The 288,358-nt window shown below is 34.2% G+C and overlaps 20 protein-coding genes and 3 pseudogenes across 33 annotated transcripts; 15 read left to right on the forward strand and 8 right to left on the reverse strand.

Moving 5' to 3' along the window:
* The first annotated feature begins 9,668 nt into the window (after positions 1–9,668).
* Positions 9,669–14,344, forward strand: LOC111019330 (nuclear transcription factor Y subunit A-10). Of its 2 annotated transcripts, none has more exons than XM_022295684.2 (6): positions 9,669–9,893; positions 10,348–10,680; positions 12,165–12,274; positions 12,364–12,432; positions 12,812–12,952; positions 13,395–14,344. In XM_022295684.2, exons 2-6 carry the CDS (start codon positions 10,416–10,418, stop codon positions 13,794–13,796), a joined length of 987 nt encoding a protein of 328 aa, XP_022151376.1. In that variant the 5' UTR covers positions 9,669–9,893; positions 10,348–10,415; the 3' UTR covers positions 13,797–14,344. The 2 variants fall into 2 exon arrangements, with proteins under 2 accessions (XP_022151376.1, XP_022151377.1); XM_022295685.2 differs by lacking the exon at positions 9,669–9,893 and adding an exon at positions 9,904–10,031.
* A 428-nt stretch (positions 14,345–14,772) lies between these two features.
* CP33 (chloroplast RNA-binding protein 33) lies at positions 14,773–17,345 on the forward strand. Its single transcript, XM_022295687.2, has 4 exons — positions 14,773–15,308; positions 15,392–15,493; positions 16,374–16,682; positions 16,896–17,345. The coding sequence occupies exons 1-4, from the start codon at positions 14,892–14,894 to the stop codon at positions 17,019–17,021; spliced, it is 954 nt and encodes a 317-aa protein (XP_022151379.2). The 5' UTR covers positions 14,773–14,891; the 3' UTR covers positions 17,022–17,345.
* Positions 17,346–17,471: 126 nt separating this feature from the next.
* On the reverse strand, positions 17,472–21,083 carry LOC111019331 (TatD related DNase). The gene is made up of 12 exons (XM_022295686.2): positions 20,786–21,083; positions 20,673–20,693; positions 20,452–20,552; positions 19,688–19,745; positions 19,528–19,571; positions 19,375–19,455; positions 19,208–19,278; positions 18,970–19,080; positions 18,768–18,850; positions 18,467–18,683; positions 17,831–17,914; positions 17,472–17,631 (listed from the first exon to the last, which is right to left on the reverse strand). Exons 1-12 carry the CDS (start codon positions 20,805–20,807, stop codon positions 17,553–17,555), a joined length of 972 nt encoding a protein of 323 aa, XP_022151378.1. The 5' UTR covers positions 20,808–21,083; the 3' UTR covers positions 17,472–17,552.
* Positions 21,084–21,884: 801 nt separating this feature from the next.
* SYP122 (syntaxin of plants 122) lies at positions 21,885–24,146 on the reverse strand. Its single transcript, XM_022295659.2, has 2 exons — positions 23,356–24,146; positions 21,885–22,639 (listed from the first exon to the last, which is right to left on the reverse strand). The coding sequence occupies exons 1-2, from the start codon at positions 23,888–23,890 to the stop codon at positions 22,254–22,256; spliced, it is 921 nt and encodes a 306-aa protein (XP_022151351.1). The 5' UTR covers positions 23,891–24,146; the 3' UTR covers positions 21,885–22,253.
* Positions 24,147–27,282: 3,136 nt separating this feature from the next.
* On the reverse strand, positions 27,283–67,263 carry LOC111019356 (Tetratricopeptide repeat (TPR)-like superfamily protein). Of its 2 annotated transcripts, none has more exons than XM_088124550.1 (28): positions 66,792–67,263; positions 66,586–66,680; positions 63,387–63,486; positions 62,877–62,981; positions 61,260–61,422; positions 55,614–55,734; positions 55,413–55,472; positions 55,224–55,304; positions 55,007–55,101; positions 54,777–54,927; positions 44,395–44,481; positions 42,412–42,531; positions 42,197–42,325; positions 42,006–42,103; positions 41,736–41,859; positions 41,218–41,325; positions 38,322–38,463; positions 35,300–35,410; positions 35,157–35,217; positions 34,948–35,023; positions 33,659–33,844; positions 33,428–33,538; positions 32,979–33,140; positions 31,774–31,932; positions 31,000–31,233; positions 29,604–29,777; positions 28,262–28,371; positions 27,283–28,145 (listed from the first exon to the last, which is right to left on the reverse strand). In XM_088124550.1, the coding sequence occupies exons 1-28, from the start codon at positions 66,949–66,951 to the stop codon at positions 27,596–27,598; spliced, it is 3,873 nt and encodes a 1,290-aa protein (XP_087980676.1). In that variant the 5' UTR covers positions 66,952–67,263; the 3' UTR covers positions 27,283–27,595. The 2 variants fall into 2 exon arrangements, with proteins under 2 accessions (XP_087980676.1, XP_087980675.1); XM_088124549.1 differs by having other exon boundaries at positions 55,413–55,475.
* A 3,896-nt stretch (positions 67,264–71,159) lies between these two features.
* LOC111019334 (RNA helicase family protein) lies at positions 71,160–82,119 on the forward strand. 4 transcript variants are annotated; one of them, XM_022295689.2, is made up of 16 exons: positions 71,167–71,516; positions 72,992–73,137; positions 73,359–73,458; positions 73,550–73,768; positions 73,847–73,942; positions 74,563–74,838; positions 75,255–75,458; positions 75,540–75,695; positions 75,817–75,909; positions 76,577–76,791; positions 76,926–77,085; positions 78,285–78,558; positions 78,636–78,828; positions 78,973–79,159; positions 80,269–80,637; positions 81,692–82,119. In XM_022295689.2, the coding sequence occupies exons 1-16, from the start codon at positions 71,229–71,231 to the stop codon at positions 81,818–81,820; spliced, it is 3,105 nt and encodes a 1,034-aa protein (XP_022151381.1). In that variant the 5' UTR covers positions 71,167–71,228; the 3' UTR covers positions 81,821–82,119. The 4 variants fall into 4 exon arrangements, with proteins under 4 accessions (XP_022151382.1, XP_022151380.1, XP_022151381.1 ...); XM_022295688.2 differs by having other exon boundaries at positions 71,165–71,516; positions 73,550–73,942; XM_022295691.2 differs by lacking the exon at positions 71,167–71,516 and having other exon boundaries at positions 72,997–73,137; positions 73,355–73,458.
* A 1,229-nt stretch (positions 82,120–83,348) lies between these two features.
* Positions 83,349–116,164, forward strand: EMB2016 (mRNA methyltransferase EMB2016). Of its 2 annotated transcripts, none has more exons than XM_088123654.1 (28): positions 83,349–83,633; positions 83,828–83,916; positions 84,233–84,356; positions 87,933–88,553; positions 88,693–89,061; positions 89,185–89,289; positions 89,392–89,574; positions 90,232–90,373; positions 91,206–91,387; positions 91,520–91,605; positions 91,686–91,734; positions 97,671–97,737; positions 97,852–98,324; positions 98,421–98,520; positions 99,684–99,817; positions 101,056–101,123; positions 101,286–101,502; positions 102,547–102,762; positions 102,858–103,013; positions 110,153–110,206; positions 110,310–110,524; positions 110,612–110,681; positions 111,601–111,917; positions 112,881–113,067; positions 113,135–114,529; positions 114,623–115,396; positions 115,487–115,558; positions 115,807–116,164. In XM_088123654.1, exons 1-28 carry the CDS (start codon positions 83,559–83,561, stop codon positions 115,825–115,827), a joined length of 6,561 nt encoding a protein of 2,186 aa, XP_087979780.1. In that variant the 5' UTR covers positions 83,349–83,558; the 3' UTR covers positions 115,828–116,164. The 2 variants fall into 2 exon arrangements, with proteins under 2 accessions (XP_087979780.1, XP_022151432.2); XM_022295740.2 differs by having other exon boundaries at positions 83,350–83,633; positions 113,147–114,529.
* Positions 116,165–118,871: 2,707 nt separating this feature from the next.
* Positions 118,872–119,756, forward strand: LOC111019340 (Dof-type zinc finger DNA-binding family protein). The gene has a single exon (XM_022295704.2). It carries the CDS (start codon positions 119,009–119,011, stop codon positions 119,750–119,752), a length of 744 nt encoding a protein of 247 aa, XP_022151396.2. The 5' UTR covers positions 118,872–119,008; the 3' UTR covers positions 119,753–119,756.
* A 9,254-nt stretch (positions 119,757–129,010) lies between these two features.
* LOC148211536 (E3 ubiquitin-protein ligase PUB22 pseudogene) lies at positions 129,011–130,906 on the reverse strand (annotated as a pseudogene).
* Positions 130,907–143,727: 12,821 nt separating this feature from the next.
* BLH1 (BEL1-like homeodomain 1) lies at positions 143,728–147,954 on the reverse strand. 3 transcript variants are annotated; one of them, XM_022295754.2, is made up of 7 exons: positions 147,936–147,954; positions 147,724–147,810; positions 147,206–147,256; positions 145,696–146,601; positions 145,163–145,536; positions 145,019–145,079; positions 143,728–144,937 (listed from the first exon to the last, which is right to left on the reverse strand). In XM_022295754.2, exons 4-7 carry the CDS (start codon positions 146,542–146,544, stop codon positions 144,128–144,130), a joined length of 2,094 nt encoding a protein of 697 aa, XP_022151446.1. In that variant the 5' UTR covers positions 146,545–146,601; positions 147,206–147,256; positions 147,724–147,810; positions 147,936–147,954; the 3' UTR covers positions 143,728–144,127. The 3 variants fall into 3 exon arrangements, with proteins under 3 accessions (XP_022151446.1, XP_022151445.1, XP_022151449.1); XM_022295753.2 differs by lacking the exons at positions 147,724–147,810; positions 147,936–147,954 and adding an exon at positions 147,401–147,600; XM_022295757.2 differs by lacking the exons at positions 147,206–147,256; positions 147,724–147,810; positions 147,936–147,954 and adding an exon at positions 146,878–147,115.
* A 38,018-nt stretch (positions 147,955–185,972) lies between these two features.
* LOC111019370 (aluminum-activated malate transporter 8-like) lies at positions 185,973–189,950 on the forward strand. Its single transcript, XM_022295744.2, has 6 exons — positions 185,973–186,244; positions 186,363–186,503; positions 187,394–187,666; positions 187,788–187,915; positions 188,596–188,739; positions 189,183–189,950. The coding sequence occupies exons 1-6, from the start codon at positions 186,010–186,012 to the stop codon at positions 189,684–189,686; spliced, it is 1,425 nt and encodes a 474-aa protein (XP_022151436.1). The 5' UTR covers positions 185,973–186,009; the 3' UTR covers positions 189,687–189,950.
* A 3,367-nt stretch (positions 189,951–193,317) lies between these two features.
* Positions 193,318–195,210, forward strand: LOC111019377 (protein LEAD-SENSITIVE 1). The gene is made up of 3 exons (XM_022295752.2): positions 193,318–193,518; positions 193,659–193,732; positions 194,406–195,210. The coding sequence occupies exons 1-3, from the start codon at positions 193,499–193,501 to the stop codon at positions 195,104–195,106; spliced, it is 795 nt and encodes a 264-aa protein (XP_022151444.1). The 5' UTR covers positions 193,318–193,498; the 3' UTR covers positions 195,107–195,210.
* An 11,551-nt stretch (positions 195,211–206,761) lies between these two features.
* LOC111019351 (receptor protein kinase TMK1) lies at positions 206,762–210,853 on the forward strand. The gene is made up of 2 exons (XM_022295722.2): positions 206,762–209,611; positions 209,998–210,853. Exons 1-2 carry the CDS (start codon positions 207,253–207,255, stop codon positions 210,504–210,506), a joined length of 2,868 nt encoding a protein of 955 aa, XP_022151414.1. The 5' UTR covers positions 206,762–207,252; the 3' UTR covers positions 210,507–210,853.
* A 1,401-nt stretch (positions 210,854–212,254) lies between these two features.
* LOC111019372 (mediator of RNA polymerase II transcription subunit) lies at positions 212,255–218,034 on the reverse strand. Of its 4 annotated transcripts, XR_015791043.1 has the most exons (11): positions 217,650–218,034; positions 217,341–217,506; positions 216,075–216,534; positions 215,482–215,541; positions 215,320–215,388; positions 215,184–215,227; positions 214,904–215,105; positions 214,348–214,495; positions 214,158–214,268; positions 213,781–213,901; positions 212,255–212,779 (listed from the first exon to the last, which is right to left on the reverse strand). XR_015791043.1 is itself a non-coding variant. In XM_088124569.1 (8 exons), exons 1-7 carry the CDS (start codon positions 217,939–217,941, stop codon positions 214,922–214,924), a joined length of 1,275 nt encoding a protein of 424 aa, XP_087980695.1. In that variant the 5' UTR covers positions 217,942–218,034; the 3' UTR covers positions 213,921–214,495; positions 214,904–214,921. The 4 variants fall into 4 exon arrangements, 1 of the variants encoding a protein (XP_087980695.1); XR_015791041.1 differs by having other exon boundaries at positions 214,158–214,495; XR_015791042.1 differs by lacking the exons at positions 212,255–212,779; positions 213,781–213,901 and having other exon boundaries at positions 213,921–214,268.
* A 1,076-nt stretch (positions 218,035–219,110) lies between these two features.
* CTF7 (protein) lies at positions 219,111–222,543 on the forward strand. Of its 3 annotated transcripts, none has more exons than XM_022295667.2 (6): positions 219,111–219,516; positions 219,664–219,922; positions 219,997–220,092; positions 220,199–220,267; positions 220,519–220,865; positions 221,286–222,543. In XM_022295667.2, the coding sequence occupies exons 1-6, from the start codon at positions 219,344–219,346 to the stop codon at positions 221,422–221,424; spliced, it is 1,083 nt and encodes a 360-aa protein (XP_022151359.1). In that variant the 5' UTR covers positions 219,111–219,343; the 3' UTR covers positions 221,425–222,543. The 3 variants fall into 3 exon arrangements, with proteins under 3 accessions (XP_022151359.1, XP_022151358.1, XP_087980285.1); XM_022295666.2 differs by having other exon boundaries at positions 219,117–219,516; positions 219,652–219,922; XM_088124159.1 differs by having other exon boundaries at positions 219,414–219,516; positions 219,615–219,922.
* LOC111019369 (nudix hydrolase 26, chloroplastic) lies at positions 222,325–224,670 on the reverse strand. The gene is made up of 6 exons (XM_022295741.2): positions 224,442–224,670; positions 224,306–224,356; positions 223,396–223,488; positions 223,175–223,269; positions 222,783–222,897; positions 222,325–222,707 (listed from the first exon to the last, which is right to left on the reverse strand). The coding sequence occupies exons 1-6, from the start codon at positions 224,631–224,633 to the stop codon at positions 222,588–222,590; spliced, it is 666 nt and encodes a 221-aa protein (XP_022151433.1). The 5' UTR covers positions 224,634–224,670; the 3' UTR covers positions 222,325–222,587.
* An 8-nt stretch (positions 224,671–224,678) lies between these two features.
* Positions 224,679–226,016, forward strand: LOC148211537 (uncharacterized). Its single transcript, XM_088124160.1, has one exon. The coding sequence runs from the start codon at positions 224,875–224,877 to the stop codon at positions 225,616–225,618; it is 744 nt and encodes a 247-aa protein (XP_087980286.1). The 5' UTR covers positions 224,679–224,874; the 3' UTR covers positions 225,619–226,016.
* Positions 226,017–229,771: 3,755 nt separating this feature from the next.
* On the forward strand, positions 229,772–231,062 carry LOC148211538 (hydroxyproline-rich glycoprotein family protein). The gene is given in 2 exon segments (XM_088124281.1): positions 229,772–230,203; positions 230,205–231,062. Coding segments are annotated over 2 exon segments (855 nt in total). The 5' UTR covers positions 229,772–230,069; the 3' UTR covers positions 230,926–231,062.
* An 8,348-nt stretch (positions 231,063–239,410) lies between these two features.
* On the forward strand, positions 239,411–240,407 carry LOC148211539 (NDR1/HIN1-like protein 12 pseudogene; annotated as a pseudogene).
* Positions 240,408–257,153: 16,746 nt separating this feature from the next.
* LOC111014331 (NDR1/HIN1-like protein 10) lies at positions 257,154–258,128 on the forward strand. Its single transcript, XM_022289018.2, has one exon. It carries the CDS (start codon positions 257,259–257,261, stop codon positions 257,925–257,927), a length of 669 nt encoding a protein of 222 aa, XP_022144710.1. The 5' UTR covers positions 257,154–257,258; the 3' UTR covers positions 257,928–258,128.
* Positions 258,129–265,585: 7,457 nt separating this feature from the next.
* Positions 265,586–266,792, forward strand: LOC111014348 (NDR1/HIN1-like protein 10 pseudogene; annotated as a pseudogene).
* Positions 266,793–272,962: 6,170 nt separating this feature from the next.
* LOC111014371 (NDR1/HIN1-like protein 3) lies at positions 272,963–273,526 on the forward strand. Its single transcript, XM_022289066.2, has one exon. It carries the CDS (start codon positions 272,963–272,965, stop codon positions 273,524–273,526), a length of 564 nt encoding a protein of 187 aa, XP_022144758.1.
* Positions 273,527–279,524: 5,998 nt separating this feature from the next.
* Positions 279,525–280,466, reverse strand: LOC148211540 (uncharacterized). The gene has a single exon (XM_088124272.1). It carries the CDS (start codon positions 280,389–280,391, stop codon positions 279,870–279,872), a length of 522 nt encoding a protein of 173 aa, XP_087980398.1. The 5' UTR covers positions 280,392–280,466; the 3' UTR covers positions 279,525–279,869.
* Positions 280,467–288,358: the final 7,892 nt, after the last annotated feature.

Raw genomic sequence — 288,358 nt, forward strand, 5'->3', positions numbered from 1 at the left:
TTCTTTTCGTTTTTGCTTTCATATTATACAATGTTGAGTAAATATTCCTAAGTTCTAGGTATAAAACTAAAAAATTAATTGTTTTATTTTTTTTTTTTGGCTTTTCGACATTTAGTATATGATAAATCTAAATAAACATTCTTCTAAAAACCAAACAGAGTTGACTTAATTTTGATGATAAAACATGCCTACTTCGTGTCATGTTATATGAATAACAGAGAAGAAGTTTTCTAAAAATAAATAGCTGTTAAATTTTTAATATGGTACTCAGAAAAAAAAATTGGTGTGTTAATGATGGCGGTAAACACCTATTAAATTTTCCTAAGTTTTGATATCGTCTCTCCAAATAAATCTAGTTTTTCTGGAATAAAATACAAACTATACCTTCATTTTATTTATATAAAAATAAAAAACATTAACTTGATTACACAATTGATACGATTTGTTATATAAAAGATTTTATTGACAAAAAAAGTAAAATTATTTATGTAATTGAAATAATCAGGTGTATGGACTATTCTTTTCGAACATTATTTTTTTAATTTAGACAAATTACATTTTAATTTATATATTATCCAATATAAGGTCAACCTGTGGTAAAAGAATTTCAAATTAAATATATGGGGGAGGATCTATTTAATCATAGACCAGTATAATTTACAGTTTACCATAATGTAGCTAAATTTTAATTAAAGGATAAATAATTAAGAAAAACTATATAAATTTTTTTTTTCCTGGCAGAGAAAATATATAAAATTAATAAAACAAACCCTAGGAGCTTGTATAGTCATTATAATTTTAGGTTTTGTTTCCAAACAATTAATTTAATCTTTTTACTCTCAATCTCTTTATTCTTACCAGTATTTTTGAAACGTTATCCAAAATTTAAGACTATAAAGAGTAGTTTAAAAAAAAAACATGTCTTTGAAATTTGGATAAAACTTAATTTTCTTTAATGATAAATTCAAGAAATTATAATTAATATGAGTAAATCATGCCCTATTTTGACATAGATAACCAAATTTTTTTTCTTTTGTTGAATTATTAAACAATGTTTTTCATTTTTAAGAGAACTAAAACTAGTTATCAAACCCTAGTTTATCATTCATCTAAAAATTAAAAATTAAAAACTTAAAAATTATGTAAACAAAAACATGTGGTAGGCATTTGCTTGCTTTTGTTTCAATTAGTTTGTTGACTCTTGGAGGATCTCAAGAGCCCCTCAACAATTTCTCCATTACTTTGCTAGATTTCCTTTAAACCAAAAAAAAAAAAAAGAAAAACCATCAATGTTTATATAATTAATCAACTTAATTATCCATTCTGAAAATCTATGCCTTCCCCTTATATTAGAAAAAGAGAGAATAATCGTAGTCGTTTTTTTATTCGACAATATGTGATGTAAAGATTCGAATTTCGGATCAAATTCTTTTAGTTGAAGATATATGTTTTAACTAATTGAACTAAGAAGAGGGTTATTTATAGTCATTTTCTTAAATACAAAAAATATTTATACATGCTCTCTCTTTATTTCTCTAGAAATTATATGTAAATAAAATTTGATTGGAAAAGAAAAGCAAAATGAAGAGAGATCTAAATGATTCAAACTTCAAAGCCTTAAATAATAAAAAAGAATTAAAGGAAAAAAAAAAAAAGACAATGGACTCCACAACACCACTTTGAACTTCATTAATCCTTTAATGCTATGCTGATGTAATACACACTTTTACACATTTTCTTCTCTCTCCCTCAAAATATATCTTATTCTTTCTCATGCTTATATATATTTTTTATTTATCTCTTTTTGAGCAAAAAAACACAGTCTATTAATTTGGTCCCTGTATTTATAAAAAACGGTCATTTTATTCATTAATTTTTATTTATCCCATTTCTCTCGATCATAATTTTATGATGACAAGTCTCTCACTAAATTTCTAGAATAATTGTAGTCATATAAGAATTATGATTATATTGGTTTAAAAATTAGTCACTTTTTAAAAGTATATAAATCGAAATAGACATTTTGAAAATACAAGAACTAAAATAAATAAAAATTAAAAGTATATGAACCAAAATGAACATTTTAAAATTACGAGAGACCAAAATAAACTAAAGACGACAAAAATAACAGAGACCCAATTAATATTTTAACCTCAATATTTATATATATTTTCCTTCCCTCTCACTCACCCATGATTCTTCTTGCTTTCTAATGAAGTAGAGAATCCAATAATTATTTGATTAAGTAGCTTAACCCAAAGTCACATATATGTGGATATATATTATATATATATATATATACACATACAAGTTTGGTAATCTGATGAGAGTTGAAAATCTTATTGGAAGAGAGAATCCCTTTTTAATTTCTATACGTGCCATCTAAATAGATATCCACTTGGAATGTTCTTTTTTCTCTCGTCCCTTTGACAAGATTGCCACGTGTCATACATGTCATCATCCATGAGAGAGAGAGAGTGTGGAGTTTGGCCTGTTTTGGAGCTTAATTATTTGGTTTTTGCTTAAATTAATGAGAGGAGGATGGTAAATTAGCTAATGGAGTGACCACTAGTAAATGGCCATGTATTTAATTAACATAGAAAAAAGAGGAGTAATCAATGTTATTTGGATAATGGGTTTTGATTTTCTATGAATCTCATGTACCTATAATCTTTTGTTGGAGAGTCCTAGATAATATCCTTGTATATAATTAATTATTTCTTGTGTTGTTCTAGATTTTTTTTTTTTTTTTTTTAGTGTAGGCAATACATATTAGTGGTAGGGAAGAATTATATGAATTAGGTTGGAAAATACCTACCCAGATTGAATATCGACTTGTATCTTATTAAACATGACATGGGCGTGGTGCCGTGCTTAAGTGGGAAAAAAAGTTTTAATGAATTAGAGTTGTGAATGTTGGTATTTTGTTCAATATCATCGCACTTTTTATTGAGAAGTATATCTACAAAGCTCATAATTGAGATTATTACCTAATACAAAGCTCCTAAGATTATTACTTATTAATTAGATAACTGAAATACAGTTGATTTTAAATTATTGTAAATTTATACATTAATTCTTAAGTTAATTTCATGAGAGCACAAAGACATTTGTCTTAAAGAACGTTACAAGTTGCTAACCTGAGCTAAGTTCAGAGTCTCCATTCTTCTAAAAAGTCAAGAGTGTAGTTCCGAAAAATTTTGGTTCAAAAACATAAATATGAATTAGCTTAAAACACTGTTTTTGCTTTTATTTTTTTGTTTGAAAAACACTAATTTTGGCTAGTAAAAAAAAGTAATAATAATAATAATAAAAAGAGCTTAGAGCTAATGTAATTTTAGTTAGCAACAGATTAATGTGCATTAATATATATATATATATAATATATTTTTTACTATTTTCAACTTCAATCACAAAATCTGGAACATAATTTTGTAATTCCTTACCAAGGATGTTTTGGGGAGCCGAAACATTGTGGCACGTGTCACCATTGAAGTCGACACGAAGTCCGAATTCAATCGGGTGACCACCGTCCATAGCGAATAAGTTGATTTTGGAAGCTTGACCACTCGAAGTTAAACATACTTGCTCCTAATTGTTCACTTTTCAACTACTCTTGCATATTGCTCCATCATTTTCAAAGGAGAACACGGTGGATTCACAATCCCCTGCCTTGATCTACTTGACTACATCTCCCAATATGAAATCTTTACTTCCATGACAAGATTCTCATCGAATTGGACGTGGAAAGTTAATAATCAAGTTGTTAGCCACCTCTAACTACTCGATAAATTGATTTTTAGGTACGTGCAAATTTCGATATCAATTTGAAAGCGGAATATAATAATTTTCTACAAATATTAATATACAACCCTTTCCAATAAATATATATATATATTAATAGAGAACCAAAGTTGAAATAAGTTGCATCGATATCACAACTATAACTAATGTAATATTCAAAGCCAGACCAATGACCTTTATTTTCCCGCACCAAATATTGTAAGCTTAAACGGATGGTCGAGAGAATTCGTGGATATCAAAAGAAAAAAAAAATCTTGTAAACAAAATGTTTTCTCTTTAATTAAATATGTATATTTTGATGTAACGATGTTATACATATTTAGCGCTCTCTTAATTTAGTTTTTTTTTTCCTTGGAGGTGATATTCAATGTAGTTTTGATTGCTTTAATTCTTAAAACTATATATATGTTTAAGCTCCCAGGTACCAAATTAGGGGATACCAAAGTAACTTCTTAATTAATTAAATAATTGTTTTAATAGCAATGAGAATTTAAACTCACGAACTCTTGATTGGAGAATGCTCAGATTAGCAATTAAATACATTTTTTAATTAATATCTCCATTAACTTATTTGACAAAAAAAAAAAAAAAAAACCCCTCAATCATATATCATAGTATATTTTGTGTTTAATTTATTGTACTATGATGTTGGTTTTATCCTAGAATGTGTTCTCAAATTTAGACATTGAAATTGACACACACAAAAACATTATTGTTACAATAACACATATACTATATTTGCCCATTACATTGTATTCAACTATATGGAACCAAATGGTATATCCTAAAATGTTTCCAAAAAAAAAAAATAAATATAGAAACTTTGGGGACTCAGACAGATTGAAATTATTTATTTTTTTAGAAATGGAAAGCTTTATTGATTTTCCCAAATCATGTGTTTCAACTTGGAGCTTTACCTAACCCTAATGGGACAAAAATTAATTAATTTATATATTAATTCTAAAGGGAAAAAAAGTTAAAGTAATTAAAAAAAGGTTTCAAATCAAATATAATGATAATCATTAAACAAATCTAGTTCCATAAAGCACAAAGTATTATTTCTCCAACTTGCTAAAATAGGCATACCCAATACCCATTGAATCATAACTAAAATCGAGATTTTAAGAAAAAATAACCCAAAATTTGAAGGTTTTTTTTTAATTTTATAATTTATATTCTTTTTGGGTTTTCCACCTGCTTTTAAAATGTGGGTTTTTGACAAAATTTAAGGAAAAATCTTAGGGTGTGTTTGGTTGGTAATAAAAAACACAAATTTGGAAACAATGGATTCAATGAAAACCAGAGTTAGTATTCTCAGTGTTTTATTTGATAGCAGTAATTGAATATCAATTTAAAAGATTATTCAATGTTTGTTTAGTAATATATTGGTAAACTAGAACTAATTACCTACTAAATTTTATTTTAATCTAAACTTATATTAATTAATTTATTGACATTCTTTTATGAATTTTGTATAATTATTATTTTACAGTGTTATATAATTTAGAATACATTATATTTTACATGTTTTGATTTTTTAACAAACATAAAACGAGTTTATAATATGAAGTAATATATTTATCAAAGTTTTTGTCCATTTTAATGAAATTCTGCATCTTAAAAATTTCAAATTCTGAATCTGAAAACACTCAAAACATAAAAAAGTCGTTTTCAGAATTTCTACATCATACAATCTGAAAACAGTTTTCAAAAACGAATCTCCAAAATTTTGCCAATCGTATTTAATGAATCCATTTGATTCAGTGAATCTGAAAATAAAAAATAAAATCCTAGTTTTCAACCAAACATACCCTTAATTATTATTTGTTTTTTATAATTAAATTAAATTAATTAAATAAAGTGCGGAGTGGAAGGGAGCCTACCCTACACTTTGGGGTACTAGACCGTACTTTTTTTTTTTTTTGGTTTTTAAGGTCAATATTGCAAAATAAAATGAGAGTTCTTAAGATACTAAGTTTTGATACCAAGAGTAATAACCAAACCAATAAAATTTTATTTAAAAGATTATCATTGAAATTTTAGTAAGTTTCTATAGATATATTCGAAGTTCTTTAAGTTTATTATATCGAGATAATGTGTGTAAAGTAGATTAATAAATTTTAAGTTCAGGGAGAAAACGATTTTTTAATTTTCAACGTGACCATAACTTTACCTAGTTAAGATATATATTCTTTAATTAAAAATTTGAATCATTCACCCAATGTTGGAATTAAAAAAGAAAAAAAAAACGTAACCATTTCCATTATTTGAATAAGAGAGAGAAAAAAGTAACCTTTAAGAATTAGTTATTTATATAAATAAAAAAAATAGTGAAAACTGTTTCCAAAAACACTATCACAAACAGCTCATAGGATTAAAAAATATTGGAGGGTAGCCAATTAACAAGTCATGCTCTATTTTATCAGGAAAAAAAAAAACTTTTTTTCTTTTTTTTGCCTACTTTAGAATTTGGCCTCTATACATATTTTATAAAGCAAAGAGATAGTAATGGATCTCTGATAGTGCATCTCACCTAAGAATCTCTCTCTAAAACTTTTTAAATACAAAAGAAAAAAAACCACTTAAAATTTTTATTTATTTATTTATTGAAACTTTAAAAATTTTATTATTAGTGGGTTTGGTATAATTTATATTTACTAAAAAACGGCCTTCAATTGGAAGCTAAATCTTAATTTCATCTTTGAAACCATTTTTTTTTTTTTTGTGACGTGGAGATTTGAATTTACGATCTTAGGTGCTTTACGGTTGAAATACACACAGGTTGATTTTTTTTTTTCCAATTTTTCTCTCTAAACTTAGGGATAAATATGTAAATGTAAAAAGGAGATTTTTAGGGGAGCTCTAGGGCTTGGTGGAGAGGCATTGAATTGTGCTTGAATTTGGGTTTTGAATTTCAATTAAGGGTTGAAGTAATTAAAAGTTTGACCCCCTTTTTTAGTTAGCCTGAAATCTTGAGAATTTAATCGGCTTTATATTGTATATTAAACTCAGAGGTAAATTTATATGGTTTAATTTCTTGTTCATATAAATTTGTGTGTTAACAAGCGGGATGAGATGAGTCAAACTCGAAATAAAATCTAACAAAGTTCGTTTGGTAATGCTCATGTTTCTTGTTTCTTGTTATTCGTTTTTTATTCTTATATAAACATAAGCATTTGGTAAGAATAAGATCAATTTTCTTATTTCTCGTCAATATTTTAAACTTTTTTTCCCAAAATATGGATAAAAAATATTATTTTATCTTTTTTTAATGCATAATAAATATCAAAAAATAAATATAACATAAAATAAATTTTAATATTTAATTTAAAAAATTTATATCATTTTTTTTCCAAATCTAAAATTTTAGATAACAACAAATAAGAGATAATTAGCAAGTATCTTTCTATTTTTTAATTGAAAAAGAAAATAAGAAATAACCAAATGTAGTTCTATTTTTCATAATTGAAAAATGGAAAATGAAATAAGAAATAAGAAGTGAGAAAAAAAAAATAAGAAATAATAACGTCATCAGACATGCTCTAACGAAACCTACTTTTTCTTTTGAGGTATATGGTGGGTGAATTAATTTTTTTCTTTTTTATTTTTTATAATGTGTATGTTATGGTTTAAATCTCTAGACACGATTCTAAAAAGACAGCAATTAATTTGATTAATTATAACTAATCTCCAACCCCATAAAGTTTCTTGACCTTAATATTAGAGTCTAGGTTAGTTGCAAATATGGCATAACATAGATAAATATTATACAACTAGGACTAAAAAATAACAAAATAATCAACATGAGCGTAGCTCAACGGTAATTGACATATTTTTATGACTAAAAGATCATGATTTCGAATCTCCCACCCCATTTACTAAAAACACAGTAAATATAAATAAATGAAACACTCATAATGAGTGATCACTACAATTTTAGTTAATTAAAAGATAGTTTAATTAGTGATTACTATGATTTTAGTTCATAAATGTCTAGGTTAATTAATCATTAAACATCTGTTACCATGACGGAAGAATAAAAATATATTGATTAGCATGGTTAAAAGCAAGTCAATAATTATCTTGTTACAAATAACATTTTGTTGTTGCATCGAAACATAGAAATATTGACTAATCTGACTAACATTGAACTGATCAAAAAAGTGTTTGTGATTCTTCTAGAAGAAATGAAACAAAAGATACGGCAGAACTAAGACAGTTATTGTATAAGGTCTACCCAATGCGGAGCCGGCAACCGATTCCCCGGTGAACGGCGTAACGATCTGTGAAGATGCGGACTACCTGGGCACTGTCTCGGAGAGAGGTTCAGTGAAATAGACATGTCAAAAGACCCTATGAAGCTTCACTCTTCTCTGGGATTGGCTTTGGGCATTTTCTGCACAGTTTAGGTGGAGGGCGTCAAAGTGAGCATCAGTAATTGGTATATATCTCCAATCAAAAGATTGCGTGAGTTCGAATTCTCACACCGGAGTACTAAAAGAAATAATTATTAAGTCTTAAAAAAACTATATTTACATTAGTTTTAGGAAAATCATATATATTTATTACTACTTTAAAGTACATATTTGCAAGGAATTATTTGTCTTAGTTACCCATTTAAAATTTTCTTGAATTCTCTAAAATAGTTTCTATGTTGGGTTTCATTTAAATTTCATATTTTCACACTTAAATAAAAAAAAAGCATTAGAATAATCTTGGTAAAAAGAAAAAAGAAAAAAAAAGGAAGAAAGTAACTGAACCTATGGAAGTCTCCTGAGCATAACAAAATATGTCTATCTAGGTTTCAATATCGGCATGATGGATAAGTCGATATTTTCATAATAAATAATATTACAAAAAAAATCGACAAAATATAAAAAAATATCAACAAATTTTCACTAATATAGACATAATATTAATATCAACATTTCCACGAAATTGAAATTTCGGTATTGCTATCGACATCGACCTTTAAAACCTTGTTCCAGAGATGATGCAGTAGCAAAGACATGAGATCTCATGGTATCATCTACTATGAGGTATTTTGTTCGAGTCCTACGTACACTGTTAACCGTATTATTCAGTTCAGATTACAAGTCCCGATGATAGGGATCCACTAGCTTGAAAGCTACACAACATCGATTTTGAGAAATTAAAAAAATAAAATAAAAATAGGGTAAGATTTGAAAGTTATATGCTAACAATAGTGGTAGTAAAAGTAAAAAAATATATATATAAAGGTAAAACAAAAAAAAAAGTTTGATCTGGCTAAACTCAGGTCAATCTGAAAGAAGCATAAAATAATGCTCTCCACCTATAACAAAAACTCAAGAGCCATTCTGAACAAACAAATTTATAAAAAAAAAAAAAAAATTATAGTCAACTTTTTGATGTAGCTTAGAATAATCTTAAGCATCATTTAAAGTAGTAAAATAGTGTAATAAATGCAAGAAAATGGTATTCCCTTCAATAAAATAAGGGTAAATAATAATTATGATATTTTATTTGATATTCAACTCTCCTTTGAGTTGGTGAGCCAAACCAGATCACAAAGACAGGTATTGAGTTAGAATTATGGACTCCCAATTTGCATAATTAGGACCACTAATCATTCCCTAAGCACACTTAAATTGGATAATAGGAAAATCCCATATACCCAAATTGAAATTTAATCAAATCCCAATTTTTTTTTTTTTTTGGGGAAAACAAATGGGAACAGGAAAAATCAGAGATTGGTGAGATCGCCCAAAAGTTGGATATTTTTGCATAAAATTTTGAGGAAAAGTGAGGGGAAGAATTCTTGTAGTTAGTGAATGTGGTTCATATATATCGATATATTAATGTATGCTTTCCATATAGAACAAAATACTTGCATGCAATGTAAAGATCATTGGTTCTTGTGTTTTAGTTATTTTACACTTGTATTCATTAATCCTCTCTCTCCTCTCTCTCCTCTCTCTCTCTCTTTCTCTCTCTGTTAGTGCTTTGCTTGAAATGAACCAACAGCATTCCTATCAAATGGGGTTCCTGTGCCTCTATTCAGCACCTGCTGCTGCTGCTTCTTCTTCTTCTTCTTCTTTTTGCTGATTGTGAGTACCTTTTTTACTCTCTGCTTTTTGCCCCCTTTTTCTTGTTGTCTCCTATCACCTAAGGCTTTCACCTTCAGTCTCTGCTCTGCTTTCTCTTTTCTTCATTTTTCCCACTTGGGTTTTCTTTTTTGATTCTGGGTTTGTATCCTCCTAGCTTTAATTTCTTCCATCGATGTTGGTTTGTTTGTTCAATCGATTTCTTCTGATTCTGTTGCTTTTCTGTTGTTTAATCGTCTGTTTTTTGGGGCAATTTTGCCTTATTGTTATTGTTTCATCAGTGTTTGAAGAAAGTTCTCATGTGGATATTTTTTTTCCCTCTTTTCTTTTTGGCCCTTTTTGAGGGGGCTGTTCATCTTCTTCTTTCTCATGACTTTTCTTTTCTCTATTGAGATTAAACCCATTAAAATGTGTTCTCCTGAATCTTAATCCCACAATCTCTTTGCTCCAATTGTAGGAATTTGTGTGAACGGCTAAAGGGATTTTCAAACCATCTGTTTGTGGGTGATTTTTTGACTGTTGGAAATGGCACCACAAACTGGGTATTTGAAAGAACATGAAGGAATTGTCCCCAATTCCCTTGGTCAGTTGTCATCTTCTCCTGCTCGTCTGTGGAGTGCCTTTGGGCAGGGTTCCCAAACAATTTTTGGGGATTTTGGTCAGCTCAAGGCTTCCTCCATTGAACAACTTGGGAGTAATGGGAAGGAGTTTACTGGTGCAAAACAAGCTGCCCAGGTTTCTGAGCATGGTTTGGAGAAAGTGAACACAGCCCCATTTTCCATCTATCCTGGTAACTTTCTGTTTTTTTCATTTATTTTTCCATTTCCATGATCATATTTAAGCTCTCCAAAAAGCATGAGAATATCTTATAGATTACTTAAGGTGTCAAAATTTGATGCATGAGACCTTTCTTTCCCTCCTTCCCCAAGTCATTTACTTACATGATAGAATAGCCAAAACTTGTACTGAATTGCTCATAAATTTGTTCTAGAGTCACAAGCATGTCTCTAGGCTATTCACAAGTTGATTAAGAGGTGGGGCAAAGGAGTGATTTATTCAAGCTCCAGTTAATAACGATTTGGTTTTTAGTTTTCTGTTTTTGATATTATGCTTGTTTGGTCACAATTTCTTTAGTACATTGTTCACATTTCTTAAAAATACATTATAATTCTCAGCCAAATTTCAAAAAAAGAAGCAAGTACATGCATCCAACTTTTCCCATATAGATTTCTGATCAAAGTAATAAGTTTCCAATTTCAATGGCTGATGAAATAACAGAAAATAACAATACATGCATCCAACTTTTACCATATAGATTTGGAAGTTAAAAGCAGTCCTGTTGTGCAATTTATGTCTCAATCATTTACTGTGAAGTGAAGTATGCCCTTTGTAACATAATGTCCCATTGCTTTTCTTATGGGCATTCTATTTCTTTTTTTTTCCCATAAGAAAGCAGCTTTCATTTAAAGCTCCCGGTTAATAACTATTTCATTTTTAGTTTTTAGTTTTTAAAAATTATGCTTGTTTTGTTCCATTTCATTAGTTAGTTTTTCATTGAAAACATATTTAAAGTTTTAGCCAATTTTTTTTTTATAAAAAGACTTTTTTTTAGTTCGGCCTAGATTCTAAAAATATTTTTAAAAGCTATATAACAAAAGAAAGGAACACAAGTGAAAATAATGCTTCTAAGCTTTATTTTGAAAAATAGAAAACTAAAGAATTGCATCTTCCTTTTTCTTTAACTAATATTATAGTATCCCTTTTTCTAGCTAATATTGAATCAAGGATTTAGCATTATAGGGCAATAGCATTTTCTGCATGCTACTGTGAACCCATGAGCTAAAATCTTACTCTTTATCTTTTTCTTAATAACCGGGAGTTGGAGCTCCGTTGTTCATGTACTATACGGCACCTACGTCCCAACCCAAGAGACTCGAGAAAGACTTAATTCTTTTGTTCAACTTTCATTTATTTAACCTCATTTGTTGGTCTAGTGGTCCAGAAGGACCCATGTAAATTCTAAATAATTTAGTGGGAATGAGTTCAAAATATGGTAGCCACCTACTAAGATTTAATATTCATGAGTTTCTTTGGCAACCAAGTCCTGTGAAATTAGTCAAAGGTGCCAGAACACTCATGAATATCTAAAAAAAAAAAAACTTTTTTATTATTAATTTTTCTCTTCTTTTGCTTGCTTAGTTAAAATGGCAATCATAATGGTAAGCTTTCTATTCTTCTCTAATGAGGGAAATTCTCTTAAAAAAATCCATGCAGGTGACTGTAAGAATTCTGTGGATGCCCAAAAACCTTCACCAGTTTTCTCCCTGCAATCGCCCTTGTCAGAATATCATACTCGTTTTGAGCTCGGATTTGGCCAGCCTGTGGTAAGATCTAAAATGTTAATCAAATTATTCTGAAAATAATACAATCTCTGTTTATATTATATCTCTGATTCTGGAAAAGAAAAATGCAGATATGTGCAAATTATCCTTACATGGAACAGCATTATGGCATCCTCTCTGCTTATGGACCTCAAATACCAGTATGTTTCCTTCCATTCTGCAACCACACCCATTTTTCCTTTTAACCTTTTTCCCTTTACTTGTATTGCAATTTTATATATTGTCTGTGAACTGTCTTATTTGCTGTGTTATTTTCTTAAATATTTTCTAACTTAATAAAGGTGAACTCTGTTACATAGTATATGGTAAAGTATGCAAAAAAAATCTAGAATGAGAAGGAGAAAACAGTATATTATAGCCAAAAATGAAACTCAGGGTTTCATGTAATATAGTATGGTAGAGAATTGAGTTGACTGAACAATATATTTATTGGTTGGGTTCTTCTACTGATTGTATGTTATCTGCAAAAGGTTAATCTGCCTATCTTTGAGCGAGAACTTAACCATTTGCGATAATCAGGGACGGGTTATGCTGCCAATGAGTTTAACAACTGATGATGGACCTATTTATGTGAATGCAAAGCAGTACCACGGAATCATTAGGCGCAGGCAGATCCGTGCCAAGGCAATGATGGAGAACAGGCTTGCAAGAACTCGTAAGGTATGCAAGTCTTACTCAGGTCTCTCCAAAGTTTTGAGGAGCATGTCCATCAAAGCATGTGAATTTAGGTTCCTTCTATATTTTGTAGTGGGTATAACACTAAAAGTCGACCAGTACTGGCGTCTAGCGTGATTGATTTACCTATAACCCGATACCGATGTCTGTCTGAAGAGTCATTTCCATGTACATCTGGAATTTCTGTTTACCACCTAAGGGCTATGAAAATTTTTCAATATCCACATTCCTTCCTATTAGCACCATAGTTTTGAGCACTTTAACATGATATACTAATCAGCATTATGTTTATTCTGTTCTCCGAACAAACTAAACTATTGTGATGCTTTTAACAGTAATATCCTCCACTCCAAATTTTTTTTTGTCCTGTGCAGAAGTATATATCCACGTTATTCCTGCTGATATAGATTGCATATCTGTCTTACAGCCATATATGCACGAATCACGTCATCTGCACGCGATGCGTCGTCCACGGGGATCTGGTGGCCGTTTCTTGAACACGAAGAATCTGAAAGATGGGAAAATTTCTTTGGAATCAAAGAAGGTTGATAATGTGAACCTTTCTGAGTCAACTGGCTCCCAATGTTCTGTAGTTCTGCAGTCAGAGAGTGGAACTTTGAACTCCCCAAATGAAGCAAAGGGGAGAGGTTTCAATCTCTCGAGTTCTGAGGTGCCAAGCATGTTCTCGAGGGGACTGCAACGTTTTCAAATCAGCCATCTCAGACCATCGATGCAGTCACTGGCAGAGATCATTGATGGAGGAGGGCATGGCATGGTTCTGCCCAAATGGGTTGCAGCAGCTGACAACTGCTGCGACCTTTGTGTTTGACAGCGAAGACATCGGGTTCTAGGTGCAAATTGTTGCACCAAGACCCGTCTTTATAGCAACCAAATCCAGCCTGCTGCATTGTTGTCAATGGCAATTGTCTCAGGCTTCGCGTTGAGGATAGACCCGCGTTTGGTTGCTATGGCAAGTCATTTTTGGCTCTAATCAATAGGTTTAGGATGTTTCTCTTATCACTCTGTTCTGCTTCTCAATATGAGAGGTGGAGCTAAGAGAAACAAAAGAATCATCAAATCAGATATCAAGTATGAAGTAATTGCAGTAGATCAAAAAGGGGGTTTGTTCAAGAATAAGAGCATCAAAAAGTATGGATTCTGCACTGTGTTTGTGACCCTGAAAGTAGAACAAGAAGAAAGTCTATGAAGTTTAGTGTTTGGTGTTCAAATTCAGACAGTTCTAAAGCAATTTGTACTTGAGAAACAAGCTTGGTTTGTGGGTTTGCTCAAGAACAACTGTTATGTTTATGTTTGTCTTTCCTTTTGTGTGTAATAAGAATATTGTCTTGACAATATCATCCACGCCTTTTTCTTCTAGCACAGTGCCATATCTTTGTTTCCATAACAAACTTTTCTTTGATATTTAACTACAACCTTAGATGATTCTCTCCATTAACTTAATTGTCATTTGAACAAAATCTAATTGATTTGAAGTTTAACCCCAAAGTTTCAACACTTTTAACTCTCCTAAAATATATACAATACTAATTTGGTGAAGTCCACGAATGGATGAGTCCTAAGGACCACATTGTAACGTAATTTCTACTAAGCATTGGTAAATACGCGACAGAAAATTGTAAGTGATAAATGACCTTGCTGTCACTTATCACAGTCCTAAATTCGACCCTCCGATCCGTAAGAATGAAAATAATAATAATAATACAAATGTTTATAATAAAATTAAAAAAAAAAAAAGCTTTTGTGTACTTTGATAGCAAATAGCAAGCCAACCTTATCCATTTAGATTTTTATCCTCCAAAAAGTTTGAAGCTCCCATATACTCTCTCTCTCCCCAAAGGCTTCCCAACAGAGAAATCCATCTCTGTAACTTGGGATTCCTCCATTTTTCCATTTTCTTCGTCAAATGTCAGCCTCTGCAGTTTCAATGGCAGCTGCAGCTTCAGTTTCCTCTTCTCCACTCTGCAAGAAAGTCTTCAACCTCTCGCTCCCCCAACAACATTCCACCCAAATCCCCCCTCATTTCTCTCCGAAACAGAAGCCATTGAAGCTTCTCGAGCTCAAAATTCGCTTGCCTAACTTCCACCCTCTCTCTTTCTCCTCCGCGTCTCATCTTTACACCTCTCCACCTGCGTTCGACGAAGAGGAAAACGCAGAGGATGAAGAATTGGACGGAAAATCAGAAAGCCAAGAGGAAGAGGAGCAAACCGTATCGGCATCTCGCGAAGCTGGGAAGCTCTATATCGGAAATTTACCGTATGCGATGACCTCTTACCAATTGACTGAGGTGTTCGCGGAAGCCGGCCGCGTGGTTTCTGTACAGGTTCGAAACTTTTTTCTTCATCCTTTCGAATCGATTCCTCATGAAAACTCAAACTTCTTGACATTGATGCTTTGTTCTGTTAGGTTATTTATGACAAAGTTACAGATAGGAGCAGGGGATTCGCATTTGTGACAATGGCAACTTTGGAGGAAGCTAAAGAAGCAATTCGAATGTTTGATGGCTCTGTATGTAAAACCCTCTCTCTCTCTCTCTCTCTTCATTTCATCTGGTTTTTTAGTTTTAACTTACCAATTCTGGAGATCGGTGCATAATTGATGAACTTTGAAGTTGATAGAAGTGGTAGAAAAAAACTGTGGATATCCATTCTGTTCTCCCTGTCTTTTTGTTTTTTTTTTAATCCATATTTTCGAATCAACTGCGCACACCTCGACTAATCATGAAAAATTCATAGGATATTCGAACTTATTCCTTTTAAGCTCTTTGCTATTTACATTGATCCTTATTGACCCTTAGACCATCCCAGGATGGTTTCTCCCTCTAAGCTCTCTACCTGTTTCCTCTACTTACTAATTCTTTCGTTCTTACACGAAGGTTAAATTATAAGTTAGGCTCTTGAACTAATTCTTAAGATAGATATTTTGAATCTATTTGAAATTAATTTGCCCATGTAATCCTTATGTACGACAAACTTATTGAAGTCTTTTTAAAATATAGGTACTAGACACAATCTTGAAAGTTTTAGAATTAAACTTGTAATTTAACCTATTGAAAATAAGAGGGTATGTTTGATTGGTTGAACGTTAGAAAAACAAACAGATGCCAGTGCTTTTCCATTGATTTGAATGCAAGCTTTTGAATATTATGGTGTCTCTATAACTTTGTGATTTGACATTGTTGGTGGCTTTGTAGGATTGGAAAATATAATGTTAGTAATTGAAGGGTGCTGATGATTCTAATTCAAATGCAATAGAGTTTTAAAATGCTCAGACTTCTTCTAATGGTTTTGGTATCTCAATATGATGTCTCTGTATGATCAAGAAGTATATTGTTAGTGTAAGATATCGAAGATTGCTATAATGTTGCTAATAGTTGCCTTGATATCAGCAAATTGGCGGTCGGACAGTTCGGGTCAACTTCCCAGAAGTTCCAAGGGGAGGAGAAAAGGAAGTCATGGGGCCAAAGATAAGAAGCAGCTATAACAAATTTGTAGATAGTCCTCACAAGATATATGCAGGAAACCTTGGTTGGGGACTTACTTCTCAGAGTCTTAGAGAGGCTTTTGAAGACCAACCAGGGATATTGGGTGCCAAGGTTATCTATGATAGAGCATCTGGAAGAAGTCGAGGTTTCGGGTTCGTATCTTTTGAAACTGCTGAGGATGCAGAGTCTGCTATGAATTCCATGAATGGGGTGGTAAGAAAGTAGAGTTTTACTTTCTAAATGAATGAGAATCTAAAATTAACTATTCAAATAGAGTAGTTGGCAACTTGAACTTGTGACAGAATTTAAAATGCTTTATCTTGCAAACTAAATTTACATTATTTTTAGAGAGCCATGAGAATATGTACCTGCATTTTGTACATTCAAGCCATACATTAACCTCTTCCTCTGCAAATATGTAAGCAGGAAGTCGAAGGGCGGCCGCTTCGGTTGAACATAGCTGCAGGACAGGCTCCAACTTCTCCAGCAGCATTCGAGAGAACCAAGAGTACTCTCGACAGTAGCGAACTGCTTACTAGTTTCAGTGCCTGAAATTTGATGTTGATAGTTGAGGAGTTGGCTTGAAAATTAATCTGAAACTGAAGGGTAGGGAAACTGTTTTGCAAATTGCATACCCTCTGGACTTCCCAAGCAGTTCCCTTTCATTCCATGCTCAGCTACCATTGTCTAGGAAGCCTAGATCTATTCATCGAGTGCTGGATGTGAGTTATAGTGGGAAAGAGAGAAGATAATGCCACAGATTAACGAGTTTGTCATTTATGACTTGGAATTAGACTGCTGTACTATGGAGTAGTCTATCGCTATGAGTTAATATTACAATATATCAGTCTCTCGGCCTTATCTTATCTTTGCTAATTATGACTACTGATTGCTTGTCATCTCTCTCTCAATCCTGTGAACTAAAAATTTCAGTGCACTATGACCTTTAGAAAAAGGTAGACTGGAGGACTGGAAGAATGGTAATGAAAGAAAGCCAACATATTGGAGAAAAATGTACTCGTGCTTCCAAAACTAATGGTGCAAAAACAATAGAGTTTAACAAAAGTAGGTTTCAGATTTATACTAAATTTTCTCATCAAGACCATGAGAACCAGCAAGAAGAGCATCGGCGGCAGAGTCCAGGTCTTGAGGAAAGAAAACTCTGCACAGTAGACCAATCCAAGTAGGGGAAAAAAAACGGTAAGACTCCTATGAATAATTGGTTGCAAATAATCTATAACAGAACTTCCATGGGAAAGGTTAATTTAAAATGCAGTTAACGTATATGAGAGGCTTTTTCAAGTGTGGTATAAAAAATAGAATTTTTATGATATTATGTCATCCTTGGCAATTCGGGGTACCTGCACGTATTATGGTACAAAGTTTCGCCAAGCTGATTGATATTCATGATGCCTTTACATCCAGCCAAGACCTCAAGAACTTGCCTGAAAAATAGAGCCAAAACTTATGTGTATAAAATTGCATCAAACTGAAACCCTAGACAAGACAGCAAGGAAAATATCTGGGGTGTATAGAAACAAAATGACTAATAGATTGATAGAGGAAAGTTACATTTTAACTAGCTTCAACAGCAACAAGGATAATATACTCTACTGTGAAGAATGCCACTACACTAATGTATCAGCCGAGAATTGGCATTTATATTCTCCCAATAAAACTGAACAGATCTTGTAAAGAAATTCCGTAGAGTTCATTTTTGCAACTTTTGTTGCAGAATAGAAGAAAATGGCTAAAAAAAGAAATGTCGACTCTCGTGATGCACCTTATCCTCTTACTCATATTAGAATTTGGTAAAACTGAGTTCTTTTTGTTAGTTGAGATTACACAAGGTATTGATAGAATTTCTTTCAGATTTGGAGCAATTATACCAAGTTGGTCACTAAAACTAGAAGCAATTATTGGGAAGTATGCTTTTATAAAGTAAAATAGAAGGCCATTTAAGGTAAGGAACTGCAATAAAAGACATCATATCTTACCGAACTAAACAAGGTTCATTCCGGCCTTTTACTATGCTTTGCTCGTCATGCTTCTCTTTCTTCTTGGAAGCCAAGACAGATTTAACAAAACCAATCCCAGCATGTGTATTCTTGATTTCACAATATGGAGAGTCCGTCTCAATCATCAATCTCTCAATTGGTATACCCCTCACAACATCAAGATTTTCAGCAGTTTTCAGAGAGCAACCATTAATGCCTGTTTACCAGTTGCAATTAATTTGGGGAATAAGATAAAGAAAATAATGAATTAAAGCTGGAAGGATGAACATATGGTTATGACCTATGTACAAATTACTGAACGAGAGAAGCTTGTCACGATCTTCAGCACTATCTGTGAAAGAATGAACAACTCCAGCACAAAACCTATGGAACAAGCAGAAATGGCATGATCAAAAACCGTTGGTTGAGCAATGGCATGATGACTAGTGCCTACACTCTAGAAAGTTTTAAGCTGGCAAAAGTTGGTTCTCCCATAGTCTGACCTTTGCTTATTTCGCTCTACAATGTCACAAAAATCTTCAGCTGCTGCACGCATGTGAAGAAACATAGGAAGCTTTGTTGTGTGCGCTAATTCAAACTGCTTCTCGAAATACCTACAATTATATAGCTGAGAGATAAATATCCAATTCAACAAGACAATAATATGCACATCTGTTGGGTTTCAGAAAATGTAAGGCATAACATTGGATTTGAAGAATATTCTTCTTGGTGATCACTTACTTCTTTTGAATATCCGCAGGGCAAAAGTGAAGCCTGTCATAGTCTAATCCACATTCACCGACTGCAACGACCTTAAGTACATGTATATTGCAAAAAGATGACTAATCCTATCAAAGAATCAAGCCAAAGAAATCAAACTTAGAATTCAAGAATGAATTTCTTTTTACCTTTCCTTTATCAATTCCCTCTTTGGCCAATGAAAGAAGGGCCCGAAAATGCTCTTCTGGATCACCACTCTCTTCAAATTCCTGAAAACGGAAAGTCGATCACAAGATATACTAGACCACGAATGATGCACAGAAGATAGAAAAATAAACAACCTTGCATCTTGTTGGATGCACACCCACAGTACAAAAGAGCCTTCCTACATCCAAAAACAATATGTTTAACCAGCCTTCCTATAGGTATTACCGTATTAGAAGGTTCAAAACGAGTATAAAGAAGTTTAACAGAATTTAGGGAACAAGAACAAAATAAAACCATCTGTTTCAGCAATTTTAAGGGCCTCCTTTGACTCCTCGAGTGATCCACCAGTCACCTGCAATTGCAAACTATTCTAAATCATATCAACTTCAGACCAAAAAAAAATAAAAAATCACCTTAAGAAGACACTGAGACATAACTGGTTTATCAAAATCCGGCTAGCATGCATGCTTTAGCATTACACATTTTTACTTTCCTTCATCCTACCAGTCATAATCCATGGTCAGCGATGAATAGTCCATCCAGGACTACGAAATGTAAAATTTACAGATAGTTAAGAACCTTAAAGAAATGAGCTCAAATATCTTTTTTCTCTTCTCGGCCCACATATGGATCATCAGATCATTCTAGGGTTCATTTTTCTATTTCTAATGTTTTACCCATTATTTACTACAGCCTTGGCGGTCTAATGAAATACTGGAAAGTGTTTTTGTAATTTCCAGTTTTTGGGGCCTCATCCTTCTGTATATCCATCATATCAATGAAATATCTATGACGTATCGTTTCCTATGCAAAAAGTAAAATTCCTGTAACACGGAGGGAAATCACTTGCATAAACGAATGGTAGAAAAATTTCCATATGACCCTTACTATTCTTTCATTTCTGAGGCTTAGAAAAACAGGACCATCAAGGAAGCCAATCCATGGATTCAAGATTCATAACTTAAAGATACTAAAAGAGCAACCAAATGCCCGAGCTACTGGACAGTAAGAGCATAATACAAAATTACAGAAACAAAAAAGGAAAAAAAAAAACTCACGATGATTCGCTCAACCCCAGCACTCCAAGCCCTGCTCAATACCGCTGCTATATCAGCTGCGTGGTACTGCTTCCCGTGGTAGATTCCTTTGAACATGCCATCTGCATTCAAAACACCAATCTGACTCCAGAGAAAGAAAAAGGACAGAGAGCCTTTCGTTTGCCCCAAATGAATAAACAAAGACATCAGACATTTATCATCGAATGAAATGCAGGCCTCACCTGTAAAATTGACCGCAATATCTGCAGATGGGAAGGAGGAACGAGTTAATTGCAGTTCGATTGAGTAAGAAAGGGGGGGAAATGAGTGTTTGGCTCGTAAGAAATTTAGTTACCTATCATTCGCAGGGTTCCCATGGTGGAGGAAACCGAGAGAAGAACTCGAAAGATGCGCTTTGACTGGGGAACCTAAACGGTAAAGAAAGAGAAACGAGCTCGAATCTGCAATGGATTAGGTTATCTCCGGTGCTCTCCCGCCAGCTCCGGATCCCGGCGAAATTTCAGTTTTCAGTGATCGGAAGAATTTTTCGATGTGTTCTTTTGTACGACTCCACAACCACTGGAATCCGACAAGATTTTTTTTTTCTTTTTCAGTTCTTCAGGAACGTTAATTCCAACTCTTACATTGGTAAAAATATTTTTCCTTTTTTTTTTTTAACTCTAACACATTGAGAGAATGGAAGTTTTAACCTCGAACTTTGCTCTGGTAACTGAGATTTCAAGAGAATTATGACAGAATTTAAATGAATTTTCAGATTTTAAATGAATTTTGTTGTTAGGTATCATCATTAGTAAAAAAGAAATATTCATTAAAAGTATAAATCAGTGAAATTTTTATTTCTTATCCCTCGGGACGCATATCAAATTTTTTATGATACATAATTCTTTTAATACGTTGGGGTGTATATGTGAAAGTAAACACAGTTTCACACAGGAAGTGGATATCCGTGATCTTCATATTCTTCACCTCATGTATCATAAGAAAACTACCTGTTATAGACAAAATGATGGTGTACCATAGAATTCTATCGATGAAAATTCGAACTTACGACATTTTAGTAGAAAATAAGTGTCTTAGCTATACTCAAGTGGTCAATAAATTAATTAATACATATCAAATTTTCAATAATATAAAATGGCAGTTATTTGTTATCAAAGTTAAATTATTTGCATAAAAAAATAATTCTCAATAGTATTAATTTTTAAATGCGACTTATGATAGCCAACATGAGTTATAGCTTAACGGTAATTGACACTTGAATTTGATCCAAAGGTCAGGAGTTTGAATCCACCTCACTTATTGGATTAATAAATATACTTACAATAATTAACTTTTTTTTTTTTTTGAAATGATCTTTTTAATTTTTAAAATTTTGTTAGAATATTAAGAGCCTCTTGGTTGGAAACTCGATTTTAAGGGGTGGAATAGAGAAAGAAAGAAAAAACGCAGTATAAACTTATTCACTCCCAAAATATAAAATCCATTACACAAAAGAATCTAAATTCCAAAAGGGTGTATACAATACAACAATGTCTAAATCCAAGTCAATGATATCAAGGCCTCAAGGTTTTCATCAAGCAAATCTATATCCATCTAATCTAACCTCATCATGCCCTAACTGTTACAGAATTAAAGAAATAATGATACTAATAAAAAATGGAAACAAAATGAGGTAAAAGATAGATAAAGGGATCCTGATGTCTCAAATAATATGGGCAGTAACATACAGAAGTACTATGTGAGAGCCTGATCGAGAGTTTTTCGGTAGGAGACTACTTGCCAGGCTTCGTAGGAAAGAGGCCTTAGACTGGAGTGTTCGAACCACTATTATTCTTCTTCCAAGGTTGCAGGCTGAGGACGATCACCAAGACTATGAGCAGCAGAATGATGATTCCGATGATTGTCCATTTCCGAGTGTTTTTCTGGTAAACTCTGGCTGTCTGCAACTGCTGAGTACCGCCTCGGACAAAAGAATGAGCCCTGTTGACTTGGCTTTCGATGTCGTCGAGTTGCTCACCTTGAGCCTGCACCAAGACTGCCATGTCCAAGAAAACTTGGTGCAGCTCCTTGAGGTTCCTTTCCAGGTCTTTTACTGCATCATGCCTCTCCTGGATCTCGTTTATGGTGTCTAAGATTCTGCCTCTACCTTGTTCTTGAATGGCTTTCTGCAAGAATGTCTCACTTTCACCTGCATAGTTGGAGATTTCCCATCATGTTAGCAGATCTTCCCATTTGTATCGAGAATCGAGATAAGATTTCTGAAGTCGACTTGAACATACAAGAATTCGACATAGTGATTAGAAAACCATTTAGGATGGCATGGTGAGTCCATCAGATTGGATCCCAAATCTCATTCCTAGCCATCCTATTTCAAGACCTCCTATATCAATACAGGTTATACTCATATCCCCTCTTATTCCCATGAACCAAACACTACATTATCCATTTCCAAACACTTGAAACTCATTCTTATTCACTCTAAATACAAATATCCAATTCCTAACAACCTTCTACGCGTCTAATTCCAACGCGATACATGACGAGATGCAGCTAAAAGATGGGGAAAGGCCTCAAGTAGTGGCATTCATCTACTTGCAAATTGGAAGAAAACATCTAAAATGGAACCAGAGAAACACGTCTACTTCCCCAAAAACGCGCAGCCCACCAAAATACTCCACTAGTAAGTTCAGAAAATCACTTCTAATTTCTAAACTTTCAAATGGGTAATTTATAACAGGCATACAACTACCATTAATTGCAGAACAGTTTGATATGATCAACAGTTCATAATACATTCCTACACAGTAATCAAAAATCATCATCGAGTATCTTTGAACCCATCATAAAGACAAAATTGATGAATAAAATAAAGAACTCGAAACAGTGAATTTAGACTTCTCTCACCTGTAGAAATCAAGATATCAATGGTCTTCTCGTCGGGGCTCTCGCCGGTGACAGTATAATATCTCCGTTGCACGGTCTCCCTGTACTCGGAGGAGATCTTCTGCCTGAGATTGTTGAAGCTCTCCATGGAGTCCTGCAATTTCTTCCTCAAGCCGTTGACTACGGAGGTCCTGGTCCGGTCGGAGGAGGAGCCGGGGCCGCAACCGGGGAGGCTCCGATTGGCGGCATTGGAGCGATCAAGAGCCTCCAATCGGACCTTAATGAGCTTGGCCTTCTTGAGGGCTAGGGCAACATCGGAATCCATGCGGGATCGGAGGTCCTTGACGGCCTTAGCATTGTGAAGCGTCTTGCTCTGCTCGTGGGAGTCATGGAGGTTCTGGTAGAGCCGATCCAGCTCCTTGAGCTCGTCTTTGACAGACTCCACATCTTCAAAGAACTTGTCGAGATTTACGGCGGTGGGGGAGGAGGAGGCGTTGGCCATCTCCACGACATGGCCTTCGCGGGGGAAAGAGCGGGAGGAGAACAAATCGTTCATGTCCTCTGTTGCTTCTCTTCTGCAACCTTCACGAATCCACGAACAACAAGAAGCAGAAGGAAGAAGAAATTGGATTAAGAAACACAAGAATCAAAAAACCCAGATGGGAAATTTGGAAATCGAGAAGAAGGAGATGGATTATATGTGGGAAAGTGGGAAAACTGATCAAATTTTGGAATCTGAAGGGAAACAGAGAAGTCAATGGTGGTAGAGATGGAGGAAGTTCCTCGGAAGGATGGCAGAGGATTTGAATAAGTCCTTCGTGAAAAAGAAGCTTTCAAAAGATATTTGAAATGTGAAATTTTAATTTTGATGGAATTATATTTTGTAAGAATTTTAATTTTAATTTTAATGGAATTATATTTTGTAAGAATTTTAATTTTAGTTTTTGGTACAGTGGGAGATGGAACTCACAATCGAGATATATGTCAATTACCTATGTTCGTTTTGACATAATTTACGTATTTTGAATAATTTGAATGACCTTTAAAACTTAATCGATCATAAGGTATTTGAATATACTCTATATTAACACTCTTAGATAGATAAGACGGTAATCTTGGAAGTTTGAGAATCAAATTTGTAATCTAGTCGTCCCTTTACGATTGCTTCTTTATTTTTCAATTGGGAAAAATGAAACATGTTTGGAGTCTTTTTGAATTTTCATTTTAGTGGGTCTAGGAGATAAGAATACAAATAAGAAAAGTTACTAATATCTCGATAAGTTGGAACACATATCATGTTGATTTTGAGATTGGATGGAGTTGTCAGTTTGATAAGAATAAGTTAAATGTTATAAAAATTTATATTAATGAGAAACTTTAGTATACACACTTATTTACACCGACATAAGTATAGTTCAGTACTTAAAACATCTTGAATTCCATCTTTAGAGGTTGAAGATTCAATTTCTCATCCCACATTTGTTGTACTAAAATATATATATACAATTATTAATAGAAAATAAATATAAAAAAAAAACATAAAATACTTACTTTTAAAATATTCATCTTGTTTCTTGTATTCTCAACTTTAATTTATTTTAGTCCATGTATTTTTAAAATGTTTGTTCTGGTCCATGCACTCTTAAAAATTGACCATGTTGGTCTCCATTTGCAAAATTTTAACACAAATTTTATGTATAATTAAAACCCTTTAATATAAAGTCGTCGTTACATTTTAACATGTGTATTGACTATAGTGTTGTGTTAAAATTAAAATGAAACGAAAAATAATATTAAGGAATCAAAATGATCAAATTTTTAAAATTATAGGACCAAAACGAAGATTTAGATAATATATGGACTAAAATGAATTAAAAGTACAAAGATCGAAATAAACCTCTCGAAAATAAAGAGACATAAATAAACCAAAGAAGTCAATAGATAAAAATTATATTTTAACCCAAAATAAAAAAGTAATCGAAAAATTAAAGCGAATATATCTAAACGATAATTGACATATATCTCCAATCAAAATATTGTGAAAATATTACGATGCAAGGAAAAAGTTATTAGACATGAGACCATTCTTTATTATAATTTAACCCAAAAAAGAAAGAAAAAAGCAATTGAAAATATTATGATGAGGGGAAAAAGTTTATTTTTATTTTTATTTATTTAATTTGGAAGCGCGTTTTATTTGAAGGCTGTTTGACTTGGTCGTTTTCCTCCGGCGTCCGCAGAGACCACTCCTCTCTTTTGTTTCTCTCTCTTCAATTATTTATTTGGATAATCAATGTTCAATAAAGTCTACACCTTTTTTTCCTTATAAAATAAATAAACAACACATATGTAGATGCAATTTGCAATAATGTCAAAAAATTCTATAGCTTTTCACGTAAAAAACAAATATGTAGATACACCTTGCAACCAATCAAAACTAGAGAAGCCTGACATGTGTTATCGATAGATTAAAATTTCGTTTTAAACGTTCTATTTTGATTACTAAATTTTAAAAATAACTATGTCAGATGTATATATGTTCATGTTGATACATTAGTACACATATTTGAAATCGTGTTGTGAATTTTTTAAATGCAAAAGTAAAGGTAAGGACTTCAACAGTTACTTTTCATAAAATTTAATGGCTAAAGTATACATTTTGAAAATTGAGAAATGGAAACGGAATTATTAAGTCTGTGAAAATAAAGATAATGACCTAATTTATAGTTATTCTCTATTAAAATCTTCAATAATATATATATATATATATTTTTTTTCTCTCTACCTGACATCAACATGTAAAAGTTAACTAATCCGAGATGTTACAGGGAAATAATATAAGCTTAACTTTAAGGAAAACAAAATTATGAGATTACTAACATTTAAAATTTCAAAAGAAAAATATTTCTTTTTTGATATAAAAGGAACTTGTGCCTTGGCATTAACAAATTATGAAATTGTTAGTGATAGGAGTAACGAAATATGTAAAATATATCTTGAAAACATTGGCCAAAAGAAAATCCCTTTTAACACGTAATAAATTCTGACATTGTTAGTGATATATAAAATACTCGTGGCTAAATATATATTTTAATTTCTAGTATTTGAGTGTTTTTTCAATTTGGTCTTTGGTTTAAAAGGTTTCAATTTAATTCTTATATTTTAACACTTTCAATTGGACCCTCGCCATTGGTAAATATTAAAATTAGCTTAACTAATAATAAACTCTCATCATATGATACGATAATAAATTAACATAGAGAAAATGTTGCCAAGAGGAAAAGAATTGAAATTCTACAAATTTCTTTGAAATTTAGAGATTAGAAATTTTCCACCCAAGTGACATTTTTATTTCTCTAAATTTTTACTGGTTCACTCAATATTATGCCATATAAATTTACGATAAGTTAGTTTTAATATTTATCAACGGTGAAGAATCAAATTAGAAAATATTAGAACATAAGTAAACTTTTTAAACAATAGAGACTACATTGAAAAAAAAAAAATATCTGAATTTTAGGCACGAAACATATATTTAGCCCATACTTGTCAACTATTAGATAATAGTCCATAGTACTTGAATAGTAATTACACATAATAGAAAAAGTTTAAAAAAGCATACTATATCCTTACTTTTGGGATCACGAAATATTTTTTTTAATCATAAAATTGGCTAAGCAAAAACATACCAAGGTTCACATACTTAAAATTTGTCACCAATTCAAGCAATTCTCAAATGGATAAGACATCTTAATATGATCCTGAATTTCGATGATTCAATTTCTCACCTTCGCAATAGTTCCAAAAAAAAATCTTGAAAATCTGTCAAAACCCAATAACCTAACCATTAGATTCATAGGTTAGTTGGGCAACCTTCAAAAGTGAGACATCTTACAAGTTATGTTCAACATAGAAGAGACCAAACAGAATTTTCTTCAAACTTCAAAATTTCAGAGAGAAAAAATTAAAATTTCTATAACTTGGAATAAACCCAAATCTCTCTAATCCAACGTATGTGAGTCTGTATACAGTGACAGGGTGAAAAAGCCATTGTAGTTCTAGTTTCCCCTTATTACACCAACACCAGTAAAGAATTTAATTTATGTCTCCTAGATAAACTTGATTGAGCTTCCTACCCCCATCAAAAATGCTTTTCATATGAATATAATTCACAAGGAGAATTATAATAACAATGCTACCAAAACATTCCTAAAGCGAAAATGAATGGAAGAAGGACCTGCATACACGAATCTGAAATTTCTCAAGTAGATTGAAGGACTGTTAGATAGTATGGATAGCCCCGGCATGTTCCTGATGACACGGCTGTTGTTCCATCGTTTCCTGAACCAGGTGACGGTAGAAGTTCCCACTGTAAAATATAGTTTGATAGATCATATATTCCAGGAGAAAATATACAGATCTGAAGAGGAGCTTCAGTCATGGACTTGGGTTCAATTTGTACTGTGGTTGAGCTTGTTCCGGACCAGATAAATGGAGAGACACTCTCGAGTGACGATGACTCGGCCATTTGTGCTCCCAGAACATCAGACGTGACCTTAATGTCCTGTGTGAGGGAAACATAGTGCCATCCTGTTTGGTTTCCAGAAGAGCTAGGAGATTGGGGAGCAGCAGTTTCGCTACCTTCACTCGTATGTACTGAATCAATTGTTTTAATGCGTATAGATGCAATTGAGTCTGATGAGTTGTAGATTGTCATTTTGAAATTGATTTCACTGAAAGAAGTGGAGAAGTTGTGATATGAACTCCGAGGCCCATCGAGTAGCCACGATATAGGACTGCTGCTTGAAGTACTGCATAAATAAATAAATAAGCCAAAAGATTAGAAGTGGATAAATATGCATAGACGTGTTTTATCAATAGAGAAGTTCGCATCACCAAATCGGTAAAATATTGCTTTGAATCTCACCTACAATGACACACGTGATGAGAAAATAGACGAGGTGAATCAGAAATTTCAGGATCAGTAGCATTCTTAAGCGGTCGAGTGATCAATATAAAGTCTACTGTATTTAGGGCCTGATCAATGCAGAAGAAAGGAGCAAACTAGTAAGGAAACATGTTAACCATCAAGAAAATGCAGACGGGAGAAAAAATGGATTATTAACCCTAACTCCCAAAATCCAAGGGAATTCGACCAGGCTACTATGAGATAAATAAAAGATCTTTTTTCAAAATATATTCGATTTGAAACCATTATATGTCCAAGGTCTTTGTCTAAATTTAAAAAATAATAAAAAATAAATCTCATTGGCATTGAGCGTGAGCCAATGCTAGAAGTTTGGTAATTTCTCCTCCGATCAGAATAAAAGATCTCATTGAAGTGGCTATTCCCATGCATGTTGTCTGTAAATCTGGTTGCACAAATTGCATGGGGTGGTCAACCAACTAGCTATCAACCCAAAATTGTTCAAGAACTAAACAGGTCTTTTCTTCTTTTTTCAGACCTAATACGAAGGATGAAAGCTGTGGCCGTGTGTTCATCATTTAAGCAGGAGACACTAACAATGCAAAATCTCTTCCCATACCCAGAAGTCTCCCGACTCAACGATGTACATCAGGTTTGCAACTAAAAGAGATACTGCCTAATTCTCTATCATCAGTGTAAAGCTTGTGAGATATTTAACTGAGATACTCAATATCCCAAGTGTGTGACCCAATCTAAGAATCTAAGAATCTGACACTCTGTTCAACCCTTGGGATTCAAATGCAAGAGAGACCTATTTCTGTGAAAACACATGGGGGAAGACTTGAAGGTACCCTAGTATTGGAATAGCTTATCTAATACTATAGGGCGATGATGGAGGAAGTGCTGTTATTCCCCTCTTTTCAAGACAAAGGGCACTTTCTCTGGCAAGCCTGCTTTCTGGCTTCTTTATGGAGTATTTGGTTGGAGAGGAACAATAGGGTTTCTAGGGGATGGAGAAATCTGTGAAGTACGTTTGGGACCTTATTAGATTTAACACTTCTTTATGGGGTTCGGCCTCTAAGGCCTTTTGTAATTATAAGTTAGGTCTCATTCTTTTGGGTTGGAGCCCGTTTCTTTAGGGGTTCCCTTTTGCGGGACTGTTTTTGTTCGTCCTCCGTTTTTTATATCTATTTTCATTTCTCTCAATGAAAGTGTTGTTTCTTATAAAAAAAAAAAAAAGTATTGGAATAGCTTATCCTAATTGACAATATGGTTTAAGTAATGATTATCATGACAAAATCAAGCATTTGGAAGTTACATGGTTACGATGAAAATCAATTACCTGGTTTGACGTTCCTTGGTACAGTCTTTCAGAATAATGGAAAGCAGCTAGAGGTAAACTAGCCGTATCAAAGAACTGTTCATCAATACTATGAGGACCCAACTTTAGATCACTTTCAAGTAGCACCGGTACAGAAGATACTTTGTTTTCAGAACCTAATGAGTTGTTCATATTCTGAATACAAAGACGAATTTGTGAGATTTGTAGTGACTGCAAATTTTTGGCATGGAGTAGTACAGCATGAAAAAAACAGAAAATTCGTCCAGATTAATAAATAAACTTAGACCATAGGCTGTAATAAAAATTTGTTAAATAAACAAGTTATCCGTGGATGACAGGTGAAAGTATCAAACTCAAATGACACCCTCATATTTTAAACTTTTGCAACTTTATCCCTTATACTGAAAGCCTTGGCCTTAATCCGTTAGTTTTGCTCTTATAGATCTCTCCTAGCCATTTATCATAACACTTAAAGAACGGCGCCCATGTGCCACAACTCTTCTGGAATATTATTTATCCAGAAAGAGAAAAAATTCACCCTTCCATATGCAAGAGCTATGTTCTTCACCAAAACAGACATTTATGAACTTGAACTACGAACCATTAAGACTTCAATTTGCACAACATACCCATGTCCAACATGTGTCGAAGTCGAACACTTGTTAAGAACAATAAACACGTGTCAAACACTAGTTGAACAAATTAAATATGAACCTGACACTTGTTGACATGTGTTGAACACGTGTCAAAATACTCAAAAACATTTTGAGAATGAAATAACATAATGCATAAGCATTATTTCACTTCAAATTTCCTTTTTTAAGATGTCAGATCATTTAGGAAAAGGATGGGTTAGTTTGGATTTATAAGGAACATTTTGACATAAGCATCCTAAACTAAAATAAAATTTTGATATGAGAATCATTGAGATGTGTAAAAACAATATATGTATTATAATGAACGTGTCTTGTAGTGTCCATGTTCTAAATTTTTAAAAATTAATGTATCACGTCTGTTTCCATGCTTCTTAAAATTGAAATTTTCTTGTCATCCTCCAACAAGAATCTCAACTCCTATTAAGAAAGAAGAATCCTCTCCCTATTCCTAAAAAGAGATCTATATAAGCAACTCCTGGTTTTAACTGTACAAGGTTTATTGATTTCAACTGCTACATTCATAAGAGGGGCCACTGAAAATAACTCCACAAACTTGAGGCTAAATAATTTTTTGCCATCATATGAGGGATCAAATTAAAAGTGCTTCCCAAGTACGTGGTTTACATATATAGTAATTGCAATTATAGCGAATCAAGATAAAATAATAGTAAAACAGTAACACGAATTGAACATGCAACAACGAGAAAAACTTAGCTTAGGGGTTAAGCTCCTTGATATACCTTAAGAACGAAGAAACATGACAATGCTTGATTAGGCATTAAAGCTCGCGAAGGAAAAATAGTATCAACAGGTTGAAGTAACGAAAGTTCCCAGTTCCGTCCAATAGATGACAACTGGTGAATTTGGAAAACCTCAGAGCTAGTCTTGTTGATAATATCCATTCGTACAAGAAATTCATGCAATCTTGATGGGCATGGACTTATTTGGAATGACAAATCCAGGGATGGCAAAACCTAAAAAGGCAGTTACAAAAAAAAAAAAAAAAAATCCAAATTTGAATATCTGTAAGACCATAAATCCATTCAGCGGGAGAAATCTTCATTCATGAAGTACGTAATAAATCTGTAATGCAAAGATTATGGAGTACAGAAATCAACCGCCAAAATCCAAGCAGACAAAATAAAATAACAAAGACAAATGAATAAATTACAAAGGAGCTGCTAGACACAAGCAACCAGAAAGAACAACTCTCTCATAAGCATCAGAGCTATATAAAGCAATAGTAAGTAAACCCGCCAAAGCAAGAGCAAGAACCTGGACAACCAAAGAACCAAATAACAGACGGCCCAGTCCCGAATAACAGGAAAAAAGAAGTACTAGGAAGGAAATTTTTCTAAACCCTGAAGAATTAAAAAAAGTATTGAAGTACCTACCTATCCTAAGATGAATTATCACTACATGATATCAAATTTAAACCCACTAGTTTTAACTATTAAGACAAAATTATACACAGATAAAAGTAACTCAAGCTAAGTCATGCATAGTTTACATACCTGAATGCTGTAATGCATGCGTAGGATGCGATATCTCATGACATTTGATACATCTTCCATCTCATAATATATGCTAATGTACAAGGATATATTTCCAGGGACAGCAGCTCGAAGCCAAAGGGGCAACTGTAAGGGTGTTCCGCCTTGAATTGAAGTATCCTGGAATATTTTATTGATTTTCTTACTAGGAAATAGAACACATAAAATAATGAAATAATAATTACCAAGAGATTAGACAGTAAGGCATCTTCTTAAATTAAAAAATAATAATATCTACATAAAAATTGTCCACCTAGACTTACGGAGTCAAACAGAAACTGAAATCTATGAACCTAATATTCTTGGACTGATAATAATAATCTATTTAATGTTAAAGTATTGATAAAAGATTAGGTTTACCGTAACCCATAACTTAAGCTTTTGGATCCAATGATGATTTAATATGATAAAGAAAGAGGTCTTGTATTCAAACCCTATAATGTCTAATTATTATTGGTAATCACTTATTGGACGTTGAATAATTTTTCCAATGCACAAGTGAGAGGGAGTGTTAAAATGTTGACAAAAGATTAACTTGTAACCAATCAGCTTAAGATTTTGGCTTCAAATAGTGATTTAACATTTAACACTATCCCAAAATTCGTTTTCTAATATCGTTTTTTTTTTTCTGAACAAGATACCATTTTTTCATTGATGATATGAAAAAGAACAAAATTGCTCAAAGATACAATTTCCAAAAGGAGTGAGAGAAAATGAAAAACGAAAGTAAAAGAAAGTATAACCAGATCAACAAAGAATCACTACTAAATAGGAAATATAAATGCCTCCCAATTAGAACAAATCATACTAGGAGAATAATTAGCAAATAAATTGGAGAGAGCTAAGCTTTGAACTTGGCAAGGTTGAAAATTTCAAGAGACGACCTATTTTTCCCTTCAAACACTCTTTGATTTCTTTCGAACCAGAACTCATAGATAAGAGCTTTGAAGCCATTTACCCAGAGGAGACTTGGTTAAGGAAGCAAATAGATTTAATCTTAACAACCTTCTAATCCTACTCGTTTATAAAAACTTCTTATGACATACATGACCAAAAGCAAGAGATTTATAAACAAACCTCCATAACCATTTGTCCAAAGGAATACTGGATAATTTATTGCTATTGACCAATTAATAAATAGCACAAAGAACATATTTGACACTGACCTCTGGAAACAAAAATGTGTCATTTGATGTTGGATTGGAGATAGCACGTACTCCCTGTTTACTATTAATTGGCTTCTCCAAGCAAGCAGTAAAGTCTGCATTCATATTTTCTTCATTCCCAATTTTCAGGAATCGTGAATGGCTGATCTTCATTTTCAAATTCTGCCAGAATTTAATTATTAGGAATTAAGTAAGAATATTCCAACATTTACCACATGCTTAAAACATACATGCACTCAGGCGAGGTTATTCTTTGCCAGACATACAGAGGTACTTGTCTGGCAGCCTTTTTAATGAAAAGTTGCAAGTACCTCCCTATTACATGGAGCAGTAAAAGTCAAGCGTTTAAGACTTAATCAAGGTGAGCCAGATTGTGATTGAATAAATTATAAATTCTACAGGCTAAGTAACTAGGTATATGAAGAATAGTCAAGTTGCAACTCTCATACCTTCACAGAAAATTTTGATTGATTTTTCAGCTCAAGGACAAGGCGCTGTAAATCTCCAGCATATGCCACTTTAGGAAGTGACAGAATGTTACCCTCAAGCTTTGGTAGACTCTGAATGTTAAGAATATAGTTGTTAGTAAAAGGTAGTAACAGAACAGCCTAATCAGCAACTCAAAAATCTGAAAAGCAAACAGCCAGGATGATTTGAGAGGCTATGAAGAAGACATGCACCTTGATCACTAAAAACTTCAGGTTATCAGCAAGAGAATACTTAGCATTCTGCCTCCCCTTAGCAATATTCTTCTTTCCCAGATCGTTAATAAAATTGTGAAAACCCGTGACAGAATCTGATAGTTTCCACCTAATACCAACAATTTGTAGGATGCCTTCTATTTTGGGAGTAACTGTTAGTTGCACCTGGAAAAATTAGAATCATCTTAATAAAGACTTCTGAAAGATCATAGTGATTTCAATAAGGAAACATTAACCATATGCCAACTAGTGATGTGTAAGCGAACTGTAAGAGTAGTGAAACCATAAATTGTTAACAAGTGGGAAAAATAATTAGATATGTAAAGACAAAACTTGTTAACAGATAACCACAACTTGAGAACATTCTGAAGTCAAAGAGTACGAAGCCCAGAAGTAAGTTACTAGTCAAATGGACAAGGAGCCAACATAAACGAGCTCTCAACTCTACTGAGGGGTGGTTCTGCTTAAAGAGTTCTTCTGGAAGGGTAGATATGTACTATTAGGACAGTCAGCTAGTCAGTAAATCAGATAGATAAACAAAGTAGGTTAACCAGTAAGCAGACAAATATTTTCTCCAAAAGAAAAGGGAAAAAAAAAAGTAAACAAATATCTTGCCATGCTAGATTATAGACATATATTTATGGCGGTTCACTAATTCAACTAGCATTTATCATACTCATTCCCCTTCAGCTGATTGTGTTGCAAGTATAAAGGACTAAAATATTGACTAGATGTTTCTGGATGCCCGTAATGAATGTCTTATCAGCCTTGTGGACTTTATATATATCATTTCTATTGAGTTACTAATTTCCTAATTAATATTTTCACATTGTTGCATTTCTTTGGGTTCAGGATTCTACTATGAGTATCTTGTTCGTTATGCATTTTTTAATTCAAAAAACATGATTTGTGTTTTCTTTTCTTTGATTCTAAAGCTAATAGATTGTGACTAGTTAGAAATCATCTTTGCATGCTTAGTTTAGACTAGGATTATAGAGCCATTACAAGTCCCAATTTGAATGAATAGCTGCAGCAAAGGCTTGATATCCAGGCATGCTAATGCTACTATTGTGTGAACAGGTAACTTTCAAGTATATTTCATTTGAGGACAACCACCACCCGAGTACTACCAATATAAAAGAAAAATGTTGGTCAACAATGCTAATAGGCAAGTGTTAAATTGCAGGCTAGTTGGCAAGAACTCAAATACCAAGGACTTCTTTTCTTATATTTTGAATGATAATAGGGAAAAAAGGAAAAATACTTACAACTTTTGCTTCATTCCCTTCTAATGAGAGGTGAAGTTCTGACAAAGTAAGTGAAGCATTGTCCAATCTCATATCCCTGGAATAATGGAGCAAAAGATCTGCCTTAACGAGTCAAGACATGATTATTGTAAATATATCAAGATCACTGATCACGTGCAAAAGTGCGTTGACTTGATATAAGTAACATAACAGAATATCAAAACGCATACCAATCAGATGACCACTCGAGTTCAGTATTATTCTGGAGATTAGCAGTTCTGTTATTTGTATCTGTATCATCAATGACACTCATTCTCCCATTTGGAAAAAGTAAACAGAAATTAAAATTACAAAAATAGAAGATTTGAAGTACCAGTTTCAGTTTCATCAGTTTTTGAAGAAAGACTACATATCAGGGAGACACTAGAGATTGAAATAGGCATCTGAAGAGGGTTTTTAAATACAATATCCACTTTCACTGGTTCTGCAGCAACAACAACAACAAAACATTATAATATCATGCATTACTAAATACAGATCTCCTGAGAAGTTTGTTTATTCTAGACGATGTAAAAATGCTTTACATGATGGCTAATTGGATGCTCAACAAAGATACTGAATAAATGCTACTAAAGAGAACAGTTAATCAACATAGAATTCAGTATCATTTTCCAGGAAGCAATATTATGTAAAATCAGAAAAGTTTGCATGCATTTGAAGCTAAGTTTTCTCATTATAACGATAACCATACTGGCGGTTATGGCAATTCTATCCGTTCAAGCAAGCAGGAAATGAAAGTCTTATCTAACCAGTAGTATACTTAAATATTCTCTAAAATTTCATAGAATCAGAAAAATAAATTTCTCTCTTGAATAACCATAAAGGTGATAAAAAAATCCAAAAACTTAAAAAATCTCTAATTTCTCTGTTTCAACACTTCCCAAAGAAGGGAGAAAATTTTATTTGATCCATTATTTTTGTTTCTCAAATCATTAACCTCCTCAGAACTGTAATGTTGTTCTTAACACCATGCACGGATTTGTAGACCTCCTTGGAGCTAATCTCAATGCTACGTTAAGAGTTGGGCACACCAATTCTTGTCTTGAGGTACTTCTCAGTTAGTGTCTTCAACAACATCACAAGTTGAAGTGGTGCAGTATGTGCAAGCTTGCATCGGAGGTTCTTAATCATATTATGTGGTAGTGCTTGTTTGCTCAGGCTTTATGGAGTCGTTTTGCTTCGGTTTCTGGGATCTTGTGGACGCATGATAGGAATTATTGTTCTATGTTAGAGGAGGTTCCCTATTTTGCTCCCTTTCGTGATAAGGGTTGAGTTATTTAATGTTCAAAGGCTTTCATTTGTCATTGTCAGATGACGAGTCTCTTCAAGGGCTTTCATCTGATAAAAGAAAAAAATGAAAGATTTTCTATAATTTTGAGTGAATGTCGAGAAGGCAGCCCAAAAGCTCCTCTTATTTTAGAAAACATATCGTCGAGACTCTAATCTGGTCAAGGAAATGAACTAGGTAAAGAATCTCATCCCTTGGGAAGTGATAAGGCAACCAACAATTTGGTTGTTAGCAGCCCTAGATTTAACCCTGATCTACCGCCGCTGAGGAATTTTATTCCTCCCCTGCCATTTTTTTTTTTTTTTTTGAACATGATACAAACTTTTCATTGATTGATGAAAAGGAACAAAAATTGTTCAAAGATACAAACTCTCGAAGGAGTGAGAGGAAAAAATTAAAAAAATAATAACATAAACCATAAAGACAAAAGCTAACGAGGACAAATAAAAGTCTCCCAATTTATACAAATCATGCTAGGAGAGAAGTTAGCAAATAAATCGGAAGGGGAAGCCTTAAACTTGGCAATGTTGAAACAATCTAGGGAAGACCTCCTTTTTCCATTGAACACCCTTTGGTTCCTTTAGAACCAAACTTCGTAAAGTAATGCCTTTATACCATTAACCCAAAGTATGTTAGCTTGAGCTGGAAGCATTGTGCCAAACAGTAGTGGTAGAAGACTCGTAGAAACATTCAAATCCAAAGCCAAGACTCATAGATCAAGGGGCAAATATTAAGGCAACAGAATTTAAATGGTACTGACTCATTAGAGGTAGCCAGCTTAAATCAAAACAATTCTAGAAAAAGATTTTTTTTTTTTTTTTTGAAGGAAAGAGGAGGGATCCAAAAGGGTATGATTGCCTCCTGGGATCATGAAATGGCTTCTAAAGGTATTTCATCACTCAGCCATGGTTTCATTAATTCAACGAGTGAGCAGTCAAATAAATACTTAAAGGATAACGTTGTCTAATGAGAAGGAAGATTTCAATATCGGTGTCACCAGTCAGGATTCAACTGGATTTTTGGAAGATCAAGAGGTTGGTAATGAAGACTTATCAGAGGTTTCCTTTACAGAAGATTTTAATTTTCTTTTGGAAAAGATCAAGACTCCTTAAGCTCCTCTGGAAAAATGGGCCTTGCTTTCTCTTTCTCGGAACAACATTTGGTAGTCGAAAAGGCTTCTTGCACTGATAATCAAAACTTTTTCAAATATTTTGAGGAGGGTATTACCCTAATTCCAATCACTGAATAGATAGGCTTTAATTAAGGACAGCAAATTTTTCGGTTGGTTCCGCATTGAGGGTTGAGATCTTTTAGTATTCTTATCTTTTCTAGATGAAGGGATGTTTCAGATTCATTACTTCTTCATCCTGCCAGTCAAAGACCCTTACTTTTGTTTATCATGGAATTTTTAGCTCCTCAATTTTGTGTTTGGCGGTTCCTCCTCAATAGACAGTCATTTTGATTTGGCAATCTTCGTTGAGGAAAGTTTTTTCAGCCTCTGTTCTTTTAGCTTTCTGATATTCCTTTGGCTTTAGATCTTGTCTATTACCTTGTATTTTGGTTCCTTTGTTGGATTGTTTTTCTTCTTTTTTTGCTTTCCTTTGGGAGCTTGTATCCTTGAACATTTTTCTTCCTTTTCATACTATCAATGAAAAGTTTATTTCTTGTTAAAAAAAACATCAAGTACATTGTAGGTGGAAGCTTTAAAAGAACATTTTATAATTTTATTAAAACTCCCTGAAACATGCAAAACCTTTTGAACTATATTAAGTTACTTTGATGAAGTAACCAGTGAAACTTATAATTACCCATTTGACAGGTATACTAACCACTGGTAATGGCCCAGGTTTCAAAAATCACCGCGGTAGCTAAAAGTTATCATAAAATAATTACATAAAGATTCGTTCATTTTTTTTGGGAGACATGCTGTGACCATATCTTGCAATGTTATGTCAAATAATCGTGGCACTTCTGGAAAATGGTGTTGAAATAACATGATTTCTGATGGTCATCACCCGGGTGGAGATAAACTATATTAATTTCATACCTCCTGCGACACAAATATTTGATTCCTTATACTTTTTTGACATAATCTTTGACTGTAGCTCCAACCAATTTGTCCTCCCAGAGGATAATGATGGAATGATGTTCTCCTCCATCGAACGCCATAAACTTTCTCTAACATTAGCCTGCCATATTTCAGAATATATCAATGAGATTTGTTAAGGAAATCATAACATAAGCTACAAGAGTCATGTAATGTATAAGCTACAAGAATCATCAATGAAACATTGCACTTTCATTAACCTTAGTAAAGTAATGGTATCTTAAGGGGAAGTCGTTGGTAAGGGAGTTGTTTTGTTATAAGGAGACAAAGAAGGTAAATAAGTTTTTAACATCAGCCCTAGTGAATTTCAAGCAGCTTATCCCCACTACTGAGTCCAGTCACTTCAAGTTGCAAGTTAAGCAAGTGTTCAAGAGTAGAAATTATTTCTTTTACAATGAAAATTAATAGTTGTTAGTTGTTGTATCAAGAATAAGCACTATTGCATGTGGATTGAAAATGAGTACTTTTTCATTGAAGACGTGAAAAGGAATACGTTGTTGCCTCTTCATTCATCTCATTTAGCCTGGTTTGAAGATTCTTTCGTCGCGTTAATGCATGGTCCGTCTCAAGACACTTCTTCAAATAAGTCAGGAATGATTTTGGTACTTGTAGACTCCAAAATTCAGATCCAACTTTAGAGTTTACTCCAAGAGCTTTTCCACCATTGTATCTGCTTTTCAACTTCGGGGTCCAAACAGATATAGACCATGAGTTAACTCCAAGAGGAAGACCCAAGTAGGTACTCAGCTATTGGGTTCATTTGCAGCCAAATTCTCTCACCAGTGATAAGACTAAGTCACCTTCACAGTTTATGCCCAAAAATTCAGACTTGTGAAGGTTGATGTTTAGACTGGAAGCCTCCTCAAAAGTGTTTAACAGTGCTGAAAAGATTAGTAAGTTCCTGTTTGTCATGGGTGGAAAAAAGAATTGTGTCACCAACAAAGAGTAAGTGATTAATACAGATGGAGTCATTGTCAACATGAAAACCGCTACAGAAACTGAGAGTGATAATAATCGACTAAGGATGTCCATAATAAGAATAAAGAGAAAGGGGAAGAGAGGATCTCCTTGACGAAGGCCTCTAGTAACTTGAATCTTTCCTCGAAGTTCTCCATTAATGATGATAAAATTTGCGAAGGAGATACGGCCCTAAATCTATTTCCTCCATCTATTATCGAAGCCCTTAGCTTGGAGAATGATGTCAAGGAAGGTCCAATCAAACTTATCAAAGACCTTTTCTATGTCTAGTTTGATAACGACTCCTTTTTTCTTTTTCCTCTTCCATTCGTCAATGAGTTCGTTGGATATAACAGAAGCATCGAGAATTTGTCAATCTTTTGACAAATGCTAGCTGGTAGTCAATGGGGGTAGATGGGAGAACTTTCTTTAATCTTTTAGGAGTCTGGCAATAATCTTTATATAAGTAGGAAATAAGGCTGATTGGTCGCAAGTCTCCCACAGATTTGGCATCCAGTTTCTTTGTATTGAGGCAAATGTAAGTCTCATTTAAGCTGGCATTTCTGATTCCATTCTCAAAAAACTCGTGGATCACTCTCTTTATGTCGTCTTTAAGGATGTTCCGCGATTTTTTCTTTTTTTTTAGTACAACATGTGGGGGTGGGGATCCGAACTCATGACCTTTTGAAGTACTTTGCAGCAAATCCATTTGGTCCTGGAGATTTGTTGGTGCCCCAATCATTGATTGCTCTCCTGATTTTAGAATCAGTAAAGGGAGCTTATAAAGCTGAACTTTGAGAGATGGAGACAGGGTCTCAATGTAAATGTTGTGGAAAAAAATGAGTGCTACTGTTTCTATATAGGCCTCGATTGTAAAACTACTTTTCATATTAACACCAATTGGAAGCTTTATAGACGTACATTAAACTTGATCTTCAGACCCATGTGGTGTGTTCCATGCAAAGAAGTAGAGGAGAATCAAGGGCACCCAGAAAAATTGTAGGAAATATCTATTTAGGGAGTTCAGTCTATGCTGGACCTCTTATCAATCAACAAAATTAAACATTAACTAAATGCTTTGCGGCCATAGTTTCAAAGATAATTGCAAAGATACTTTGGATATGTGGTATTTAATAATAATAGGTAGAATAGAAGAGAGAGAAGGTGAAAATGTAAAACAATTAGAAAATAGGTCGTGAATCCACAAAGTAGGAAAAGGGAATTTTTTTTTTTATAGGAAACAGAAAAATATATTAGGAAAGGACCCAAAAAAGGCCAATAACACCTAAACGCAAAGGGTAGAGGAAACCCTCTCCAAAGGACTATACAATCACAGTATACAATCATCGACTTCCAATCTTTCATAATCAAAAAGAGACTCTAATTACAAAAAACCTTCTTGTGTATTGAAGCCCACCATGAAGCCGTATGCTTGATATCCACAAAAAAAGAATCTGTTGAAATTTTTTTGTTTTAAAAAATTCTACTATTCTTTTCCCACCAAATAAGCCAAAGGATGGCTCTTGCTGCACAATTCCAAAGAACGGAAGTCTTTCCTTTAAGGGCATTCCCCCCAAACCCTTCTGTGATGAAATCATAGTAGGAAAAGGGAATGAACTTGAGGTTTTCTTATGGTATGGAGTCCCCATTTTTGGGAGAATGGTTCTCAATTTTAAAGTAGGTCTCACATTCTAATGGGACTAAACCAGGTAGGAAAAAAAAATAAAGCGTCATTATCAACATTAAAAGAGCATTTATTTTCAAATGAAATACAAGGAAATGGGAGGACTTAAGAGGAGAGGGATAAAGAGAGAGACTGCAAGAGAGATGGTTTAAGGGGCTTCCGTATCCATAAACTAATGACAAAAATTACACTTACAGCTGCAGATGATGCATAAGTTCGATGATCTTCAGAGATAACCTTTAATGACGAGAAGTTGATCTTGGGCAATGGTAGTTTTAACACCTTGACTGTCTTTCCTGCTTTCTGCACGATTAAATCAGAAAGAAAGAAAATATAATAATTCAATAATTGGGAGCTAACAGTGCTGAAATGATCGCTGTAATTAGAAATCATCAAATGAAAAGTTCTTCCTGTGTCAGATTCAAAATTTGGAAAAGATTTATTAAAAAAAAAAAAGCATCTCAGAAAGAACAGATGAAAATTGCATGCAACCGAATAATGATGTTAAGGGACAGCTACTGCCTGTTAAATCTTCTATGTGCTTCACTTACAGAGAATTTCCGCATTATCTCATTCTTTTCTAATAAGAAACAAAAGTCGTGTAGAATAAGAAAACAGAGAAACAGGCTGAAACCGAATGCCTTACTGTTGATGCAGACTGACAGAATAGTGACAGTTGACAAATAAAGAAAGTAACTAGCACAAGGAGGCACCTGAATAATTTTTAGAAAATCTTTAAGGAACAACTCCTGTGTTGCCTTCGACTGATGATTACAGTCAAGAATTTCTAACATTTGAGTGACGGCAACATCATATAGACCAAGAGAAGCATACCACCTATAAGAGAGAACTTTATATAATAAAAATCTTACATTTGATAGATGTCGTAGCATCGGAGGAGAAATTAAAGTAAACTATTGCTTCATCAGAAATAAATAAAAATATATTCTGAAGTTACAAAAATCAAAAAATAAAAAACTCACTGTCCAATATGGAAATGTACATGATCTTTGATGTGGCTCCATGCTGTTCCTTTGAAAACAGCAATTGCATTTCTATATGTACGAATTGCATGGTTAATCTGAAAAGGCCAATACCAGTGGCTTAAAAAACCTATGAAATATTAATCAAGCTACACTATTTGCCAAATATTTGGATTATGGAATATACGTACTTGATCCATTCTTTTGTAACGATCACCAGAAAGAACAAGATGAAATCCATATTTGCGTATCAAAGGAGGTTTGGATAACAGGTAACAATACGATGCTTGCTCAAGCATGACAGCAGAATGTAAAGGTTCCTAAAAATTTTTAAAACGAAAAAGGTAGAGAAGTGCTTCAAAGCAAAAAAATCTTTGTAATTGGTATCGAGGTACTTACGACCTACCTCATTACAAATACGGAAGTAAACAGCAGCAGCCTCTCTGTACTGTTCTCTTGCCTTCAACATCTCTGCCGACCAAAGACCACAGCGTGTTGCATTTAGGTGACCAGATGGTCCCATTTTCTGCATGAATTTAAATCCAATTGACGAATGAAAATTTTATAGACCTTAAAAACACACTATATACAAAGCTTCTTAGGAAAACATCTACCAAACAGATAGCATCAATATAGTTATTCAAGTATCCTCCTTCCACCTTTCCTCAAATATCATTTCCAAATCTAAGGTATCTATGTTAAGGCATGATTTTCACGAGTTAGTGGCAGTGGGAAGGTTAGTTACATAAGTTAGCTCTAGGATAACTTATAAATCGTTTTCTTCACAGAAAAAAGATTACAAGAATAGAAAGTAGAATCTGTATGTTCTAGTTTCATGTATTGTAACTGCTTATTAAATCCTTGTTTACATGTAATTATTTACCGTTCATCAAGTCTAATTTGATCCAAAATGTATTTGATGAAGTCTGCTTCTATAGCTTCTATCCCTCCTTTCTCTTGGATTCCACTTTATACAACTTTGGTGTTGGGCGTTTGCTATCTAAAAGGGTAACTTCTGGTGTATCTTTTTGCTCTTCTATTGCATGGGTTTTGTGTTCACCTAGAGTCCAGAAATTTTCGTATTTGGATCCTTAATTCTTTTTGCAGGTTCTCTTATTGATTCTTGTCGCTTTTGTGTCCCCCTGCCCCCTGGTCCTTATATCACCACTGTATTATCTTCACTTCGGAATGTATGTAGGAATGTTAAAATTACCAAGAAGATCAAGTTGTTTGCTTAGATGGTTATCCATGAAAGACGAACACAACTAACTTTATCAAAATCTTCTGTGTTGCAAGGATAACAGTGGTCTGTTGTCTGCAAGTATGGTTCTGAGTAATTGGATCATATATTGTGAAGATATCTAGATTGAGAGAACTAAAACAATTTTTAGGGGGAGGGGTGGTCCACGGTTTAATTTAAAGCCTCCTTTTTAGTTTCTATGACCAAAGAGTCGTAATTATTTTTTCTTTTAAATTCTTAACAGTTTGAGCTAATCTTTTAATCTTTTTTTCCTATTTTTGTTGTTTGTCTCGTTTGAAACTTCCTGTTGTTATGTGTTTTCTATAGCCCCCTTTTGCTGTTTGTTCTTTCATTTATCTCGACAAAAGTTTAGTTCTCCATAAAAAATTCTAAAAGAAAATATTAATCCAAAAAAAGTCCTAAGAATATCAACCACAAAGAAAACAAGAAAAGTCAAAAAGGAGATCATCCAATCAAACTCTCCCAAACGCATTAACTTACCCCTAGATCTTTCTTTAATTTTTCTTTTGATGAAAAACCAAGCTTACATGAAGATAAATAAAAGCATACATCCAAACAGGTGATACAAAAAAGAGAAAAGCTCACTATAAAAGAGGCTTGTATAACGGAATAGACCTAAAAATTACAAATAGAGCTCTAGTTGTCAAGCATAAAAGACACAACAAAACTCCTTCAAGGATAGGAGCCCAGTAAAAAGCGTTAAACCCAGCCATAGCCCACACCTGTCCCTACAAATTCTCAACTCTAAATTTTTAATTGGGGAAACATAACATTAAGGTATCATGATGGCAACGGGTCCTCTATGATATATATTTGAATTAGTTGATAGCTTATGGTAGGACATTTATGCAATCCTTGGACCCTTCTGTATTAATGGACAAAATATGCTTGGGAATTGCAAGTTTCAATTTTCACCTGTCTGCAAATGGTTTTTAAATTTGAAAAATGATGGATCTAGTTACTAATGAGATAGAAATGCATATATTTGATAAAGAACTTAACTTCATCTCAAACAAGAGTTCATGTACGGGACAACTTAAAATTGCCTCACAGAAAATAAGCACCAACAAAGCCTTCGTACCAACTAAAAACATTGAAGGAAAAAATATTAAAAAATAGTATTCGTACCAAATAAGTATTAATTGCATTTTCCATGCAATACTCAGCTTCCTTTCTTGACTGGTCCAGCAAAAAGTATGCAAGCCCCATCATCTCCTGCAACAAAAATGAAATGATAAATGAACAATTTTAAAAGAAAAAAAAAAGTCATGAACATTGCAATTATGAATATAAAATAACCACAGAAAAATCAGCAAGACTGAGGAGCCATGCAGTACAACGGTACAAGCAAAAGCTTTGCAGGTTATTACTATAGAACCACTCCTTGAACAATTTTGTTCCTTTTTATTTATCGATTAAAAGTTTGAATCATGTTAAAAAGAAAGAAGAAAGAAGAAAAAGAAGGAAGAAAAAAAAAGACAGCAGCAGTCTTGAGGTACACAAGCTAAGCATAAGATTTTTTAATAAAAAACCTTCCAAAACATGCAAAATCCATGGAACAAAAATAAAGACTTCTAGAATGGATTAGTTAGAAATACATCCCAGTCATCTTTAGCTCAAAGCATATAAAAGAATTAGCCATTAGGCCAAGAAAGTATGGCACCACTTTTGTAATTTCTTCAGGCATCAGTGGTGTAGACCAACCAAATTATTTTGAAGGGTGGCTCTCGAAAGTGTTTTTTGGATGGTGGTCCAAGGATAAAGTCAAAGTGCTTGTCTAACATTTCTAAGGCAATTTTGTGGCTGATTTTGAAAGAAATGCTAGAATTTTTTCAGATAATTCAAATTCTTTTGAATACTTTCGTGATCTTGTACAATTCACCTCTGAACTCTGATTGGAGTCCTCAACAAAAACCTTTTGAAACTACTCTACCTTTACTGTCAGTTCACATGGAAGGCATTTATGTAACCCCCCTTGGGCATCTTGTCCCTTTGTCTCTTAGGCTGTTGCAGTCGTTTGTTGCTTATAAAAAAATAATAATAATTTAAAATTTTTCAAGGTTTCCCCAGACATTCACTTTTTAGGTCCATCCCTGGTTCACCAGTACTACCCCTTTTATTGGCCAATGTTGTACATATTCGTCTCGGGAGGATAACTGCATTGGCACCTCCCTTTTTTTGATACTTGCCATCTTTTCTTTTTTTAAAACATGAAATGACAAATTTTATTGATGTAATGAAAAGGGAGAGAAAAATACAAGGAGAAGAGAAAAAAACAATACAACCAATCCACCAAACCAAGGACTAAAACAGAAAGCTCTAACAAAGCTATTCAGAAAATATAAAAGCTTCCTAATTCAAGCAATATCTATGAACTTATAACCCAAAAATGAATTGGAGAGAGAACACCACTGCGAGGCTCTTTGAGAGGCTATATCAAATCGGGACGAAGCACCGCTGTGTTTGCATTGAAAAATTCTAGGATTGCATTCCAACTAAATTTCTGAAATAATAGCTTTGACTCCATTGGACCATAAGAGATGAGCTCTTGTGTGTAAGGAAGGACCAATCAAAGGATTCAAATATTGCATTTATAGTCATTTGAGAAAGCCCAAAGAAGCCCAAATCTCTTAAATAGACAGAACCAGCCACTCAAAGAGAAAGGACAGCCGAAAAAATGTGATTCTGATCTTCGGAAGCCGCGAGGCAAAGGATACAAACTGAGGGCAAAAACTGGAAATGAGAGAGCTTCTTTGGAAGAATATTTGTCGTGTTAAGACTGTTGTTTAAGAGAATCCAAATCAGAATATTGATTATTTTAGGAGTTTTTGTTCACCAAAGGCCTGAAAAAACCTCCTTCTGCAAAGGAAGACTTGAAAAGTTGACTGAATAAAGAATTTACGAAGAACTTCCTTGAAGACTCCAAATTCCAGCCTAAAGCATCTTCAGCACATGATAATTTAACCAGGTCCAAGACTTCCAACAAACTACTAAATTCAACAATTTCATCTTCCTTCAAATGTCTTCTATAAGTGATTTTCCAAGTAAGAAAATTCTGATCCCAGACATCAGAGCTATAAGACCATTGGGCAGCAACAGCACTTTAGAAATAAGAGGAAAACGAGATGTAAAAGGTAGGTTACCAAGTCATCGATCATGCCAAAAGAGAACTCTTTTACCATTCCCCACAATGAAGGGTGAATAAATATTCGTCTTCTGCCAGATTCTAGAAATACTACTCCATGGACTTCTTAAAGAAGCATTTTTCCTTCCAACCATGTGCCACCCTAATGGATCCAAGCCGTGGATGCTTGAGACAACTTTGTGCCAATGACTATCTGGTTCATTGATGAAGCGTCACCCCCATTTTGACATGAGTGCTGTGTTTTTGTTTTTAATCCTCCAATCCCTAAACCACCATCCAAAAGAGATTTAGAAGTAATAGGCCATTGAACCAAGTTATTACCTTACGCCTGCATGTCCTTCCCATAGGAAGTTGCGCAAATACTGTCAATCTCCAAAGCTACCTTGGAAGGCAATAAGAAGAGTGACATGTAATAAGCTTGAATATTTGAGAGGACTGAATTACACTGAGTCAATCTGCCTCCTCTCGATAGATTCAATTGCTTCCATCTATCTTAACTTCTTCTTGATTTTATCCAACACCGGCTGCCAAAAGAAAGTTGTCTGGGGACTACCACCAAGGGGAAGACCAAGGTAAAGAAAGGGCAAAGGCTCTATCTTGCAGCCAAGTCTTGAAGCAAAATGAATCTCCTTTGACTCATCATTTTTTGTAACAAGAAACAATTTTTCATTGATATATGAAAAGGAAAAAAAGATGTTCGAGATACAAACTCCCAAAGGGGTAAAAAAGAAGAGAGAGAAGAAGAAAAAAATAATGAAGAATTAGCACAACAAGAGCAATAAAAGCTCAAAGAAGATAAAAACATTGTAAACCAGAACTCAGAAAAATTGTTTGCTACAGAGTTTGGAGAACCAAACGAATTTCAGAGCCAACGACCGCATGAGGGAAAAAACCAGAACTCATCAATATTTAATCCACATAAAGCTGATTTCATCTCATGGATCTTGAGACCCGAAAACCATTTAAAAGTTCTACTGCCTTGATCAAGTGTTCTAGTATGGAGTCATCATTTTTGTAGAATAATAATGTATCATCATCAAATTGAAGGATTGATACATGTATTGAGTTGGAGCCCACTCAGAAGCCTTCATACAAACCATTGCTGAAAATATTTTCCACTAGACCACTCAAAACATCACTAATCAAAAGAAAAAGGAAGGGAGAAAGCGGGTCACCTTGCCTTAGACTTCTTGAAGCCAAAATTCTCCCCTGCAGTCTACCATTTATGAAGATCGAGAATTTAGTGTCCCGAATACAACAATTCACCCACTGCCGCCATTTCTCATCAAAACCTTTCAGCTTCATAACTTCATCAAGGAAGTCTCAGTCAATGCAATCAAACGTTTTTTCTATATCTAGTTTGAGAATCCACCCTAGCCATCATCTCTATCTATACTCTTATACAGCCTCATTTGCAATCAAAATAGGATCAAGCTAAGAAGCACAGATACAGACACGCGATGATGTAGCTAACAATTAGTTAACTTTCCTTAAGTTAGTTGTTAGTTAGTTATATTCTTAAAGCTTGGGTTGTTATTACCCTGTACGTGACTTTTCCTATAAATAGGAAGTCATTTGTATCTTTTCTCATCATCTAATACAATCAAGTTTTCTCTCAAATTTGGTTACACCAAATTGGTAAATCAGAGCATCCAACACCCTAGGGGCTTTTGTGAATGGCGGGAAAAAAGAATGTTCCGTTGGGGGAGATTCTTCACTCGCCGAAAAAGAGGCGAAAGCTACTGCCGCCCTCTCTCCATGATCATCAACCAATCGTTTATTGATGGTTGAAAGAGCTGTTGAAAATTTGCAGCGGAATGTGGTAGAGATTCAACAAATATTGAATGTTTTGGTAGATAAGATCGAAAACCTACAAGTGCAGCAAGAAAAGCCAAGAAAGAAGAATGGAAAGGACATTCAAGAGCAAGGGATTGTTAATGGCCGAGAGACACAACACCCAACTCCAAGATTGCTTCAAGATCCCCTCCCTGATCAAGAACCCCTCCCTATTCCTAGAAGAAACCCTGTCATTCCGCATACCCCTAACCAAGAAGTCTATGCCAAGGCACCTAGAGATTATCAAGAACCTATTTTTGCTCCTCAACATTATCAAGGATGGCAAAGGGATCATCGTGCTCATTGTCGATATGGTCATTTTCCCCGACGACAAGAATTTAACATGGATTCGTCCAGTGATGAGGAGGACCTACAGCATTGGGGAGATGGCCGACGACAGCACCCTTACAACCAACATAATCCTCGAGAGCAAAGTGATTACAAGATGAAGGTAGATCTTCCTCATTTTGATGGAAAATTGGACATTGAGGGCTTTCTTGAGTGGATCAAGAATGTCGAAAGTTTCTTCGAATATATGTCCACCCCCGATCACAAGAAGGTAAAACTGGTGGCTCTCAAATTGAAAGGCAGCGCATCAGCTTGGTGGGAATAGTTGGAGACTAATCGGTATCGTCTCGGTAAGGCCCCTATTCGTACTTGGGAGAAAATGAAGAAACTAATGCGAGCTAGATTTTTACCTATCAATTTCGAGCAAATACTATACAATCAATATCAAAATTGCAAACAAGGGACTCGTTCTATTGCTGATTACACGGAAGAGTTCCATAGGTTGGGGGCAAGAACGAATTTGGGTGAATCTGATCAATACCAGGTGGCTCGATTTGTTAGTGGCCTTCGGGCAGACATAAAGGAAAAGCTTCAACTACAACCTATTGGCTACCTGGATGAAGCAATCGCCACGGCCATCACAGTTGAGGAACAACAGACAAATCAGTTTCGAAATCAGTACCAAAGACGAACTGTAGGCAACAATCAAGCGGGTTCTTCCAGAAAGGGATCTTCTTTGTTCGATAAGGCCACAATCAGCACTGTCCCTAACTCTAAAGGGAAAAGTCCCGATGATCCAAAGACACAGAGCAGTCGGCAAAAAGAACACCCAGCGCATACACTAGACCTACTTTAGGAAAGTGTTTTCGCTGCAGGCAAGTAGGACACTTATCCAATGAGTGTCCTCAATGGAAGGCAGTCAACCTTGTGGAGGATTCTCATGATTTTGATGATTCTTGCAACCAAGAATCCGAAGATGAAATCGCACTTAGAACCTGATGAAGGCGAGCAGGTTTCTTGTATTTTGGAAAGAATTCTCCTTGCCCCTAAAGCCCAATCAGCTCACAAAAGGCATTCTTTATTTCGGACAAGGTGCACAGTCAATGGGAAGGTATGTAATGTCATTATTGATAGCGGGAGTACCGAAAATGTCGTTTCCAGTAAGCTGGTTACAGCTCTCAACCTCAAAGTTTCTCCTCATCCTACGCCATACAAGGTAAGTTGGATTCGCAAAGGCGGGGAGGACCTTGTCAATACTCTTTGCACCATCCCTTTATCCATTGGTAGTAGCTATAAGGATCAAATTACATGTGACGTCCTAGATATGGATGTTTGCCACATCCTTTTAGGCCATCCATGGCAATTTGATACCCAAGCTGTACACAAAGGTCAGGAAATTACATATGAGTTTACTTGGATGGGCAAGGCAGTGGTTCTATTACCTCTAGCCAGCCATAGTTCTCTTAGTTCTCTTAAAAATGCAGAAAAAGGCAATCTCTTCCATGTTTGCACTGCCAAACAGTTGCTGTTCCACCACTCTGCCCCTGTTTTGGGTCTGGTTATCAATGATTTCAATACCACGTATCACCAAACCTCACCCCAGATCCCTCCGGAAATAGCCCAACTGCTTGCCAAATTTCCAACCCTTCTACAACCCCAAGATTCTTTACCTCCGCTTTGAGATATCCAACACCACATCGACTTCATTCCCGGGGCTACATTGCCTAATCTCCCTCACTATCGTATAAGCCCGGCCGAATACAAAATCTTACACGATCAAATTGCGGACCTCCTTACAAAAGGCCTTATCCAACCTAGTCTTAGCCCGTGTGCGGTGCCCGCCCTCCTTACACCGAAAAAAGATGGATCATGGCGAATGTGTGTTGATAGCAGGGCTATAAACAAGATCACTATTAAGTATAGATTCCCCTCCTCGTATAAACAACCTCCTAGACCAATTGGGAGGTGCAAAGTTTTTTTCTAAGATAGATCTTCGCAGTGGATACTGCCAAATACGCATCTGGTCGGGGGATGAATGGAAAATAGCTTTCAAAACGAATGAAGGGTTATTCGAGTGGCTAGTCATGCCTTTCGGTCCATCAAATGCGCTAAGCACCTTTATGAGACTTATGCACCAAGTTCTTCTTCCTTTCTTACATAAATTTATTGTTGTGTATTTTGATGACATATTAGTTTATAGTAAAACTTGAAATGATCACCGTGCACACTTAGAAACTTTGTTTACAGCCTTACATACTAACAATCTGGTCATAAATCTCAAAAAATGCCTCTTCCTAGTTTCAGAAATATCATTTTTAGGATTTATCATCGGCATAGATGGGTTGAAAATGGATCCTGCAAAAATAAAAGCCATTTCGGATTGGCCCAAGCCTCAATCTATCAAAGGTATTCGGTGTTTCTTAGGGATTGCATCCTTCTATAGAAAATTCATCCGGAACTTCAGCACAATAGCTAGCCCCCTCACTGACAGTCTAAAAAAAGGGAAATTTCCAATGAGGCAAGGCACAGACCAGTAGCTTTCTGACCTTAAAAAGTAAACTGACTGAAAGCCTGGTTCTTAAACTTCCAGATTTCACCCAACCCTTTGAAGTAGCAGTCGATGCTTCTGGGGTTGGTATTGGGGCAGTACTATCTCAAAACCAACATCCCATTGAATATTTTAGCGAGAAACTAAGTCTATCCCAACAGAATTGGAGCACCTACAAGCAAGAGCTTTATGCCCTTGTTCGGGCTCTAAAACAATGGGAGCACTACTTGCTAAGCCAAGAAATCATCCTCTTTACAAACCATTTCTCCCTCAAATTCCTGCACACACAAAAATCAGTGAGCCGAATGCATGCTCGGTTGCTTTCTTTTTTACAAAGATTCGACTTTGTGATCAAACATAAGAATGGCACTCTAAATAAGGCCGCTGATGCCCTTAGCAGGAAAAGTTCTTTGCTCACTGTCCTACAGGGAGAAATTACTGCATTCTCTTCCTTACCTACAACTTATCAAAACGATCCTGATTTTGATACTATATGGACTCAATGTCAGCAGCACAAAAATACCGAGGACTTTCGCATCCTCAATGGGTTTCTTTTTAAAGGAAATCAACTTTGCATCCCTCATACTTCGAGAAGCATTGATCAAAGATCTACACGCAGGAGGATTGGCTGGACATTTTGGCCAAGATAAAACCCTTACTTTGGTAGGAGCACGTTTTTTTCGGCCACAAATAAGGAAGGATGTCTTTAGTTACGTATCTAAATGCTTTATTTGTCAAACAAGTAAAGGAACAAAACAAAACACGGGACTATACATTCCTTTACCTACGCCAAAAACTATTTGGGAAACCTATCTATGGACTTTGTCCAAGGTCTACCCCATACACAACGCGGGTTTGATTCCGTATTGGTAGTAGTAGACAGATTCAGTAAGATAGCTCATTTTTTGGCATGTAAGAAAACATCAGATGCTGTGTATGTTGCTAATTTGTTTTTTAGGGAAATCGTTCGCCTACACGACATTCCTAAGACCATCGTTTCAGATCGAGATGTCAAGTTTCTCGACCATTTTTGGAAGACACTTTGGCAGAAATTCGACACCTCCTTAAAATACAGCACTACGAACCACCCGCAAACTGATGGTCAGACGGAAGTAACAAATAGGACTCTTGGAAATCTTATTAGATGTTTTTGTGGTGATAGGCCAAGACAATGGGATTTAGCTCTTGCACAAGCCGAATTTGCCTTTAACCACATGCAAAATGGAACAACAGGGAAGTCCCCCTTTGAAGTTATTTATACTAATTTGCCAAGAGTAAGACTAACCGTGGACCTAACTAACATACCCCTTTCTATTGATGTTAGTGTGGAAGCGGAGCAGGTGGCTGAAAGGATTAATCAATTGCATAAGGAGGTTCGAGAACACATTGAGGCGTCCAATTTAAAGAACAAACAGTAAGCGGATACTAAAAGAAGGGTGCAGGAGTTCAAAGAAGGAGATCTAGTCATGATACACCTAACTAAAGGAAGACTACCAGCTGGATCTGCTTACAAATTACAGAAGAAAAATATTTGGTCCTTTTGAAGTATTGAAGAAGTATGGACCGAATGCCTACAAAATACAACTACCTCCCGATTTCAACATCAACCCTATCTTCAACGTTTCGGACATCTATCCATTCGAAGCTCCGGACTCTTTTTCTCTAGCTTCGTAACTCATGGACGAGTTTTTTTTAGGAGGAGGGAAGTTGATGTAGCTAACAATTAGTTAACTTTCCTTAAGTTAGTTGTTAGTTAGTTATATTCTTAAAGGTTGGGTTGTTATTCCCCTGTCCATGACTTTTCCTATAAATAGGAAGTCATTTGTATCTTTTCTCATCATCTCATACAATCAAGTTTTCTCTCAAATTTGGTTACACCACGCGACACGAATACGACATGACATGAGTATCGCAACACGTCAATTTTCGATAAAAATAGGACACGACACGCTAGGGACACGTTAGTTTCTGAAAAGATACAACTCTTTTGAAGCTTTCTCTGGCCTCAACATTAGTATAAGCAAAACCAAGCTTCTTATCATAAATACCTCTAACCTTGTCACCTCAACTGCTGCAAACACCTTTAACTATGTCGTAAAGCAGTAGCCATTCTACCTATCTAGGCCTCCCCCTCCTTGGAAACCCTAAATAAACAATCCTATGGGACCCATCCTTTTTGAAGTCCAAAGACTCTTCAAGTGTGGAAAGCTCTTTTTTCTCCAAAGGAGGCCGCCAAACCCTCATTCCCTCCTCCCTCTCAAACCTTCCCATCTACTATATGTCCTTGTTTAAAATGCCAATTGGGATAGCAAATTCTTTGGAAAAAATCTCAATTGGAAGGGCGGGGCCCACTATGCAGCTTGGAACAAAATTTCTAGCCCTATTGCCATGGGAATTCTTGGCCTCGACTGTTTACAGGAGAAAAATAAATCCCTTTTAAGGGAAATGGATTTGGAGATATGTTCATGAGAAAGCAGCATTGTGGACAATTTTTATTCAAAACAAATATGGGCATACTTGCCTTTATTGGTGGCCAAATGACAAAAATGCCGAGTTTTGGGGGGTCCGAGAGAGAAATTTGCAAACTCAAACTTCTCCTATCCTCCATCATTACGTAGAAGCTAGGTAATGGCTCTAACATTCACTTTTGGGAGGACCCTTGGCTCGAATCTTCATGATTTCAATCCATGTTCCCAACTATCTACGGCTTATCCAAGGATTCAAATAAATCGGTTACTAGCCTATGGGACAACCTAACAAGATCATGAAATCTCTCCTATAAGGAATTTGAAAGATTGGAAGATTGGCTCATTCTTGGCTACAAGCTTGAGGGAATCAATCCCAAATCTTGCCCAGGCTCGTGAATTCCTCTTGAACCAGGTCATTTTTCAGCTAAATCCCTTCACCTCTTCTTGACTCAAAATGCCTTCCTATCCACAAAAATCTCATCCAAATGATTTGGAAAGGAAAATATCCTAGGAAAGTAAAAATATTCTTATGGGAGGAGATAATGGGGGCCAAATTAATACCATGAATTACATGCAAATAAAGCTCCCGACCTTTGCACTCTCCCCAATATGTGCCCTCTTTGCAAGTCAAACAACAAATCTCTGAGACCACATTTTTGTGGACTGCCCCTTCCCCTCTGTTTTTTGGGATGCCCTCATCTGAGCTTTTGGCTGGACCACCCCATGCACAAATGAATTATCAATCATCAATCTGAATGCCAGACTGGCGGTTCACTAATACAAGAAGAAAGCAAAACTTCTTTCGCTGAACATGATCAGAAGCTTCCTTTGGAGCCTGTGTCTAGCGAGAAATCATAGAATCTTCAACGAGAAAGAAAGAAATTTATCCTACTTAGACATTATTTTGTACACAGCAGCCTCTTGGTGCAAGCTGGAAAATTATTTTTGTAACTATTTTCTTGGTCTTATATGTGCTAATTGGGAGTGGTTTTTGTAACCCCTTTAGTCCCCAAAAAAAAGTACTACACAACAATTAAGCCCCTAACTTTGATGTTGTAATGTTGTATATGTAATAATAATCCAGAAAAATAAACAAGAATTTTACAACCCAAAACATCAAAATAAGGCTGCTCACAATAACAAAATACTCCAGTCAGTAATTAAAGAAAATGGCCTTAAAGGTATATGGTTAAAAAAAATGGAAACAGCAAAGACTCGGAGCTACCTGGACACCAGCATAACGTTTCCAGGCTTTATCAAGTTTGTAATCAGTAGAAATCAGACGGTAATTGGACAATGCAAGTTCATAATCCCGCAACATGAAGGCATAATCACCCAATACTCTAATCTGAGACTCGATGGAATTATAGGTATACCTTCAATGACAAATATAAAAGTTTATGAAATAGCAAGGAGCAAAGTAAGGCCAAAAATGTAAATAAATGAGATATCTACGTTGGGCCACTTGGAGAATCTACTGTGTCTTCTTTCCCCTTTCTCCACCATAAGTTTTTTATCTGATTTCTGAAACCTTTCCTTGTAGCAGACACCTAATCATGGAAAAGTAAAATGTGAGTATAAAACTATGTTGAAAATATAAAACCAGTGAATGTTATTGTGTAGAGAAGCATATGATCTTTGCACAGAACTTCTGGAAACCAAAATGCAATACCTGTTGATTTAATGCTCGTATTTTTTGCTCCATGTAGGGAATGATATGTTTTGACGTCAAATCTTGCATTAACTCTCTGATCTGTCTCACAAGCAACACAGTAAGTCACTCCCACCCCCAACAAAAGCATACACACATTCTAGACCTTAAAGCACATAGCAAATACTTAAAGTGATAACAGCAATTTACCTCAATTAGATCCTCATTGCTAAGAAAGCAGCCAAGTTGCTTACCAGACGAAGCATCAGACTTCTGTGACATAAGAATGTGAGATTACAGCCCTGATTTTACCAATTCTTCATCAAAGACATTGTGAAGAACAACAGTATCAATTATATTTTGTCAAAAGGTTTACTAAGATAGATAAATATAGAACCTCAAGTGACTTACAAACAAGGCCCAAGGATCATCTTGCCGTTCAATAAGTCCATCATGAGATGAGTTGATGCAAAGTAATTGGCAGTCATTTGAACCAAATGTGCTCCTCATTTCAGTTAGTATTTTACTTGCCCTAAAAAGAGATGAGATTAGATTCACACTAAACCACCACCATATTCAGACAGTGCAAGGTTAACGGCCAAAACTAATCATTATATTTCAGGAGTGAAAAGCAACAGTTTTCCCTATAAAGAACAATATCAATTCTGACAAAATCTTATTACATTAACAGAAGGGTGACTAGATACCAAACCTATAGAAGTAGTTTGAGATTACATGCTTCTGTACAAGATATGTGGGTGAATGTGAAAGAAATAGCTTTCTGGAATCTCAGGCTGAGAAGAAACTTAAAAGACGCTGAAGCAGAATAGAGGGCCATTCTTTTACATCACCTATCCACCATTCAGCTCTTGCATGTCAAGGACAAGAACCTACGGAAGCCGGAACCAAATGGTACTTACTCTACAAACTTCCTCTTGCGTGATCTATCTCAAGTTATAGCGGATGCATTCCCTCTCTTATATGGATACTATTTGAAAAGACTACTACCCAAAGATGGTGAGACTTCCACAGAGATCAATACCCATGATAAACTACAACGAAGAATGCCATATATGAATATATCTCCCTGATGGTGCACCATTTGCAATATATTTTTACAATATATCTACGAGAGTTAGGTCAACTTACATCCACCTCAAATAATCTCAAAAACATTATCTGACCCTACGACATTTATTTGTCAAAAAACTCGAAAGGATTTTAGTATCTAGGTAAGTGACAAAATGTCCTTCGACATAGAAACATTCTAAAAGAGGAGCTCTAATTGTAATAGATTTTTTTATGAGAAACCGAGCTATCATTGGGAGAAATGAAAAAATATATAAGAGCACGTAAAAAAAACGGCCCGACAAAAGGAGGCCCACCTAGAGAAAGAGGCAAAAAAGAACATCTAACTCCCAAAGAAAATTCTCATTTCCTATTCCAAAAGAAAATTACAAAAAACCTTAGAAACAGACCACACAGGGACGTATTAAATCTAATAAACTCCAAAAAATGGCTGAAGTCTAGAATCCCATCAAATAAAAATTTTGAAGAAGCTTGATGGTTGGAAGAAATCTCAGTTCTAACGAGGAGGTAGGCTGACGGTATGTCTCTCGGTGCTTGGAAGCATCCCTATGTACTGTCTCTCAGTGCTTGACAGCATCCTTTTGTACTTCCTCTCGTTATTTCAAATGCCCATGCACATCAGTAAAACGGCTTGAGAAAGTTTTTAGAATCTTCTCTTGGGGAGATAGTGAGAAGGGTTTTTTTGAAGCACTTGGTTAGATAGGATACTACTCTTTACCAATAATAAGCTGGTTTGGGAATTGGCAGGCTTTTGCAAAGAAATCATGTTTTGCTAGCTAAGTGGGGTTGGCAATTTAGTGTTGAGTCTACAACTCTATGGCGATAAGTAGTGGCGAGTATCTATGGCACCGATCGTTTTGGCTGGAACATTACCGAGAAAAAATTTGATACTTGTCGTAGTCCTTGGTTTAGTATTTATAAGTAGTGGTCTTTGGTTGCAAACTATTCTTTTTTCAAAGTAAGAAACGGTAAACGCATTTTTGGCACCACTTATGGTCGGGAGATTCAACCCTAGAGGTTAGATTTCCCTTCTATTTCAGGTCTCTTCATCTATTGATTGATTCTCCCTTCACACACAAGTTATTCAAGGAACACCGATGTGAAGACTGTTTTTTGGCTGGAAGAGCTCAGCAACTAAAGAGGGTACTGGGTTGAAATAAACAAGCTAGATAGCAATGAGGGAAAGAACAGACTTGTGCTTCCATCGGGGGTCGGAAGAGAAGAAGGCTGGAAAGCCTTTCAGTCTTATTGTATATTACCCAGTTGAAAAGAAAAGGTAGGACCTACACGGACAACATGTACAACACAAGACCTTTAAGGAGGCCCCTCGCATTTATACCACACCCCAAACTGACCCTTTTGCCCTTGCTAAAAGTCATTAAAGAAGTACCACCAAACCCATCACAGAGTTTCATTGCATAAGACATGACATTAAAATCGACTTTATTCCCTGAGGTCTTTGCTAGGAGCCGTTGGATCATAGTACAGCATCATTCCTTTCACGACGATTGGCACTCCATCCTACGGTCCCTACAAGCATCGACAAGGGAGTTTTGCTCCTTAAGCCCCATACATGCTAACAAAAATCTTCTTAGATGTGAAAATATTGAACAAGCAGGCGCTCTCTACAAACATAGTGGCTGATAGACCACTGACTCCTTTAGACTTCGTTTCTTTCAATGGAGTACAACGACCATCAACTCCAACTGCAAAGTCCCCTCCTACGGAGGATGGATCACCATCCAAGACCCCCCCTCCACCTATGGAATGATGTTGTTGTCTCCTTTATAGGAGATCAATGCGGTGGTTTTGTGGAAATCACTAGAAAATCATCCAGACTGATGGATCTCATGCCTTCCTCTCCTTTTACTAAGCCTTGGAAGGGTAAAATTATAAAGAAGGGTAAATTTTTCTTTTGGTCGGTCACCTATGGAAGAATTAAAATTAAGACCCCATATTGTACTCCCAGCTCTTCCTCACTTTGCTATAGTCGTAGTAGTGTTTTATTTGTAAGCAGGCATCAAAGAAATTAGATCACATTCTTTGAAGGTGCTCGTTGAGTGTGAAAATGAGTCCTAAATTCTTGCAAGTTTCCAAAGTGGTTTTCACTCCTCTGCAAGATTGCAGTGATATGATAGAGGAAACTATTTTGCATCCTCCTTTCTGTGATAAAAGGAGACTTCTTTAATGGACTGGGTCCTTTGCTATTATATGGAATATTTGGTTAGAATTAGAAACAGAGAATAGTATTAATGAGACTTCTTGGACGGAGGTCTATAGTTTGGTATACTGAGTGGCCTCCCTTTGGAATCAAGCGTAGAAGCTTTTTTGCGATTTTCATTTTTTCATTTTTTCCTTTTTTTTTCTTTTTGGAGCTCTTAGTAACTTGTCTTGTTTCTTTTTGGTGGTTCCTTTGGTTAGTTAAACTTCAGCCCGTGTTTTTGTAAGGCTTCATTTCTCTTACTTTCATTTCTTTTAAACTTAAAATGAAAATGAAAGTGGCTTTCCTACTAGAAACAAATTATTTGAGGCCAAAGGGATGCATCACTCGCATCTAAGAATACTCGAATCCTATTCGATATCAAGGAGTTGGCACTTACAAAAGACCAAGCACCATATGCATATATGACCTGCCAATTAATCAACCAAGCAACTAATAAGCTACAAACTATCCTAACCTTTTTTTTTTACCAAGAAATAACTTTTCATTAATATATGAAAAGAAAAAATGTTCAAGATACAAAACCCCAAGGGGGTGAAAAAAGAAAAGAAAAGAGAGAAGAATAGAAAAATGTCGAATAAATATCGCAACAAGAGCAATACAGGCTCAAAAGAGATAAAAGCATTCTAAAACAGAACTCAGAAAAACTGCTTGCCGCCGAGCTTGGGAAACCAAACTAATTCCAGGGTCAACAACCGCATGAGAGAAAAACCTTCCTTAGCACCAAGAGCGAAGACCAAACTCCAAAAAGAACCAAGTAGAAGTTAGGGCACAAGAACAAACCACAGCCAAAATGCTAATAAGAAGAAAACACCAAATACTAAGCCTCAATGCTGTCTTCAAAAAGCCTCCAAATATATACCACTAAATATCAAACCTGGAGAAAAACTTTGAATACCTCATCAACCAACCAACCGAACTAAAACTGCAAAGCTTTGAAATCTGCAGAAGGCATAATGGAGAACATTCCAACATTCCGAACAACTTAAAACTCAGAGAACATACTCAATTGGGACAAAAGTAATCCCCATTTCTTCAAAAAAAGGAAGGAATGGTTGTTTGATGTGGGAGAACGGGTTTCTTATCTTCTTTTTGCTCATTAAATAAAGATTGAAAATCGTCCGCAAAGGAATGCTAGAAAAGTCCTCAATTGGGATGTCTGACTTTGCAAAAGAGTCTAAACTACTAATACTGATTGCGTCATCCTCATCTTCAAGATCATTATTTGAGAATTCTATTTTTTTCTTAACAAGATACGAACTTTTCATTGATAAATGAAAAGGAATAAAAATATTCAAAGATACAAAATCCCAAAGGAGTGAAATTATCTGAAAATTCTAAGGAAGATGATCTAAGAGGCAAACCTTTGTTAGTGGAGTGGATAATGCCAATGGACAGAACATTTACCTTATCCGTACTATCTTTACTAACTACTTCTCGTTCCTCGAAGAAAACCCTATTCAAGTTAACTTGAACCCTTCAGCTACCGAGGGCTTTGCAAGCTCCTTTCCAAAATTAGTATTAGGCTTTCTACAAGAGTAGTAAAAAGGAAGGGTTTAAATTAATCGTTCGGTATTCTTCATACCCGGTGGAAACGGGTTGCCCTTTGACTTTTGGTTCAAAATAGCTTCTGCATTTAGCTCTTGAAAAACAGTAGGGCCAATAATGCCCACTTCTTTTCTGACCATAGGGGTGCTCAACTGACTCGGCACATTGTTTGGGCCAATTGGTGCGTTTTGAGTAGATGAGGGGACAGTTGCAATTTGCTTTTCCAAGCTAACCTTATTAGAAACATTGTCAAATTGAAACTCTTCGTCTGTCGAGACTTCTTGCTATCTTTGGATATACAAAGGATTTAAAGAAACTGCAATCAACGAAGTCTTTGAAAGCTGAATAGAGGGAAAAGAAGGATTGGTAGCTTCATTTATGGCAACCACGTTTACCACAAACAATCCACGTTTCGTAGTTATCTCGATAGAAGCCGTAATAAAGCCACAGTCATTCTTCTCTATTTGAATGAAAGCTGCTGAACAATCTAACAGATTTAGTGTTGCTGAAGAGAATTTCTTCAAACCTCCAAGATGGGTTCCAATGGCCTTGAAGCAATTTGTGTTTCAAAGCTCTAAAGGTAAGTAGCAAATTTTCACCCAGCCACCAAAACAAAACAAACTGTCATTTCGTTCCTGCCATGTTTTTCAAGATCTCACTTCTCCATCTTCACGTGAAATCTATCCAACTTGCGTCATTTACCATTGAGCCAATCAGAGAACAAGGGTCTTCCACTTTCGAATCTAAATAAAGCCTTATCTACTAAGAAAGAGTTGACTTGGCAATCTTCCACTTACGAATCTAAACAAACTATCCTAACTAATTAACAAAGTAGCAACTGTCCTGGCAAACAAAGCAGCTAGATAATTAACAACAACAAACTACTCTTCTTTTGCTTCTCTTATTGCTTCCTTTCACTCCATCTCGGGAGTTTGTATCTTGGAACATTGTATTTCCTTTATATTATTTCAATGAGAAGTTCATATCTTGTTCTAAAAAAAACAGCAAACTACTCATCAGAACGTCAAACAAAAAGTCCCTATAAGTTAATTACTCAAACTACTGACATAAAAAGCAAATAATAGAACTAGCTCAACCTTCACTACATTTATTAGTTGTGATAACAAATCACGAAAATGTACTATTGTGGGTATATTAGGGAAAAGGTCCTCGTCAGATTAAAGAAAATAACAAAATACTTCTCTGAAGAGCCTTCTTGATTATCATGCAACAACAAATAATGCTTCAAAATCTTAGGGTCTGTGGCACCATCATTTAGAAGAGAGGGCAATTTATTTGTGCCAAAGAGATCAACAAATCTGTTGACAGGATGATCTTCGCTTGAGGAGACAACCAAAAGACCTGCAAGTGGGCATGGACAATGACGATTAAAAAGAGTATACGTTTTCTATAAAAATTTAATTAATTCAATCTAAAAAAAAAAAATACACGCAATTTTCGGTGAGAATATGAAAAGAACAAATAAGGAATGGCCCTCAGCCAAAGAAGCCATAACAACAAGCTTTGGAGAGAGAGAGTTACAAAAAGGATCTTGAAGGAGCACATGTGCAAAAAGCACAAACTTAGCAACCTCCCAGTTATCTTCTCATTGCCTTGCACAATTAAAGGAGACTCCAATGCTCCTCTCCCAGTAACCTAGATTCCAATGGTCTTTTCCTGGTAACCTTGAGATGGCATGATTCTTCCCTGGTGGTGATTGAATCTATGGTTGGAGCCTTTCTCAATGCCAATACACTTTAAGTTGGCTGACATATGCAAGGGTTTATGGTCTTAGCATGTACCAAGAAAGAAAAACCTTCAAAAGGAACTTGAGAGCTTGGTAGAGTTATTAGCGTATCGGAGGAGATTTCAATACCATTGGATGAACCAATAACATTTGAGGCCTAGAGAAACAACTAAGATTGTGAGAAGATCAAATAAAGTGATTTAAAAAGTTACCCTCTCTGGCTTGTCCCATGGTCTTTTCACCTAGTCTAATATGAGAGAGGATGCAGTCTCTTCTTTGATGGTCCATCTCTTGGCTTCTTGTTAATGAACAAGTTTGAAACAAAATGAAACCCCAAGGGCGAAGAGAGAAGAGAGCGTCGTTGAGAACTCCCACACACTCTCTCACTTTTATTTTCGATTGTCAATAATTGCAATAGTTTTCTGTATCTTTGACTTCTCTTAAGGTTAAGGGCCTATGTGTTTTCGCAGGGCTTTTTTGTACTTCCTGCAAAACTACTGTGAACACTATTAATCACCATTTAAGTGAGACTAAAAACAACTTGCAACAAGACAGTAGAACGAAATAAATAAGGAGAGAAAGGAAGATAAAGGGATCCATATACAGGAAATTATAGAAGAACTGAAAACATGTCAGACTTCCATTGACATTATTTTCTAGTAATATCATCCACGACTTTGAGAAACGTGATAGAACCAAAATGTGATTTAGCAAAATCCAATCCTCAAGGATTGGACGTCTTTCATGTGATTTAGTCTTGATTGGGAGGAGAATCTCTCTTTCCCTTGGCCTTAGGTTGTTTGCTCTTTTGTATAATGGATTTCCTCAAATGTTTCTTAAAAAAATATAAATTTTAAAAAAAAAGATAGAACCAAAATGCAAAGGTTGACAAAGATGTCTAGACATTATATCAAAGAGAGCTTTAACGAGGAGCATATCTTTTGTATGGTTAAAGGAATAAACATTAAAACGAATGGGGAGAGTTTGAATGATAGGGGACAAAAACTGAAGAACCCTTGTCCTTGAAATGAGAGGAACGCAGCACAGTTCATATTTTACATAATCTTACATGCCACAGGATGATCAAAAGCTTCATGTTCCGAAAAGGATATAGTACGTATAAGCTCTTTGTTAAACAACTGAAACCATGAAGGTAGAATTGCAGACTCAAAACCTGCAGATGAGGCAAAAATATCGGTTAATAAGGTTTAAAACCAATCCTACACCTGCATCATTTAAACAGAAACTGCATCAGTAGTTATTTACTAAAAAAAATTTAATTGATTCAAACAAACATTCTTGATCTGCCCATGACCTCTTTGAATCAACATCTGCTTTTAACAATCTACTTTAAATTTCAGAAGCAAGATAATACTAATTAAAGAAGTAAAAACGAAAAGGGCTCAAAAGATAAAATATCTTTAATCAGGAGACTTGAAAGTTACAAAACTAAATATTTACCAACTGATGAAAGTTGTTTCTATATTGTTTTAAAAAATAAGAGACAAAAGGACGCCAAAGTTCTTACTTGAACATACAGATAATGATATCCAAGAATCTTGAGATGAACAGTACTTACAGGCAGCTACATCATTAATTTGAGGAGGGTCGGAACATAATTTAGAAAGATCTTTCTCGCTGGCTTGTGTAATAACCTGTTTCAGTCGCTCTTTTGATGCCTAGTTGAATAATTAGGAAAGTAGAATATAAGGAGATAGTAGAAGAAGCAAATGAAAACCAGTCCTGACATAATGGAGATAAAATGAAAATATTGGAAAATGTTACTGCAGTCTCACTTTTCTTCTTCATGAACATTTTGATTGGCCTAATTATACCAGTGAAAACTGAAACAGTATGGTAAAATATTGGCACTTTAAGAAGCTTCCTTTTCAGAAAGTCCTGAGTGATGCTTGAAATGTTTTTATGACTATCCACTCTATATGCACATTTGCAACTATAGCATGTGCAAGTGTTCATTACACAAGAATGGGATGCTTACAAGTTATACCTTAGGAAAAATACCCAACGTTTCCATCATTTTTTCTGTAACCAGGACCTGATTCTCAAATATAATGACTAGTTACTACTAAATAAAGCAGAAACTAATAAACAAGTATCACAATGTTCAACATGAAATTGTTTCTCGTCCAAAAAAAACCCAAACAAACAAACAGTGTTCAACATGCCCCTTTTTGGATTTGTGGGGTAACTAATCGTACAATTATATTTTAAGAAACAAATTTAATTGATGGATGAAACATTAAAAAATTAGATTAAATTAAAAGAGTCAAAGGAGTGGCATAAAAGCTCTCCAATTAACCAATATGGTAGAACATGTACTAAAGGCATAGACTTTATACACCATGAAGAAGAAAGAACGCAATCAACTACCATGGGCCACATCTTATTCTGATCTCTTTCTCATTCATTGAAAATCTCAAGTTCCTTTATATCCAGATCACCAATAAAAACGCAAAAGCTATTTAAAAGAGGAAAAAAAATACACCTATCACGAAAACTTCAACATTGAAGAGGCTTCTTCATTGTCCAACTTTGAGCCAACTTTATCTAAGTATCATAGGAAGACAATCCACATGGCGAAAAAGAAACGGTTACAGGGGATCCATATCTACTGCTTCAAGTTGCTTTGATTTTTGCCTTTAGGCTTCTTGTTGATGATTAAAGAATCCAACATATTGACAACCTTTGATCCCTCCCCTCCATCCACAGTGAAAGCCCTTCACGTTAAGAAATGTCAATCCATATGATTTTTCTAAGTTTAGCTTGATGGCCACCATTTTCTTTCTTTTGCACCTCCCTTCATCAACAACCCTTTTTGTAATAAGAATGGGATCCACAATCTATCTTACTTTCATAAATGATAAAACAAACTAACAGCGCTAGATAGTGAGGGGTAGACCCGTTTGAAGGCTAAGACTTTACCAATTACTTGCATATCGGATGAAAGGCTAATAAAGTGACAATTCAAATACAACAAGTACTAGATTTCGTAAGTATAAGGTTAATTCAGTTCCATTGACATTAGAATCTATGATGTCTTTCCTAAAGCAGTCTTGGAAATCTCCTTGAAGTCCTTACTATAAATTTTTCAACCCTTTTTAAAGAAGCTAATAGTGAAAGTGAAACCATCCATTAATCTATTTCAACTCAAAAGGCCCACGGCCTCTTTAACCTCCTTCTCCCCACACAAAAAGATTGTACAAGGCTCCTATAAGCATGTTGGGGATTGGTTTCCAATTAACATGCATAGGAAATGGGAATCCGCCTTAGAAAACTTTTTTTTTTTAAGATGTTCTAAGAAAGATAGATATTCCTTCCCAATAGCCAACATGTACAAAGTGGAGACAAGTTTGTGGAAAGAGGAAGAATTTTCATCTCCATCCACCAAAAAATTCAACTTATATTTCTAAAACCAAATTTTGTTCTCTTTAATAAAGACTAAGTCAAATAAGGCAATCTATAAGTTCATGCAACTCCTTTGGTTTCTGGGGTTTTCTTTATCTCCCCTTCTTTTTGTAATTTCATACATCAATGAAATTGTTTCTTATCAAAAAATAAATAATAAAAAATAAGTTGAGCTTTCAGGTTTTCATTTCATGGAAAGAGAACTATCTTCCTAGATATCAATGCCAAATAAGTCTTTCAAAAATTTAGTTTTCCTATTCCATATGTGACCAAAGTTATCTTTAATTCCCCGGTAATATATTATGCTTAAGGGACCTTAATAACGAAAGAACCAAGCTTAGTTTTTTTCCTAGTCTTCTCTCCAAGTCTCCATTTCTTCAATGACTTGACCTCTACCGCACATGGGTAGGTTTAGACAAGTTTTTTTTTTAAAAGCAAATACCCGAACACTAAGTATGGCTCATAATAATCTATTTTTAAAGACATGCCAATATGATGATTCTTCCCCATATAAGGCATTCATTTACCTACTAAAATATAGTTCCTCCCTTCATGATCCTATCACAATTCCAGTTCCTCCCTTCATGATCCTATCACAATTCCATTTGTATGAGATTTTCTTTCTAGTATTCTTGTTTGTACTTCCAAAGGTTCTACCGCTGTGTTCTTCTAAGTACACAAATGATCAAATAATGGTCATACGTGCACATTAAAAATAATCTCATCCTAATCCATTCCAATTATCTGAAATCCTCCACAATAAATGGATTAGACCTGTTTGGTAACGTTCCCATTTCAAATTAGAATTACAGGGCCCCCGACACCCATAGATTCAATAATGATAAAACAAGATTTCTATTCGTGTTAGAGCAAATCGGAAACAGGAACAAGAAACAGAAACTTGTTTTTGTTGTTTCCAATAGTGCTATACAATTTTGATAATGTTTCTAAAAATTGAGAAACGGAAAACATAAACAGTTGTCAAATGCTAAGATTTCTTAATAAAATTGAAAACGATAAACAAGAAACATGAACATTATCAAACAAGCCCTAAATTAATAATTCAACCATGATTAGCCATAGGCCGATTTCATAATTAAATGAACCAGTTCATATACATTCATATCACACGCAATAAGGAACCTTCCATTTCAGTACCCTAGTATGTTGAAGTGATTAAACTTGGCTAGTTGGTTTTTACGTAAGCTTCCAACTAAGCTATTAGTTCGCTTTCGTTCAATCACTGTCAATTTAACTGAATTCTTTTCTGTTAACTATCCAAACTGCAAACACACAATGTATCGTTGTCCAACAAACTTTATCATAAACCAAACGTCTCATTTAAAATTTACCTCTAAATTAGGTTGACGAATGTCTGAACCGTAAAACAACCGTGAACTGAATTTCTTAATCCTGTAAGGTTGATCACTTGCGGTGCGTACGGGCACTGAAACGAAGAGAAGCCCACCCAGAAATGAAACAGTCGAACATTCATACAACTAAGTGCAAAGGGTATGCACTAAATTGAAGCAGTAGAAGGGAGACAATGAGGGATTACCGTCAATGTTGTTGAACGAGCAGAAGGGGCTGAGCATCTGGATTAATGAGAGGCCGTTCTTCAGGCAGGCTTCTTCAACAAGAGGGGTATTCAGCACCATGATAACCGGAGTGATCTCCTCCAGCAGCATCCTGCCCAGTGGTGTATTTGCCGGATCCATGTCTCTCTTTTCTTCAGCTGTCCGAACAGCTGCCGCCAGTGACCAGCGCCGGCTTTAATGGCGGAAGCAAATCGGCTTGCCGGATCAGCGCGACTCGCCTGATGGGTCACTTGCTACTTGTTTGCTATTAGACCATAAGATTTCACCGGCGGCAATGGAGAATTGGAGCGGGCTGCGGTGGTTGAAATGCGACGGATGATAATTCCGGCCGGTTCTTGGGATGGACTACTGAGGCAGCAAGCTACCGACGAGCTTTGATCGTTTCTGGGTCTAATGGGCCATTTGCCTTAGTCGTTCACACGCTGCACTCCAAATCCCTTTTTTCTTTTTTCTTTATTTTATAAACTGCACCTTTTTTTTTAGAAAAATATATTCAAATTTTATCATTCTTGGACAAATCGCAAAAAGCCACCTTAGGTAGTTGTTACAATTTTACCTATAAACTTTCCATGGTAAAAATTAAGTCCTTAAACTTTTTAAAATGAAAAAATTAAACCCATAAACGTTTAAGAGTAAAAATTAAACCCTTACAATTTTGAAAAAGAAAAAATTGATCAATCTTTTAATGGTAAAAATTAAACTCTCAAATTAAAAAATATATTGAATCTATTTTAAAATTCACCCTCAAATTAAACTTGATCCACTACCGCCCCTCATATGGCGTTATCTCGCTCTTGTCACCGTCGAGCTCCAAAGTTTGTCGATTGCAGATTCTGCAGCATGTTTGGTCGTCGACAAGGCGCCTCACGAGTCAAAAATATCATTAGAAATCGAACAAACATTTATTAGAGTAATTAATTAATTTTCCTTATAAAAAAAGAGAAGGATAAGGTTGCCCACACCTGATGATTGGGGAAGATGACGGGGACATGTGGTTTGGAACGAAAATTTTCCAATTTGACCACTCGTTGAAGCAGTTCAATGTGAATGGTTGCTTTTAGCTTCTTATTTATTTATTTCTCATAAGAAAGTATTAATTTTCCTTCATCTTCTTCCAGATTTTGTTTGCTGGGTTGAATGGATGTATCTTGAGGGTGTAATTTTTAGAATTTGAAGTTTATTAGTACAATTTGTAAGTTTAAAAGTTTAATTTTTGCCCTTAAAAGTTTAAGGGTCAAGGTTAGATTTTTACAAATGAAAGTTTAAGGGTAAAATTGTTACAACTAATATAGTTCGAGGGTGGTTTGTGCAATTTACCCTTCATTCTTTTATACTAAACAGTATTGGACGGTAAATTATGACTTGTTACGTGGATCAATAGAAATAAATGATATTACCTTATTCATACTTGTACACGGTCTGCCTTATAGTACTGTGCTCAATAGCTCCATATTTGACAAATTTTTTAATTTATAAAGTACTATATTGCTCGTGGCTCTTCATAATGCTTCTCCAAACGTGAAAACTAAACTATAAGATGAAATTAGTTACAGTTGCGTGATAAGCTCTATCAAGGTTGCGATATAATAGTATATCCTCCGACTAGTGTAAATACGCAACTACTCACATATGCATGTATGTAATTATGTTTTGAATCGACTTATATAGATCAAGTCAATTTAGATTGACTTGAACGTCAGAGTATTTGTTCATTGCTTCCACGTTTTTATTGCACGACTCGTTATGTGTAGTTCGATTAGGAGAAGCTCAATGCATATCTCGATTTGTTCATAATTTAACATCAACATATATAATTATGTATCATTATTTTGTGGATTTTGTAACTCTTAAATTTTATATAGTACGACGAAAGTGGATGACATAATTGGAATTTTTAACTTCAAAATAGGTTAATAATGTTTTATCTAATTGAATATGTTCGAAATGTGCTAATCTTAGTATAACTCGAATATATAATAGATCTTGGTTTTTCTATCTCGATAATTTACCTTGTAATTGTCGGACTTAAAAAACATGAATATATCATGAATGTCATTTAAATTGTAGCTAAATAGGTTTACATTATATTAATTTCACTGTTTTAAAACTTACAATTTGGAAATTTAAAGGTTATAAAGTTTATAAAGTTTTGAATATACTATATGCTCCATGTTTATCATTATAATATACAATTTAAAGTGTCTCTGTCAACATGCTCATCTTTTATAGTATGTATAGTATCTATTTTATTTTTTTAGTTGACGAAATACACGGTGAAAATTTGATATGTTCGATCTTAATAAAATAGTGGAACCAAAATTGTTTTAAATAACTAATGCTTGTTTGAGAACAATTATTTATTTATTTTATATTTTAAAAACAATGGTTTGTTTTTTTTCCTTTTCCAATTTTGGTAAGGTTTTTTACGAAGAACTAAGCCAATTTTAAAAAATAAAATAAGTTTTTTTTTTTAACTTGTTTCTTTTTTCAAGAGATTGGTCTATATTTTGAATTTTTTTTAAAAAAACTATACAACAGACCAAACCTATACATACGTGAAAATAATGCGTGATGATGGAACACTCATATCAATGTCAATTAATTCATACAACCATACAATATCAAATAAATTAAGTAATATAACCTCGCTTCACAATCGACGAACATTGTCGAGTTTGCAGAACAACTTAATCACCAAATACATAACTTTACCTCCCCAAATATGGAGGATTTATCTTCTATTTTTTTTAATATTACTTATATTATTAAACTTATTCTAAAAATATATCACTTTTCAAACTATTTATCAGCATTTTACCTCTCTTCGATCCTCGAGATGATGCATGAGGTGTCAGTTAACATGTCGTCTCTTCGTTATTGATTTTTTTTTTCAAATCCACAAGTCGTATATTTGCATTTTGGCCCCATATGAAATCTCTTTACTTATAGCCTATAGGACACTCCAAATATTTTCTTAATATTTTTTAAAAGCAAAATTCAAACTAAATTTAACTAGTATCTTGAAACAATAAAAAAAAAATATTTTTAAACTTTTGTTTTTAAATAAAATATAACAACCTATTTAAAAACAAAATCTTAAAATAAATTAATTTAATTATCAACCATTTAAATTTCAAATTAAATTTATAATTTATAATTTTAATCCAATGATACCTCCCCGTATTAATACAAAAGCATAAAACAGTGACTCAATGATAGGAAATTGTTGTGTGGAGACTCACGGCTCAAATCTAAATGTGAGTGACTGTCGGATTGGAGATCGATGACTCAACACTTGGGTTGCAGATGACTCACCACTTTTTATTTATGGTTTTCGTTTGCTACCATTTTAGTTGATATTCACAGTTGACTTAATTATTGCAAATACAATATTGGATTAATTAAAAAATGTAGTAATATTAACAATGAAAATATAATTTACCTATCTACCGTTGATGAAAAATGTGATAAGTGTCTTGACCATTTGAGCTATGTTCAATTTGACGCTCAGTTTGACCTTATTTTGTCTAGTTGATCATTTGTATCGTGATATATTTATAACATCATGTCGTTTAAATGAGTGATGGACATTCAATTTTAAGTAATGATCCAATGACAAAAATGTAATTTTTTTGTTTAAATTCAACACGTGTTGGGGAGGGGATTCGAACTCACAAATTGGAGGTATATAGTAATTACCACGGAACTATGCTCGCTTTGGTATTATAAAAAAAGAATTATGAATGTGCATCTTCTTATGATGATTGTAAAATTGATATATCCTCTTTGATTTATAACATTAAACAAATGAAAGTATACAAAAGTTGGAATTCCACGTCACACTTAATATTGCCACTAGTTCTAAGTATATAAATCCTAAATACTAATTTAGTATATATACCTTTTTCAGATTTCGTTAATGTACGTTCAAAATATTTATTTCCTTCCACTGTTATTTTTAATTTATCTTACGTACCTTTAGCATACATGTTTTGATAACGTTCGTTTAAAGGTGATTATTTTAGTTTACACTTACAAAATTTTATGATTCGAATCTACGATTTTTTTGTCGGAGATAAGTACCATCCTAAATAGTTATATTTAAGTTGGTAAATTTTTTTTTGAAGTACAAGAACTTTTTTTAAATACAGAGAATAGATTCGAACTCACAGAATTTTAATTGAAGAGATATGCCAATTACTATCAAGATTATTCTCTCTCGAATCTAAAAGTATAACAACTGCTAGAATATTTTGAGAATTTATAAACTAAAAGGAATAAAAAATAATCGAGTTCACTTATTTATGAAGTAGAAGGGCGATGTTTCGAACCGCCAACCGCTGGCAGCGCCACGTACAACGATCGCCGCAGTGCGATTTTACTCGATTTATAAATTGATGTCCCTCCGAATCTTCGCCGCTTCTAGCCACTCTCTACTTAGCAAGGACCCATTTCTCGCGCCTCGACTCTCTGTACTTCGGCCATTCATTTCAACGTTCGCAATGTCTCATCGGCCCAACTATCAAGGCGGCCGTCGAGGCGGCTCTTCGGGAGGAGGACGCGGTGGCGCCCGACGTGGCGGAGGCGGAGGCGGTGGCGGTGGCAGAGGCGGCGGTGGTAGAGGCGAGCAACGTTGGTGGGACCCAGTCTGGCGGGCCGAGCGTCTGAGACAAAAGGCTGCTGAGGTACTCTTTAATCTTTATTAGTTTTCTCGAAAATTTTAGATGGTGGCCGACGATAGTGATGATCTGTTCGTGGGTCGTGGGAGGGAAAGGAGGATGAATTAGATAGCTGTTCATCTGAATTTACTGGGTTAACTGTTGCATTAGGTTTGGCTGACGGTGTCAAATATTTGAACGGATCTTTGGGTTAAAAAAAAAAGAAAGAAATGCTATGCTGGTCTTTCAAGGATGGTTAAAGCCTAGGAATCATTTAGTTTTTGAGAAGTGGAAAGGTTTCTAGTTGCCCGAAGGTTTTCGTTGGCTATTTATAACTCAATAGGTTTTGGTCTCCCTCCTTCAAGCTGGCATCTAGAACTTCTCAATTAGTCTTCGTCCCAGTTTTCGTTCCGGGCTATGGATTCTCCTTTGGACGTTTTGAAGGACAAAATTGTTTCATCTATCAAGATAATTTCTGGCGTGTCTACTTCCTATTTGGATGGCTATATCACCTTTCTAAATAAGAGTTAGTCGGCTTTCGAGAAGAAAGATCCATATATATCTTTGTCATATCAAGAAGTGGATTCGGTGACTTAAAGATTACTCCCAAGTGGGTCTTGGAGTCCTATGGTGTTTCAAGATTCGGCTTTGTAGTTTTTTGGTTTCCCCCTAGCTGTATAGTTGGTTTATGATTCTCAAAGCTTTGTTCTTTATTGGCTTATTTTCTTGTAATTTTTTGGTTTTTTGTTCTCTTTGGTTTGTTTCTCTTTTCGCTCTCTATGTGATTTATCCTTGAACATTTTCTTCCTTTTAAATTTTAATATATCAATGGAAAGTTTGTTTCATTGTTGAAAAAAAGAACATACCTACCTTTAAACTTCATGGTAGTCACCCACCTAAAATATCTAAATCCTACAAGTTTTGTAACAATCAAATATTGTAGGTTTAGACGATTGTCTCGTGCGATTAAGCGAGTTATGCCATGCATGTAAGTGGGGTAGATACTTGCGATATAAAAAACTCTTGTTACTCCATAGAACTCTATTGTACCATGTCTTTTCCATTATGTACTTCTGCACTTCTAATTCTTCCTGGTGTCTAGAAATCCTTAGGTTTAAGTCCATTACACGCATAAACAATGCAAATAAAATTTCAAGTCATGTGAAACAAGGATAATTTTTTAAGTCGTCATCCTTAATGTTGTTATTACTAGAGAAGGGACCCTTATCCATTTATTTTTTGGTTGCGGTGGTTGATGTCTTGAGCATACTTATTTTAAGAGGATGAGAATGAGAAGGGACTAGGGGAGGATCTTAGAATGGGAAAGGAGTCAAAGGATATAATTTATCATACACAACAATACCTTATTTAACGTCTAATATTTTAATTGTTTGGATTGAACAATGTTTGAAATATTATATTATTGTTTTGACGCCCAATCTTTTGTTGTATAATCCTGAATCATAATATATTTTTCCCTTGAAAACAATTCATATTTGCAGATGGAGGTTCTTAATGAAAATGAATGGTGGACTAAGATGGACCAGATGAAAAGAGGAGGGGAACAAGAGATGATAATTAAGCGTAATTTCAGTCGAAGTGACCAAGAAATCCTTTCTGATATGGCTCATCAGCAGGGTCTTTACTTGTATGTTTCTACTGCCATATTTAACAAATAACAAATATTATACTTATTACTAGAAGCACAAGAACAAGCTCGGGCTTGTTTTTCTTCTGAAGCGTTAGAATCATTTTATGTGTTGCCAGCATGCCAGTTTTTGTACTTTGTAGGGTACAAAGTAATATATATATGATACCTAGGATGGGATCTCACTTTATTTGACTGATTTTGTGCTTGTGGAAAGAAAGCCATGCATATAATACGGGGAAGACCCTTGTGGTTAGTAAAGTTCCGTTGCCAGATTACCGGGCTGATCTTGATGAACGCCATGGGTCCACGCAGAAGGAGGTTCATTTTTTGTTTTTTAAATGAGTTGTAATGACTTCTTTGGTTACCCAATCTGTTTAGAAAGAGTATAACATGTTTAATTTATCTGCAGATTCGTATGACTACAGAAATGGAGAGGAGAGTTGGAAATCTTTTGGATAACTCACATGGTCAGGGAAGAGACCATAATGTTTCTTCCACTGCATCAGTTGGAGCAAGCAAACAGTTACCAACTTCTGTAAATAGCACAAAACCTGCCTACAAGTTGGGGACTGATACTGCAAAGGATAAATTTAGTGCTGAACTTCAGCAGAAACAAGAACAGATGAAAGTAAATTTGCTATTCTTTTGCAATGATATTCTCTCTCTCTATACATGTAAATATCGTGTTACCTATTATGCATTGCAGGGAAGTGATGGCTTGAAAGCAATGCTGGCATTTAGAGAAAAGCTTCCTGCCTTCAAAGTAAAGTCTGAATTTTTAAAAGCAATGACAGAAAACCAGGTGCAAATGCAATCACTTTGAAATCTAACATTCATATTGGAATTTGAACAATTTCTATTCTCTTCCACCCGATTTACCAAAAAGGATAAATGGAAGAAACAAAGCTTCATGTGGCAGACTTTTCTATGCTGAACATGTACTATTTAGTTCATTGGTTGTTTAACATTGATCAATGGTGAATGTTTAGGTTTGGACTACTATATAGTATTATTTTAACTATTTATTATATGGTTCATTGGTGGTTTAACATGACCGACGGGGAAGATTTAGGTTTAGACTACCTGAGAAAGAGTGTGGATGCCATTAACAAGCTTGGAACTCTCTTAACTAGTATTTAGCATGTTTGATAGTTGGACTGTTGGAGAGGGAAGGAAGATTTGGGTATAGAACTATTGGAGAGAGATAGCTAGCCCTCTCAGAAGGCTATCAACCTTCGTAGTTTTCTTTTAGTATTCTCCCTCTTTTCCTGTCAGTTTAATTTATTGATTGACTGAGTCTCTATTTTCTAAGAAGTGTTTATTTCAATGAAGTGTCAATTTCCTTGAACGTTTGACTCGAGGGACATTCATGGCTTTATTTCTCTAGTTAATACTATCCACAATTTTTGTCTTGAATGTCAGGTATTGGTTGTTTCAGGAGAGACAGGTTGTGGTAAAACCACACAGCTCCCTCAATTTATTTTAGAAGAGGAGATATCAAAACTTCGTGGTGCTGACTGTAGGATAATATGCACCCAACCTCGGCGTATATCTGCTATTTCAGTTGCTGCTCGTATATCCGCTGAAAGGGGAGAAAATCTTGGTGAAACAGTTGGATATCAGATACGACTGGAAGCGAAACAATCAGCCCAGACACGACTACTATTTTGCACTACTGGAGTTCTACTCCGGCAGTTGGTATATAAGCTTTTCATGTGTTTCCGATATGTTTTTTTGTAACCCATGTATGTCCTTTTTCCCAATAATCTCATCTATGCCATGCATTTTTTTTTTAATTGGACTAGAAGGGTGTTTGGTAAAACTAGCTTGTTAAAAATGAATCTCAGGTCAATGCCTTATGAATTGTAACTTGCAGTGTTAACTGAGTCTGCAATTGCAAACTAACACTTGGCTGTTTATGTTGGTGGAAATTAAATGTTCCATCTGAACACATCCTCAACTTTCACAGCCCCTTCATAGGCTCAAAATTTCTGCTATTATGTTTTAATGCTTGTCTGAATCTTGTGCTTGTTTTACCTTGGTAAGGTCATGGTTTTTTATTCTGCTCCGCTGTGATTAGTACATAACTCAGGGGCTCCTTGTCTTGAATTCAGGTTCAGGACCCACAATTGACTGGTGTTAGCCATTTGCTTGTGGATGAAATACATGAAAGAGGCATGAATGAGGACTTTTTATTAATAATTCTGCGGAACCTTCTTACTCAGCGGCCAGATTTACGTCTTATTTTAATGAGTGCCACCATCAATGCAGACTTGTTCTCCAAATACTTTGCGAATGCCCCAACCCTACACATACCAGTATGTGCAACATCTTAATTTCCCTGTACGCATTTTTAGTATGTAATAATTATAATGTGAATTGTTATTATGAAATATCAGGGAAAAACATTTCCTGTGACAGAGTTCTTTCTTGAGGATGTGCTGGAGAAAACTCGTTATAATATCAAGTCAGAGTCTGAAAATTTTGAAGGAAATTCAAGGAGAAGAAGGAGACAGCAGGAATCTAAGAAGGATCCATTATCAGAATTATTTGAGGCATTATTCATCCCTACGTCTGTTGTCAGATTGTCACATTATGTCCGGACTCCGGATTAGAGTTACGTGTAATCAATTTATGATTTCTAGTAATACTTACTGCAGTATTATTGTTTTGTAGGATGTTGATATTGATACTGAGTACAAAAATTATAGTACATCTACGAGAAAATCACTTGAAGCCTGGTCTGGAGCACAACTTGATTTGACTCTGGTATGTCCTTGAATGGTATATCGAGCCACAGAGGATGAATCAGTATTTATTTTAAAAAAATTAAATTGATTTATTTTACCTTTTACTTAAAAAAGCAATTTCATTAATGAGAATCGTGAGATGAAAATTGAAATTGAAGTATAATTCACTTTATTTCTACCATAAAAATGTTAACTTTCCAATATTAGTAGGGAACAACCTGACTTAATGGTGGCCGAAATAGAATTTTCTTTTTTCTCCCACTGAAATCTTCTTTCAGCTGTGGAAAAAGTTCAAAATACAAAACAAAAGGGATAAATGAAGGATAAAATATTTGAGTTTTTTTTTTTTTTTTGATGAAGTATTTGCCATTTGGGATATTTTGTAAAACTTACGTTGGCTAACTGCATAAGGAGAGGGTTGGGATGGGCTTCTCGAACCATTTTGGATTCTCTGTTGAGCTTTTTCATCAATTTGGACATTTAATACTTAAAATTTAGGCCCATTTTCTTATGGTTTTGAAGCCCTACTATAAATAATGAATTTTATATTTAGTGTGAAGTGATTTTCTAAACGAATATTAAGAAATTCAATCTAACTTTGTACAATTAATTAATTTATAAAAGGTCATGGTACTTCTAAGTGTTTATTTTATTTGCATCTAACCAGGTATACTGTTTATCTGCAGGTGGAGTCAACTATTGAGTATATTTGTCGCCATGAGGGTCATGGTGCTATTCTTGTATTCCTTACTGGTTGGGATGACATTTCTAAACTGCTTGAGAAAGTTAAAGCAAACAATTATCTTGGAGATCCTGGAAAGTTCTTAGTTCTTCCAGTACATGGTTCCATGCCAACCATTAATCAGCGTGAAATATTTGATAGTCCTCCCCCCACCAAAAGGTAAGTTTGACCCTTTGCTTGTGAAATTTATAGGTTCCTTCCCCCCTCTCTCTCTAATACATTCGTAAGAATTAATCTTTCATTTGCTGCTACATTTCCCTCAACTTCTAATCTACATTTGTCTATTATTGTAGAAAAATTGTGCTGGCAACTAATATTGCTGAGAGTAGTATCACCATAGATGATGTTGTCTATGTCATAGATTGTGGAAAAGCAAAGGAAACAAGTTATGATGCTCTGAACAAGCTTGCTTGTCTGTTACCATCATGGGTTTCCAAGGCTTCAGCACATCAGGTTTGTTTTATTTTATTTATTTTTAATAATTTTTATAGGAGATTGAGCTTTCATGGAGACGCACACACATACACAAAAAAAGAAAGCCCAACCAAAAGAGCCTGTACCTAAAGGAAGGGCCTCAAATCCAAAAAAATTACACCTAATTGATAATTATAAAAATCCTTAGAAATAGAAGCCCATTAAGAGGTGTTAAAATGAATAATATTCCACACTTCTTCTCAAGATCTCTCAATCTCCCTAAAAGTTTTGTTATTTCTCTCAATGCTCCCATAGAACCATGAAGAACTTAACAAGTTCTGTTATTTCAGCACGCCAGGTATTCACTTTCTTGTAATGATAAATAGAAATTTGCAAAGCTTATCTTTGGGGACAGAAAGCAAAGTTCCTTCAAAATAAGGAAAGTAGAAAGAATGCCTGCCAATAACAAGGTTGCCAAAGCGTATGGGGAGACACAAGGGCATGTTTTCTTTACTTAGCTCCTATGCGGCAGAGTGTTGGTGGTCTTTCTTCTCATTGTTTAACATTTCGTGCGTTTGGGACTTGGATGTTTCCCATAATATTCTTCAGATCCTTTATGGTTTGCAAATCAATTCAGAATCAATTCAAAAGCCAATCTCCTTTGGATGAAGGGTTTTAAAGCTCTCATCTCGGAATTGTGGTTCGAGAGAAATCAGAGAACCTTGGAAGGCAAAAGTCGCTCATCTCTAGATTGTTTCTCAATTGCAAAGTTCAAAGCTTCTCAATGGTGTTCTCTTTCCGACATATTCTCCTCTTACTCCCCTAGTATGTTACGTATGAATTGGGGGGTTTTTATATCTTCCCCTAGTGGTGTCTTTTAACTTTTGTCGTCTCTACTGTTATTGTTTTTTATTTTTTTCACTCCATTCGGAGTTTGTATCTTTGAACAATTTTGATCTTTTTCATTAATCAATGAAAAGTTCGTATCTTGTTAAAAAAAAAAAATAAAAATAACAAGGTAGCCAAAGAGAGCAAGCTTAAAAGGAAAAGAAGAAGCACCCCAAAAGAGTGGCAAATACCTTGTTAAAGAAAACCTCTCTTACAAGTATATCCTTACTTTTAAGTAACAAATAAAAGAAGAGTACTACAAATACAAATTTGTGACTTCCAAATTTAATGCGATTACATTGTTTGGTTTACAAATTTCTTTTCACATGAGTTGATTGCAAAAATTTCAGAGGCGAGGTCGTGCTGGTCGTGTGCAACCTGGTGTTTGTTATAGACTCTATCCAAAAATTATCCATGATGCAATGCTTCAGTATCAGTTGCCTGAAATTCTGAGAACTCCTTTACAAGAGCTTTGTCTGCATATCAAAAGTTTGCAGCTAGGTACTGTTGGATCATTTTTGGCACAGGCATTACAACCACCAGATCCTCTTGCAGTCCAGAATGCCATTGAACTTCTCAAAACAATTGGTGCTTTAGATGATATGGAGGAGCTTACACCACTGGGTATATAATGATGAATTTTCTCTTTCTTCTTTTTAAATATTGAATTGTGATCAATATTCTTCCGATCCATAATGCAGGCCGTCATCTTTGCACTCTACCTCTGGACCCAAATATAGGGAAAATGCTTCTCATGGGTTCTATATTTCAATGCCTCAATCCCGCCTTGACCATTGCTGCTGCTCTGGCTCACCGTGATCCATTTATCTTGCCCATAAATAGGAAAGAGGAAGCAAATGATGCAAAGAAATCATTTGCCGGTGATTCTTGCAGGTTAATGTCTGGCTGTGATTAAAAAGAACTTCTTCTATAAACTTTCTACCACTGTGGAGGATCTTCAACTTTTCTATTGTTATTTTTATGTCAGATTCTTTTGTTTCTATTGCTAAGTTTTTAATTATAAACTACCAATCGCAGTGACCATGTTGCTCTTCTTAAAGCCTTTGAAGGATGGAAGGATGCAAAAAGAAATGGAGGTGACAGATCGTTCTGTTGGGATAACTTTTTATCTCCAGTAACCTTGCAGATGATGGATGACATGAGAATGCAGTTTCTGGATCTTCTATCTGATATTGGCTTTGTGAACAAGTCTAGGGGTCCAAGTGTAAGCTTTCTGTCGAACTTATTTTGGGAGGGAAATTTGGGTACTTTCTAAAGCAACTATGTGCAGCATGCCAATTACTCTTTTTTTTTTTTTTTTTTTTTTAACTAGAAACAAACTTTTTTCATTAGTAAATGTAAAGATAGAAAAATATTTAAGGATACAAGCCTCCAAAAGAGTGAAATGAAAACCAAACAACCAAACAAATAAAGTCAAGTTCTCCAAATATTACAACCAAAAGGCGAACTAAACAATGAAAGACAGAATCGCATGCGGAAATCTTGGAAAGCCGAAGGACCATATCTGCAAAACCCACTATCATCAAGCTTCAACACCAAGCAAATGCCCAATGCCCAGAAGAAAATATCAAAAGATCAATTAGGAAACTCTGTAGAAAGCCAAAAACTGAAGAGGACACCCAACGATTATTGCTGAAGAATCAATCTCGAGACTCGAGTAACCTTCTAAAACTCACAGAAGAAGCTTCTTCCACGATTTTCTATACAATTCTGCAACTGAATAAGAGGCATATTAACCTTGGGTTCTATCTTGTATCCAACCCTTGTTTTAATCTCTTTTTTTTTTGTGGAAGAAACAATTTCATTGATAATATGAAATTGCAAAAGAGATAACAAAGACTCAAAAGAGGGTTACATAAAGCATTTCCAATTGTAAAAAAGGGAAGCATTTCCAATATTAACTTTGGGTTCTATCTTCACAGTTATCACTTGGAGTAAAAGTTCTCTTTTTCACCATTATACCCTTGTTTTAATCTCAGTGAAGTTTGTTTTTGGAATTTGATCTTTACGTCCTTGAGAGGTGGTTGTTTATTCTCAATTTTGTTTGGTGTTGTCTTTGATTTGAACTTTGATAATTTTCCATTGTTTTTGTGAAAGAGTACTTGATTTTTCTCATTAATTCTTAAATTTGACATGCTGGAATCCTGCCTTTCATTTTCCCCATCTCTTGTCTTTTGCTGTGGGTTTCAATCTTTGTCTCCCTTATGTAAATTCCCTTTTTGGAATAGAAGTTTGAATAGAAGTCAAGTCTTTTATTTCTTTAAAGGAACATCAGGCTTTTCTAGGTTAACAGAAATGACACTTATTTTACAGACATACAACCAATACAGCCACGATTTGGAGATGGTCTGTGCAGTGCTCTGTGCTGGATTATATCCAAATGTCGTGCAATGTAAACGAAGAGGAAAGAGGACAGCCTTCTACACTAAGGAAGTTGGGAAAGTGGATATTCATCCCGGATCTGTTAATGCAGGGGTTCATCTCTTGCCCCTACCTTACATGGTTTACAGTGAGAAGGTCAAAACAACCAGTATATTCATTAGAGACTCTACCAATATATCAGATTATGCCTTATTGTTGTTCGGTGGTAATCTTGTACCTAGCAGAAGTGGAGATGGCATTGAAATGCTCGGTGGCTACCTTCATTTTTCTGCATCAAAGAGCGTTTTAGATTTAATAAAGGTAATTCTTGAAAATGTCTAATGTATTTTCCACTTGTTCGGCACTTCAAGTGGAATCTTTCCTCCTCCAGGACACTTATGTTGTGCAAAGATAGGGGGAAGAGTGTTAGGCCTCCTATTGTGAATACCTATAGCAGGAGGGGTAGAAAGGGAAATAGAATAGTGGAGAGTGAGGAGCCATAATGGCCAATGGAGAGAGAGAAAAGTAGGGTGGGAGGAGAATAAAGTAGGGGAGGCAAGTTAGTGAGGGATATGCTTTTTGTAATCAGTGCCTAGTAGCAGTGAGGATAGGTAGGAGAGTTTCCCTACCCTCTCGAATTGGTGGTTTGAAAGTGTAATGCCTATGGTCTTGTTCTTGAATTTCTGAAGGCTAAATAGTAAGGAGGTACCTTACAAAGAGAGACAGAAAAAGTATTGTAGGTGTGTTGCAGATTGTCGAGTCTAATCGAGGTTACATTTACATTTACTGTTACAAGTGAGCATCCAAGCAAGAATTGTTGAGTTTGATTATCTAGGCTAGGACTAGTGGAGGAATTTTCATTTTTTTCAAAGAGACTTCTATTATGTTTCTGATAGAACCTCTATATTATTTACTGGAAGAGAGAAGGTAAAATTTCAAGAGCTCCTGCTTCACCTAAACCCGCCTTTACATAAAATGCCAAAAGATAGACCTCACCCCTCCTACCCAGGGTATTTAACTACATTCCCTCCCCAGCGCCCAGCCATAACTACTAGCCAACTAATGGACCCACTTACAAAACAGAATTCCCTTCACCTTCCCACACTAACTTTACTCTTTACTCTCCCTTTTCCTCTTGTACACATTTAAACAGGCGGCCTATCAGTCCCCCACTTGTTTGTTTGTCGACAAGATTTTTGACTGTGTATTGTCAAGTTTAGATAGCTAGGATGAAGTTGCCATTACAGGCAGGTACGCGAGGGCGAGAGTCTAGATGTCTACGGAGGATCGTTGGGTCTATACTAGAAAAGTTAAGTTGCAGATACTTATGTTTATGGGTTCCATTGAGTTTCATCTCTTCTCTTTTCTTTCCCAGAAATTGCGTGGCGAACTCGACAAGCTTCTGAATAGGAAGATTGAGGAGCCAGGCTTTGACATTTCTACAGAAGGAAAGGGAGTTGTGGCAGCTGCAGTTGAGTTATTACACAGTCAAGTTCATCATTAATTCAAGTTTGCTTCTTTCAGCATCAACTACTTACAAATAGAATAGAACAAAAGGGTTGATCTGTTCTTTGTGTAGGGTACCCTTAACTGAATATGGTATATAATGATCCCTAATCAATAGAGCTATTCATTTTGTTGGTTGGGAATAGTCTGCAAACGTTATTGTTTCTCAGTGATTACATTTTGCCAACTTAATTACATGCAATTTTTGACCTTATTGTATTTGAAACATCATTATATTTCTTTGATCTGTTGATCGGAGATTAATAATCCATGGAACTGAATGTATCTTTCATTTCATTGTTTGGTTCACGAGAACTTGATCAAGAAAAATCTTTATGCAATACTTATTGAATACAAATAACAAAATGTATTTTGACCCATTGTAGGCTTCAATCATTTTGCATCATTTTTTGGTAGAAAGTTCGACTAACGAGAAAAAGTGTCTGGCCAAAGTTATAAAGGTTTGATCTAGGGGAATGATTTTCTTTTTGGGAGAACAAAAACAACCTACTTTTTCTTTCCTTTTTGGGTGCTACCTTTGGATGATCTTCGATTTAGCATTCAAGTGATATTTTACATTCTTATAAACATTAAATTCATGCCAAAAATCTATGCTTGTTACTTTGAAAGTGAAATCATACTCGGATTAAGATTTCACAAGTTCTTGAAAATTTATTTAAACCTCATTTTTCAACTAAAGTGTATTAGAAAAAAAAGTCTTTTTTTTTACGCAGACGATGAAATTGTATAATTTTCAATCGTCTGATTTACTATGAAAATTTTGAAGCTCCTTAAAATTCAGGAGAAACAACATTATTTAATAATTAGAGTTGTCAAATATTTAATGGTCTTAAGGAGTAAGTCCCTCCGTTCTAGTCTATTAAAACATTATTTTTAGAGAAAATTTACCTAATGTATGTTTAAAAATATAGTTCTTCACAAAATCGTCATTCGAAAAGTAATATATCCAAAATGATATCTTTTGCAGCTAGGATTTATTTATTTTAGTACAACACGTGGAAGTGAAGATTCGAACTCATAACCTTTTGATCAGAAATCAGAAATAGGTGCCTTAACCATTTGAACTATACTCGAGATGTTTCCAATTCATTCAAATCCGAAGCTTTTTCTACATCCATACGATCTACTATAAATATGACACAATTTAAAAAAACGTCTAATAACATATATTAATTCCATACATCTATGAATGATTATAAACATTTTAAAAAAATAATAATTGGGGGTAAGAGATTCGAACTCAATACCTCTTTGATTAGAGGTGGTATCAATATCTATTATTTATGTTGCGATTATAAACCTCTATTACTAATACATCTATTAATATTAGTCGCCTACTACAATTTACAATTCCTATGTCTTAAATTTGAAACTAATTTGTTCTTAAAAAAAACTTGAAATTAATTTGAAATCAAGGATCATTTAAGTTTTATTGTTTTTGTTTTAAACAATCTTGTACTTGCGAAAAAAACCCAAGAAGAGTGGTCAGGCCGGACTGGGTTCGGAAGAGCGAGTTGGCAACTCAGACGATCGACTCAGATCCAACTCGCTAAACCCCAACTAGTCTCTCAGGTCGGTGGGACAACCTGAAAAACCCTTCTAACTACCAAATTTCGCCCCCTCTGCCGTTCCCACCGCCGGAACCCTAGGTCGTAGAATCACTCCTCCGACGCTCCCCTTCCATGGTCCTCTGATTGCTTCTTCATCTTCTTCAGATGGGTCGGCCGGAGCCCTACGTCCTCTTTGCCCAGACCTTCGCTCACCCCCACCTCGACGAATACGTTGACGAGGCAAGTATCTTCTCTTTCACCTTTTCTCCATTGCCCCGCTACTACCAAATTTGGTCCACGTTCTTGTTTGATAGTCCGAATATGGTCATCTCTGCGGCTGACATTCTTTACTTGATGAGAGTTCTGTTTATCTCGCATTTGGGTTTGCTTTATCATTGAACTAAGTAAGTCATTGGCCTCGTCGCTATCTCCAGGTATTGTTTGCTGAACCAGTTGTTATCACCGCGTGTGAGTTTATTGAACAGAATGCTTCGTCTACCTCTCAAGCAGTAGCACTAGCTGGGTATGTGTGTCTTGCAATTTGAATCAGTTGTTATTTGCTCCTGAGCGTTTGATTTTTACGAGTTGTACTTATGAATGTTTGGTTCTTGATTTTAAGTTGAAGGTTTGCTTATCAAAGTAACATTTTTTTTTTTTTAAAAAATCGAACTAACATTTTGGTATTAGTGAATTGTTGAAATGTGATTATTTCCTTGTTAGTGTCGGGTTGAAAATGCCCTTCTTATCTTTCCCCTAGGTTTCGCTTTTTGGTAAGCGAGGTCTGGGGTCAAGTTTGTGTTACGTATGTTTTTAAGGCGCTTTCAATTTTTACTTTTCAGTGCCACTTTGCCTCCTTCATTTGCCGTAGAAGTGTTTGTTCAATGCGAGGGAGAGACAAGATTCAGACGCCTCTGTCAGCCTTTTCTATATTCTCATTCATCATCGAACGTTCTGGAAGTTGAGGTAATTTATTGTATAAAGATGAAAACTTATCATGTTATTACTGATGTATTACTGATTTTCTGAGTGCCAACGCAGTTACGTTGAATTATTTAATTGACCTTTTTTTATCTCTCTTTTTAAATGTAATTCATTTTTTTAAAGCAACGTACATAGCCTCTGTGTGAATGTTACTTGGAGAACTTTGATGTAAATCTGGCTTGATTTAAAGTGCTGTCCTGGATTAGGATTGTTTATTTTTATAATTTTTATGGAGAAATAGAATGAAACATCAATAATTCGAGAGCCGAAGAAGAGGAGGCAAACAGACTATACAAAAGACAAAAACTGTACAAAGTTATAAAGTTTTGCCCCGAGTAACATTTAATAGAAAAATAGCAGTTTAGAAAAACCATTAGATTTAGATATCCTAAGTGAATCACTAATCTCAAGTCTCAACCAAGTTTAATTTCAAGTCTCAACCAAGTTCTGAATATTTGGCACTCAGTGCTGTATCATTGAAAATTCTTTTATCCTGCCCGTTAAAATGTACAAAAAGTGGAAAGGACACTAGCTTGCCTAATCAATTAGACTGGGAAACCATCTCAAACAATATGTTCTTGTGGCATCTTATTTGGTGTTGTGCTTTCTTTGCTGTTTTTTTTGGAGCTATGATTTGAGAGGAATATCGGAGTTTTTGACCGGCTTCAGAAATTTTGGGAGGAGCTCGGGTCTTTTGTTAGATGCGATGCATCTCCTTGGGCATTTGTTACTAAAGTTTTGTTTTGTTTTGTTTTTTTTTTCTTGTTTAATAACGATCATTTAGGTCCTTGTCTTTTAGATTGGACCCCTTTTGTATATTTAGTTTTGGGTTTGGGCATTCTCTTTTGTTGGGCTGTTTTTTGTACGCCCTTCTGTATTATTTCATTTCATCTAAATGAAAGCAGGTTCAATAATGGTTAGTAATGATGATCAAATTGGAAGTTTGGACTCTGGAAGAGCTTGCACCAAGAAAAAATCAGCAAAAGGGCAATGGATAGACAAATGGATGGAAGCCTGGGAGGCTTTCTTGTCAAGAATCCACCATTGTGGGAGAAGACAAGACTAGAGGAATGAGCCTTTTTTCAAATGAACAGGAGTATTATTATGACCAAGAACTATTGACCAAGGGTCAATGACGAGATATCCAATTTCATACCATAATAAGAACTTTCGAATGTTTTGTAAAGAGTAAAATAAATAGGAAAAATTAGAACTCGAGGTAATTCAAAAATGAAAAGACTCCTATTTAGACACATTAGAATCACTGTCTTAAGGCTCAATGATGAGACCTCAAATTTCATACCATCTATGATGTTGTTTCTTATTAAAAAGGACGAGGCCTTTGAGTAAGGTTGAGGTAAGACAATGCTCATCAAGCTACTTGCCATTTACCATTCAAATCAATGGTGAAGTTGGAAGCATGGCGATATGGAGATTAGAGGAGATTGGAGGAAGTGTCAAAAAGTTTTTGATAGGAGTGAGTGTGAGAAAGTTAAAAGAAACAACAGGACCAGAAGAGAACTTAATATACTTCCAGTGTCTCTTATCCAAAAAAAGAGAACTTAATATCGTATATGGATAGAAAAAATCAGTAGGAAAGAGAAAATTGCCAATTAGTTTGTCTTTCTGAAAATGAATACTTATATAGTTGGTGCAAAGATCTAGAAAAGAGTCAAGTTTGAGAGAAATATATTTCTTAGGACTACGTTGAGTAGTTTGACGACTGATTTAGAATTTTTCCTATTTGGATAAGCTCTTTTTTGAAGTTTAGCTTCCAAAAGTAAAATCCAACCAACATTTGAAAATTGATTGATTCTTAGAATTTGCCAATGAGTAAAGCCTTGGAAATGTTAAGGGGAGTCCTACAACCAAGTTTACTCTCAAATCTTATTTTATCCCATTTCCTTTTTTTTTCTTTTGATAAGAAACCAAGAGAATATATTAGGGAAAAGAAGTCCGAAAAAGGTGACCCCGCTTAAAGGGAAAGGGTCGAGAAGACTCTTCCCTAAGATCTATACAATCACAACTTTCCAATCTTGTAAAATCAAAGAGAGACCATAGTTACAAAAAACCTTCTTGTGGATAGAAGCCCAAGAAGCCGTATGCTTAATATTCACAAAAAAAGAATCTAACGAAATCATCTTCCCATAAAAAAATATTCTATTCCTCTCTTTCCAAAGGTGCCATAGAAGAGCCCTTGCTGCACAATTCCAAAGGTTTTCCCTTTTAGCGTGGAACCACCAAAACCTTCTACTATAAAATCATCCACTCTCCTAGGCCGACTAAGAGAGATGTCTATAAGAGTCGCTACAAAGCTCCAAGCTCGAGTGGCAAAAGGACAATGCAACGAAAGGTGGTCCACCGTTTCTATACTCTTCCAACATAACACAAAATGATGGGGAAAGAGCCCAATGGGGGGAGCTCCTAACTTACTAGTCCTTAATAACCCTTGATAATAAGATTTGTTAGGTCTTATTCTTTTGGATTGGAGCTCTTTCTTGTCTCGTTAGATTACCTCTTATTTGGCTCCTTATGGGCTGCCATTTTTTGTTGGTATTTATTTACTTGCCCTTGTGTATTCTTTCTCAATGGAAGTTTGGTTTCTTGATTAAAAGAAGCATTTGAAATATGTATTCAAGGGCTTCTAACGCTCACATTTCCCTTGTTTAATGTGGCTCCCCCTATCCAGAATTCTATCTTATATGTCCATTCTTTTAATAAATAAAAAAAATTAAAGAACATCTTTCATGGAGAGAAACGAAAGAATACACCAGGGCAATAAGATAAGAAAGCTTGGAAAAAAAGGAGCCAATAAAATAAGAAACAAAAATAAAGGATCAACGAACTACACTATTACAACAAAAGGGCTTGAGGTCAAAAGAATAAGAAGAAAAAAATTATTATCGAAAGCTTTAGCAACAGAGATCCAAAGCGTAATCTTGAGCCTATCCAGCCCCCAATACCTTTCCTCATCTCTAAAGACCCTCTTATTTCTCTCAGGCTAAATAGTATCAAGAACTACAGAAAGTGGCACATTGGGGAGCCTTTCATGACTGGCTGCGACCAATATGAACTCCAAAAGTCTAAAAAAAAAAAGTCTGAAATCATCACAAATTGTATTGTATGCCTCTCGTGTATTCTTTCATTTTTATCTCAATGCAAGCTTAGTACACTTTCAAAAAAAAGAATAGTCATCACAAATTTTGACCAATTGGAGAAGTTTCTTGTAACTCCATTGGTATGCGAGATTTTCAGCTTCCCTCCCTTTTGTAATTTCACACATATTGCATATTTGTTGAAGTATCTCTAGATGATTGCATGTCGTATTGTGCTCTGTTGTTTGTTTGTCTGCACCTCTTTTATGGACTCTAGTCCTATGACTATGTAAATTCTCTATTCTTATGATAATCTATTTTTCTTATAAAAAGAGATAGCATCTGGTATATTCTTAAATAACTAGAAAAAACCTTTTCTCTCTGGTTGTTGATTAACTTCTTGGTACCACTATTACTTTTGGTTGGCTTCTTTGTGGTTTAATAGTATTTATTTGTTTGACAGACAATTGTAAGTAACCATTTAGTTGTAAGAGGCAGCTACCGCAGCCTAAGCTTGGTGATATATGGAAATACAGCAGAGGACCTTGGCCAGTTCAACATTGGTTTGGATGATAGCTCATTAAATAACCTTGTTACCTCTGCTGAAGAGAACTTAGAGGATCTCCCTCTGGCACTACATTCAACTAGTTTGATGACTGAGGAACCTGTGACTTCTCCAATGAAGTTGTCACAACCTGATGCTGTATTGGATATTCCGGTTGAGGTTAAGCAATTTTTACAGTTAATGGCCAACATGTTGGAACAATTGAGTTTAGGCGATGCAATTCATAAAATATTAGTCATTGTAATTTCATCTGCTTCCTCTTATGTCTCTTATATTCGAGAGAGATCAAAGGATCCAGAAGCTTTGTGTGGTATTTTCAAAAATGCCAATAAGGATCTTCTTAAGTTGTGTAAAGCTATACAAGAGTCGATGGATGTATCAGCTAACTTATCTGCAGAGTTCTCTTTCCTTGAATCTGAGGCTGATTTGGCTTCTTCAAAACAGTTGGTGGATAGTTTGAGCAAGTATTTGAATTTTAACTTGAGCTCTTCAGCTGTTGGCTGTCCTTGGCAATCGAAGGTCTGTTTAGATATTTTATTTGTATTTGAGACGTCAAATGTGTCCTAACACATTTAGTTTAAGTTGTTTTCTTTGATAATATATGTTCCACTCTTTGCTTGTCTAATTCCTTATTTTATGATCTTCTTTCCTATTTCAGAACACCAGTGTCATTTTTGGGTTGAGTGTGGCTCTTTTCTTGTGCTCTGCTCGAGAGAGTTGCTTTCATTTTGTCAATGGTGGTGGAATGGAACAAATTGTGCATCTTCTTAGTAGTGGCGTCCAAGACTCTATCACTTCGACCTTGCTTCTTCTTGCAGTTGTTGAACAAGCTACCCAATATTCATTTGGATGTGAAGGCTTTTTAGGTTGGTGGCCTCGTGAAGATGAAAATGTTCCATCTGGAGCTAGTGAAGGTTACAGTCAGTTGTTGAATTTGTTATTGCAAAAGCCACGTCATGATATTGCTTCTCTCACAACTCAGATCCTTCAACGCCTAAGTTTTTATGAAGTTGCTTCCCGATATGAGGTTATTTTTTTCCGTTCTACTGTGTATGATTCTATCCATTTGATTGACTATAAATAGTAAGTTTATAGATGGCTATGATTTCCTTCTGTATAAGGGAAAAAAGTTGTGATCTCATTTTTGCAGTGTGCTGTCTTGTCTGTATTGGGAGGTCTTTCTAGCATTGGAAGAGTTTCAAATGTTCATTTGAACGTGCTTATCAGTATGAAGTCCCAACTTAAAACAATTCTGGTCAGTTTTGTTTTCTTGCATTTGTTTGTTTTTGCTTACGATTGGTAACTTCTTCTCGAAAGTTAATTCTCAGTTTGTGCCTATTGACAAGTGTAATTGCAGAATTTGATAAATTTATGTGGGCCAATTCAAGATCCTTCTCCACCTTCATGTGCTACCAAATCATTGTTTCTCGGTCAAACTGATGGTTTATTATCATGTAAAGCAACAAGTTACTTGATATCCTCATCAAAGTGTAGCTTTTCACAATGGGATGCTGACCCTCATTTACTTGCGCTTCTAAAGGTCAGTAATCTTGGTACTTTCTATGATGTATGTGTTTTTGCAAGTGGTTTAGGTTTCTGCTGAAGAAAGAACAAACCTTATGTTTTTAATGAATTTGATGTAATATTAGATTCTTTATAAGAGAGTTGTGTTTTTCGATTACTGCGGTAACTTTTTATGTTTGTTTCTTTTTCTTGGAAAAAAAGAAAAAGTAATTTGAATAGCAACAGTTATCTTGATGAAGGGATACAATTTTACAATGAGGCAAATGAACCATCACTACCTCTGCCTCTAGGCTGTATTTCTTGCCTTTTCTTGGGCTCCTCTTCTTTTTGAATGAAATCTCTTTGTTTATTATCAAAAAAGAAAAAAAAAAAGAACCATCACTACCTGGGTCGTCCTCCTTCTATAGATTTCTCATGATCATCTCAATTGCTATTGTTGGTATAGAGGGGATTTCCAATTATTCCAAATTTTAACATGGAAATGATTTGAAGAAATCATTGCAAATTGTCTGGCAGCCCTGATTATTTTCATATGGCCATAGTTTTAATTGAACTGTATAGTATGTGTTATAAATGACTGCTGAGCGCTAATTTCATGATCACTGTAACTTCTGAATTTTATTTTCCTGATTTTAGATGATATTCTAATGTTGTGAATATGTTTGGGAAGCAGGAAAGAGGGTTTTTTTCTCTTTCAGCTGCAATGTTGTCATCTTCCATAATGCGTTCAGAAGGGAGTAAAATCATGGATGTGTTTTTGGAGATTGTATCTTCTATTGAAGCCATTGTCCTTTCACTTCTTTTTTGTCGATCAGGTTGTCAAACTTCATCTAGTTTATCTTACAATTTGCATTGCACATTTTAAAATTAATAGTCTTTTTGAAGTGAACAGGCATCATATAGTATAATATTCTTTATAAGAACTATTTTTAAATAATGTAATTTAGCTAAATTTGATGTATTTAACCGGAGGTTGGTCATTGTATTTGTCATATTATAACTGTTTCTTTTTATAAGTATAAAATCAGAGCAATAACATACCAGCAATTTGTCATCCTCAACTTATTAACTGATTTATGCCCCTTATTTTGTGTTTTCATTTGTTTGAATGAAAGATGGTTTTTTACTTTTTAAAAGACTTATTAATTGATTATTAAATAAAATAGTTCTATGGTCAATATCCCACATGTACCTGGGTTAAAAATGATATTGAATGATTAACTTTTCTACCTTGGTAAATGGTAAGCTTGGGGTAGAATTTTTGCTTCAAGGAGTGTTCCTTGATGCTGTTTACGTCTTTGGTAGAATGATGTCGATAGGGTTACATGGTCTTGGGGGATCATGTCCCAGGAGGGTGGGTACTTGTGGGAGAGTGTCTTGTCCCATTGTCCTTGGTGGGCTGGTGTTGCTAATTTGAAACTTCGAAACAGGGCCTCACTTACAAAATAGTTATGGTGGTTCTTTGTAGAGATTGATGCTTTGTATCATACGATCATAGTAAGCAAGTATGATTCCCACCTAGTTGAGTGGGTTTTGAGTTGTAGGTTAAAGGTGCATTCAGGAAGCTGTGGAAGTCCATCTTTTTAGTTACTTCATACCTCAGAAAAGTATGTTAGAGCAACCATTAATATTACATCTGCTTTTCAGGTCTAGTATTCCTACTCCACCATTATGAACTTTCAACTACAATTCTTCATGCTTTAAAGGGTGATGAAGATGCCAATTTGGAGGAGTGTATGCCCATTCGATATGCATCAACCCTTATCTCTAACAACTTCTTTTGTAAGCCCTCAAATATTGCTACGATTGTACGGATACACTTGAGAGTGGTAAGTTGTCTTTCTCAGTTGAAACAACTATACCTGAGATATTGATTCAAGTTACTATCCTTTCCCCCTCTAAATTTGCATTTCAACTATAAAGTTGCAGTGATATAATCCAAGTTTTTATACCCTCTGCAGGTCACTGCAATTGATCGCTTACTTATGACGACTCCAAACTCAGAAGAATTTTTATGGGTCTTGTGGGAACTTTGTAGTATTTCTAGGTGGAGTTCTGGATTCTTTCCCCTTTAATTTGTACCCACTTGCATAATCAATCAATTGACCAATTTATTTTATTTTGTAGATCTGACTGCGGACGTCAGGCCTTGCTTGCTCTGACATACTTTCCAGAGGTATTAAGTACTTGCTTCATTGCCATTTAATTTTCAGTTTTCAGTTCTTTCAGAAAAAAAATGTTTATTTGGTCACCTGCTCTTCCCATTTTGGTGGTGGTGGTGGGGAGTTCAAGTATCAAAACTTTTTATTGACAAGTGAAAAGTAAAAAATAGATTCAGTAACATACTTGGTGTAGACATAATCTTTAAAGCACACAAACAATGAAACCTCCTAACGTGATTATTTTATTATTATTATTTTTTGATATGAAACAAATATTTCATTGATGGTATGAAATATACAAAAGGCCCCGAAGGCAATTACAAGAAAGCTCTCCAACTTGTAATAAGATCATTAAGAGAGTAATTGTTGATTATTAACCTCCTAACATGATTATAAAATATAAAGAAAGGGACTCCAACAAACATCAATATCAGAAGAAGATATTTAGGGATTGTCTTGATTCAAATTTTGTATGCTTGGTGTTTGGTTGTGGGGTTTGGGTTTGTGTTCTTTTTATTGATAAGTGAAAAGTAAAAAATAGATTCAGTAACAGACTTGGTGTAGACATAACCTTTAAAGTGCACCAACAATGAAACCTCCTAACGTGATTATAAAATATAAAGAGAGGAACTCCAACAAACATCAATATCAGAAGAAGATATTTATGGATCGTCTTGATTTATTTTGTTCGCTTGGTGTTTGGTTGTTCCTTGTGGTTCTGTTGTGGGGTTTGGGTTTGTGTTATTTGTTCTGTCGGGAGACTTTTCGCAGCATCAGTAGAAAGTTCTCTTTCCTTGTCAAGGAAAAAAAAGATTTCAGAAGATGAGGAACTTCTAAAGACATTGGAGAGACCACACCAATAAGTTAAACTCCTAGAAAAATATGTACCTTTCTTGGAGTTTGGTTTTGTTTTTTTTTTCCTTTCTGTATAGAATTAAAAGTCATACTTTTATTCTGTGGAAGGAAATACAATGGACATACAAAAAAAATTATCCCAGGGACGTAGAGTCACAATTACATATCTTCCATACTTGCTCATTTGTCTCAAGATTTTGTGATGAGGTACTATCTTCATTCCTGGCTTTACCCCTTGATTTAAAGTGTCTTCTCTCATATACTCTCACGGGTCACCCCTTCAGAAAAGAAAAGGAGCTCCTTTGGAAGCACATCGTTAGGAGAATTTTTATGGGCAACATGGACCGAAAGGAACCAAAGGCTTTTTGTTGAAAAAGAGCAATCCTATGATAGACGAAGAGAGCTTGGTTCACATCTTCTTCCTATGTTCTTTCACTCGACAGTGCTGGGAACTTATCCTTGAAGAATTTAATTTGTCTTGGGTTTTTGGAAACATAGCTGCTGACAATATCCTTCAACTTCTTCTCGTGCCAGCCTTTAATCCTAAAGTCAACCTTCTTTGGCTCAATGCTACAAAGACACTACTTTATGAGTTGTGGTACGAAAGGAATCTCAGAATTTTTAAGACAAGAGACAACCTCTGGAGATGCGTTTCAATATAGCTAAGTTCAAAGTTTCTCAATGGTGTTTCTTATCATCTATCTTTAAAAGTTACACCCCTGGCTTGATATGTTCTAATTGGAGAGCTTTTACTGGTCTGCATCCGTTTGATTGGGTTTCGGCAGGTGGGTCTAAGGTGAGCAATTTTACTCCTTGGAAGGCTATCGCTTTGGGTTTCCCTGTCTTTTCTCATTCTATTCGGTCTGTGGTGGGGGAGGGTCGTAATACTTACTTCTGGGAGGATGCTTGGGCAGGAGATAAACCTCTTTGTATTGCGTTTCCTTGGCTTTATCGTCTTTCTGGAAAGAGGCTTCATTTGGTGGTCGATGTTTTGAATCCCGGGGAGAGGTTCCTTCTATTTCTTTGGGCTTTACTCGTGCTCAGTGTTTTTAAGGCGCGCCCAGGCGCTCGCCTCAGGTGAGGGGCGAGCCTTAAACGGCACCGAGGCGAGCGCCTTCAATCGGGCGCTTGCCTTTGTGCGCCTTTGCCTCGCCTTGGTGTGCCATTGCCTTAGGGGAGGCGAGCGCCTCTTTGAAGGAGGCGACCCTCTGTTTTTTTTTTTTTTTTTAAATAATGTTTAAAACCCACGAAAAAGCAACCCAAAAAACCTAATGCCCACACCTGGAAGCCTTCGCTTCCGTCCTTTGCTGCCACCACCGCTTACGTCCTCGTGTTGTAATGTTTTTTTAGTTTCTCTTTGATTCTAAAGAACCAAACAATAGAAGAATCAAAATTTGAGAAAAGAAGAATCGAAGATGAAGAAGAGTTGAAGAAAAAAGAAGAATTAAAGAGAATTGAAAAACCTGAAAATTGAAAATCCTACCGCTTCCATCTTCCTCTTAGCTTCAGTCCTCCTCTCCTCTTCTTTTTCTTTTTTACATTTCCAAGCCGCACTTAGAAGTGCTAGTGCTAGAAAATACTCCCATGCAATAAAATTGCCATCTGGTGGCAAAACTTCCAAATGGCAGTAAACACTCACCATTTTTTTACTATTTTTATTTAAGTTAATGCATGGTTTAATTTTTTGTTTAATTTAAATACAAATGTTTTCATATCCTTTTATTTAACCACTGTTTACTAAATTTTTTAGAACTTTATATTTAATTTCCCTAATTGTTTAAGTTAAACTTTGTTTACTAAAATTTTTTAGAACTTATATTTAATTTTTCCTAATTGTTTAAGTTAAACTTTATTTACACATTAAATAGTTCTACAAATATTTGCATCTAGAGTATTTTATTTTTTACCTAAAATTACTATAGATAATATTTATTTATTATTTTATTAGATGCGCCTCGCTTCACTCAGGCCTCGCCTTTTTATCGCCTCTCGCCTTGAGGCGATCAAATGGCTTGTCGCCTTGAGGTGCGCCTTGCGCCTTGAAAACACTGCTCGTGCTTTAACGGATCGCGAAACCTTAGAGGTGTCCTCTTTGCTTACTCTAGTGTCCGAGGTGTCTGTTATTCTTGGGAGGGAAGATGTGAGGCTTTGGACCCCCAACCCGTCGAAAGGTTTTTCTTGTAGTTCTTACAGTGTTTTCGAGGCGTGCCCAGGCGCTCGCCTAAGGCGAGGGGCGAGGCGTTTTGGCCTGGACGCGCCTTAACCGGCACTGAGACGAGCGCCTTCAATCGGGCGCTCGCCTTTGTGCGCCTTGGCGCCATCGCCATAAGGTGAGGCGAGCGCCTCTTTGAAGCGAGGCGACTCCTTTTTTTTCGTTATAATTTTAAAAAACCCACAAAAGAAGCCCAAAAAAGATGCAAACCCACACCCAAAAATCGAAATACCCACACGAAAGTCTTCCTCTTTCACCGCCGCTTCATCCTTTGCTGCTGCCATTGCTACCGCCTTTGCCCCCGCTCATTGCACGATATGAAGCCATCATGCCTTCCTTCTCCTTCTTCGTAGACAATCAAAATATTTAGTTTCACCTATGAATGTGTATTCAGGGTGACGTAGGTGCTCGGAAAGGAAGAATTAGAGATGAAGAAGAAGAATCATGAAAGAAGAATTAGAGATGAAGAAGAAGAGGAATTGGAAAAGTAGAAGTAGAAGAAGAATTGAAAAATAGAATAAAAGATATGGGGATTTGATGCTTGGTTGAGACTTTTCCTATTCCTTTTACGTTTTCAAGGCATGCACATTAATTGCATGCAATTTTATCTTGCCATCCGGAAGCAAAAGGGAAAGATGGCAATACATTTTTTTTTTATTTAAGTTAATTTATGATTTAATTTTAGTATTCTACTTAACCACTAATTTTATTAATTTCTTTTTAAATTTAAATTTTTAATTTTTCTTAATTATTTAAGTTAAAATTTATTTGCACCAAATATTTTCACCTAAAGTATTTTTGGTATCGATTTTTTGTATTGTTGACATTTACTATTTTGGTATTGATTTTTTAAGGTAATTTAAGCACTATATATATAATTTTTACTTATTTATTAAGGTGCGCCTTGCTTCAATCGGGCGTCGCCTTTGTATCGCCTCTCGCCTCAAGGCGATCAAAGGGTTGGTCGACTTGCGGTGCGCCTTGCGCCTCGAAAACACTGAGTTCTTATTACCATATCTTGAGTTCCCCTTCCTCCTCTTCTTCCCCTTCAACCCCTTGGTTCTCCTCTCTTTGGAAAATTAAAGTTCCTAAGAAGATCAAGTTCTTTGGGTGGCAAGTCCTTCTTGGGGAAGTCAATACCTTGGATCGTATCCAGAGGAGGTCGGCCTTTTGTTTGGGTCCGCAGTGGTGCGTTCTCTGCAAGAGTGCCTCGAAAGGCCTTGATCACTTTTTGTGGACTTGTCAGTTTGCTCAGGATCTCTGGCATCGTTTCATTATGTGTTTTGGGATATCCTGGGTCCGTGCTAGGGATTGCAGGGCTATGATGTAGGAGGTGCTTTTATACCCCTTTTCGTGATAGATGTCGTTTTTTGTGGTAGGCTTGCTTTCTAGCTATGTTATGGGGTATTTGGCCGGAAAGGAATCATAGATTGTTTAGGGGGGTGGAAAAGTCTGTGGACTGTGTATGGGATTTAGTTAGATTTAATACTTCGTTATGGGGCTCGGTTTCTAAGCCCTTCTGTAATTATACGCTAGGCCTTATTCTTTTGGATTGAAGTCCTTTTCTTTAGGGGGCTTCCTCTTTCTGGACTGTTTTTTGTATGCCCTTCAGATGGTCCTTTTTTGTGGTTCTTGTATCTTTTTCATTTTTTTCCATGAAAGTATTGTTTTGTATATAAAAAAAACATTACGTTCCTTTTCATTATTTCAATGAGAAGTTAGTTTCTTATTCTAAAAAAAGGAAGCAATCCTATGATAGACTCTTTGATTATATTATTTTCCTTTCTATATCTAGGTGTAAATTGTCACCTCTCTTTATTTTGTTCTTGTTCTTGTTCTTTTTTTTTTTTTTTTTGATAAGAAACAATATATTCAAAGAGCCAAAAGGGGGTGACAACCTAAGGGTGGAGGGTTGAGATCACCTTCCCTTGGAAACTAAACAATGGTGCCTTGCCAGTTTCTAACTATCAATTGTAGGCTATAATTACAAAAGAATTTCTTGTGGTTTATAGTGCATCACGAAGTAATATGCTGTACATTGCAACAAAAAGCGTCCTCTAAGGTCTTTTTATCTTCAAAAAGCCTACTATTCCTTCTCTCCAAATGAGCCATAATACGGCCCTTATGGCACAATTCCATAAAACAGAAGCCTTGGCTTTAAAAAGACCTCCCCAAAAGTTCTTGAGAAACAAGTCGTCAATCTTACGTGGAAAACACAAGAAAATCCAAACTCACTGCAAACAAAAGGCCAAACCTTGGTCAAAAGCAAATCTTAAAAAAACTGATCTTAAGTTTGTTCCTTGTCAATGAAGGTTTTTTTTTCTAACCAGAAACAACTTTTCATTGATATATGAAAAGGAGAAAAAGTTCAAGGATACAAACTCCCGAAGGAGAGAGAGAAAAAGAGAAAAGAAATATAAAAAGAGGCCCACCTAGGAGCAATATTGATAATAAAGAGATTATAAAAGCCAAAAAGACCATGTCTTGTCAATGAAGATTTTTGATGATTCCTTTCGTACTATGTAGCCCAAGAGATTGATTTGATGAAATGCATCCAAATGAGCTTCTTCCACAACCTCATTAGCTGCCAACACTGATTGATGATTTAGCATCCAAATGAGCTTCTTCCACAACCTCATTATCTGCCAACACTGATTGATGATTTATCTTCTTTTGATTAATGCATTGTATTTTCGTATCTTGTTAAAAAAATAGTAGAAGGGTGAGTCTTTTAATCTCTCGGCCAACACTTAAAAATAATTTTGTACATACTAGTCACCAAACTGATTAGCCTATGATTGACTTTTGATCTCTTGCTGCTCTTTCTGAACCAAACGATTATGAATACTTTAGGAGTGACTTAATTGTCAATTGTTTTTCCAGGCCATTGTCATTTTAATTGAATCCTTACGTTTGGTCAAAGAGCCAGAACCAGGAAGCAAGAATAGTGGTAATTTTATATTTACGTTGGACAGTATTTTTTTTCTGTTGGTATTCTACTTTCTACTTTATTATTTCCTTTTTTGGAAATGGAAATGTTTTTTTTGAACTTGGTGTTATTCAGGTGCTTTGCCTCTGAATCTTGCAATATCTCACTCTGCTGCTGAGATCTTTGAAGTCATTGTAACCGACTCAACTGCATCTTCACTTGGTTCTTGGATTGTGCATGCCATGGAGCTTTACAAGGCTTTACATTGTTCTACTCCAGGGTCAAATAGAAAAGATGCTCCCACTCGATTGTTGGAATGGATAGATGCTGGTGTTGTTTACCATAAGAGTGGGGCTATTGGTCTTTTAAGATATGCTGCTGTATTAGCATCTGGGGGAGATGCTAACTCAAATTTAGCAAATACTTTAGTGTCGGAGTTGACAGATTTAGACAATGCCGGAGAACCTGCTGGTTCTGATGTTAATGTCATGGACAATCTTGGTAAAACCATTTCTGAAAAGACTTTTGATGGTGTTACCCTTCGTGACTCATCTATAGCACAATTGACTACTGCATTCCAGATTTTGGCATATATTTCAGAAAACTCAGTATGATACTAATTTTGTTTTGTTTTGTTCTTAAAATTTTTGTTTAAGCTTGTGCCTGAATCGTCTGTCAAGAGCCTAACTATTTTTTTGATGTAGACTGTTGCTGCTGCCCTGTATGATGAAGGTGCAGTAGCGATTATTTATGCAGTACTAGTTGACTGTCGATTTATGCTGGAGAGGTTCTCAAACAATAATGGTTAGTTGTTTAAATCATTCACATGTAATAATGTGGCTTCAGAAAATTCAACTTTTTATATTCTGATTTTATAAGGGAGACCAGGGAAGGTGCCCTAAAAGTGATGGTCGTTCTATGGGCCTTAGTTTTTGAGGTGTTAATCCCTGTGATATAATCCTATAAAGGAATAACAACTGTTGGCTTTTACCTTTTTGGTGCATCTAACTTGTGAAGATTGAGATGGCCTCTTCGTATATTCTGTAGAGTAGTTTTCTTTCGGTATCTTGATCCAAATTGTGTTCTATGAATTAACTAGTAATTAGTGGCATATTCTCAACCACACTATTAGTAGTTTGTTAATCTACTTGGGTCACTTAGCTGCTAGTTACAAAAATGATGAGAGCCTCGAAGAGGCGAGGCAAAGCATGCAACATTCTATATTGAAATTAAATAAAGAAGCTTGTTGTCACCTCCTAACTCAGAATGCCTATGCCTATTTTATCTATTTTGAAAAGCTAACCATCAGAATCTCACACTTCGGGTTTTGGTTTGCCCTCACCTCAAATAGAAAGATAGATTGATAGGTGGTTTCGTCGACTGCAAATAATAAGTATTACCATCAAGTGAGATGAGATAGCAGGAATGAGCAGAAGCCAATGGCAAGCTGGGGAGCTTCCTTCACACATTACTGGGAGTCCCTTGGTTCCAAGTGCCATTTTCAAATTTCTGGGGGTTGGGGCATGAACTGATGATGGGGAGAAATAGAATCTAGAGCTGGGACACTTGACTTGAGGGATAGAATAGAATTTTTAGGCAGGTGGAGAGATTTAGGGAGTATGTTTTAGATCTTATTAGATTACGTCCTTGTGAGGTATGTTTCTAAGGTGTTTTGTAATTTTCAGTTAGGTGTCATTCTTTTGGATTGGAGCCACTTTCTCTAGGGTTTCCTATTATCGGGCTGCCTTTTTGTATGTCCTTGTATATTTTTTCTTCTCTCTATGAAAGCTCGGTTTATTATCCATTATGGTATATAGGTGCACGACATAAGCCCATTGTTATCCTTCTCTTACAGAAGTATTTGTTCCTTGTTAATGAAATTTATTATAACCTTCCAAAAAACTATGCATTCTGCTCTATCCTGATGATACTCATGTTTTTCTGTGATTGACGGTATTTTTGGACAGATTATCTCGTTGACGAGGGTACAGAATGCAATTCTACATCAGATTTGCTCTTGGAACGTAATCGAGAGCAGAGCCTAGTCAATCTTTTGGTACCATGCTTGGTGCTGCTTCTCAATCTCTTGCAAACATTGCAGGTTAGTTAGAGTAGACTTTTCAGAATTCTTTTCAATCAATGAATTGACATGGTACTTGGGTTTTTTTAATTCTATAAGTTATAGTTTTATTGGCATACACGTATTAATCTTATTTTACATTAAGAATATTGGGATACTCCCTCAATCTGGATTAGAGTCTCTGATGATGTTGCTTGTGTATGTGTGTGTACACATACGTACATACATATATGGTATTACTTGTTGCTATCATATTTATGCTAATGCACTTCCCAATTGTAGGCAATAACTACATTTTTGGAGGAAAACAATTATTTTATTGCTGCAAATATGGATTATTGTGAAACGAGACACTACTTGGCTATTTTTATTGAAGGGAAAATTTTAGTGCATGCTGTTGCAATTGGTGGCAACCTTGTCTTATAAAAGAAAATGTATTAGTAGTTTATGCTACAGAGAGCTTAAAAACTTGGTACTAATTAGTGAGCATCTGGTATATATGAAGATATTTATACTTCTTTTTATGCTTGGAATTCTACCCACATGACAAGGCTTAAGGGAATCATGAATGGAGGTTGTCTCTTTGTTACTGGTAGTCTACCAATTGATGTTCTTGTACTATCTCGTTTGGTCCTTGGACTTCTATTGCCAAGTGCATAGATAGACTTGATTAAGGAAAGATCTTTGTTCAAGGCAAGCGGTGGAGCTTCTATTTAGTTTTTGGCAGATGCTTGTGCTATAGGGAATGGCTTAAGTAATTTAGAGACCTTGCTTTTTATATTTGTCAAAGACTAGTGGGAAAATTGATGGCTACCTGGTAAAATCTTGTTCGGAAATTTAAGATCTCCTAAAAAAGTGAAATTGCATAAACACCCAAGATAGAATCTAAAAGGAAACATCCTCACTTTGCTTTACTTCCTCTAAGTCTGTTTGATCTGCAGAACCATGAAAGACTTCATAGACCGCTTGTGTTTTACTGAGTTAGAATAAATGTTGTCTTTAAAAACAGCAAACAGTTTTTCAGAATAATTTTCAAATAATCCCCAAATGTTTTCCATATCTGGAATAGCTATCAGACGACAATCTCTTTAAAGACCCTCCCTGGCCAAACACCATAGAGTGTATTTTTAGTTATTTGACTAATCAATATTTTGGAAGGGATTGATGGTTCTGATGCACATATCATTTAATGCTTTGTTACTCCACACTGTTTGTTCTGTGTCATTAGAATTTATTTTTTATTTTGTTAATATATGTAGGTTGCTAAAGAGGAGCATAGGAATTCAAAACTAATGAATGCTCTTGTAAGATTGCATCGAGAAGTGAGGTATGAAAGAACTTCTTGTCACAAGACAGCTCAAGTTTTCCCTCCGGGGTTTGTAAATTTGAACAATTACTGTTCCTTTTTATTTCAATGAAAAGTTTGTTTCTTGTTAAAAAAAAAGAGCTCAAGTTTTCCACTCATGATTGACCATTTGTGTGAATGCAGTCCAAAACTAGCTGCTGGTGCATTTGATTTATCCTCACCGTTTCCCAATTCTGCACTTGGTTTTGGAGCTGTCTGCCATCTTCTGGTGTCCGTACTTGCTTGTTGGCCTGTTTATGGCTGGACTCCTGGCCTTTTCAGCTCACTCCTTAATAGTGCCCAAGCTACCTCTTTACAGGCTTTGGGTCCAAAAGAAACCTGCAGCTTGCTCTGTCTGCTGGTAATTAAGCCCCAGACTCCTAAAGAATGTCTTGTTTTCCATTGAAATAACAATTAAGATGCTGGTCAAATATCAATATGGTGGAGTGCAGCTTTCTTTGTAACCAGTTAGGTGTTTTCCAAAAGAAACCTGCAGCTTGCACCGTCTTGTTTTCTATTTTTTTATAGGAACTAGAGTCTGTGAAAAATGTTTACAGAAAGGTCCCTTAAAGGAGGAACTTATAAAAACCTGCAACGACTAGTATTAAGGAGTGATTACAAAAAATTAGATAGAGTGCAACCAGAATAGGCTAGGATATTGCAAGGGCCCAAACCATCTCCGACCTGCTCCTCTTGTTGAAAATGAATTCTCTGGCTTATTTAAAAATAGAGATCCTAAATAATAGCTTTGATAGCACTAATTCACAACACTTTCTTCTTCCCTTGAAAAAATGACCACACAGAGACTTCTCTGCACAGTCAGTAACAACTGTGGAAGCCCCACTTTATTCTGAATCATTGACTCTTACAAAGAATGCAACAAAATTAAATCACCTCCAAATTATTTTATTGAAAAGAAGAGGTGTAAGATTCCACCTAATGAGTTACAAGACCCTTCAAGTTCGCCCCTTCCTAAAATTCTCCCAAGGATTTTAGAATACAAAAAGTTTTAAATTTAGAAGATAGGGTAAAAGGGAGAAACTACAAGTACCGTAACTTATTAAATTATAATAATTGAATTTGAATCAAGTTTCATCATCAATTATAAACAAGTGACATTCAGAGGAAAAAGTAAAGGCTAAAGCTCTTTGCTGTAATTCTCTCTGTCTTTGGATATGATCGTGATGAATAGGCTGGTTCGATAGACTTTTTGTTTTAAGTTTCACTATGAAGTATGAACTTGTAACGTAAAGATTTGTATCCCTCGGTTATTTCTGTTTCACCCTTTTAGTGGATTTAATTTTTTTTATGCAAGAAGGAAATTTTATTTGGCATCAATTATTTGAATTGCCATTTGCAGCTTTAATTTGTCCTCACCCTTTATCTATCCTTGTTATGGTGCTAGAATGATTTATTTCCTGATGAAGGAATCTGGCTTTGGAAGAATGGTATGCCTCTGTTGAGTGCCGTTAAAAAACTTGGTATCAGGACAATATTGGGGCCTCAAATTGAGAATGACGTCAATTGGTATTTGGAGCCTGGTCACCAAGAGAAACTGTCAGGTCAACTATTGCAACAGCTTGAAAAGATTTCCCAAGTTGTCCAACATTATGCCATTTCGGTGAGTGGTCTGTTTGCTACTTTGAGTGCATTTATTTATTGCTTACGTGTTGTGAAAATTTTGTCTTGACTATTACTTATGTTTGATGTTGACAGACATTGGTTGTCATCCAAGACATGCTTCGGATATTTATAATTCGCCTTTGTTGTCAAAAAGCTGACAGCGCTTCTATTCTTCTGCGACCAATATTATTGTGGACACGTGCTCGTGTTTCTGACTTGTCTTCTCTTTCAGACATGGATGCTTACAAAGTAAAACTTTTATATTCCCATGATAGTTTTAAAGCCCTTTATCTTTGTATTTAGATTCCACTTTAGTTTGGGTAATATACTTGTGTTTAACAATTAACATATACTGGACATTACGGCACTTGTTAGACACATGTTATATACTGGAACGAGATTGTTAGGATGCACACATGTTTAATACATAAATCTATACATATATGTAGTATCGTAGATACACATACATAGAAATTCATATACAATGCACAGTCTCGCATTTTCAAACATGTTCAAACACATTGTGGACCAAAATGAGCATCCAAAATGAGCTATATGGATGCGACACAGAATAGTATAGTGAAAACATTAGGTTTTGATAGATCATAGATGGTAAAAGGTTAACAAATTGGTAAAAGGTTGCACTTCCGGCGGTGTCTTAGTGATGTGGAATCAGTGTTTTCGAGGCGCAAGGCGCACCTCAAGCCGATAAGCCCTTTGATCGCCTTGAGGCGAGAGGCGATACAAAGGCGACGCCCGAGTGAAGCGAGGCGCACCTTAATAAATAAATAAAAATTATATATATAGTGCATAAATTTATATAGTAAACATAGTTTAAAAAATAAATACCAAAATAGTGTCATAGTAAATGTCAACAAGATACATAAAACAACCAAATGCAATAAGTTTAGTCAGAGACGGGAGCGGCGACGGTGATGATCGGAGACGGGAGTGGGCGATGGCCGAAGATTGAGGGTGGTGAAGGTGAATGTTGAGAGGCAGAGAGAATGGTTAGGGTCTGTGGACTGAGGTATTTCGCGAGGGAGAAAGGTTCTTTTAAAAAAAACACATTAAAAATTAAAATAAAATAAAATAAATAAGGCAGATCGCCTCGCTTCAACGAGGCGATCGCCTGGCCTCAGGCGAGAGGCGCACAAAGGTGCACCGAGGCGAGCTCCCGATTGAAGGCGCTCGCCTGGGCACCTTGCAAGGCGCACCTGGGCGAAATCGCCTCGCCTCTCGCCTGAGGCGAGCGCCCGGGTGCGCCTCAACAACACTGTGTGGAATGAGGATAGCATTGTTGTAGAAGATTTTGTCTTGGGTATGTTTTCAGTCTCGGTTCTGTTCAGATTTGTAGATGGTTTCCAAGGTTGGATCTCTATTGTCTATGGCCCTTCCTCTACTGTGGGGAGAGGTCTTTTTTGGCAAGAGTTAAGGGACTTAGCTGGTTTATGCAATGAAGATTGGTGTATTGGAGGTGATTTTAACGTAGTTAGAAATCCTACATAAAAGTCGAGAGAGGATAGAGTTACCAGAAGTATGAGAGACTTTAATGATTTCATAGAGGAGAGCACTTTGGAAGAAGTCCCTTTGAAGAATGGCTCTTTCACATGGTTAGACTTAAGAGAATTTCCAACTGCAACCAGAATTGACAGATTCTTCCTTGCTCAAAGATGGTTTCAGCATTTTAAAGAGTCAACCTTGTACAGACAAACGCGATCCACTTCGGACCATTACCCCCTTCAACTGAATTTAGGCCTTCAAAAATTGGGTCCTTCTCCCTTTCGTTTTGAGAACATTTTGAGAACATGTGTTTAGACCACCCTAATTTTATAGAGAAAGTAGAAGGGTGGTGGACTTCTTTGCCTTCAAATGGATGGCCAGGGTATGACTTTATGGAAAAGTCGAGAGGTCTGAGGAAGTTTCTTATCCAATGGAACAAAGAAGAGTTTGGGAATGTGGCTCTTTTAAATAAAGCATTCTTGATCAGATTGATGAGATTGACAAAGAGGAGGAAAGGGGGTTTTTAAACCCTTCCCGTTCCCCCTGCTTTTTTCGCTTAAAGTTGACCTTCTGGAGTTAACCTTAAAGTAGCAACAATCGTGGGCCCAAAAATGCAAACTTCAAACTTCAGTGGCTAAAGGAGGTTGATGAAAACTCCCATTTTTTCCATAAATGGGTGTCGGGAAAAAGGAACAAAGCTGCCATTCGCTCTCATGTTGATTGTAATGGGCAGATTCTTTCATCAGACAGGGAAATTGAAAAGGAAATCCTTGATTTCTTTACAAATCTGTATTCCATGGCAGAAGGTCAGAGATTTATTTTTGAAGACTTAGATTGGTCCCCCCAAGTTCCCATTGGCAAGTTTGGCTTGAATCTCCCTTCACGGAGCAATAAATTTATAGGGCAGTCAAGAGCTTGGGAAATTTGAAGTCCCCAGGCCCGGATGGAATGACAGCAGAGTTATATAAAAAAGCTTGGAACATTTTGAAGCTTGACTTGCTTAAGGTGTTACAAGAATTTTCTAGGAATGGAATCATTAATGCGCGCACTAATGAGACTTATGTATGTTTGATACCGAAGAAACTTCAAGCGAACAGAGTTGGTGACTATCGCCCCATAAGTCTGATTTCCTCTTTGTACAAGATTATTGCTAAGGTCTTGGCCGACAGACTCAAAAAGGTCCTACCTTCCATCATAGCAGACGCCCGAGCAGCCTTTGTGGAAGGAAGGCAGATTTTGGATGTCATTTTAGTTATTGCTGAGATGGTGGGTGACTGGTAGTCTTCAAATAAATCAGGTTTTCTTCTCAAACTTGACTACGAGAAAGCTTATGACAAAGTAGATTGGGATTTTATAGATGTAGTTCTGGAGAAAAAGGCTCTGGGCAGCGTTGGAGAATGTGGATCAGGGGCTGTTTGTCCTCAGCAAACTTCTCGATTATTGTTAATGGAAGGCCAAGGGGCAAAATCAAGGTGACAAGAGGTCTAAGACGAGGAGACCCCCTCTTTCCTTTCCTTTTCACTCTTGTTGGTGACTCTTTTAGCCGTTTGGTTCATCTTTGTTGTGAGAAGCGAATGATAAAGGGCTTTGAGGTGGGGAAAAGAAGGTTTTGATCTCTCATTTGAAATATGCCGATGACACCATTTTGTTCTGTCTAGATGAGAATGGTTACTTATTTAAATGCTGGGTTGTGATAAACTTGTTTTTAAGAGCTTCTAGCCTCTCATTAGACCTGAACAAGACCTCCCTTATAGACATAAATGTCTGGGCTGATAGATTAATTCCTAAAGCTTCGAGACTGGGTTGTAGAGTGGAAGAACTTCCTTTCTCTCATCTTGGTTTACCTCTTGGGGGTAACTTCAAATCTGTAGCCCTTTGGCGGCCAGTGGTTGAGAAGCTGAAACCAAAGCTTGGAAAATGGCAAAAGATTGTTCTCTCCGAAGGAGGAAGATTGACTTTAGCCCAATCGATTTTGAATAGTATGCCTATTTATTACTTATCCCTTTTGAAAGCCCCCATAGGGGTTGCGAAAGAGCTAGACAAGTTGGTTAGAGATTTCTTCTGGAATGGAGGTAAATCTCTTCCCCACAGGAATTTAGTAAATTGGGACACCACTTCTCTGTCCTTGAAAAAGGGAGGGCTTGGCATTGGGGCTTTCCACCTTCAGAACAATGCTTTGCTTCAAAAATGGCTTTGGAGGTTTACTCAGGAGTCAGGAGGAAGAAGCCCTAAGGAGGAGAGGACAGAACCTCACGGGTGGTTGTCCAAAAAGCCCAAAGGAAGAGCATTTGGCAAACCCTGGTTTGAAATAGCAAAAAAAAACATTCTTTTCCTCAAGTTTCTCTCTTTCAAAGCTAATCACGGTAACAGAGTCCGCTTCTGGTTGGATAGATGGACAGGGAATTCCACGCTCGCTCAAGACTTCCCCCGATATTTTTGCTTTGTCGCTAAAAAGGAGGCTACAGTATTTGATTGTTGGAAAGATGACCAGCTAGTTTGGGACCTTGCCATAAGAAGGGGTCTGCTTGACAGAGAAATTGAAAGTTGGGTTGATCTTATGAGCATATTGGATACCATTCGGCTGCGAGAGGGAGTTGACAAGGTGGTTTGGTTCTTGAATCATCCGGAGGCTTTACAGTTAAATCGGCCCTAAAAATCATGTTTGAAGATGCTCCTTCTTTGAACCCGCCCTTAATCTCTCTTTTATGGAAATACTCTATTCCAAAGAAAGTTAAAAGTCTTCCTTTGAACCTTAGAAAAGAGGGCTGTTAATACATCATTGAGGCTCCAGAAAAGATGTCCAAACTGGGACCTTTCTCCTTCTCTCTGTGTTATGTGTAGTCAAAATGAAGAGTCTATGGATCATATTTTCATTCATTGCTAGTTTGCAAAGAACGGGTGGTCTTTTCTATTCCAAATCTTCGGTCTCTCCTTTTGGTTGCCCAAGAATATCGATGGTTGGCTACATGAAGTCCTGCGAGGGTGGCAGCTTAAGAGGAAAGCAAAGATTTTCTGGAATTGTGCCGCTAGAGCTCTTCTATGGAATATTTGGGTGGAAAGAAACAACATAATCTTTGAGGAGAAGTCTTCTACTTTTGAAACTTTTTATAATACGATTCAATTACACTATTCTTGGTGGTGCTATAGGCATAGAAAATTCTTTTGTAGCCTCCCATTGTTACTTCAAGATTGGAGAGCTATTCTTCACTAGCTTTTGGGAGGGGGATATCTCTTCCCCCAACCATAAGCTGTTTTTTGTATCATGCTTCTTCTTATATAAAAGTGCTTTGGTGTTTCTTATAAAAAAAAATAAAAAATGTCAACAAATTGGACTTAGTCGGGTCAGGCTTGTGATGACAGACATCTTTGATTTTAAATTTCTTTGAGTTTTTTTCTATAAGCGGTACATAATTTTGCTATATGTTATTGACATTCTCATACTGTATTCATGAACATTATTTAATTTTTTTAAAGCTGAAAAATATTCAATAAAAAGGTGGAATATACTTTTGGTCCTTTGAGGTTTGACTTTGGTGTCTTTTTGGTGCTTGTTTTTTGGGAAACGAAACGATTTCATTGATATAATGAAAAAAGGATGGAAGATTACGAAAAAGAAAGAGGACCCACAGGCGGGTTACAAAAACGCTCTCCAATTTGTTAACAAGGAGGTGAAGCTGTACGAGTGAAAGAGGGGTTTACAACAAGTAATGACCAAAAAAACAATGGATTCAAAAGTCGCATGTGGTGAGCACTCCAAAGCTTGGAAGATTCGACGGTTCCGTTCATTAGTCCAAAGAAGAGCCCGAATGAAGTGGATCCATAGGCTAGCTTTTTCTTTCTTGAATGGGTGACCCACAAGAGTCAAAGCAAGCAAGTGAGACATATCGGTGGGGAGGGCAGCCGACCATCCAAAGAGGGGTAAGAGTTTGTTCCAGAGAGCTGCTGTGTAGGGGCATGTGAGGAATACGTGTCCGATGGACTCACTGTAGACATATCGGTGGGGAGGGCAGCCGACCATCCAAAGAGGGGTAAGAGTTTGTTCCAAAGAGCTGCTGTGTAGGGGCATGTGAGGAATACGTGTCCGATGGACTCACTGTGTTGCTTGCAAAGAGGGCACCTTCCTTGAAGTTCAAAAGAAACACTTTAAGGTTTGAAAAAATGCTTCTTATTTGACTAATAGAAGATGAATTAACAGGTACTTGCAGACTAGATTGCCGATACTGATTTTTAATGAGTTAACAAGTTTGTCTAAGTTTTCCTTCTCCCTTCTCTCTTTCCTTTTTTTTCCTTCTCCTTCCTTTTCCGACTGCTGCTTCCCTCCTTCCTCATGGTGCTGATTCTCCCTCTTTCCTTCTCTTTTTATTCTTTTTCCAATAATTTCCCTTCTCTTTTCCTCCTTTAGCGAGAGCCCCCCACCATTGTCCTAGGTTGGCGAAGGTCGTCGTCTTGACATCGTGTCGCCCATAGACAGCTGTTGCCATCATCCAAATTTGGAACGAGGCTCTTCATTCCAAACCTGGAACCCCACCATATTTCCAGATTTGGAATGACGGCACTCATTCCATGATCTGGACGAGGGTGGCAGATGATGACAATCTTTGGTGACCAAGGAAAGTGTCAATACTCGGCACGATGGCAAGTAGGAGAGTGGCGGTGGGTTCTCGTTGTAGGGAGGAAAAAAGAAAGGGGAATGAAAGTGGAAAAAAAAAGAAAGAAGAAGGAAAGAGCGAGAATCAGCATGGCAGGGAAGGAAGGGATGCAGCGTCGGCAAGACAGAGAAAGGAGGACTGCAATGGCTGGCACTGGGCTCTTCGGAGAGGAAGGAGAAAAGAAGGAAGTAGAGGAAGGATAAGGGTTGGTAAAGAAAGGAAGAGAAATGTCACATAAGCCAAAAAGATAAAACTTGCCAACTCATTAAAGAATCCATGTCACCAAAACTTGTCAGCAAGTTAACAGCCAATTCATCTTCTGTTAGTCAACTAATGGTCTTGGGACCATTTAGAACACAAACTATGTGGACTAAAGTTGCCTCTTTCGAAATGTCATGGACCAAAAGTGTATTTTACCCTAAAAAAGGACCATGACTAATTCTTTTTTTATGCAATATTTTTTCTTTGTATTTCCTTTATGTGACCATATCTTATTTTTTTTATATACTTTTTTTGTGTTTGTGTATTCAGAAAAAGTAATCATCGCACAATTTTGGTGCATGTTTGGGGGATTCAATCCATGTAGTTTATTTGGATGATTATTGAAAGCCATCGATAGTTTGGACTATGTAGGGAACATAGTGAAGATAAGATTGGGGAATTCTTTGGATTTGATTCTTATTAGAATTTATTTAGATTTTTTTTTAATAATTCATTTAGATTACTTCTGATATAGGATCACACTGTTGATTTATGCTGTTCTGATATGAGAGCATTAACTGAGCATTGAAGAATGTTAAGTTGGTGTGGTTGCCCTTTTTTCTCTCCTCTACTGATTTCATTATTCACCATTTGGCATCTTGCATTAGCATTCATTTGATTACTTGGATAAAACTGGATTGATCGTTGGAAATTTTGGATTGGAGGAGTTGTCATCCCCCTTGTAATGATTTCTTCCATGGATGAACTTTTTTCCTATTAAAAAAAAAGGAAAGAAGAAAGAAAGAAAGAAAGAAATAAAGATAGAAGATAAAGAAAGATCCTAAAGATTATAATTGTGCGCTCACTCACTTCACCGTTGTATAAGAGGATAAGGACTATTAACTTCTTCCAGTCTTGTTTGGTTTATGGATTAAAATGTTTTACCTCTAATGATTTTATTTTTGTACCCCTGTTCGTCAAGTGTCTTATGGTTCATCCTGTTAATTCTGTGGCCTTGTGTCATTTCCTTTGCAGATATGTAGGTATCTTGATTTTTTTGCCAGCTTATTGGAGCATCCTCATGCCAAGGTACTTCAGTTTTCCTAAGTAGTGAAACTTTCCCGATCCTTCAAAACACAAAGATTTAAATATCAGGTACAGATTTTCTTACGTTATACTAATTCTTTTTCAGGCGCTATTGTTGAATGAGGATGCTATCCAGTTGCTAATTGAAGTATCACATAGATGTTTGGATGACTTAGATTCAGACGAAAAGCTGGTTCCCGGGTCCAGATTCTCTACTAAATGTGGGTTTTCTATACTCAACTGGTGCCTCCCTGTTTTCAAGTCCTTTTCGTTACTTTGCTACTCTAGGCCATCTCTTAAGCACATTGGAAAACACAATCTGTAAGTAAATTATTTACACGTTATTTATTTTACTTCTTCCTTAAGAAAATTCACAATAATGTGTATGCAAATTTTAATTTGTGCTAGGCACCACTTTGGCTTATTAAGCGCAGAAGATTATTCGTTGATTCTATGTTGTATTCTACAGTTCTGTCAGGTAGATTCTTGTCCCTTTCTGAAGTGATTTGGTCATAGACTTCTTGTTCATGATGACAGCTTCTGAGTTGAAACTTAAAAATTATAATGAATTCATTCGTAGCAATGACCTGTTTTTATGCTCATAATTGCTATTAAATGGTAAAATGTCCTTGTACACAACCAAGGCTAAGGCTTATAAATTTTCAGTGTAAACTGTCAAATTGTTCTATTAAAAATTACGAGTTTTTTTTTTTCTAAATACCAAGTATCCTGCTATTATTGGAGGGTTGAACTATTGGGTTAAAATCAAGAAGGAAAAATTCTTTCACGTTCCGGATTTATTTGGCAAATTTCAAAGGTTTTGTTATATTCCTTATGATTTTTCTTGAAAATTTGAAATATTATCTTCTTATTTATTTATTTTTGTGTGCATGGACTTAAAATATTATAAGGTATAGCTAATATCATCAAGAATAGCAATTTCAGTCCTATTTTATGGAGCTATGGGACGAGAGAAAGACACCTTTGATGATATGTACTGGAAATTGAAGGTCCTTTTTTTTTTTTGATAAAATGGTCTTCTTTGTAAAGTCTCAGTTTGTTTGTATATTTTATAATATATTCCAGATATCAAATTATCAACAAAATGGTTTTTCATCTTATAAGAATTTTGGAGTATTGTCTCCCGATCTCGTTTTTCTTGGTTGTAGGGCAGATTAAATCTTATCAGGTTAGATGTGAGCTTTCAGTTTTGAACGTGAATTTCATCTTTGATAAATAGCTTCTTTTTTATTTTTTGAACCTGAATTTCATCTTTGATAAGGAGCTTCTAGTTGATTGATTTCCCCTGTCTTCTCGTTCTTTCAAAAGCTACCTCATGTAGAAGAACGTAGTTTCCTACTTGCTTTTTTGATTAACTAGCATTTCTTGATTCTCAGGTCCTGCCTGTTGGAAAAGAATTAGTTGCTTGTCTTGCAGCATTCAGGACCTTGGGATCTTGTAGTGAAGGGCGAACTGCTTTAGCATCTATTTTGATTGATATTAATAATGTTGACGAGCTTGAATCTCAAGGACACAAAAAGGGAAGTGACTTCTCTTTTAATGTATCAAGTTGGAGGATGAATCCTCCTCTGCTATTTTGCTGGAAAAAGTTATTGATATCAATTGATTCAAATGATTATATACCAAGGTATGCAATTCAGGCAGTTGATGCGCTGTCTTCAGGATCATTAAGCTTATGCCTGGATGGATCAAGGTTAGGTCTCTTCTTGAGCTATTTGGCTACTTTGATAATTCAAATACTTGGTGTATGTAAGCTGAGTTTATGTATGCTGATTGTGTCAATATATTTTGTCACTTGGCGTGTTTATGTTTATTTTTTGACCTTGTAATGATGTCCATAGTATTTGAAATCTCTTGCATAAGTATTATTGTATTATAATTTCTTCCTCATATCAGAGTCAGTTAAACCATGAGTGAATTTGTAACATCTCCAAGGGGAGGTTCCTTTAGAACATGTTTGTTGATTTCTAAATAAATGGTTATCCTATAAACACAAATATGCACCCGATAAAATGTATGTATCTTGTATTTAAACCGATGACTAACTTTTCTAGAAATAGTTGCAATCATTTTTTAAAAATCAACTGTGTCTCAATGAAAAGTTTTGTTTCCCATCATTTTTTTTTATAAAATCAACTGTCTCTTCCTGATGCGTCGGCATCCAAGATTTCTTATTCAATTACTAAAAATCACCCACAATATCATTTGGAAGTCTTAAATTTTGTGGAAAAATGTCCTCAGAAGATTCAATGTGGTAGTTTTGATTAGGAAGGACCAAATATCTTTTGGGAGGATAATTAGCTCAGGAAGTGGAGTACTTCCGTGTTTTCCTGATGGTGTATACCTCTTACAATTATTTTTTATAATATTTTCACATTAACAATGGTGTTTCATTGAAAAAGGAAAAGAAAAGAAAAGTCAAGTATCATTTTCTTTTTTAGCTTTTAGATGGTGTTTTTCGTCCAAATTAGCATGCAACTCCTCTTTCTATCATTCAAGTCATTATAGAAGATTTCTCTATTCCCTTTTGTGCTGAGTACAGATTAATTCCTTTTCTTTTGTATAGTTTGATTATTGATACATTTTTTCTATCATTGTGGGGGGGGGGGGGGGGGGGGGGTTGTAATTGGTAAGCTTACAGCTTGTCGTTGTGTAGTTTGGTCTTGGACAGGATCGGAGAAGTGAAATTTCTCTTTGGCCTTGCTGATGCTGTAGATGATGTAATTGTTTCTTCGTCCGAAGATGCTATAGGTTATATACAAGAAATGATTGATGTTTTCAAGTTAAAATTGAGAATTGGTGATTATCCAGAAGACTCCAACATACCAACTTTGATGCATCAGGTATAAAATATTTGTAATCACACTCTTAGTTTTCCTCTGAATTTATGGTTAAAGTTTACGACCTTAGCATGAATTACAGGTTTTAGAGACTGCAGAATCATTGTTATTATTGTTAGAGAAGCCTACTGGTTCAGTTAAGGTTGAAGATATTACTCCACCTGATGCTTCTTTGATACCGAGTAATATATTAGATTCTCTGAAGCTTTGCCAGTTTTCCGATGACAGCATTGGAAGTGTGGATGACAATCTTCTTTTAGGTATCGGGGACAAGTTTATGTGGGAGTGTCCAGAAATATTACCTGATAGAATGAATGCTCTTCCTGCAAAAAGGAAAATGTCAACATTGGATGGGCAAGCTAGGCGTGCTAGAGGAGAGAACTCCCCAGCTGAGATCTCATCCCAGAACACATTTGCACGTGGATCTGGGATATCTACTGCCCCTTCACTTCCATCACGTAGAGATACTTTTCGGCAGCGCAAACCAAATACCAGTCGGCCTCCTTCTATGCATGTTGATGATTATGTTGCAAGAGAACGAAATGTTGATGGGGCTATTAATTCTAATGTAATTGCTATTCAGCGAGTAGGGTCTTCTAGTGGGAGACCTCCATCAATACATGTGGATGAGTTTATGGCCAGACAAAGGGAACGCCAGAATCCTGTTGCAGCTGTTGTTGGGGAGGCCGCATCACAAGTGAAGGGTGGTGGGGTTCCTGTAAGTGACACAGATTTGGAGAAAATAAGCAAACCTAAGCAGTTAAAGACTGACCTTGATGATGATCTTCAGGGGATTGATATTGTATTTGATGAAGACTCTGATCCTGATGACAAATTACCCTTCCCTCACCTAGATAATAATCTACAGCAATCTGATTCTGTCTTGGTTGAACAAGGTTCTCCTCGTTCTATTGTTGAAGAGACAGAAAGTAATGGTAATGATACAAGTCAGTTTTCTCCCATATGTGCACCGTCTGCATCTAATGTTGATGAGAATACCCAAAGTGAATTTTCTTCCAGGATGTCTGTTTCACGTCCTGAATTCCCATTGGCTCGTGAATCTAGTGTGTCCTCTGGGAAGAAGTATTTTGAGCATCCTGAAGATGGAAAGAATGCTATTCCAGTTAGAAGTACAGGTGGGGTTGATACTTCAGCTACAGTTAACTCTGCCTACAACAATGCAATTACGCCACCTTCAAAGTTACTGGCTGAGCCTAGGGCAAGTACACAGAATTACTTCCACAAAAATAGTCCTCAGAATCTTGGCAGTGGACCACTATCGATAGGATCTCAAGGATTCTATGAGCAGAGGTTTTTTCCAACTCAACCACCTCTACCTCCAGTGCCTCCACCTCCAACAGTTGCACCTGTAATATCTCAACCATCTGATCTGGTTGCCAGTCAATCTTCCCCATTTGCGAACTTTGCATCTGATACTCAACAACGATTTTCTTCGACCTTCCATGTAAGGAAAGAATGTGCTTATTAGATCTTCTGTAGCATATTTATCTGCTGGTTGCCATTGTCTTCAATTTATTTCTTCATGTTGCTTTTGCAGGTCCCATCGGATTATCCGTCTGGATACAATAGTTCTGCATCATTTCCCAGTGGATCTGTTCGGCCACCTCCACCTCTTCCTCCAACGCCGCCACCTCTTTCATCCAGCCCTCTTAATTTATCATCGAGTAAATCTTCTATTCCAAGCACTCCAGTTTACAACCTGGAAAGTGTTGGGATGACTGAAATTCCTCAGAACCCTACTGCAACTTCAACTGATACGCGTTTAGGTGGTGTATCTGCTTCTGGGGTCATACTAGCTTCTAACCCTCTACCTGCACTTCCACACTTGATATTTAGTAGGCCTTCAATGCCTGTAAATCTCTATGGGGGCATTTCAACTCAGCAACAGAGTGAAAACTCGTCAAGCATCTTGCCAAATCTAGCTATTCCTCCATCTTCCATGCCTTCAATACATTCTCTTCCTCAGTTACAGCCCCTGCAACCTCCACAGCTTCCTCGTCCTCCTCAGCCACCCCCTCAGCATCTTAGGCCACCCATTATAGCTTCACAACAATCAGAACAGGTAGCATCAATGCAAAATCCGGTTCAAATGCAAATGCATCAATTGCAAATACTACAACAGCCCCGAGTTTCTCCTCAGTACTACCAGTCACAACCAGTAGGAATGTCACATGCACTGCCACAGCAACAATTCGAACATCCTCAACATCAAGCTGTGCATCAGCCTGGGGATGCTGCAACCACATCCCAGCAACAGCAGGATTCAGCAATGTCATTGCACGAGTACTTCAAGTCTCCAGAAGCTATTCAGGTAAGTATTTTTGTTACTTCTCATCAAGACTATTTTACTGTGTTCTCTCTGTTCCATTGTAATTGATGGGCTTTTCTTTTTTCAATGCAGTCATTGTTGAGTGACCGGGAAAAACTGTGTCAGCTTCTGGAACAGCACCCAAAGTTGATGCAGATGCTTCAGGTAATTTTGTGCCCCATTCTTCAAAATTCTAGGTTGAACAAATGTTTGTTATTGGTGTGCAAAAACATTTGGAGAAAGTTAACAACAGCACGTGTGGTATCTATCATTTGTTCCCTTCATGTATTTATGTGGTTGTTTCTGAGATGTTATAGTGGCTGTGCTAGACTATAGAGAAAGAAAATTACGGAGAGGTAAATTTCTACTAGGTGATTCTGATGACTAAATCTTTGATTATTTTCTTGTTACAGGAGAGACTGGGTCAACGATAGTAACACAAGCATGTAGAATAGAGGGACAGACTTCTCTTTTATACTTCGTAGCATAGCGGCTGCAGTCCCTGTTTCAAAGAACAGCCTGTAACATAAGTTTTGTAGTAAATAGAAATTATGCATTATATGTTAATCTTGTAATGTAACTATAAACAGTTCTTTTGTTTAGTTCATGAAATTTACATTAGTTTCGTTTCATACTTAGTTTCACAATAGTCGAGAGAAGTTCCTATTTGTAAATATGGCCAAGTCAACGTTACCGAGCTATTCTCGCTGTTTGGAAGCGTTCTAAAACATAGCTTTGTATGGTTTGTTTTGTTTTTTTCTTTCTTTGACATATTGCATGTCTTGTTTTTTGTTTCTAAAAGTTGCCTTAAAAGAAAGAAAAAAAATCTCTCTTATGGTTTGTTTTTATATATTGTTATAAATAAATGGCTTGGAATAGTGATCTCAAGCATGCAACTACTATAATCTTTACAAATAATTTGGAAGCTTTACTTCGAAATTATTTTCAAGGGGGAAAAGTTTTACTTCAAATTGCTACTAAAAGTAAACGATCGTAAAATTGTCTCAGTTTATCAAGTGCATTCCTTTAGATCATAGGCTCGCTTGATATTATTATTATTATTATTATTTTGTAAAATATTGGTGGTTATTATTAGAAAGGTTTTCCATGTCGATGTCGATGAAAATATAGCTCTTAATTTTGAGGAAATGTTAATATTGATGGATATTTTTTGAACAATTATAAAAAATAAAAAAAATTTATGGAAAATATTTAAATTAAAAAATTATCATTTCACCATTTACGAAAAAGTAATTACTTCAAATAATTAATTTTGTGTTTACATTAGCAGTATTTGTTGTATTTTTTTGTATCTTGAGAATTATCGAGTCACCTTAAAATGATGTAAACTCATGGACATGGTAATCTCTAACTCTTTCATACTAAAATTCACAAACTTAAACTTATGGCTGGGTTTGTCTTTTTCTCCTCCATATAGAATTTTATAAGAGTGATATTTAAGGATGCCACATCTGGCATGAATCTGGATAAAAAATTTTGGAACTTTTGTTTACTGTAGTGAAGAAGAAATTTAAATATTTTATCAAATGATGCATTTAACTCGAAACAAGATTCATAATGCATTTGTCAAAGTGAATATAGCTCACCGGTAATTGATATATAACTCAAACCATTAAAGTTGTGAGTTGGAAAGATTCATAATGCATTTTATACTGTTTTGAATGTTGAATTTTTGGCAATTTGGTAGCCTCCAAGTGGACAATTTTTTTCCCCCCTCTTTTTGTCATCCTTTTGCAGTGGTCAATGTGGCAGAATATTATTGGACGCACGAACAGAAATTGAATATTAATAAAGTCTGCATTTTACGTGATCCAAGAAGCCCATGATCCAAGAGATCCTTTCTTTGGTTTCGTACGTTATAGAGAGAGATTCCCAACCAATGCCCCTTCTCTCACTAGCATTTTTCAATCCCTTTCTTCGCCCTTTTCGAGAAAAAGCTCAGCTCGATATCAATACGTATGAACTCGTACTTACTTTATGCTCTATTTAAAAACTGGCTCTACAACGAGAAAATTTGTTCATAGTTATTGTTAAGAAATTAAATGTTAGAGAAATTTGAATGTCTGTCTAAGATTGGTCCTTCATGATAACATCAAATAACAAAAAAAAAGAAGAAGAAGAAAGAGATATATGCCAATTACTACTGAACTATACTTAACTTAAAATTTTTAAATTTATTAATGATTTAGTGCAAATTAATATAATATATAATTTTCCATCTCTTACCCTACAAAAATCTACTTTGTGTTAACAGATCTAAGCTTAAATATTGTAATGAAGATTCTCTTTTTAAAATTTTAGTTAATGAATTTTATTTTAAAAGTTTGAGATACACTAAATATAGTTAGTTTAAATATTCGCTAATTTATCGACTTAATTTTTAGTTTTAAAGGGTGATTTACCCTTACGAAGTAGTTGTAGCAAGTTGGGCAAATGCAAAATTTTAGAAGAGTATAATTGCAAATTGCACCTCCTTTTGTGATTATCTACATATATTAAATTCGTTTTTTCTTCTCCTTTTCCTGTCACTTTTTCTATTTCTTCCAATATTATATTGCAAATAAGCAAATGAACACAATATTATTATTTGAACCTAATCTATAATAAAGAAGTATGTTAGGACTAACTTAACCAACCATTTAAATCGGAGTAAAATCTGATAGAACCAAATTTATAAAAAGAGACCTTATAAAAACTTATAATATACCTGAGCTACTTCTTTCATTGTTAATTGATTTTGAGATGAACCTATATATCTTGATATGATATTAGAGTCCGACAAGTTCAAACAAGCATCTGGTCTAAAAATAGGAGTTGAACCATGAATCTTGATAATATAAAAACCATGTTTACTAAAGTATATGATTTACAGATACCATAATTGAAAAAAGTTGCAAACTTTACAGCAAAATTTTCTAAACATCATCGTCTCAAGGATTGGACAACCTTATTTACATATTTTGTATGGTACAAATTTGCAATTCTAAAAAACGCGTAATACTCCATTCCATTATAAAAGTCGACAGTAATACAAAAGGTTAGACTCATGCATTTCTCTTTCGAATTCTGAATACGATGCTAGTAGCAATAATATAATCATGGTAGTTCACATTTGTTGCATATTTTGATGAGGTGTGAAAAAATAGAGATGATTTGCAGATACCATAATTAAAAAAAGTTGCAAACTTTAGGAAATAATTTTGTAGACATCTCAAAGGGATTGGATTTGGAAGACCCAATTCCTCCAAAACCCCATGTGGCCCTTCTCTTGATAACATATATATAAGCAAACCCTAAACTTAGCTTCTCGAGGCCTTTGCTTCCCAATTCACCCTCATACCCACCAATCCCCTCTTGCCACGTCACCCCAACACCGACACCTCGTATTAGCCTTCGGATCAGTGGCATAATTAAACACACATCTTCCTAAAAGGCCCCTCTCTTCTACTCTTCTTCCTCTTCTCCAAAACCCCACCAAAAAAATTCTTCTTTTAGAGATCAGAATTACAGAGAGATCAAAATCTTGTCATAAAATGCCAATTCCCCATCTGGGTCTTCTCCTAAACCAAAATCCCCATTGAAAAAAAGAGAGAAATGGAGAGGGGATGGAAACCAATGGTGGAAATCTCACCAAATTGTCCAAGGTGTGGCTCTTCCAACACCAAGTTTTGTTATTACAACAACTATAGCCTCACCCAACCCCGCTACTTCTGCAAGGGCTGCCGCCGGTATTGGACCAAAGGCGGCTCCCTCCGCAACGTCCCCGTCGGCGGTGGCTGCCGCAAGAACCGACGCCCTGCCAAGCCCTTAACCCTAACCCGATCCCTTCCCAACCCTAAATTTCACTCCAGCGATAACGATAAGTACTGCCTCCACCACCACGGCCGCCTCCCCGACCAAGACGGGTCGCCCGACATCGACTTGGCGGTCGTCTATGCCAACTTTGTGAGCCAGAAACCGGACGCGCCGGTAACTTTTCCGGCGACCAATACCGCAGCCGGTAACTATCCGGTTTCTTGTGAGAGTGGTGTGGTGGGATGTGGCAGTAGTTTTTGTGAGTTTCCCATGCAGGAGTGTGGGTTGGGGGCCGGTGATTATCAGGTGGCCGGTTGCTTTGGGTTACAGGAGAAGAATGAAGCGGCGGCGGCGCGTGAGCTTCAATTGCCGCCGCTGCCGGGCGAGGAGATGGGAGGGTGGTCAAGCTCTATGATAATGGTGAATAATAATCATCGTCTACAATCAACAACATTTGAAATGGATACTCAAGACCCAAATTTGATTAGTGGTAATTGGAGCCCTATTGATTTGTCAACTTATGATACTTTCTCAAGGGCTTAACAAATTTATATACATATAATATGTGCTATTTTTTTTTCTTTATAAAGTATTTTGTGTATGAACTTCATATATATATGTGTGTGTTTTGTGTTTTGTTGTACTTTGTTCATATATACACAAAAGATTACATTGGAATGAAGGTAAAAACATAATTTGAAGTTTGTTTTTCCGCCTCTTATGTCTCACTTTTACTATGTAATAAATATTTATTGTAACTATTGATTAATATTGTTTCTTATCGATTTCGTTACTAAAACAAATCAAATAAGAATGACTATCTAGCAAACTTGGATTGATTTATCTACCATATGTGGATTTTATCGTAGTCTTTTGATTATATATATCATTCTTAATTCGTAAGGATTGATATTCCATCTAAACCCACAATCTAAAACTAATTACGAGCGATGACTTTGAAACTCTCTAGTTCGGTACATAATACAACCATATATCTTGTAATTTATAAATAGCCTTTTAAAGAACATTTTTAGATCTAACATACATCGATTATTTTGGTTTATACTTCTTGTTGAATGCCTCTCCTACCATCATTATTTTTGTTGTATTGTGTAACGCCTCCAACAATTATTTTGGTTGTCTTGTGGGCATTGTACTAGACAAATTGTACAAATGTTTCTACTAGTATATAAAAAAAATGTGGTGCTAGTAGAAGAAACTTGAATATAACCCATGTTCTCTTTTGGCATCTCCACTTAAGTATGGGACATTTCTTGTTTTAGTGCATGTCCCCAAGTTGAGCAATGGTGAGACAGAAAAATATCTCTTATGATCTTTATGTTAGCCCAAAAATAAAAATAGAATAATCACATATGACCTAAAAGTCTTTTTTTTTTAAATATATTCGTGAGTGTTCAGGCCAGCATATGCGCACCTCGACTATTTTCACGAGGCAATCGTCTAACCCTATAATATTTGGTGTCGGGAAATATATAGGAATTACGAATTTCTAAGGTAGGTGGACCATCATGGGATTGAACCTATTCCCTCTTAATTAATCCTAGCCCCTTTGGACCAATGAGTCACCCATGATGGTTACATATAACCTAAAGTCTTGTGCATGAATAAATTTATAAGATCAAGAACATATAAGAATTCATCTGGATTTTTAGATTCTATACTTACTATATAGTTTCAGATCATGTGAACAGTAATTAAAAAAATGGACTTATAATTTCTCAACAAAACATTCTAACAATCCTGAATAGGCATCCCTCTCTCGACTACAGAGAATAGAGAGATTATGAGAATTTTAAGGCATGTTTGTTGACGTTTTCATTTTTCGTTTTAGGTTTCTTCTTTTTAATAAAGAAAAACAAAACTGAATTCGATAAATATTTATTGTTGAGGTCCCACGTTAAGAAGATAAAAAGATCTAACAAAGATTTATAATATACATGTGCTACTCCTATTGCCAATTTGTTGAGATGAAACTCTATATATCTTGATATGATATTAGTGTCTAATAAATTCAAACGAGCATCCGGTCTATTGGCTTTGAGATGTAACCTCATGAATCTTGATACTTATTTATTTATTGGAAAAAAGAAATAGAAATGTGTTTAATAATGATTTTTTATTTATTGTTATTTAAAAAGTAAGAGTTTTAAAAATTTCTACACAATTTTAGAAATGTTTCTTAAAAACCAGAGACAAGAATATTAAATAATTGTCAAACGATTATGTTTCTCAAAATTTAAAAATGAAAAACAAGAAATAAGGAAGAAGAGACCGTTATCAAACCGGACCAAATTATTCAATACACATGAAGATGTAATTCTATTAGTCTATTTATGATACGATTTATTATGCTGATCAGATAACATTAGTAAGAATATTGTAGTATGAAATGAGATGTTATTAATATGATAAGTATGGTTTGGTTATTATTAAGTTAAATATTTAATTTTGGGTTAATTAATTTTTATTTAATTCGTCAATTAGTATTTTAGAATTATTAGTTATTTTGCCTATTTTATTTTAAGACTATCATGTCCCGCGGGCGATGGTGCAGCGGCAAGGATTTAGAGCCCCTCCCCCATCACCTACGATGACAGGAGATCTTGTTATTTTCTCATGAAATATATACAAAAATGTATGATTTTCATCTAGTCCATTGGATTCACTACAATATTAAGTTCTCTTCTACTTGCAACTTGTTAAGATTGATCTTCAATTTTTGCTACTTTTCAAAATGGAATAAGAAAACCTAAACCCTTTGAAAAGTGAAGAGTGCTAAGGCCTTTGAATTTATGCCACTTTTTTTGGACCACAAGTCAATTAAAAGTAGTTCAAAATTGTAATGCTGATCTCTATGTCCATTTCATGGAATTAATAATTTTGGTTTTTGTTAGATGATTCTCCCAAGGTTTTAAGTTGGCAAGACTTATATATATATATATATATATATATATATGTGGACTTTTCAATCATAAATGAGGCTAAAGAGAGAGAGGAACTTTCCTACCTCATTTGATATACTTTTCTTTTTCATTCATTTTTCTAAAGAATACTATGATATATATATTCTTTGATATTGATAACATTTAAGAGAGAATGGATTCTCATTTAATATCAATATATGGCAAACTAAATATTTGGTGATTGATGTTTGAGTGATTTTATTTGGTCTCCTTCACCTTTAAAATTTGACAATAATCTAGTTCTAATCAGTTTTAGAAATGATTCTAAATGATTCTTATGTTATATTATTGACCAATCATCGGGTTCGGCACAGTAAATTGTTCTAGATTTCATTAAGGACTGTTTATTCTCAAGACCATTTATGTCCCAAAGGGATAGCTTGGGTGGTTTCGGATTTCAAGAAATATCCTTGAGGTCTTGGATTCAAATTACAAGGAATGCAACGATATCTATACCCTCCCGATATAGGGGGAAAAGACCTAATTTACCCTATATATATTATTTCTAATCTATATATATCCAAAACAAGATTAGTGACTTTTTCTTTTTCTTTTTTCTTATTCTAACTTATAATTTCAATTCATTTATTTGTTATAATATAATGAGTTAAAAGAATGTAAATTTTTTATTTTTTTAGTTCACTTTATAATTCTCAAGGCTTGGAAACGAATTTTTTATTTAACAGATAATATATAAGATGAATAGAATAATTCCAATTAAATAGTCAATATTAATATATTTATTGCTCTATCTCGAAACTTTTCTAGAATTTTGCTCCTTTCTTTTTCTCATTATTCTTTATGGGTTGGTTTTTCTTGAGTAAACAGAGGGCTCTATATATATATTTATTATATTTGAGTAATAAAATATATAGGTTTAAAAAGATATTTATCCATATACATTCATTAAACAGCTATTTACTCATCGAACTTAGATTATATATCGAGTTAGTTATCCTCTTTCAAATCGGTAAAAATTTAATTCCTAAACGTAGAAATGTGCTTTGGTGCAATGAGCTCTGCTCTATCCTTTGGTTTATCTAACTTGAAGAAATAACCGTCTTTTCTCAGATAAATATAGATCTATAGGCACTCTGTAGGATGATATTAACACGGCTACTTCCTCTTGGTCCACTAAATCGACATTCTTTTGTAATTATGATATCTCCACCCTCTCATTAAATTAGAGCTCTTTTATTTAGCCTTTCCTTATTGTATGTTTCTCACATACCTTTTGAATGAAATGGTATGATGTTTTCTCTTTCAAAAAGAAATTCCTAACTATAATATATAACAATTCAATCAATGTAGTTTAAAGCTTGTCAACAATTTAATTCCTATCTTACGGGAAAAATATTGTTAAGCTTTAATAGGATTTCTTATATATATACATATCGAATGGGATTTTTTCACTATTAAAGACTAAATTGTTACCTGCTAAAGTTTAAGACAAAATTATTATCAATTTAAAAATAAAAGAATTAAATTATTACAAATTGAAGTTTTGAGAATAAATTGTAGCTTTAATATAATGAAAGTACACAAGAAGTTTTTTTTAACCTAAAATATACATTGAATTTTTTTTTTAATCACTTTTTTAAATGAAGTCTTTGTTTCAGCCACAAAGGTTGCAGAATCCTTTTGACACAATGAATCCTCACTTGAAAATTTTCCACAATCATGAGAATGCCAAAGCATTGAAATTCCATCTCTGTCCATTTGTGCAAATGAGTAGAATTTCCATCTATACATGTTGACTTTAAAAGTTTGTATTTATTAATTAGTTAGATGAAAATCGTAAAATATCCCATATATGAATATTTAATTCATCAACTTTGTAGTTTATTCATCTTTAATTAACATGGTGTTGTGGAAGCGAGAGGTCCTATATATTCGAACCCCTGTTTTATTGGGTTACAACAACATTTAAGAAGGATAAAAGACGATACACCGACATTTTAAACTTATTTTGATTGAATTATTGGATTTTGCTGGATTGTTTTGGTCAATGAAAATGGCTAAATGTTACAGAAAATTTCATGAGCCAACAAAAATTTTCAGAGTTGAATGAATGCTAAAAATTGAAAATGATGAAAGATGGTGAGACGTTGATAAAATCAATGGCCAACAACTCTCCACGCAAGCCCTATATTTGCCACTAATTATTCGTGGCTGTTATTTCAAGTATTAGTGAAAACTAAAAATAATTCAAATTTATTAATTTTGGAAACTTAGGCCACATACTAGATAGGCTATTTTTGTTCATTTACTTATGTTTAATTTAATAAATATATAGACTTTTGTTAAATGTCTTAACCAATTTGAATTACGGATTGGAAGTATAGGATTGAATTAATATATATGTGAAATAATTAAATGTGAATAGTCCCACCATATTTTATGAAGTTGATCTTGGGATACTAATTCAGTCAAACAATATCATCCCTGTGTTACTCTCTTTAAATAAAAGTCAACATAATGCATATATTAATTTAACCTAAGGTAGGTTTTTATTTATTTTATTTTATATATTTATTCAAAGTTGAACAACATATTGGATAGAGATTTGGACCTCTAACCGTTTGATCGATGATATATTCTTTTAACAATTGAACTATACTTGAACTATACTTAAGTTGACAATCTAAAGTATGTTTAATAATGAAAACACGAGCTAGTCCTATTAAAAAGAATAACTCAGATTAAATTTTAAAATATTATTTTGATTGAAAATAAAATAGAAAGAAAATTGTGGTCTATTTCGGTGTAGGATATAACAAATAAATGTGGGTTTGACATACTTTTAATATACACTTTTTTTTTAATATTGTTACTTAAAAAAACTTTCTATAAAATGATTTTAATTAAAATACTTTTGTGCTTGATTTACATTTTCTTAAAAGTGATTTTAATCACGAATTATTTGAATGTCAAATTACCATAAAATGATTTTAAAGTGATTCTCAATCAATCACTTTTTTTATAATCTATTGGGTGATTCTTAAAAAAACAATTATAAACTAATTTAAATATTGAAAAGGTGTTTTTTATTTGTTACAAAATACTGTACTTTTAAAAAACACCTCCAATTTTACTTGGGAAGTTAATCCAAACAAGCTATAAATGTTGATAGAACTTATTTTTTATTTTTTCTTTTTACTAATTTTAAGGTATGGTTACAGATAATTTGCTATGCAAGATTTTAATTAATTCTCACTGATGTTAAGAACATGTGACAAAATTTAATCAAGTGTTTGGGACTAAATTAAAATTTAAGGTTAAAAACAAAAAGATTAAAAATGTAATTTAACTGGACATGTCTATGCATGACAATATATTAAGAAAATAAATTCAATGGAAATTTGTTGAAAATTAAGCTCAACCTAAATCAAATTAAGACTTGTTCATGAATTAAGGTGGCTACCATGTATTCAATTTGCTTCTTTAATTAAAATAAAACAAGTAAACTTTATTGATTAACCAATTTATTAGTGGAGGTGGAGGTCTTGGTTAATTTCATTGTTTGACCAAAATATAATTAAAAATAAATTGGGTACTTGCTTCAAAAAATATAATATATTACATAATTAGACTTTTCTTTATGATTTACTTTTCTCAAGAACTCATATTGATTCCTTTTTCTTTCTTTTTTGAATATTGACACTGTTGGAGCTTCTTTGTTCCATTTGAAACTTTTTTTAATTTTTTGCACTATTGACCTTGAAGTAGTTTCATCTTGAATTCTTGCTTTACTTTATTTAATATTGATTGTTCTTTTCAAGGGAGAAACAAATCATGTCAATAATTTTCTGTACAAAAATTTGAAATTCTAGATGCTCTTTAAAAATGACTTGTTTTTACCTTTTTAAAACTTAATGAAAAAATTGATAAATGAAAGACCACATGATTATCATTTAAAAAATGAAATCTACTCAATTAGATTCGTTATGTATTATTGAAGGATATGATTTGTTTTGACTTAGAGAACGCAACATTTCCATAACTAATCTTCTATTTTTTATTTCAGAAAAAGAGGTGTCTTGAACCTGCAGTTTGCTGTCATCGCCCGAACAATAGACGAAGAGAGGAGAGAGATGTTGAAGCTAAGGTTAAGATAACCCTTCTAATAGTGATCGATGACAGAATGAGACGAACAAATCCAATAACTTGGTGCTCTTCTTACGTAAGTTAACAAAGTTAAGGAGACTTCTCTCCTTCTAACGTCTAAAATGAAAATTACGAAATAATTTCAATACAAACAAATTTTTCTTTTTTTTTCTTAACACAAAAAGAAAAAAGAAAAAAAAAAGGAAATAGAAGATGTATCTTCAAAATATACATATTCATAAAAGAAAAAAAAACTTATAACATGGTAGATAAAATATTATATGCGCAATAATCTTAACTATATAGTAACCTAAACCATAAAATCTTAGTAAAATTGTAAAAACAAAAAATATATTTATGAGGGAATCTAAACATAACTATTTCAATTTTTTAATCAATGCTTACACATATTTTCTAAATAAAAAAAAAGAATAGAAGATTGTAAAAACAATGATGTAATGGGTCTGAACTAATTGAATTAGCTTAAGAAATCTATACTCTAAAAACCTTATTAAACATGATTATATTAAATAATGGTTAATTAATTGGATTAATTCAAACCTTAAGTTAAACATGACCCAATCAAGAACCATCAAAACACACATGGGTGAATTAGTATATATAATATTAAGAATTGAATAAGCCAAAGTTTAGTTGGAGATCACAAAGCCCACCCTTTTTGACGCTTTTACACCATTAATTTAACATTAATTACCAAAGTTTTGAAACATAAAAAAAGAAAAAGAGGATACATTTTGGAATTTGAATTTTCTAAATTAATCGATGATTTGCCATACGGCTTGTTCTTTTCTGATTAAATCGAATGTTCTCAAAATATATATTTTTTCTTTTTTTTTTTCGAAATTTCTCTTAATTAATAAAAATTTTCAAATGATAGTTTATGAATATTATCAAATGTTTGTTAAATGATGAGGTTATTGTTAAATAAAGATCGCCCATATATAATCTCTATAACATGAATAATTTAGATGATTGACCAATAAAAAATAAACTAAAATAAAATCAGATAAAAAAAAGTATTCAAGCTTATTTTCATTTAACTTAATTCTAAAAACCCTATAGAATGTCTTTCTTATGCATCTTGGTTGCGTTCTCCTTTAAATACTATACAAAATCAAATAAATTTTGATCATGTTCTTAATAATAATCATCAAGCCTATGAATTAGGGTTATGGAGATGTTTGATTTAGAAATCAAACTCACATATTCTTGGTATATAAATTTGTTGATCTAAAACTATTTAGGGTTACGTAAGTTTAAATCATGAAACTCATTCTTTACATTACCCAACACTAATCTTAATTTTTACTAATCATGAACTCATAAATGAAGCATAAATATATCATACAAAACTCAAATTCTGTACAACTTAATACATTTACAAATTTTTCTCTAAAAAAAAAAATACATTTACAAACAATTTATACAAATTCACATTTTCCAACTCCAAAACCCTTGTAAATCACAAGCTTAATTAGAATTAAAATTGTGAGCCAAAAATATTATTTAATTACGTGTCTATTGATTGATCAAATTAATATCTTTGTGTATATATCAATCCATCTGCTATTTCCTCAAATAATTAAGAATCTTGGTTTTGAAAATTAAAAAGATTGAAATTCTATCCTATTTGGTTAAACTTTCCATTATTCTAGTTCATGAAATTTCAAAGTATCCACTGTAGTCATTATTTTTCTTTTTCTTTTTATCAAAAGATCGAATTACACAATTTCAAATATATGTATATTAACAAACCACCTAAAGTCGCAAGCAAACAAATATTATAGGGTATTTTAATGAAAACAAAAACATTTGCCATATTGTAAGGGATAGCAACAAATTTTGGATTTGTAAATATGACAAAAATAAATTTTAATCAAAATTTTACTATTTCTTTAAATTTCGATTTGGATATTTCCAAAAGAAAAATTGATATACCTAATATGAAATTCATATTAGTACTAATATATTTGATATTAGGTATATCATTTATAATTGATATATACCGAATACCAAATATATCACTAAAATATATATATATATTATATAACAACATGGGATGAGGATTGGAACTCACAACCTTTTGGTTGGAGATATATGTTAATTATATTACTAAACTATGCTGGTTTTGATAAATATAAAAGTATATCTAATAACTCTAAATATATGAATGATATAATTAAGATCATTGTAGGTTTCTTATTAGCTAGGTATATTAAGTAATCAAATATGAAGTATACACACTGATATACAACTCCAAATATTAACTGCCAAAAGAATACAAAAGCCAAAATACTTATGCTGAGGTTTGTAAAGAAAAGTTCTCCGAACATTTTTAAAACGTTGGCAGAGATATATTTATACCGACGTTTTGAAATCATTGGTAAAGAATTAGTTTTGCCGATGAATATTTATTGTTGGGAGAAATCAGTCTCAACCATTTTTTTTTACTATTTTCCGACCTTTTAAAGTATTGGGGAAAATATATATATCGATTACCGCTGACCTATACTCATTTTGACTTATAATATCAAAATAGTTATTTTTGAAATCCATATGTAAATTAAGACATTTTGATAATTTTAATAACCAAAATAGTATTTCCTTTTTGTATTTTTTTTTTTTTTAAATTTGAAGATCCAAAATGAAAAGATCTTAAACCAATTAATTATCATCTAACTCCCCAAAATAGCACAAGACCACAAAATTAACACCCTTTGTTTGGTTTGGCAAAATCAAAACAAAGACAAACAATTTCTCCTTAAATTTCCCCTAAAATCTTTTGAATTCCTATCAACAATTATATACACAAAAATTGCAAGAAAAAAGCATGGGCTTGGCCTAATTGACAGGAAACGAAGAAGCCAAATTGAGAGGAATACATGGAGAATTCCTCCACACACGAGAATGCATCTTCAGAATCTCTCTGGCCTTCTCCTTCGTCTTGCTCCCGCTCTCCACTTGCAGAACCAAGCACAATTTCGCCACAATTCCCAATTCCAACATTTCTCTCAGAACCGCCGCACTCCCGGAGAATTTCGCGATCCAGTGAAGAATCCTCACCGCCCTCTCACTTCCCATCTGTGAAACTCTGAGAATCTTCTTCGAAACCACGGCTATTCCTCCGCCGTGCCCCAGCAGCGCCGCCCTCCCCTCCGCGCACCCGCAGAGCAACTCCGCCGCCGTCAGCGCCATCTCGCACACCCTCCTGTCCGGCGCCGCCAGCAGAATCTCCACCAGAGCCCCGACCGCGCCGGCCTCCACCGCCTTCACTCTGTTCCTCCCGCTCTGCCCCGCCCGAATCAGAATCTGCAACGCCGCTCTCGAAGTCTGCTTCGAGGGCTGATCCTTCAGAATCTGGACGATTTGGACGAACAATTCGGATCCCAAGTGGGTAATTTCCAATGGGTCGGCGGCCTCCACCATGGATCTCAAAACCATCACCGCGTACGCCCGCGATTCGTAGCTCCCCTGTTTCATCACCTCCGCCAAGGAATCGAAAAACTCGCGATTCCTCGTCAGGGGCTTGAAATCCGCGTCGGAGAGGAGGAGATTGTGGAGCGCGCTCAAGGCCTCGTCGCAGGCAGTTACCGAATCGTCGTCTGAATCAATAGAATCGGTGAGAAGAGAGGCGAGGAAGTCGGCGGCGCCGGCGGAGAGAATGCAGCGGCGGTTGGTCTCGCTGTCGGCGGCGAGGGAGCGGAGGCGGCGGAGGCAGTTGAGGCGGGAGGAGAGGGAATCGGCGGAGGAGGAATTGAGGAGTTTGAGGACGTGGGTTCTGGTGATGGGGGGCTTGGGAGTGGGGAAGCGCTCGATTCCATGGGAGGAATTGAGGGTGCACCATGCTTGGATGAGGCGGCGGAGGGTGTGGTTGGGGGTGAGGAGATCGGGATCGGCGGCGGAGAGGGGGAGTTTAGTGAGGGGGCAAGTGGGATTTGCGGCGGAGAAGAGCCATTTCTCGATGGAGGCACGGTCGTAGGTGGCGCCGGAGGGGAGGGTGACGGGATCCTTCATGATTTGGAGGGAAATGGGGCAGAGGAAGTAGTGGGGGACATCGACGGCGATTTCCATTTTTGAAGTGGGTTTTTGTTTTTGTTTTTGTTTTGTGGGTTTGGGTTATAATTGGATGATGGAGGGTTATATATAGGGGACTGGGAGAAGCGTTGAATGGGAGAAAGTCAGAGAAGGCGAGTTGAATATTCCAAAGGGAAATGGGATTGACCAACGATCAAAGAATTGGGTTTTAGGTGATGAATTTGTGTGTGTCATGTGCTAATTGGGGATTGGATAAGGCTTTCAATCTTCAACGCGGCCGCGCCCACGCCCACGCCCACGCCCACGTCTACTACGCTTCCTCTCTGATGCACAAGACTTGGGTGTGTGTATTGTTGCTCACCATCAACCTAAATTAATGTTGATGGGGTAGTTTTATATTGACGGTGGAATATGCTCAGTTTTGAAATCCAGGGAAAGATCCATTGATATCTCAATTAATCAGAAGGTTGCTCAATTATTCACCAATACGAAAAATATAAACACTAATAATAAGTAGTTTTTGGTGTACTAGGTACCAAACAAACAGTGTGCCAGCTCCTAGTACTAAATCTATATTCTTGTCTCTCCTAGCATTTTAAGTTTTTAACTTTTGGCTGCTGAATAATTGGGGCGTTACTATTATCGTTTTAAAGTTGCATATTTCATCAATCTTTTTTAATAAATTGTTCATACCACTGTGGGAATTGAAATGTTAACCACGGATGACTTTCTCATGGACTAAAACTTTTTAATGGCAATTTAAATATGATTATGGCCCTTAAATTTCTAGATTCGTGGACATCTCGTATAAACAGGGAATAAGTCTTATATGAAAGTACATGTAATTAATAGTTGGTCTTGAGACAATCTAAAAAAAATTAGATTCGAGCATTAGGGTATATTTTTCTTTATATATATCTCAAGAAACATAATTTTAAGGCAACAACCCAGTTTATTGATTTTGAAATCTTAACCAAAATTTTAAAAATATTATTCGTTTGGTTATTTTTTATTTTTTAAATAATTTAAATATTAGACTAGGATTTTATTTAAAATTATAAACCGAAGATATATAGTGAGTATCCTTGAAAATAAAGTTTTTATGGCAGGTAGTAAATCTAAATTTAAATGTACTTTAGTTTAAAAAACTTGTAAAAATTTAAAGATGAAATTTACTATACTTGATTAAATTTTAAAACTTTTAGTTATACATTAATAATAGCTGCTCATTGAAAGTTATTTATATTTATATAATTAGATGGTTCATAAATTATATCTACACTGCTAGAAAGTAAAATATAGCATGTCATGTATATCCAAGAAATTAGTCCATAGGCAACCTAATGACATCGATCTGCGAACTTCGGTGGGTACAACACTTAAAGTCCCATACAAGGTGAAGGCACCTGAGCTCGTCCAATCTGAATTGAGAATTGGACAACATTGAGAAACAATTTGAAGCTGTTTAACAAAATCTTAGTAATTAACTATAATGATTCTCTCCTGATTCTTATAAATATGTCATCACTCGGGCTCAAAGTTATACAATTTCGTTTGGAACCAAACTACTGATTCAAGTTTTAAATTGACTTCAGTGTCGGAGTGTTTGTTTTTGACCTACAAATCTGCTTACATAGCTCGCTACGCACAGCTTGACCAATCAGCTTAAACGTACATTAAATAAATAAGAAATTAAATTCTAGAATTATCTTTTTTTGCAAGGAATTCAATTAAAATTATTATTATTTGTAAGGTCAAATTCTAGAATAAAAAAAGTGCCCACTGTTTTTATGTCTACTATATAACTACAGCAACCTTCTGGGTCTATTTTCTTTTTCTTCTTTTTAGTAGATTCCTTTGACATTATAAACTGGTTTATTGCATTCAATTTATAAATTGAAATTATAATTACAAAAATACAAAATACAAAAACTATTATGTTATTTTATTTTAGAAAATATCCTTGTTCATTTTGTGCCTAAAATTGACGATCTTAATGTTTTGAATTTTCTTCTTCCTTAAACTACAGTTCAACTGAAAAATCTAATTTGTTCACAGCTGACCTTAAGTTTTAATTGTTTACAATTTAACTAATATTTTAAAAAAAAACATAGTAGCCAAAAGTTTTGAAAAAGTGAACTTTTATATTGTTTTTTTCCATGAAATCTAAATCTGTTCTTGAAATTTAGTTTTTTTTTTCTTTCTATTACAACGTGTGGGAGTAGGAAGATTCAAACTCACGGAAAATAGACATGTCAAGAGGTATGCTTAGATTGGTGTTCTTAAAATTTAGTTAATACTCCAAAAGTGTTAAAACTTGGATAAGTAAAAATACAAAGGAAAGAAATATTGCAAGTAAAAAAATATTACTTTCAAACAAAAGGGAAATTTTATTTTCTATTTACGTACCTAGTTTAGTTAATTAAAATATTTATTTTTAAAAAATTACATTATAAATATGAAAATCAAGATTTGAACACCTTTTAACTTATAACAAAATTATTAATATCTTAATTAGTTAAACTTTTTATTTTTTTAATCTATCAACAACTGAATGTAGACTGGAGATTTGAACCTCTAATTTCGTTGAAGATTGTATCAAAAGCTATGTTCAAGTTTATTAAATTAAAACTTAAAACATGAATAAATAGTGAAAGTAACTTTCTTTCAAAAAAAAAAAAAAATAGTACTAGCTTATCTAAAAGTATATGGGTAAAATTAGATTTGAACAAATAAAGTAAAAAAATAAAATGACAAAGGTCAAAGTAACAAAATTAGCATTGCACAACGATTAAGAAGTCTTTTAAAATTAGAATAAAATGATTAACCTAAAAACTTTTGATTTTTTAAATAAAACTTTTTAGAGCACTAAATCATGGGATCAATAACTCCACTCTCAACAAGTGCCCTTATTATATTGTTTGTATGTGAAATAAATTATTTGTTAATTCAATAGAGTATTGCCATATGTTATTCACAAAGCCATATTATTTTTTTTTCAATATAATAAATGTGAGGATGTGAATTAAATATTTCGACCTCTCTAGAAGCAACGTGTCTTACTGCTGAGTTAAATTCGCTGCCAAATCATATTACTTTTGATTATTAAAGAACATGTCATTAATTAAGAAAATAATTTATTGGGAAATTTATGAAATGTGAGAAATTTATAGAATAAAAAAATTAAATTTAGGGTAAGTTTGATAGATTTTTTAGTTTAATCACATTTTGTTTTTTAGTAATCAGAGTATCAATTACTATAAATTCATTTTTCAAATATAATCATCTCTAAAAGTATTTTTTTCAAAAATAGTTTTAAAACCAAATTGATTTTTCAATAAATATTTCTTTTATTTATTAATCACTTCTGCAGTGTGTATGAAATAAGTATGATATTTATATAATTGAGTCATTTAAAACCGCTTAAGAATGATGCAAAACACACTCTAAATTAGTAATTCTTCAAAAAAAAATGTTGGTTTTTTTTTAATGTAAAAAGCACATATTTGTCAAATATCATACCAAATACACTATTAATTATGTTGAAATAATTGTGTAAGACAAAAGTTGTGTATTAAAAATATTAGGTTAAAATAATTGCAGAATATTATATGAACAACAAAGTATAGAATCATATATATGCTATATATATATATATATAAAGTATAAAATATGAAAATTTGAACCACGTGGACAAGTACTATTATATGCGTTGCTGAGATTTTTGTGGCACACAATATCCTTAATTAAAGTAGATTAATCTCTCATATGATGTTGAGGTTTTTCTTCTAGCTAAGATAAAACAATGCAAACTATATATTTTAATCCAGTTTTTTTTTTTAAATTTAATTTAATCTCTTATATTTTAATTTTTTTTAATGGTACCTTTCTTATCCGTGAATGTTAAAATTGAGAGACTTCCCATGACATGATATTTAGTGATCAGTTTGCATAAATTGAGAGGAAGAATTAGATCATCACCTAAAAGAAGAAAAGTTAAATTAATATCTTCGGATTTTCTTACAGATTGGAGGAATTAAAAACTTTCTTTTCTTTTGGTGACTTTTAAGTCTTCTACCAAATCATTAAGTATCCCCAATAACGATTCATACAAGCTAAATCTTCTGATTGATAATTTGGTCAAAGAAAGAACTTTAATTTATTTAGTTTATTTTTATATCTATCAAGATGTTTGTTTCTTTTATCTAAAATTTGATCACGAGTTTTCACCTTATTTGCATTGTAAAATGCTGTATTTCTATGGATATCATTTCTATTCCGAGAATTGAAACATATTAGAATTCTGAACTCTTTTAAGGGATAAGATATTTTTCGAAACAAGCAAATCAATAATGATTGCTGTCTCTATTTTCCAAATCTTAACATTTACCGACCAAAAAATATAATTGACAATTATTAAGTGAGTAAATTAAAAACAACATAGCTAGTAGCAAAGACTACCCACATTCATTTTTTCGACCAATTGAATTGAACTAGAATAAAGCACTGTCACAGACTGTATTAGTTTAAAGAGTGATCGTTGGACAAAAATTTTAAATTACAAAGATTAGATTGTTACCGATCGAAAACGTTAACTTTTTTTTTTTTTATTTCAAAGGGTCATTTAAGTTTTTTGTTTTTAATTATTTAAATGGTAGGCGAGATGATTTAGACAGGTTGGGATATAGTGTGGGTTTGTACCAATATATGAATATATATATATACTGAGAATGTAACCGTAATTAATTAAAAAGTGAATATATTGTAGCCATGCAAAATTCAATGGAGGATGGTAGGTGAAAACGGGATGACTTTTTGAGGCGTCGGCGGTGAATTTGGAAACGTGCTCATAAATCAAAAATCAAATGCGGCGGTCCAAAACCACTTGGCCCAGTTGCCGGTTTCACTCTCTCTCCTCACTTTACACTATTCTCCCTTTCTTTTCTCTTCTTTTTTCCGGCAGTTTAATAATGTTATGGTTTTACTGTACGAGGTTTGTTTATCTCCCATGTATTAATTTAATGTGTTTTTGCTGTTTAATTAAATCGAGATAAAGTAATCTAATTATATGTATGTTTTGATTTAATGGAGTGATTATAAATGACCGTGGACAAAATGTATAGATATCATGAAAATAATTTTCAATCTGATGAGGGGCAAAATTGAAAATATTACAATGTTGTAACCGACTAGTGGTTTTCGGTCGGTTACATAGGGGTTATGGTCCCCAAGTCAGATATATCATCACGTCTATGTTTTTCTCATCCCTTCCAGAGAACATGCTTCCTCTTCTACTAATATATAGAATAGAAATCAGAGGAAAATCGTGATTCATTTAGACTTGGAAGATCAAACTCACCAATCAACAACGTTCAATTATGGATCAAGGTACGCGCTTCTGCTTCTTTGGTATTGATTCCCTTGAATTGAAATGAGAATTCGATCTATTGCTTTTAAGTTTTGGATTTTATTTTTCCAAAACTTGATTCTCAAACTGATTTTGGTAATTTGTGGCGATAATGATATTGTTAGGGCAAGCTCATGAGTAATTGGATTGCCTTGGTCAGCTCACGAGTGATTGGATTGCCTTGGCTCTCTCTACTAGTTCAGTCTGGTCGGCTAGGCCTAGGTGGCTTAGTTTGCATCGCTTTTTTGGCCTCACTTGGAGTGAACTCAATACTAAATAATTTTACTTGTAACAAAGGGTAATTTGTCATATTTTAAATATTATATTAGAATTAAAGGGGAGGTAAGAGAATCAAATGTACCATATATATTATAATAAAAAAAACATACAATATATAAAAAGCCACGTCAACATCTTAATAACCTCTTTTTTTTAGTACAACTTGGGAGGGGATTTGAACTCACAATCTTTTGGTTTGAGGTATATATCAATTATCGTTGAACTATTGCTCGCTTTGACCCCTTAAACTATATTAAGATCGACATTACATATATAAGTTTATGGTCCAGATCGATACAGTTAAAAGCTAGGATTGAAAACAAAACTTATCAAACTCAACATAAGAATAAAAGGATATATATTTTTTTTCATTTTCAAAAGACAATGGCTAATTTTGAACTTGTAGTATTTAAAGATAAAAATATATTTGTCAAACTAAACAACATAATTTAATTAGATTAAAATATTAGTAGCCTCCCCTATATAATCCCGACCCGACAACCTAAGAGTGACAACTATTTTTTTCTTAAACGTCCCCTTACTCGGCTCCCAATTCCCATATCCATGTGAGCTGATAATTTCTTTAATTAAGAAAACTTTATTTTATTTATTTACTTATTATTATTATTATAATTATAGCTTTGATAACTCCTAAAAAGTTAAATAGGTGCCATTAACTCAAAATTTCGTTTACCTTTACCATAACGATGTTTTCTAAAATTGGATGAAATCTTAACCAAAATTTGAGGGATCTTAATATATAATAAAATTTTTCTTTTCAAAGCCATTGTATAGAAATTCACTTTCATTGTAACTTTCCTTAATTTATTGGGATTTAATTATGCTTAGTTAATAAAACTTTTTCATATATATCATGCTAGTTAATAAAATTTGTTTGGGTTCAACATATTAAGGTGAAATCCTGATTTCTAATTTGTCGGTGTACTTATATTATGCCTTAATCAGTGAAAAATGAGAGTTTGCTCCCTCAATAAAACTAGGATAAAGTTGCACCAAAAGATCCCGATTCAAGATAATTAAATTAATGAGGAAGTGGAATCTCTTTAGGATCTACTCCAGCACTTAGAAATTGGTTAATCGTACGTGTACTTGATGCCCCGCCCAAGAAAGAGACCCAAGTCCCAGTAGACCCATTTTGGTATTTCTAATTTTCCAGAGAAACTTTCGAGTTATGAATTGGAAATAGAATCAGTGGACGATGCTTGGGTACAATTTCAATTGTTCAAGTTAGTAGCTTAGGGACGGCACTCTTGATAACCGTTCAACATCAAAAATATAAACATCTTATACAATAGAAGTTCTCTTAAATTTCCTTCTTTCTTCTCGATTATCTTTTGACTCGATCATCGGAATCACTTCGTCAAACGTTCATAGAGAATTTCAGCATCTACATAATTCAGGTGCATCTTCCTCATCTTGACCTTTGTAAAATATTGTTTGATTAAGTATAATTATTTTTGGAAGTCTCAATTTTAAAGAGTATGCATATATGTAAATAAAAATATTGTGCATTCGAATGAAAGTTTCAGTATTATAAGATCAAGTCAAAGGCCTCAATGACCGCCATGTCAATGCATTACTCATAATATTGAATACTTAGTCAAATAAATTAAATCAATTGAAGCTGCCAATCTACGGTTTATTTTAATATTTATTTCTATTTCAAAAGTTTGTTTTATGCTCAAACTTTGCTCAAGTCAAGTTTTATTTTAAATTTGAATTTCATTGAGTTGAACCATATATTTTTTAAAAAATACTGAAAAGAAATTCCTCAGTTAGTTGAGTATTTATTTTTAGTAGAATTTGGGTGTTCTCATGCTAAAGTTTTTATTATTATGACTATTATTATTATTCTTTGGTTGTTTGATTTTGTCTCACTAGTTTTTTTCCCTTATTTAAAATGATTTGAGTATTTTTTTTTCTATCTAGATTTTTAGTATAGAATCTATTTATATGATTTATTGGTTAACTTTTGGACCATTTTGTAGCTTTGTTTTAAAGAGCGTGGTAATTTGAACCCTTATTAAGTTCCATACTTTAATTCTATTAAATTCGGTCAATATAAACGTAGTTCAGTGATAATTAACACCTACTCTTTTCCTTGAGGTCGGAGGTTCAAATCTCCAAACTCCAAATTTGTTTTACTTGAAAAAAAAAATCTATTAAGTAATTCGAACTTTAAAGCTAAAAATGTCAAAATGAGTTTCTCTTTATTTTTTATTTTTGTCTCACGGTATGAACTAGAAAAGGGTTTTCTTTAATATATATATATATATATTTTAAATTACGGTTTAATACATTTTGTACTTGAAATCGATGGAAATGAAACTGTCATCTATTCTAATATCTAGGCTTTGATCTTTATTATGTTAGCCCGTTGGGCTTTGTATGAAGCTTTAGACCTCTGGTTTTCTACATTTAAGTACATAGGTAGCCTGTTTTAGAATCCGATTTATAAAATTACAAAAGTTTACAATTTGATCTAAAATTAGATATTAGTATCCATTGTTAGATATTTTAAATAAATAATTAAAGGATATTCTTAATAAGAAAGTATCTGATTTTAGGCGGCATACCATACAACTTTTTTTACTCTCATACCCAAAAGTATCTGCACAATGATGTGATAATGTCCACTTTGGGCATAACCGCTTTACTTTGACTTTATCGAGATAATTTTTTTTAGAGCCATGATCTTCTCCTTGTTGGTTGGAGATATATGTCAATTACCGCTGAGCTATGCTCACTTTCGACGGCAATATAGGGCTTTGGTTGTATATTGATAACTCTCGAGAAGAGGGTTATTCAAGTGTATATTTTGGTGATTTTATACAAAGAATTGTCAACGTGTGTCGGTTTTAGTTCTTAATTAGCCTAGAGGAGATTAGAAATTGGAATCCGAGCTAAAAGCTCAGGTATTGAATGTTGTAGCTAAATATTGCACTAAATGCTCGTATTTCTGGTGTAAATGCACAGGTTTGGAAGCAGAAGACTAAACATAAAGAGAGTGCTAAATCCAGAAAAGAGTGAGCAAGACAATTTCAAGACAGAGCAGAGCATAGATTCACTGCGTAACAACAGTTCAGACACGGGATTTACCGTATCCGTACAAATTTCAGCTGGATGCCCTAAAAATGAACCCGATATGAAAGGGGTATGTTGTCCTAGTCACCATACACATATTGCAAAAGGAAGCACGTTTTTTAGAGCTGAAACGACAAGGAAGAGGATTCTCTCTATTTTCGGGGGCAAAAAGCTGATGACAGAAGGGATATTCCGCTGCAATTTCGAGCTGTCATCTTCTTCTTCTTCGGTTTTTCTGCTATTCCCTAAGATTGGTTGTCTTCTTCTGTTACCCATTGTATTTTCTTCTTCATTTATGAGCTAAACCTCATTTCGAGGGAGATTCACATATTGTAACTGCTATGAACTGTACCTCTAGCTGCTATATTCGTTTTTTAATGAAGCTGTGTTTATTTCTTATATCTTATCGAGCATTGTTGGCCACTTTGTTCTGTATGCTAGCTTTTGTATTGATCCAGGAGGGCTTATGGTTTGCTGACTTGCTTCATTAGTGATTAGTATTTTTCTATACTATTTGTGGACTCTCAGGAATGTGGTCCCCTAATCATGCCTTGAACTTGTTTTTATTGCTTGGAAACTTAGCAATGAGAGTTGTGAGTATCCATGTTCGGGTGTCTCGGAAGGAAACCAAGTCGAGTTGGGCATTAACGAATATTTGTAAGCTAGAGGGTAGGTTGAGAAGTCTGTGAAAGCATGTTGAATCTCCCCCACTTTTCTATATCTATTAACTTCCCCTTTTCGCATTATGTGCCAGCTCTACGAAGTGTGTCTGCTGCTGAGATTTGTTTACTGCTTTGTTCATTTTATTTGTTTAAGTTACGACACCACATCTATATTTCTTTATTTTACACTTTTGGTATCTGCAACATCGTTTAAAATATTATCCAAAATCCTTGTGGATTCGACCTCGTTTCGTGCTACAATCGATAATTTCGTGTATACTTGCACGTATTGTTAACACGGTTGTGTAGACACAACACATATTCCCAACAAATAATATTGACTAATAAAGTCCTTATGACCTTTGCAAGTGGAGTAGGTCGCTAAGACCGAACCACTATAAATCTTGGTGTTCATTATTCTTCTTAGACTATACAAAGTCTTTCATTGTTTATTCTGCTAATCGACAAGCATATAATCACAAACAATACTGCGATATTTTTTTTTGGGAACTAAAGAGATATTTAAAATTACTGTATAAATTGAAAAAATCGTGGAAAGATCATTAAAATTGATCAATAAAATTACAACACCTTAATCTCTCTCTTCCTCTGCCCCTCTCTTTCTCTCTTCCTCCCTCTCTCGTCTGCTATCAATGGGATTTTCTCTTTCCATCTGCTGCTTTCAGGACACCACCACCTCTATTGTCGTTCGGGTAGAAGATGACGACGCCCCTCTTTTCGTCTTCTCCTTACAAAATAGTCGGAAAATACTCAATTTCTAGTCAGTATATGTTGGATATATGCTGATTCAACAAAGAAGAACCTTTAGACACCGGAGCAACATGAGCAACGAAGAAGTCCCAATCGTTGGAGCAACAGGTTGGATTGTAGAGGGAAGCATTGCCTTGAAAACGAAAAAGAAAAATGAAAGAGAGAGAGAGTCAATGCTATGATACCATAATGTACACAATTTTTTGGAAAGTCTCCCTTTCGTTACTATAGTCAACATGAACTTATCTCAATGGTAAATAGTACATATATTTGATTAAAAAATCATGAGTTTGAATATTCCATTCCTATTTTTTGTATTAAAAAAAAACTATCTTCAAGAATGAAAAGATTTGATGAACACGAGGTTCACACTCTGAGAAAGCCACCACAATAAAGAATATCAGTGGAAAAAATAACATACCGGGGAAAATTGGAAAACAACCCCTGCAATGAAAACTTTTCTTTATTTGTTAAATAAATATTTTACACATAATAATTTATTAATAAAGGTAAATATATGTGTTAAATGACCACTCATTCACTTGGAAAGGAAAAAATTAAATATAATAGGGAGAGTCTAACTTGGATATTTTTGGGGACAAAAAGTAATAATTTAATGATAGAAATCCTACAAGTATAAATATTAATAAAAATAGACATCTGTGAAATATCACTTCAAATGTGACTCATTAAAGACCTTTTTTTTTTTTTTTTAAAAGAAGTTTTTGTAGATTGAGATGAATCATAGGCCACATGTTAATTGAATATGTTGGATCTTATAATTTGGGCCCTTCAACTTTGGGCTATAATTGGCAATCACCATTTTCTATACAAATTGAAGATGTTGGATCTTATCTTAAATTTCAAAGATATGCCATTTCTTTACAGGATTCAAACTCAGATTGAATAGTACCTTTGATGTCAATAATTTACTAATATATTTCATGTCAATCATATTTTAACTTAGAGATTTTATAGTTTTGTGGTTATGTATGATTTTTATATTCTTTTTTTTAGTTTAAATACTATTTTGGTCCCTATACTTTTAACTTTGGTTTATTTTGATATCCATACTTTAAAAAATGTGAACCATTTGATTGCTTGCAAAATTTCAATACAAATTATATACACAGAGGTTTACTAAAAATTTATGGATATATTTCAATTAATTTATTGAGTGAAGTGTCATGTAAAAATTATAATTGAAAAAAAGAGATAAAAATGAAAATAAATCATCAATTTTTAAAAGTACACCAACCAAAAATAGACGTTTTGAAAGTATTGGATCTAAATGAACAAAAGTAGAAGGTAAAGCCAAAATAGATCTTTTAACAAGGTTAGTTTGCTAAAAATAAATGAAAGGTAATTAAAAAATTATCCAATTTACCAAAATAAAACTATATCTTTTTTCTCCTACGTATACAATATTCTTTTGAACTTAGTATTTTTTTTATTTCATAAACCTATAAATAGTAACCTTTTATGGAACAAGATATTTCGAATATTGAACTTTAGTCCAATTCATTAAATTTATTCTAATTTATTAAAAAAATATATTATACTAATGTATATTTTAGTAATTTAAGATAAATGGGGAATAAACTATACTAATGTAAATACAGCAAAATATATAAATAATTATGTGCTCATATTTAGTCTAAAAGTTTAAGAACACACATATATCTTATGCTTATATTTGTAAAAGAGTGAATCTTTTTTTTTTTTATATTTATCTTTTACCAATATTGGTCAAATCATTATTTAAAGAAAATTTATTTAATTTTTAAAGTTTATTAAATAATTTAATTTTGATAATAATTAAATATATATATATAAATATATAAAGGAGAATCTTCCCATTTGTTATTAGATAGACAGATGACTTTAATGATATTTTGCAAGAATCTCTTTGATGGATAAACTTGAAGAAAGAATTGATAGTTTATTCTTGGGCTTTTCAAAAGTAATTTCTTTTCAAATAAAATAAATAAAAAAGGACTAAACTTTAGAATGCTGAACTATGGTTTACATTAGATTAAGGACAATCTATTCTATGCCTATATGCTATTCTTATCTTGGTTAAATTGTATTTTTAGTCCTTATATTTTAAGGTTAATTTCAAGTTAGTCCCTTTACTCTTAAAAAAATTCATTATTGTCTCAATCTAAATTACATGGTGTGACTTCTCAGCTTAAAACAAAATATTTCATTATGGGGAACTTTCTAAATACCCGTAACTAATTTTTCATGGTGAATTTTTGTCTCTCTTTGACCAGTGACAAAATCATGTAATAAACTTCAAGTTTAAATACTTTTTAATCTTGGTAATCTCGACTTTGTTTGTTTTAGTTCAATAATTTTGAAACGTTGGCTTGATTAAAAGTTACTATTTTGATCATTTTATTTTCATTTTTATCTCATTTATTTCGATCAAAATATTAGCATTTCACCCACTAAATTTATTGGAATTTAGTAATAAATTTGTATCAAAGAATTTTCACTGCATATAAAATTTTACAAATAGGGACATAAAATTGTCACTTTTTAATAATACAATAACTAAAACCGACATTTTGAAAGTACAAAGACTAAAATGAAAAAAAATGTGTTAAAAAAGACTAAAATGAACCAAATCGAAAGTATAACGATCAAAATAGTATTTAAACCTAAACTTCATCTAAAGATGGAGCAAAAATTTAAAAATATAAGAACCAAAGTAAAGTTTCTACCACATTCGTGTAACTCCGTAAATAATCGAGATCGTAAAGATTTGAACTCTCACCTTATCTTTTTGATGCAGTATATTATAAAAACGTAATTAAAATAAAAAAAAGAAAACAAAATTCTCAATCTTGTAAAACCAAACTTGAACGAAGCAGTTAAATTTTTGTACAAACAGCAAAAATATGTCAGAAAGACCATCCAATATAATTTCACTAAGTTACATTAATTAATCCGACAAAAACCACACAAGAAATTAAATTGAAAGGTCTCCTCGAACTGAGAGAATTCCACTTTTATGATTCACTTTCAATTCATGCCATTGCCAAGCCAACCAAATCATGTTCATTAATCAAAAACAGAAATGAATCACATAAATATTTTCTCAGCAACCAAACACCCTCATTCATCAATCTATAAATAATATTTGAAATCAATATTCATATTTTATATATAATGGGTATAACAGATACACCAGCCAAACTGATCTAATTATAACAATCCTTCTAACCCATTTTTAAAAACTTAAAAAAAAAAGAAAAAAAAAACAATATACAATCCCCAAAAATATATATACTCATATACCCTAAATTCTAAATTAACCCACTGACTGAAATTATATAGTTCTATGCCAAGTGTAAAAAAAAAGGGGAAAAAAACTAGACTATTAATATTTTCTTATTTAATTCCCCTTTTTTGGTTTTTCTTTTCGTGTCTTCTTTACAGTACCTTACAATTACATCACCCCTCCAAAGGATCTGTTGCCCAGAATCTGACAATAATAATGGCTGAGTTTATAATTTTTTTTGGTGAATTTTTTATTTTTTTAGGCCACAAAGTCTGGCAATAACTGGGCAGCGAACCTTTTTCCGTTTTGAATGTTGATGGTTTCGAAGGCAGTGGAAGAGTGAGGAGTGGAGGTGGCGTTAATGGCGGCGAAATCATTGGGTTTTCCGATCTCTGTTCTTCGTCCTCCCAAATGGATGCTCTGATTCGGGAGAAAGCTCTGGTGGGCGGCGGCGGCGGCATTTAGGGACAGATTTTCGCAGTGGGGGAGGCCTAAAGTCAGCGAGACGCCATTGCCGGAGAATCTTGGAGCGAACTGGTCGGCGTCGAATCTGCCGATTTCGCCGATTGGGTATTGGCCGAAACCGCCGATATTGAAATGGGTTTGTCCCAGAAACGAGTACCCATCTCTGGTTTGGGGATTATGTTCTTCGTCGTCTCTGGGTTTTATGTTTATGAACGGGACGTTGGTTGAAGAATGGAGGATTTCTGGGCCTCTCTGTTTCTTGGGGCTGCCTTGGGTGATGCCGTCGAGCTCTGACGAGGGTCCGATCAGGGAAAACCCAGATGAGTTTCTTGGATTTCCGCCGGCGGATGTGGAGATTGAGATTGAAGGATGGACGTTTTGGTTTGGGGAGTTTTCTTGTTTCGAATTGGGGCTTTTTGTCTCCGGCGGTGGAGCTATGGATTTTGAAGATGAATCGTCGTTGCTTTTCTCCTCCGCCGGCGCCGCCGCTGGCGGCGCTGATCCACCGCCGTTCTGTTCTTGCTCCTTGATTTCCTCCAAATACATCTCTTCCACCATTGGCTTCCACAGTCGAACTCTCGCATTTATAAACCAATTCGAAACCTGCATCATCAGATTTTTTCAATTTAATTCAGAAGATGGGTTATAAAATGGGTTTTGAATTGATCGGAATGTTGAACTGACCTGGCTTCTGGTGAGCCCTGTTTGCTTGGCAAGCATGTGTTTATCTGAATCTTTGGGATAACTGAGAGAAATTGGAAAAGACCCAGTTGGATTTCGATTTCTAATGGGAAAAATTTTGTGAAATCAGAGAGAATGGGAACTTACGGGTGGAGAAAGTGTTCGAAAAGCCAAGCTCGGAGAATTGAGACGGATCTCTCCGGCAAGCCTCTCTGGGGTCTCCAAGCATTGTGTTGGATCATACCCAATTGCTGCAGAGCTCGCTGTCGCCGGAGATGGTGGTCGACAAATTTCAGCTGGGATCCTTCGATTTTTCTTCCGATGCATTCTTCTTCTCCCAAATTCTTGTTCGCCGCTCGGATTTGGCCGGCGATGGCGTCTTTTAGGCACCGGAATTGCTTTGAAATCGTCTGCAGTGCGAGCGCGGTGTAGGTTCTCGCTGACCCGGCTCCGGCCGCCTGCTCGAAGGATGATATCACAATCTGCATCTGGTGGTGGTACTGTCTGTACCTCTGCTCCACCTGAGAAAGAGATGAACACAATTAAGAACAGAATTCAAATGAGAGGAAAAGAAAATTAAGAAAATTTAGAACAGAGCATCAGAAAACTAAGAACAGAGGAGAGTTGAATTGAAACAGAGCATTTTCTAGAGAAGGATTCTTTGATTTCTTGTTGTGTACCTCATCAAGCATGCCTATAAGTTTTGCTTTCTTCATCTGAATTTCCTGTCTCTCGGCGGTGGTGAGCTCGGCGACGCGTTTACCGTCGACGTCTGCTTCGAGAGAACCATCACCAGTCGTGGCAGCAGCGGATGGGTCTCCGATCATCTTGGTTTGATTTCCGGCGGACTTTTTAGGAGACGATTCGTTTTTAATTCCGTTTTGTGTGACATTAACGACCTCATCAAGAAGTTCTTGCGCGGCCTTGAGGTATTTAGAGCTGAGCAGAACACCCTGAATTCCAGCGACGCCATTGGTGATACCCGAAGCAGAAGACGACGATCCGCCGGAGATCCGAACGTTCTCCTCGCCGGAAACCGCCTGTTGGGTCTGCGGTTGGACATCTCTCGACCCAAATCCCGGTGGGTGCTGTGAGGAGAGGCTCAAAGACAAGCCCTGCTGGGCGCGTGCAGCCTCACGCGCCGCCGTGGAAGGATCAATTGTGTTCCAAATGTTATGGTGGACACGATGGCCAAAGCCATGTAACGCCGAGATCTCGTGGTGGGTGTTCAAGGAATGCGAATTGTGGTCCTGGGATGTCGGGGAATTCGCCGATGCCCCGACCGGAGGTAGTGGGATGCCGACGAATTGCTGGGTGTGAGAGGACATCCCATGAGACAAGTTCTGCGTAGGGAAGGAATTAGCACCCGACCCAGTCCCAGCAGAATTGAAGAAGAATAGATTAGGATGCGACGGAGGAGGCGGCGGGGCATCGGAGAATTGAACATAACTTGGATTCATTAAAACAAGAGTCTGAAGGCCGCCATCAGCAGATTGGAACTCAGAATTGCCATGAAGGTACGTCGCCATCGCCGACCGGAAGTTCGAAGAAAAATATGTTATCCTTTTTGTTGGGAATTTACTTCACTGAAAAAGAGAGTACGTTAACAAATCAGTTATGCTTCACATCCACACATCCAATCTCTCCCCATTCATATTCAAACTTAAAATCACCCAAAAGAAAAGATTTCAGCTTCTCCCACAGTCATTTATCAAAAATAATTGACAACTTCAACAATCTCTCTCTTTTTTCTCTCTCTTTATTATTCTATGCCGACAGAGATATATAAATATATATATATATATATATATATATATATATATAAGTTTTTAGAGTGAATATACGAGTGTAAGTCTAATTACCCCCAAATTTATACACTGTTTGGCAGATGGGAAAATGGGGAAGAAAATCAACAGGAAAGAGAGATGGAGAGAAAACAAAAGGAATCAGCCATGAAAGAGATCGTTTTGGGAAGCTGCAAATAGGAAAAAAAGGGAGAGATTTTTATTGGCACCCATAACTAGCTTTTCCCATCTCTCTCCCTCAAAACCCCCAAAGATATCATATTTGGAGAAGAAGCAACAAAAGCTGCAAACAGAAGTTTCTCCATATATATAAGAGAGAAAGAGAGAGAGAAAGAAAGAACGAAAGAAGAAGAGAGAGAATTTATTATAGTATTAGTTAACATACCTCAAAGTATAATGGGAAATCTGAGAAACCACGTGTGCTTCATGGATCAATCTGCAATATAGCAAAGGAAAGGCACATAATTTCCAAAACCCAGATGAGAAAAATCCCTCTTTTCAGAGAGAGAGAGAGATTGAGGTAGTTTCACAAATATATATATATGTTTAGAGAGAGAGAGGGAGAGAGAGAGAGAGAAACCTTCTGTGAGAGTGAGTGTGATCTTTGAGAGATTTAATTAAAATGGAGAGATAGAGAGAGAGGAAAAGGGCAGTGTCAGACTCAAATCTTCTGCAACTTCCCCCACTCAAAAGGGGAAACAAATGAATAAACAAAACACACAGAGGAAAGAGAAATACAAAACAGAGCACAGAGAGAGATGGAATAAATAATAATTAAAAATAAAAAATAAAAGACTGTAGAAATTAAAAAGATACCCATCTTTATTCACCTCATTATCCATACATATACCTCTTAAAAAAAATAATATATTTTCCATAAAAATTTTGAAGTTAGGGAAGTACCTGTGAAGAATGCACATCACAACAAGGAAGGGGGAACTTCTGATTTGACTCTGCCTTTTTCTTATCACTTGATGCAATATCCAACCCCTGTTGGTGATTATAAGAGAGAGAGAAAAAAGTTTCCTTTTTTTCTTTTAGAGAGAGAGAGAGGGGAAAAAATAATTGCTTGAATTAATACAACATATGTTTGATAGGAAATATAAAAATAATACCCATTTTGATGTATGTCAGATTAGAAAGAGAGATACAAACAGCTGAAAAACGAGGAAACGTCTTCTTCCAACAAAGCTAATTGTGTTTTAATTTTAAAAAGAAAGGAGAGAGAGAGAGATGATGAATTGATGATGATGATGAAGAACAATTAGGGTTTTTAAAATTTTTATTTTTTGGAGGGCCCTTTTGCTTTCATTTCATTTTTAATATCTTCTTGTCTTTTTCGTAATATCTAAATTTTTTATTTGTTTATTGGTTTTTTTTTTTATGTATTTTTTGTGGCTTTGGGAAATGCTAGAGATTGGAGATAAAGCAAATTAAATTGCAGAGAAACACTGGACCAACCACCACAACACCCACTTTTAATGCTAAGGGGAAAAAAAGAAAGAAAAAAAAAACACACAGAGAAAGAAAAAAGAAAAAAGAAAGTCTTTTTTTTTTCTTAATTTTATTTTCCACTGTTTATAAAGTTTTTAAAAGCACTGGTCAGGGGTTTTTAATTTTTTTTTATATATATTAAGTTTGAGGGCTAAAAGATTAAAAAAAGCAAAATTGGAAAACTTTAAAACAGAAAATGTTGCGTTATTTGGAAAAGAGAAATCAGAAATTTATGCGAAAGGGCCACATGTAGCATTGGGATCGGCTAAGTTTGTTCATAAGAAAATCTATATGAAGGAAATGATACAGAAAGTAGGCTTCCAATCTCCCATTTATATGTAGCATATGGTTTTTGGAAATAAAAAATATTCAATAGTGTGATTAATGATAGAATTACATTTAATTACAAATTTCTAGATTCAAAATTAATAAGTTAAGTTTAAAGACATGTATATTTTGATTATCTGATATTTTTCATTTCCATTTGAATGGTATATGTATTGTTGGGAGTCCATCGGACAAGCGGTTCTCTATATTATTCACATAATAGTACGATATTGTCCGTTTTGAATATAACCTCCCGACTTTACTTTTAGTTCTACCAAAAAAGAATCGATGTTGTTCTTCTCACATATACATTTTTTTTAGCATCTTCCCATTTTGGACATAACCTCACGACTTTGCTTTGTTTGCACTCGTTACTTGTTGGATAAGTATGAAGTCCTAACTTCCATCACTATCAGGTAACAATTATTGACTATTTGAGACAATCAATTTTTAATTATTTATTAGTTTCTATATATGTAAATTGAAATGTTTCTTTTATTTCCCACATACATTAGGCTAGTAGTTTATGCACATATTTTGTAAGTGGTAGGTGTTCTTTGACCTTAAGCAAGTAGAATTTTTTTCCCAATAATTAATTTAATTCATCCATTTGTAAGCCATCTAGTCACCCTTAATAAAGTAAAACCTACTAACTCATAATTAAAAACATTAAAACCTATCAAATACCCCTACTCTAATCATCTTAAAAATGAATTTAAACAACATGGTTTATAAGAAAAAGTCTATATAAAACAACAATGATAATTGTTGACGAGAATAATCTATGGAGCGCCATGTGAAACTCCCTTGTGAGAACACGTCTGAGCTTCATCGACCTACGAAACAGGTGGTCAGAGTGGACTAGAAGGAAAAAGTTGAGCGCACTATACTAATATGCTCCGTTGCAGGTAGAAGTGCAGACAAACTCATCAAGCGGGTGCTAAATTGGAAAAAATCTTCGGCGGACTTCGAAAGTCCTTATTGCTTCACGAATGCTTAAATCTGATCCAAAATAGTTAAAATGAGTGAGTTTTTGTATACTTTCGAAAACAACACTAAAATAAGGCTAATTCTCATGATCACAATAAATGAGCATTAAATAGACATGCAAACTTGAGTTTAGGGTCCTAAAAAATACAACAAATCCTTATAGAATAATACAAAAATAACTCTCTTACAGAGAGTTATCAGGCGCCTATCACGGTTTCAGGAGCATACCATACCCCAGACACCGTCACACAACTTTGGGAATGACAAGGAAAGGACAAGAAATGTCGGGAGGGATCCCTATACTCTTGATTGGTTGTTTTTCCTGTCTCCCTCTCTCTATGATCTCCCACATATATGAAGAGAAAGGAAACCCTAATTCAGGTAGGTCGACTTTGCTTACACAACTTCCTTGTAAGAATTCGGCACAAGCTCTCAAGTAAACTCTGGCCCATGATATTACTACACCTCTACTCTACTTGATCTATACTCATTTGCTCTCATCTTTAGTTTTAACTTAAGTATCTGAGTGCATTCAGTAGAATACCATTCGGGTGCCTTATTTCTATGTGCAAGTAACCTAGAGCTAAGAGACGAAGACGTATGTAGTACCTCAGGGTCATAGCATTGAGGAGAATCTATGAGCACCATGTGAAACTTCCTTGTGAGAACACGTCGAGCTTCATCAACATACAGAGCAGGTAGGGTAGAGCGCACTAGAAGGGAAAAGTTCTGAGTGCACTATACTAATGCCCCCATTGTGGTTAGAAGTGCAAACAAACTCACCCAGCATGCTAATTGGAAAAATTGTCTAGAATTCCAAAAGTCCGTAGCACTCCAACAATGCTTAAATTTGACCCAAAATGCTTAAAATGAGTGAGTTTTTTGAATACTTTCGAAAACCACACTCACATAAGGCTAATTCTCATGATCACAGTAAATGAGCAATAAATAGATATGCAAACCTGAGTTTAGGGTCCTAAAAAATACAACAAATGCTTCTAAAATAATATCAAAATAACTTTCTTATAGAGAGTTATCAAGCGCCTGTCACGATATCAGGAGCATACAATACCCTAGACATCGCCGCACGACTCTGGGAATGGCAAGGAAGGACACGAAATATGGGAGGGGTCCCCACACTCCCACTGCTTGTCTTTCCTGTCTCCCTCTCTCTATCTCCCACCTATAGGGGAAGGAAACCCTAATTCGGGTAAGTCGACTTTGCTTACACAACTTCCTTGTGAGAATTCATCCCAAGCTCTCAAGTAAACTCTCAGTCACGATATCACTCTCTCTCTACTCTACTTGCTCCATACTCGTTTGCTCTTATCTTTAGTTTTAACTTAAGTATGTGAGTGCATTCAGCAGAATACCACTCAGGTGCTTCATTTCTGTGTACAAATAACCGAAAGCTAGGAGACAAAGACGTATGTGGTAGCTCAATAGCACTTGCTTAGAAATCGGCATTAACAATAATAATGTAACTTTTCTTTTCTAATTAAGTGTTTTCAAAGATAACATTATTAATTACACATATATTGGATTATTATTTGTATGTATGTATATAGATAAAATAAAAGAGCCCCGTAGATTAGGGTTGGATATGGTGTTTTTTTTTCAGTAACATTTTTTTAGTTCAAGTACTATATAGTATAACATTTATTGATGAGAATGTTGAATAATGACACCTTTCTAATTCAATTCAATCTATGAAAGCTTTTTGCAAAAAGAAAGATAGGCTTGCCCTTTTTTTCAATTAAACTATTATTTCTTAGGGTCATATCATTGATGTAACATGATTATTTTACATTGAATTCTAAACCTCCTTGAGTTAGTTTAATTCAAAAAAAAAACATTGTAAATGCATGTGTCATTGGCCCTTATTCGGTTAAATCATGGTGGATACCTCCCTATAAAATTGAATATCTTACATATGATCTAATTATTTTTCTATAAAATTTGTTCAAATATACATATAAATTTGGTCAAGACACTCACAGTTGTAAGAAAAATGATACTTACATTAAACTCAACAGGTATGTGGACACCTCCCTATGGCATTAATATCTTACCTAGATCCTATAGTCTCTCTGTAAAATTAGTACAAATGTGCACAAACTTGATCACAACACTAACAATAATAAAAAATAATATTTTCATTAAATTCTACATTTTATATAATACATAAATTTATAGTTCCAACACCTTTCTATGATATTGAATATCTTACATACGAAGATCCTATTATTTTTCTGTAAAATTAGCACAAAAGTTCATAAACATGCTTGAACCACACTCACAATAATATATTAGACAAAATGATATTTACATATACTTGTTTATTCGAGTTCATAAAATTCAAGTCAATAAATTAATGACTGCATTTATATACAATCTCGCTATCATAGGTAGTTCAATAAAGTAAAATTGTAACTCTTTTTTGTGAGGGCCAGTAATTTCGAGTCACCATCAATGACGATTAATGAAATGGAAGAAGAAGATTATGGGTATGTTATAATTATGATTAACTATTAATAAACAATTGCTTTTAAGTTGAATTACTATCTTAATGATAATGATTTAACTGAATCTTATAGAGCCTCTATTTCTTTCTATTTCAATTGCATCATTTCCCTATAACAAAAATTAATAAATAAATCTTTTTTTTCCCTCCTTAAACCCACTGTACATGTCCGTACATACACCAATATTGTCCCCCTCAATGGTGTGTATATATATATATATAATTAGTTCAAAAATTTTCTAGTAGATAAAAGAAAGCAATCACATCAATATTCTCTCTCTTTCTCTTTCTAAATATTGTATATATTATATGCTGTTTCTCTCTCTAAATATTGTATAAAATGATGTGCTATCTCTCTCTTTCCCTATCTTCAATGTGTGTATAAATGAGATGATAGATTATGATGATGATTTTATTATAATGTGTGTGTGTGTGTGTTGAGTGGGTACATAAATATTTTTGTAGCTATGGTGTGTGTATGCTCCAATTCTATTTTCAACAAGGCAATAATGGAGACTCTTGCTTGGTTGCTGCTTGTCTTTTCTACCCAAAAACTCTCACTTATCAATTCTTTTTTCTCACAAGAAAATGACAGCGATTGAAGAATGAGAAGTGACAAAGGAAAAGTTTTTGTAATCCTTAGGGACCCGTCTGCTCGGTTTGTTTCGATAACATTCTTGTTTCTCGTTTTTTGTTTAAGAAAAAATAGTTATACAGGTGTTTTTTTGCTTTTTGGTTCAACCATGGTAGGAATTGAGAAATCAGAACTTTCACCTTAAGAAAGACATGATTGGTGCCTTAGCTATTCAGCTATGTTTAGATTGACTAGAAATCGTTATAAATGTAGTTCTATTTCTTTCGGCTGAATAGATTAAATAGTTGTTAGGTAATTTTTTTGTTTGTTGTTTTTTAATTTTGGGAGATACATGCATCGGCTTTGTTTTACTTTTAAGAAACATATTTAAAATTATATATATTTTTTGGAAAAGAAAAATCTTTTTTATTTCCTTTGTCACCCTACTTTTTGGAAATATTATTGATCATTGGTAAAACTTCAATTTTTTAATCTAGAATTTGCGAAGAAGGAAAAAAAGTAGTGTGACTATTATCAAAATCATCCTTAAATTAGTCTAATTCTAAGGCATAGCGTTTCTATTTTTATGTTCTTGATTTCTGATTTCTAGTTTCATATGTTTTAATAAATAAAAATAGAATGGAGTTTGATAATTATTTACTCTTTTTTTATTATTTGTTTGTATTAAAAAATAACAAAAACATGTTTGGTAACCTCTAACTTTTTGTTCCTTAAATATTAAAAATTAATCAGCATATGAAATTTAATTTTGAAATTAAATATTTAAATTTTTTATGCTATATTCATTTTTCAATATTTAGTATGCATTTTTGTAAGTCAAGAATAATAAAATAACAGTTTCATTTATGTTTTGGAAAAAAATAGAAACAAGAATAATAACAGAAACTTGAGTTTGTCGTTTCTAAAATTTCTAAACAATTTTAAAAAATTTTAATGAAAAATCCGAATAATTACTGAATGATTATATTTCTCAAAAATTAGAAACATTAACGAGGGCCTACATAAACACTTTGAAATCCATGAAATTTTGCACAATGAGAGAAGAAAAAATCAAGTGAGAAATCAAAATCCGCTAACTAATTCTTTAACCCAAATCAAACTTTATCAACTCAACCAAAATCTTTAATATCCAAAAAAAAATACTACCTTCCTCATTTCAAATTCTCTCTCGAAGATGAAAATTAGAACTCATGATCTTTTAATCTAAAATAGATATCTTAATTCGTTGAACTATATTTAAGTTGGCCTGTTGCAACAAGATTTTGTTATTGCACGTGATACATTTATCATGATGAAATTTTAAATGACATACACCTTTTTATTATTTTTTTTGGAATAGGGGATCTGAATCCAAAATTAATAATTTAATGCAAGTTTGGCAATAGACAGATGGTTGCCTAGTGAGGTAAGAGATAGAGGAAGGGCGGCTTTGATGTTGGCCTTCCAAAAAGCCAACCAAACGGACCCCCTCTCTTCTCTTTATCAATCTCACCCAATCTTAAATTATCAACATTAATTTAATTTAGGTGTACATTCCATTTTATCATAATCGTGAATCTTCAGACCAATTTACGTACATTTCGACTAATGTCGTAAGATATTAAGTCTTAGGTAAGTGATCATCATCATGGTTTGAACTTATCGTTATTTCTAAATTCTTCCTAATTTACCTTAGTCTTTTTCTTATCAATGGACCAACCCATAAGATTTATAATAATTCTATAGTTAATTTGTGAAGAATAAAATATCTTAGTTTTGTTTGTATGGTATATTTCATTAGAAAATACTATTCTAAGTATAGCTCGGTTAAGTATCCTGAATAAAAAAGTTTAAAGTTCGAATCTCCACTCTTGGTTGAACTCAAAAATAAAAATAAGAATGAAAAAGTTAAAGGTCCATTTGATATCATTTCTCTATTTGTTGTTCCTTTTTTTTTTTGTATTTGTTGTTTCTTCTTTTTTAATAAATGAACACAAGATTACGTTTGATATCAATTGTTTCTTGTAATCATTTATTGCCTCTTGTTGTCTAAAGTTTTAGAATTAAAAAAGTACAAATTTTATCTGAAATTTAATTTTTCAAATTAAATATTAAATTTTTTTATGTGACATTTACTTTTTGGTATACATTATGTATTTTTTAAAATAAAAATTATACAATAATACTTTTACCCATGTTTTGAAAAAATTGAAATAGGAATAAGAAACAAGAAATTTAAGGCACGTTTGGTAACGTTCCTGTTTCTTGTTTCTATTTCTTTATTTTTAATGAAGAAAAACGTATTGCATGATTCCAACCTCTATGAATTCAAGTATAATAAAATAATATTTTATTTATGTTTTGGAACAAATTGGAAAGGGAAGTTTTAGTTGTTTCCAAAAATTTCAATACAATTGCGAGAATGTTCCAAAAAAAGAGAAACAAGAAACAAAGTTAGTTGAAAAATACTTAGATTTCTTAAAAAAAAAATTGGAAAGGAGAAACAAGAAACGAGAATGTTAATTAACAAACGAACCCTTAATTTTGTTGTTTATAAAATTTCTATACAATTTTCAAAATATTTCTTAAAAATAGAATGGGGAACAACTACGCCAAACGTTTACGTTCCTAACAAATAAAAAACGAAAAATAAGGAACAAGAAACAAGAAATAACAATATTACGAAATGGAAGTGACGAAAATTTTATTATATGCCCTCACGTTCGAATATTGCGAAAACAAAAAGGTTAATCATGGATTGTGATTAAATTTGGAATCCATACTTCCTAGGTCGTTGTCATTTCAATGCTTAGAACTTTTATTAATGAGTCCCAATGCCATACTTTATTTATTGCTATCAAATTATATACATTTTTATCATTTTTGTTCATTGATTTACTAAATTTTTAAAAAAATATAACATGCAATATCTAGTGTAACTTAGGGTTTTCTATAAATAACAAATCAAAATAATAAACTTTTTAAAACTAAGGTTAGATCTAAGCGAATTAGCTAGCCAATTGTGATAACTCTAGTTTTTTTCCCCCCTCAATTACGTGTACTTCAAGAAGCAAAGGGAACAAAGAAAGAAATCATTTTGCTTGAATTTTGTTTGAATTTTATAAAAAAAGGAATAAAAATCAATGATGAATTTTAATTCATTTATATTATTATTCCATTAAATTTGTCTATATCTCATTGTTCGTAATTTATATCATTTTCTATTACCCACAAAATAGATGGAGAACATAGATTCTCTCAGAACCTGTTCCAAATTTTTATAAAAGAAGAAGATATATATGAAAATCCTAGTCCGTAGAAGCTTTTGCTCTAAACGACACCGTTTTGGATGGAATATATATTTATATATTTTCTTTTTTTTTTATACGAGGTGTTCGAACTCATTACTTTTGGTCCGAAACAGATACTAATTTAGCTAAATTAATCTTGATTATATATATAAAAAAATCTTTAAGTTGTTATCAAGCCTCTAAATTATATTCTCATAAATATTTCAAACAAATAAATTAATCTTATTAAAAAAGGTGTTGTCCTTTTCATTAATTTAAGAGTCTTTTCATTAATTTAAGAGTATTTTAGCTGACTTGATATCCTTCGAGTAAAAATTATTAAGAAATTGTTTAAAAAGAAATTTTTTTGTTTTGTTTTGTTTTTTCCTTTAATTTTTGCAAAGAAAAATAAAACTAAACATATTTGACCAAATGTCTTTAAAAAGTTAATTTTTTAAAGACATCTATCACCACAAATTCGCTAGTTTTAATTTCAATATGCAACTCATTCAATTCAATCACAATTTTGCAGTCTATACAAAAAAAAATTAAAAGCTCTAACCTAACTTTCGAGACCCAGCAAGTCAATACCAAAAAACCTTCATATAATTGCTTAACTATTACGGGAACTCAAATAATCATGTAGAGTACTATCTCTATCATCGATGTCAATATCGAACCATTAAAACTTTAGACGTTAGAGAGAAAGAAAGAGAGACGAAAAATCTAAAGAGATAATAGCGATAAAAGTTTGATCCACGCTCGAGAAAACCATGCTCTCTACCACTTAAGAAGAGCTTAAAATTCATAGATAGACAGCTGCCTAAGAGGATTGTTGACCACGCACAAGTTAGAGGCTAAGGGTGGGAGTTGCTTTCACCAATTGGGACCCCAATGGCTTTGATTGCCAACAAAAGTGAGCCTATCTACTTTTCTCCTCTACTAAGTGATTCTTCTTCCCCTTTTGCTACAATACCCACTCCAATACGCAACTCTTCCCAATTTACTCATTTTCTCTCTCTTTATGCCCTAATTCTTGTCTCGAGTCTGACACGTGATGAACTTTTTCGTTTGTATTTTGACTGCGTGTGATATGTGTTCGTTTGAAATAGTTGTGGCGATACAATGGCGTGCTACCGACGTTTCTATTTTTTAGTACAACTGCTTTAGTTTTTGAGTCTAGTGGTGATTAAATAATTAGGGGTTGAAATAGAAGATGTTGAGCTCAAACTTACAACATAATTCATGGGTTCACCTTGTAAATCAAATATTTGAAAGATCGCGTAATAAATATTGGGGTGTCGAGCAGTCGTTTTACCCAAACTTAACAGTTGTTCAAACTGTTTAAATTTTTGAGCCATCATTTTACCCCAATACGCAACTCTTCCCAAATTTACCCCCTTTTTTCTCTCTCTCTATTTATAAAAAAAAAAAACCCAAATTCTTAAAAAAAAAGTTGTCTCGAGTCTCACATGTGATGAACTTTTTCGTTCGTATTTTGACCATGTGTGGCACGGTTTTGTTTGAAATGGTTATAGTGATACAGTAGCGTGCTACCAAATGTTAAAGAATGAATTGAAAAGATCAAATCTATCTATCCTCGAGTACAACAGCTTCAATTTTGTTTGTCTTGTGGTGATTAAATTAATAAGGTGTCAAAATAGAAGAGCTTCAGCTAAAATTTATAAAATAATCCACTAACGGTTAAACTTTGGGGTGTGGATTGATCGTTTTACCCAATAACTTAACAGCTGTTTAAACTTTTAAGTTGAGTAGGAATTTCAATTACATACAAAACGTCTTCGTCGGTTTTTTTTCTTTAATAAACGTTGTTTTTGTAGTGTTATTTTGTGGTTTTGGCTGAGGTGTAGGGCTTTTTGGTTTAGACCTAACCCTTTTTAGGGCACTTGTGGACCTTTAACTTATACCATTCTTTTTTTCTGATGATGATGTGGTAGTCCAGTTCATTGAATTTCTCCAATTAGAAAGCAAATTCAATCATTAAAATTGCATATGTTGCTTTCTTTATAACTTTATTAGAATGACAGTTGGGACTGACTGTTTGAGGTTACCTAGCTGCTTTATATAATATTGTCTCTTGTTTAATTCCCACATTATTCATTTCTATTGCTACTTTTTTTTTCTTTTTTTACTTTCTTTTCTTTTGCAATCTTTATTTTTTAAACACTTTAATCATATTCATACCCACAGCTTTGAGGTTCCTTACAATCTTTATTTAGAAATTTGCTTTCTTTGCTATGTGATGATAGTTTTATAAAAGGAAATTTTGCACCACAAAAATATTTGTATTTTTTTTTTGTTAGATTAAATATGCTAAATAATCTCTAATCTAATTCTCAATTTGGTTATTAATTTTGTAAAGCTCTCCATTGTCTTCGTAATGTATTTGAAGATTCTCAATTAAATCCTTCCGTAGAAAAATTATTAAAGTTTGTTAATGAAAGTTGGTGTATTGTTAAGTTATTACTTGATTTTTCTTTTTTATTTTTTATAATTATATTTGGACAGGTGAGTATACCACTCGAGAACGCCAATGAACATGACTCAACCATCAACAAAAATCTATTTTTTCTAAGTGCAAGATTTGCGTGTCTAAATATGTTAATAAAACAGTAATTTAAAAATAAGTAAGTATTCTACTGATAAATTTTAATGAATTTTTTATGGAATTACCTAATCAGAGAATTTTAATACATTAAAGATAAAGTTGGAAATTTCAAAGATCAATTTAGGATCAAATTGAGAAACATCTAAAAAATTTAGAACCTGAGCTTTTTTTTTAGTGAAACTTTTATGAATTTAATTTTATATGTTGAGAATTACATAAAAGTTCACGACCATGGAGTATATTTGACTTTTTTTCCTTTAGTCAAATTTCTATGAATTTTGCTCCTTTTTTCAATGATCACACATATTGGAACTGATTTTTCTTTCTACTGAAATTTGCTTTCATTTTTATCATTTTTTATATTGAGTAGTCAACCTTGTTCCTGAGTTTGATAAGTTAGAGGATAAATTTAATCATTTAAAACGTATTCTAATGGTCGAGACTTTGACCATTGATGATATGAAATAAGAAAAGAAATGATATTACAACTCTTTGAAATAAAAAATCTCTTAGATTCTAAAGTTTATGCTAAATAGTCTATTAGAAAGCATAGTTCAATTAGTCAAAATATTAATTCCTTATTTAAAAGTGGTAAGATTGAATCTTCGTTGCTATATATTTAAATAATACATAAAAATGATGACCTTGTTTCAATATTTCTATATGTTCATGAATTCGACATTGACATATTGGATGAATCAATATTTACATCGTATTGAAAAATAAAAGTGATAAAATATCACTAATATAATATTTCATCATATTAATATTAATAATTTTAACTTAATTAAAAATGACAAATTATTTATTTTTTATATTATATAAAATTGTTATTTTTATAACTTTTTAAAAAATATCGATCGACATCAATTTTAAAGATATTTCTATCCACGATCTTTATAAAATTAAGATACCACATTTCTATCAATACCTACGTTTAAAATTTTTAAATTTAATCATTAGATTTGTTATCTTTCCATTCTCATGGATGTAATTTTGATAGTGACATTAACTTTCGAGAATTTTACAAACTTCTGAAAATTTTCAATTGAATTACATCAATCTAAAAACATCAACATTCCCTCATTAAACCCTTGAATTTTTTGTTCATTCATTTAAAAAATCAAGATTAGTTCATAAAAAATTAGACATTTTATTGTTATTTTCTTCAATCTTTCGAACCCAAATTAGAGATAAAGTAATCCAAGCGATTTCATCAATTTCAACCTTATCACATCTAGGAAAATTGCTTGACCTGAATAATTTTTCCTTCCACAAAAAATATCTAACACAACCACAAATATGCAAATATGAAGAAAACAGTAAAGAACAAAAATACGACACAACAATTTATACTGGTTCACCACTAAGGCCTACGTCCAGTCTTTCACTCAGATGGGTAATTCTATAGTATAGGATTGGATACAATAACTCTCTCCAAAATATCCCCTAGAGGTTTCAACAAAAGCCTCCTAGTTTCTAAGTATTTTACACCATTAATACTTAGGAACAGAATGAAAAACTCACAAAATCAAGATACAATGACCCAATAATATTGATCTCGATCAACCCCAAAGCTTCTACCAATGCCCAAGCCGCTGCCAAAACCCACTCCAAACGGCTGCAAATAACCCCTTCTTTGGCTGGTAAAACCCTAAAACCCGAGGCTTCGTATTTATAAACATCGAAACAACGTCATGGCGTTACGGACGAAAATCGCTCACTTCCGCCATTTGGACAGTGTCGTGGCGTTGACTCCTCAGCCCGAGCGGCCTGCAAATAATTTGCTGCCAAAACCCGCTCCAAAACGACTGCAAATAACCCCTTGTTCGGCTAGTAAAACCCTAAAACTCGAGGCTTCGTATTTATAAACATAGAGACAACGACATGGCGCTACGGACGGAAATCGCCCACTTCCCCCATTTGGACAGCGTCGCGGCGCTGCCTCCTCAGCCCGAGCGACCTGCAGCGCTCGCTTCTTCCCTATTCTCATCCTGCTTCGATCCCGACGCGTTCCAACTCAATCCCGACTCTTCCCTAACTCGATCCGACGTCGTTTTGACTCCACCAATCCCAAATCACATATAAAAGAAACCCTTAATTTGGTAAACCGACCATCAGCCCAAAAATTTAAAGATTATGATGGTAAATTTTAATCTTTTACAAATACCTTAACATTAAATTTTGTAAATTGAATTAATTAACAACATTTTTACTTGATTTTAGATTTAATATATTTTAAGCGAGTGATGTGTGGATGACCATATAAAATAATGCGGCCACGAATGTCAAGGTGAATCATATGATTAATTAACACTATTATAATTAATGTCTTATAATTAATGTCTAATAAAACAAACTAATTAACTTTTTTTTAATACACAAACTAATTAACTTTTAATACAAAGCCTATCAAATTAGCTATATAAAGCAAGCATGTATCACGCTATCAATATTAGGCTATTTCCATTATTTTAATACTCTTTTATGGTTGATGATTTTGTGTTACCAAACATTAATTACTATTTTAAGAATAGTTTTGCGTCACAACCATTACTTTTTTTTTTTTTTTACCTCGGAGCGTTGGCTAAAGGATTTTCTAGATAGATTAGGAAATAGATGTCTAAAAGTTGTTTGAAAACGATTTAATTTTTGTTTCTATTTTTCAAAAGTAAGAATGATTAGTAATAATTATTACTTTATCTTATTTGTGTTACTTGGATTTAATTCATTTCGGAAAATATCGGTTTTGGTCTCTTTTGGTTATGTACTTTCAAAATTAGACCATTTTGGTCCTTTTATTTTTATCTCATTTCTTTAGATCTCAATTTATAGCATGATATTTCGCTTACAAAGAGTTCGTTTGGTAACGTTCTTGTTTATGTTTTTTTTTATTTTTAATGAAGAAAAATGTATTGGATGGTTCCAACCTCCAAGAATTCAAGTATCATAAAACAATCTTTTAATTTATATTTTAGAACATATTGGAAGATGGGAACAAGAAAAGAGAAACTTGTTTTGGTTGTTTCTAAAATTTCTATACAATTTGAGAATGTTCTAAAAAAGGAAAAATAGGAAACAAAATTAGTGGTAAAATACTTAGATGTCTTAGGAAAATTAGAAACGAGAAAGAGAAACAAAAAACAGAAGCGTTACCAAACAGACCCTAAATTTCTTGAAATGTAGTCATAAATTTGTACTAAAGGATTTTCAATATAAAAATTGTGTTAAAATTTCACAAAAATGACCAAAATAGTCCATTTTAAAAGTACATGTACCAAAATAGACATTTAAAAAGTAAATGACTAAAATGAACAAAAGTCGGAAATAACCATAAGTATACTTATGAAAATAGTATTTAAACCTAATATATTTTATCAAAATTTTTTATAAAAAGAAAAAAAAATACTAATTGTTGCCTAAACTTTCAATTTTGTGACCTATTAGATGTTTTTTATTTGATAACAGATTATCTAGATAATTATTTTTCAAAAAACGTATGGGAATAAAACAATAAAATTCGTTTGAAAGTCGAAAGTTTGAATCATCTTCAATTTTAAATTGGAATATTAACAAATATATTATACGAACACTGAGATGTAAAATAACCTAGACAAGCTCTCCATCATCTATTAGAACACATAGAAAAGAGACTATTTTTCCTCCATAAGTTTAATTTAATTGATGTGTTTTGATATTAATTTATTTCAAATTAAGTTTAATAAATTATAACGATTTGTCAAAACGAGCACGATATTAGCATATATCTCCAAAATAAATTATAACGTTTTTGTACGATTCAAACCTATCTTTTGAATATTTAATTTGTTAATATATATATGTATTTTATAAGTGAAAAGAATAAGGTTCGAACTCACAACCTCTTAATTGGAGGCATATTCTAATTGTCGCTGAGCTATGCACACTTTGACTAAATTTAAAATAATATTAATTAATTTATTAACATTTTTATTATAAATTTTGTATAATCATTATTTTACAAGATTACATAACCTATAACATATTATATTGCACCTATTTTAATTTTAATAAAAGTAAAATAAAATATAAATAATATATTTATAAAGGTTTATTTTTTAATGTAAAATTTAAAGTTTCAAATTGAAAATATGAAAAATTACCGACATAAAAGTGTTATTTTAAGAATTTTCACACTTTGGATTAAAAAATTTTAAAAAATGAATCTATTGAAAATAGTAAATAGAATGTGAATTTCATCCAATTGGAGTCTGTTTCTCCATTGCACAAGTAATGTATCCCTATGACGTCGTGATGAATTCGGATATATATATATTTTTTAATAACAATAATAATAATGGCGGTTTTGTTATTTATTTATTTAAAAAACAAAAAAAGAAAGCCGAAGAAAATAAAATCACGAGGCGGCCACGTCACGCAAACGCTAGAAATAAAAATGAAAAGGACCCACGTGGTTGATCCTACGTGCCAGGTCGAACTGCGTCGGGGGGACTTTGGAGTTTTGCGAAGTGGGGCCCGCGGGAACCCAATTACTGTACACGCGTCAACCATAGGGGTGGGTTTTAATTGTGCCCCGAAATTTTTGCTTTTTACGAAGATTCGCGAGGGGTGGGGCCCAGCTGCCCAATCAGAAACGGGGCTTTGTATTTATTTTTTTTTAATTTTGAAAAACTGAATTTTTTTCTCTCTCTGCTTTAATTGAGAGGCGTGTAATTCCACGAATTGGAGGGGCCCACGTGTTGGAGAGGGAAAGTCAAGAAAGCAACCAATAGGAGAAGAGAGATGGGTGTGTGGGCAACTCAAAACTGCCTTTTGTTTAATGCGGGATAATGTCCCGCTTCTCATTGTCGGTTCCATGATTTGACACGTGTCGCCTTCTTCTACCACGTGACCAACTGCCCCCTTTTTTCCTTCCTTTTACTCCTTTGCCCCCACTTTTCTCTCTATTTACATCCCCCCTTACGCTCCTCCTATTTTGCCTTTTTTCTTTTCCCTTCCTCCCTAAAATGCTTAGTTTATTACCCGTACAAATCAAATCTTATTTTTATCACCGTGGAAAAATGGATAAGTCATTAAATTTTATAAATAGTATTTGTTTTATTTATTTTTCTATCTTAGTTATCAAACATTTTATGTTGGTAAAGAAAAGATAATTATTTTCCCTTTTCCCCAATTAAAAATATTTTAAATATCTTTTTATTTTAACTTTGATTTAGACTTTAAAAAAGAGACCATTGATTTATTTTTATTTTATCTCAAAAAGTACAGGGACTAACATGAACAAAAGTTAAAAATTCTTAGACAAAAATGAAAATTTTGAAAGTACAGTGTCCGAAATGAACCAACATCGAAAGTGCAGGGACCATATTAGTATTTATATCCCTAGAAATAGATTACCAACTTTGATCCCTTATGAAGTGTAAACCTAGTCTCAATCAAGATTCGGCAGGTCGTTGTCAACGAAAATATCGAGCTTTCAAATTAATAAAATGTTCATCTCATTATAATGATGTGTTATAATAAGTAGATCATCTTTTTAATTAGTTTACAAGATTAATATTTAGAGTTTAGTAAAAAATAATAATAATAATAATAATAATTTAGAGATAATCTGAGAGATTTAACTGCAATATAGAGACTGCACTAATAATTTTAAAATTATAGAAATTAAATAGAACTAAACTCATTCTAGATCAAATTAAAATCAAACATGAACTATAGGACTAAGCCGGTAATTTAAAAGCTAGACCAAAATATTATAAAAATAATAAAAGTGCAATTAAACTTATATTTTGAGCTAATATTTTTAAACAACTAATCAAATCAAATTTAGTTAGTTTTACAGTCATTTTCAATTAGATAATCTAACCTTCGATTTTTTTTTAAAAAAAAGAAAATATAATTTCAACGGTACTTCAATTATAATTTTGAATCCTTTCAAAAAAAAAATTATAATTTTGAATGGGTTAAAATATTCAATAATAAGTAACATTTTGAATGGATTAATTATAGTCGAAACAAAACAATTGAAATAGATATTGATTTTATTGATTATATCTGTTTAATTTATTTTTTATTGTCTATTAAGTATCAATTTATGAAATATATAATTTTTGTTAAAAAAAATTCGTAGAATAATATAAATCAACTTAATAAAAATTAATATTTCAAATGAATTTGCTAATTTTAATTAGTTTTTTATATTTAATTAATTGAATTTCATAAATTATAAATAAAAACATTTTGATTACTCAAATAGTAAATTTATATTTTTATCATCATTAAATATAAAAATAAAAACACCAAAATGAGCATACCTCAATGGTAATGGGCATAAATCTTCAATTAAGAGGTTGTGATTGTGAGTTTGATGTGTTGTACAAAATATTTTGACTTTTTTTTCTTCTTGTCTCTTGTGTTATTTTAAAATTTTAAAAATGAAAGTTTATAGATAAAATATTGTACCTTTGTATTTCCCTCTCTTTTTCTTTTCTTTTTAACTTGTCATTCTAGAAGTCAAAGATGAAAACACATGACCTATGATTAATTCAAATGATCAATATAACCATGATCAACTTCACTTATTTGGTAAGGCTATAATAGAATAAGAAAAGCATCAGAAATTTTTTTGTAACTTTACAAAGGTGACTTAGACCTTTTGATTTTAATACATGAAAGCTTTTCAAAAAGTATTTTATGGGGATAGTATGATTTATGGTTAATTATATATATGTTCACCAAATAATTAGTATGAGATCAATAAACCAATTAATTAATCTAATACCAATTTGGTGTAGATCAATGGGTAGACTCATATGTATAATAATACATGAAATGGACAATAACAAAGAAAGTTATTGATGCGGGATTCTAACCAAGAAGACACATGTCAGCATTTGAGTCAAGGTTGGACTCCTACTAGGTTAAGCTTGCGACCTGCAATAGAACCTTGCATGGATGTGGTGCTCGGCCACACATATACTTGAAAGCTTAAGTTAGTATTTAGTTCGAGTTGGTGTTAAGTTGAGCTTAGTTGAAAGACAAAGAGATTATTGTCCTACCTTTGAGATGGTGGGACTGTATCTTTTATAGGAGAACATTGGAAATTGACATTCTGTAATGATGTATCCATATATGTCACTTAGCGAATATTCTACCAATTATCAGAAGACTCTTTGCCATCAAAATTGGTGTATCGCTGGTTGTCAGCAAATCTTCTACTGACACAATTTTTTTCCCGTCGAAGTCGAACTAAGCTCTACACTTCAACGCGTTGGTCGTCCTTCCTCCTCATTTCATAACATTTCGAGTTGGGGCCGAATACATGTTTCTTAAGATGAGAGGGCCATATGTTTTTCTTTGGTTTTATCCTATTGAAAGTAAAAATGATAGAAGTTGTATGAAAAATTGATTTCTGTTTTTATTTTAAAAATTGGTCCGAAAATTATGACTCAATTACTTGTAAAAATTGATGTTATTGTCAATCACTATTCACACGTTCGGAGAGGAATAACTACATTATTTTTTTATTTTTAAATTAAATACGTTATATATATAAAAAGGCTGTAAAATAAAAACGAAAAAATTTATTTTGAAAATAGTTTCAACCAACCCGTCAAAATCTAAAATTGTTGATGTGATAATTTAGACGAAGATGGAGAGGTTCTTATCATTGCAACAAAAGGGATGTTCACAAATTTAGCAATTTAAGAAACAAACTTTATAAAATAGCAGAAGAAAAATAGAATAAATCTAAATATGGTCTATGACGTATTTCTGAAAACTAAATAAATTATTAACAACACTGTAAAAATGCTTTAACCCCAAGTTTTGACTGATTACAACCCACCAATTAATCCGTTTGATTATCATATCGTCTTTTAACGAAAGTTTAACTTTGAAATAATCTATAAACATAGTTTAATTAGTTAAAATATTAATAAGATACCACCGACATCTTGGTGAGCAACTGCATATGTTTAGACTAATTCTAATTATTTGATATATATGTTTATGTTCTCAAGTTGTAGAGCAAGTAAATTACAATCCTTAAGCCTAGAAGATTGCAAAAATCTTTATTCTTTCACATTCACTTTTTACATGAAAATCTAAACAATGAAATTGTATTTAATAGAAAAAAAAACATCATTATAACAACCAATTAGTTATTTATGAATTTCCAATAAAGAAAGGGTTAGATGTCAAATTCTACCAAGTCCTAATTAGTCAACTGCATTATCACTCCAATGAGCTACGGAGGAGTGAGTTATGCAATGGAAACCTACAAAGAAATAATAAACACTCCGAATCTCAAGTTAGTTTGAGTTCGACCTGAGTATGTTAGCTATAGACTGAATTGCATACTTGGAGTGGGAGGAGTGAATCCCTTTTTATAGGTGTGGGGAAAAACCGGTTTGTTATGGCCGTTTCGACAAGCAGTTAGGTAGTTACGAGTATTTGGTACCATTCTAGTCGAGTTTGATAGGGACAGCACTAAGATGAGCTATTCATCCTTTACATATCAATGAGCTTTGTAGTTCAGCTGTAGATGCGCTTAAGAGCTCGACTGTGGTTCAGCTTAGTACGTAGCTTGGTCATATCTCACCACGTGGTAGGTCATATTTTTGCTCCCAATAGAAATAGACATTTTTCATAGCGATACACAGCAAACTTTCTATTCAAAAAGAATATTTTCAAACTAAAAGGGAAATAAAAGAAAAAGAAAAGGCACATGATTCATGTACTTAAATTGGCACACCCACTGATTTTAGATAGAGGATGGACCATATAGTTGTTTTTTAAGGTACATCCACCACACCACACCCAATTATTATAATATATGGTCTGGTCTTCTTGTTCCTTCCCTATTTAATGACCCTTCCATAAACATGTCTGCTGTTGAAGGATTCTCATTTTTATGTTTGTTTCTTAGTATTTGCAATTCCACAGTCTTGTTATTTAATTCTTCATCACCCAACTAACTCATTTTAATCAATTAAATTATTCCAATATTACTCATGTTTCGAAACCCAAACAGAGGGTCTGAATCAGATTCAATTTTGATCCTTTGTTGTTAAATTTTTGTGTTATTATTGTGTTTAATACAAATCTCGGGTTAATGGGGATCACTTTCATGTGATTTGAAGTACAAGTTCAGGTGTGGTGTGGTATAGAATTTATGTTAAAAGCACGGTAGGAATTTAACGTTTTAAGATTCGTTTGATAATGACCTTATCTTTCACTTTCCTTTTTAATAAATTAAACTTATAAAAACTATATACCACTATTTTTTTTCTCTTCCTCCCGAAGATTTCTCAACATTTACACAAAATTGGGGTCTTCATGAGTATTGATGTTGGATTTTGCCGAGCTATAGATTGGCTTCTGATAAAAACTCGGACGAGCTACGAATGAGTGAGTTACAAAGCTGTACAGAGAAAACAAACACTCTGATGCTCAATTAAGTAGGGTTTTGAACTTAGTAAGTTGACCTCAGACAAAATTGTATACCTGAGTCAAAGAAATGATGTTCCTTTAATGGACAGAGTGGGGTGACAAGTCCGTTATAACCGTTCCGACAAGGAGTTGGACGGTCACGTAGATCGTCGAAGATTTGGGGTTGGTATCCTTAGGTCGGTTAGGGAGAACTTGAGAGATTCTCTAACTAGTCTCAGCTTGGTTATAGGAAGATAGGTTAGACAGATAGGTTAGACGACTCTTCTTCGCGGCGGATAAGTCCAATTGATCTTCCAGTTGATTGGTCCACGTGTCAAGATAATTTTTGCCCTTGATAACGTTGAGTTAAAAAAAGTTCAGGTATAACAACTCACCAAAAATATAATCAAGGAGAAAATATATAATCATAATCATGTGATTATGGCCTAAATCTCGAAGTTGGCCTCATAGACAAATGAATGATATTTTTAGACAATTTAAAAGCTTAATGCTAAAGTAAATATTTTTAAATGGCAAAGGCATAATTTTAACTGGGGGCATTTTATACAACTAAGCCCATTATTTTTCTTATTTGCTTGATTATATATATATATATAAAGAAAATATGAAAAAGAAAAATAAAACTGTAAGGAGATAAACATGATTTAAAAAAGAATGTTATCAAATAGTGTTTAAGCCGAAACAAAGTTAGTATCAAAATTGGAGGAACCAAAAATTTGGAATGTATATATAAATATATTATATTGATTCTATTGATATATCGATTTTCTATCCAATCAAATCATATCTTAATTAAAATTGACAGATTATATATATATATATACCGAATTTGTGATGCATTTTAAATAGGGTACTATTAGTTGCAACCATTCATGTAGGCACTCTTTATAATTATTATTAGGTCAACTTTTTGATTTCATAGAACGGTCCCCATTTTTGAATTCTTTATTAAAAATGGAAAAAGAATACATATCTCCTCTAGATTAATAATTGAATTTAATGTGAATAATACAAGTGGAGACAATTTAGAATATTTTCGTATATATATTTATACATTTCTAGAAAAACAGTCTCAATTATCCAATTATCCTCGTCGGTCCAAATTTAAGCTGAATTTTCTCTTAAAAGAAATTATTTATTTTATCATTTAACCATTCAATTTAAGATTGACAACTTACTTAAATGCATGATTTACCTGATATTTGGCAGTTGAAAAAAGCAAGTTATGTTTTTCTAAAAATAGAAATTAAAAAAATATATTTAAATTAAAACTCAACCATTTTTTTTTAATCTAAATCTTGTTTGGGTCTTTGAATTTTTAGGCTTATTTTCTTCTGATTTCACACTTTGAAATGTTTTGTTTTCGCCCTTTAATTATTTTGAATCCTACTTTGCTTTCATCTTTCAACTCTCATTTGTTTTCATCATTATCCATCATTAAATTTTCTAATTATCTCTACAAAAATCTACCTAACATGTTTCTAAATTTAATACTAGATCTATCAAAGTGATTTGAATGCAAAAATAAGCGTGACAATATCGTACTTCCCTATTATTAAATTAAGAAAATGTATTTAATATAAATGTTAAAATCAAAATAATAACTTTCGTCACCAAACATATGTGTGACAATAGTATCTACAATATATATAGAAATTTAAAGACAATAATTAAAATAATTTAATATAAATGTTAAAATCAAACTAATAGCTTTCGAAATATTAGGTTATAAGTTGTCCTTCAAATTTTTTAAAGTCTATTATTTAGTCTCTGTATTTTTTAAAAAAATTATAGATCTCTAAACTTTCGTGGTTGTTCATATCTATATCCAACCGTACTTATTTGAACAGTTACTCACTCAATAATATTTTTCATATTTAACCACATTAACATATTCAAAATTTGTATGCTACATTGTTAGTCCTTGAACAATATCACTAACGTGTAGCGTAAGGGTGTAGAAAACAAATAAACACTAAGTATAGTAACCTAGCTATTATGAACTTTTTAAAAGTATTATTTATAAAGATTAAATAGACACAACCACGAAACTTTTTTGACCAATAATATATTTACATAAAAATAAAAATAAAATAAACATATCAAAATATAAAATATAAATATTTAGTAACCATTTTATTTTTTATTTTCTATTTTGAAAAATAATTTTGAAAACTTATTTTAAAAAAATTAATTAAAGAGCCAAATATGTTTTTCACCAAAGATAGAAAACAAATTAAAGAATTTGTGATGATTTTTTTTAATAAAAAAATTTGGGTATGGAGACTTGAATCTCCGACCCCAAGAGAAGGAGTACGTTACAAGTTACAATTATCGTCGTTCAGGTTGGTTTTGTAATGATTTATTGTTCATTTATTTATATATGTATTTGATATAATATTCTAATTATTAAAGAAAAAAGAAATAAAAGAGAGTGGAGGGATTTTCATTCTCTCTCTAATTAATTAAAGATCTTTAAATGAGATTTTCCAAGTCAAGAATTGCAATTAGTCGTTGATAAGATTATCTAATCAAGGAGACAGGTGTCCTATCGCGATTGGATGTTTATTTATGTGATGAAAATTAAACGAAATGCTCGAGGAGTCGTTGAAATTTGACTCCTTCTATTCAATTTTTCTCTCTCATTTTAAATTCCAGCTGTATTTTCCCGACAACCAAACAAAGAGTTTAAATAATCCCAACGATTCTACAGTCCAATTAAATTATTACAACACTAAATTTTTAAAATAACTATTTTGGAAGCTTGTTTATTTTTCAAAATTTGTGTTTGAATGACGGAGTTATTGTACCATGTATTTTTTAAATGTTAAATTACAAAAATATCTTTCAACGTATTATCAATTTTTTTTTAAAACAGACGTATTATCCTATCATTAAACATTGTCATCTGTTTCAAAAAGTTAATGTGGTAGAATATGAAACGATGTACATAGCTATTAAAATATCCCAATAATTTCGTCTTAAAATTCTTTTTCCTCTATTTGTCTATCCAATTTTTTCTTGTGACTCGGGCGCAACTTGAACAAAGCACCTCATTACCACAAAGTCTCATGTTCTTGCCACTGTGTCATCTCCCACAAAAACACTCTAATGCCCTTTCTAAAAAAGGATAGTTTCTTCCATATTTTCTCTCTTTCCAAACTTAATCTAGAAAAGTTTCTACGTGTCATATTATTTTAGATTCTACCACGTCAATTAACAGATGTTTGTTCAAAGAATATTTATTAAAACTCTTTAAAAGAACCAGAGTATTTTTTGAAACAAAGGGTAAAGTTCATATAAATCTTCTGTAATTTCTTTTTCTTCTTTTTTTTTTTGGGGAGAAGAACAAACTTCAATTATTCTCACCAACAAGAAGTCACCAAAGAAAAAAAGAATGAACAAAATATGTTTAATTTGAAGGAGAGAGAGAGAGGAGAAGAAGGGTAGATGAATTTGGTAGAAAGAAAAAGAAAATTAAAAGAAAAAACTCTGTTCACTTAGGCAAACGTGGCCTTGTTAGTTCCACAAAATTAGAATAAAGAAAAAAAGGTGGAAATTTGAAAGATGGTGAGGTTTTTGTAGACAGGTGTAGTACAAGATACCAACACATACAAACCCATAATTGGGGGGTCACCTATAAAGTCAATAAAACAACTTGGGCATACCTAACTAATCTCCTATTCAAATCCAAATTCTTTATTCGAGATATCATATCTCTTCCGTTCGGGAGAGAGAAGACCCAGAAAGATAATTCCCTCTCGAAAGAGATGAACAATATTTAGCTGCTGACTGGTGATCACCATAAAAAGATTGAGAGTTCATCATACTTTTTATAAAATATTAGAAGAATTCTCTCTCTCTTTCTTTTTTGTATTTCTCTCTTCTACTTATCCAAACTTTTTTATAATTTTTTTAGGAGGTTTGACGATGATCTTGATATTTTGTTTGAGAGTAAGAGGCAACATTTTTTCAAAAAGGAAATGAAGATGTGCATTAGGTTTTGGTGATTTCATAGGATTATAATTTGGAGAGAGATGGAGAGATATTTTAATTTTTAATTGGTGTTGGTGAAAAGATAGAGATACAGCTATCACTTGCCCTTTTTTTTTTCTTCCTTTATATTATTCAAATATATATGGTGGAGTGAATAGACAAAATACTTTTGTTAAAACCCTTTTTTTCTCTTTAAAGAATTAATGGCTTTTAAAGGGTGGGTGACAAAGTTGTTTGTATATTGAGAGAGTTGATTTAATTGTTTCATCCAAATGGTGTTCCAAGAAGAAGTAGAAAAACAAGGTTTAAGATATTATTTTATTAATGTTTCGAAGTGACTCTTTAAAATCAATAACGTAATATGCATCATTAACATTAGTAGCAGGTACGTTGATAAATTATCTCATAAATATATTTAAAAAATTAAAGAAAAACAAATTTCGTTGGATAACTTCAGATGTTGATTAGAAAAAACGAGATATCAACCCTATCAACCGAGGTCTAAATCTGGCCAAATGATTACTAACAAACTTGTCAAACAATAGAATCAATCTCCATGCACAAGATTACAAAATTTTAATAGAAAAAAAAGGAGGTTTCTTTTGGATTTCATTTTCATTGCTTTTGTTAATCCTTAGGGTTCTCTTTCTCTGTCTTTCTCTCTTATAATATATGTTTTAGATTAATGGGGTAGATTGTGTTCTTGAATTGGATGTATTTTGTATAATAATTGGATGAAATTTGGGGAAATGGGGTCAGAGTTGAAGAAAGTGCCTGAGAAAGCAAAGACACAAGGCAAAGAGTTTGAATGTAATATTACAATATATACTTTCATTATCAAAGGCCATACCCCAAACTGTATCTTTCAAAGTCAGTTTCTTTGTTGTGTTTATTGCTAACATTCTGCATAGCTATATATATATATATATATATATAACAAAAAAGGGGTGGATTGTGTTGTGTTGTGTTGTGTTCATATATATAATTTTCAATAGAATACTATAAGAATGTTTGATGGGTCAGCTTGGATTTGGATTGGGAAATTGCTTTCAAAATAGTTTTACGCTTTTGTGTTTTTAAAATTTGTTAATTGTGATCATTGATTACTATTGAGGATTTTTTATTAGGTGGTTCGTAAAGATTAAGGTTATTGGACTAAGGCACACGTTTGCAAAGGTTGTGAGTTCAAATCTCCACCTTCATTTCAAAATCACCAAAATTGGGCCCTGAGAGAGTGTCAAAATTGGTGAGTTTTTTTTTTTCTTTTTAAGAATTGATTTGATAATTTTTATTTTCCAAAATGATAAGTTCTTTGTTTAAAGTAGAGAGAAATTATTCAAACTTATAATTCATAAAATAACCTACATAGAGCACAGAGAATAAGTTGGTTAGTCCTAAGTTTTGTTTTCTATTTTCCAAAATTTTACTCTTTTTTTTCAAATTTTAGCTAAATTTCTTGTACTCAAGTCTCGTCTTAAAATAAGTTTATTTGAATTTTATGAATTTAATAACATGTGGAGGTGGGTTGTTGAACCTCAATATTTTAGTCGGTGATATATATCTAAAACTAATTGAATTATGCTTAGATTTATTGTTTTTTTTTTTGGTAGTAAGTTATTTCTAATTCTTTTCTTTTTCATGTCAAAATTACCATACATTAAAAAAAAAATCTAGTAAGACAGAGAATCAATCAACAATTTGCTAAAGAGAATTCACATCAAATTAAAATAATAATAATAATACTAATACTAATTAATATATAATGCATCTAAACGTTTATTTTTAAATAAAAATTGGAACGAAAGTTAAATAAATATTGGGCCACCGAAATGGAGGCCCAACGTTTTGCCATAAAGGCTTAACAAAGAATGTATCTGATTTATATAAATATATTTTTTTTCGTAGGTTTACTTTTTCATTTGATTTTCTTAGACAATTTTTGTTGGTAGTTTTTGTATTAATATTTTAGAAACAAAAGATTAGTTGTGTTAAAATTCCATTATTAAGTGGCCCTTGGATTAAATAGGAAGCATTGAATTGCTGGTCTCGAAATTTTTTCCTTTTTTAATCTAAAATTAAAAAATAATCATTCAATAACATAAAATTTAAAATAACAATATGAATGTAAACTTATTTGTGCTTATGGAACTTTTAAGTTATTTCATTTTGGTCTCTAACTTTTCTCATTAAGAATATGTATTTGAAGCGGGAAAAAATAACAAGAAGAACCAAATTTGAAAAGAAAATAAATCGAGATAAAAATAGATAATTTTGAAATTTAAAGACCAGAATAAGTTCAAAGTTTATGGATTAAATTTTCTCCAACGTTAAGGAAAAATAATTTTTTATCGTTATATAAATGGTAACAAAATGAAAGAAATATTTTGTAAAACTATTATTGGATTTTTATTCAAAAAAAAAACGAAAAACAAAATTATTGGATTTAGTGTTTATTTAATATTGGGCCTGATACATTAGTGGACCGATATTGGGTAAAGCCCAAGTTCAATTTTGAGCCGGGCTTCTACTTTCACGGCCCAATCAGACATCGGTTTGTGTTTCTCTATCAATCTTCTCTTTATTTTTATTAAATTTTTAAATGGAGATTAAACACTATAAGAGGTGAGATTATTTAATTTATAGGTAAATTTGACGGTTTCTAATAGTAGGAAAATTAGGTAAATAACCTAACTTAATGTTATTTTTAACGATTTATTTTATTAATACTACAAGTTATTTAATTACAATTTGAAACACATTTTATATTATTTAATAAGAATTTGTGATTTCTAAACAGCATAGTTCAATTAGTACCCTAAACCCTATTCAAGAGCAAGTTTAAATTTCCGTACATCCCTACATTCTAAACCTACCTTCATTTTTCTCATTGCAATATTATCTTTCATTTTCAAGACCAATTTTTTTCTCACTACCATTACATATTTGACAACTCGTTATTTAAAAAAAAAATGTATATTTTTTCATTTCTCTCTAAATGGTAGGACGAACAAAGTTGGCCGTCACTCGTGAGAAGCCAAATATTTTCCTGAATGCACTTCCAAGTACAAGTTACTGCCATTTTAATTCTCTAATCATAATCACTTTTTTGAGATGTGTCGTGTTTGGTCCCATTTAATACATAAAATAGAAGTACAATTACCTTGATGTTTTGTGGGTCTACTATAATTAGTGTGTGGACACGCAAAATATTCTTAGGAAACCACTACATAGACAATGTTGGGTTTGTAGAGTGAATACAAACAAAATCTCACGTGTTGACTAGGGAAGAGCATGGTTGATAGTATATAAAATAGTACAATTATCTTCATTGGTATGAGATCTTTTGAGTGAAACTAAAAATAAAGATGTGAAGGCTATGCCAAAAGCAGACAATATCATACTATTACGTGGTTTCACTCATAATTTTAGGTATATGGTTTTTAGACTCTTAGTCTATTGCATAAGAAGGAAAAAAAAAAACCAATGAGATTATTTTATACGGGACAGTATGACAACAAATAGGCTAAAAAATGATCCACATTACGTTATATGTAAATAAACCAACAAAACTTTTAAACCAGAGAACTCAAACAAGAAAAGCATTGTCATATCACATGAATTTTTTAACTATTTTATTTTGATTTGGTTTGGACTATATGTATTGAGGACAAAAGAGAGAAAAAAAAGAAAAAAAAATGCATTATTTTGGTGTAGGTTTGATCTCAATGCACATGGAAGGCAAATTTGCGATATATTGTGCAATTAAAAGTGGTGGACTTTAAAGTAAAAGTCGTAAGAGAAGTAGAGTCTATTATCACTTTATTGCCTTTTATTTGTCAATGTCTTTTTGAGTTGTGGAATTATAACTTGGCACTCGTATCTCCATTCTCTAGTTATCACTTATTTGATAATGCACTTCCTATTTCTTTATAAAAAAATGGTGACATTGTGGTGTGACAAATAGAATCTATATATTATAAATAATTGGTGAATGGCTTTGTTGGTATTTTGCCACAAAAGGGTTTGTAAAATGGAGGTGATAGTAGATTACCATAGATACATTTTTTTCAAATAAAAAGTTACTAGATAATGGAAGACGAATAAAAAGCTTGAACTTACATAATAGAGAGTGAAAATTTAAGTCGATGAAAATTGAATGTCATTGTTTATATTGATTAATTCTTAAAATTTTGTAAAAAGATGTAACTCATTTTCTATTTTACCTTAGAAAGAAAGAAACAAATTTATGGTCTAAAATCACCAGCTAAACTATCAAATTTAAAGTCTTTGGTTTTGTAAAATGGACATTGGTTTGAGAAAATAAAATCAATGAGTTGAGATGGAAAAGTAAATAATATGTGACATCAAATTAATATTTATCAATTTCTCAAATAAAAATCTATTAGCGTTTACACGTCATAAAACACTTGAAATTGACAATGAAACCAATGGAAAGTAGTTTATAAAGTTAAAATCCAAACTTTTTTTGTTTCTCATTTCTTTCTTATTTCCATTAAAACAAAATAAATCTACGCTTCAAAAACAATCTCTCCTTAATATTGGAAAAAACAAAAACAAAGAATGATCTAAGTGAATTCATGACAATTAGTGTTACTAAAAGTTGAATGAAAGAGGTGGTTTTAGTACCAAAAAAAGAAAGAAAAAAAACCATGTCCTTAAACAAGATATTTGTACTACTTTTTCCCCTTTCCCTTTCACCCACCTAAGTCTTAATGAAAATATAATATTCATAAAGCATATATATTTGAAAGAAAATGCAAACAAGTGGCATGCAAAGTGGGAAAAAAGAGAAGAAACAAAATTTAAAGGCAAAGGAAAAAGGTCCAAAAAAAAAAAAAAAACTTGTCTTCCACTAAATGAACCCACTATGGAATATAATTAATTTTGTGGCTTCCCTCAAACTTTCAGTTCCATATAGTTTGGTATTTAATTACAAGAGTTATACAAATTTAGAAACTTGAAAAAAAAAAAACATATAGGCACCACCAAATGGATTGTGATGCAAGTCTCATCATCAAATTTCCCCCATATTCTTCTTAATGTTAAAAACTAGAGCTAATTTATTAGTATGTCAAAATGGTTCCAACATTTAAAAGTTGTGTAATTACAACGTAAACTTTCCATCAACAATAGAAGAGTTCAAATATATGACCTACTATTCTGATATCATGTTAAGAATGAATAAATCATTGACAGTGGATGGATTGGATAAATTTAATTCATATATTGGATATCTAATAAAATAAACTTCATATTTCCTTATTCATCATGTTAAGAAGTTCCTAGTAGTCCATTAAATTGTTATTTAGTCAATATCACATTTGTTAAGGAGGAAAAATCTTCTCAATTCTTCATTCTCTAAATTTATCATTATATCATTGAGAAGTATAATACATTATTTAAATAAAATATTTAAAAGTTACAAGAAGATGTTTCAATTAAATCTTTACTCACCATTGTCAATGAAATTGAATAATGAAAGGGTAGCCTGACACGTTTGAAATATCATGTGAGATAATTAAAATTGATGAGTAGATTACCTCTAAAAAAAATTGAGTGAGATATGAGGTGCCCTATAATAATCATAATTAGATAGATTTTTTAATTAAAAAAAAAAGTGAATTAGAGGGACATTTAACATTAAAAATGTCATCTCGTAAAAAAAGTTTTTGTTTTTAATCACGCGTGTCGTTCTAGTATTATTCCGTTTTAATGGTATTATCATAGTTGAAAATTGATGTCGATTTCTGAGTGAGGTTCCATGTGGGTACTATGCATGCAGGTGTTCACACGTACACCTTCATCTCAAAAGTTGCGATACTTGCATACAGAGAATCTAACATCGGTGTGGTATTCTACTGTTGCACTCTGATGCTTAAGTTGGGACTAAAGCATGGAGCAAACGGGTATGTAACATAAAGAATAAGAAGACAGTAATCTCGAGGGTGAGAATCTGTTTGAGAGTGTGTGTCAAATCCTCACAAAGAATTGTGTGTAAGAAAGATATAGTTTATCTTCGTCAGGGTTGCTTTATATATATATATATATATATATATGATAAATCTCTATAGAGAGGGGAAGTTCCCCAAACTCAAGCTTCCACGGGAGAGTGGTATGTCACGCCAAGGGTTTATGGGGACCATTGCTATCATCCACTTCCCATTGTGTCACTGATAAGGGGTGCAACAACGTCCTGAGTCGTTCCTTGAGGCATACAAGGCGTTTATGAACACTCGATTTCATTCTCGATGCGCTTAGTTATGCTGGATTGGTTTTTGACCTGACCCATGTTGCTAATTGGCTTTTTGACACATAGTATTCGCTTTTGCCCTCTATATATATAAATATGTATATGTTCTTTTTTAGTTCAACAATATGAAAGTGGAGATTTGAACTCCTAACCTTTTGATCATAGATATATACATTTCTTAACTAGTAATTAGAATTCTACGTTAGGTGAGTCACTTTAAATTATTTTTAAGTATTACACTACAAGTATATGTATTCAAACTCACACTTCATCACGAGGAGAAGCACAAATGTATTGACTATTGGATTCTACCATATTTAAATCATTATTGGAGGATATTTTGTGTATCCTTTGTCCTATCCGATTAAGAACATTTATCAATATTACTAACTAGTGTGGCCATAAAAAGATTGAATAAATTTTCTGTTCAAAATGAACTCATGAATCCATCTGTTTACCAGTACACATTATTATATACATATATTAAAAATAAATAAATAACCTATGCCCCCATCAATCTCCCTCACAAAAAGCTCCCCAAAGAAAACCAAAACTTCAGCATTTGTTTCTTTGTGAAACAAAGGACATTCAATGATTTCCATATGAACTAAAAAATGCAAGCTGTGGATAAACTTAGAAGCATTGTATCCAAAAATGAAAACAATATGAAGAAAGAAGTTTGAGCATTATCTTGCTTTTGCTTGGCTTGGCTTGGGTAGCTAGCTGTATCATCCACTTATATCTTAGCCAACTTGGATGCCAATCTTGGAAAATTGGGTGTGTGCTAAAATGCAAAAAGTGAAAGACAAAAGTGCCCATCAATTCTATCTAAATTTATCTACCAAAATGGGGTTCAATGTACATTCGTACGCATTCTCATACTTGAAACAATTTTATTTAGGTCAATATAAAAATGTGAGAATCTGGCATCTCAATCCGAGCATAGTCCTTCCAAAAAGATTTTACGTAGTAGATGTTGAGATATTCACATATGAATTAAATTTATCCAACCCGTCAGAAGCATTTGGATTGAGTGGTGGTTTGTTCATGATCTTAACATGATATTAGAGCAGGAGGTTATGTATTCAGGATTGTTATTTCATCCTCATTAATCATGATTTTCTATTTGTTGGGTTTTGTACAACTTTCCAAGTCCATAAACAAGGCAGAGCCAAATGCAGTAGTTCCTATGATTTACCCTGAACAAGTAGTTTCAGCAACAGTAGACCCAGTATTTATAGAGTGATACCACCCTGCAAAGGCAGGGAAAAGCTATAGGCATCAGCAGAAAGGCAAGCAAAGCACGAGGAGCGAAGTCGCTTTATCGAGTTGACGAGGGGAAGGAGTGGTGTGCTTTTAGCTCAATCCATTTTCCCACGTAGTTAATTCGTCGGTCAAACCAACGAGATTCTCCGAGCGCCTTCTATACGGCCGAATAGGCCATGAACTAGATCATAATCATTCTCAACGAGTCCATAAGAAGTGTCCCATTTTTTTCATCAGGTCTAGATAGAGACCAAAGGTCTTGAACGACCGATCCAGCATAACAACTCAAAAGATAAAGAAGTCTCGTTAATGTCTTCATGTTCGTTACAAGTTCAAAGTACCATTTGTACAAATCAGAACCCCCTTCGTTACGAGAATGTAAAGACACTAATATGAATGACCTAAATTATGATATTCGGGAAGAAATCTAATTGTTTGGATTGTAAATATGTCTAAATACGTGAGTACTTAAAAGTTACATTTTATGAACTTAAGCCTTGAACGATTAAATTAAAAATAATAGTTCAATGAATTATTAGTTTAAATTTGTATGGGTTGCTCTAATAATTCATTTTAAAATTTTGTGTTGAATGATTATTTATCAATTTTTGACTTTGGATTAGAACTAACATGTCATATTTTTAAAAATTTGTCAAAAAGTAGAGAAAATAAATTAAAGGAATGATGGAGTGAAATTATAAGATTAATGGACTTAAAAATCATTTTATTGAGGGTATGTGAGAAGCATACAAGAGAAGAAGAAAAAAAACAAGAAAAGCACCCACAATTAATTGAAATGGTAGAGATGTTATAATTAAAAAAACGAGGAGAGATTTGGAAGACCCCGATGAGGCCTAAGATTTTTATATCTTTCCACAAATTAGCACTCGATTTGGAAATGTCTGAGAAGGTCCGATCATTCTTTTCTAGCCAAACATTAATTGCAAAGAACGAAGCCAAATAGCATTGTACTACAGAGTGTTGTTTGTTCTGCTTTCTTGAAGTTTAGCAAGAGACTCTTTAGTGAATATTGTCAGAGATCTCACATTGAAAAGATAAGGGAACTCCATGAATATTAATATCAATACGAGCTGGAATTGTAAGAGGAGGTGGGTCGAGAATAGATTCATATGATGTGCTCACTTGTCTTTTTATATATATATAATATCATATCACAAATATGGTGTGTGTGGATTGGGAATATTCAATCTACAACTTCTTAGACAATTAGAATATCTTCACCGTTGAGTAATGCACATGTTAACGAGTCCCATTTACTTAACGAAAGAACGTTCTTAGAGTTCAACCCGAGTTAATTTCAAGAAAACTAAGTCCCATTTACCTAACGAAAATGGAAACGAGTCACAATATTGTTGCTCTACTCATATTGCTTTAGCAGAATTTGTTTCCATTTTTGTTAGGGTTTTGTAAAGGAAAAGTAAAATGGGCAAAGTCCCTGTTCGATTGAGTCAGATCCTACTGATCATTAGTGCTTCATGACAAGGTTTATTCCACGAATCAATATGTTGGATCAGATTGGTACTATTAATCTAACAATCTAAATTCACAGTTAAGTGTTAATTTAATTAGCAAAGTTTATTAAAAATTTAAACCATCTCTATATTTAATGCTCAAAAAATTTTAAACAATCTCTTTAATTACTCTCTCACTCTCTGTGATGACAGTGAATGCTTTTAACAGGAAGTAGTGGTGACTAAATTTTTGTGTCTTTAAGTGCAGGGATGATGATATCATTATTCAATAATATTAATTTAAGTGTTTGACTTCATCCATAACTTTCTTTTATCTTCTTTATTTTGTTTTTTTGTTTTTTTAGGTTTCCTTTTCAATGGGTTGAAAGGGTTGTTTGTTTGAAGTTGGGTCTTGACTTTTTGTTATTGTTAATGTACATTGTACAAATAATGTCAAAGTAACCTACTTTTTAGGAAACCATCGTGAGTTGTTCGGAATGGGTTCAAACCTCATGGTAGCCACCTACCTAGAAATTCATCTCCTTGTTAAGTCCCTTTTGGGTTTAAGATCCCATTTTTATCGGACCAGTGCTCTGATACTGTATCAAATTGTTGGATCAGGGCTCTAATTCTCAATGAATTGATGATATCTTTCCAAAAAAAAAAATAATAATAATAATCTAATATTGTATCAATATTATTATAAGATTCTATCTCAAAACCAATTGGTAAGATATTAGGATTTCATCTCAAAATTAATTGACAATGGGAGGAGTAGCTCGCTTATATTAAACTCTTGTCAGGTTTCTTGTGATCAGGTCTCTTATCTTTTCAATGATATTGGAGCCATCATTTGGCATATTTGGTTAGAAAGAAACTGTCGACACCTTCAAAGACAACATAACTGCGTTACTAATCTCTGGGAGGATATAAGAGTCTCTGCATCGTCGTGATCCTCTAAATCAAAGCTCTTTTGTAATTATGATATATATCAAAACAGTATCATTTCTCTTAATTGGAGCACCTTCCTCTAGGTCTCATTTTTTATGTTTCTCACATACCTTTAATGAAATGGTACCTCTTTTTAAAAAAAGAAATGTACAATCCTTAACAAACTTAGATAAGTGTTGCAGTGTTTACCTTAAACTCAAATAAATATTTGCAATTTTTACCTTTTATAAGCTTCTGTTTGTAAAATACTAAAAAAAAAAATATTCTTGTTTGGTCAAAAATTAAAAAAAATGAAAAAGAAAAAAGCGCGCTAGTTGTAAAATCAATGTAATTCTAACATTTCCCGTGCTTGAAAATTAGAATTAGAACCAACATGTTTGAAAATTGTACGAAATCAAAATGGAAAAAACACTACACAAGTGTGGAAAACCAATGCTTTATTCATTACGTAGGAGTACATTATTTGCATCCTTATATAAGATTTATATATATATATATGTATATGTATATAAAGTTAGAACGTAAGATTTTTTCCCTTCCTAAGAAAATGTTTGACTCGAGCCCATTCAGGTTCGGCACTTGATAGCCTTAGTATAGGATATAACTTAAGTGTGTGTCATCTGATGTCTTAAAGTTGTTTCCGAGATTTAAAATCACTCCTATAAATTCTATATGTCTTAAGTAGTTGTTGCATTATTCCCACTTCACATATATTCTAAGGTTTCATTTTGTAGAAACTTTCAATGTCTCTCTACTACTGCTTCCTACTCAGCATCGAAAAATTTATATGAGAGGCATTCCTCTCCCTCAAACAGTAGAGAATCGTCCTCTAGTATAATGTTTTGACTCTATCTTTTGGAATTTTTGGTTGGAAAGAAACAACCGCCTGTTTCCAAAAACTTTCAAATCAAAATATCATCTTTGGGATGAAATTAAAATCGCTGATTCTTCCACTTGATATGCATGCAAAGTTGATTTGAAAACACACATTGCCTAACTTGATATGCATGCAAAGTTGTACATTTGTTTGGGAATTTAAAGATTTGTGAATCCAAAATTAAATCACCATGGAACGATAATCTCAACTACGTACCACTTAATTACCAATGGTAAACTCGTTGTGCCTATTGCTGTAATTAAAGAATATTTTCCATTTAGTTCCATTAATCCAAGTAAATCAACCACAGAATTGATATTAAGTTTGCTTTGTGAAATCTGGCTTGCCAAGTTCTTGTAAATTTTGATTTGAAATGGTGGGCTACAGCTCTCTCTCAAGTTGATGGAAAACAGTGATTATTAGAGCTGTAATCACAAAGAATACTAGAGAGAGTCTTCACTGCCTTTATGGTATAATATAGTTTGCGCGTTAGGTTCAACTTGTATAGCCACCACACTTTCCTGGAAACTCAACTAATAATGCTCATGCACCTTCCCTCGAACCTAGCTATATAGTTCAACCCTACTTTTCATTTTAATTCTCAAATATCAAATTATTAACTTTACTGAGTTCTAAAGCTGTGTACTAATCATGCTTTGAGTGAATAATATTAGTATGCGTGGCTCTTTTGGCTCATCGATCTTGGTCGGATTCCATTTTAGACCGAATGTCCGTTTGAGCGTTTTGGGCTCTTATGCCATATTAATATTCATTGAGTTCCATCTCAAAACCAATTGGAAATTAGAGGAGTAGCCTATATTTATATAAACCTATGTAAGGTCCCTTTTCTTTTCAATATGGGATCCTTAATAGATAAGTGCTTTTGTTTTTCATTCTTATTCAAACTTGAGGGAGTGCATGACTTTGAGATGAAACCCCATGAATATTATTGATATGATATCAGAGTCCAAAACACTCAAACGAGCATCCAATCTAAAAATCAGATCCAGCCAAGGTTGATGAGCCAAAAGAATCACGATCTTGAGGGGACAGGTTAAGGATCCAGCATTGAGAAGATAGGGATTTAACAAAGGTTTATAATAAACATGGACTACTCTCATATCCAATTGGTTTTGAGATGGAACTCCCTGAATATTGATAAATAATACGATACAGATGTCAATCCGAGTATAGTTTCATGGATAAGGTACCAATTATCTTCCTTGAAAGTTGAGAACACAAAGGTCATGTGTTCAAATTAATTCCTACGATGTCAACTCCTCCCCCATTCATTTTGATAACCACTTGTAGGGCCTTCATCAAGCCTACAAGCGATGAAGAGTGTTAAAATATGAATAATTGATGATTAAATTTACTATAAACCATCCGCTTAAGCTTTTGATTCAACAGCGATTTAATAAATATCCCCCCTTATCACTTGCAGGCTTGGAAGCGATGTCATATTAAATTACTATTGAAATCAAAAGCCTAAATCTATATCCCTTTTAAACGTTGACCTCTTAGACTATATTATACCCGACGAGTGATATCTATAGACTAAGAGACAATCATCAAATGGGTCTCTTGCACCTTCAAATTTTGCATATTGCATCAGTTATTCTATCATTGATCATACTCTACCATCAAATTCAAACTTCTCAATTACTTCTAATCATTGAAGAAAAAGAATACAGAGATTAGGTTTCAAATTACTTAAAAGAAGGCAATAGAAAAGGCTATGGTGGTGATTATGTTATGTGCCAATATTTTAGATGCATAAAATATCAATAAATTAGGTATATGAGTTAAAGAAAAGCAATAGAAAAATGTATGAGATTATGTTTATGTGCCTATTTAGATGCATAAAATATCTATAGAGTTGAGTGATGTGGATATGCAAAAAGCTCCTAAAAGCATATCCGTGCAGTAAGTGCTCTCTCTTCCATATTTTAATAAACAAAGAATAAAGTGACATAATAGTTTGATGGGGGAGTCAAATATTTTTTATAGCAACACAGAGACAGACAACTCCGTACTTAGCTTTTACTTTGAAAATGTGGCTGCCTGTTTTCCAGTGATAAAATAAGAATTTATCAGATCCATAGTAAAAAAAAAACATATAATATTTTAGTATCTAATGTTTGGGTGTTTTTTTTAAGGTTAGATATATGTTTTAGTCTTTAATGTTCGAGAGTTTTTCAATTCCGTTCCTATCGTTTAGAAAGTTTCAATGTAATATCCTTTATGTTTTAATGTTTTTCAATTCAACTCCCAACTATATTGGTTTATAATAGGCTTACCTAATATAATATTTAGTGAGGAGGAGAATAAAAGTCATCAAGAAAATAACTCAAAATTTCTACTAGTTTCCGATACCCAAGCCTCCTTTGTCTTTCTAAAGGGTAACAAGATTTCGACGAACCAGTGACGAACTCCCCCTCCTTTCCTCATTAGCTTTTTAATGCTACTATATATATACAGCTCCCATTGAGAACAAATTGTATAAGAGTAAGTCTACCACCTTTTGAAATGTAGAAGAACGGCCATTTTTTCAAATTTTCTTCCAATTTAATCGAGAAATTAGAGAGAACTTTCGGGATTATCCCTATAAGAATGGTATAGTTAAAAAAAAACGTTAAAACTCAAATCATCAAATTGAAACCTTTTTTTTTTAATTACTCTATAGCTACCATTTCTTGTAACTGGACAGTTTTTTTTAGGTTCTTCCTTTTTGTATGTATGTTTCTCACATACCTCTTAATGAAATGGTACCACTTTCTCGAAAAATTGAAACTTTTTAAACAATAAAGACTAAATTGAAAATATACCGAGTAGATCCGAGTCAGCTCAATATGTGTGTTTCTCTTTCCTAGTCCTTTCATTTTCTGATCTCTCACACAACAAAATCTTTGTCCATTCAACCCACAAAAAGACACCAACACATGCTGTCCAATCTCAATATTCTTCTCCAACTTGCCACCAAACCTTTATAAATACCCAAGCAATCCTCTCTCCCATCCACATCCCTCATTTCTCTCTCTTCCCTCTCTCAAAGCTTCAAGGTTTCTGGCTATGGAGAACATCAAGACAGCACCCACCAAGCTGAAGAACAAGGCCATGGAGGTGGCCATGAGAATCAAAAAGCTTGGACAAGATGATCCAAGAAGAATTATTCACTCCATCAAAGTTGGAGTGGCTCTCACTTTGGTCTCCTTGTTCTACTATTGGAGGCCTCTCTATGATGGCTTTGGGGCATCTGGAATTTGGGCAGTTATCACAGTTGTGGTCATCTTTGAATTCACTGTAGGTTAGTATATTTTTTGTGCTTGAAAAATGAGAAGAATCCTGTTCAAATTTGGAAGCTTTTTACATGTTATATTTGTTGAATAAATGATTTTAATATTCATATAATTTTTTTTTTTCAGGTGCTACCCTTAGTAAAGGTCTGAATAGAGGTTTGGGAACTTTGTTGGCTGGTGCTTTGGGAGTGGGAGTTGACCATTTAGCCAATCTCTCTGGACACAAGGGAGAGCCCATTGTTTTGGGCATCTTTGTTTTTCTAATAGGTAGTTTTTTTTTTCTTAATTGGGTTTCTTTATTTACCAATCTAAATATAGGTGAATTGATTAACCTAATAAAATTTTCAAAAAGGAAAAAGTTAATAACAATAATGGATTTGTTTTTAGATGTAATAAAACTTATTATATTACTAGGTGAACTATGGGTGAAGTCATTAAAAGTTTTAAATTTTATAAATGAGAGTGTTCACCTCATTGAGTTGGATTTATATTTTAGGATAAAAAAAAGGTTAGAAGTCATTTATTTTTTCAACCCAATTGCATAAAGTTTTTCCTCCTTCTTAACACAACTCCACCGAACAATGATTTATTGCGTATGTACGGGTATGGGGACAGTGCACATACTCCAAGTATAAAGGTATAAAGGTCAAAAGGGTGCCGACTCCTGAGTAATCAAAAAAGAGGAAAAAAAAACTCTTCTATCCTTCTTCGTTCTACACATTTCTCTCTACATTCATAATGATCTAGAGTAACTAGTTAGGACTTATAAATTTAAACGTAGGACAATTCTCACTTAGTCAATAAAATTTATGATGAATTAAAATTGATGTTTATTGCAAAGTGAAATCACCTAACTTTACAATAACCTGTAAAATGGAACTGAAAATTTAAAAAGGAGAAGATTGAAAAATAACCTAACTTTTGGCAATGAAACTATGTATTTAACAAATTGAAAAAGAACCATAAATTGATAATAACAACGTATTTATTAATATAAGATCGTATGTAATATCATATCATTCTAGTAGATTATCAATGTTCACGAGGTTCCTTCTCAAAATAAATTGACAATGGAGAGAGAAGTAGTTTATATATATTATAAATGCTTATTAATTACTTATATCTGAATTTTTACAAAAACTTTCTGTTGGTTGCAGCTGCAGCAGCAACATTCTCAAGGTTCTTCCCAGGGATCAAAGCAAGATATGACTATGGAGTGCTGATATTCATACTGACTTTCAGTATGGTTTCGGTTTCGGGGTATCGGGTCGACGAGTTCGTGACGATGGCTCAACAGAGACTGTCCACTATTCTTGCTGGTGGAGCAATCTGCATCATGATCTCCATCTTAATTTGCCCAGTTTGGGCTGGCGAAACTCTTCACAACTCGGTTGCTTCCAATATAGACAAGTTGGCCAATTACCTTGAAGGTCAGAAAAAAAAACCAAAAAATGCCATTCTGATTATTATTTTTTAGCTTCTTTTAATGATCTTCATTTTTTGACACAGAAATTAGATGTTCTAAGGAATAAAGGTTAAAACTTTTTACAGGATTTGGTGGGGAATATTTTCACTGTTTTGAAGATGAAGATCAGCAAGTTACTGCCAAGGAAAAAGACAAGTCATTCCTTCAAGGATACAAAACTGTCCTTAATTCTAAAAGCATGGAAGATTCCATGGTGGGTTCTCTCTCCCCTCCCCGATAAAAAAACAGGCAAAAAAAAATTAAAACATCATTTTGATCCTTAAACTTTCAATAATTTCAATTTTTGGTCCCTTATTTTTCATTTTTAACAAATGGGTAACGTATATTCCAGAATTGACAATGAGAGGAGTAATCTACTTATAGACTCTTATTAGATCTCTTATTTTTTGGCTCATCGATTTTGGTCGGATCCCATTTTTGAACCAGGTGCTTGTTTGAGCGTTTTAAGCTCTAATACCATATCAATATTATTAATGAGGTCTCATCTCAAAATCAATTTTCAATTAGTAATAGTCTATTTATATTATAAATCCTTGTTAAATTTCTTGTCTTTTCAATTTGGGATCCTTAACCGTATTACCATGCTAATGTAATAACAGAAGTAACATATATATATGTTTAAGAAAAAGTATAATTTTTTTTTAATTCAAAAGGAAATTAGGTAAATGACCCTTTTAATGTTTTTTACCCCACTAGCTTGTTGCCCTACATGAAAGCCACTAACTTTTTGTAATATTGGTTGTTCACTTTTTGTCAGTCAGATCAGTTAATGGGTTGAATACACTTAAGTTGAAAAAGAAAAAAATGGGTTGAATACAGCTGATCATTGGAAAGAAAATTAACCCTTTTTAATTTTTTTTTTGGTTTTGGCAGGCAAATTTTGCAAGATGGGAGCCAAGACATGGCAACTTTAACTTTCGCCACCCATGGAAACAATACTTGAAAATTGGATCTTTCGCTCGGCAGTGTGCCTACCACATTGAAGCTCTCAATTCCCACCTTTCCCCTCGACTTCAAGTACTAAACCCATATCCCTTCTCTAAACTTTTTGTCAAACAATATTTTATCGACTATATGATGTCACGTTAAATCATCACTAAACTAACCAATTGAAAATGAGAGGAAAATATCTCGATCGCGGATACTCGTTTGAGTGGTTTGAACTCTGATATCTTATTAATAGTCATAGAGTTTTCTATCTCAAAATCAATTGGCAATAAGAAAAGTAGTACATGTCTATTATAAACCCTTATTAGGTCCCTTATATTATTCCTTGCTGGGTCTCTTATCGGATTCTCTCAAATTACGACTCTCACTAATCAACTAAAACTTTTGAACTTGAATTCAAACCCTTAAAAGGTCATTTCCTTGGGCGTAATGAAGAATATGTATAAAAGATTAAATATACTCGTTTTAGCGTCGAAATTTCATATCACTAATTCGAACGTTATTACCCGCAGGCCCCATCCGAATTCCGAAGAATGATTGAAGCTCCATGCAAGGCCCTGAGTTCAGAATCAGGAAAGGCCTTGAAAGCATTGGCCACAGCGATGAAGACGATGGCCGATCCATCGTCTTCGTCCCATCGACATCTAAACGCCGCTAAATCTGCCATCAACGATCTTAAAGACGCGCTCAAATCCGCCACTGCACTAATCTCAAACGATCCCTCTTCTTCAAATGATCTTCTGGCAATAATTCCAGACGCAACCGTGGCTTGCAAATTGATCGAGATCGTTAAATCTGTGGAGAATTTGTCTGAGTCAGTGGGCGAACTTTCTGTGAAAGCCCATTTCAAGAAAGTTGAAGCAACTGTTTCGCCAGAGAAGCCTCAGTTGCTTCATAAAGGAACCATAAAACCAGTTGCAGAAGTAGAAGAGGAACTGCCCCATGTTGTTATTACAGTGGAAGATTGTTCTCCAGAAAAAGAGGGTTCTTCAGGCACCAAATCGTTGCCAACATGAAGATGGATTTGTAAATAACAAAGGGTTTTAATGGGGGTTTTGGTTTTTGATTCAATCTTTGTTTTGTTGAGATTGAGAATTTGTTTGTAGGGAAAAAAAAACCTTTGGAGGTGAAGTAGGGTTATTTTTATTGGGTTGTGTCCTACTTTTACCAAGGATGGGGTTTTTTTGTTGTTGTAATCTAAAAATCTATGCATTATGTTAATGTAACGAACTGAGTGATTATTTGGATGAAATGTGATGGGAAGAGAACTTCTAAGGGAAGTGATGTTTTTTTTCTCACTCACCATATCTTATGTTTGATTCTTTTTGTTCCATCTCATTGTCGGAAGAATATTCTCTCTCACTGAGTTAATGGGATGAGAACTTCGGATAGGTCCCGTTTACTTACAAAGAAGCGGCTGGAATGAGAAGAAATCGGAATGAAAATCAATCCAAGTGCGAGTATTATTTCTTTTGTATGGTTTAATCGAAATTTTTTAGAATTCGAATGAGAAGTTGTTTTCTAAAACTCTGTAAATAGAATAAGGAGAAGATACTCCTTTCTAATTTCTAATTAGTTATAAATATATTATTCTGATAATTTTTTATTAAAATAATAATAAATTTTAATTTATTTTATTACTATTTTATTGATAGTAATGAGATTTATAATTGCGGGAGTGATTAAAAGTTTGAGGTAGATCTCATCGCGGACACCAATTAATTCCATTCCTATCATCTAATAAGCAACATAAAAAAAGAATAAAAATTTTTATTCAGAATCATTGATTCTCATTTCCTTGGATTAAACGGGATCATACAGTTAAATCAGTTATCAATAACTCAAAAGCTTAAGTTGATAGACTATTATAAATTTAATCTTTCCTAGATACCTTAAGATACAATGTTGGAAATAAGCCTCTCACTTTTACAAATGAACATAAAATAATCGAGAATTTAAAGCTTCATTTTATAATCATTTTATTTTTAACTTTTTGTTTTTGAAAATTACATTTACAAATACTAGTTCCACACCTATGTGTTATTTTGTCTTATAACTTGTTAAAAAAAAAAATTAATCCAACCCAAATTTTGTAAACAAAAAATTAGTTTCTAAAAACTTATTTTTGTTTTTAAAATTTTGCTATGAATTCAATTGTGTTCTAAAGAAAAGTGAAAACAGACTAAAGAAATTGTAATAAAACAAGCCTAATTTAAAATATATATATATTGTTATCAAACAGGTTTAATTAAATTAAAAGAAAAAAACTCCAAACTAGAAAAAAAAGAATACTACGGCTCATCAAAAAGAAAAATTCACTGTATGAAAATTGCTGCAATTGCACCAAGAATTCTCTCCCCGACCTCAATTATATATATACACTCTCAAAACTTTATACCACTCGCACAACAAAAATGAGTAATTGAAATATTGATTTAATACTCAAAATCATGCGTCTCTCTTATAGTACCTAAGCATGTCTTTTGGGGGTGAGACAAAATAATGATGGAAAGCCTATAATTTTTCTTTTCCTTTTTCTTGATAAGACATGTATGCTATGGTGAACTTACATAAATTTGGATACTTTTTTGTTTTCCTATATATAAATCAATTTAATTCTTTTGAAGAAGTCAAACATCTCCTACCATTTTTCACCAAAATTCTAAATTTATACAAAGTAAAGCAAGTTGAAAAGGCATTGTTAGTTAAGTAATTTAAAAAAAAAAAACAAACAAACAAACCTAACAAACGTAACAAAAAAGAGGCAAACACAACTATGACACATTGCGTCTTCAAATGGTTGTATGTGTAATATGGTTGAATATGCACAAGAGAATTGAATTAGGGTGAGGTTAGGATATTTATGCATGAACAATACTTAGCTACTGATACGTCAACATTCATAATACTTAGGTAATGCATCAGACACTTATATTCCTATTAACCATCACTAAAAATTTTGATGACTCTTTATTTTTTAAAATAACATATACACACATACATATTCCTCCCTTTACGCGTCAAAAATTTAATAGTAGTAAGTGGGAGAGACTAACCTAAGTATTGTTAGTTGATGTATTAAGATATCTCATCTAATTATAACAATTTTGTCTGTTTAGTTAAAGCGAATATAGTTAAGGGATAATTAACATATATCTTCGACAGCTTGTGAGCTCGATCCCCCACTTCCACATGTTGTACTTAAAAAAGAAAAAAAATTAATATAGTTATTCGGATAGCAATTCAAATTTATTATTTCATACCTGCACGGAGAGAATTAAAAGTAATGAAATGCTTTCTTTTTTTTCTTTTTATAATATAAATTACTCTCATTAAAACATCATGCAATAGACTCTTGTGAAATAAAAATAAAAATATTTAACATTGTTGTTGTAGAGTAATAGATCAATTTTATTTAGTACAACAAAGAAGGGGTACGAAGATTTGAACCTTAAAAAAATAATAAATATTATTTACCCATTAAACTATAACACAGTCATCCCACAAATTTAAATTACTTACTTCAAATAAATTTAAAAAGTGAATAAAAAAAGGGAAAAAAAAAAGTGGCAAGCGGGTTTTAAAATAAAGAAAGGCAAATTGCCATTGGCTAATTTGGCTTCCACTAAGAAACATCATTAATTTTAATTTTAATTTTAATTTCAGGCTATGAATGAAACCATATTAGTCCCACAAAGTTTGGTTCAGTTAACAGCTTGCAAACAAGCACAATGTAATAAATTAATAACTAGCAATAAAAATAAAGTAAGAACCAAACACTGGCCAAAGTTAAGGACGTTATTTTTCAGTCCATATTAATCATATTCATTATTAAATTAAACTTATTAATTATTAGAGTTGCATATTTTGATGAAAAAGTCGAGTAGTCCTTTATGGGGGGAAGATATTGTTGAGTTTAGCTTAGCAGTAATTACATTTTTTTTTAAGTCAGCCGTTCAAATCTTTATACCATAAAAAATGAAAGAAAAAAAAAATTTAAGGAGATCTTCAATTTTTACCTTTGAAGTTAGATTATTGAGTCAATATTAACCTTAAATTTAAAATCAACAATCAACAAATAAATCATACAACATTACATGTCGACTAACAAAACATGTAACATTATATCACAAAAATGCTCAAATACAATCATGAAATATTTGAATTTAACCCCGAAATCAAGCTAATAAGAAAATACTCAAATCAAACCATCACAAATTCCCATCTAAAAAATGAGAACTTGAGTAGGGTATTAACTGCCCCACATATTTAAACGTAGGATTTAAATTGATTTTTTTTTTTAAGAAAATTTTTTATTGATTGTAAAAATTTCAAAATCAAACCTTTCTTTTTTTAATAAATTCCAAAAACAGTTAACTTTTTACCGTCTTAAATGGACAAATTCAAGAGATTTTTTTTTTACATAGTACAACTATTTAGACACATGATCGAACCTTGGTCATATCCAAACACTAATTCAAGAGATTCATCCATACATATCCAAACACTAATTATAATAGTTAAATTACAAAGATAAAACTTTCTTAACGGAAAAAAAAAAGTTTTTTTTCTCTTCCAAACAAAAATTGCACTTAATCATAGGCTTAAACGCGGCTAATCCAAATTGAATTATCAACCTTTGCCCAAGATCTACGCTACTGCCACGCGCCTTTTCCACTGCGGCCACCGCCACCGAGCCCATTCCAGAGGCCACATTTACAAGTTTCTCCCTATCTCTTCCCCATTCCGCTTTCTTCCTTCAGCATCAGGTTTCCCGATTTCAGCCATTTCATTGCCGGGAGAAAGAACCCAGTTCCCGATAACAGTCATGGGGCTTCTTTCCAACAGGTATTTTAATTTTATCTACCGATTCTCTCTGTTGGGTAGCGATAATTTTAGTCAATTTCAATTTGGTTCCCTTTAATCTGTTCGGTTTCAATCCCTTTTCTCGGACATGAAATGAAATTGGTTGTTTGGTTTGCTTGCAGAGTCAATCGGGAGAGCTTGAAGCCTGGTGATCATGTTTACTCTTGGAGAGCTGCTTATATTTATGCCCATCATGGTTCTCACTCTTTTCCTCGTTCTCTTTGCTTTATTTAGGTTATTTTATCTTTGTTCTCTATGTGGAATCGATATGCACTTGGTTTTCGAAGCGATTCTAGTTGTATCAATTTTGCCCCAAATCTTCATCTGCCCTGCTGGGTAATTGATTATAGGTAGCCTCTGATTGAATCGCAGTGGATTTTGTAACCCTCGCATTTTGATTCTTCTTATGTTGTTTTATTGACATTAGTTGAACTTTTTCACCAGAATTTATAATTCGATCAACCCGTTTCAGTTGAAGTTGAAATGGCTTGATTCTCTTAGGAATCTTGAATGTCACTCTGCACAATTTGTTCTCCTATTGAACTGTTGAAATGTTGGGTGTAATTGGGTTGTGATTTTGTAGAAAAGAACGTTTCTCTTTTAGAATTTTAATTTCATTGCTGCAGTACCACTAGCACGGGAATAAGTTGAACTGTTAATCAATCGAGAACAGGGATCGGTGTACGTTGTATCGACTTTGGATTCATACTGTAGCAGAATATGCTGTTTATGCTATGACTTTCATATATGTATATAATGAAAGTAAATTGTATCGGCTTTGCATTCATACCGAAACTAATTCATTACTTGTGTAGCGTGTGGTTTTGCTTTTCTCTGATATTTAATGTCACCTGATGAGGAAAATTCAGGCATCTATGTTGGAGATGACAGAGTTATTCATTTTACTCGAAGAGGTCAAGAAGTAGGAACCGGGACTGTGCTTGATGTCTTACTGGTAAGTTCGGGACCTGCCCGGTCCTTCGTGCCATGCCCGACTTGCATTGCGCTGGAAGAAGGGAATGGGGTTGTCTCCTCATGCTTGAACTGTTTTCTTGCTGGAGGAGTGTTGTATCGTTTTGAGTATGGTGTTAAACCTGCTCTCTTTCTCGCCAAAGCTCGAGGTGGAACTTGCACCCTTGCTAGGGCCGACCCCGACGATCTTGTAGTCCATCGAGCGAAATACCTACTCGACAACGGCTTTGGATGCTACAATGTATTCAAAAACAACTGTGAAGACTTTGCAATATTCTGCAAAACTGGGCTTCTTGTGGTTGATCAGAGGACCATGGGGCAAAGTGGGCAAGCTGTTTCGATTGTCGGAGGCCCTCTGGCAGCGGTTCTCTCGACACCACTGCGTCTCGTGACGACCAACGTCTATGGAATGGCAGCAACAGCGGTCGGGGTGTACTGTGCCAGTAGATATGCTGCTGATATTGGGATGAGGAAGGATGTGATGAAGATACCTGTGGAGGAGTTGACAAGAAGGCTGGCTACCGGCCTTATCCAGGTGGTCGAACCGCAGATTTTACCGGTACCACCGCCGGAGGGTCGCCTGCTTACAGGCAGATAAATTACACCACCATTTATTGTTCTTGTCTGGTTAAAACTGTTGTAAAATGTAACTCTTACAAACAGAAGATTTGTGACTATTTAAGAACTTTAATATTTGTGTTACTTTTGTGGATTTCTTGATAAAATATAGATTTGAAATTTATTAGGAAAACATGGCCATTTGAAAAAAAATATTTTTTTTATTATAACCAGTGTTTGGATGAAAATATCGAAGTCCCGATTTTACCGACATGTCAAATCTCGATGGATATTTCGAGAAAAATAATGGAAATTGTGGAAATTGATGGAAATTTTTTGAATTAGGAAATAAAACTTGAATGGTAGTTTAATTAGTTATAATCGATAGACCATTTTACTTATAAAAATGTAAATGTCGATAAAAAGATTTTTTCCTCTAATGAAGATGGATAGAAATTATTTGAATATGTAAAGTAAACTTTAATCGTAAACTTTTGTCTACTTGTATTTTTCATAATAGGATTCATTTGGAAATGAGATAATTACCGACTTGGTTTCCAAACACATTTCTAAGTTCTAATTAACTCGTACCTGGTTACTTTTTCCTTACCTCTCTTTTCAAATTTGAATTTACACATTTTCAAATCAATCATCAATCCAATTTTCCAATCAAATTTACACAATTTTCAAACACCTCAACCTCGAGATTGTGTAATTCATCCAAATTATCTACCAATGGGATCTTTATGTATTTCATATTCTACTCATTTGATCAACTACCTTCAAAACTTTTCGTCTATGATGACTTGGTAGAACTATTGTAATTTATATATCAAAGTTATCAAAATAGTGCGCTAGATCCTCCGAGATCATCTCTTTGGTATTAATTAAGTTACCTATTCTACTTCATGCTTCACTACTATTTGTATATAATAATATTTATTTTTTAAAAATTCTAAGAATATTTCAATCTTTATATATGTCAATATTTCACATATATTATTCAATTGTGTAACTAAGGATTAGATTGAATTATAAATTATCAATAAAGCAAATTCCAAATCTTATTAGTTATACTTTATACATTATTAAAATGCGAACGTTTAATTATAGACTGTAGTGGCATAGTAGGAGAGAATGAAAATAAAATAACCTTAAAAGAAGAAGATGAAAAAAAGAAAAAAGACATGTCGACATTTGAGTCGACATGTCTACGACATGGGAGAAAATCGACTTTTTCCCCCTATATCCATATCGAACATGTCGACATTTCGACATGTCTCTCGATATTTTGATCGCTGACTATAACAAATGTAGGATTGATTTCGACCTCGAAGAAAGGAGTACGGTTATAAGGTGTTTTTAACTGTTGGGTCTGCTCAAATTGGCATCTAAAAAGATCCTTGTTTTATCATAATCAATGCAATATGTCTCCAATAAATTTCGTTAAGGAAGGTAGTTGAAGGATTTTTATTTGTTTTGTTCTTTTTTATAAAGATAAAAATGAACAATTTTATGTTTTTAAAAGGTAAAATTATATTGAAAAATATTATTTTTTTTTAATAAATAGTTATAAATTTATTTTTTGTTAAAATTAAAATATTTAAAGAAAATAATAATTGTATAAAATTTATAACATATATATTAATAAATTAACTAATAATATTTTAGATTGAATTAAATATTTAGTTGATACCTGATAAATAATTTTTTTTTAATATCTTGTTTTCACACCAACTAAATGCATCTTCTAAAGATTTAGTTCTTAAATGTCTAATATTTAGTTCTTAAACTCTCTAATATAATAAGTTATTGAACTTTTTCTATCTTCTAAACTTGTAATTTAACTAGAAAATGACTGCCCAAGAAAAAAAAAATCAGTGGATCCATCTGTTACTGACCTTGCTGTTAATGAAAAGCCCATGGGCCTGGAAAGAAGAAAAGTTCTCATTTTTTATTATTAGAGACAATTTTGGAAAAAAAAAGTTTTCAAGGAAACTTCTTTATGCCATGATTATACAAAAAATTTGGTCCTTTTCCACAAACGATTGAACTCGATCTAAACTATTAATGGAGCATTTTGGGTGCGGGTTCGATATCGGTAGCCTAGAACTATTAAGCCTGTAAGGTAGACTTAGGGGTGGTGTGACGCCTAGGATTGAGAAGCATGTGTTTGGAGGACAAGAATGTGTAGCATGGAATGTGGAGCTCGAGTTTAGATTTATTTATTTATTTATTTATAGGACGAGTCTGGATTTCCCATCGAGCGTGAGAAACCAAACCAAGATGTAATCTAAACTTTTTTGAGGGGGAAAAAAAAAGAAGAATGAAATGTAAGGAAAGTTAGAGAAAGGGCACATGGAATGGCTCCCCTCTCCCTTGAACAAAAACATTGATGATGGAAATAGAGACAGATTGAGACCTATCTGTCCATATGAGTGGATCAAACCAACAATGAAACCCTAAACAGCAAGGCAATTTTTTGTTTTATGGCCCAACCAACCAACCATATGTGGCCTTCAACCCTTCTGTTTTTTTGTCCATAATTCCCTTTTCTTTTTTTCTTATCCATGGATTATTCAAACACACCATCAATATTCTCTCTTTTCAATGTCGCTACGACACGTAGTTAAAATATCTATCATATTTACAAACATGACAAAACATTTTAAATCCTTTAGTTATTCTGATTTTACTCTTCTGGATTCTCAAGTATATCATGTATGTCATTATTTGGGCTCTGTGTTTATATTGGTTTTTTTACTTTCATATTTTTGCAAAATTAAAAAGTAGTTTTTTTTTTTTGGATGAGCCTTATCTTTGGGGATGATGGACCCAATTTAGGCTTTCTTTTTGGGACATTATTGGGATTTTTTTGGGGGAGAGGAATCAATTTGTTTCATTGGTTGGCATTGAGTAGTGGTAATAGGGGAATTATTCCCCCATTCTATTCTTTCACTTGTCTTCTCCTATTATTTCATTGAAGGCCATCCATTCATGCACATGCTCCCTATCTCTCTTCCATTTCTCCAAATCATTGTTCTCTCTTATAGATTCTATTTTTTTTTCACATATCTTGATAATTTAATTGTTAGGCACTACTCACTAGTATAGTTGAAGGTAATTTGATTTCCTTTGGAATGTAATATTGTAAATAAATATATAAAATTCTCCAAAATCGATCATTAAAATACTTGAATTCAACTGTAAATTAAACAAATAAAAGAGTACTCATAATAATTGTCTCATCAAATTATAAGGATGCTCGCAATCAGTCATAAATCTTTTTAAAACATTGAAAACTTGACTAATAATTCTAAACATGTAGGGTATGTGAGTAGGAATTCGAACTTTCAACTTTTTGATCGATGATATATGTCTTAACCAATTGAGCTATGCGTTGCTAATTAAAGGCAATAGTCAACTTGAACCGTAGCTCAACAATTATGGCACAAATAATTTTCGGTCAAAATGTTATAGGCTTGAGTTTCTACATATCTAGACTTGTAATGTTGTAAATCTAATGGGATAATTTTACCATTTATTTAAAATTTTGGGATTATGTTGGACTCACCCAGCCAAATATAATTGTCTCGAAAAATAAATTTTAAGAATAAATCTATGCATTCAATAATAATGGGACAAAATAAGTTTTGACTCAATACAATACGTTTCCAAAATTTCTTGAAACATAAAATTCTTTAAATGTTATATTTTACCTATGTATTATAATATGAAGTGTGGTGCCCTTTTTAATTATAAATTTTGATTGAAGCAAAAATAAGACCATTGACAAATTTGAAGATTTAATTAAAACGAAACAACAATTCAAATTTAAAAAAGAACTTTTAATTTATTAACAAAAAAGTGATATTTTATTTTTTTACTCGAAAAAGGATAAAATTTCGTCACGTCGTTGACTTGACTAACTTGAGCATTGAAAAACGAGACGCAATGGCATTTATTGAAAATTAGAGAATCAGTTCAGGGCATTTATGAGCACCGACATGGCCACGTTGGCATTGCTTCCCAAAATCAAATGGATCCTCAATTTTAGGTTGTTTATTATGGAACACAATCATTGTCGTCACCAGTTTTCATTTCACATAAAATTATTTTCAAATAAATCAACCCAAATAGTCAAATAATTTTGACTCAATAAACCTGGTTAAATTACAAAAAATAATACCACTAAACGTTTCAAAAATATCTCTACCATTTCAAAAACTTTCATAAGTATTTCAAAAATATCATTCATAGTTGGAGGAGGGCGGTCGAAGGCTGATCTGTCTTCAACCAGAAGAAAACACTACTAGCTAACAAATCGAATGGGAACCCTTGAGCTGTAGAAGTAAACCACGACACCGACCTCTTAGAGGTGTTCGATCCAGTCATTAAGTAAGGCCACAGTACTTGGTAGGTCACCTAAGTCCAAAACAGTGAACTACGGTTGGTGGGACGTAAAACTACTCATTAGCTCACTATAAATATACATACATTTCACCCAATCATATATGAGAATCGAAGCTGATCTGTTTTAGCTCAGATTCTAAACTAACTCGAGCGTCAGAGCGTCTTACCTGTTTTTGCAGGTACCTCAGAGAAGCTTGTTCTGAACAGCTCATGCTAACCTAATAGGTCGCTCCATAGATCTTAGGTAAATTTTGGCATCAAAATCCATGAATATTTTGAAAGGAAGTTGATGTAGTAGAATCTTGAAAACTTGCCTAAATTGTCCGGCCAACTTTGCCTAAAAAGTATTATTTCTTTATTGTAACAGGTTTGCTTTTCTACTGTGTACCTAATTTTGTTTTAATCCCCTCTTTTAAAAACGATAGCTTCTTCCACATTTCCTTTATTTTCAGCAAACTTTCATATTAGTTATCATGTTATTACATATCCTACAACGTCAACTTCTTCATTCAAAATATTAATGAAGGCATGTTCAAAGGGTATTTAGAGAAAATAGATGGCAAAGTCCAAAGATTTTTTCTCTTTTTTGTAATCTAGCCAATTAATTAAAACATAAAATATTAGTTAAAGTCATTGTCAAAATTTTAGGACCAAAAAAGAAAATTTACTCTTAAAAATATTAACATATGAACCTTTTTTTAGCAAAAATAGAAAAGAAAGAGAGTGGGGCCCAAAAGGATCCAGCTTTTGACAAATTGGACTCATTCACCTTCCTCCTCTCATGCTTCGCTACAAACAAAAAGCTAAGCATAAGATTTGGGCCCCAAATTTTGTCTGTGTTTTAGCGTATCAAATAAAAGCCTCCTTTGCACCACCATTTTATTCTCCTTTTGCTTTCTCAAAACCAAAAAAAAAAAATATATATATATATATATATATATTCACAAATTTTAAATGAGATATATATTACCCTTATCATTGGTTCAATGCACCCTACAATTCAAGGGTGCTTATAACACTATGATGCTTATTAAGCCCTTGGACTATAGCATTTCTCGTGTGTAGATGAGGTCGAAGATGGAGGTAAAAAATTCTCCTAAGGAGAACAACCAATCCTTTTAACTTTGAGCTGGTCGAGTAGAATTTTCTTCTCTTACAACTTCAACTCCATGTAGAAAATCTCTCTCCCAAGAAATAGCTTAAAACTCTTTATTTGGTCGGTGATGCATTGTAGTATGAATACAACTGATAAGATCTAAAGAAGATTCTCTTCTCTTCTTTGGTTCTTCAGCCTCAATGGTGCGCAGTGCTCAATCAGAATCTTTGGATCATATTCCTTTTAAATGTTCTCTTGACTTTTGCATAGATTCATGTATACTTTCGCCTGAAAAATTCCTTTACCTCAAAAAATTGATGTTTATATTGAGGAATTGCTATATGATTGCAGCCCATACCAAATCCAAATTTTAAAGTTTAATGCCGTTGCAGCTATCATTTGACATGTTTGGCTTGAAAGAAATTTGACTAATTTTCAAGATGTAGCTCAAAATGAAATCCACCTTTGGGAATAATATCTTCAATATATGCCCTTAATTGAAGCATTCACATAAGCCTCAGCTTACCTAACATGAATAAAGTGGTTTCTTACCAAATAAAAAAAAAGTTTTATTAATTTTATTTTTTTATCTAGAAAGTTTGAATCTTTACTATTATATTTTCAGTGGTTTATTAATATAGTATTAAAAAGATCGATCCTATATGATTTTTTTTAATTCTACAAATGGGTAGGGAATTTGAACATTCAACTCTAAAGAAGTGATGACACGACCCGTCCCAGAACACCTACTAGTTCAAAAACAGATCTCGTCGACCATGGACCCCACTAAGTGTAGAATCTATAGTCGGAAATCTTCTAGACTTTTAAACTAACTTTTAACATCACTTCTAAAATATTTATTTCTAACTTTCTCAAATCTTTCTTTCTAAAAACTTCTAACAATCATCTAAAAACATAAAAACATTTATAATTCTTATCAAATACAATTATTCCCAAAACGTTTCTAAAATCCTTCTTTCTAACATCATTTTAAGAAACTTCAAACATTCCTCTGGAATCATATAGTATTAATAAATTCTCATATTCAACCAAACTTCTTTCATTCTAAATCAACAATTTCTTAAACTTCACACATTTTTCTAAATCACAAAACATTTCTCCAGATTTTATGCATCTCCAAAATCTCAAACAACCAGAGTTATTTTCTAAATTCTCAGACACATTCATGGGTCTATAGTCGGCGCGGTCTGTTCTTGAACTAGTAGATGTTTTGGGACGGGTCGTGTCAAGTGATGACTTTTGACCAATTGAACTATATGTTCATGACGAAGTCTATAATATTTATTTGTTTTATACAATAAGTCTAACATTTCTCTCTCCCATGTGTTAGAGAAAAATGAATTGAAGTGAGAGGTAGGATAAGAGAATAAGGAATAAGTTTAAAACTCATGTCCACTTGAGGAGGGGATAGTGAAGAATCTATTGGGTAGATGATAGTAGGGGTCTTTTATTTTCATATCATGATTTGGCTAAAAACTTGGTGTAAAGTAAATAACCATGTTCTTTAGAAAGTAAAAATATGTCCCTTTGTGGATAGGGGTTAACAATAGGGTTTGTTGTAATATTTTGAAATTTTCTTAGAATAGTAGAATTAAAAATTAAATTATTAAAAGGTTAAGGGTCCACGTTGAAAAGATAACGGAACTAACAAAGGTATATAATAATATGCATGAACTACTCTTCTCATTATCAATTGGTTTTAAGATGAAATCCATGAATATTGATATTGAAGTAATAAGAAATACGTTGTTTACTTTAAATTCGAGGAATTAAGTTCAACAATTGTAGGAGTGACGGTTTGAACCATCCAACTTTAATTAGAATAGTAGTAATAATAATTGTCTCATCGAGGTACCAATTTAAAGAATTTTTATATGATATTAAAATGGAAATCTTGATATTTCAAAAATATACATGGTAAAATATCTTAATTTAACTAAAAAAAAATTAGTCCTAAAAAATACTCGAAAATTTACATTTTAAAAATTTGAAGTCAATCTGAACATAATTCAACTGGTAAGTTAGTTATCAGATTGTTGTAATAAAAAAGATATCAAATTTTCAAAAAGTTAGCATATGGTCTCAAAGATGGAAAGATAATGTTAGAAATATTCAGTAAATGATATGGTAATGGAAGAGTCCAACAAATATCAATCTAAGTAAAAATGTGGAAATAAGCAAGTTTAAGGTCCTTTCGTTTGATAAAGATTTTATTTTTATTTGATTTGTATAGATGTAATTTTAATCTTTAAATTTTACTCAATTTTAATTTAGTCCCCTAATCTTAGGACGTCAATGTAGAGATGGAAATCAAACCTCTAACCACAAAGGAATGAATAAATTATGTTCATATTGGATCACTCCAAAATATATAATATATATATATAAATATTAAAAGCCTAAAACAAAAATGATATTGATACGAGGTTGATATAATTTAGGAATTGATTTGATATGATTTAAGAATCAATTTGATATGATTTGGGATTTAGCCTTTAATTTTAGATATTATTTCGATTTAGATGTTTTATTATTATTATGAATTATCCTATTATAAATAAGATGATATATTTATATCGAGATAGCAAGAAATTCAATATGAAATTATATTTTGTAATTCTTTCTATCTTCACCCCACCCTGAAAACCTCCAAAATTTAACATGGCATCAGAATCTAGATAATTTTCTTGGATTCTTTGTATTTTTGTGATTGGTTTTATGTCAGTCATTGGTTAAATGTTGGTTATTATTTATTAGATTTTTGAATTTCTTGCTTGATCTAGTTATAAACCTGTCGAATCAAAACTTTTAAAATTTGAGAGATTACAAAAATGATTCAAAATACTAAAAAAAGTCTAAAACCACGTTTGAATTTTTTTTATTTTTTTTTAAATCCATGATAGAGTTGACAAATGGAGTTCTCTACTCTACTTCCATAAAATAGCCCGTGACATGCCTCTGTGCTCTGTCTTGAGAATTCCTCTTTTTCCTTACGTTTACCAATTTTATTCTATTTTATTTTTGAAATCTCGCGTTTACCAATTTTAAGAGATCAAATTTGTCAAAACAATAATTATTATTAGTTTTTGGAATAGATCTACTACACCTACACCTCAATTCACATCAGCTCTATACTTATTTTCTATTACATTTAATATTCCTCATTAATAATAAATATTATTATAATTAAAAATTAAAACAGGACGACGAAATTATCAAAACATATAAGTTTAAATCTAGTTTTGATCTCTGCCAACTTGAGCACACAATTAGTTAACATCAGAATTTTGATCTCTACCCCAACATATTTTGAATTAAAACTTTGAGGTTAAAATAGACATTTTAAAAATTTTAAATTTTAATTAAATTGCTAATTAGAATGCATGAATAATTTAAATTTCATATTCCTCCAATGCCTTTTATTTATTTTTATTATATTTTGGTAAAATAAGATATAATTTTATAAGCAAATAATCGAAGAACTATGTGAGAAAATTCCATGTGGCCACAAACAATTCAAAGAGAAGTCCTTTCAGAATAGTAAAAATAATAACTGAGGGATAAGGAAATGATATGGGGGGTGGGTAGGCCATGATATTTAAATAAAACAAAATATAGGGGTTCACGTGTAAATAATAACAAAAGAAATTGGGGGTCAAAACGTAAGAAAAAAGGCCGACGGCCATCGGGCGTGAGTGACGTGGACCGGTCGCCGTGATTTTCTCCTAACTCGTAGTCACGTCGTCCGTCACGGCATGTGTATTGACGGAATTGCCCCCGAGTGCACCATCATTTTCATTTGTTGGGGTAATTATCGGGTGCGGTCAATTCTACGGAGTCCTCCTCCTGGAAATTCTAAAAAGGAAAAAGTACATTGGTCTCTCATGAAAAGAAGATACGAACAATTTTTCCTTTTGGAGATTGTAAAAAGTATAACATTTTCTTAGATGCTTTTTTATTTTTATTTTTTTTCGTTCTCCCCTTTTTTACTAGTGGAATTTATGGAATATATAGAATTTATTTTTATCATTTTTAATATTTACTCGTTGGAATCAACTATTCAAGAGATTAATAAATATTATAAATTTGTCTGAATATAGTGTATTTTTCAATTTTTTTTACTGTAGAGATAGATTATTAAACTATCCATCTTAAAAATGGTAATAAATATCTTATACATTTGAACTATATTCGAATTCCCATTTACTTTCGTTAAGTTACTAGTAATAACTTTTTTAATTTTTTTTAATTTATATTTACTATCTTATTTTTTAGTTGTATTAATTACCATTATATTAGACCCAAAAAGAAACACACAATGGATTGTCAAGAAAAAAAATCCAGTTAGAATAATTGACGTTTTAAAGAAATTTAATGTAAACAGTTCATTCACACTTGATCAATATTTCATTAATTGGGAGGTATAAAAATTTTAATCAAAATTAAATTTATTTACTATGATGGTGTGAATTCCTTTTCAATCCCCATTTATAAGTTTTTTTCCGTACAAACGTAGAGGTTGGAGATTGAACTTAAAACATCATGGTTGAAGATATATGTCAATTATCGTTAAGTTATACATGTTTTAGCAATTTATAAGTCGAAAGTATATGAATATGGACATAAAAGTAAATAATAAAAGGAAATTGAAAATAGACTTTCAAATTTGTTTTATTATTTTGAATGTATATAACAAACAATTTGTTTCACACAGACATGAAATTAAATTTTGCCTTTTCTAGGATTTGAAAATGACTTAGGCACTAAATAACAATATCAAATCCAAAACTCCCAAATAATTATTAAAAGGCCACCTTTTTCTAATGTAATTAATCACTCGATCCCCTTTCTACAATTATTATTATACACATGTCTCTTCATGATGTGTAATCATTTAATTGCTTAGAATTGAAATTAAACGAATACTCGAATTTTGTAATGTAAAATTTAAAAACAAAAAGTTTTTAAGTTATATTTTCATAATCTTTAATCTTATATATATATATATATATATATATATATATATTTGGATCGTTCGAGATTTTCTCATTTCTGTACGCTAAAAAAGTCTAATAGGGTGGAAATTAAAAAACTTCTCCTAAATTGACGAATTGATGTTTTATTCGACTGTAATGGAAATAAAATTTAACATCGATCTGATAACTACTTTATTGACGTTTTGTTTTTAAAAATTATATTTATAAACATTTCTTTCACCCATGTGTTAGTTTATTTTTTCATGTAGTTTTTATATTTTCAGAATCTAAACTAAATTTCGAGGAAAAAAAATTTTCAAAAAGTAATTTTTGTTTTTAAAATTTGACTAAAAATTAGAATAATGTTTTCGAAATAGTTGAAAAACTTACCACTCAAATTGTATAAAAACAAGCACAATTTTTAAAAAACAAAATTAAAAGCAAAACAGTTATCAAACGGCACAAAAAGTCATAGACTATCAATTTACTATAGTTCAAGTGGTCAAAACGTATATATTTATTACCATACCAAAATTAGATGGTCTTGTTAAGGACAGTGGTACCCTAGTACTCAAAGTATCTCCACAATTGTATGATATTATCTGTTTTTTGCATAACTCTCACGATTTTCTTTTTTGTTTCACTCAAAAGATCTCGCACCAGTGGAGATAATTATAATTCTATACTCATGATCATCCTATTCCCTAACCAATGCATGACTTTATTTGAACTTTGACCTTTTGATAGAGGTAGATACTAATTATTGGTTAAGAAATTATAAATTACTTAAAATAATTTATTAGAGGGAATAAATAATCAAATGGGGTAATAATCATACTAATTATCTGTGAGGAAGGAATAAAGGGAAAATGACTTCTTGTTTTTTGTTTTTTTTGTTTTTTTTGTTTTTTTTGGTGGTGACAATAGGAACGATGACAAGAGAGGCGAGCAAGGTTAAAGTTATTAAAAAAAAATATATATATATATATATCAATTAATTTCAAAAGGTAAAAAAATGTAATGATGGAAAATTTTAAATGGACACGTTTTAACTTTCCGTCCAAAAATTTATTTCCGGTATCTCCGTTATTTGCTTGGATGACGCCGGATTGCCGCCAAATAAGGAAAAGACAAAAATGCCCTGGGGGTTTCTAAGAATGCCATGAAAGTGGAAGAAAAGAGAAGAAGAAAAGAAGAGAAGCGCAGTTTTGAGAAGCAGAGTTAATAAATTCCTTCACAGGCTCCACACACTCTCCAATAATTTCTCTCTCTGATTCTGTCCGTTTTCCCCTTTTTTTTGGGTAACCCCTTTTGTTTTTCTCCAGTTTCCGATCCGAATTTCCCACATTCCATTTCCCATCTTGTATTTCCAAAGTTTTTGTCGTTACGGATCCGCCTTTCTCGCTCTGAACTTCCTCCTCTGCCACCTTCAATTTTCCACCGTTATTCCCTTATAGGGACACCCCGATTTCGCTGTTCCTTCTTTGTGGAACTGTTCAAATTCAACGTGTGTGTGTCTCTGTGGTTTTCTTTTTCACTTGGTTCAGACACTTCTTCTTCCTCTTTCTTAGCGATCCCAGTTCCGTGATTTTCTCACTGCTTCTCAGTGCGAGATTTCATGTGGGTATTGTGAGTAATGGTCATTCTCAGGGCTTGCTGCTGCTGCTTCGAAGATCTGCCATGGAAGATTTCAGAACAGAGCTCGTTTTAGCAATCCTCCTTGCTTTGATTTCTGTGGGTTTCGGCGCCACCGACCCTGATGATCTTGCGGTTCTCAACGAGTTCAGAAAAGGGTTGGAGAATCCACAGCTCTTGAAATGGCCGGTTAATGATAACGACCCATGTGGCCACAAATGGCCCTCTGTTTTCTGCGATGGTTCGAGGGTTTCGCAGATTCAGGTCCAGGGGATGGGGCTGAAGGGTCCTTTGCCGCAGAATTTCAATCGGCTCTCTATGCTCTCCAACCTCGGCCTCCAGAAGAACGCATTCTCCGGTCCCCTGCCCTCGTTCGCCGGCCTCAAGAATCTCCAGTACGCGTTTCTCGACAACAACAATTTCACTTCCATTCCCGCTGATTTCTTCACCGGCCTTGATAGTTTAGAAGTGTTGGCTCTTGATGGGAATGATTTCAATGGGAGTTCCGGGTGGATGATCCCAAAGGCGTTGAGCAATTCAGCTCAGCTGACCAATCTTACTTGTATGAGTTGTAATCTGGTCGGTCCGATTCCGGAATTTCTGGGGTCTATGTCCTCGTTAACTGTTCTGAAACTCTCCAACAATAGACTCACCGGGGGAATTCCGGCGAGCTTTAGCGGGATGATTTTGCAGATGCTTTGGCTGAATAATCAAGTTGGGGATGGATTGAGTGGCTCAATTGATGTGGTGACGAGTATGACCTCGTTGAGCAGTCTGTGGCTTCATGGGAATCACTTCACAGGACCTATTCCTGAAAATATTGGGAACTTGAGTCTTCTGCAGGATCTGAATCTGAATGGTAATGAATTTGTTGGGTTGATTCCCAAGGGCTTAAGTGATATGAATTTTAACCATTTGGATTTGAACAATAACAATTTCATGGGTCCAATCCCAAAATTCAAAGCATTGAAATTGAGCTATTCTTCAAATCAGTTCTGTCGGGCCGAGGAAGGGGTTGCTTGTGCCCCTCAAGTCATGGCGCTGATAGAGTTTCTCGCTGCCTTGGACTACCCTTCAAGGCTTGTCTCTGCTTGGACTGGGAATGATCCATGTCAAGCACCATGGCTGGGATTGAACTGCAAATCCGGGGGAGTCTCGGTCATTAACTTACCGAAGTTCAATCTGAACGGGACGTTGAGTCCTTCACTTGCAAACTTGGATTCACTTGTCGAGATTCGACTTCAGAACAACAATTTGAGTGGTCAGATTCCCTCAAACTGGACTGCTTTGAAGTCTCTTACTTTGTTGGATTTGAGTGGGAATAACATCTCCCCTCCTGTGCCTCGATTCGGTGCCACTGTGAAACTAGTTACGGGTGGGAACCCTTTGTTAGATGGTAAGCAATCTCCGGCTACCCCATCGTCAGGAAAAGGAGGCCTATCACCTCCCAATAGCCAGTCTCCCGATAGCCAGTCTTCTCCGATGACAGAACCGGGTTTTAATTCTGGAGATGACGGTATAGGACAAAGATCTAATCGTTCCAAGGCATCTATAATTGTTTCTACCGTAGTTCCTGTTGTAAGTGTGGTAGTTGTTGCTTTTCTGGTCATTCCTGTGTCTATATATTTATGTAGGAAGAGGAGACGCAGTTCCCAGGCTCCTAGTTCTCTGGTTATTCACCCAAGAGATCCATCTGATCCCGACAATTTGGTTAAGATCGTTGTTGCGAATAATGCAAATATGAGTAATTCTACTGCCACGGGAAGTGGTTCTGCAAGCAGAAACAGCAGTGGACTTGGCGATTCCCATGTTATTGAAGCTGGAAATCTGGTAATATCTGTACAAGTCCTACGAAATGTGACGAATAATTTTTCTTCAGAGAATGAGCTTGGTCGTGGTGGGTTTGGAGTAGTTTATAGGGGAGAATTGGATGATGGAACAAAAATAGCAGTCAAAAGAATGGAGTCAGGTGTAATTAGCAGCAAAGCATTGGATGAATTCCAATCAGAAATTGCAGTTCTTTCGAAGGTACGGCACCGTCATTTGGTATCGCTGTTGGGATATTCGGTTGCAGGAAACGAGAGACTTCTCGTATATGAGTTTATGCCTCAAGGGGCTCTAAGCAAGCATCTTTTTCATTGGAAAAGCTCCAAGCTTGAGCCTCTTTCTTGGAAGAGGAGGTTAAACATTGCCTTGGATGTTGCTAGAGGGATGGAGTATCTTCATGGTTTAGCCCATCAGAGCTTCATCCACCGGGATCTCAAATCTTCAAATATCTTACTCGGTGACGATTTTAGAGCAAAAGTTTCTGATTTCGGATTGGTTAAACTAGCACCTGATGGTGAAAGATCTGTAGTAACCAAGCTTGCAGGAACATTTGGTTACTTGGCTCCAGAATATGCCGGTAAGCTTTTAATCTTCTACTGATTATATCTAAAATCGGAATCAAGTTGAACATAGTGAAATAAATCACTTAATTCAGTGCTATTATAAATTGCTTCTCATTCAAATTTACACTATTATTTCCCTCCAGAGTTCATATGGTGCTTTACTGAATCAAATTATTAACTAGTTAATGCATCTCACCTTTGCACTCATGAATGTGGCTGTTGAGACTGGAATTTTTCTTCTCAACTTCTCAAAAATCAATTTGTGGTAAATTTTGGTCAGGATTTTAATTGTAGACTGCAAGATAAAGAATTTGTTAGTAAAGATCCTGAAGTTACTCATTTTCTCATTGTTATGGCAGTTTCCTCTCTAATTACTACTTTCATGGTTTCATTGATACAGTGACAGGTAAAATTACTACCAAAGCTGATGTCTTTAGTTTCGGGGTTGTGTTAATGGAGCTTTTGACTGGACTAATGGCTCTCGATGAGGACAGACCCGAGGAAAGTCAATATTTAGCTGCGTGGTTCTGGCATATAAAATCGAACGAGGAGAAGCTGATGGCTGCTGTGGATCCATCCTTAGGTTGCAAAGAAGATATATTTGAAAGCATATGCATTATGGCTGAGTTAGCTGGACACTGCACTGCAAGGGAGCCTAGCCAGCGACCCGACATGGGTCATGCTGTAAATGTACTGGCTCCGCTCGTCGAGCAATGGAAGCCATTTAAAGATGACACGGAGGAGTATTCTGGAATCGACTATAGCCTACCCCTTAACCAAATGGTGAAGGGATGGCAAGAATCCGAAGGGAGCGATTTCAGTTACGTCGATCTGCAAGACAGCAAGGGCAGCATACCAGCAAGGCCAACAGGGTTTGCAGACTCGTTCACTTCGGCTGATGGTCGTTGAACTAGGTACCTCCATGCTTCTCTTTGCCTCGTGCTTTTTCTCTAGTAGGTGGATAGCTGGTTGCGCGTTGCTTCTGTTTCGATACATTGTCATATATGTTTCGATTTCTTTCTGCTTCTGCTATGGGATTGATTTGAAAGATTTCTGATGCCAGAGAAATCTCAAGTGTAGGATTACGGTTTTTCGGATAATGTCGATGTAGATAGATATCAATGGTTCTTGAAACTAAATAGTTACTTCGTATATATTTTTTTTTTTTGTTATTTTGTGCTTGTAAATTCCTTGTGAAACAGATTTGCAAAATGCCCTCTTGTTTGCTCTTCTTGCATCTTGAGATTAAGGATGAATCCGCGCCTCTTTTTGTTTGTTGGATTTGAGGAGTTACAAAAGGAGGGTAAAAGAGGAAGAGGAAAGAGAGGAAAAAATGGTTCAAAGAATATTTGTGGTAGGGAGATGGACAAATTGATTGCTTGCAGCCACTCAATTGAGAAATCAATTGAGAATTTTGTTTTTGGTTTGTAACCTTTTGTTTACTCTTCCCTTTTGGTTTCTTAGTTTTTAAACTTTAAATTTTAGTCTTTCAACTTTTTAAATTTTCATTGATATGCTGATATTTCCATCCATATATCCGTGAATTCACATGAGGGGTGATTTGACATTTCTATAGTATCACAAAAAAATCAACGAAAATATACACAATAATTAATTCTAGTCATAAAAATCTTATTTCAAACCATTGAAATCATGATGCAACACTATCAATGATCCATGTACTATATCTAAATTATCAATTTTATGGGAGGGACCAAATTTGAATATTTAATGATGGTTTAGACTTTGGATTTTGATCCCTTATCTTTAGTTTATCTTTCCTTTTGTTCCTTTATTTTTAAAATTTTAAGTTTAGTTCTTCAAATTTCACGATGCTCCTCATTTAAACCTTGCCATAAAACTTTCATTATAAATAATTTAAAATATTAAGATATTAAAGATTGAAAAAAAAAGAGTAAAAATATAGCACCAAAACTATATTTAAACTTTTTCCATACAAAATTATTAAAATTTGAAATCAAAATAAATCCTTTACATAAACTAGTCGTTGTCAAAGAAACCATGACCATAATACAAATTTTGGTTTCTTCAAGAAATTCAAAACATTTCCACAAAATTTCTTATCCATGAATTATTCACAAGGGCACAAAAAGAAACAAAAGTATTTTCAAATTTTGAATAAAAGATTAAAGGCTAAGATACACTGTTGGTACATGTAATTTTATTGGCATAATGATTTAGTCCTAGAATTTTAATTTGTAAAAATTTAGCACAACTTTCAAATTGGTAATAACTTAGTCTCTCAACTTCAATGTATAATAATTCAGTCATTACAATTTAAAACTTGTAACAATTTAATCATTGTTGCGAAAAATCTCATCAAAATTAAGTGTAGATTTTTACTATGAACTATTTAATCTTTGTAGTTTATAAACACATCTGACCTCATTAATTTATCAATCTACGTATACAAAAAATCCTATTAAATCTTAACAATATTTTCCATGACAAAATATTACAAATTCTAAACTATAGAAGATTATATTATTACTTTAATGAAAGCATAGGAGGCAAAAAGTATATTTTTTTCCTAGCAAAATCTAAACTTTGTGAGTTGAACTACCACGGTTAAATAACTTCATTGGTCTAAAAGTATGATAAATTTTAAATTAGACGAAACAACACACACCATGAGATAGGATTGAATAACGACTATCAATTATGACCCGTAGCTGTTTTTATAGTGAATTCGTGTAAGAATTCTATTGGCCCTGTCATGAGACTTTTTTTTTTCTTTTCCTTTTTTTAAATAATGGTAGACATGAGATATTTCCCATTCATTCAATGATATCCCCTATTGATAGGGGTAGCCTTTATAGCCATGGAAAAAGGTGTGGGCATCATTGCTCTCTCACTCAAACCAATTCTCACAAAGGCAATCAAGATCGTATAGTGACTCGTTCACTAATTATCTTCCTCTTAAAAACGATGCTTCTTTTATCACAAATCTCCTAAAATTTATATAGGACAGACACTTTTCTTCTTAAAAACGATGCTCCTTTTGTCACGAATCTCCTAGGATGACATTTGTCTTAAAGAGTATAGAGCACTGATGAGTGCTTAGTCATAGTTCTTTACGACATGAAGGTAATTCTTCTTGTGTTGCAAGATAATTCACTTGTGGTAATAACCTTTTCTTTTTTTAGGGAGTTGTAATTTACCTACAATATTCAAGAAGGGAGTGTAAGTATATCAATATAATTGTTGTTGAAATGTTTAGTACACGTAAGTCAGAATTATTATGAATCTCTTAGACAATATGTTTCAAATAAAAAAAATTAACAATAAAACGTTTTCTTTTTCTATTTATTTGAGCTCAACCCAAAATGTAAATCTTTTAGTAGATAATATACGTTTTAATCAGAGTTAAAAGTAGGGACAGAAACAGCAAAGTACAGTAGCAACTACGAGACAAAAGGTCACAACAACGATGGCTAACAACAAGAGAGGAGGTGACGAGTTCACTGGGGCGAGAGGAAAAAGAAGATAGGAGGAGAAGATGAGCTTACAGTCCAATCATCCATAAATAATATTAAATAAATATATTTACCAAGTTAGCAAAATATAATCCATTTTCATTAGTTAACTGACAGTCAAATCACTTCAAAGACTATTTAGAACCATTTTTCAAACTAATGTATATTTCAAAATTTTAGAGACCAAATAAACAATCTCTTCAGGTGCAATGACAGAAAGTAGAGGTATTTTAGAGCCTAATGATAGAAAGTATAGGTATTTCCATTGTTTCTGTTTCTTCAATTTCAATTTTAATAAAGAAAAAAACTAACTCTCATAAATTCAAGAATGATAAAACAATATTTTTATTTATGTTTTGGAATACATTGAAAACAGAAACAAACAAAAAAAAACTTATTTTGGTTGTTTTCAAAATTTCTATACAAATTAAAATGTTTCTAAAAGAAAATGAAAAATAAGAAACATAAATAGTTGTCAAAAGCTTAGATTTCTTAATAAATTTGAAAATGAGAAACATGAAACGAGAACATAACTAATTGCATCCTAACTTGATGATTAATCTCATCTTCACAACATATGCAATTTCAATAGAATAAATAAATAAACTATAATTGATATGCAAATAATAAAAAGAAAAAGAAAATCCAATCCAATAAAATATAAGCTTATTGTAAGAGAGGTTTACCTGTTGCAAGTTGAAATGACAGTGAAGTTGGAAACTTTTAACAAGAAGCTCCAACCTTCCCACCAAACACAAACGGTCCCGCACATGAATAGAGATTTGTTTTTCCCAACTTTCTAGCTAACTGAAATAATAAGAATACATTGACAGAAAAGTTACGTGGAAGAGCTGCAATTACTACAGTAATAGACAATATTAATTTAAAGAAGTAATTGCGTTATTCTTCATGGAACACTACATTAAATGGATTGCCCCCATAGCCAAACTTCTAAATAAATACTAATATAAGGCTAACATTCTAACGTCAATATGAAGGGATCAGATACAAATGTATCTCAGCATCTTTTGACCAGATTGAGAAGGAACTAGCAATTGCTTACATCGAAGCAAAGTAGTGAGTGACCTTTGCTTGCCTTGACATACGGCAAGCTACTTGAGCCAACAGAAAATCAACGGTTCTTTTGACATCACCATGGATTCCAATGAATAATCTGAACATCACACCCCATCATGTACTTGAAACGCGGTGGGCAACAATTACAAATAAGATTTTTCCCTAGCATATATCACCTGGAAGGAAATATAATGCACAAGCTAGTGAATCACCAAAAGCAGCACCACAAGATAGCAAGCGGGCTGCATCCTCTTCTGATTGTGAGCATATTATCAATAAAGAATCCAGATATTGTACAGCATTTGAATCACAGTCCACACGGTCCTGAAACCAAGTATTACAATCATCACAAATAATGAAGTGATGAGTGAAAGTTCAGAAAATAGGGATCAGTAGGAAGAAGACACGTAAAAAGCAAGGATCAGAACAAAGTTATGGAAGATTGTGATAGAAGAGACTGGGACAACTGGAGAGTTAGGACTAAAAAGTAAAGGCACGAAAAAAAAGTTCCCGTAGCAATGTCCAACTATTTAATTACAGCTAAACACAGACTCAAAGTCGTAGTATGAGCTATGAAAAAGTGAGCTTAGCAGACTTCAATGCTGGCAATTATCAATTATAAGAAATTAGTGCACACTATTACCAGAAAAATAAATCTACAATCAATTAAAGTCTTTTAAAATGAGAAGCAGTTTTCATTATGAATTTGATAATTTGCAGTTCCAGCTGTACCTGTACAGCTAGGTGTGACTATAGTTCTTCTGAGAAGCAACCGATGTGAAAAGCTTGAACAGGATCAGACCTCTGGTCTTTCAGTGAGGATATGGGCACAGCTGATAAGACTCTTGATGTACAAAACTGCTTGTAAGGGCGAATGGCAGGAGGTAACAATAAATCTGATTGTTTATTAACAGAAAGTAGCCGTCCGCATTTACTGCAAGACAAACATTACGTTAAAATGTCAAATCCAAACAGAACCAAATACAGAAGCATTGAAAATCCCAACACGCACCTACAAGCTTTTGAAAATAAATTTTGGTAGCTGCAGATCCAAAGCTACAAAAAAATACCACATTAAATTGACGAGTATTTTAAATGGAATGGAGAAAGAATAAGGCATGTCCACAAATGTGAATGGATGATGTTACCAATAGAGGATATAGAGCTGCTTTTTCTTGAATTCCAAGAAAATACTGCAGCACAGTGGCAGCATGCTCCTGCATTAAGATGAAAAAGAACTTGTCATCTCTGAGAGGGAGAGCACTAGAATCCTGAACGAAAGTAAACATAATGAATAAAGAGATACATACCGTCACGTGTCTAAACAAATGATGAACTGAAAAACCCCTGGCATGCACATAGCTGCCTCTCTGTTGCAACACAAAAAAGAAGACGCTCTAAATAAACTGCACTAATAACCAACTTAAGGCCTTACGATAGAAGACAAAGCGGGGGGGGGGGGGGGGGGGGGGGGGGGGGGGGGGGGGGTGGGGATAATAGTTTTTAAAAAGTAAACTTAGAAAGCCGAATTGCATCTTATGAAAACCATTTCTGACTCTCTATTCGGCTAAAAATCAATGGCTGTAAATAGAACATTGCAAAGGTTATTACAAATTATGGTAGAGTATTAAATATTATAGATCCATGCCAATTACCAATATTTCATAAATCAACTGGTTGCAGATACCTAGACCTTACATTAGTACCTATGGCGAATCTTACTTTGCACCTTTGCAAAAAAATAAAAATAAAAAGAGTCTCACTTTTCTACTGGCAGGGGTAAACTACTTCATCAGAAAAAAAGAAACTCGCATAGCATTGTCAGGCAATAACAAAACTCAATTAAAGAATCATCCTGTTTAAACAAAATTGACAATAAATATTTATGTACAAAATAGAGTACCTCATCAGGAGCAAAGAAAGCTACAGCATCTGGTTCTACGGAACCAACTGGATGCAGTGATACTACGGCCCTAAAGACAGAAGGAATAATCAACTCAATCACAGAAACTTTATCTTTGGAACTGGCAGCAAGTGATCCAGGGCCCATCCTAGGACTATGATAGTTATGTTCTTTTAGTGCTCCGATCGAATTATCATTTGCTTGTGAGGAAAGTGCTGGAGCTTGTTTCAACCAGTCTAATCGCTCGTAAGTGAAAATCTTAAGATCTGGCACTTCCTTTTCCATACATGTTAGAATATCTGAAAGTGTTCTAGGTTCATTAAGCTCGTCTTGTTTAATCTCTGTCACTCCGTGAGAAAAACAAGGCTTCTTCAGAGCAGGCTCAAGATTCAACCTGCTTTCATCATCAAGATGAGGGAAGAACCGTCTTTTCTGGTCAGTGAAGGCCTTAAGAGCTAACCTATTAACATATTAAAGCGTCAGTACAACATTTAGCTGAACTTATGTAAGTGTGATTAAAATTTACAAATCTGGTCTATCATGTATAAGGAGGCAACTAGGTCATAATTCAAAAGGCGCAACTATCAATAGTAACTGAAACTGTCCTACAGCATAATAGAGGCACAAATATTTTGATTAGTCAATCATTAATAAACTTCAGCAAACTTCAGCTCTCTGTGTTAGAAAATTTGTTAATTAAAACCCTGTGTAGATACAGAACCAATGTGACTCCATGAACACTTCACTAAAACCAGGGGCCTTTACTTTATGGTTACAAAGCGAGCATAATCATAAAAAGTAGAAATATTCTATATTGTTCAACACACAGCCTAACGGTGACTAGTCAACAATGAAATATCATTTCCATAAGGTATCTACTCCTCTTACAGCTCCGGTTCTTATTGTTGACCGTTCAATTATCATTTGTAAGATACTTGATCGAATTATTTGTATTTCCTAATATATCACTGCACAAAGTCAAGTTGCCGTAACACACTATGCAGTCTATTACAAGCTTGTACTTCCCTAAAATGAATCAAAAGTTATTAGCATCATCAAGCAGAGTCCGGAAGCTCAGTTTTTCAACTATTTCTTTACAAAATAACTTATAAACTCTAATTTATCAGCCTATACAAATATACCACGCTATGCTTCAAGTACTATGAAGAAACATCACATGAACTTGCAAATTCTAGTAGGTTTTCCGAATCATGCCCTGTAGAAGCTAATTTCCAGGATACAAATATGCAAAATGTCTAAACCTACCTCGTCCGGTCAACTGCAGATGCACCCGCCTGACCAGCCAGTTGACGTTTCCAAGCATAAGCAACCACTGCACCGTCAGGACACACTAAAGGCATATGTAGACCCCAAGAATTACTTCGTGAAAGAAGAGATTCACTGAGAACACCAGACTCTTCGAGCTGCTTTCCTAGCAAATTAGAAGCAAAATATTAAAAAATTAAATCCCTAACAGAGGTAGTTTGAATCTAAAAATCTCGCTAATGACGCGATTTTACCCTAAGCACATTGAAACTGTAAACGTAACCCTAAAAAGGAACAGATGCTAAATACCAACTGCGCGAAGGTCTCGGAGGTGTTGGCGCATCGAATCGTCTTCTTTCTGAAACAAGTGGAGAGGCTTGGTGCTCTGGTGAGGGTGCGCGGTGACGCATAGGGCTTCGAGAAGGCGATCGGCGCCGAGCCTGATGTCGGCGATGAGACGGGCGGCGTGGCCGAGTCTATCCATGGCGAGTGCCACCTGCTTCGGCGGCGCCTCCTCTGCAGAGCCGCCGGAGTGAGGCGCAGCAGTGTTAGGGCTCACCGTCGCAGTCTGGCCCTGCGCTGGCTGCTGCGTCTGGCGCATCTACCCTCCACCGATGTTTCCTACTTCCGATTTCTTTCCCCAAAAAGGCCTCACGGAAGAGTGAGGAAGACGACTGCTATTGGGGAATTTCCACCGTGCCTTCTATTTTTTTAAAATATATATTACCCCTTTTAATGACATCATTAATATTTTCTCTTTTTTTTGTTTGGTATTTGTTTTAATTAGTCGGTTTTATATTTCAAATCATAATTCCTCCCATAATCCCAAGTAAATTACATAATTAAAATAAATAAAAAAACAGCAAATTACATAATTGCCCGCGAAGTAGCTAATAAACTAAAACCAAACTAAGTTCAACCCACATGGTACTTAAAATAAAGTAATGTTTAAAAAAAAAAAAGGAAAATGAAAACACTACAAAATATATAAGTTTAACAATCCAAATATTTACATTTGAATTAGAAATTTAGTTTTGAAGATTATGTTTTATAGATCTTTAAATTTAAAAAAGTATTCAATAGGTATCTTATAAGTATTTCAATTTTAAAGAATGTCATTTTGAAGAGTGCCTAACATATTTATAAACTTTCAAATTGAAGTATAATAGGTTCGTAGAATTTTTAATTTGTATTTAAAATATCATTCATCCAATGAACATTTTAAAAAGTTCATGATTTGATAAACACAAAATTAGAATTGAAAATATACTAGTTGCAAAATTTAATTTTATGTTGAGTAGATCGATTTAGTTTTTTTTTTATAATGTTGAATATATTAAAAATCTATCATCATTAAAATTGAAATTTAAAAAACATAATAAACCTTTTCTAAATTTAAAAACTTATTAATTACATAATTGAAAGTTTAGAAATTAATTAGATATTTTTTAAAGTTCAAACATTTTAGACACAAAATTTAAACTTCAAGTTAAATATGTAGTTTACCAATATTCATTTATTTATGAATTATAAAAAAACTACAAAAATTTAAGAATGCCTAAATGACAAAAAAAAAAAAAGAAAGAAAAAAAAGCCAACTTCGCATGCATATTATCAAAATGAAAGATAGAAGTTCAAATATTATCTCTTCAACCAAAAGAAGAATATGACGAAAAAAAAAGTATTCGCCCCAAAACATTTCATCCTCACTCAGCCGTTGTTAAACTAAAAAATCACAAAATTGAAAGAAAAAAAAAAACTTTTCTGTAGGCGTTGAATCTAATAGTTGGAAATTGGAATATTGCTTATTACTTATATAAATTTTCAATTTTATGCTATTATTTATAAAGAAAAGTGCGGGAGACCAATTTTCAATAATCATATGGCGCCAAACCTGCAGAGAATTTAAGCTCAAAAATCGATGAACCGTAAGAGAAGAAAAAAGGGGAAAAAAAGCTCAATCTCTGCAGCGAAAATTGAAGTCTGTCGTCTCCTTTCCACTCATGCAATCCAAAATCAGCGTCTTCTTCAAACCCTCGTCTTCGATTTCTGCCCACAGGTCTACGGAATCGCCCCTGAATTCAGCCGCCGACGACGATGGAGCATTGAAGATCTGGGAAAAGGCAGAGCATCAATACGTCAACACATATAAGCGCAGAACTTCCAGCTCCCACAGGTATCCTCACTTCTCGCCATTTGATTACCAATATTCTTCTTCCTCTTCCTCTTTTCGCATAAATTATGATCGGCTCACTGCGGAAATCCGTTTTATAGCTTCTGTCACTCAAAAGTTTATATTCTTTATGTGGAGGAATGTGAGAAGTCCAGAATATGTGATTCCAGCGCCCAAAAATCCCATTCTGGATGATTCATCTGTAAATCTGGAGGTGGCTTCATCAACCAAAACCGTGGTCAAGAACAAGAAAAGAAGCTACGCTCAGTACCATTTACTTTTCGGCCAGTCTGATTTTTTGCTCCATTTTTGTCCAACCTGTGGGATCAAATATGCTCGTGGGGACGAAGGGGATGAAAAATCTCATAAAACATTTCATAAGAATTACACATGTGGAATCCAGTTTAAGGTATAGCCGTTGGTTTCTTCACTGGTTTTTTTTTTTCTGGGTCTCTTTATAATTGCATTTTTCCCCATTTTCAGGGCTGGTCTCACGAAAGGGTTATCAATGTTACTTCTGATGAAGGTGGTCGTATTTTGTTGGTGTTGGATTCTGACCCTTCTGCTCACAGAAACAAGGTCCAAACACTATTGAATTTCAACTGTGCAAGATCAAGTGAAGCACAGGAATAGTGAGATAATCTGACATGTTTCTCAATATTGATCAGTTTTATTCTACTGGCAGGTTGAAGCGGTGGTGAAGATGATGGAAAAAGACCTGGGAAGTGGATGGATATTGCATAAGGACTGTCAGGTGCTTACAGAGTTCTCAATCATATTGATTTTTGTGCAAGCAATAGGTTCTGAACACATTCATGAATTGACAGATATAATTGATAAACAGAGAGAGCTTTTCAAATCTTTCCATCAGGATCAAGTTTACTTTTGATGTTCTGTTGTTCAATATCCTCCATTTTCTAGTTACATTCACAGATTTCCACATTGCATTTACTCTGGTTCTTACTTACGATGTTTCTGAACTTACTTTTCTTATCCCAACTGCAGGTTTATCTATTTGTTTCTTCCCAAAGAATTGTAGGATGTCTAGTTGTAGAACCAATAACGAAAGCTTTTAAAGTAGTCTCATGTTTTCTGGACGAAAAACCTGACGAGTCTAAGATGAAGGATTCAAGACAAAGTTCAACTACCTTGCAATTTGGGGATATCACTTTCCAGAGAGAAGCCATTTTGAAGAAACCTACCAAAAATCCCGAGGCACTCGATAAGAACCTTAACGGTGCAATTTTATGTGAAGAAGAAGCCGTTCCTGCTGTTTGTGGAGTTCGTGCTATTTGGGTTACTCCTGCCAACAGAAGGAAGCATATTGCCAGCCAATTGCTAGATGCTGCAAGGTAAAAAATTATAACGAACAATCTCATTCCTTTCATCCTATATTTTCTAAAATGCTGAAACCTGACAAGTTACATTAGTATAACTTGTTATGTTCAAACAAACCAAATGAAATCACCAATACTCACAATGATAAACTTCTCTAAGCGAAGATTAATATGATGCGTACCTTTAGGTTCAAGGGTCATTGATAAGAATATTAAACCCTCTATGCGATTTACTCAGAAATTAGAGTTCGAGACCTCTCGAATTGCTCGGTTCAAGGGTCATCAATAGGTCATCTGAGACCTATCAGTCATAGGAAGATGCTAGAACCTTTTTTCTGGTTTCCCTTGTTGATATGAATAGCCAAGACCATCTCACCATTACAGGGCAAACAACTCCTCAAATTGGGATCTCATATATCCTTTTCTCTGCTGCAGGAAAAGCTTCTGCAAGGGAGTTGCCCTTGAGTGCTCTCAATTGGCATTCTCTCAGCCAACTTCTTGTGGAATGGCATTGGCATCAAGATATGTAGGCTCCAGATTTATTTTGGTGTACAAAAGCAACACTCTAATTTGAGGTATTTTTAGCTTGACTGTTTATAGGGCAAGCTGATCAGTTGTCAATATTATCCCATTGTCATATCAACAGTTAATTTCCATAAGCTCTGTATGTAGCGTTGTCGAAAGCAGACTTAAAAGATTTGGGTCAAGAACGAAACAGAAAACAACTATAAGATGGTTTTTGAAAACTATTGTGTGGAGCATTAAAACTTCAACTTTTTCGTTTTTTAATCCAATAGCTATATATTTTATGGCGATAATTTATTTAGAATTGAGATTAAAGTTTGTTATATTTCATAATATTAGAAAATAGGTAATCTATTTTCTAAAGTCTGAAGTATTTTGGCATGTATACGATTTTGGTTCATTTTAATCTTTGTATTTTCAACTTTTGTTATTTAATTTTTAGTTCATGTATTTTCAAAACGTTGGTTTTAGTCTTTGTACTATAAAAAAAGTTACTATTTTGGTTCCTATTTGCAAATTTTCTACAAAATAGAAACTAATACAAATTTATTACAAGCGAGTGAAGTGTTTGTTAAAATTTTGATTGAAATAAATGAGATTAAAATAGAAATAAAGAGACTAAAATAGTCACTTTTTTAAGAATACGATGACAAAAAAGAATGTTTTGAAAGTACATGAACTAAAATGAATCAAACTTAAAATATAGGGATTAAGGTAGATATTTTGTGAGTTTCATGGAACGATGAGAGACAATGAGATAGGGATTTTTTTTCCTTGGAAACTCCCTCACTTTTAGAAGAATGATTTCCATTTTTAAAGTCAATCACACGTTTTAATTTCATTCTACAAATCAAAGTTCCTTCCATTCCCAGTTTTGAAAACGTGGCCTAAAGCAAAAGGCAAGAGAAGAGGAGAGTGTCAAAATCAAACTCGTGGAAATCGTTTACAGTTGGGTAAACTAGTAGTGAAGGTTCTGATTCCATATATCTTAGCCTCAGCTTTCCAATATGAACATGAATCCACCACTGGTCCAGGTTCCTATACGAACAAACAATGTGCCTTATCTTAAACATTACCAAAACCAAGAGCTTTTGGCATTCTTATTTGAACAATGAAAGTTAGATGTGAGAATACATCATTTTCTCCAAACCCTTGTATGATGTACGATCCATGAATATATTATCTTCTTTCAACAGCTGAAGTTGAACACTTTCAGCTGACTAATTGGGTTTCATTCTGCTTGAGAGCATTGCCATCATCCCCATTTCCTGATATGAAGTTACTAAATTCCTTCATCACTTGTGCATAAACAGGCTTCCGGGAATTGGCAGCCTGCTTGGACGATTATAAAGATTTATGAGAAATTGTTGCAGAGTAAAAAGTGTAGTTAGAATAAGTTTTACTCACTAGCTCTAGTATCTGTTCAATTGACATCCATAACCACTTCCCAAACTCTTGCCTCTCAGTTCCATCGCCCAGAAGATTTATCTCTTCGTCTTTTCCGGTGAACTTCAGAAGAAACCTGTTTATTTGTTCACAAGCTTTAGGATTGATCAAACGAGAACAGAAGTTTGAAGGGGAAAACATAATCTATACACATCGATTGAGTTATCCGAACGGACAAAAATGTTACCAAATATGCACACTATAGATTAGATTCTTTTAGGGATAAACGATATAGATAAGCATCCACCTGATAACATAACCAAGAAAGCACAAAACATTGGAGACTCTTTTGAAAAAGAAGATTCCCTAATATCAAAAGATTAAAGGAGTGGGAGATTTTCAGGCGGCAATACCATTTCTGGGCTTGACCTTTGTATCTTACTCCCCAATGTTGACTGAGTTTGATGCTGGCTTCAGGTGAGAGATCGTACGTAAGCCAGTAGGGAAGCTATATTTAACCATGGAACGAATCAATTCCAATGTAAATGGATCTAGAATTCATTCTTCGAAAGTTCATACAACATTAGATATAGAGGCTGTAGAATTATATCAGGAAGCATCTCAAAGTGAATACCTCTGCAACAATTTCTGCAGAAATTACTCCTGTTTCTTCTGTGAGTTCTCTCCTGGCTGCAGCTTTGAGATCTTCGCCTTCGTTTACTCCACCCTGTATGGAAAATCGTCCTTAGCTTCAGGATGAATGGTTAAACAAGAACACGAATACAAGATTCTTCGATAAGCTTTGAGTTCTGTCAGGCAATAATAAAGATATCATTTAACCCACCATAAGTTGGTTCATGGGACAAGATATAGACCTAGATGACTTTGATGTTACTGGTTCAACCCATCATTCCAAACATATTACTGAAATTCCTAAAAGTGCTGTAGTTTTAGATAATTGATGCATAAGTCAACCAGAGATTGTAAGGAACATAAAGACATCGCTTCCAAAATCTCACACTAGCCCCAAGAAAAAACCTCATCATTGAAAATAAATCAGGAACATGTGTCGAAGTTTGCAACAGTAACTGCTAAACAGTAACATAAACCATCTATCCGAAAGGTAGTACAGCTTTCTTATGGAAAGAAATAGAGAATCCGCGGCAATGCAGAAAGAATTTCGCTTGAAATTCTCCTACAACTTCAAGTATTTCAGTGGTTCTATCTTCACAGAGTCAATTTGAGGAAGATGGGTACCAAATATCCAAAAATCTCCTACACTCATTTCACAGGAATCTCGAAATTCTTACTCCGAGTATAAAAAATCTGTGGAGTTCTTCAAAAAGGAGGCTCAAAAAAGAATTTTCGGATATCCCTACAAGAGAATCGAAGTTCGAACCTGTAATTATATGACCTAATTCACACAGAATAAAGCGAGAAGTATTACAAAAAGCAGAGAGAGATGATACTTTTCGTTTTGCCCAACGAATAAAGCTCCTTCTAAGTACAAAAAGAAATTATGGCTGAATCAGAAAGGAAGTCACCTGAGGCATTTCCCAGATTTCAGGCCTGTTCAGCCTCGAAGCAGCAAAAATCTGAAAAATTTTGATTGGACGGAGGGAAATTAAACAACAGAAGAAAACAAAATCAGACAGAGAGGCGATCGAAGAGAGAATTTACCTTTCCAGAAGAATTAAAAAGACAAATCCCTACATTTCTTCTGTAACCTTCTGGAGGAAACTCCATGGATGAAGAAGACGAAGCTCGGAAGAGACAACTCAGCAGTGGAAGCCCCCTCCAATGAGGCGTTGACGAGGAGATTTCAATTGAATAATAGGGGTAGTTCGGTCCAAACACCCCCAACGCGACCATTACGCTGTCGTTTCGATTTACTTGATCACCAAGTCTCTTTCCTTATATAAAGCGTTTTGAAATTTCCTCCCGATTTCTCCCAAAAGCCCCAAAATAATATTTTTATTCCGGAAATACCCTCACCGCCTTCCCGTTGTTACCATAAAAACCTAAAACCCACCCACGCAGTAAAGCCCCCATAGCTTCCCCTGAAAATTTTGCTCTGTTCCCCAAATCAAGAATCGATTGATCTGTAGCGCAGATGGTGGAGATCGCCGGGGGCGTCTTGTTCCCGGTCGTTTTCCACGACGGCGAACGAGATGCCGACGTCGGTTCCGTCGTCGTTTCCGCTTCGACGGAATTCAAGAATTTCCAGTCGGTTTTGAGCAAGAAGATCGGAATCTCTTCGCACCAGTTCACGGTTTACCTAGCGGAGTACAAGACCTCTCTGGATTCCTCCACGAAGATACGGCGGAGAATCCCCATCACCGGGAAGGTCAACTTCGGCGCAATTGCCGGCGAGAAGAACAGCTTCTTTCTCGTGGTTCTGAAACGGTCAAGACGCGAGAGGAGGCGAAAGGGCAACGACAACGAAGACGAATATTACTACCCGACGAAGACGAAGACGAAGACGCAGCCACCGAAGAAAAAGAACCCGCCGGAGAATGTGATGCTGTTGAGACGGAACGCGAGCATCAATAACGAATCGCTCGCCGGGTTCATCTCGCCGGTGATGGGGCGATTCGAGTACGAACAGCGAATTCGGATGCTGCAGTTGGAGAAAGAGAAGTATCTAATGAACATGGGGCTAAGCGGATTGACGGTGGCCGGAAACGGCGGCCGGAACAGTACTGCGAAATCCGAAGCGGCGATCTGCCGGGACTGCCAGAGTGCGAAGGAGACCGGCGTGGAGGCCGGATTTCACTGCTGCGCTCACGATGCCGTGTTGACGGGATTCCGGTCTCACGCGGGTCCGATTGCCCGACCCGTCAAAGATTCCGAGTAAGGATCCGACCCGAATCAGCTTTATTTTGGTCTCCATGTTCCGTGCGCTGCGTGTGAATAACAGAGTAGGTAGAAGAGAAGGCGAGGGAACGGTGTATTGGGGAATATTCCTCTGAAGTTGGGTCCACCGTAAGAAGCGTGTACCCGAGTCTCCCATTGGCTACGATCACATCAGATGGCCCCTAAAGAGAAGGATCGGGCCGTTGATTTGTATTTATTTTTTAGACTATTTTGACCAGAAGGAAGAGTGAGGTTTTATTTTTTTTCTTTTTTCTGTGAAACGTAAGGAAAGAAAATTACGTTCTGTGCAGTTTCTACGACCCAGGACTGAATCCAAAGTCTATTTTTAGTTTTTACAATATTGATATCAATATTATGATTATTATTTTCCCAATTAAATTTACTTTTTTTCTCTACCATTTCATTTTTATTTTTTGTGGTCAAAATTTATCGTTGAAACTTGAAAGAGACGATTCTTTCTTATTCCTCTTTTAGTCCGTCGAAAATGACCGTTTACACCTTCTGTTCATGTATCTTTATGAGTCATGTGGGGGGCTTACTTGGGATTTTGTTAATAAAAAATTAGATTTTTTAAAAAGTTACGATTAAAAAATGGAGTCTCGAAATATGTAGATTTTAAAATTCATCAAAGATTAATAGACAAGATTCAAAGAAACAATCGTTTTTTTTAATTTTATTTTACAAAATATAAATAAATCTGTTCAAGGATGCCACTTTTTTGGGGCCTTGCTTGGGTTTTTGTGACCAAAATTAAGGAAAACTGATGAAACAGGCCATGAACATTGAACACAACAAAGCTGAGAATTGAGAAAAGAATGTTTTTGGCCAATATTTGTTTTGTTAGAAAAAAAAAGTGATTAAATTAATTATAAAAAATTGTTAAACTATAAATAGAGGATGTTGTGTTGTCTCGTCCGTACATGTCTTAACTAGTTTATGATATGTCTATTTTTATTACTATGTTTGGTATATTAACCCTATTAAAGAATGATTTTCTTTTATCCATTTATTTTCCTTTTAGTTACCAAGTTGAGCATTAAATTTGAGAGCAAAAATGTCAAGAAAGGGAGTTGGCAACAAAAACTTACTAATATTAGAATTATAAATTCAAGCCTAAACTTATAATTCAACCATAAAGAACTTAGTAAATAATATAAAAATTAATTAAGCAATGATATATAACAAATTGAATCGTTCAATAATGATCTTGTTTTCAGTTCTGAAAATTTTGCAAGTTCGTTTTAAATTCAACAAATTTTTGGAAACTACATTTTTTCCAAAAAAGAAAATTTCGCTTAGTTTTTGAAATTTTATCTAAAAAAAGTAGATGCCAAACAAAGGAGGAATACCTTGGTAAAAATAGTATTTAGATTCTTAATTTTTAAAAATAAAAAACTAATAATAAAATGGTTATTAAACAGGGTCAAAATCTTTCAATTTTATAATCAAGGACAAAATAGTATTTTGACTTTGAGATCTTGAATAAATTTTAATAAAGCTTGACAAATTAAACACGACTTTATATATTATAAAAATACATTTATAGTCTTAGGTGTTAATTTGGTCCCTTCAATTTTAAAATGAATTTTTTTTGTTCTTGATGTTTGAAGTAGGTATCTATTTGATTCTCAAATTTTAAAATAGACACTTTGAATCACTATAATCTGAAAATTGTTCTAAATGATCATTTAGCATTCTTTAACGGTTAGTTGACCTAACGGAAAAATGACTTGACAATTAATAAGTTAGAATTTTTTTTCTGGAAAAACATAGAAAAGTTAAGTCATCTAAGGCTCATTTAATAACCATCTCGATGTTTTTTGGTTTTTGTTTTTAGTTTTTTAAAAACAAGTTGTTTTGTTATAACTAATTCAATTTTTTTGTTTTTCAAAAACCATTTATTTTGAAATTCGATGTAAAATTGAAAAAAATAGTTTTCAAAAACACATTTTTTGTTTTTCAAAATCGGATTTTTTTTAATACTCCACCTTTTTTTTATTTCTCATATTTATCTCTAAAAAAATTTCTTTCTCACTCTAAAATTTTATCTTTTTGAAATTTTCTCTCAATAAAATTTTCATCTCTATATATTATTATTATTTATTTTTTTCTAAAAGTTTGGTTCCTCTCCATAAAAATTTAATATTTTTTCGAATTTTCACTCTATAAAATTTCATTTTTTTATAACTTTTCTTTTTCTTCCTAATCTATCTTTTCTCGAAAAATTATATCTTATTTTATCGTAACTTTTATTCCTCTCTATTTTATTTATTTTCTCTAAAAATTAAATTTTGAATCTTGTATTTCTCTAAAAATTTTTCCACTTTAATTTTTCTTTTTCTTTCTAATTTCTTTTTTTTTCTTTAACATATTTCACTAATTTTTTTTCTAAACCTTTTTATTTATCTCTTTAAAATTATCTTCCAAAAGTTTATTTACATATCCGTAAACTTGTATTTTCATGTCTCTACATTAGAGATGACAAAAATTTCGGCAGGGTCGGCATACCACGAAAGCGGAGATTCGAACGGTTTGAGTGGAACTTTTATTTTGGCTTTTTTCAGGCGATTATTTGTTTTTAGGAGCTCTAATTTAATACTATACTTGGTGACAAATAAAAAAAACTATAACGTGATATCAATTTGAATTTGATAACGTTATCGTTTCTTGTTTATCATTTTCAATTTTAGAAAACTTAAGTATCTGACCGTTATTTATGTTTCTTGTTTCTCATATTTTTTTTAATATTCTCACAATTATATGAAAAATTTGGAAAGAAACAAAATAAGTTTCTTGTTTCTGCCTCTAATTTGTTTCAAAAAATATATAAAAATATTGTTTCATCATTCTTAATCACGAGTATTGGAGTCATGCCATTATATTTTTCTATTAAAAAATAAGAATGGAAAATAGGACGAGAACGTTACCAAATGGACTCATAATGAAAATTTTAAGTATGATGACCGTATTATATTGAAATGCTAAAACAAATTTGTTACCTAAACTTTTTTTTTATCTTAATTATTTGATGGAAATATAGTGAAAATTAATGATATAAAAGTGTAAAATATAGTTCAAACAAATAATAACAGTAAAGTAAGTTCTCTGATTGAATCTAACAAGTTTAATCATACTAACAGTACTAGTTGGTCCATTGATGAAAAAGGATTAACAAATATTTTATCTTTCAATTTACTCGATCTAAAGACACAGATCATTTGGGAGAGCGATCTTATTTTTAGGACTAACTTTTTTTAAAAAAAATTAAATTGATATTTTTTAGAATATCATATTGCCATTTTTCTTATATTACAATTCAAAGAATGTGAAGATAAATCATTAACTCCATCTTGCTATGTTTAATTAGTGATTAGTTTTTTTTTCTTTTTTGTTGGTAGGTAAACATATATATACTTCTCTCGGCTCAAACTAATTAAATAATAGACATCTCAACATCTTAATTTGAGATATATGTCAATTACCGTTGAATTATGCTCGTTTTACGTCACTCGTACTCTCTCAAGACTAAATTAGATAAATTACAGATTAATAGTTTACAAAAGTAAATTATTGAACAATATTAATTACATTACTCACTCAAATTTAAATTAAAAAAAAAAAGTCAAAATTTATGTTTTGTTACAAGTTTAGTGTTTAACCTTTAGAATTATATCCAATAACTCCTTTAAAAAGTATTACACAAGTTCTTAAATTTTCAATTTTATAGTTAATAAGTTCTAAATTAATAGATGTTAGATACAAAATTTTTTATTTTATTTTTTATAACATACCAACTTAACTCGACAATAACTGACACATGTTTTTACTAAGAGATCTTGAATTTGAATCTCTCCCCTCCATTTATTCTACTAAATAAAAAAAAATCTTTAAACATGTATTTATAAAAATATCATTACTTTTTATTTTATAAAAAAAATGTCGAAGTGAATTTTAGCTGGTCTATCTATATATATATCTGCAATTTATACTATTTTTGTGAAATGTTAAACCTAATTATATATATATATATATATATACATATTTCAATGGAGCTATTTTTGTTTGTAATTCTCTTATTAAAAAAATTTGGAATGGGGAAGCTATATAGACACAAAATAAAATTAAAATCAAAATAAAGGAATGTATTAAAAAGCGTTTTGAAAGGTGAGGGATTAATTAGTTGAACCTAAAATTGAGAGTAAAATGAAAAGTTCTAGAAGCAGGTTCTTATGCGTTGGCCATGGCTCCCGAATGGAGGTTGAAGAAAAGAGAAGTCATTAATGTCCGAACAGAACACCTTCTGTCATTTTCTAAGAAAAGCCATTCCCATTTCCCATTTCTAAACCTAAACCCCCTCCAATTCCTCACACAGAGAGAGAGGAAAAAAAAAACAAAAAAAAAAACAGAGATCGATCGATTGATCGATCCGCCATGGCTTCTTCGTCGGGGGATCAACAATCTCAATCCAAGGCCGGTGAGCCACCGTCCCCTCCGCGGTCCTCCTCCGCCGCCAACAACCCCCCACCCATCTACCCTCCGCCGTCCGTCGGCTACCCTCCGGGGGCCCCACCCGGGCTACCCGCCGGCAATGGGGTACCCCCATTACGGGGCCCCGCCGCCGTACAACGGCTACGCGTACGCCCAGGCCCCTCCGGCGGCGTACTACCACGGGCAGAATTACCCGGCGGAGCCGGTGAACGCGGGATTCATCCGCGGGATTGTGTCGGCCCTGATTCTGGTGGTGCTGTTGCTGACCCTGAGCAGCATAATCACGTGGATCATGCTCCGACCCGAGATCCCAATCTTCAAAGTGGAATCCTTCTCGGTGGGGAATTTCAACATCTCGAAATCGAATTACTCCGGCAGCTGGGAGGCGGCGGTGGGGGTGGAGAATCCGAACCGGAAACTGAATCTGAATTTCGAGCGGATCCAGAGCTTCGTGGATTTCAAAGAACACACGCTGGCGATGTCGTTTGGGGACCCGTTTTTCCTGGACGTGGAGAAGAGCACCAAAATGCGGGTGAGATTGATCTCGAGCAGCCCCGATGATCCCGGGAATTGGGCCGACATAGAGGACAAGATGGGCCGGGAGCGGGCCGCCGGAACTGTGGGCTTCAATTTGAGATTCTTGGCCTGGACCACTTTCCGGTCTGGGTCATGGTGGACCAGGCGGGTCATTATGAGGATTTTCTGTGAGGATTTGAAGCTTGCCTTCGCCGGACCCGCCGCACGCGACGCCAAGTTCGTCGCCGATTCCCACCCCAAGACTTGTTCCGTTTATGTCTAAATTAATGTTTTTTTTTTCCTTTATTATTATTCGTTAGACAAATTGTTGTTTCTGGTTTCTTTTTGGGAAATGTGTTGTTGGAATTGTATATAGATTTTAGAAACTGTGAGAGGCAGAGGCTGGTTTCTTGTTCTCCATTTGGCGTTTTTTTCTCTCTTTAGAAAACATGAACAAAAGTTTTTTTTTTTTTTTTTATAAATATATTTTTTTTGTTTTCTACATTTAAGATTTTCTGTTCTTAATATAATGAATGGAGCATATGAAAATTTGAACTTTGAATGATATGTGTGGTGAGAAAGAAGAAAATTTGTCAAGCACATTTCTACCTTTTTAGAATAGAAAACAATGAACCGGAATAAGAAGAAGAAAAAAAAGTGCTACACATATTTTTGTTTTTGTTTTTTTTTTGAAACTGAGAATCAAGGAAGTCATATGTCTTTTGTTCTCTTCAAATAAGAATTTGGGCTTTTTTTTTTTCTCTCTTTTGTTTTTTCTTTTAAGTACAACAGGTAAACCCATGATTGTTTGGTTCAAGATAACAAATTCTAACTTTTCAGGTTGATAAAAATTTTAATTTGTTTTTATAGAAAGAGAGATGAAAGAATTAGATTTTTTTTTTTTTTGCGCGTGTGTTTCAGATAAGATTGTTTTGTTTTGTTTAAAAAGTTCCCACATTAACTAGTTTTCTGTGGGATTTAGTACTGAAAATTAATTTAATAATGTTTTTAAAAATTATAATTGTTGAAGCAAAAATCTGTCGAGACACGGAGGACGACCCGGGAAGTCGGTTGGGAAGTCGGCTCGTGACATCAGGAGCACCTACAAGACAGGTAGGCCACTCCGACGTCCAAGTTAGTAATAATTTGAGCTCAACAGATCAGTGTTAGACAAATTTTTCCGTACCTTGACATGTTCGCGGGGTGCATTTATAGCAGTAGAAAGGGGTAGATAGCTTCCCATCGGAGTATTATCCTGCTCGGGCAGGGTTCTCCCGAGTGACCTACGATTCCCGCTAGTGATCGGTCCATTCCCTATCATGACCGATGGCTCTGGTTGTCAAGCCTTCGAGAACAGGTCGGCAGATGTATGAATCTATAACAGATCGATGAGTGGATGAATCTAGATCAGGTCGGTCGTCCACGGCCGTCCAACAATAACTATTTTTTGTTTCTCCTAATCTACTCTCAACCCAATAAATAAATTTCAAAACTTAAAGTTTCCTTCCTAACTATTTTATTTTTATTTTTTTGTTTTTTAAATGTGACTATTGCTAATTTGGTTGGTCATGTGAAATGCATTTTTATAAAATTTTAAACCTAATGCTATACATGTATATATTCCCTCTTGTATTATTTTTGTAACTCTCTCGCCTAAAAAATTTAACATATAATTTTTCTAATTAAAATATTATGCATCAAATTGATTAATTTTGCCAACCTAAAGGGGCTGCAGATACTTTGTCATGATTGTTTCCAACAATGCTAAGATGGGTTAAGAATCTGTGTTGTCTGGCTTTTGTTTAGCTTCATGTGAAGAATTCAAATTCCCCATGAATAATCAAACAATAATTGAGAAATTAAAAAATAACACCTGAATTACACAAAACACTCATAAATCAATTAACTAGAGTAATTATACCGAATTGTTTCAATTGGGATGAATAAAATTAAAAGTTTTTAGTACACTTGAGCACACTCTTTCACGGTACTTTTCTAATTTGGGACAATTGCACTTCTAATATCTTGTGAAAAACTTTACCACAAAAGAGTTTTGAGATTAATTTTTCTGTTCTAAATTATGCATGAATTCATCTTAATTAGAATTTCATTCATGAAAGAGTAGAATAGGGGCGAAATGTATCTTTTTCAAGCCAAAATTCTTTTCAATTTAATGTTTCAAAAATTACAGATATGATATTATAATTTAAGTAACACTAGAATTACTTAAAAATTAGAACTTTCTGCATCAACCAAAAAATCACAATTAGTTATTTTTTAAAAGTTTAATAACTAAGATAAAATAAACTCGATAGTTTAGAGGCCTAAATAAGATTTAAATCAACTTTAAAATCTCCATTATTAAAGACTAGAAACGAACCGAATTGTTTTATGTAAAGAGTTGGAAAGTGTATTATTTGGTAGGACACATGCAAAGTTTTGAATTTATAAGCTTTCATTATCAAAATTCAAATCATCTTCATATTTTTCCTTTTTTTTTTCTTGATCCAATATCAAATTTTATTTTATTTTATTTTATTTTTTACTTATCTTTGTTTTTATCCTTCGCATTCATAATCAACTACTATTTTATTTCATATTTCAAAACCTTTAATATTACAATAAAGTTGCTATCAAAACATTGAAATGTAGTCCCGGGAAAGAATAATACTGAAATATTAAATTTCGGCGGAAGGAGATTCCAAATGGGCTTGTTTGAAGACCACAAAGCCCAATACAAAATGGATTGTGGGCCGAAATCCAAAATGACGTGTTTGGGCTTTTGACTAAGTTAGGCCCAATCCTTCCAAGCTTTCAGGGAGCCGGCTTAATATTTTGTTATCCAAAAAATTGAAAAGTACATATTCTTGTGACTAAATTATAAAATTGGTTCATAAAACTTAGGCTAATGCTGATTTGAGCACAATTTAATTGATTGAGGCTTCAATAAACTTCCTTAATTTATTCTTAAAAAGCCTACAGTTAAAATATTAAATTTCAGTTAGACATATAGACATTCTCATCAAAATTTTTATATGGCTATGGATTTGATATAGATATAAGGGGTGAACCGATATTTCTATAGTGTTGTAAAAAATTTGACAAAATATAAAAATATTAACAAAATATTACTAATATAGACATAATATTAATATTAACAAAATTTTGATTTTTTTTTTTAAATTTTATATTTTTTCTAGAAATACTCGTCAATACGACATTTTATTGATATTATCTATTGAATTTTTATAAAATTGAGATCTTGAAGTTTCCATCGATATTGATATTTAAAAATTTGCGTGAAGTATAATTTACATGTACAACAATATAACAAATTCAATTTTTCTTTCTTCTTTTTTTTTTTAATGGGATGATTAGACAAGTGAATGTGGGATTATTAAATAGCACTGTATCTCTCTAATAATCAATTCATATAATTGGGTGAGGATATTATATGAAATGTTTGGGAATTATTCTTATAAAGGACAATGAATCAAACATTATTGCCCTTTTAGATAACACAACCACCATCCTTCGTCTCACTAGGCATTTTCAACCCCATGAGAGATGCACTTTTTTCATAAAATAATAAAACTATATTATAAAGTGAGAAATTTTGGATTTAAATCAGGAGGGGTCACCCGTTCATTTATATCAATGGGTAACTAAAGACCTATATGTTATTTCACTAACGATCATTCGTGAAAAAGATAGTCCCAATTTTTTTAGTACATACCTTAAAAACTTGACCATGCATCAAACTTGCGGGACTTTTCTTTCATTTCACCGTTTGAACGGGCTTCGCACAAAGCCTAATTAGTAAGGAATGAGAAGTAGGTCCGAGGGAAAAAAGGCCCCCTTCATTCAAATTTATCATTGGGGGATTAGCTCTCTCATACAAATTAGTCTAAGAAATGTAATTTCATAGCAGTATATAAAAACCAAAGTTAGAGATAAAAGATCTTTTTTTCTAACTAAGATTCAATTCATAATTAAATATTGAGAGGGTATCAGATATCACAATTTATAAATATCATGGGTAGGGGTGGAGAATCGAATTCACATGGTTGGAGATTATGCCAATTACGGCAAAGTTATGCTCGCTTTGGCAACAAAGTTACGGCTGATTGCAAATTTTTGTTGTTAAAAAAAAAAAGGGGTGACGGGTCTCTATGGAAAAAATAGGGGAAAAGCTTCCCTCGACACTTTTTTTGCGGAAAAAGATGGGAAATAAATTCTCTATACCCTATCCGAACCTTTGGGCTTTTTTATTAAAAAAATTATTTGTTTACTATTTCCATGAACTTTCTAATAAATAAAATACATTTTTTTCTTTCGCATTTATACTTATTCTAATAATTAACAAAATATTGAATTTGACATTTGAAATATTTCATTATATTTTTTATTAAATGGAGTTCTTATACAAGAAATAAATCTAAGGAATGATTTTAAATTTCGTGATTTGAAATCCGAGAGATGTAAAATTTTTTAGTTTGTTTGGAACGAGAATGATTTGAAATTAATTAAATTAAATCTCTTTGTTTGGATGTTTGTTGGAAATGAAAAAGAAAATAAAAATTCTTTTAATCTAAATTAAAATATGACAAGGTTAAATAGGTAATTTACTTTGAAATTCTATGAAATCCTGGAAAATTTGACCATTTTGATCCGAATTTTTTTTTAATGTAAAAACAGAAATTGAAATCCGGTAAGATTTCAAATCATTCAAAATCATGTGGCAGCTAATTAATCCAATAACATAATTTAATATCTAAAAGATATATGGTAACATAATTAAAATTTTCTTCTAAATTGATAAAGGACTCCAAAAAAAATAATAATAATAATAAATTATCATAGCCGCCATGACTCCAAAGTCCAAACACTCCATATTTTGCTTCTTCTTCTTAAGAGAGAGAATCCAAAAGAAGAAAAAATGTCGTCATCTAATTTTCATATCTATCTTTGACGTTTCTCCATTTCAACTTATTATATACTAGACAACGTTGGTCATTTTTTTTTCATGAATATGAAAATTTTAATTGAGACGAATATCAATCCAAAGTATAAATGAGTAGATAAAAGTAATTGTTATTAATGTTTCAATCATGTACCTTACCTTTACAATAGTTTAACTAAAATAATATTAATGATCTCATATTAATATAAGTAATTATCAATTCATGGAGTTAGCAATCAGATAAATAGGTCATATATATTATAAACTTATGCTTCGTTTAAAAAAAAAAAATTTGCTAGATCTTTTATATTTTCAATGTGAGATTCCTACCTGTCCTTTGAAGGTGGTGACTTTTTAGACTCGCAAATTTTGGTTTGATTCTATTTTTGAGTTGAATGTTCATTTGAGCTTGTTGGGTTCTATTAATCTATCAAAAATTTATAGGATTAAATCTCAAAATCAATTGACAATAAAAAGAGTAGTCCTATTGTAAATTTTTGTTAGTTCACTTATTTTTTTGATATGAAATCTTTAATAATAGTATCTTATAAAAAATATATATTTTATTGATTCTCGTCACAAATTGTGTTTTGAAAGCTTCAAGAAGCTCCCTCCTTATCCATTGTCAACAAAATCGATTTTTTTTTAATTCAAGGGTATAATGGTAATAACGACGCAATTACCCATGAATTTTTGTGTTTTTTTTTTCTAATTTGGAAAAAGTAGCCATTAATGATTTCATTTCATATTGTTCAGAAACTACTTTGTCTTTTCCACTTGGTCAAAAATAAAACAAAACCTTAACCTTTTCCACGTTATTTTCTTTCAATAAAGGTGAGATTGTGATAACATATTTAATTTAACTCTCACATATAAATATCATACCACTAAAATGACAATAATTTTCTAAACATTAAAAATAAATCGGAGTGCTGATTTTAAAAATAAAAAATAAGGGAAAGAAAAATGATTCTGGTTTTTATTTTATAAAAAGCAGAAAAGCATAGAAATGTGGGGCGAAAAAGAGATTAAATTATATTAAACACCTTACAATTTAGGTTTTCATTTTAAATTAAAAAAACTATGAACAAAAATGGGGAGAACATAAGTGACATCATTTAAAATTCTATAAATAATATTGTAAATGATGTCAAAGGATTTTTAAGTTGACGTGGATAATAATAACAATCTTAATCTTCTATATAGTTGAAATTGAACTGAAAATGACGTCACAGATGCTTTCCAACTGTACACATTATTTTTTTAAGAACAGTTATAGTGACAATGCAACTTTACAAAAAGTCTAAATGATAAGTAGAAAAGGTATTCTAAAATTTCAAGACATTTTATATGATTTAGTAAAAAAAAAGAATCAATTATAACCGAAACATTACTCAACTGATTAATGTATATATTATCGACTAAAATTAAAAGTAACGATTTTAAATCTTCCTCCACGTATTTACACGTTGTTGAATTAAAAAAAAATAATGGAAAGAAAAAAAGTTTTATGAGGCTGCTTTGATACGGTGTCGTATTAAGTTATATGAAGTGGCGCCGACAACTGTAGCGTCGGTGCATTGCATTCGGAGGGAATTTTTGACGTGGAAGGTTGAGTGGGCCCCACGTAGTCCACGTTGATGTTGACTTCCTCCACATCAATCAATATCCATCATCCGTGGCCATTCACTCTCCAATATTCTACAACAACCAGGCCTCCGGATAAAATAAATTTCCATTTCTCCTGAACTATAACTCCGAATAAATGGATTAAACTATACATTACATAATTAAAAAGAAAAAGTTTGAAAACTTAAAGCAATGCAAGTTCAAGAACTAATCAGAATTAAAAAAAAAAAAAACTTGAAACAAATTAAGCCATCTCTTTTAACTATTCTCCACCAAAAAAATAGGTTAAAAAATACTTTTAGTCCTTGTACTTTTATTGAAATAACAATTTAATCCCTGAACTTTAATTTGTAACAATTTAGTCCATATATTTTCAAATCGGTAACAATTTAGTCTTTGAATTTTAATATGTAATAATTTAGTCCTTGTAATCTAAAGTTGGTAACAATTTAGTCTTTACCGTGATTTTTTTTTAAGTTTATTATGTATATTTAGACTGATAAATTAAAGAGGGTCCAAATATGTTTATAAATTAAAAAAAATAAATTGTTATATGATAAAATTTGACACTTAATTTTAATAAAATTTTTGATGAGAGAGACTAAATTATTACAAATTTTAAACTATAGGGATTAAATCGTTACAAGTCAAAGTTCAAGGACTAAATTGTTACTCTAATAAAAAGTATAAGAGAGGATTAAATCGTTACAAACTAAAGTTCAAAGACAAAATTATTATTTTAGTGAAAGTTTTGGGATCAAATGTGTTTTTTAACCAATAAAATAATAATAATAAATTAACCTCATGAAGGGGACAGTACGCGTTGTTTGACTCGAGAAAACGGGGCGGGCAGCAGAACCACGTTTAAATCCATAATAAATTTTCGAAAGTTTAATTAATTGTAGTTATTATATTATTGATTAATTATCACCCATGTGATGCGATGATTTTAAATAAAATGAGCATTCGCGTTTTTTCCGATCGGGTTATAGATCCGAGACCGTATTAATGCATTTTTCATTAAAATTTTCTTTTTTCTTATAAATTAGATTCAATCGTTGGAAATTATATATCTATTTTATTTTAGTGCTTTTAAACGTTATATTTCCTCATTTGAACTTTACCCAAAAAATGAAAAAAAAAAATCATCACTTTGCTTTAAGAAGAAGTTTATGTGATACCAGATGAATTTGTTTTTTTAAGTAACATTAGATTTAGTATTATGTATGTAGGAGAATTGAAGAAATTTATTAAATGATCTAAAATCTTGACGATAAAGACCATACAATTTTATAAAGGTATATGAATAAAGTAGAATAAAGACAAAAAAAAAGGTCTGGAAGTTGGAGGGAGAATTTTTATAAAATTGTTAAAAAGTAGGGTGTAAAGTGTAAAATATAATTTTCTTATGAACTTTTATGTTTATCTTTATTTTTGTGCAATTTTATCTAAAATATATATAATTTTCATTATTTCTTTTAATAAAAAAATTTACATAGATACATTTTTTTTATCTTTACCTGATAAAAGGATGCCAAAATATCAAGCAAAAATTAGAAATTAAAACAAAACGTTTAGATTTAAAATAGAACAAAAAATAGATATTTAAATGAGTTAATATCTGCACTTTAAATTATTTTTAATAAATTTATTAATTTTCAAATTATATATTAGTACATTGAGAGCTTAATTTGAGAGAACATGAACAGACTGATAGTTTAAACAGTTCACTCAAATTTGTTGTCGTTTCTTTTTCTATAAAAAAGATCGAATAGGAAAAACGTCGAATTGACTTCAATCGAGATTTTCTCGATCCTACTCGATCAAATTGATTAGCAAATAGACCAACTCGTTCACGTTCATTTGATTTACTCTTCATTTTATATTGTACTCCTTTAATGAGACATCGAGATGAATTAGTCATAGTCATTGCAAACCCTCAATTCCACAGCGACATGAACGATAGAAGCCTTAAAAGAACTCATTCTATTATGATTTGAATGGACCGATATCCCAAGACGAGTAGCCGGCCGGAATTCATAGAGATGGTTTAGACACAAAATTGAAAATTTTAAACAAAATTTTTCAATTTTTTGTTGGTGAGTCTGAAAAGGAATGCTAGTGGTGGGGCCCAGATTGAAAATGAACGGTGTTGATTAAATATAAATAGCACTCATTCTCCTTCACACCTACACGATATTTCCCTTCTCTCTTAACCAGTGGTCGGTTCACGCAGAAACCATTTCCAAACCTCACCCTCTGTAATCCCCAGTTTACCCCTCTTCGGCGGTCGGCCGGCACCGTCATGGCGTACGACTGCGAAAAGCACTGCAAGAAGAAGCGGAAGAAGCTCGTAAAAGCAATCGGCGCCGCCGTGGGGATTTTCATCTTCCTCGTCCTCCTCACGATCCTCATCGTCTGGGCCGTCCTCCGGCCCACGAAGCCCACTTTCTTCCTCCAAGACGTCACCGTCTACGCCTTCAACGCCACCGTCCCCAGCTTCCTCACCACCAATTTCCTCCTCACCATCTCCTCCCGCAACCCCAATCGCCGGATCGGAATCTACTACGACGAGCTCCACGTCTACGCCGTCTACCGGAACCAGCAGATCACTCTCCGCACCGTCATCCCCCGCTTCTACCAGGGCCACAAGGACGTCAATATCTGGTCCCCCTTCGTCTCCGGCACCGCCGTCCCCGTCGCGCCGTTCATCAGTACGGCGCTGAATCAGGACCGCGACGCCGGAGCCCTGCCGCTGCTCATCAAAATTGACGGCCGGGTCCGCTGGAAGGTCGGAAACATCATCACCGGCCGCTACCAGTTCCACGTCAATTGCCCGGCGGCGATCAACTTCGGCGGGTTTCCGGCGACGGGAGTTCAGTATAACGTTAAGTACCAGCTGGTTCAGAGGTGCGAAGTTAGTGTTTGAGGATGAAGAAAGCTAAAATAGAAACGCCGTTAGTTAACGGTTCTTTTCTTAATTTTTTTTTTGTTGGGTAAATGTGTTTTTATGTTTATTATTATATTATTAATATTGGTAGGTATACAGAAAGTACAAGCACGAAGTGGTAAAAAATGTCTTGAATAAGTGATTTAGTGGCAATGTATGGTAATTATTGTTTCATTTGATGTCATTTTGGTCAATCCAACGAACAATCTGTTTACTTTTATAATTATGCAGGATTTCTCTCTTTTACCCTCCTTTTATTTGTTTATTCAATGTAATTTGAAGTTTTTTTTTTCAGACTATTCAATTTAAAGTTGAATATACAACTTTTTTCATATATTTATCGCATTGTGTTAAATTAATTTTGTTCAATAGGTATTACAATTATTGCCTAATTAACTGATAGAGATCGAAATTTAAAGTTGAACCACAAAATTGATTTAACCCTCGTAATTTAATTTTTTTTCTTTAGTATTATAAGTGAGGTAGAGAGATTCAAACTAATGACCTCTTCGTTAGAGATATTTATCTATTCCAATTAGCTAAGCTTACACTAATTGAAAATTTAAGATTTAGTTTAACAAAAAGAAAAAAGTAAAAAAAAAAAAAACAAGCTATTCATTTGACGCGTCATTCAATAGGTGACCCAATTTTCAATATCTGCCTAAGAAATTAAGACATGGAAAATAAATGTGCCTTTTTTTTAGGTAGCCTATAAATTCTAGATAGGAAATATGTATAATTTTTTTATATTTAAAATTAACATGTCCAGATAGAAACTTGGTTATTCACATGAAAAAATAGTAATGGCAGATAAAAGGAACTTAAAATAGTGAATTTTATGAGCAGAATATATAAAACTTTTGATATATGAATAAATTTAAAATACCAAATATTCATGATTCGACGTTGGTTTAATTTTACTAGTTATAATTATCAATTTTTTTAGCACAACGTATGTAGATTAAGGATTTGAAATTACGAATTTTAGTAATTGAAAATTTCAGTTTAAGTCATGTACATGTTGTTTATGCAAGGATATGCACAACAGTGTATTTCAGATTGCAGCTCGAACTCGGCCTCCGGACCGATCTGAATACTTGGGCGGACCTGCACAAAAAGGTGAGCACTCCGACGATCAAGTCAGTATAGGTCGAATTCCCAGTTTAGTTCGAGGTCAGAAATCATCGTACCTGGTCGCGGAGTGAGGTCCTCTACTTATGGGTGGTAGTCCCGCTAATCTCGCGACGGTTACACTCGGTAATCTCGGGACCGTCGGTTACACCCGGTAATCTCAGGACCGACGGTTACACCCGATAATCACGCCGCTGACAGTAGCTCACATCGGCCCCCACCGAGCTTCCCGGTAGGTCGGACCTCGGCCAGGTTCACCTCGGCCCTCATACTTAGCATCTGTCAACGCTAGTGGTGGTGATCTCGGCCGTCCGAGCTGGGCATGACTCATGAGTCATCTTGGAGCACCAATAGGGGTCCTCCACGTGTCCAGGGTATTCTCTCCCCAAACATTGGCCCCCTCTCTGCCTGGTCCGATCTCGACCTGGCAGAGAAGTTCATTCGACTTGCTTTGGACGCGTGGCGACTTCCTATTCGTGGGAAAATATAACCGTTGCGGTGGATTTATCGTCGGAATATTCAAATATTCCGACGCTTCGGATCTTCGGGAGGATCCTAGCCGCTCGTTGATTACACATGTACGGTGGGGAAATTTTTCCGACGTGCTATAAATACCCCCAATCCTTCAGGTCATACCTTACGTTTCCTGAATTCTTGGAGTTCGATCTGAAGGCAGCTTGAACCCTTGGTAGGTCGGTCTCTTCCCTCACTTTCTCTTTCGAACGTAGTTGCCATGTCGTCCTCTTTTAGCAGCGACTTAGGATCCGATGAGGATTTAGCTCGTAGGTTAGAGTCCGAGCTCGAGGAGATAGAAAACTTTAGGTTCTCCGATGACGGGGAGGATAGTGATGCCTCCACCTCGGGTCAGGGTTTGGAATACCCTTCTAGGATACCTGAGCACTACCTCGGATCCTTTCGTAGGGGGTTCGCTATCCCTGAGAACATCCTCCTTAGGATTCCGGAGGAGGGGGAGAGAGCTGACGATCCTCAAGAGAGATGGGTCACTCTCTACTTCAAAATGTTTGAGTACGGCCTCAGACTTCCCCTTCACCCTTTTGTCCAAGAATTTCTCTTCCGAACTGGGTTGGCTCCGGCTCAAGTGGCCCCCAATGGGTGGGGTGTCATTTTCGCTTTGGCCATCCTTTTTTGGCTACGAGCTCGGGATAGTGAAGAGGCCGAGCTGTTGGACGTAGACCAGCTCATCGCGTGCTTCAAAGCGAAAAGGATAGCTAAGAAGCCTGGTCGGTTCTATATGTGCGCAAGGAAAGGCGCAGGCAGTATAGTTAAGGAGCCGACCTCCATCAAGGGATGGGTGAGGAAGTGGTTCTACGCTTCTGGGGAATGACTTGCAAAGGACGAGTCAGGTCGTTCCTTCTTTGACGTTCCCACTAGGTTTGGGAACCTAGGTACGGAGTAGTTCTTACTTTTTGTGATTTTCTTTCCTGTCATTCAGGTCTAACTCGGATTTTGTCTTCGTGCAGTTTCAATCCGACCAGTCCCCGAGCTTATGCAAGCCTCCTTTGACACGTTGAAATATTACAAGGAGCATTTTCCGAGGGGTAGGAAGGTCGGAACCTTGGTGACCGACAAGCTGCAGCTTGAGTCCGGGTTGCTAGATTACAACCCTGCAGTTTGTTCCATTGAATCCTCAAGGCCGAACTCCGAATTAGGTATGCCGAGCTTGCTACCCCCTCCTTTTCCTCTAACTTTGTGCTGATTTCTTTCCTTTGTTTTGCAGCCATGGTTTGCGGGTTTGCGAGTAACGTGAAACGCAAGTCCAAGGGCCGAGCCCATGCTCTTGAGGCCGCCCAGAGTTCGAAACCTGTCACTCCTGCTGTGGTAGGGCCAGCCTCGGAAGATCCAGCCCCAGTGATCGAGCTGGAGTCTTATGGGGGTTCTTCGAGGGAGAAGCGCCCCAGGGATCAGACCGAGGCGGTGGACGTCTCGCCCTTGGGTGAGGAGGTGAGGGAGGAAGTCCCTCTGAAGCAAAGGAGGAAGAAGAAGAAGACCACCTCCCCCTTGGAGGTGGGAGCTCGTGGGGTCTTGCCTGCGAGCTTCGCAGATCGGGTGGACGATCCTGAGGCCAGGATGGGCGGGACGCCCGACATGACAGCACGGTTCAGAATTGAGCCGTCAAGTTCTGGGGTGAGGGACCAGGTGTCCCGCATCTCGGCTGCATGTTTGGACCGCTGCCTCAGAAGAGCGTCCAAATTTGTAAGTGACCCGGGGTCCGTCCTGCAGAGGACCATCGACTACGCCGCTGAGGTAAGATTGGTGTCTTCATTTTTGCTCAATTTACCTAACAGGTAGCTCGGTCTAACTTTCTTCTTTGTACCTTTTCTCAGGCGTTTGTTGCTTCCATTCAATCGGCTTTGGCCGTGAAGGCCGAGCTGGATGGGAGGGAAGCTCTGGCAGCGAGGGAGAAAGAGGAGTTCTCTGCTGCCTTGGAGGCTGCCTCTTCCACCATGAAGGATGAGCTGCTGAAAGCTCACTCTGAGGTGGAAATTTTGAAGGCTGAGGTGGAGGCCAAGGCCGAGCTGTTGAAGAAAGAAGAGGACAGACGCAAGGCCCAGCTCCGAGCTGCCCATGCTATCACCAAGGGCTTGGAGAAGGAGAAGTTCCAACTCCTCAAGGAGAAGGACGACATGCTCCAGGCGCTTGAAGCGAAGGAGGAGGAGCTGAAGCACGCGACTGCTGAGCTGGAGATGGTGAAGGAGCGTCTCAGCAATGGAGTCCTATTGGAGGAATCGTTCAGGCAACATCCTGACTTCGATGGATTTGCCAAAGACTTCTCTGACGCGGGCTTCAAGTTTCTCATGAAGGGCATTGCTTACGACATGCCTGACCTTCAGATCGATCTCGGTGGTCTGAAGAAGAGGTATGCTGAGCAGTGGGCGTCTGGGCCTAGCGGCACCCCTGGCCCCCAAGCGTTGGTGGATAAGTACGTCAGAGATCTGGACTCTGACTACTCCGACCTCGAAGAGGATCAGGTCGGCACCACTCAGGAGGGCGCTCCTCAAGCAGGCTCTTAGGCGATCACCTTTCATGAGGCCTTTCTCTGTCTTTCTTCTCTTCTTTTGTAAGTGTTAGGGCAGAGCTGCAAGGTCTATAAGCCTTGGCTCTGCGTTTCATTCAATAAAGAGGCTTCTCATTTGTTTTTACTTTGTTGCCTTCTTTCTTCGTTTTTTCTTCAAGTTGAAGCCAATGTCACCTCGCGCCTCGTACCCTTGAGGTCTGCCATTAACTAAAATACTTGAAATTTTGAACTCGGATCGCTGTCTAGTATTCAATGCATTGCACCAACTCTGGACTTTTTAACATCACACCTTTAACTTAAAAACGTTAAAAGGCTAAAATCCTAAGTCCATAACTGTTCTTCATATCGCACCTCGTACCCTCAAGTTCGGAGGCTTGATCATTTTGAACTTTTCACATCGTCCCTTTACCTTGAAGGTTTGAATTTTAAGTTCGTTAGTGGTTTTGGCATCGCACCTCGTACCCTTAGGTTTTGGAGGATTGGATTTTAACCGACTGCTGGAATGTGATCGTGTGGGAGTCCGAGGCCCCCATTTAATTTCCGGTCGAACTCGGAATCATGAAATTAAATCATCACATTTATTCCGATCATAATTCTTTCGAAACAGTTTTTACAGATCCATTGAAAACCCTTTTGGCATTTCAAGGATAATAACGCTTCAGGTGCTCCGCGTTCGACGGGTGTGCGAGGACGTCTCCTTTCAGATCGGCCAATATGTACGTCCCAGGTCGGACTATTCCCTTGACCTCAAACGGCCCCTCCCAGGTCGGGCAAGGGCACCCACATGGGTTTGGACCCTCCTTAAGACCAGATGTCCGACTTGAAAGGTCCGAGGTCGAACGCGGGCGTTGTAGTGTCTGGCCATTCTGCCCTGATATTCCGCCAGGCGTAGCTGGGCCATTGCTCTTCTTTCTTCCAACAAGTCGAGGTTGAGGAGCAGCTCTTCCTCATTTGCTGTAGGCTCGTAATGCTCTACTCTGTCAGATGGCATGCCGATCTCAACCGGGACTACAGCTTCGGAGCCGAAGGCCAGGGAGAACGGGGTCTCACCCGTCGATTCTCTTTGGGTGGTCCGGTACTACCATAGAACCTCTGGTAGCTCCTCGGCCCACCTGCCTTTCTTGGAGTCCAGTCTAAGTTTGATGCCTCGCTTGATGATCTTGTTGACCGCCTCCACCTGCCCATTTGCTTGCGGATGTGCGGGGGACGAGCTAAGGTGACTTATGCCAAGCTTGCTGCAAATGTCTTTGAACTTGACGTTGTCAAACTGCTTCCCATTGTCTGTCACAATGGCCTGCGGTATACCAAAGCGACATATGATATTTGTCCATACGAAGGACGTGACTCTGGATTCCGTTATGTGGGAGAGCGCATCGGCCTCGACCCACTTTGTGAAGTAATCCACAGCCACTACAGCGAACTTTGTCGGGCCTTTGCCCAAAGGGAAGGGACCAATAATATCTACCCCCACTGCGCGAATGGCCATGGGGCCGTGATGGGGGTAAGCAGCTCGGGAGGTTGGTGGATTACGTTTCCGTAGCGTTGGCAATTGTCGCAAGTTCTAACGAACTTCTTGGCGTCCTGGCTGAGGGTCGGCCAATAGTATCCTTGTCGGATCACTTTGGCTGACAGTGACCGGGCGCCTGAGTGATTGCCGCACACTCCTTCGTGGATTTCTCTGAGGACGTATAGGCCCTCTTCAGGGGTTAGACATCTCAATAGAGGCAGGGAAAAGCCGCGTCGGTACAATGCTCCACCTCGGACCACGAACCGAGCTGCTTGCCTTGCCAACTTTCTGCGCTCCTTGGGGTCTTGTGGTGAATTGCCCCTAATGAAGTCCACAATCGGGTCCATCCATGAGGGCTCTGGAGCGTTGATCTCCATCAGATCTGGCTCCGAGATCGAGGGATTATCTAAGATCTCGACGGGGACCGACCTGGCCAGGTCGGTCTCGTACGCTGATGCTAACTTGGCCAAGGCGTCGACATTAGAATTTTCTGCTCGGGGAACCCGGCTTACCTCGTAGGTTCGAAATTGGGCGAGGTACGATCTGACTTTGCCCAAATACTTCTCCATTCGGGGTTCCCTGGCTTGGTACTCTTGCGTGATTTGGCTCACAACCAGCTGGGAGTCGCTGAAGATCTTAACACAAGAGGCCCCCAATGCTCTGGCGATTTGTAGGCCGGCAACAAATGCTTCATACTCAGCCTCGTTATTGGAAGTCCGGAAGCCGAACCTCAAGGCATACTCAAATCGCTCGCCTCCTGGTCCGAGCAAGAGGACCCCGGCCCCGCACCCCTTCTCATTGGAGGATCCGTCGACAAAGATTGTCCACGGTAGGTCGGACTCGCCAGGCTCGGAAGGTGGTGTGAGCTCGGCTATGTAGTCTGCCAATGCTTGCCCTTTCAATGCAGCTCTAGGTTCGAACTGGATGTCGTACTCACTTAGCTCCATTGCCCACTTCATCAGGCGTCCAGAAGCTTCTGGCTTATGGAAGATGTTTTTTAGGGGCAAGTTAGTGAGGGCCGAGGTGACTAAAGCGAGAGCCAACTTTTCCATTTGAGGGTATCTGGTCTCGGCTTCAGTCATAGCCTTGCTTGTGTAGTAGACCGAGTTTTGCCGCGCTTCCTCTTGCCTGATTAGGGCCGAGCTGACGGCACTGTCAGACACTGCTAAGTACAACTGGAGCTTGTCCCCTGGCAGGGGTTTGGCAAGCAAAGGTGCCGAGCAGAGGTAACTTTTCAACCGCTGAAATGTTTGCTCGCACTCTGTCCATTCAAACGGCCCTTTCTTTCGTAGGACTTTGAAGAAAGGGAGGCACTTATCTGTCGATCTTGAAACAAACCGGTTCAGGGCTGCAATCCTGCCATTGAGGCACTGAAGCTGCTTCAGCGTTTTGGGTGCCTCCATCTCGAACACGACTTTAATCTTTTCGGGGTTGGCCTCGATCCCCCGGTGGTTCACCATGAAGCCAAGGAATTTTCCCGAAGAGACTCCAAAGGCACATTTAGCTGGCTTGAGCTTCATTTGATATGTCCTTAGAACCTCGAAGGCTTCAGTCAGATCGAAAAGATGCGACTTAGACCGCTTGCTCTTGACGAGCATGTCGTCCACATACACTTCCATATTCCGGCCGATCTGCTTGGCAAACATTTTGTTCACCATTCTTTGGTAGGTCGCTCCTGCGTTCTTTAAACCGAAGGGCATGACCTTGTAACAGTACAGACCTTGGTCTGTTATGAATGAGGTATGATCTTGATCTGGGACATGCATCTTGATTTGGTTGTACCCAGAGTAGGCGTCCATGAAGGTGAGCAGTTCGTGCCCGGCTGTGGCGTCCACGAGCTCATCAATCCTCGGCAGTGGGAAGCAATCTTTCGGGCGTGCCTTATTTAAGTTCGTAAAATCTACGCACATTCTCCACTTTCCGTTAGATTTTTTAACTAATACAACATTGGAGAGCCACTCGGGATACAAAATTTCTCTTATGTATTTAGCTTTCAAAAGTTTGCTAACTTTCTCAACAATTACGTCACTCCTCTCCTTGTTTATAGGTCTTCTTTTTTGTTTTACAGGTCGGAATGACGGATCTATGCTGAGGCGATGCGTCATAATTTGTGGGTCAATGCCAGACATGTCCTCATGGGACCACGCAAAGACATCCGAGTTGGATCTGAGGAAGTGGATTAGCTCCTCTCTGTCGGTGGCCCCCAGCTTGGTTCCTATGCTTACTTGCTTCTCGGGACTAAGCAGTGGAACAAGCTCGAGCTCCTCAGTGGGTGCGGCAAACTCCCTCCTCGGCAGGTCGGTCTTGAACTCGAGCGTCCCATCCCTACTGGCGAGAGTTTCAAGGGCGCAGACCGATGAGCCTTTGAGTGCGGAGGCATAGCACTCCCTCGAAGCGGTTTATTCTCCTCGGACCGTGCCCACGCCATCGGGGGTGGGATACTTCAAAACTTGATGAAGTGTCGAGGGAATGGCCCGAAATGAGTGGATGATGGGTCTCCCAAAGATGGCGTTATAGGCCGATCTACCATCAATTACCACGAACTCGGCCATTTGGGTGACCTGAGTTTGGTCCTGCCCAAGCGTGACCGGCAAGTCGATGCAACCCTCTAGGATGACCGATTCTCCAGAGAACCCAACCAGCGGTGTCGGGCTTTTCTTCAATTGCGACCTCGTCCATCCCAGAGCGAGGTAGGTCGGTAAGGGCAGGATGTTAGCAGATGCGCCTCCGTCTACCAGCACCCTCCTGACCACCACATGATAAATCAAGGGAGCGATCACAAGTGCATCATTGTGGGGCAGGTGGACCTCCTCCAAGTCGGCACCGTCGAAGGTGATTGGGCAGGTCGGCCTCTGCTCCCTGATGATGCACACCTCGCGCCTGGCTGCACGAGCTAACTCCTTTCTTTTATGTCTGGATTGACCCCCGCTTGGCCCTCCGAAAATGGTATTGATGACCGCAGGTCGGTCAGTGCACCGGGGCGGCGTCCTCGAACGCTTCCGCTCTTCCTTTTTCTCTGCCGAGCTGGTCCTGGGCTTTCCCACAAATTTCTTGAAGTGGCCATCTTGAATTAGATCCTCAATTTGACGCTTCAACTCCCAGCAGTCCGACGTGTTATGGCCGCGCTCCCGATGGAAGCGACAATACTTGTCCTTGCTGCGCCTCTCCGGGGCTCCCCGAAGCTTCTCAGGACGCTTGAGTAGTTTTTCCATTCCAGACTCCTCGATGTTTGTTAGGATCTCGGAAATTGGAATCGTTGTCGGGGTGAAGCGTTCGTAAGGTCGGCTCCGGGTAGGTCCGTTCTCCGCCCTTCGATACTCAGCTCGGCCGCTGGAAAAGGATCCCTTGTCCTTGGACTTGGGATCTGCCTTTTTTATATCTTTTCCACTTCTGCCCCGACCGATCTTTCGTTCTGGTCGGCCGGTTTTGGTTCGGAGGAGCTCCTGTCCATCGATGACATTCTTCGCCTTCTGAAGCACCTCGGCGAAGGTGGTCGGGGCCTCCTCCTCTCCAAGTTTCACCGTGAGGGCTTCGTCGGCTAGACCGGTGAGAAAATAGCACATGGCCGAGTCATCGGAGCAGTGTGCGACCTTCAATTGCTCATCGTGGAATCTGGTGACATATTCTCGCAGCGTCTCACCCTCCTTCTGTCTGATGGTGGCGAGATGGGTCGCTGTCTTTTTGTCATAATGCCGAGAAGTGAACTGAGCGAGGAACTCCCTTCTCAGCTGAGAGTAGGTCGAGACCGACCTGGCTGGCAGTCTCCGATACCACAATCGCGCGCTGCCAGTAAGCGCGATCTGAAAGGCGCGGCATTTGATTGCGTCTGATGCCGCTTGGAAATCCATGAGGCCTTCAAAGACCTCAACATAATCCTTGGGGTCCTTCGACCCGTCATAAGGCTTCACGGTTGGAGCTTTGAACTTCGGTGGGATTGGTGCTTCCAAAACGTCCGAGGTGAAGGGCGATTCTCCCAAGTCGCCATCGTTCAGTGGACCTTCTTTCTGCTCACATTTGGCCTTTAAGGCCTCCACCTGAGCGTCGAGCTGGCCCCTCAGCTGGTCGAACTCCTCCCTTTTAATCACTCCTGCAGGAGTTGCTGGGTTGCGAGAGGATTCAGCCTGCTGGTTGGAGCTCCTGTGTGAGCGGGATGGTGACTGTCCTTTTCAGAGAGATGAGCCTCTCTTTCTGTTGAGGTGTTCACGGAGGTCTCCTCTCTGGCGAGTGTGTCCCTCGCTCTCGTTGTCTTCGGGATGTTCCTCCTCGACTGGGCCGAGGTGGGAACCCCTTTGCTCGCGTATCCCAACGCGCGTCACTCAGTTCTCAGATCGGGACCCTGCGCCTGCAGCTAATATCATTTCGTTATACATTTCCTCCATGGACCGCATTTTCGTGCGCATTGCCTCCATTTCTCTCTGGAGTGCGTCCAAGTTCTCACTTGTCGGGGCCGAGGTTGGACCCAGGCGCCCTTCTTAGAGGTTCCACCTCGGCCACGGGTGGCCTTGGATGTCCTTGGCGGGTGCGCAGGTGGTAGAACAGGCGCGGTGATTCGTGCCGACCTGCGGAGGGGTTCTGTTGCTAGGCCGTCGTGACCTTGCCCCTCTACCACTGCTGCTCCGACCTCCCTCTGGTGGGCATCGCTGGCAGCTAGGGTCCTCCGATCTGCCGTATTGGTCGAGTTTGCGGGTTGAACCATTTTCGCTTGCGTGTTGGTTTAAAAGAATTGGGATGACTTAGATTGTTCACCCCACAGACGGCGCCAAATGTTTATGCAAGGATATGCACAACAGTGTATTTCAGATTGCAGCTCGAACTCGGCCTCCGGACCGATCTGAATACTTGGGCGGACCTGCACAAAAAGGTGAGCACTCCGACGATCAAGTCAGTATAGGTCGAATTCCTAGTTTAGTTCGAGGTCAGAAATCATCGTACCTGGTCGCGGAGTGAGGTAATCTACTTATGGGTGGTAGTCCCGCTAATCTCGCGATGGTTACACCCGGTAATCGGTAACAGCCGATAATCACGCCGCTGACAGTAGCTCACATCGGCCCCCACCGAGCTTCCCGGTAGGTCGGACCTCGACCAGGTTCACCTCGGCCCTCATACTTAGCATCTGTCAACGCTAGTGATGGTGATCTCGGCCGTACGAGTTGGGCATGACTCATGAGTTATCTTGAAGCACCAATAGGGGTCCTCCACGTGTCCAGGGTATTCTCTCCTCAAACACATAAACTAAAAACAAATGATGATGTTGATTGTCGGTTGAATAGTGTTTTGAAAGGAACATATAACTTATCTGGAATTAATGGTTAGTTATTTATAGAAATTACGCACAAGGTATTCACACTCTATTTTTCTTCATTACTCCAATTATTAAACAAAGTCTTTTTCTTATGATTGAAATTGGTCGCTCATTTTTTTACTAAAAAATATATATATTTTTAATAAATAATTGAGAAAATTCAATATTTACATGTTAATTTCGATGTGAGACTTTTAATTTCTTAGAATGTAAGTATGTTATAACGTTAATATCATTTTCCAAATTAAGCTAGAAAATTTTAAAAAACAAAATAAGTTTTTATATGGAAGTTTTAACCCGTGGATATCTCAACTGGTTAACACGTCTATTTTCGATTAAAAAGTTGTGAGACTAAAGACTAGCCGTACTAAACTATAAATTTGCTCGCAATATAACAGCTCGATCAAATTAGATGTTAATTTTGGGAATGGATCTGATAAATTTATTGTTTCTTTTTTTAAATAAAAGATCATCGTCCATATTAAAGAAATCCAAATGGCTACTTGGGCAACATATAGAGAAAGTTCCTCTTGTACTGCTTTATAATATAAAAATTTCTTTTTCCTAACAATCCACTAACACCTTAAATTTCTTTAATCCAAGGATGAATCGTAGAATTTTATCTTCAACAAAAATTCGATAGTTTCAACATAATCAAAATTTACAGTCAAATACTTGAATTCCCGAACGAAACGACATAGATTTCTATCAAGACAACATTATCCATGGATGTCAATTTCTTAACCCCAATTAACCCTAATTCTACCTTCTTGGATATATTATAAGTTTGAATTTATATTCAGTTGGGCCAACTTAAAATGGTTCCCCAAGCATATTTATGTACTATTACCAAAGATTCCAAAGAAACCAATTATTCTAGTGAAGTGTTACATAGAAGCTTCACACATCCACAACCAATAATGATATAGAAAATATAAGTTAAAAGATGTGGGGTTCATCTTCCACATGGGAAATGGGTGGTGGTCAATTTTCTCCTCCCTAGTCTGTCCCCTTCCTCATTATTAGGTTAAAAAAAAAAGAAAAGAATCATAGTCATCAACCTTTAACAAATAAAAAAGGGAAATATAGAAAATGATATATTTTTTCTATTTGTTAAAAAGAAATATATAACTGTCAAATTTTTAGTGATGGTCAACACGAAAATAGATGCAAAATCGATAAATATTTAAGCATTTTTTTTCATTCTTATTGTTATCTTGAAAAAGAAAACTAAAAAGGAAAAAAAAAGAAAAAGAAAAGGAAGAACTTCCCATTAACCTAAGCTTTACACATAATGCCTTTACTTTACTTTTCTTTTACTTATTTCAATCTCTTCACCCCATCACTTCCTTGTTCTTTCCCAATGTTATGAATTATAATTATAGAGTTGGCCAAAACTTATATCAAATATGAAATATCAATGGTGATTTCTTTTCACATCCCAATTTTCTTGTCCCCTCCCCACTTTGGGATGGAAACTTAGAAAATTGTATAGTGTATATTAAAGTTTGAGTGGTTTGTCCCATTAATTAATTTGGTCTTTTCAATCGAGACTCGTCAAATTAATTAAGATAAATATAAATTTAATATTAGATTAAATGTTATGGGTTGAATTTATAATGAGGTATAGTGTATGAATAAGTATAAGATACTAATTTGGTTATTTTTAGGTTTCTAATATTTTTTAAATTGAGCTTGTTTACCTTAATTTTTCTCTTTTTGAAAAGCATAAAGTAGATTTGTGAGAGCTATTATTGAAACTTTGGTTAATTTTAAAAGAGTACGCGTGGTTCTAAAAAATAAAAACAGAATAGAAATTGTTGGTGTATAAATAATTCAAATGAAGTTTCTATATATATTGATGGAAATAATTTAGGCTGAACATTGATGAAATATAATAGCAAACCATATTTTTAGTTGAATCAAATTCATTTCAATTTTATAGTATAAAAAAGACCAAATGTATCCCATGGTCCCTATTCTTTAACATTTTTCTATGATCCTTAATCTTTTAAATTTTTTTTTTTTAATTTTGTTATCAACGTATTAGAAGTTCTCAATTAAGTCCTTATTATCTACCTATATTTGTTAACATTTGTTGACATATAACAAATGTGTCATTAAATTATCGTCTCTGATGAGAATAATTAGTAAAATAATTATTTATCAAATATTTTATTAGTTGGGTTTCATGTGTCAATGTGTCAATAATCTAAGTAGCATGTTCACGTGTCTAAATATATTAATAAAATAATTATTTATCAAGGGTTACCAAATTTTCACGAAAATTTGGAAAGGACGTTAAAATTTTAATACATTTGAGAATTTTAAAAGATGGAGTATTAAATTGAAAGTTAACTTAAAGAATATGTTTTTTATATTTAGATTATATATATAAAGTTGACATTCAATTAGTTTCTAGAAAAGTTCCTCTAATAAAAAAGAAAAAATCTAAAACTTTCGTTGAGGGCTTCAGGCTAGGCCCAAAACGAGTTTGGAAATGCGGGTTATGTTCATTTTAGTGTGGGCCAAATACGGCCCATATTCAATCATTTCACTTTATTATTGGTTTCCTTTTCCATAAATATGCAGAAATTTGTAATGGGCATTTAATTACTCTTTTTCTTTTATTGAAATTCTAAAATACTGACTTTATTGCCGTAATTCAAAATTATTACCGCATTTAGTTCACAATTCACATATCAATCAATCAAATTAACTGCCAAACCATGCAGTTAGGTGGTTAAGACATTTATCTCTGATCAAGTGGTCATGAGTTCGAACCTCCACCTCCACATGTTGTATTAAAAAAAAATCAATCAAATTAACTATATTTAATTATTTAATAACGGTGTATAATTCCATAAGTAATTTCTTTTTAAGGTTGAAATTTTGATCTCCGCCATGTTTATTGAACTAAAAAATTTATTCAATCAAAATCCAATTGGATTTTCTCAAAAAAGAAAAAAAATAAAGAAAAAGAAGAAAAGGAATTCAATTGGACAATTTTAGTAATTTTGTTTGGTTGAGTTTGCCCTTTCTTGAATTTCATCCCTTAATAAAGTAATTTTATTTTTTTGCAATCAACCCTAAATATCAATTTTAGCAGTTACATATAAAAATTACCCGAACAGTATCATTATTTTTATTTTGTTCCTCCTACCATTAGCTACAAAGTCAAAGTTTTATCAAATTGACAATAATACCTTGAGAAATAACTCACTTTCAGTATAAAATTAAATTTAAACATGGTGAATAACTTTGCAAGAAAAATTAAATATAAAAAATAATTTACATATTCTCAGCTATTAAAGAGCAGATATTAAAAGGGAAAAAAAATGGAGAAGATGCATAGAAATGTAATGAGAAGAATGGGAAATTTAAACCAGGAGTGTTTAAAAAATCTGATGACCCAATTAATCCTCTCTCTATATATATAGATACTTTTAAACTTACCGGATTGAGTCCAAATAAATAAAAATTCTATGGATTTGATGGATTTAAGAATTCTTCTCGAGTGAATCCAACTAACTTAAATTTATTATTAATTTTAAAATCATATACTTTTACTTACCATAAAACTATAAATGAATATATTTATTTTAATTTTATCTCATTCAATAATTCTTTATCAACCGTTTATTCTCCAAAGCTTTTAAAAATAATTTTTTAAGTTCGTCTATCGTAAATTTTTACTATATAAATAAATATCAATTTTATGTATCTCGATTCAATGATAGGGAATATGTAAATAAAACGTTTAAGATATTATCGTTTATTATTTTTGTCATCTTAAATGAGTAACTCCAATAATTCGAAAAACCAAATTCAAATATTTCATGGTTGGTTGGGTTGAATTCATTATTTAATTAATAAAGATGATTTGAATTGAATAAATTTATAACATGAACAATTAAGTTAAGTCTAGAGAGTACTTCAATCCATCGGATACCCCTCTAATTTAAACATAAGAAATACAATCATATTCAATCATAAATAATTGAAAAAAAAGTATAACAATAAAAAAAAAAAGGACAAACGAGAAAAAGAGTGAAAATGATGGTTTAAGAAGAGCTTTTAATTTCTTCATGAGATGTGTCACCTTATTTCCAAAAGTCTCCTACGTTACCTCTCACCGCCATTGAAATATAAAATATGAACAACTTTCAATATCGATGTGAATGCCTATTTTTTTTCTTCAATACAATTTATATTCTTTCGTTTTCCCCCTCTTTTTAAATCTAGAATTATATAAAAATTAGTATGAATGAGATAATAATACTTAATCTTAATAAAATAAGATTTATTGACTTTTTGTTGACACTTTTTTTATAAATTATTTTAGGTGTTTACTTGAAAATAGAGATTAGAACATGAGGGGTTGTTTTTATCAACTGAAATTGAATATCCGTGAAAATATTGTCCAACAAGTTTTTAAAAAGAACGTGACTATAGCTCAACAGTTAAAGATGTTGTGAATTCGATAATCCACACCACAAAAAAGGAAAAAAAACCAATTTAATAAAATTGAAAGCCTAGTGAAAAAAAATTCATTCATTTTGTCACGTTAAAGAGTAAAATTGAACTTTTTTCTTAAGAATTATTAAATAGCAATAAATTTTAATACAACATTAACTATTCAATAAATGAGTTTGGCCTCACGAGCCTAATTGAGATTTCTCTATATGTCTTCAAATTAAATTGGAATCTTTAATTCATTTCGAATGAACAAAACAATTTTGAACTAAAAGACAAAAAAAGTAAAGATTTTTGAAGAAAAAAGAAATAAAATGAAAAGTCAACGGAGGCCACGGTGGCGGTTTTCTTTTGGGTCAGAAAATATGAACACGCACATGCCGTGTCCTCAAAACGAGTACGAAAACGAAATATATAATTATATTCCCAACAGGCTAATAAAATAACTCAGCCGCGTTGAAAATTTCCAAATTTTAGATCTTTATTTTATTAAAACGAGATTATTCTATATGTTCTTTTTTAATAAATAAATTTTCTAATAATGTCGCTTTGCTAAGCCCAAAACGAAGTAGGTTCTTCTCATATGCATTTTGCTCAATAATCTCTCAAATATTTCATGTAATTGAAAGCCGGATGTATTTTTATTCACCCAAATGACCAAATTCACAGCAACTTATATCGATTTAACGTGGTTAGATAGAACTTTTAAAAATAAAGTTAATAAACACAAATCCGACCTATTAAAAAAATGTTTTATAGCATTACGAGACTCTACTTTCTATTTATGGAGAGGAAAACTTCAAATCTCATGGATATATCTTCTTCTTTTGAATATCGGGAATTTGAGAGTTTCGAGTTAGAAAAATCTAATAACCATTCAAAAGAACCAAGAAAATGAGGCTTTAGCTAAGTAGACTAGTCTCGAAGACTAAGGTTGGCTTTATGAGGAACTCTACCTATGTGGTCGACTCAACCTCATAGTCTTGCCTTATATAGACTTGATTCAAGGTGCGTGGTCCGTGTATCGGATTTGAGGGTTCATGCATACCAGAGAGTTCAATCTTTTAGATTATTTTAGATCAACATCTTTGAATGACTTCGATCAATTCATTTATAGATTAAAACTTTACTTTACCCGTAACACATCCTGAGTGTAATCAAATCCAACAGTAACACATCCTGAGTGTAATCAAATCCAACATTCACATCTATTAAAAAGCTTAATATTTAAACTAAACACTACATTAATATAAACCGAGTGTTCGATATATACTTTATTGCATATTGTAGTATGCTTGAATTGGTTGTGGTAAATTTTCAATATCGAAAAGGTAGTTTCACAAGAAAAAACACCTCATCACATAACCACTACAAAACACAAATACATACAAAACCAAAAAACAAGTTTTCAAAATAGCTCGACTTTTCAATATCCATTTCCATGAGAAGGTTCCTACAAACTTCCACTACGCGTATCAACCAACTTCCTTCTCCATTTATATACCACAACCTCCCCTCCCATTTATTCCCATATCATTTCCCTCCTCATTTTCTCGATAATTTCCTACTAGCTGGGCAACAAGAATTCTTATATTGGAGTGATCACCCTCCTTTTTCCGCCATGGCCGATAAGCAACCCCAATTGAACGGCGCCTTCTATGGCCCCGCCGTTCCTCCTCCGACGAAGACCTACCACCGCCATGGCCACGGCCGTGGCTGCGCATGCTGCCTCCTCAGCACCTTTCTCAAGCTCGTTGTCACCATCGTCGTCGTCGTCGGTCTCGCGGTGTTGATCCTATGGCTCGTATTCCGTCCCAACGAGGTCAAGTTCCACGTCACCGATGCTAAGCTCACCCAATTCAACCTCACCGGCAACCAGCTCCATTACAACTTGGCTCTAAACCTCACCATCAGAAACCCCAACAGGAGAATTGGAGTTTATTATGATACCATTGAAGCCTCCACGTTTTACAAAGACCAGAGGCTGAACACCAATTGGCTGCCGCCGTTCTACCAAGGCCACAAGACCACGACCGTCCTCACCACCAACTTCAACAGCCAGCCGGTGGTGGTTCTCGGCGGCAACGACATGGTCGAGTTCAACGCCGAGAAGCTCGCCGGCGTCTACGATATCGACGTCGATTTCCGTCTCCGGTTGAGGCTGAAGTTCGGCGTCGTTAGGATCGGAAAATTCAAGCCAAAGGTCAGGTGTGGATTGAAGCTTCCGGTGAGCTCCGACGTGAACTCTGCTGTTCCGTTTCAGACCACTCGCTGCGACTTTGATTTCTGATTGGCTATTCCCGTTTTGACTCAGTCAACCCTAGATGGATTTCTTTGACTGAGTCAACTCTCTATGTAGTTTGATTTTGATTATTTTTTCATTGGTTTTGTTTATGTGTTGATATATATATATATATACTCTCTACCTTTTCGCTGGTGGTTTATTATTTTTGTATAGGTTTAAATAAAATATTCTATTTCTAGTTTTGTATTTTCGTCGGAATGGATTTGCTATTTATTTTTAAAATTCAGATCTTTTTTTTTAATCTAAAGCAAATAACAATATGAAATACCTTTTTAGTAGTACAACTCATATATTCGGTGATTTAAAAGAAAAAAAGAGTTATACTTTGCGTTTAAAAGCATTTTCATTTTTTAAAAAAATCTTAATCACTGGAAGAATGGATAATATAAGCATAAAAAAAAGTTTCAAATATCTTAATCACGATAAGCAACCGAAGCAAAGCAAAGGGCCAAAATAATTATATTTTTAAAGTTCAAAAGGGTAATAAAATAGATATTTTAAAAGTTTAAGGAAAAAAATGAAACAAATTTAAAAATTCAAACATCAAAAAATATTTTAAAAGATCTAAAATAATAAAATTGAATAATTATCAAAGTTTAAAGATGAAAATAAATTTCAGCCTGATTCATTTTCTCTGAGCTCCATATAAACGAAATATAAAAAAATAAATAGTATTCTTTGAGAGTAGAGCTGTAAAAAGAAGAAGAAAAAAGAGGGAAAAAAACTCTAACGAGCTCAAAAAGTTTGGTACGCCTTGTTATAAGCATTCAAGAAAATTTCTACTTTTTACTAGCGGTAAAGATTTGAAGTTTTTGAAAAATAATTGGCTCGTAAGAGCGATTTTGTTCTCGCTAGTACTATTAAATATTTGACAACAAAGAGAAAGAAATGCAAAAACAAACATTTTTTTAAATAATAGAATGAATTATCAAATTTTTAATAATGGTGAAGATAAAACTTGATCTCCACACTGAAACGAAGTATTATCTTATTAAATGTAGAAGTTCCATCGCCGTTCGGATGTTATATTTAGCAGCCATTTGGGAAATTTTTATTTCAACTTGTTAATTTGTTTTTATAAATTAAATCAACTAGTTTTGAGATGTGTCGCAATATTGATGTGAAGTTAGATTTTTTATTTTTTATTTTTCTAAAAAAGCCAAACATTTCTCATCACTATATTTCCTTCTATTTTGTAGTTAAAAAGTTCCCTATATTTTTATTAATGTAAGATCTAGTTTTTGAAAATAAGGGTTTAATCTCTAAACTTTCAAAGTAATAATAATGGTCAATTATCATTAAAATTCTGTTAGGATTATACATAATAGTATAAATGTGTTTTTCAACATTTTCTTTTCCTTTTAATTTTGATTTTCAATGGTCCAAGTACATGATCAAACCCCAATTTTTAATGATTTTCTAAACTATTTACCTGAATAGCATAAAATTATTGGAAAAGAAATTTAGAATTTATCCGTAATTAATTCACCCTTCCAATTTCACCATCAAAATAATCGCAAATTTTATCATCTATTCAAATGTCTACTAATTCATTCAGTAATTTTAACAAAGTACAATTTAAAATCTTTAAGAGAATTGAGAATCAAGTTTCCAACTAAAGTAAGTTGGATTAATATTCAAGTACCCGGAAACTCTTTCAAAACTCACAATAAATAAATAAATATATTATACGTTTCCAAGTCATATCAGATATATATTTATTCAATGAAAGTACACGAAAACATTTTGTTATATTATTTATATTAAAGTTATATTAAATTTGATACATGATTGTTGTAAGTGGGGATAGCTCAGTTGAGAGAGCGTCAGACTGAAGATCTGAAGAAGGTCACGTGTTTGATCCACGTTCACCGCATTATTTTAAAAAAGTATAAAGATTGTGATTTCTTGAATTTAAGATTTTAAAAAGATAAATAAAGGTTCCACTAATTTTCTTTTTTCATTATCATATTAATTAATAATGAAAGGGAATTTTCCATTTAAAAAATGAGACACCATCGGTTCGCATCGAAGATTCAAAAGATACAATTTTAGGATGACATCAAAATATTGCTGCTTCTTTATGGCCATCTAAAGCATCTTTTTTTTTTTTTTAATTATAATATTTATACTATCTCTCTAATTGCTTTTATGTAGCATGTATGACTTACTGGAATGAAAAGTTTCTATTTTTGAAAAAATTTATGGCTAGATGTGGAGATTCTTCTCAATAGGCTATTCACTCAAGTATTTAAAAAAAAAAACGACATTTGAGTCGATATGTCGTCGACATTAGAGAAAAATGACTTTTTCTCCGTGTCGATGTTGAGCATCTCGACATTTAAAACCATGTTGCTGCTTTAGATGCCTTTTAAAAGTTGGTTGATTTTTTTAAGAAAAAAATTTAGTTACTTTTTAATTGCTTTATTTTCTGTATAGATTCGAGTATTTTTATAGTAGAGTTTAGACATCCAATTGATAGAATTTTGTTTATTGACTAAATCTTGTGTGACTTATTTGTCAACTTATGAAAAATTTTGAAGGATATATTAACCCCACCACTTATTCACATATAAAGTCGAATTTCATTAAATCGAAAGTTTTAGTTAAAAATAAATTTAAACAAGTTTGTATAAGATAAAATAAAGTGGAAAGAAACAAAGCAAATCTAAAGAGACAATGCTATATATCTTGATTTCCTTTTCATAGATAGAGGCTTCTCTCAATTGTGAGAATTAAAATTTACGACTTATAAGAAGAATGATGGATGCCGAAGTTAGCAATTTGGATATAGTAAATTTGATAATTATGGTTTGATTTTTTTTCTTTTGACAGGGATAATTATGGTTTGATACATCGGTAAAAAAACAAGTATTAAACAAATTTCCCAAAAGTAAAATATTCATGATAAAATAAATTATCAAACACATTTTTTTATATTTTTAATACAATAAGTGGAATGGGAGATCGAACTCACAATCTCTTGGTTGAAACACGTTTTGATTATCTGTTTTTCAAAGTCAATATAGTGTTGCATTATTATTAGAATAAAATTAGATGTATACATGTGCATAAGCACAAAAATGAAATCTTAATTCCGGCGGTGTCTTTAATTGATCTATGATTTTACCCTTTCAAATTTACATTTTGTTTCCTACAAAAATGGCAAGCTGTGACGTTATAGAAAAATTTCAATTTGATTTTCTAAAATGATCATTCATCTCTATTTGTACCAAAATCTTGACCTCCCAATAACTCCCATATCATTAATTAATTTCCCTCCGCATTATTAATTCTTTCTCTACCATGGCAACCAAATAATCACTACAAGAAATGTATCATTAGCGACGAAAGATAAGCGGCCAAATACTTTTCGTCGCATATTAGCGACGAAAATTGATTTCGTCGCTAAAAAATGCGACGAAACCAATTTTTGTCGCTAATATATGCGACAAAATTTATTTTCTTCGATTATATCAGCAACGAAAAACGATTTCGTCGCATTCGTTAAATGGAATGACCGCGTTTCCAACTCAAAACGACGTCATTTTGACTTGCGACGAAATAAATTTTCGTCGCTAGCCCCATAAAATCCCCCCAGCCCTAATATATTCCCCATTTTTTCTCTCCTTTTCGATTCTCATCCCTCTCTCTGTGTCGTTTTCTGCTCTCTTGGTCGGCCATCGGAGACTACGCAAGAATATTGGACATTTTTTTGCATTTTTCTTGCCGGAGGTCGCTCGGGTTGAGTACATGGGTAAGTTTCTTCCTTTTAAAACTTCATTTAGTTTGTTTTGTGCTAGAATCTCTTTTTTTTTTATATTTCTTTGTTCGTGGTTGCTAGGGTTTGCTCAAATCTCAATTTCGTGCTCGTGCTTGCTCAGGTTTGTTTCTTTCCTTTTAAAATTAGTTGAGGCAATGTAAAAAATTGATGATATTTGTTTGCATATTTGTGGATTTGGTACCCATTTTTGTGATGAATATGATGTTGAAACCATGGGGTAGAATACTGTCTTTACGAATTTTTTGTCCTTTATTCTTCTATTGCATAGTTTGAGATTTGTTCTTTTTTTTTTTTTAGTTTTCTAGAAAAAGTTTAGCATAGATTATTCTAAAGTCACTTTTGAGAACGAACAGTTTGAAAGTTTGTTTGAGTAGAAGAAATATGTAAGAAATTTATTTGAAATTTATTTTCAAGAAAGGAAGATGACATAATTGTAATTTGAACTTTTCGAGCTTGAAGTTTTATATTCACGGATGATTGAATAAATAAATTTGAAGAGAAATTTGAGGTTAGTAAATCGATGACTCCGGATATTGACAAATTACTGATGTAGTATGTTATATTGTTTATGTTTGTTTATAATTTATATTATTGACTAATCCTAAAATACTTTAAAATACTTTGACCGACAAAGGATGAGACCATTATTGGAATAACACAAGGTAGGAGAGAAACTTGTGGCGATTTCTTAACAAGAATTGTGTTAAGTATATGTCTAGAATTATGGGGGATTGTGTCAAGTATATGAGACCATTATTGGTTTTGTGTATTTTGAGTTTATGGATATGGAGGTTGATATTATGTAACAAATTATGGTAAAGAACGAACTTTATCAATGGGTGGTATAAGACTTAAGTGTGTAGTTATGAATTAAAGTTGAGATTTAGGTATGTCTCAATAATATCTTGAAATTAGTATCATGATGTTGTGGTTTCGCTCTTAATTTTAAAATTTATGTATGTATGTATGACATGATTTGTGCATGCTTAATGAAAGGCGAGGAGGGTATAGTTAATTAATTTGAGATTTATATATGTGACTTACACATGTTTAAGTTGGTTATCGGTACTCTAGTTTTTAGGTAAGTTCATGTATTGCAATTGTTTTAGTTTAATTATTTATATATGTTTCACTTAAGTTTGAGGATTAAGTATATTTGGAGTATGTTTTGTGTTCTGAGTTTTCAGACGTGAGTGATTCTTATAATTCTTTATTCAAATTTTAACAACTATGCAATTTTTTGTGCAGTATTGAAGTGACGGTGGTGGCACCATATTATGAAAGCTGGGTCATAATGGAGAAGCTTTTTTTAATTGTTTTCACGAACTTGTAAATATTGTGGATAATGAGTATTGATGAATTAATAAAAATTATATTATTATCAAAATTTTAAGTTTTTCAAATTTAGTGTTGAATCTTGGAAACGTCCCTACCTTTTGTGACAAAATGGAACTTCAAATTTGCAAAAAAGACAAATTAAAAATAAAAAAGAAAAAAAAGAAAAAAAAATGCGACGAAAATAAGAAACGTCGCAATTGAAACTTGCGATGAAATTTATTTTCGTCGCTATAGCGATGAAACTCCTTTCGTCGCAAAGTTGGCGATGCAAATGCCTTTCGTCGCAAATATTGTGACGAAAGCGCCTTTTCGTCGCTGAAGACCTTCAGCGACAACGTTTCAGCGACGCTTCTTGCGACGAAAGCGTTTTCGTCGCTGAAGACCTTCATCGACGCAAAAAGACTTTCAGCGACGAAAATATTTCGTCACTGAAAGTCATAATTTTTGTAGTGAACAGCCCCACCTGAGCGTCGTCTTCTACGGCCTCGCCATCCCTCCTTCGGTGAACATGCGCCACCGCCACGGCCGCGTGGTTGCCCCATCATCGCTCTTCTGCCTTCTATTGAGTTAGAATAAATATGTCTTCGAACTATCTCTTTTAAATTAAGAGGGTATGTTTTCGCTCCAATCTCAGCCATCCTTTGTTTTGATTCTACATATTGATCATTTTGAACTAAAGAACTTTTTTTTTTTAGTACAATATGTGGGGATGGGGGTTCGAACTCATGACCTTTTGGTCAGAGATAAGGCAGCAACTAAAAGTAAATTTTTTGGTGGAATAATGACGTTATGTCTAATAACTTCACTCTTAAACATACAAAGTCTATATAACATGAAAAAGTAGGATGCTCATGACGTTTGATTTGTGATTCATTGGTAGTTCTTGAATTTTTATATAATATACAGAAAGAAAGTAACAAGAGTTCACTTTTGTTATTGTAGAGTGGATTTACATATGCATAAAAAAAATTTCAGACAAAAACTATTTTCTAACTGTTCCATATATGTCTACTTCGACTCAAATGAGAATTCTGATGAAATTGCATAGAACTAAAAGTTTAGATTAAATTGTAACAATGTTATAATTTTAGTGTTTATTTAAAAAAAAAAACTATAAGTTTAGGGGTTAATTGCAACAATCCTGATAGTTCACGGGTGGTTGATCATTACACTGTTAGATTATGGGAGAGAAACCATAAAAGTCACTTAAAAAAAGACATTCTTTGATGGAAAAAAGGTAACATTATTTTTAATATTGCAAATGTGGGACGAAAAGCTTTTACGTCGCAAAAATTGCTACGAAAATCGAAATCGTCGTAAAATTTGCAACTTTGTAAAAGAGAAAGGGAATGGAATTAAATGTTTTATCCATGCCACATCAACCTTCGTTGTTGTTACATTTAATTCCCAACTTATTAAAGGGAATAAAACATTTAATTCCCAATTTCTTGATTCCCATTTCCTTGAAGTATGTGGGGCCTAAGAGAAGAGATTTTTAGAGAGAGCGAGGCAGTGAAGGGGATAGTAGACAGTGGTTCATTTTGAAACATGAATCACTCTTCTCCTCGTTCAGGAGCCTGTTCACTACTTTATCATCTTAGTATTTAATTATTTCGTAAAATATCACTAACGATTTCACTCCTCAACTTTTTCACCGTTGAGACATACTCATTTATGATGAAATGTCACGCAACCCAAAATGTCAGATTAATTAAATTACTCCATAAAACAGAAACAAATAAGAATTCGAGCTTAATTAGAAGGCCTGAATTTAATCTTCCAACAACATTTTAACAGAATTTTAATTTGTTTGTTTTCATTTAAATAATTTGTTTAATTAAGGAAATAATTGTCTATTCTGCGTTTTTTTTTTAGTTCAATAGGAATTCAACAATTTCAACTTCAATTACATTTGTGATTTTCTTATCTTTCCACATAAAATTATTGTTTATGGGTTAGATTAAACTTTCAAGTTTTAACAGAGGAAATTAATAATGTAAAAATTATAATATGAAAGAAACAGAGCAGCCTGTTCGGTTAAGGGAGCTTCCTCGTCCATGTAAAGAAAAGAAGAAAGAGGAAGCAAGAAAAAGGAAAGAGAAGAGAAAAAGGGAAAAAGATGTCACAAACTTAAAAATAATATAAAATTAATAAATATTTTCGTATCATCTGAAAGTTGTAAATTTATCCATACCACATCAACATTACGTTGTTGTTATATTGTTGTTGATATTAATGGAAGCCTGAGTTCAAAGATCTTTTAAATATATTTTTTAAAGGTTAAGAACAATATGGTCAATTTAAAAATTTAATAATTAAATAGAAACATATTCTCAAACTATTTTTTTTTTTATCGAATGTATTGGGTTTACCAAAAGAAGGTCAACAGATACAATTATTTGGTTTTGGTCGGATAAAAAAAATGCAAAATACCTTAGTTCTCAATGCTGAAGACAAAATTAAAGTCTTTGCATTGACATTTCTCTCCGTAATCGCATTATACGACTCGTCTTTAAATGGAGAAGGATAGGGGAAGCTCCGACTATGTGCCCCGTGAGGTTCGAATCAGGGAAGAGTATCCCCGTTTAACTACAAAGCCACTACAACACCACCACGGTGGTATTAACTGTTTGGTCTTGGTCAGCCAGAAAAAACAAAAACATAAATTAATCTTTGTCCCCATTACATCTTAGAAAGCCAATGGAAAAAGGTTCTCCAACGGACCCATATTAATTCTCCGGCTGCAGAATCAGATTCCCAATCAGTGTTTTTGCTCCCAAACCGCCGCCTCGCCGCCGGTCCGGTAACTTCTCATCTCCCAATTCAATCCACTCTCTCCACCATGCCCGGCAAGCAACCGCCGTTGAACGGAGCCTACTACGGCCCCGCCGTCCCTCCTCCGTCGCAGACCTACCACCGCCACGGCCATGGCCACCGCCGCGGCTGCGGCTGCTTCCACTTCACCACCTTTCTCAAAATCCTCGTCACCATAATCATTCTCGCCGGCCTCGCCGTCCTCATCATATGGCTCGTATTCCGCCCCAACAAGGTCAAATTCCACGTCACCGACACTAAACTCACCCAATTCAACCTCACCGACAACCAGCTCCGTTACAACTTGGCTCTAAACCTCACCGTCAGAAACCCCAACAACCGCATCGGAGTCTATTACGATACCATCGAAGCCGCCGCCGTTTACAAAGACCAGAGGCTCCAAACCCAGTGGCTGCCGCCGTTCTACCAAGGCCACAAGACCACCGCCGTTCTCGCCCCCACGTTCGACGGCCAGCAGCTGCTGCTCCTCGCCGGCGAGGGGCTTACCCAGTTCAACGCCGAGAAGGTCGCCGGCGTCTACGATATCGACGTCGAGCTTCGGCTTCGGATACGACTGAAGTTCGGCGCCGTTAGGGTCGGGAAGTTTAAGCCGAAGGTGGGCTGTGAGTTCAAGGTTCCGCTGAGTACTTCCGGTGGAAACCCAGTTCCTCCGGTGTTTCAGACCGCCGGCTGCGATATCGATTATTGGTGACTTTAATTTCATTTAATTTTATTGTTTTGTTTTTCTCATTGTTGTGTTGTCGTTGGCCTGGTAATTTTATTTTATTTTATTGTATTTAAATAGTTTGGCTGTTGGTTATTTTTTGTGTTGTGTGTATAAATTTAGTTGGTTGGTCATTTCTTTGTTCTTCATTTTGTTGTTTAACAGAAATATTGTATTAACAATTGGGATACCTTGATTATCTATTAGGACAAAAACGACAGGATGCAGTTGCCGTCTAGTAATTTAACAACTATCTCTTATTCACCATCACGACGTACCAAAAATATTTCACAATAATATCGTATTGTCCACTCCCGATATAATTCTTACAATTTTATTTTTAATTTCATCTAAAAGGTCACATAAAAAAGTATCCAAGAAATTACCGGTAGATTTTAGCTTCCTCTTTTGATTTTACTCATAAAAATCCTCCATACACAAAATACCTTGTAAAAAGTAAATTTGTTTAGTAAAGTTTTAAATCAGTGTTTTGTTTATTATTGATTCAAAACATTTAGCAAATTTCTATATAATTATCTATTTTTAATCATCACGTAAATTTTGTCCCTAACAAATTTATTTTATAATTGTTTTCATCTATATACTATGGATTATTTTTTATCTCATGTGAGACTTTGTTTACATTCCTCGCAAACTCAAACATGAAACTCGGTTATATATTGTGTGGCCACTTCTACAAATAATTTTTCCTAACCATGGAGGGTAATGAAGGATACCTAGATGAACAAGGTTCTTATTCACGGCAAATAAATTATTTCTCCATAACTATTTAGAATTGTCATTTTTTTTAGTCCAACAATTTAGAGAGTTAAATGAAACATAAAGGGGATTTGATTTCATAAGAAATATTGTTCAGTAATCTTGAATAGGATTTTGGTGTCATTAAATAAACATAATGCAAATAATTGGAGAGATATGGGGTGAAGGTTATATTAATATACGTTTCAAAATAGCAACGACTAAAAAAACACTTTGGTATTTAGGATGGATCAGATAAGGTTTTTGCGGCCTAAATCTTAAGTCTTAAATTTTTTCCAATCTTTGTTAAATATAGAAAAACTCTCATTCTTGTTATTCCTCTCGAGGATATATATTCATTGGCCTAACAAAGTGTCAACAAAAAATTATCAACTTGATAACATTATGTACTTGTTCTCTAATATTCTTTAGCTTCAATTAATTAAGGTCGCCAAACTAAGCATAAGTCAGCGATAATTAACATAAGAGGTTTTTAGTAGGGATGTTTATAGGATGGGTGAAAACATTTTTTTTTATTACCCAGGAGTCGGTAGCCTCCATAATCCTGGAGTATACACACTATTCCCAGACTTGTACATACGCAAGAGGTCATTGTTTGGTTGAAGTTGCATTCCATATGGTTGGAACCCAAAACCTCAAGGATATTCCTTGAGACCCCAAACCACTCAAGTCATCTCTTTATCCATCCGAAATTTTGCAGGGACAAGGGCAGAGATTTCCTATGGAAAATTCGTAGGGATCGAGCACGTCGTGGAATTTTTTTTTTATTTTCTGAAATTATTTCTCAATTAAAAATTTCTTAGGCCCCTTTGACTTTGATAAAAAATTCTTAAAAGTTAAAAGTTAAGCTGGTAAATAATCTTATTTTGAAAAGTTATTCCTTGGTTCTACGAATCGAGTATTTGGATGAATGGGCTTTCTCAAAAGAGAGAAAAAAAGGTCTATGGGTTGCGCCATAGGCATTGATATATTAGAGATGGGCTATTCTTTTGGATCAGACGAAGGTGATTTATTTATTTATATTATTATTATTATTATTTTAGTATAACAAATTGGTGGTACGAGATTTTGACCTCGAATTATAAAAAAAAAGTAATGTCAATGACTGTTGAGGTATGCTTATTTTGGTATAAAGATGATGGCTAGAGATATTAGATTTTGATGAAACATACTTATATTTCTAAAATCTTAGGCACGTGTACTTATCCGCAATCGTAATAGAAATCAGTCGTAATGAAAATCAATCGTAATGAAATCAATCGGAATTGTAATGTTATTCCATTGATGTTGTTTACCAGAAATTTTATGGAATTGTAATCAGAATTCCTTTGATGTTGTTTACTAAAACTGTCTGGAATCAGAATCGAAATCGAATATATAACAATTACTAATATACCCTTTCTCCTAATTACAAATATATTATTCTATCTTTTTTAAATTACAATAATAATACATATAATTTTAATTTATTACTATATTTTGATAGTAAATATTTTTTATTATAACAATTTGTCTAATATTAATACATAATGAATAATTAAAAATAAAATTACATCAAATAAATTTTTTTCTATTAGAGCAACCAAACTTTAATATAACAAGTTTTATTATTCTAATATTTAAAAATAATAGTATCTATTTAAAAACTTATTGATATTAATTAATATTAATTTATCATATTGTATAATAAAATCACATCAACTAATAAAAATTGGAGTATAAATGGAGAAGAAATTGTAAAAGTATAAAAAAAACCCTAATTAAAAATTATATGGATCTAATCCATAGATGAGAGATAATGGTAAAAGTGGTACATTAATTATAATATATATGTGAGGTCCACCGAATAAGGAATGAGAATGAGATTGATGGAGTTGTAGGGGTGTAATGAAATTAAATCTTTAATGGATTACAAAATTTGAGGTGGTCCCACCATTTGATTACATTCTTACCATTTTGTAAACAAGAAAAAGAATCAAATTTTTCTCATTACCATTCGTTGATTATGATTGCTTGTAACCGGATAGAACTTTTATTTATTTTTAATTAGTTAATTTAATTTAATTGAATTTTTTTGCCACGAGGCAATCAATGTAAATGGGTAACTTTGTAATTATGTAATCTAAGAACAGTTATGGCTCCAATTCCCTCTTCTTCCCTATAACTTACAACAATACAAAGGTTTTATATAAATTATAATATTCTCACTTCCAACTAGTTTAGAAATTATAACTTATCAGGATATAGATTGTTTTTTTAATAATTAGGTGAAATGTTTATTTTAATTTTATTATATATTTATTTATTACAACTAACACTTTAATAGTTAATTTTAGAATTCAGATATTAATATATGTTTGAAAGATTTACCAAAAGAATGAGGATATAAATTTTTTACATAATTATTCAAAACAAATAATCCACTTGTATGTATTATACAAATATACATAGTTGATAACTGTGGGATGCATACATAATACCACACTTAGAATCATTTATAATATAATTAATGTCTTAAATCAGTTATTTGAACATGTCACTTTGATTTTAAAATAACTTAGGACCATTAATAATTTTGATTTATATCTCTCAAGTAAAAATCTTATCTAAAAATCTTTTTCCTTAATAATTTTATTTTAGAAGTCTTTTAATTAATTAATTATATTTTTATTTTATTATTATTTATTTTTTCTGAAGAGCAACTACACCAGATAAATGTCCACTCTATAATATGTTTATGATCCACTTGAAGAAGATTAATTAAGCAAAGGAAAAAAAAAGGTTTTACATTATTTTTTGGATTGTTTTGTACCATGCTCTTGACCTTATTATTTAATCATTTTATGTTATATTAATTGTGAAGCCAAACATAAAAGGATGATTATATTAACTTCGTTTGTACCATTTTTCAAATTTTGTTTTTATTCTTTTAAATTTTTATTTTTAACCCATGAATTTATTTTATTTTTTAAATCAAAGAAATATCATATACGGAACACATTATTTTTACAGTTAAACTCTCTCGATTATATTTCATATGGAATTAGATTTAGATAGTATTTAAAGAATATATTGTCATTACTCATAAAAAGTAAAAAATAAAAAGTTGTAACCAATAATAAATAATCTTTCATAGATCTTTTAAAATGTTATTGTTTATAGTTTAGCCAAACAATCACTTTTTTTGTGGGGTTCAAGATGTTGCATTCTCCCAGCTTTTCCATACTGCGTTGACCAACTTTTATAAGCCCCGTTGTTGTTGTTATTATTATTTTCTAGGTTTTATTAACCAGTTAATTGTATGTATAATATGTTTTTTTTGTCTTCTTTTAAATAAAGAGTTTTATTCATGTGACAAAATCTCTAAGATTAATCTTGTAAAGATGATCTCTACGTGACTATGTCTTGTTAGAATTTTATTCATATATCTCTATATTGATAGGGTATTATCCATTTCCGGATATAAAATTACTTTTAAAATACCCTTGAAATTATTGTTACTTCTTTATGATCTCAAAGATCTTCTATTTACTCTACTCCATGGTGTAGAACTTTATTCACATCTCTAATAAAATGAATGTGAACCAGAGTAAAAAATGCGGTTCAGTGTTGGGTTTAAAATGGGGAGAACATTATTAATTAATTCATGTATTTTTTTTGAATGAATGATGTGTCGTTTTTTTACTAGTATGTAATCCTTTAAAACCTTTACACCAATTTTTTAGTTAAAAGGAAACCAGAAATGTGATATGACGGTGAGTTGGATAATAAGAGGTAAAAAAGGAGGTATAGATCAGTTTATGCCCATGTCAATTATGTCCAACAACTTTGAGTTAAAGTTTAAATTATATTATCCTAAAGTTAAAAAAATCTCATTTTAACCCTTAACTTTTAAAATTATTTAAAACAACTTTTCCTTGACTTTCCGTGTTGAAATGAAGATGAAAATTTGATGGGGCGGTGAGAGGGTCTAATTTACTAGCTTTTAAAAATGATGGGGAATCAATTTTTAGGGTTAGGGTAAAATACACTGTTCCTCCTCTCACAATTAAGAGATTTGGGAGGAAACAAAATTTTGATGGGACACCAAACCATGGATCACGAACAAATCTAGGGCCTCCCTCCTTACGATCAATTGACAAAAATTAGAGCTAACAAGGAAACTCAAGACAACCGCATCTCAAGGATAACGAGTTGTTTGATAATTAAATTTATTACCCTTTAAAGATGAAAAATACTCTACTAGCAAGTCCTTTTTTTCCCTCCCAGTTTTTCTCCCAAAATTTTTCTTTCACGAATATATTTCTCTCGCAAAGCTTTCTCTCTAAAATAAATTTAATCTAACACTCCCCTCACTTGTAGTCCAACAAGTAGAAATGAATATTAAATGAGGAGAAAACAACACGGGATTCGAACATTATTAAACGACCAATGAATTAAAAACTTAAACTAATGAGTTAGGATAAATTTATTAATTTATATTAGATAAGATATAGTTTTTAATTTTTACCAATCCATAATTTTTTATTTTTTAAAATTATTTTTTATCATAGTGTGTGGCTTCTCCCATTAAAAGGACAAAATTTTGACTAAAATCCACACTCCAAAATCTATTCCCTCCCTTAATATGCATCATTTTGATTGGGATAAAACCCTTCAACTACCATTGTGCTTACGTGTAACTTCTATTTTACGACTCACCACTATTTTAAATCTCCATCTTTTATTTTAACAGGAAAGTTAATGGAATAATTGTTTTAAAACGCATTTTAAGGATTAAAGGTTAAAATGAAACTCTCAAGATTTAAGAGCTTGAAACTATTTTTCACATGTATACCTCACTTTTTACCACTTAATTATTGTCACGTCACATTTTTATTTTTTCATAATGGAAAATTTGACGGGATTGAGTGTAGAATTGAAAGGAAACCTTTGACATTTTTGTATAATTCAACCTTTATTTTATTATACAAAATTCACTCATTTCATAACATTGAAATTTCATTAAAAGTATCATATTACCAGGATTACAATTTATCTATTATTTTGTTTTTCAAATTTAATTGAGAATTCAAATGCGTAAAAAAATAAAAAAGTGAAAAATCACTCAAATTGTGAGGAAGAAGCATATATAATTCTCAACAACTAGACACTAAAAGGAAATAGTTCTCCAACGGGCTAAATGAACCAAATATTTTTTATAGGTTTGGAGATAGATAGAACATGATTACCATTGACCCAACCCTGTTATACATCATCATCCCTTGTTTCCATTATATACAAAAAAACCCTAGTTTCATAACATAAGAAATTAAATTTCAATAAAAAGTATTATATTACTAAATCAACTATACATACCCTAATCATAATCTTTTAGGACTAAATTTTTTAATCAACTCTCCCAAAAGTCAACCTAAATAACTATGATTTGATCAACAAAACAAAAATCTTTGTACAACTTTCCAAAGACAACGAAAAACCATGACCCCAGCCCCCTTCTTCAAATCTTCTTCATTAGAACCTATATTTATAGCCCCAAGCGGCGGACTTGACAAACATATTAAAGCTAAGACGTAGGCCATGGCACGCCCCTTGCTCCTCTTCACCATTATCATTGGAGTTCTATTTGGGTTCTCCTTGTTCATCTTATGGCTCGTTGCCATCACCCATAAGGTCAAGTTCCACGTCGCCGGCGCCGACCTGACCCAGTTCAACTTGACCGACGACGACCAACTTCTCTACAACCTTGACCTCAATATCACTGCCGGGAACCCTAGCCAACGATTCGGAATTAACTTCGACAACATTCAAGTGGCTGTCTTGTATCATGACATAGAGTTTGGAAACACGACGCTGGCGCCTTTCTACCAAGGCCAAGACGGCACCCGTCTCCTCCGAATGAAGTTTGATGGCCAGCGACCAGTGAAGCTTGACGCTGTGCGGCTTGCTGTGTTCACTCTCGAGCAAATTGCTGAGATCTTTTCGATTCAAGTGGAACTTCGTCTCAAGATTAGGGTCAATGTTGCCGTCGTTAAGATTAAACTCAACCCTAAGGTGGATTGTGGATTTAATGTTCCGTTGCTTTCCCGTAGACGCTCATCGTTTCTTCGATTTCGAATCATTGGCTGCCGTGTCCGATATTGACTCGCTATGTATGTCTGGAGACTTCACTGTTAAGTTATGTTTAAGTTGGTTTGAATTTCTCTCTATCACAAGAGTATATAGTTTGACCTATATGTGTGCTCACTCTTTGTCGTTTGGTAAATTAAAAGTTGAAACATTTACATTGAGAATATATGATTACAATTATGGAGCGAAGATTTGAATTATTTGACTTGTGAAAAAGATTACTAATGTGGTATATACATTGATCCATGTCATATTGTCTCAGGAGTTCAACGTTATTATAGAGGTTATATATCGAGGTAAAAATTAGTCCTTTGGAGAGCATGACGCAGTGGCAAAGACATTGAATCTCTTGGCATCACCTACCATGAAGTATTGGATTCAAGTCATGTGTTGCTTAGCCCAAGAAATAAGCTTATAGAGAACCACACCCATAAGCCACGTGACAACGAACTCAGAAATTCAAAAAAATATCGAGATAAAAATCAACGAAATATAAACATATCAAACGAAATTTCATCCATACTAATGATAAGGTTTCTCATTTAAGTGAGAGATTTTATTGAAATAATTTTCATAAATTATTTGTTACTTACCATTTTTCTAGAAACATATGTACTTTACTATTTCATTGATATTATTATTATTTTTAGAATGTAGGACTTGAATTTTCGATCTGAGCAGTCATACACATTTATTATATTGAATTATGTTCGTGTTGACATATTAAAATATTGTTAATGTGTGTAGCAAAATACTTTTTTTAATATATTCTATAACTTTTTAAATTTAATGTAAAATTGAGTAGATTTCACGTCTAAATTTCTTTTAAAGTTTGAACTCTCTCCGACAAGGGAAAGGGCCATGAGGGAGTGGAGAGATGGTGACATCAGAATTCTCGAAAAAGGTTAGATACATATAGTGTCCAAGTGAAGAGAAATTAATGGAACAGAATTCTCGAAAAAGGTTAGATACATATAGTGTCCAAGTGAAGAGAAATTAATGGAACAGACTGCACATTTTGTAAGGGATACTTTACAACAAATATGGAGACGAGAGATTGAGAACCTCAAACTTAAAAAATGAACAAGATATCTTAACTGCCAAGCTACTCGGCTATGGTTTGTAGTTTATTGTCAGAGGTATGAGAGAAAATTAAAAGAAAAAAAAGGTTTTGCATCTAAAATTAATGATCATTTTTGGTAGGCATGGTATATTTCCAAATCTACAGTGACTTCATTTAATAATTTTTCCCACATGAGGGAAGAAACTTAAAAAAAAAAAAAAAGGAAATCAACCAAGTGTAAAATATTTATTTAAGGGTTGGAAATAGTTTCATCAAAAACCTTTTGGTTTTCATGATCTTCCTAAAATTATTGTTAACAACAATTGTTTATCAATCATTTAATTGATATTTCTATACATGTCGAACAATTTAGTTATTTTCTTTTTAAATATGTAATTTAGTTTTAGACATTTAACATCATCAAAATAATAGTATTGAATTGATAATGTGACATCATATCAATATTATATCGAACTGATGCTATCCTATGAACAATAATTTGATACCACTTTGGATGTTAATATAAAGAAATTGGTTGACATGAATTAGGGCAATTCAAATAAAATGTTAATGATGTGATTAAATAACTAATTGCAATATAATTATGAAAGAAACTCTATAATCTTAGCACTGTAAATGATAATTTTGGGACAAAATTCAGCATGTATCCAACTCACCAACTGTGTTATTGTAAATAATATGCATCTCGAAATTATCAACCCTCTATCCATCCCCGCATGAAATTTTTCGAGGATCGGGTTCTCCATAAGAAATTATCCTCCGTTTTTTAAGAAATTATCAATTTAAATGTTAATTGTGATTAAATCTCTAGGAAGGATTTCCATCTAAAAGGAAAAATACTTAAATTTCTTAAGTATATATCTCTAAGTACACAATTCATCAAGAAAAACAAATTCTAAAATTTAAATTTCACTATTCAAATTACTAACCTAAATGTAAACCTCACAACACAACTAACCCAAATTTTCAACAAACATTGAAATTTAGAGTTGTGTATATAAACATATAGGCAACGTTGGGAAATTTTTCCCATCCCACCGATGAAAAATAGCACTCCAATCAACCACTATAAAATTTTCGGGATCTGTACTAACCAAAGAGACATTAGGGTTGAATTTTTAATCACCTCAATGATAGAGGTTCAAGATCGTATGCAAGATTGGAAAAAGAGAAAACATTATTGCCCCAGTACTATGCTACCACGTCATTTCAAAATTTCTTAATCTGAAATTCGAATTAAAAAATTTAGAAATGACTGAATGCAAAGCGAAGCAAAAAAGGGGGAAGGAGGGCAATTTTTCCACCCTTAATTTATCTCAACTCAAAACGTATATTTAAAATACTTAAGGTTTTTGTAACTTTAATCTATTTTATTTGTTACGGCAACTTATGACCTTCTGATTGTGGCCGACCAATATTGGAGAATAGTCGACCTATGAGAGAATGTGACAGATCTATGATGAAGTGAGGTGTGTAAATGAAGACCTGCACAAAGAGAGTAGGCACTCCAACGCTCGAGTCAATCTCAAACAAAGTATTGTTTTTGAGATAAGCTAATCAGAATTGCATACATGTGTCAGAAACAAAACCTTAGTATTTATAGCGTCTAACAGCGCTTGTCCCAGTTAGTCAACCACTTAGCACGATGCGTGAATCACAAAGTGTGAATTCAAGGATAGTGGCAAGTTAGGAGTTGAATAGCAATTAGAGGTGATGATATGGTATAGCTCAGATCGATCAGAAGTGGTCAAACCATATCCTTGATGTTAAGAGATCCCATATTGAAAAGATAGGAAACCTAACAGGAGTTTATAATGTGAGTGCGCTACTTCCCCTCATTGTCAATTTATTTTAAGATGAAACCGCATAGATATTAATATTGATAAAATGAACAATTCATTCCATAGCGGAATTATTGAATCGACATTAAAGACCCGAATCTTTCCACAAGACGTTCCGCTATGACTTGAACAATGGACCAGAGAGAGAATGAGCTTAGAATCTTTTTTTAATATCATATATTAAAAAGTTTGGATCCTTCAATTTATTCGGAAAAGAAATGAGAGACAAGAAAACATCTTTGATTACGATTAAAAGGAACAATCTCAAATAGACCAAGACCCAATTTCGGGTCATTTCTTGGTGAACATGATCTGCCATAATATCTTCGATCCCTTCATTTATGTGCCAGAATAAAGAGAGATTTGGTAGGAAAGTGGAAGAGACTTTTTTGTATATAATAATTAAAGGGAGTGGGAAAGCTGCTGTAATTCTTTGGAAAAGCCCGGTTCTCTTTGTCTTCGAGCTTTCATTCCTCTACTAGTTCTGGAGTCAAGTAGCATTTTACTACTCATCTACTTACCCTATAATGGGAATGAGTAAATTTCATCTTGTGAGATTATGTTCCCTAGCTTCCGTTTGGCCACGTCCCCAAAATAGTAGGCTTATTGAATTGGACACAAAAACCATTCTCACCCATGTAAATCAAAGCACATGCCCTCACAAGCAGGAGTTCATAAATCACTCAAGATTAAAATCGAGTCACATATGATCATCTTGTGAAATAATTATCTGATCTTTTAACGAATTTACAAATAAAGATTAAATACTTCGCGGTCCAGTCTTATACAAACTTATTGTATATATGATACCTCACTCACATGTCTCCACATGAAAAATTTTGGATCAAATCATCGGTAACATTTACAAAGTGGGCCGCATTAATAATGTTACCAAGATAACACACCCAACCTTATCCATATACTATAGACTGTTTAGATTATAATTTGAACATGATCTTCTTGTACGTCAACTACATACTATTCAAGATTACATTTATAACCTTAGATTTTCATAAAATTCGACAATATTTGCACATAACAAAATAAAATAAAACAATTGTTTTATTCATAAATAATTGAAATTTTCAAACTACGAGACTTTAGAGCATAAATCCTAACAAATATGGTATTAGAACCCCAAAACTCAAACGAGCATTAGAAGGATGGATCCCCATGAATATTATTAAAACTTGACAGAATTAATTATATCATTGGCGTCGATCTATAAATTAATGCCGATGTATATATATATATATATATATATAAGAAAAGGGGACCGAGGCTTCGTATCTTAGCTTATGGTCTGCTATTCTTATCAGTCCACGCGTGTCATGCAAATTTTAATCACCTAATATCATTCTTCCAAAATTTTTAAAAATTAAAGATTATTATATATTACGATTTTTCACCGAGTGGGTGGATCGAAGCAATTGCAGCGAAGAATTGATCCGAAACGAAGCACTTTGTCTATGAGCATTGTAGAAAGAATAGAATGACCCTAAATGTTAAAATGCAAAATTTTGATGCTCTGTATTAAAGATCTCATGTTGAAAAGATAAACGATCTTACAAGAGTTTATGATATAACTGTAATAATATAATCTTTAATTTTGAGATAGAACCTATAAATATTAATACACTTAGACAATTCTCGCTCCCCCTCTACTCCCATGATAGGAATCTTGATCAACATGACTCTAGCACTTATTGTTGGAACTGTAGGAGAAATTAGATGAAAAGAGATTTTTTGTGCCGTGGAAGAACCACTGCCTTAAAAGCAATTTCGACACGACTATGGTGCTAAATCGTATGTACACATGTGATAAATTGTATGTACGTCGGTTACTCCCCAAGATTAACATAACACCAACTCAGACGTGCACTCGTTAGAGCAGATTGGAATCGAGAGACTAGCTCAAAACTCTTGTAAAGAACTGAGGAAAATAAACATTAGAAAACATGTGGAAATAATCTTTTGTAATTCTCTCTACTTCCTTCAAAATCAACATATCCATATATATGGGTAATAAGCAAAACGTTATTAATAGACTGAATTAATTTATAACCGTTACAACATTTATAAATTAATGTCATGAAAACTAAATGTTTAATTATTAAAACAACGGTTATTAAAACACAATAAGCTTAGTCTCAAAAAAAACCAATTTGTTTGGTAAAACTTGATCTTTCCCAACACTTATCATTGCCTTCACAGTTTCTTTTGGGTTTTCTGTATTGATCACATGGGCTCATTTTCATTACCAATATGATCCATAAATCTATATGGTAGACGTTCTTTTTAGAGAGAAATTATATGATATACTTTTACACATTACTCAATTAAAAAAAAAATTCAATACTTCAAAAGTACGGAGACTACTCACATTTGTTGTTTATCACGTATGTATTATTTAAAGATGATGCGACATCCATAAAATCAAAATTTATAAAGATAAAATAATTGAGCAAAGCGAAGAAATAGATACTCCCTTGGAATTTTTCAGGCCCAATTCAAAATCTCCAACAACCAACTCATTATCTACATCACAATTAGAAGCCCTAATAACGAGTATTAATTATGACATCATTGGATCAACCATTAATGCTATCTACATCACAGTTAGAAGCCTAATAACGAGTAATAATTAATTATGACGTCATTGGACTGGAGCCACCACCTTGTATAAAGACCACCAAGTGGCTGGCGCCTTAAAAAGACCAGAACAATAAAATATATTTAATTGTACTAAAAAATAAATACATAAAACAAAACAAAACATATTTAATTATGACAGATTTATATTTTCATGGTTTAAATTTTTCAATGTAATTTGATCCTTACCATTTGTTTAAACTTTACCATTTATCCCTATTATCATTTTTTCAAAACTTTTTCCTCGTTGTTTTTATCCACTCAACTCGATATATATCAATTATTAAATTAGGTTCGTTTTGAAGATTTAAATTGAAATTTTAAAGAATATATAGACAAAAATAAAATAAAACTCGTGCCGTAAGATACAAACCATAACTTACATTGACATTTTTAATACATAGAATAAATGTCGATTAAAAATTAAAAAATAATATCAACAAAAAAGAATAGTATTAACATGAAGAAGCTTATATCCTTGAAATAAAATAATCTACGATTATTGAATGGAAAATAAACTATGAATAAACGTCCACCTACACATACCCTACACCTCCCCGCACCGGATTACACGGAAACCAGAAAAAGACCAAAAAGAAAAAGTAAACGACGACACGACATATCAAATCCATCCCATCTGTCTTGTAATCTGGGACCACGTCTACCAATTTCGCTGACGTGGCACAAAACAATCATGCCAGCTTAGTTTCGTGGACCGACATGTCGAGTTGAAGCCGTTGTATCGTACGTACTACGTATCGGACAAGACACGTAGATTCCTTCAGTGAGTGCGAATTTCTATTGCGAAAAACGGTGCCGTTCGGTTGTGACCGGAGGGAGAAGTATCGTCCGCCGGAAAATCGGCGGTGCGGCGCGTGGGCGAAGGCGAGGGCGTGTAGTAGGGAGGAGAAGCGCAGGGGGTGTGAAACGGTGTCGTATCGGGATCTGGAAAACGCGGCTCGGAAGATTCGATTCCTTCTCTCTCCTCTTCTTCGGCCGCTTCGTTGATAGTGAACAGAACTCTGGAGGGTCCGCACAGCTGCCGCCACTTCTCGACCTCGTCCACCGCCTCGGCCTCCGAATAATCGTGGACCATACACGCGATCTCTTTGGGTTCGATCCGCGATTGGTTCCTCCAGCAGAAACGGAACCCGCATTCCTTCACTTTTAACACAGCTACAGAATCGGAATCACGGCGGCTGCGGTGGCGGAGAACGTAGAGGATCTGGGCGAGGAGAGCGAGGAAAGTGAGCGAAAAGACAGCGATGAGTGCGGTGGCGATCTTGTTCAAATGCCCGTCCATTTGAGCGGCTTAGAAATAGAAGTGGAAGCAGAGGAGGGGAAATTGGAATGGTGATTTTTTTTATTGTTGTCGTTGTTGTTATTATTATTATTTTGGGAAAAGAAAGTTATCATAAAAAAAAAAGAAAAGAAAAAGAAAGTAATGAATTAATGATGACGTGGACATGGGAGAGGGAGGGGGTGGGGTTTAAATTTGAAGTAGTTGAGGAGTTATAAATTTTGGAGTCTTCCCGTTGGGGTTCGTTTTCTTGGGGATGATGTCTATTTTTAAGACACTGGAAAGGAACACGAGCTTGTCTTATCACAGGGACGTTCATGGGGCGGGCTTTCCATTATCTATTCTCGCGAAATTTTTCGAAGGATCAATTTTTTTTTAAATAAATTCCGTTTTATTTTTTATTTTTAAAATTATAAATTTATTACCTATGTTGGTAAGATAAAACTTTATTTACATAGTCTAATTATTTATTTATTTTTTTTATATTAGGTGGGTGGAGAAGAATGTTCTATTTTAATATAGATAAATATACAGAGGATAGTTAACTTTTAATAGTTTGTGTATATATATATAAAAGGAGACGGGAAATTGCATTACAAAAAATTCTAGCTTTTCCAACGGTGTTTTTACCAACGGATACAAAATCGTCTGGCAAAGGCTATTTATCCCAATGAAAAATAAAATGACGGGAGCTACCTATTTGTCTCAAAGGTTTTCAATAATATCGAAATAAGTAAGCCATCTCTCGACAACTTTTAGAAAACATCGGAAAAATTTAGGATATTGCATTAAATTTTCAATTTTTTCCTAATGCTTTTAATAAAACATCGAAAAAGTAGCCAAACGAACATAGCTCAACGGTAATTGGCATACACTTCGATTGTGAGTTCGATCCTCATCCCCACACATAATGTAGACCTCCTAATATTACCTAAACCGATAAAGTGGTAAAAAGTAAATCCCCCGTCCCATCTCTTCCATCCAAACAAACAAATTGAGGTTCCGAGTGATTTTGGCCTCACTCCCTTTTTAAAGGATTTGACCAATAAAAAAATTGATTTTAAGAAAATTGAAAATCATTTAAAATTGATTTTGGATGTAGTCGTTTTGTGGTGATTCTTTGGTCAGCGATTGACAGGGAATCCAATATTAGGTGAGGATGGGAGTTTTGGATGTAGTCGTTTTGTGGTGATTCTTTGGTCAGCGATTGACACGGAATCCAATATTAGGTGAGGATGGGAGTTTGGATTTGGGAGATTTTGGTTGCAGACGGCGAAACTTTTGGCGTTGGGGGATTTTGGTTAGAGACGGCAAAACTTTTTGTATATGAGGATTGCGTGGTTGATTTTGAGATTGGTGGAGCCAAATCGACATCGTAACATGTCGAGATTGAGTTGGGATGAGTCAGAATGAAGCAGGAATGAAAAGATCAAAGAAGTAGGCCATGAACGCCAAGTGTCACGGTCGTACACTTTTCAACCACGCGGCGCCATGATCTACGCTCGACCATGGCCAGCCTTACGAGGAACTCTAGCCCCAATCTACTCTTCGCGCCCTTTGTGGCTTCGTCGGACTTTAGACGAGGTTCTTTCTTCCTCGACTCAGCTTCATTTCGCTTCTCCCACCATCTTGGCTCTCGACCACTCAACCGTCCCGCTCCTACTATGAGCCAGGACCTTACCGGGATGAGTTCTGACCTATAACGGGGTCAGAACGAGCTTAAAACGCCAACCGGGTACAACCGGGAGATTCCTGCCGCTTAACTATGTCAAAACTAGCTTATCGAACCCATCAGACGCCTCTAGGACCATTCCTGCCGAGAAACTAGTCAATAACGGGCTAAACGGCCTTACCGGGTACTGCCGGGATGATTCCTGCCGAGATCCAGACAAGGAATGACTAAACTTGGCAACCGGGATGAGTCTTGCTGTTTACCGGGCCAAGACTAGCTTTTTCTCACTTACCGGGTGCCCACCGGTACTGTAGGATGCCACCCCGAGCATTGGGATGTCATCGAGCTTCGCTGAACTCTTAGGCATGCCTACCGAGAACCGACCCATGGACTTGTATTTATGATCGGGACCTTTCGGGCATCCATCCATCCGGACATAATCATGGCACGTCGACTCCCGCGACCGTGCCTTGTCATTCGGGCATATCGTACTGCATAACGGCCCCTATGTGCAACCTCCAGCCCATGGGACGAGGCGCAATGCCGGCACACCCGTGCCGTCTGACACTGTCCTTGAGATTCCCATTCTCGGAGGAAGACTTCCAAGACCTTGACACATGCATGTGCCATGGGGTAGCTCACTTAGGCCATAGGGCCCAGGGGTGGTGGAGAGCTGACACCATGCCTCCCCCTAAGGTACATTCTAAGGCATTCTTGGTCTGGCAGGTGTGTACGTGCAAAGTGGCGAGGAGTCACTCGCCAACGTAGAGCGCACGTCTGAACTCCGATTGACACGAAACTTGGCGTGCTTACATATCTCACTAATATGCATCTAACTCTAAAGCCGCTCGTCTAAACTCTCGACGGAACCCCGACTTCAGGGTCGTGGCCCGGGGCCCCAACTGGCCCCCGTTGAGCTTGTCACCGACACCACTGACATCGCCTTCGCCTTGCATTCTGCATATGCCTTCTCTAGGCATTCTTGAGCACATCCATGGGGTGTGATAGGTGATGCACCATCCTTCTTGGTCGCATCACGACACTTCTCTCTCGGCCCTCAACATTGCCCGACGGGTGACATATGCATGTCGCCACCACTTGTCCACTATGTGGGCGTCACAACTTACTCTCTACTAGTATGGTTGTGACATTCTCCCTCACTTAAACTGTCATCGTCCTCGATGACATACTCGTGGGGTACAATCCAAAGATAACAGTTGGGATTGTAACACCAAGGAGGCAATGCTGCAGTGCTAGGGACGGTGATGCAGCGCTGTCGCGAAATGGTGCGCACATGCGATGTTTTCCATTCGTAACGTCATAGTGCTGTATCGACTTTATAAATACACAGCATTCACATTTTAGGGTTCTTGAGTTGTTTTGAGCCAACATTTTGAGCAGTTTTGTGGTAGTTTCAAGGTAAAGGTTTGAGGTATTGACAGCAGTGTTGGGGCAAACCAAGATTGATGTATTCGGAGTGTAATTAAATATTGATTATATTGAGTTTTTCATTCTGTACCTAATAATAATGTGTTATAATACTTTGAACAGAAGATTGTTGGGATGAACCAGTATAAATTATTGTGTCATTTTCGCTATATTTCTCTTAGTATTGTGTGATTGGCTTAGTTAACTAATATAACCGTGGAAGGAAAAATTGTCTGGAGTACCTTAATTTCCCAAACAGTGGGTGATGGTACAGTGGTGTTGTAATCATCCATCCATATAAAATTGATGTGATAATAATTTTTATCCACTTAATAAAAAAAATCAATCCTAATGGAAATAATTATGATTTTTTTAATCATAATTGTTGAGTAAATGGTTAAATAATTTCTCAAATTTAATGTATTTTTAAGAAGTTTGCATTTTTAAAATCAAATTTGAAACCAAAGATAAAAATTTAAAATTGCTTCTAATAATATGAAAATCACTTCAAACCAAGCATAAAATAAATGGTATTTAAATCACTTTTGTAAAATAAATTGTGAATAAAACTCTTTTCTAAAATCACTTATTATACAATCATTTTCAAACACTTTTTTTTTTTTGAAAAATGATACAAATTTCATTAAAAAATATGCGAGAAACATACACAAAAAAATCAAGGTTAAATGAAAGCACTCCACTTTAGTAAAATTGTAGATATATCATAATTACAAAGGGGAAGATTTCATACACCATGAGTGAAAGGATGTGGAGACTTTGATATCTTTCTAAAGGTTGATGAAAGTTCTCGATTTATCCATAAACGAGCAATTGTTCCTTTCAAGCCAAACGTTCCATAAAATAGCTCCCACTACATTTCGTCAGTGAACGTCTCTGCTACTCTTTGATTTAGAGGCAAATGTCTCGTTTAGAAATAGCTCAATCCGATTGGGGGGAGATGGAAATATTAAACAGATAATACCAAATATTTGAAGTATATGGGCAACGGAGAAGCATGTGGTCCAAGGATTCTCAAGCACACCAAATGGTGGGCGAGTTCATAAATATTACCAATCTTGTAAAAATTAAAATTAGGACGAGGAGAGAAATTAGGGAAAGAAATTTGAAGTTTTTAAATTTGTAAAACATTTATTAAATTTAATATATTATTATATATAAGTCAGAATACCCTTCAACATCTCAACCGAAGATCCTAATTAAAATCTCTTATTTAATCCCGTACTTGGGTCAAATCAGATATTTTCCAAACGGATCGAAACCCGTATCCGTAATGATTGGGTCACACAGATTTTTTTGCCATCTCTATGTGTGAATGGTTGATATTTCGCTGTGGTAGTTGACTTTTTGTACTCGTTAAATATAATCTTCAATTAGTGTTGGCCGAATAAATATTGAAGGGCCCATTGCACAGTCAACCTATCTCATCCAAAAGGATCGTATCTTTCATTGCATTCTATTTTGAAAAAAAAAAATTATATTATAGATTTTAAATATTAATGTCAAACGTTGAGATCTCAATTAATATGATAAATATTTTGGAAAATTTGTAAAATAAAAAAATTATACAAAAATATAAAATAACAAATAAGAATTTCACATTTTTAAATAAATAAAAATTTATTAACATTATTAGTTTATATTAATGAATTTGTTGATATATTTTACATTTTATTATTTTTTTCTGATATTATGAAAATATTGATTCATTTCTCCTGTTGATATTGAACCTATACACATAAAAATATTATTGAAAATGTCAATTTTTCAATTACGATTATTTTTAAAGTGAGTACATCAATACCAAATAAAATATTGGGTACTCAAAATATTAGTTTATAATCAATTAAATTTATATCTAAATCATATTTTTGAAAAAAATAATAATGAAGTGAGAATGCTGGTGAGTTAGAATTTTCTTATCCCATCGATGCCATATCAAAAATTCTACCAAATACGAAAGTTAAAATCTTTCATGATTTTTTTTTGGGCAACGATGAGTTTGCTCTTAAACTTTTAACTAATTTGAAATTAAGACTTTTTCTTTTGTAAATACTTCTAAATATGGTCTCCATTTGCGGATGTACTAAAAATAATGATCAAACATTATAATTATGATTTGCTTTTACAAAGATCATTTGTTTTAATAAACCCTATTTGTATAAATATAGCTGTGATTATCAATATTCATGAGTTTCATCTCAAAATTACTAATTGATAACGAAATAAGTAGTCCATGTGTATTATGACGTGACTCTTTTTAGCTCATTGATCTTGGCCGGATATCAACCATATGCTAGTTTGAGCAATTCCATGAATATTGATAGAGTATAGAGTCCAAAAAGCTCAAACGAACATCCGGTCCAAAAATAGAAACATGCGACCAAAATCGATGAAGTAAAAGAGCCATAATCTTGAGGGACATGTTAATGATCTCACATTGAAACGAGAATTAGGAGCCTAACATAAACTTATAACAGAAATGTGTTACTCTTTTCATTACGGATTGATTTTGATATTAACCTCATGAATATTAATATCAACAACAGTGTCCCCTGAGGGGTCAAAAACTCAATAACACCCCAAATTTAAAGGACACCCACCCCAATTTCCCAATTTTAAAGGCTTGTTGGGCCATACTTGAAAGACATGAATAGACCCCTACTCCCATTATTAAAGTGAAAAGGGCCCAAACCAGCCTCAGCCTATGTAGCCCAACCCTAAAGACCCACTATTGTTGCCTGCTCCAGAAAGTACTTCAAAGCCACTTCTCTAATTTCTACATCTTGAATTCAATTTGTGAAGTAATTTTAGACACATCTAATTCATTATTGTTGTGGTCCTCTTGTTTGAGAAATTCTTTAATTTGTTACCAATCCATCCAGGTTAGTTTATTGGTCCACGGGCCAAGATAAACAAAAAAAAAATTAAATGGAATAAGCTCAAACCTCATATGAGAAATATAGTAGAGTTAGGTGGTTATCTTGGGAGATTACTTGAGGTGCGCATAAACTGACTTGAACACTCATAGATATTAATAAAAAATGTTCTTTTATTTGTTACCATCCAGGTTAGTTTATTGGTCAAAGGGTCGAGATAAATAAAAAAATTTAGATGGAATAAATTCAAACCTCATCTAAGAAATTAGTAGGGTAATATGGTTGTCTCGGGAGATTACTCGAGGAGAAATGTAGTAGGATAAGATGGTTGTCTCGGGAGATTACTTGAGGTGCGCACAAACTGACCTAAACACTCGTGGATATTAATAAAAAAGGTTCTTTTATTGTTATAATTATGCAATGAGAAGAAGTAGGAAAAGACCGAAGGCAAAGCACAGTACATATTATATGCATATGAATGCCACTTGCCCCTTCAAAGTATCTCTAAATTTATCTCAAACAAGCATATGGTTGAAGATAACGACCCAACAGACATCAAAAGCCTCACAAATATCCTAAAAAAATCCAATCAAAGACCACATTCTCTCTGGTTTTATTCGCATATGAGAGCATTTTTTGACCATAAAGATCCCTCCTTTCCCCTTTCCCCTTTGTGTGGCTTTAATTTCCTTCTTCCAAATGAGAGAATCTCCTTCTCCTTGGATCCCTCAATTTCTCATCACACTTTCAAAAGAAGGGATTAATGAGGGAAGAGAGAGTGACAATTCGAAGTTACTAGGGATGGGGAATGTAAAAAAACAAAGACAAAAATTCGAGGGGGAATTTCTTTTAATGTAATGGTTTTATTGGCATCCCTTACTTTGATGAAATTGGAATAAATTATGTCTTAGAAAAAAATAGACAAAATTTGGGACAGTGACACTGTGGAAAAGAACCATCCAGTTACACACACACACCTTCCCTTTCTCTTTTTCTTAAAGTCTGCGAAAGGCCTCAACTTGTGTGGAAACTTTGTCTCCATGCTTAAATCTTTTGTCTTTTGCAGATGCCAAAAAATATTTACTCCCTTTAATTTCATTCTTCCCTTTGTTGGTGGGTCTCTCAGAATTTATAGCTTTTTTCATTATCTAGTCTCTGTAAATTGTATCCTTTTCTTCTTTTGTTTTCTTTAAGAAATGCTTACGAGGATGGAACTTGACAACAAATAAACACTACATATTCGCCCGTAACTTCTTTTTTTCTTTTTTTTCAACATCATCTCTAGATTGGTATGATATTAGTTTAAGGATAGATGATCACTCTAGAACACCCATAAAAAAAAGTTTTTCATTCCATTTTTAATTTACTCTTACCATTTTTGGAACTTGGGCTCATCTAGTTTAAGTCATCCATCAGATCGGCCTTTTCTGGTTTTGTTTTTGATTTCACCCAAAAGGCCTCATACCAATAGAGATAATTGTCCTCTCTTATGTATCAATGATCATTCCAATCCCTAGTCAATGCGGGATTTTGTTTGAAATCACCTTACATAAAGCCAACAACATTCTCACCATCTCTCTAAACACGAGCGCCTTTATTTAGTCTTCTCTTGATGCATGTATATTTTCTCACATACTTTTGAAAGAACGATGAGTTATCTTTTCAAAAAAATAAATAAAAAGTTTGACACACTCTCAAGCAAACTTTCACTCTCTTCTACTCTATTTGTTTCGTACCCGTGTGCTCCCAATTTAAATTCTATCTGAAGCATCGGAGTGCATTCGGTAGAGTACTACACACGTGCTAGATTTCTATGTGCAGTTAACCAAGAGTTTGGAGACGAAGACATTACTTACCACGTAGCACCTACATGACACTAATTACATGGCGCTTGATATATACTTTCCTTTTTATTCTAATGAATTTTCTTTTTTTTTTTCTGGCTGAATTAGATATACTTACCATAATCGAAT

This window comes from Momordica charantia, assembly GCF_013281855.1.
Source record: "Momordica charantia cultivar OHB3-1 chromosome 5 unlocalized genomic scaffold, Mcharantia_2.0 BLBB01000005.1, whole genome shotgun sequence".
NCBI classification, from domain to species: Eukaryota; Viridiplantae; Streptophyta; class Magnoliopsida; order Cucurbitales; family Cucurbitaceae; genus Momordica; species Momordica charantia.

What these genes read in the sequence shown, in the direction of transcription:
- LOC111019330 (XM_022295684.2), top strand. Translation starts at nt 10,416, where the DNA reads ATGGCACCACAAACTGGGTATTTGAAAGAACATGAAGGAATTGTCCCC. An exon ending in TCGGATTTGGCCAGCCTGTG is followed by an intron (nt 12,275 to 12,363) that starts GTAAGATCTAAA and finishes AGAAAAATGCAG; the next exon opens with ATATGTGCAAATTATCCTTA. An exon ending in GGCTTGCAAGAACTCGTAAG is followed by an intron (nt 12,953 to 13,394) that starts GTATGCAAGTCT and finishes TCTGTCTTACAG; the next exon opens with CCATATATGCACGAATCACG.
- CP33 (XM_022295687.2), top strand. Translation starts at nt 14,892, where the DNA reads ATGTCAGCCTCTGCAGTTTCAATGGCAGCTGCAGCTTCAGTTTCCTCT. An exon ending in GCCGCGTGGTTTCTGTACAG is followed by an intron (nt 15,309 to 15,391) that starts GTTCGAAACTTT and finishes TTGTTCTGTTAG; the next exon opens with GTTATTTATGACAAAGTTAC. An exon ending in TGAATTCCATGAATGGGGTG is followed by an intron (nt 16,683 to 16,895) that starts GTAAGAAAGTAG and finishes ATATGTAAGCAG; the next exon opens with GAAGTCGAAGGGCGGCCGCT.
- LOC111019331 (XM_022295686.2), bottom strand. Translation starts at nt 20,807, where the DNA reads ATGGGAACCCTGCGAATGATAG. An exon ending in AGGGAATTGATAAAGGAAAG is followed by an intron (nt 19,279 to 19,374) that starts GTAAAAAGAAAT and finishes CATGTACTTAAG; the next exon opens with GTCGTTGCAGTCGGTGAATG. An exon ending in GTTCAGTAATTTGTACATAG is followed by an intron (nt 18,684 to 18,767) that starts GTCATAACCATA and finishes ACTGGTAAACAG; the next exon opens with GCATTAATGGTTGCTCTCTG.
- SYP122 (XM_022295659.2), bottom strand. Translation starts at nt 23,890, where the DNA reads ATGAACGATTTGTTCTCCTCCCGCTCTTTCCCCCGCGAAGGCCATGTC. An exon ending in TGATATCTTGATTTCTACAG is followed by an intron (nt 22,640 to 23,355) that starts GTGAGAGAAGTC and finishes CCAACTATGCAG; the next exon opens with GTGAAAGTGAGACATTCTTG.
- LOC111019356 (XM_088124549.1), bottom strand. Translation starts at nt 66,951, where the DNA reads ATGGATCCGGCAAATACACCACTGGGCAGGATGCTGCTGGAGGAGATC. An exon ending in GCATGCATTACAGCATTCAG is followed by an intron (nt 31,234 to 31,773) that starts GTATGTAAACTA and finishes CTGCCTTTTTAG; the next exon opens with GTTTTGCCATCCCTGGATTT. An exon ending in CATCACGTGTGTCATTGTAG is followed by an intron (nt 28,146 to 28,261) that starts GTGAGATTCAAA and finishes TTATTTATGCAG; the next exon opens with TACTTCAAGCAGCAGTCCTA.
- LOC111019334 (XM_022295688.2), top strand. Translation starts at nt 71,229, where the DNA reads ATGTCCCTCCGAATCTTCGCCGCTTCTAGCCACTCTCTACTTAGCAAG. An exon ending in ATGGGTCCACGCAGAAGGAG is followed by an intron (nt 73,459 to 73,549) that starts GTTCATTTTTTG and finishes ATTTATCTGCAG; the next exon opens with ATTCGTATGACTACAGAAAT. An exon ending in CACAACTTGATTTGACTCTG is followed by an intron (nt 75,910 to 76,576) that starts GTATGTCCTTGA and finishes GTTTATCTGCAG; the next exon opens with GTGGAGTCAACTATTGAGTA.
- EMB2016 (XM_088123654.1), top strand. Translation starts at nt 83,559, where the DNA reads ATGGGTCGGCCGGAGCCCTACGTCCTCTTTGCCCAGACCTTCGCTCAC. An exon ending in CAAGCAGTAGCACTAGCTGG is followed by an intron (nt 83,917 to 84,232) that starts GTATGTGTGTCT and finishes TTTACTTTTCAG; the next exon opens with TGCCACTTTGCCTCCTTCAT. An exon ending in CACATTGGAAAACACAATCT is followed by an intron (nt 110,525 to 110,611) that starts GTAAGTAAATTA and finishes AATTTGTGCTAG; the next exon opens with GCACCACTTTGGCTTATTAA.
- LOC111019340 (XM_022295704.2), top strand. Translation starts at nt 119,009, where the DNA reads ATGGAGAGGGGATGGAAACCAATGGTGGAAATCTCACCAAATTGTCCA.
- BLH1 (XM_022295754.2), bottom strand. Translation starts at nt 146,544, where the DNA reads ATGGCGACGTACCTTCATGGCAATTCTGAGTTCCAATCTGCTGATGGC. An exon ending in TTATAGGCATGCTTGATGAG is followed by an intron (nt 145,537 to 145,695) that starts GTACACAACAAG and finishes TCTCTTTCTCAG; the next exon opens with GTGGAGCAGAGGTACAGACA. An exon ending in CAGGGCTCACCAGAAGCCAG is followed by an intron (nt 144,938 to 145,018) that starts GTCAGTTCAACA and finishes CTGATGATGCAG; the next exon opens with GTTTCGAATTGGTTTATAAA.
- LOC111019370 (XM_022295744.2), top strand. Translation starts at nt 186,010, where the DNA reads ATGGAGAACATCAAGACAGCACCCACCAAGCTGAAGAACAAGGCCATG. An exon ending in CATCTTTGAATTCACTGTAG is followed by an intron (nt 186,245 to 186,362) that starts GTTAGTATATTT and finishes TTTTTTTTTCAG; the next exon opens with GTGCTACCCTTAGTAAAGGT. An exon ending in AAAGCATGGAAGATTCCATG is followed by an intron (nt 187,916 to 188,595) that starts GTGGGTTCTCTC and finishes TGGTTTTGGCAG; the next exon opens with GCAAATTTTGCAAGATGGGA.
- LOC111019377 (XM_022295752.2), top strand. Translation starts at nt 193,499, where the DNA reads ATGGGGCTTCTTTCCAACAG. An exon ending in ATGGGGCTTCTTTCCAACAG is followed by an intron (nt 193,519 to 193,658) that starts GTATTTTAATTT and finishes GTTTGCTTGCAG; the next exon opens with AGTCAATCGGGAGAGCTTGA. An exon ending in TTATATTTATGCCCATCATG is followed by an intron (nt 193,733 to 194,405) that starts GTTCTCACTCTT and finishes AGGAAAATTCAG; the next exon opens with GCATCTATGTTGGAGATGAC.
- LOC111019351 (XM_022295722.2), top strand. Translation starts at nt 207,253, where the DNA reads ATGGAAGATTTCAGAACAGAGCTCGTTTTAGCAATCCTCCTTGCTTTG. An exon ending in CTTGGCTCCAGAATATGCCG is followed by an intron (nt 209,612 to 209,997) that starts GTAAGCTTTTAA and finishes TCATTGATACAG; the next exon opens with TGACAGGTAAAATTACTACC.
- LOC111019372 (XM_088124569.1), bottom strand. Translation starts at nt 217,941, where the DNA reads ATGCGCCAGACGCAGCAGCCAGCGCAGGGCCAGACTGCGACGGTGAGC. An exon ending in CTTTCTTTGCTCCTGATGAG is followed by an intron (nt 215,542 to 216,074) that starts GTACTCTATTTT and finishes GTGTTGCAACAG; the next exon opens with AGAGGCAGCTATGTGCATGC. An exon ending in ATTTGTTTAGACACGTGACG is followed by an intron (nt 215,389 to 215,481) that starts GTATGTATCTCT and finishes ATCTTAATGCAG; the next exon opens with GAGCATGCTGCCACTGTGCT.
- CTF7 (XM_022295666.2), top strand. Translation starts at nt 219,344, where the DNA reads ATGCAATCCAAAATCAGCGTCTTCTTCAAACCCTCGTCTTCGATTTCT. An exon ending in AGAACTTCCAGCTCCCACAG is followed by an intron (nt 219,517 to 219,651) that starts GTATCCTCACTT and finishes CTTTATGTGGAG; the next exon opens with GAATGTGAGAAGTCCAGAAT. An exon ending in CAATTGCTAGATGCTGCAAG is followed by an intron (nt 220,866 to 221,285) that starts GTAAAAAATTAT and finishes TCTCTGCTGCAG; the next exon opens with GAAAAGCTTCTGCAAGGGAG.
- LOC111019369 (XM_022295741.2), bottom strand. Translation starts at nt 224,633, where the DNA reads ATGGTCGCGTTGGGGGTGTTTGGACCGAACTACCCCTATTATTCAATT. An exon ending in AAATCTGGGAAATGCCTCAG is followed by an intron (nt 223,489 to 224,305) that starts GTGACTTCCTTT and finishes TTTTCCATACAG; the next exon opens with GGTGGAGTAAACGAAGGCGA. An exon ending in TTGAACAGATACTAGAGCTA is followed by an intron (nt 222,708 to 222,782) that starts GTGAGTAAAACT and finishes TCGTCCAAGCAG; the next exon opens with GCTGCCAATTCCCGGAAGCC.
- LOC148211537 (XM_088124160.1), top strand. Translation starts at nt 224,875, where the DNA reads ATGGTGGAGATCGCCGGGGGCGTCTTGTTCCCGGTCGTTTTCCACGAC.
- LOC111014331 (XM_022289018.2), top strand. Translation starts at nt 257,259, where the DNA reads ATGGCCGATAAGCAACCCCAATTGAACGGCGCCTTCTATGGCCCCGCC.
- LOC111014371 (XM_022289066.2), top strand. Translation starts at nt 272,963, where the DNA reads ATGGCACGCCCCTTGCTCCTCTTCACCATTATCATTGGAGTTCTATTT.
- LOC148211540 (XM_088124272.1), bottom strand. Translation starts at nt 280,391, where the DNA reads ATGGACGGGCATTTGAACAAGATCGCCACCGCACTCATCGCTGTCTTT.